This window comes from Hyperolius riggenbachi, chromosome 4 (genome assembly GCF_040937935.1).
Source record: "Hyperolius riggenbachi isolate aHypRig1 chromosome 4, aHypRig1.pri, whole genome shotgun sequence".
NCBI classification, from domain to species: domain Eukaryota; kingdom Metazoa; phylum Chordata; class Amphibia; order Anura; family Hyperoliidae; genus Hyperolius; species Hyperolius riggenbachi.
The window spans coordinates 219,670,104-219,958,461 of record NC_090649.1 but is presented as its reverse complement, the minus strand read 5'-3'; the positions used below and the strand labels follow the sequence as shown (position 1 = coordinate 219,958,461).

Below are 288,358 nucleotides of genomic sequence, written 5' to 3'. Positions count from 1 at the left end.
CTCTGTAGATAGGAAGAAAGGGGGTAGATCACCCCTCCACCTGGGGTGGACTCAAATATATTGGTAGGTGAACAGAGGCGCCAGAAGGATAAAAGTACATAAAATTTTTAAAAAATTGCTGGGAGGAAGTGGTGGACTCTCCTCCGTTAAAGCAGACACCAAGGACTGTAAATATATAGATATACATATTTATTGAAAATACCCCAAAGATGCAACGCGTTTTGTGGGCACAGCCCACTTCTTCAGGCAATAAGTAGGGGATAAACAACAGCAATTCAGTTATAGCAAGCAGAGCACCTCTGTCTGGTGTGGTGACGTTTGTACTAAGACGCCCACTGCTGTCAGCCATTTTGGGGGGGGTGAGCTGCACTAATATGAGGTCTGATGTTGTTGCGTGCAATGTGGTGAAATTTGCGCTGAGGGGCCCACTGCTGTCAGTCATATAGTTGGGTCAGCTGGTGAGAATACTAACCACTACACCACCGTGCTGCCCACACCCTTTTACCAAATGCATCGGGTAAATGGGTGCAACAGCTGTTACAAATTACTCTTAGCTCTGCTGAGATGGACTGGTTCTGAAAATACCTGCTGCCACCATAACAAATATTACAAATAAGCAATAAATCATTGTCACTGCAGAATAATACTTTTATGTGATTAGAATTAGAAAAAAATATAGCTTTATAAATAAAATTAGGTTTGATTACAAGGATTTGACTTTTTCCTTGAATATAGCTGTGATATTCCAGAAAATATTTTATCTGCAGTTATGCCTGTCTCATTCCGCAGGTTGTACAAAGTGGTAAGTCTGGAGTGGCACACCTTACCGGATGTCAAAGATGGGTGCATAATCTGGGCGCCGAGCCACACCTAATTTGTAACAATAAAGTCCAAGGTCGGTTAGCACACCAATTTGTAAATTCCAAAGTATTTTATTCTTCACATCACAAGTCAACACACACATTGACAATATAGTCTGCACTTTCTGATGAAGGGGACCCTCCGTGGCGCAGAAACGATTGTCAATCTGAAGCAGAGGCCAGAACGATGCCGTCATGGTATATACATTTTAGCTAAAAAAAAAAACATTGTTGCAGCTGAGGTCACAATGACAAGGGAAGGCACATATATTTTACCAAATACGTTGTTTTTTGTTTTTTGTTTTTTAAAGAAAATCAAATTTGCATCTCTGGTGAGTGACACTGACAAGGGATGCGGTAACTTGGCTCTGTATATGATGGTGCAGGTTTACATACAAATGTAATTTGACAAAAATTATATTTTTGCAGGTGTAGCAGAGGCTAGACATTGTCATGACACATACATTTTACCACAAATGTAAAGTTTCTTTTAAGAAAATCAATTTTTGTTGCATCCCTGGTGAGTGACACTGACTAAAGATGTGTTGACTTGGCTCTGCACAAGATGTTGCAGGTTTACATACAAATGTAATTTGACAAAAAAATATATTTTTGCAGGTATTGTAGCAGAGGCCAGACAATGTCATGGCATATACATATTTAAAACATATAAAACTTTTTTTTAAGAATATCAATGTTTATTGCATCCCTGGTGAGTGACACTGATGAGATGCAGTGAATTGGCTCTGCACATGTATGTGCAGGTTTAAATACAAAAGTAATTTCACAAATGAAAATTATTTTTACAGGCGCTGTAGCAGAGGCTAGACAATGTCACCCAAAAACCACCACTTTTTTTTTTCTTCTTCTTTTCCCTCTCCTCTCATATATCCTATCTATCTATCTATCTATCTTTATATACAGGGTCCCTCCGTGTGTGTGTGTCTTGCTCCCCCACAGTCCCCTGAAGGAATTTCCCGACAGGGACACGCACATTTACCCAAGGGTATTTATACTCTCTTTTGGTAGGGTAGCTCCCTCTGGAGTTCTGATACCCTGCACTCATGACAACTGTTAATACCGTTGAATGCTTTCTTCTTTCCTTCTTCTCTTCTCCTTTTTTTCATCTCTGCAAAGGCCATACCATGGGAGCGGGAAGCCTTTATTTTGTGTTTCCATACATCCCTCCATGAATCATCCTTTAATAGTAATTTCAGTTAATGCCCAGGGTCTTAATTCACCTCTTAATAGAACTAAAGCCTTCCAAAACTTCCGTAGGTTATATGCTGATATAATCTGTATTCAGGAAACGCATTTTATCCAGAATCCTGAACCGAAGTTCCTCCTTAAAGATTACAGACAGGTCTTCTACGCCAGTGCGCAAGTCAAGAAACGTGGAGTACGGATTGCCATTAAAAATGGCCTAAACTTTACCCCTTCTAAAACTAACTCTGATCCAGAGGGTATATATGTTTTTCTTACAGGCACTCTCCAAGATGATCTGATCACTGTGGTTTCCTACTAAACTCCTAATGACAAACAGGCTCCGTTTATTTCCCATCTCCTACAAGTGATCTCCAGCCACAGTAAAGGCTTTACAATCATATGTGGAGATACCAACCACTGCTTACACCAGGTTTGGGATAGGCAACTCTCCAAAACTTCAGTAGATAGACTAGATACTAAACAGACCGAGACCATTCGCACTGCCTTCTCGTCATACAAACTTGTTGATGTCTGGCGAGAACTGAATCCCTACAAAAAGGAATTTACCTTCTATTCCAAACCACACGCTACTTTTACTCGAATAGATCACTGTTGGACGGTTTCCTCTTCCTTACCCCTAATTAAATTGGCTAAAATCCTTCCTACTCCAAGGTCTGACCATAATATGTATACTATTACAATCTCTTCCCTAATTCAGCGCCCCACAGAGTTTCGTTGGGTATTGAACCAATACCTACTCACAGATGATGCTATCTCCCATCAAATACAAGAAAAACTCACAGAGCACTTTATACTTAACGGTGATAAGACGGATGTTTCTGATCTCACAGTTTGGGAAGCGCACAAGGCTGTGATTAGGGGCATCTTCATACAAATAGTCTCCAAGAGGAAAAAGGAAAAGCAACAAATGATTGAAAAACTTGAAAAAGAATATGCCTCTGCTCACACCCTTTTCCAGAGCACTCCTACCCCCGAAAATAAAAATGAATTGATGAAAGCAGAAACAGCACTAAACTTAGCTTTAACCGAACTAGCTGAGAAACAGATTACTGCATCTAAATTTAAGTTTTTCCTCCAAAGTAACAAACCCGATACATTTTTGGCTAGAAGATTACGTCAGGTAGACCCATCTTTTAAACCTATTAGACTTCAGATTAGCCGCAATCAACTAACTGCAAACCCTGCTAAAATAGTAGAAACCTTCCTTCTCAATTTAGAGAAACTCTATAACTCTCCTGACAGGGTGTCGGCTGAACAACTAACCAATTTCTTGTCCACAATACCTCTTCCAGCACTCCCTACCGGACTACAGGAGTCCTTGGATAAACAAATCACACTTTTAGAAGTCCAGCAGGCAATAAAACAATTAAAACCAAACCAACAACCAGGCCCGGACGGCTTTCGTGCAAGCTACTACAAAAAATGTAGTAAAACTCTTGCTCCCCATCTAGTCAAGGCATTTAACAGCATTCTCAAAGGAGCCCACTTTCATTCAGAAACGATAGCAGCATGTATTAGCATGATTCCAAAGCCTAATACTAACCACAGTATATGGTCAAACTATCGCCCAATCTCACTCTTAAACATAGATATTAAGTTACTTGCTAAGATATTAGCTAACCGTTTGAATTGTCATATTGCAACACTTATTCATAATGATCAAGTGGGCTTTATGCCAAATAGACAAGCTGGCGATAATGTCCGTAGACTGATTCATCTCATCCATCATGCCCATCTCTCTTCTACTCCTGCTATGACATTAGCACTTGACATAACCAAAGCCTTTGATTCGGTCTCGTGGCCCTATCTATTAGCTGTACTGAGGCATTGGGACTTTGGTTATCACTTAATTACTTGGATCTCTTTATTCCACTCCATCCGCAACAGTAGTGTATAATGGTTTTAAATCCTCCCCCTTTAATATTGCCCGAGGTACTCGTCAAGGATGCCCCCTATCCCCTCTCCTGTTTGCTTATCGAGCCCTTAGCTATCCTGATTTGCAACACTCCAGATATTTGTGGAATACAGCTGGGTGATAGGATGCATAAGATTGCATTGTTTGCAGATGACTTGGTGGTGTGCGTCTCCCGACCCACCAATTCCCTCCTTTCTCTAAACAAAGTATTAGAACAATTTGGAAAGGTGTCCTGACTCCACATTATCCCAACTAAATCGAAAGCCCTACAGGATACATTTGAGTTTTGTAAGGAATGTGTTAGACACAGGGTCCCTAATCACTAGTGATCTGCAGTATCACTAGTAATGCAGAGGCTAACTGATTATCTGGTGATCTGCAGAATCACCAAATAATGCAGGTAATAGCACAGGAATGAACACACAAAAATACAATTCAAGATGAGAGAAGCTTTGTGGAAATATCCACCACACTGCGATTCCTCAGAGGTGTGGTTACCTCTGAATGGGAACCCCGTGTGTGAGATCCTCCAAGGGAAGCAGTGGAGGAGTCTCAGCCTCTAGTAGTAATGGTATACTAGAGGCCAGGCGTCTCAGAGAGGCGAACCTCTAAATCGGAAACCCCTCAGTGGGAGACAAGTCACTGAAGAGAGGAAAGTCGCACAGAAACAGGTTTAGCAATGATACAGGCAGTGAGGTACAGAATCAGGAGACGGATATCAGAGTCGGAAACGAGCCAAGGTCAGCAGGAGATGAGAGAGGCAAAGTACAATATCAGCAGGCAAGAGAATAGTCAAGAAACAGGCAAAAGTCAAATACAATAAGATCAAACAGGCTAACTGCGTGTGCAAGTAACGGGGTCCTGACGCACTTTACACACTGGGAACTGACTAAGGTCTGAGCGCTAACACAGGGTGTCGCAAACACACACAAAGTGCCAGTGTCAAACACTTCCTTATATACTGCCTGGGACATGAAGGACCACCCAGAGCTGCAACCAATCAGAACAGGCTCAAGGACCTGCCTGACGTCAGCTGACCTCCAAGTCGGCTGACATGTTTCTTCCTAGTATAAAAGGGAGGCCGGTGTGCATGCGCATTCCCTATAGAGGGAGAAACAGAGTCACGTGGAGTAACATGCCGGTGAGTTTGTCGCGATGTGCCCGCACGGACTTGCGGGGAGGATGCGGACAGAGTTCCGCATGCCGCAATAGAAGGTACGCTTACCGGAGCGGATGCGGCTAAAGATCCGCAATCCTTCTGAGAAACGCCACCTAGCGGCGTATTCGTTACAAGTTTCAATTGGAACGTTGTAAACTCCCTTACTTAGGGATTTTCTCACCAGCTCATATGACACATTATTCAAATATAACTTCCCTCCCTTAGTTCAGGGACTTTGCAAGTTGCTGGAGTGCTGGAAGAGGTACTCTATTTCATGGATGGGCATAATTGCAGCCATAAAGATGACTTTCCTCCCAAAACTGCTCTACGTCTTTAGACTACTCCCCATTCATCTACCCTCTGCATATTTAGAAACCCTCCAAAATAAGATTAATGACTTCATATGGGGTGCCAAGAAGCCTCACTATAAAAAACAATATCTACTCCTTCCACGATCTAAAGGTGGCCTGGGGGTGCCGAATTTAAAGTTGTATTATAAAGCAGCTCAATTAGCCCCACTTACATGCTGGCATGCTAATAAAGGAAAACCTGCTTGGGTAGATATAGAAGAAAATATTGCCCACCCCATTACGCCTCCGAACCTGCTGTGGATTGCCCCTCCCTTCCGTAATAAAATTACCAACCCATTATTAAGAAACTCGCTTACAGTATGGGACAGCTGTAAATATTCAGGAAGACTGATGTCCACGCATCGTCCGCTAGCATTCTTTTTAGGAAATCCCTCTTTCCCAGCTGGCCTTTCATCTCCCATAAGTTATAAATGGTGGTCTCAAGCAGGGCTGACCAGAATATGTGACCTCTCAACCTATTGAGAGAAAAAAAATAATCTCCCTTCCTCAGAACATTTTAGGTATATGCAAATAGCCCACTTTGTAAAGAGCCATCTACCTGCCAACTCCTCACACTCTTCAAAAACTTCCTTTGAGGCCTTTTGTGTGACAAATCCCTTTTCCCCAGGTATAATATCTATGATAATAGAGATTTGTCCCAAATGTTCTCAGAGCAAAAGCCGGAATATATTATAAAATGGGAGAAGTTAGGAATAAAAATTGAAGTTGACAACCTTACAGATATCTGGGATAATATCCCCCACATTTCAGTGAACGCGGATCTTATACAGGTCAATTACAAACTCTTATTCAGGTGGTACTTAGTCCCCCAACGTTTATCAAAGATTAGCAAAAGCGCTTCTGGTAACTGATTCAGAGGTTGTGCAATAAGTGGTTCATATAACCATATATGGTGGAAATGCAAGAAAGTACATAGACTTTGGACGAGAGTTTGTACTTGGGCCTCCTCATTATTAAGTGTTCCCATCCCGAAAAATCTCTTACACACTTTATTAGGCCTCCCATACCCACACCTGTCATTGATACAAACCACTTTGGTCAATTATATTTTCACCGCTACTAAATTAACAATAGCGGCATCTTGGTGCTCCGCCACACTCTCTTTTGAACAAGTCAAATGCAGACTTTTGCCACATCTTATTTTTTTTAAACAATTGAGAGCCAGGCTGACAGACACTATGAAAAATTTGACAAATTTCTCCACTGTCCAATTATATATTGGGTACAGATGTTAGCGCACAACTAAGACATCTTTAACCTGGGCTAATGATAAGTCTCTTTATCTTATGTAAATACTAACAGGCTCCTCGCTCCCATGGTCTTCTTCTCTTCTTCTTTTACTTTTACCTTTACTCTTCGCTATTGTACATATGTCTTGAGATAGGTATAGACCAGGGGTCGGCAACCCGCGGCTCCGGAGCCGCATGCGGCTCTTTTTCATCTTTGCCGCGGCTCCTAGGCGGCTCCGGTGTCAGTGGCTGCGGCGCGCGTGACGTGTGCTGTTGTCACTGGCCGGCAGCCTATCAGAGAGGCCGCTGGACCAGTGCAGTGCAGGGCTTCGGGCGGCCATTTTCCCGTAGCCCTGCAGGCAGGACGTGACGTAGGAAGAGGATCGTGGGAGTTGCGCGCCACAAGGTCGAGACCGGAGGTCGGGACAGGAGGAGATCGTGACAGGAGGTCTTCTGACTAGGTGAGTAAATGGTTTTTTTTCAGATCTGCTGAAGGATTGTGCATATGGGGGTCATATCTGCTAACGATTTGTGCATATGGGGGTCATATCTGCTAACGATTTGTGCATATGGGGGTCATATCTGCTAAAGATTTGTGCATATGGGGGTCATATCTGCTAACGATTTGTGCTTATGGGGGTCATATCTGCTAACGATTTGTGCATATGGGGGACATATCTGCTAACGATTTGTGCATATGGTTTTGCGGCTCCCAGTTTTTTTCTCTTTTCGGAAATGGGTCCAAGTGGCTCTTTATGTCTTAAAGGTTGCAGACCCCTGGTATAGACCTTTATTGAGCCTTTATTGTGATTGATAGAATTGGCTTAAATCTTATGGACAAGGTTTTTATTTCCCCTGACCCTGTCAGTTTAGCCCATTCCAGTTGGGAATCTAGTTCCAACCTTGCTGGAGATTGGATCTCACAAGCTCCTTGATCTATTCAGTAGAGAATAACTCTACCCAACCATAATTGGTCTAGCTTATGAGTAGATGTTGTCCTCGCGAGTTCTGTTTTCTAGTATTACTTTATATAAGACCTTCCCTACCTAAATTAGTGATTTATGGTTACATTACAATACCATAGCTGTCTGTAGGCCTAAAAATGCTGTTATCCTATCTTATTCTATTTGATGTTTACTGATATGTTTTATACACCTGTATATAACTAAGTTGCAATTTTAAGGTCGTTTTGATTTCGTTTGTTATTATGAAAACGTACCTTATGTTCTGCTGTATTACTGTTTTTCATTACTTGAAACCAATAAAAATTATTGAACAAAAAAAATGCACCCTGTATGTATTAAAGAGTTTAGCTGTCCACTAACTCCCTCTCATCTGTGACTTATCACAAGTTGTAATTTGATCTTTCAGCTGTGTCAGCTCAGGAATCTTCTCAGCACGGCAGAGCAGCTAATTTGTAAACACAGGATGTTATCAATATGTCTGCTTCCATGAAAGCAGGAAGTTGGCTTAATGCAGATTTATTGCAGAATTTGTATTAGGTGTAACAAATAAATGTTTTTCTTTAAAGGACCACTTGTAGTGAGAAAATATGGGTGCTGCCATATTTATTTCCTGTTAAGCAATACCAGTTGCCTGGCAGCCCTGCTGATATATTTAGCTGCAGATTCTGACTATAATGTCAGAAACACCTGATCTGCTGCATGCTTGTTCAGTGTCTGGGGCTAAAAGTATTAGAGGCAGAGGATCAGCAGGATGCCAGGCAACTGGTATTGTGTAAACGGAAATAAATATGGCAGCCTCCATATCCCTCTCACTTCAGTTCCTTCTTGCACTTGACAAAGGCCTGTGTGCCAAAACGTTCTGCTTTTATACTGTGAAACAATAAAAATTGTGCTTTTATAGCCTTTAAATCCAGATCTAGACTCAGTTGTTCTTGATTTTATGTATGTTTCCTGCACCTTTTCAGGGCCCGGGTGCTGACTGGGCAACTCACTAGTGTTTTCAATTTATGCCCTGGCTGAGCAATTCCTAACCCCAATAATGCCATTTCTTTCCCAGTATAGCCATGTCCCCTTGTGTCCCCAGCATTGCCATTATCCTCCTGAATGTAATGTCCCCCACCCCAGTAATGCCATTTCTCCCCCAGTATAGTCATGTCCTCCTTGTGTCCCCCAGCATTGCCATTATCCTCCAGTATGTAATGTCCCCCACCCCAGTAATGCCATTTCTCCCCCAGTATAGCCATGTCCCCCTGTGTCTCCCAGCATTGTCATTATCCCCCAATATGTAATGTCCCCCACCCTAGTAATGCCATTTCTTACCCAGTATAGCCATGTCCCCCCTGTGTCCCCCAGCATTGCCATTATCCTCCAGTATGTAGTGTCCCCCCACCACAGTAATGCCATTTTTTTCCCAGTATAGCCATGTCCCCCATGTGTCCCCAGCATTGTCATTATCCTCCAGTATGTAATGTCCCCCCCCCCCAGTATTGCCATTTCTTCCCAGTATAGCCATGCCCCCCCCCCCCCCCCCCTGTGTCCCCCAGCATTGCCATTATCCTCCAGTATGTAATGTTCCCCACTCCAGTAATGCCATTTCTTTCCCAGTGTAGCCATGTCCCCCAGTGCCCCCCAGCATTGCCATTATCCTCCAGTATGTAATGTCCCCCACTCCAGTAATGCCATTTCTCCCCCACTACTGCCATGCCCCCCCTGTGTCCCCCAGCATTGCCATTATCCTCCAGTATGTAATGTCCCCCACCCCAGTAATGCCATTTCTTTCCCAGTATAGCCATGTCCTCCTTGTGTCCCCCAGCATTACCATTATCCTCCAGTATGTAATGTCCCCCACACCCAGAAATGCCATTTCACCCCCAGTGTAGCCATGTCCCCCTGTGTCCCCCAGCATTGTCATTATACTCCAATAAGTAATGTCCCCCACCCTAGTAATGCCATTTCTTTCCCAGTATAGCCATGTCCCCCCTGTGTCCCCCAGCATTGCCATTATCCTCCAGTATGTAATGTCCCCCCACCCCAGTAATGCCATTTCTTTCCCAGTATAGCCATGTCCCCCATGTGTCCCCCAGCATTGCCATTATCCCCCAGTATGTAATGTCCCTCCACCCCAGTAATGCCATTTCTTTCCCAGTATAGCCATGTCCCCCAGCATTGCCATTATCCTCCAGTATGTAATGTCCCCCACCCCAGTAATGCCATTTCTCCCCCACTACTGCCATGCCCCCCCTGTGTCCCCCAGCATTGCCATTATCCTTCAGTATGTAATGTCCCCCACCCCAGTAATGCCATTTCTTTCCCAGTATAGCCATGTCCTCCTTGTGTCCCCCAGCATTACCATTATCCTCCAGTATGTAATGTCCCCCACCCCAGTAATGCCATTTCTCCCCCAGTGTAGCCATGTCCCCCTGTGTTCTCCAGCATTGTCATTATACTCCAATAAGTAATGTCCCCCACCCCAGTAATGCCATTTCTTTCCCAGTATAGCCATGTCCCCCCTGTGTCCTCCAGCATTGCCATTATCCTCCAGTATGTAATGTCCCCCCACCCCAGTAATGCCATTTCTTTCCCAGTATAGTCATGTCCCCCATGTGTCCCCCAGCATTGCCATTATACCCCAGTATGTAATGTCCCCCCACCCCAGTAATGCCATTTCTTTCCCAGTATAGCCATGTCCTCCTTGTGTCCCCCAGCATTGCCATTATCCTCCAGTATGTAATGTCCCCCACCCCAGTAATGCCATTTCTTCCCCAGTATAGCCATGTCTCCTCTGTGTCCCCCAGCATTACCATTATCCTCTAGTATGTAATGTCTCCCACCCCAGTAATGCCATTTCTCCCCCAGTGTAGCCATGTCCCCCCCCTCCCCTGTGTCCCCCAGCATTGCCATTATCCTCCAGTATGTAATTTCCCCACCCCAGTAATGCCATTTCTCCCCCAGTATAGCCATGTGTCCCTTTGTCCCCAGCATTGCCATTATGCTCTAGTATGTAATGTCCCCCACCCCAGTAATGCCATTTCTCCCCCAGTGTAGCCATGTCCCCCTGTGTCCCCCAGCATTGCCATTATCCTCCAGTATGTAATGTCCCCCACCCCAGTAATGCCATTTCTCCCCCAGTATAGCCATGTCCCCCAGTGCCCCCCAGCATTGCCATTATCCTCCAGTATGTAATGTCCCCCACCCCAGTAATGCCATTTCTCCCCCAGTATAGCCATGTCCCCCATGTGTCCCCCAGCATTGTCATTATCCTCCAGTATGTAATGTCCCCCACCCCAGTAATGCCATTTCTTTCTTAGTATAGTCGTGCCCCCCCCCCCTGTGTCCCCCAGCATTGCCTTTATCCTCCAGTATGTAATGTCCTCCACCCCAGTAATGCCATTTCTTCCTCAGTATAGACATGTCCCCCCTGTGTCCCCCAGCATTACCATTATCCTCCAGTATGTAATGTCTCCCACCCCAGTAATGTCATTTCTCCCCCAGTATAGCAATGTCTCCTCTGTGTCCCCCAGCATTACCATTATGCTCCAGTATGTAATGTCCCCACCCCAGTAATGCCATTTCTCCCCCAGTATAGCCATGCCCCCCCCCCCCCCTGTGTCCCCCAGCATTGCCATTATGCTCCAGTATGTAATGTCCCCACCCCAGTAATGCCATTTCTCCCCCAGTGTAGCCATGCCCCCCCTGTGTCCCCCAGCATTGCCATTATCCTCCAGTATGTAATGTACCCCCACCCCAGTAATGCCATTTCTCCCCCAGTATAGCCATATCTCCCTTTGTCCCCAGCATTGCCATTATGCTCCAGCATGTAATGTCCCCCACCCCAGTAATGCCATTTCTTTCTTAGTATAGTCATGCCCCTACTGTGTGCCTCAGCATTACCATTATCCTCCAGTATGTAATGTCCCCACCCCAGTAATGCCATTTCTCCCCCAGTATAGCCATGTCTCCCTTTGTCCCCAGCATTGCCATTATGCTCCAGTATGTAATGTCCCCACCCCAGTAATGCCATTTCTTTCTTAGTATAGTCATGCCCCTACTGTGTGCCTCAGCATTACCATTATCCTCCAGTATGTAATGTCCCCACCCCAGTAATGCCATTTCTTCCCCAGTATAGCCATGCCCCCCTGTGTCCCCCAGCATTGCCATTATGCTCCAGTATGTAATGTCCCCACCCCAGTAATGCCATTTCTCCCCCAGTATAGCCATGTCCACACTGCAGTATTGCTCCCTTCCCCCACCTCCATGCAGATGAGTAAGATGAAGGATTACATTGGTTTATAGCTAGCTGTCACAGTGTGCTCCAGTCCTCTGCTCCCATTAGCCTTAGTCTCTGCCTCTCCTCATATACTCATCAATCTACCACTCCCAGCACTGCTGTAACATCATAGGAATGTTAACAGTGGAGGGATGGGGATGTGAGGGAGGACGCTAGGATGTGAGGACCTGTTTGCCCGGCTTCCTGATCGTGACGCGCTTCCACCCTCTTCCGCTTCCGCCCTTTTCGGGTAGCTCGGGTAGCTCAAGCCTTCGGCGTCATGGCCTGGCGACGCAACCTGCTCTTTTAGGTGGTATGTTCTGGCGGTAGTCTTGAACACTCACCCGCCCACCCGCTGCTGATCCGGATACAGCTGGCTTCGCATCAAGGGCTCAGCATAGTCTCTTGGCTGCCGCGATCGGACCAGTTTGCTTGGCCTTGCCCTCCCCTGCCCGGCCCGGCTCTGCCGCTGTTTTGGCTGTCTGTTGGCACTCACGGATGTTACAGCGCTCGGCGGATCCAGCAGTACCTAGCCTCCGACTCGTTCCTCCATCTGTTTTCCATCTGTCTATCTACCTTCCTGGTCGCCTTCCCTGTCTCCATTGCAGACCTCTGACTTCTGTCGCCCGGGCCTTGTTTGCTCTGCCTACGGAGTCTACGGAGTCTACGGAGTTCCTGCCTCTGCCTCTGCCTCTGCCCCCCATTGTGGAGGTTCTTCTATAACTGCCCGCTGTCCGTGCATGCAGCGGGCCAGGTACAGTTGCAGTTGTAGTTGTAGTTGCAGGTGGAGATAGGGTTTGGGAAGGGTGAGGATATATCCCTGTGCCTGAGACGGCACGTCGGGCATTTTGATGCTAGTGTTGCTTGGTGTTGCTTGGTGTTGCCAGCGGCTGGTATTGTCTGCGGCTGTGGCCTCGGTGACTCTCTTTAGCCTCTGTGGCTTGTCTCTTTGGCCTGTCTCTGTAGCCTTGGAGCAGCTGAGCAGCGGTACCCCTGGATGCCCCTGGATGTCCTGAGTTGTTTTCTAAGTTCTATATGTTCTATATGTTCTATATGTTCTCCTGTCTTGGATGCTGTTCCTAGGTTTTCCTAGGTTGCCTGTGCCCTGTGCCCTATCAAGCTGTATGCTACGCAATGCAACTACTGCGCAAGCATCTGTCTCGACTACATTGAAGTGCATATTATACATACTATACATACTATATGCATACTATACATCTCTACCATAGCAGAAGAACCAGCAAGGAGAGTTAAGGAGAGTTAAGCTCTATCTTTTTTTTTTTTTTTTTTTTTCCCACCAAAAAGACTCTGTATTATGTGTCTACTGTATATTGTCTGCTGTATAGTGCTGGTTGAGATTGCATGATTGAACTTCAATAATGGCTACAGGTACAAGGAAAAATAGGGGAAATCAACCCGAAAAGGGCCTACATAACTTTGGCTTCGGTACAGGGGGAGCAGGTCAAAGTCAAGGGGAAGACCCTTTAAGTAAACCTTCAACACCAAATAGAAAAGCAGAGGGTATGTTTTCCCCCCACGGCTCGGTAACACCACAAGATATTAATAAACACATCAAAAAAATTTCAGAATTCTGTGATGTGGTCCAAAAATCAGTTAAAGAAACTCAAGGGCAGGGGGAAAAAAATACTAAAGAGGCACAACAAGCTACTCCCCAAGAATTACAACAGTTAACCACACTGGCATCGGAGAATGAGGCTAACCAAGAAATCTGTGAGAACAGTTGCCCAAAGGGATCTACATCCGATATAAACATAAGGGACTTAATGGAGGAATTCTCGGCAAAAATAAAAGCAACTATGGTTGAAACAGTGCAAGCTACTATTAAAGAAGCAGTGAGTAATGAATTCAAAATTATTAAAGAAGAGTTACATCAGCTCATGGACAAAGTTGATAGGCTGGAAAAAAATGTGGAGGAAGTGATTAAAACCACTTACAAGCAATCAAACGATTTAGCAACACATAATAAGATGATAAAGGAAATTACACTAAAAATAGATGACCTTGAAAACCGAAGTCGAAGAAATAATATAAAAATTAGGGGTATCCCCGCTAACATCCCGGCCAAAGAACTACCATCATTAGCACAAGAACTTTTTAAGGATTTGCTGTATAAGGACTCTGAAAATAAAATTGTGATTGACAGAATCCACAGAATTGGTAGAGTAAGATCACAAAAAGAGGGGAAAAGTACCGATATTCTGTGTAGGTTTCACTTCTTTCATGAAAAGGAAGGAATTCTAGGTAAGGCGCGATCCCTGGGCAATATCGAGTTTAAGGGTTGGAAAATTGAACTTTTTCCTGACCTATCAAAACGAACTATCGATCGAAGAAGACAATTAAAACCGTTACTGGAGGCGATTAAGAAAAAAGGAGGGCAATATAGCTGGGGTTTTCCCTTCTCTTTAAGAGCAACTATAGATGGGAAAACATATAATTTAACAGATGGAGAACCACTGATAAATATTCAAAAGGCCCTAAAACTACCCACAATACATATCCCAGGTTGGGAAGACATTGAGGCCTGATTTATGGAAAATGTGTAGGGACAGCTTGTCCCTGATTCTCTAGTATGATCACTGATAGAGGGGGGGGGGGGAGAGTATGCGTCAGATTGGGCTGCAGGGGCTCTACTCCTGTTATTTCTGTTAATTGACAGGTTTAGAAGAGTCCGACACAAAAAAGTCAACAAGGTTGACAGAGCGGACTAGGTCGGGAAAAAAAAAAGAGAAAAAAGAGAGAGTCTGTTGTCTGTTTATGTGCGATGTCTATTTTAGGTATGATTGAAACGGGAGTGTGGTGGGTTGGTCGTATGTTTCTTGCCCTGGAGCCCCTCCCCCAGTCTACATCTCCTCCCACGCGCCCTTTTGCCCTATTTTCTCTTAGCCGCGAATCATTTCTTTTGCCTATTGCTTTTAAAAAAATAAATAAAGATGTGTGAATTAAAAATCCTCTCTATGAATGTAAAAGGAGCCAATTCAGGCTGTAAGAGAGGAAGAATTACTGATTTGTTGTTAAAAAATAAAATTGATATTGCTTTTATTCAAGAGACACATTTTCAAGTAGGGAAGGCCCCAATGATCTTTGATAAAAGATATAAAGAGTGGATCAATAATCCTAACCGCTTTAAGAAAACATGTGGTGTTTCAATTATTATAAGAACTGGTCTTGATTTTTCTGTGGATAGAATATATAAGGATGATGATGCCAGGGAACTTATTGTATTGGGGAGGGTAAAAGGAGACCCAGTAACACTTGCTAATATATATGCCCCAAACAGAGGCCAATCTGCCGCTGTGATCAATTTTATTAATAAAGTTAAAATTAAAGCTAAAGGGATGATAATTTTGGGAGGTGATTTTAATCTACCTTTAAATCCTGAACAGGATACCTCGAAGGGCAGGTCATATTTGTCTAATGATGAAATATCAGAAGTTCAAAAAACAATGAGTAACAATAGATTGGTCGATATTTGGAGAATTAAAAACCTTAATGAAAGAGATTTCACATACTTCTCACATGTTCATCATAATTATTCAAGAATCGACTATTTTTTAGTCCAGCAGGATACTATACTGTCAGTGACAGATGCAAAGATAGGACAAATTACTTTCTCTGATCACGCACCGGTGATAATATCTATTTTACTAGGAAAAAGATCCACTGAAGGTAAACAATGGAAACTAGATGTCTCACTGTTGGACAACATTGATTATAGGCAACAAATTGCAAGTGCGATTAAAGATTTTATAGATCTGAATGAAAACTCTGTCAGTTCATGTGGTATCCTGTGGGACACTTTAAAATGCGTTATTAGAGGAACGCTGATCAGCATTAAAAGTAAAGTGAAGAAAGAAAGGAATAATAAAATTAATAACTTACTAAAATCCCTACAACAAGCAGAAAGTGAACATAAAAAAAGCTCAACTATAACAACCTTATCAATGGTGACTGAAATTAGAACAGAGCTTAATGGTCTCCTGAATAACAAATGTTCATCAGAACATAAAAAATTAAAAAAACGATATACATTGGGGAAAAACAAATCGGGGAAAGTTCTAGCTAACCTCCTGAAAGATAAAGGAAGATCCAAATTTATTCACCATATAACGGATAAAAAAGGTAAAATAATCCATGATACTAAACAGATCTCAAGTGAATTTTCCAACTTTTACAAGGAACTATACAATATGGATGAATCAAGCCTGCTAAATCCAAAAAACTTCCTAGATAAAATAAACCTCCCAAAGGTAAGCTTGAATGATAAAGTAGAACTAGAATCCCCGATATCCCTGGCCGAATTCTTCAGCACTGTAAAGGAGCTACCCAAAAAAAAATGCCCAGGCCCCGACGGTTTTAATGCCGAGTTTTATCAATCATTTACGAACATCTTAGCACCCCTCTTTTGTAAACTTGTGAATAATGACGAAAACTCCATAATTTTCTCTAATGAATCAAACCGAGCTACCATAACTTTAATTCCAAAAGGGGATAAACCGAATCCAAGCTGTGCTCAATTTCGACCTATATCCCTCATAAATTGTGACGTAAAAATTTACGCCAAAATATTAGCAAATAGATTAAATAAAATAATTAGACATCTTTTGGGGAATCAACAATCAGGTTTTATTAAAAATAAACAAACTAAAGATAATATATACACTGCAATTGATCTGATTCACAGGTGTAGAAATAAAGGAGAGGCTGCAGTGATGATTGCAGTGGACGCGGAAAAAGCATTTGACCGTATATCTAGAAGCTTTATCTTTGCAGTGCTGGCAGAATTTGGACTAGGCCCAATGTTTATTGGGAACTTGAAGAAACTTTATAAAAACCAAAGTGCAAGTGTCAAGGTAAATAATCAGCTTGATCACACCTTTACTATCTCAAACGGGGTCAGGCAAGGATGTCCCTTGTCCCCTATTCTATTTAATCTTGGCATTGAAACAATTATTCAAGCTATTCAACAAGATGATGAAATTAGAGGTATAAAAACTAGGCAAGGTGAGATGAAGATCCTGGCTTATGCCGAAGACTTACTCCTAACCCTGACGGACCCACTTAATTCAATAATAAAATGTCGAGATAAACTCAATTTTTTTACAAAACACTCAAACTTTAAACTGAACAAAGAAAAAACAGAGATCCTAAATATAGGCTGTTCGGTAGAACTCATGGAGGAGATAAAACAGAGTAGTGAGTTTAAGTGTAATAATCACGTGATTAAATACTTAGGTATTAACCTTACCAGCAATCTTGATTCTCTCTTTAAAAATAACTTTCTGAAAATAGTAGGTGAATGTAAAAAAAAGCTGAGATCCTGGGACCGTCCGTGTTTCAACCTAATTGGTAGGATTAACATTATTAAAATGTTGATCCTCCCTAAACTTATTTTTTTGTTGCAGGGCCTACCAATAGCCATCCCTAATATATGGTTCCAGAACTGGCACAAGATATTCCAGAATTTTATCTGGAATAATGCTAAACACAGAATAAATTATAAACTAGTTATGAAAAGGAAAGATCAGGGCGGACTTGCCGCTCCAAATTTATATAACTATCATAAAAGTGTACATTTGACAAGAATTCTGGAATGGAAAATAGAGGCCACCACTGCTGCAGAAAATAAGATATGGCCACGGCTGGAGGAGGAAGATTCAGATTTTGATCTTGTCTTTACTTGGATCATTAAAAACATTAATAAAGTATATAATTTATCGTCCCATCCGCTGATTAAACCAACCCTGAAATCATTGCTCTGGATAATTGAAAAATGGCAAAAAAAAACAGGGTTTTCCCCTTTGATAACCCTACGAGATAATCCAGACTTTCCCCCAGGTCTTGACCCAGCTTGGTTTGGTAAACATAATATAAGCCGCGAAACACGTGTTGTTAATATTGGGGGAAACCCCACGCTGGGAATTAGATCGATCCTCGAGTGTAGTGACCAGATTAGTACTTGGGGTTTCTCCCAGATACATAGTTTCCTCCATAAGTTTGCCTCGAAGGTGGTTCAGAAGAGGGAGCTAAATAATTTTGAGAGACATTTTTATCTGGGAAAAAAAATGAATAAACCTATCTCGAGTTTATATGCAGATATCTGCGCAGCAGAACATGACCAGGACTTTCCTGCATATTGCAGGAAATGGGAAACTGACCTGGGGTCCAGTCTGGAAGGGTTATGGCCACAAATATGGGTAAATACTTTTAAAATCCAAGATCCAAGGTTACAATTGATTCAATTTAAAACAATTGGTAGATGGTATATGACACCATCCCGTGTTGGTAAGTTTGCGAACCACAAGGTGATGTGCTGGAGATGTGGACAGGGGGACGGAGGTACTTTACATATGTGGTGGCAGTGCCCGATAGTTAGAAAATTTTGGGATGATATCACCCTCTTGGCCGAGAGATTGCTAAAAGAAAAATTTGAAATTACACCGAAGGAAGCAATCCTTAGCTATACAGCTAAAAAAGAAAGCCTTGGATGCGCGCTGATCAAAGAATATGGCACGATAGTTGCCAAAAGTATTATCGCTAATAACTGGAAAAATCCGTCTAGGCTAGATATAGGAGAATGGTTTGTTAGGATGGATGAACTGTGTAAGATCAAGGAGCTGGGAACTACGAATAAAGTAGAAGAAATATGGAGAAGTCTTACAGCTAATCTCGACTAGATTTACCGTTGGGAGGGACTGAGCTAAGAACCAGGAGTTGCGGGTGAACGTTGTTGGGGCTGGAGGGGAGTGGTGTTGGTTGGTATTGGAGTGGGATGATGTGCCCTTGGGAAGGAGTGGATGACGGGGTGACTGGGAGTGGTACGTTTGGGACGCATATGTTTGTTGGAGGAGTCTGTAAGATATAGATACCCCTCAAAAGAGAGGTTGGAGAGATGAGATGAGTATATACAGGATGTTGACGGGACAGATGTATATGATTATGGTATGAGAAGGATAAATAGATAATTGTCTCAGCAACAGTCATGTAATTGTTAGGAATAAGAGTTTAAGGATGAAGAAAGTTACAGAGATGTTTATTTAGCTCTTACCGATTTACAACGAATAAACTATGATGATCACACATTTCAGTTCAGGGGTACGGCAAGAAAAGAAATTGAAATTGCTAATGCCCCATATAACTGATTACTCATGAATTTGGGTCTGTGTGCTGAGTTAAAAAAATAAAAAAAAGAGAAAGGAGAGAAAGGAGAGGAAAAAAAAAAAAAGGAATGTTAACAGTGGAAGGGGGATGTGAGGAGAGAAGGCCAGCTGGAGAGAAGGCAGAGGGAGGACAGGACTGCAGCACGCTGTGAGTATAGTGCACAGGTAGCTATAAACCAGCTTATTATACTTTCCTGCAATACTCTGCATGGCCCCACCACCCACAAGTGACAGCAATGGGGAGTGCTGGGGGAGGGGGATCCTGTACCGGTAGTTTCACCACTGACAGCCGTATAACCTAGATTATCCTTCCCTTTTTATCTATCCAAAGGCAGCAGCAGCATCCTTTATGGATCACATGACCAAATCACTGAGTATGGACGAGGACCAGAGTCACATGACCGAGAGGATATTCAACCTCACCCTGGAGATCATATATCTGCTGACTGGAGAGGTGAGGAGAGTTCTGGGAAGTCACATGACATCACTCTTATCTCTATTAACCACCCTGGCGTTCTGATTAAATCGCCAGGGTGGCTGCGGGAGGGTTTTTTTTAAATAAAAAAAAAACTATTTCATGCAGCCAACTGAAAGTTGGCTGCATGAAAGCCCACTAGAGGGCGCTCCGGAGGCGTTCTTCCGATCGCCTCCGGCGGCCAGAAGTAACACGGAAGGCCGCAATAAGCGGCCTTCCGTGTTTCGCTTACCTCGTCGCCATGGCGACGAGCGGAGTGACGTCATGGACGTCAGCCGACGTCCTGACGTCAGCCGCCTCCGATCCAGCCCTTAGCGCTGGCCGGAACTGTTTGTTCCGGCTACGCTGGGCTCGGGCGGCTGGGGGGACCCTCTTTCACCGCTGCACGCGGCGGATCGCCGCGCTGCAGCGGCGATCAGGCAGCACACGCGGCTGGCAAAGTGCCGGCTGCATGTGCTGCTTTTTATTTGGTGAAAATCGGCCCAGCAGGGCCTGAGCGGCAGCCTCTGGCGGTGTTGGACGAGCTGAGCTCGTCCAGACCGCTCAGCAGGTTAATACAACACACAGCTAACTGGAGAGGTGATAAAGGGTTCTGATAGATTATGTGACATTAATGTTGGTCTTTCCATATAGAGTTTTCCTCCAGTGAAGTCTGGTGATCATGTGACCATCACGGTGCCCCCACCTCACTCCCTGATATCTGAGGAACGCAACAAGCAGAAGATTCTGGAAATCACCAGGAAGATGATAGAGCTGCTGACAGGAGAGGTGAGCGGTGCTGGGAATTATGGGACATTATCCAGTAACAGTAAGGGGTGTGTCTGGGTGGTGACTGTATCATTGTGTGTGTCAGGTGTGATGTATTGTATTTATTATTCTTGTTAAATGTATTTTTTTCCTGCTGTGATCTGTATATTGTGTTGTTGGTTTTAGCTTGCTGGAGTTTCTATTGTTCTGTCTGCTAGCAGACTTGTCCTTATCTTCTCTGTTTACCAAATAGACAATGATCTGACTGCTTTCTGCTGGACCACACAGCTCCTGGAGGAGGGAATTGTCTGTATCTACTGAATGGTCTGGGAGCAAGGCGTCTCCAGGTAGATAGGATCCTGGATCTGCCATATAAGGTCAGGGACTTGGGGCTTTTGGTGTGAGTCAGTGAAGGGGACAGCAAGCTACGGTGTTTCTCCAATTCTCTGGATCCAATAGTCACAGCAGTGAATAAATCCAATTGCCTGTATATGGAATAATGGATTAATTGCCTGGACTTTACATTTGGATTTCTTGGGACTGTTTTTGGAGTTCTCTATCTGTGGACACTACAGATGATGGTAGCTTTGCTTATGCTGCTGTTATTTAAGTTTTGTTTTGCTGGAATAGTAGTGTTGGTGGAATAATAAACACCTGGATCCTTTCCATAATAGCCTTTGCCAGTGTCTTATGTTATATATCATCACATCTGGTGGCAAGCGGTGGGAACCGTTCTACTGCTAGAATATGGAGGATACACTACTTGAACTACGCTTGGGAACACTTCGTAAACTATGCAGGAATCGTGGACTGGGTGCATGTAATAGGATGGGCGCGTCCCATTCACCATGACAACGCATACAACGGAAGTGATGCGAGCGGCCACCGGAAGTGCCCTTACGTCACAGCCCGCGCCGCCGGAGAGACAGCAGCGGGCAGATTCCTGGGCATGGAGGCTGCGTGCAACATGGACTCTGGCCATCACAACCCTGTCAGGTAACCGGCATGTGCATAAGCAATAGTTACACCCGGTGGGTGTGAGCTCTCATTATCCCCAGTATATAGCCGTGCACCGAACAGGGTGCCTCAGCTCTGACTTGGGCTATTGGCTGGGGGAAACTTTGTTGGTGGGGGGTGCACTTTGCAATGTAAATATGTAGAGCAACTTTGATAAAGCCGTATAGGTGAAACATGTCAGTTACCATATTACAAGCACTATGTAAATAGCACTTTAGCACTGTTCTCTATCCCACAGCCTTACTAGGTGACAGGTTGTGCCTGACATTTGTGTGTACGGGGCATGTACAAGACCAGCATAGACTGAGTGCACCTGGCACTACTGCCGTCTATTTGTATTCAGAGTGCCATTCTTTAGTGGAATAGCTACACCACACTCTGTTGCGTACAGAGGTGGGGGATGAGCAAAGACCTCCACTGCAATTCAAACGATTTATATATATCACTGTATGGCACCCTGAATAGGTGTAACTTATGTGTATACACCTACCAACTAACTACACAGTTTTTATTTATTAATGAGCTACCAACTCTGTTCATATACCTATAGGGTTTGTCCTGTCGGACTAAGTGTTGAATCTATTTGTTTCCCTGGTATACCTCTCGGAAAGTGCATGGAATCGTGGACTGAACCCTGATGGATTGAAGAAAGCAGCCATGGTTCAGCTGTTACTGGAATCGGCTCAGAACCTCAATGAAAACCAGGGTATTGGGAGTTTTTTGGCAGAGGCAGTTGATGGAATTGATCGTTTAGCACAAAGTCCAGAAGTCCAGCAGGAGACACAGCCAAGAGACCCTGACACCTCTGATAGGTATGAAAACCTCTTGCGACTAGTCAGTGACTTGGCAATGTGTCAACAGGGAGCATCGGCTCAAAGACTAATATCGGAACAGCATTTGGATATTATTAAGCTGTATACATTGTTTCCCATGTTCGATGAAAGTAAGGAGGAGATTGATGCATATTTACAAACCTTTGAACTAATATGTGAAACCTATGTTGTGCCAGTCCTGGAATGGCATCGCATCCTCTTGGGAAAACTTACTGGCCGGGCCAGTGAAACCTTTAGGTCACTGCCTCTTTCTGAAAGGATTAATTATCCTGAAGTGAAACGAGCCCTTCTTACTCGTTATGCTAAGACTCCAGAGACGTATCGTCATTCCTTTCGCCATTTAACAAAATTACCACAGGATTCCCACACAGAATTTGGAATGAAACTAGACCACATTTTTAGTCAATGGATTCAAGGTAGTGGAGTGCAATCTATGGAGAACTTAAAAGAACTGTTTCTTAAGGAGCCATTTCTAAATACCTGTGCCCCGACATAAAACGATGGCTTTTGGATCGTAATCCTAAGTCTATGAAGGAGGCTACACATTTGGCTGACCAGTTTGTAGAGATTCAAGCACAGATTCCGATAGTCGTTCCTTCCTTACCCAGATCAAGACCTACGGAACCCTCTAGAACTGCGGTAAGTGGGGGTCAATATCATCCTGTTTCCACCTCAAGATCTCCCAGTCAAAAGTTGTGTTTTGGCTGTGGATCACGTGCGCACCTGGTGGCCGCATGTCCTCAAATCACCACAGACAAAAGAGCTGCCCGATATCCTCAGCCTGCTAGTAGCAGAAATGTCATGGTTTACGTTACGTTCACACTAACAGTTTTTGAGGATTGTGAACTGCAGCGTTTTACAGACCACTGCAACTGTGAACGTGTTGTCCACAGATACTGCAAACATGCATTTTTATTTTATTTTTTTGGGGTGGGGAGGATGTAGTTGAGGGCTGTTTATTAAAAAAAAAAAAAAAAAGCAATTTGCAACACAGAATCTGTAGAAGCTACCCTGCAGCACATACTGTACATATGTATAGGTACCAGCAGCATTTTACAAAGTGAATAATGGAGCATATAACTATGAGGGCCCTTTAACACTGGGGCAGGGCGGTATTTTTACCACAACCCACTGCCGAGGCAATGAAAGTTTATGGAGACTTTCATTCTTCCACGGTATGGCACGACGCAAGTGACGTTTTCGACACATTCCCAACGCAGGTATAAAACTAGGTTACCGCCACGTACCCTGAACTCTAAAAATGCTGAGAAAGTACTTGACTGGCTTACACAGCCCACCCCATCTTTCACCGCTTCCTCTCTGTACTTTGCCACCACCATCCTCCTCTTGCTCTGATTTGGGCAACTCACGACTTACCACCCTCACCCCACCACCACTAGCACCACAGACACTTCATTTGATGTGTCAGAGGAGTTATTTACACATCAGTTTGAGGAAATGAGTGATGTGCAAGCATTATTGCCAGAGGATGGAGATAAGGATGTTACACCTGATATGTCTCAGCCAGGCGACATTACACAGATCCATGGATGTGACATGGGTGCCCGCAAGAGGAGATGAAGACATGGGAAGTTCAGATGGGGAGACAGAGAGAAGGAGGAGACGAGTTGGAAGATGGAGGAGATTAGTTGGAAGCAGGGGGAGCTTGCAACAAGGAGCTGATGGCACTAGTTAACAGCATGTATCGGCACCTGGGATCAGCCAGCAAACACGACCCCGCCAACTTCTGCTGTTATTACCACCAGAATGCAGTCATTTGTGTGAGTGCCTCTGACAACAGCAAAGCCATTTGCAACCTGTGCCATAAGGGTCTAAATTGTGGGAAGGCCAATTCCCACCTAGGTACAACTGTTTTACGAAGGCACCTGATCTCCTATCACAAACATCAATGGGAGCAACACATGATGATAAGCAGCACACAAAGTAAAGCCATCCTCCTCCTGGTCCAGCTTCCTCAGCCACATCGACCTCTGCTTACCTTGTCCCTTCTCAACCACCCTCCACTCCGCCTCTCACCTTGACCAGTTCCTGCTCATCTGCACAATTGGGTGCCTGCGAAGGACATTTTTGAGCGTAAGATGCTGATGACTCCAAGTCCCCCTTGCCCGGCGTTTGACAGCTTGCTGGTCGGCACTCTTAGCTCGCCAGCTTTTACTATTCCAAATGAGGCATTTAACCAAAGTGGAAGGCCATCTTTTTTATTACATTATTTTCACTGGAGTTCCTATTTAAAATTATTTTAATAATAAAAGATGGAATTACGCTATGTGGAGCCTTGTTTGAGTTATAGGAACTCTGATGCAAGATGTCATTACTGGTCTTATGAAACGCTTGTATGCTGGTCTGTGCTGGGTCAGCAATTCTATCTGGTGAGAGGCTCAATTATACGCTGGGTGAACGCACATTGGGTGCTATATGAGAAACCTGGGGAGCACTGGTGATAAATAGTGAAGTGTTAAGCGGTATCATACTATTGCTGTGCATTTATCTTCCATGCCCTGAGTGTTGAAGAACCCGAAAGAAGAGTTGCAAGAACGTGTGGACTTACAAAACGCATTTGCCGATAATAATAGGTTGGCCAAATGTGAGTGTATATAGTTTCTCATGAGGATACTGTGAAGAGTTTATTAAAACGGTATGGAGACTTGAGAAGACTTATTTTTAGAGACTTTTTAAAATTAATTTTAATGTTTACGGTTTTTGGTGTGAACCAGGCTATGAAGTAGTGTGATACACCATTTTATACTACCCTATCTAGCAGCAGTTGTTGAGCACATTGCCTTTTTATGTATATCAATGGGAGATGGCTACCTCGGCATCCAGCCTTGTCCTAATGGGGTCTTTCATGCTGTTCTGCCTGCTGAAGGGCTAAAGGAGATGGACCAGTACTGGGTGGCAACGCTACTAGACCCTGAGTATAAGTACAAAAAGGCAGAAATGTTACTAATTTGCCATAAGTCAGAAAGGATGCAGCAGTTGCAAAACAGCCTGCAAAGTATGATGTACACTGCGTTTAGCTGCTCTGCGACCGCCTAACGCCAATAGGTGGTCGCAGAGTGGCTCCCCAGGACCGTCTACCGCCAATTGGTGTCAAGGCGGTCTTGGGAGATTAGCAAGGAGCGAGCGCGCGTTCCCTGCAGGGGACACGCTGTGATCGAAGCAGAGCGGAAAAAAAAGGTAAATTAAAAGTTTACAGCGCTGCGATCTAGAGCAGCGATGTACATAGGACATGTCTGGCAGTTAACTGTCCCTCGGATGGGATCACAATCTAATCTCTGCTATAGTCCTATGCCATGTAGGCATAGTGTAGTGTATGGATCGTAGTCCTAGGCCAATTTGCAGGGTGGGAGGGCTGCACAAAAAAGGTGTGTTTTTTTTACAAACAAAATTAACTTAATTTAATTAATAAAACAAAACACTGTCAGCAGCAGCCGAAGACCACCGGCAAAGTTTTGTTGGTGGCAAGAAAACGGGGTTAATATTCATTTGGGTCCTAAGTTGTATGGCCGTGCAATAAACCATGAAAGCTGCACAGTGCTGAATTGTAATTGTAAAAAAATCGCCTGGTCACTAGGGGGGTGTAAGCCTGTAGTCCTCAAGAAGTTAAGGGTGATGTAACAGCAGGAAGGAAATCTAACAGGGGAAGAGGTGCCAGTAATCCTTCTCCTCCTACAGGCACACTGGAAAGAACAGGATGCGTTACCGATGTGTTGGTGACGTCGGACATGCAGAGTTTTTAAACAAACATTACATTTGCATGTAAACGTGCATACACGTCACTATGTAAAAAGGTAGCAAATACTCAACCATATACATAAAATGATCGACTAGTCGTTATGGATTATAAGTCCCAATATGCTCAGTCTGTGTGCGACATCAACCAATTCTCTGTAGTTCTTGACAGCTGTTATTCTCAAGATTATGACCACCACCACACCATATGGTAACAGACTCACCAGATTCGAAGACCTTATCTCAGGTCTAATATCGCACCGAGGCACTTTGGGCTGTCCCCCACCTCCACAGATTGCCATTTGAAATGAGCTGGAGCTCTTCCTCCATACACACACACCTTCAATCGCCAACCACTATAGACCTTAAAGGAAAAAGCCTCTCATAGCGTAAAACTGTAACAATGTATTAACTTTTAAAAAGCAATTACACTAACAATATGTCGTCTTTGGTAAAGGGCACAGAGTTTTTTCCATGGGCTCTCCCCCGTCAAGTTGGGCTCTGGCTGCCTGCTGGTTTCCTTTCTGCTGCTGCTGGTGTAGTGGTAGTGGTGAGCACACTAGAAATATAGGAAAAGGCTTCCCTACACATAGTTTATCAGCATACTTTGGGGAACAGCATTCATGTGAAACCAAGATGATGTCATTTTGTGGCATCTTCAAATTGTCACCGAATTGGAGGGGATGTAACAAAACATGAGCAATATCACAGGCTGAAACCAGGTGGATTTTTAATCTAGGCACCTTATAACCTGGAGGATTGAATATTGATGAGGACATTATGTTTTTTCTAGGTGAATAATGTGTACCTCATGAAATGTGTGACGACAAGTTCTACTTTATATTTTAATCATTACATTTTATTTTTATTTCAATTTTTATTGTTTACATTTATTTTATCATATTGCTGATGTCAATCATTTAGAATTTTAATATGATCTGTGCATGAGGATGTGGTTGAATAATGCAATATTATAATATTATGTAAGCGGCACTTCCTATTTAAGAATATGACTGATAAGGATGTCCAACCTGTAATAATTTATAGGTTGCCAGTAGTCATGGGAGGTAATTAGAGTAGCAGAATTGCACTTATAGGAAATAGTTATAGTTTTATATACAAATATATATATATATTATATATATATATATATATACATATGTGTGTGTGTGTGTGTGTAATATGTTTATATATGTATGCATGCACACACATACAGTATAATATATCAAACACCCCAAAACACTTTCTCAGGTTGGTGCTGCTGGCTCTCTCCTCATCCCTCCCCACCACATAACACCTGTGTGCCTTGTTGTTGCTGTGTGTAGGAATACAGTAGTAGGTGAGCTCCTATTGATATGCACCCCCCTCCCCCATCCTAGCCCGGCAGTGGGGGGGGGCAACCTGTGTAGTGGGAGCTGGGCCAGGGGGCGGGGCGCATGCGCAGCCCCTAACCAGTCCCATAAAAGGGGATTGGCGCTGGCGGATCAGCTGTAGTGATGGGAATTCCGGCTCTTCTCAGAGAATCGGCTCTTCTGAAACGGCTCCCATTAAAGAGCCGGCTCTTACGGCTCTGAATCGGCTCTTCATTAAATATAGACACCACTCAGAATCGGAGTAAAAGCCCCGCCCCGTCTCCATGACAACTCCAGACTGCTTCTCTGACTCAGGCAATCCCTCCTGCTACTGCTCTTCCCCGCCCCATACACTCCTACCAGCTGCAAGAGGAGGACTACATCTCCCAGCATGCCTCAGCGCCATTTATTACAGAGCAAATAAGAGCTGTGTGGGGTGGCTGAGGCATCGGCTCTTTTAAAACTGAGAACCGGCTCTTGTCGTTCGCAGCAAAGAGCCGGCTCTTAGAGCCGGCTCGTTCGCAAATGACCCATCACTACAACTTTAGCCTCCTGTCATTAGTGCGCATGCACATCTTCTGCGTGAATATATTTCGATCGCACTGCGCATGCGTGGCGGCCATGATAAATTTGCTCTGTAATGGTTAGCATTCGCCTTCTCATCAGTGTTCTCTACGGCTGCAGGAACACGTTTGGCGGCAAATTCGGCAGCAGATCAGTCTGCTCCGCTCACAGGGTTAATAAACCCCCTCCCGGCGGCTACCGTGGTCCCATCGACCCTGCTCTTACAAAGTTGCAAACACTTCACCACACTGTATTGCTGTTCTGTTTTGGCGGGTGACGAGAGGTGCTTAGCTGGAGTTCTGAACAGAAGCCATTCACATTGGGGGCTGTAATAAGTTGAATGTTTTGAGATCTTAATCGAGTTATCTAAATATTTGATGATTTGCGCTCTCTACATAGCTAGGGCCCTGCTGTGATGAGAAGGAGAATTATCTATATTGGATGTGACAAGATTGAGATATCAAAGCTATGGGTCAATTATATATGTGATATTGATAAGCTTGATTGAAAAGAAATCTTTAATTATCTAGGCTAGGAGAACAAGGGTTGAATGGAAATTCCTATAGACTATAGTCCTGTTCTCAGGAATTCTTTGCTCTGAGAAGCAATGGAATGTATATGCTAACCATCTTCCCCCCCCCCCCCCCCCCCCCCAGTCAGAAGCTATGGTCACCAGCTGCTTTTCATTATTTATTTGGCCAAGGCATACCAGAAGATTGGCAGTTCTGGTTTCAGCCAGAATGGAACATGTGCTCTCTTTGGGATAAATGAAGAGTTAACTGAAACAGCTAGGTTTGGTAGTCAGCGAATAGAAACTATAGCATTATTTGATTAGACCAACCAGAGGTAATATCGTAATGCATTTTGGGACCATCCCATTTCGTATGTAAAGAGTTTTAGGCGGGAATCAGCAGTCAGACTTGCTTCCTTCAGCCTTTTACACACACACACACATGCAACCACACAAGCCAGAACAATAGGCCTTTCCTTAATATACCTACAGATTACTCAGCAATTCAATTCAATTTGTTTTTATATTTTGCAACTATATTTTTGATGTAATTAAGAATTGTACCTTATTCATTTATTTTTGAATATTCATGGAAGATCAATAATGCCTAATTAAACAACCACATCTTTTTAAATGATTTACTCTGGTCTCCAAAAGACTTTGTTTTCAAATTACAAATCCCACTTATTTCAGGGGCCCACTATCAGTCATTCTGGGGGTCAGACGCACTGGCATGATGTATGATGTTATTGCATAGCATATGGAGAACTTTCCGCTAAGGGGCCCACTGCTGTTAAAGTCATTTTGGGGGTCAGCTGGACTAATATGAGGTCTGATGTTATCGCGTGCAATGTGGTGACTAAAGTTGAAGAGAAATCGAGAGCCCAATATGGTGTAGTATGTCAAAATTGATTGGATAAATGAAACAGTGAGATGGTAATACTCACAAGCATGGGTTACCACCTAGGTAACCACTCGTTAGGCAGGTGAGGAGATTAGACCTGTCCTCACTCAGGATTAAGAAGTCGCTCTCTGTAGATAGGAAGAAAGGGGGTAGATCACCCCTCCACCTGGGGTGGACTCAAATATATTGGTAGGTGAACAGAGGCGCCAGAAGGATAAAAGTACATAAAATTTTTAAAAAATTGCTGGGAGGAAGTGGTGGGCTCTCCTCCGTTAAAGCAGACACCAAGGACTGTAAATATATAGATATACATATTTATTGAAAATACCCCAAAGATGCAACGCGTTTTGTGGGCACAGCCCACTTCTTCAGGCAATAAGTAGGGGATAAACAACAGCAATTCAGTTATAGCAAGCAGAGCACCTCTGTCTGGTGTGGTGACGTTTGTACTAAGACGCCCACTGCTGTCAGCCATTTTGGGGGGGGTGAGCTGCACTAATATGAGGTCTGATGTTGTTGCGTGCAATGTGGTGAAATTTGCGCTGAGGGGCCCACTGCTGTCAGTCATATAGTTAGGTCAGCTGGTGAGAATACTAACCACTACACCACCGTGCTGCCCACACCCTTTTACCAAATGCATCGGGTAAATGGGTGCAACAGCTGTTACAAATTACTCTTAGCTCTGCTGAGATGGACTGGTTCTGAAAATACCTGCTGCCACCATAACAAATATTACAAATAAGCAATAAATCATTGTCACTGCAGAATAATACTTTTATGTGATTAGAATTAGAAAAAAATATAGCTTTATAAATAAAATTAGGTTTGATTACAAGGATTTGACTTTTTCCTTGAATATAGCTGTGATATTCCAGAAAATATTTTATCTGCAGTTATGCCTGTCTCATTCCGCAGGTTGTACAAAGTGGTAAGTCTGGAGTGGCACACCTTACCGGATGTCAAAGATGGGTGCATAATCTGGGCGCCGAGCCACACCTAATTTGTAACAATAAAGTCCAAGGTCGGTTAGCACACCAATTTGTAAATTCCAAAGTATTTTATTCTTCACATCACAAGTCAACACACACATTGACAATATAGTCTGCACTTTCTGATGAAGGGGACCCTCCGTGGCGCAGAAACGATTGTCAATCTGAAGCAGAGGCCAGAACGATGCCGTCATGGTATATACATTTTAGCTAAAAAAAAAAAACATTGTTGCAGCTGAGGTCACAATGACAAGGGAAGGCACATATATTTTACCAAATACGTTGTTTTTTTTTTTTTGTTTTTTAAAGAAAATCAAATTTGCATCTCTGGTGAGTGACACTGACAAGGGATGCGGTGACTTGGCTCTGTATATGATGGTGCAGGTTTACATACAAATGTAATTTGACAAAAATTATATTTTTGCAGGTGTAGCAGAGGCTAGACATTGTCATGACACATACATTTTACCACAAATGTAAAGTTTCTTTTAAGAAAATCAATTTTTGTTGCATCCCTGGTGAGTGACACTGACTAAAGATGTGTTGACTTGGCTCTGCACAAGATGTTGCAGGTTTACATACAAATGTAATTTGACAAAAAAATATATTTTTGCAGGTATTGTAGCAGAGGCCAGACAATGTCATGGCATATACATATTTAAAACATATAAAACTTTTTTTTAAGAATATCAATGTTTATTGCATCCCTGGTGAGTGACACTGATGAGATGCAGTGAATTGGCTCTGCACATGTATGTGCAGGTTTAAATACAAAAGTAATTTCACAAATGAAAATTATTTTTACAGGCGCTGTAGCAGAGGCTAGACAATGTCACCCAAAAACCACCACTTTTTTTTTTCTTCTTCTTTTCCCTCTCCTCTCATATATCCTATCTATCTATCTATCTATCTATCTATCTATCTATCTATCTATCTATCTATCTTTATATACAGGGTCCCTCCGTGTGTGTGTGTCTTGCTCCCCCACAGTCCCCTGAAGGAATTTCCCGACAGGGACACGCACATTTACCCAAGGGTATTTATACTCTCTTTTGGTAGGGTAGCTCCCTCTGGAGTTCTGATACCCTGCACTCATGACAACTGTTAATACCGTTGAATGCTTTCTTCTTTCCTTCTTCTCTTCTCCTTTTTTTCATCTCTGCAAAGGCCATACCATGGGAGCGGGAAGCCTTTATTTTGTGTTTCCATACATCCCTCCATGAATCATCCTTTAATAGTAATTTCAGTTAATGCCCAGGGTCTTAATTCACCTCTTAATAGAACTAAAGCCTTCCAAAACTTCCGTAGGTTATATGCTGATATAATCTGTATTCAGGAAACGCATTTTATCCAGAATCCTGAACCGAAGTTCCTCCTTAAAGATTACAGACAGGTCTTCTACGCCAGTGCGCAAGTCAAGAAACGTGGAGTACGGATTGCCATTAAAAATGGCCTAAACTTTACCCCTTCTAAAACTAACTCTGATCCAGAGGGTATATATGTTTTTCTTACAGGCACTCTCCAAGATGATCTGATCACTGTGGTTTCCTACTAAACTCCTAATGACAAACAGGCTCCGTTTATTTCCCATCTCCTACAAGTGATCTCCAGCCACAGTAAAGGCTTTACAATCATATGTGGAGATACCAACCACTGCTTACACCAGGTTTGGGATAGGCAACTCTCCAAAACTTCAGTAGATAGACTAGATACTAAACAGACCGAGACCATTCGCACTGCCTTCTCGTCATACAAACTTGTTGATGTCTGGCGAGAACTGAATCCCTACAAAAAGGAATTTACCTTCTATTCCAAACCACACGCTACTTTTACTCGAATAGATCACTGTTGGACGGTTTCCTCTTCCTTACCCCTAATTAAATTGGCTAAAATCCTTCCTACTCCAAGGTCTGACCATAATATGTATACTATTACAATCTCTTCCCTAATTCAGCGCCCCACAGAGTTTCGTTGGGTATTGAACCAATACCTACTCACAGATGATGCTATCTCCCATCAAATACAAGAAAAACTCACAGAGCACTTTATACTTAACGGTGATAAGACGGATGTTTCTGATCTCACAGTTTGGGAAGCGCACAAGGCTGTGATTAGGGGCATCTTCATACAAATAGTCTCCAAGAGGAAAAAGGAAAAGCAACAAATGATTGAAAAACTTGAAAAAGAATATGCCTCTGCTCACACCCTTTTCCAGAGCACTCCTACCCCCGAAAATAAAAATGAATTGATGAAAGCAGAAACAGCACTAAACTTAGCTTTAACCGAACTAGCTGAGAAACAGATTACTGCATCTAAATTTAAGTTTTTCCTCCAAAGTAACAAACCCGATACATTTTTGGCTAGAAGATTACGTCAGGTAGACCCATCTTTTAAACCTATTAGACTTCAGATTAGCCGCAATCAACTAACTGCAAACCCTGCTAAAATAGTAGAAACCTTCCTTCTCAATTTAGAGAAACTCTATAACTCTCCTGACAGGGTGTCGGCTGAACAACTAACCAATTTCTTGTCCACAATACCTCTTCCAGCACTCCCTACCGGACTACAGGAGTCCTTGGATAAACAAATCACACTTTTAGAAGTCCAGCAGGCAATAAAACAATTAAAACCAAACCAACAACCAGGCCCGGACGGCTTTCGTGCAAGCTACTACAAAAAATGTAGTAAAACTCTTGCTCCCCATCTAGTCAAGGCATTTAACAGCATTCTCAAAGGAGCCCACTTTCATTCAGAAACGATAGCAGCATGTATTAGCATGATTCCAAAGCCTAATACTAACCACAGTATATGGTCAAACTATCGCCCAATCTCACTCTTAAACATAGATATTAAGTTACTTGCTAAGATATTAGCTAACCGTTTGAATTGTCATATTGCAACACTTATTCATAATGATCAAGTGGGCTTTATGCCAAATAGACAAGCTGGCGATAATGTCCGTAGACTGATTCATCTCATCCATCATGCCCATCTCTCTTCTACTCCTGCTATGATATTAGCACTTGACATAACCAAAGCCTTTGATTCGGTCTCGTGGCCCTATCTATTAGCTGTACTGAGGCATTGGGACTTTGGTTATCACTTAATTACTTGGATCTCTTTATTCCACTCCATCCGCAACAGTAGTGTATAATGGTTTTAAATCCTCCCCCTTTAATATTGCCCGAGGTACTCGTCAAGGATGCCCCCTATCCCCTCTCCTGTTTGCTTATCGAGCCCTTAGCTATCCTGATTTGCAACACTCCAGATATTTGTGGAATACAGCTGGGTGATAGGATGCATAAGATTGCATTGTTTGCAGATGACTTGGTGGTGTGCGTCTCCCGACCCACCAATTCCCTCCTTTCTCTAAACAAAGTATTAGAACAATTTGGAAAGGTGTCCTGACTCCACATTATCCCAACTAAATCGAAAGCCCTACAGGATACATTTGAGTTTTGTAAGGAATGTGTTAGACACAGGGTCCCTAATCACTAGTGATCTGCAGTATCACTAGTAATGCAGAGGCTAACTGATTATCTGGTGATCTGCAGAATCACCAAATAATGCAGGTAATAGCACAGGAATGAACACACAAAAATACAATTCAAGATGAGAGAAGCTTTGTGGAAATATCCACCACACTGCGATTCCTCAGAGGTGTGGTTACCTCTGAATGGGAACCCCGTGTGTGAGATCCTCCAAGGGAAGCAGTGGAGGAGTCTCAGCCTCTAGTAGTAATGGTATACTAGAGGCCAGGCGTCTCAGAGAGGCGAACCTCTAAATCGGAAACCCCTCAGTGGGAGACAAGTCACTGAAGAGAGGAAAGTCGCACAGAAACAGGTTTAGCAATGATACAGGCAGTGAGGTACAGAATCAGGAGACGGATATCAGAGTCGGAAACGAGCCAAGGTCAGCAGGAGATGAGAGAGGCAAAGTACAATATCAGCAGGCAAGAGAATAGTCAAGAAACAGGCAAAAGTCAAATACAATAAGATCAAACAGGCTAACTGCGTGTGCAAGTAACGGGGTCCTGACGCACTTTACACACTGGGAACTGACTAAGGTCTGAGCGCTAACACAGGGTGTCGCAAACACACACAAAGTGCCAGTGTCAAACACTTCCTTATATACTGCCTGGGACATGAAGGACCACCCAGAGCTGCAACCAATCAGAACAGGCTCAAGGACCTGCCTGACGTCAGCTGACCTCCAAGTCGGCTGACATGTTTCTTCCTAGTATAAAAGGGAGGCCGGTGTGCATGCGCATTCCCTATAGAGGGAGAAACAGAGTCACGTGGAGTAACATGCCGGTGAGTTTGTCGCGATGTGCCCGCACGGACTTGCGGGGAGGATGCGGACAGAGTTCCGCATGCCGCAATAGAAGGTACGCTTACCGGAGCGGATGCGGCTAAAGATCCGCAATCCTTCTGAGAAACGCCACCTAGCGGCGTATTCGTTACAAGTTTCAATTGGAACGTTGTAAACTCCCTTACTTAGGGATTTTCTCACCAGCTCATATGACACATTATTCAAATATAACTTCCCTCCCTTAGTTCAGGGACTTTGCAAGTTGCTGGAGTGCTGGAAGAGGTACTCTATTTCATGGATGGGCATAATTGCAGCCATAAAGATGACTTTCCTCCCAAAACTGCTCTACGTCTTTAGACTACTCCCCATTCATCTACCCTCTGCATATTTAGAAACCCTCCACAATAAGATTAATGACTTCATATGGGGTGCCAAGAAGCCTCACTATAAAAAACAATATCTACTCCTTCCACGATCTAAAGGTGGCCTGGGGGTGCCGAATTTAAAGTTGTATTATAAAGCAGCTCAATTAGCCCCACTTACATGCTGGCATGCTAATAAAGGAAAACCTGCTTGGGTAGATATAGAAGAAAATATTGCCCACCCCATTACGCCTCCGAACCTGCTGTGGATTGCCCCTCCCTTCCGTAATAAAATTACCAACCCATTATTAAGAAACTCGCTTACAGTATGGGACAGCTGTAAATATTCAGGAAGACTGATGTCCACGCATCGTCCGCTAGCATTCTTTTTAGGAAATCCCTCTTTCCCAGCTGGCCTTTCATCTCCCATAAGTTATAAATGGTGGTCTCAAGCAGGGCTGACCAGAATATGTGACCTCTCAACCTATTGAGAGAAAAAAAATAATCTCCCTTCCTCAGAACATTTTAGGTATATGCAAATAGCCCACTTTGTAAAGAGCCATCTACCTGCCAACTCCTCACACTCTTCAAAAACTTCCTTTGAGGCCTTTTGTGTGACAAATCCCTTTTCCCCAGGTATAATATCTATGATAATAGAGATTTGTCCCAAATGTTCTCAGAGCAAAAGCCGGAATATATTATAAAATGGGAGAAGTTAGGAATAAAAATTGAAGTTGACAACCTTACAGATATCTGGGATAATATCCCCCACATTTCAGTGAACGCGGATCTTATACAGGTCAATTACAAACTCTTATTCAGGTGGTACTTAGTCCCCCAACGTTTATCAAAGATTAGCAAAAGCGCTTCTGGTAACTGATTCAGAGGTTGTGCAATAAGTGGTTCATATAACCATATATGGTGGAAATGCAAGAAAGTACATAGACTTTGGACGAGAGTTTGTACTTGGGCCTCCTCATTATTAAGTGTTCCCATCCCGAAAAATCTCTTACACACTTTATTAGGCCTCCCATACCCACACCTGTCATTGATACAAACCACTTTGGTCAATTATATTTTCACCGCTACTAAATTAACAATAGCGGCATCTTGGTGCTCCGCCACACTCTCTTTTGAACAAGTCAAATGCAGACTTTTGCCACATCTTATTTTTTTTAAACAATTGAGAGCCAGGCTGACAGACACTATGAAAAATTTGACAAATTTCTCCACTGTCCAATTATATATTGGGTACAGATGTTAGCGCACAACTAAGACATCTTTAACCTGGGCTAATGATAAGTCTCTTTATCTTATGTAAATACTAACAGGCTCCTCGCTCCCATGGTCTTCTTCTCTTCTTCTTTTACTTTTACCTTTACTCTTCGCTATTGTACATATGTCTTGAGATAGGTATAGACCAGGGGTCGGCAACCCGCGGCTCCGGAGCCGCATGCGGCTCTTTTTCATCTTTGCCGCGGCTCCTAGGCGGCTCCGGTGTCAGTGGCTGCGGCGCGCGTGACGTGTGCTGTTGTCACTGGCCGGCAGCCTATCAGAGAGGCCGCTGGACCAGTGCAGTGCAGGGCTTCGGGCGGCCATTTTCCCGTAGCCCTGCAGGCAGGACGTGACGTAGGAAGAGGATCGTGGGAGTTGCGCGCCACAAGGTCGAGACCGGAGGTCGGGACAGGAGGAGATCGTGACAGGAGGTCTTCTGACTAGGTGAGTAAATGTTTTTTTTTCAGATCTGCTGAAGGATTGTGCATATGGGGGTCATATCTGCTAACGATTTGTGCATATGGGGGTCATATCTGCTAACGATTTGTGCATATGGGGGTCATATCTGCTAAAGATTTGTGCATATGGGGGTCATATCTGCTAACGATTTGTGCTTATGGGGGTCATATCTGCTAACGATTTGTGCATATGGGGGACATATCTGCTAACGATTTGTGCATATGGTTTTGCGGCTCCCAGTTTTTTTCTCTTTTCGGAAATGGGTCCAAGTGGCTCTTTATGTCTTAAAGGTTGCAGACCCCTGGTATAGACCTTTATTGAGCCTTTATTGTGATTGATAGAATTGGCTTAAATCTTATGGACAAGGTTTTTATTTCCCCTGACCCTGTCAGTTTAGCCCATTCCAGTTGGGAATCTAGTTCCAACCTTGCTGGAGATTGGATCTCACAAGCTCCTTGATCTATTCAGTAGAGAATAACTCTACCCAACCATAATTGGTCTAGCTTATGAGTAGATGTTGTCCTCGCGAGTTCTGTTTTCTAGTATTACTTTATATAAGACCTTCCCTACCTAAATTAGTGATTTATGGTTACATTACAATACCATAGCTGTCTGTAGGCCTAAAAATGCTGTTATCCTATCTTATTCTATTTGATGTTTACTGATATGTTTTATACACCTGTATATAACTAAGTTGCAATTTTAAGGTCGTTTTGATTTCGTTTGTTATTATGAAAACGTACCTTATGTTCTGCTGTATTACTGTTTTTCATTACTTGAAACCAATAAAAATTATTGAACAAAAAAAATGCACCCTGTATGTATTAAAGAGTTTAGCTGTCCACTAACTCCCTCTCATCTGTGACTTATCACAAGTTGTAATTTGATCTTTCAGCTGTGTCAGCTCAGGAATCTTCTCAGCACGGCAGAGCAGCTAATTTGTAAACACAGGATGTTATCAATATGTCTGCTTCCATGAAAGCAGGAAGTTGGCTTAATGCAGATTTATTGCAGAATTTGTATTAGGTGTAACAAATAAATGTTTTTCTTTAAAGGACCACTTGTAGTGAGAAAATATGGGTGCTGCCATATTTATTTCCTGTTAAGCAATACCAGTTGCCTGGCAGCCCTGCTGATATATTTAGCTGCAGATTCTGACTATAATGTCAGAAACACCTGATCTGCTGCATGCTTGTTCAGTGTCTGGGGCTAAAAGTATTAGAGGCAGAGGATCAGCAGGATGCCAGGCAACTGGTATTGTGTAAACGGAAATAAATATGGCAGCCTCCATATCCCTCTCACTTCAGTTCCTTCTTGCACTTGACAAAGGCCTGTGTGCCAAAACGTTCTGCTTTTATACTGTGAAACAATAAAAATTGTGCTTTTATAGCCTTTAAATCCAGATCTAGACTCAGTTGTTCTTGATTTTATGTATGTTTCCTGCACCTTTTCAGGGCCCGGGTGCTGACTGGGCAACTCACTAGTGTTTTCAATTTATGCCCTGGCTGAGCAATTCCTAACCCCAATAATGCCATTTCTTTCCCAGTATAGCCATGTCCCCTTGTGTCCCCAGCATTGCCATTATCCTCCTGAATGTAATGTCCCCCACCCCAGTAATGCCATTTCTCCCCCAGTATAGCCATGTCCCCCTGTGTCTCCCAGCATTGTCATTATCCCCCAATATGTAATGTCCCCCACCCTAGTAATGCCATTTCTTACCCAGTATAGCCATGTCCCCCCTGTGTCCCCCAGCATTGCCATTATCCTCCAGTATGTAGTGTCCCCCCACCACAGTAATGCCATTTTTTTCCCAGTATAGCCATGTCCCCCATGTGTCCCCAGCATTGTCATTATCCTCCAGTATGTAATGTCCCCCCCCCCAGTATTGCCATTTCTTCCCAGTATAGCCATGCCCCCCCCCCCTGTGTCCCCCAGCATTGCCATTATCCTCCAGTATGTAATGTTCCCCACTCCAGTAATGCCATTTCTTTCCCAGTGTAGCCATGTCCCCCAGTGCCCCCCAGCATTGCCATTATCCTCCAGTATGTAATGTCCCCCACTCCAGTAATGCCATTTCTCCCCCACTACTGCCATGCCCCCCCTGTGTCCCCCAGCATTGCCATTATCCTCCAGTATGTAATGTCCCCCACCCCAGTAATGCCATTTCTTTCCCAGTATAGCCATGTCCTCCTTGTGTCCCCCAGCATTACCATTATCCTCCAGTATGTAATGTCCCCCACACCCAGAAATGCCATTTCACCCCCAGTGTAGCCATGTCCCCCTGTGTCCCCCAGCATTGTCATTATACTCCAATAAGTAATGTCCCCCACCCTAGTAATGCCATTTCTTTCCCAGTATAGCCATGTCCCCCCTGTGTCCCCCAGCATTGCCATTATCCTCCAGTATGTAATGTCCCCCCACCCCAGTAATGCCATTTCTTTCCCAGTATAGCCATGTCCCCCATGTGTCCCCCAGCATTGCCATTATCCCCCAGTATGTAATGTCCCTCCACCCCAGTAATGCCATTTCTTTCCCAGTATAGCCATGTCCCCCAGCATTGCCATTATCCTCCAGTATGTAATGTCCCCCACCCCAGTAATGCCATTTCTCCCCCACTACTGCCATGCCCCCCCTGTGTCCCCCAGCATTGCCATTATCCTTCAGTATGTAATGTCCCCCACCCCAGTAATGCCATTTCTTTCCCAGTATAGCCATGTCCTCCTTGTGTCCCCCAGCATTACCATTATCCTCCAGTATGTAATGTCCCCCACCCCAGTAATGCCATTTCTCCCCCAGTGTAGCCATGTCCCCCTGTGTTCTCCAGCATTGTCATTATACTCCAATAAGTAATGTCCCCCACCCCAGTAATGCCATTTCTTTCCCAGTATAGCCATGTCCCCCCTGTGTCCCCCAGCATTGCCATTATCCTCCAGTATGTAATGTCCCCCCACCCCAGTAATGCCATTTCTTTCCCAGTATAGCCATGTCCCCCATGTGTCCCCCAGCATTGCCATTATCCCCCAGTATGTAATGTCCCCCCACCCCAGTAATGCCATTTCTTTCCCAGTATAGCCATGTCCTCCTTGTGTCCCCCAGCATTGCCATTATCCTCCAGTATGTAATGTCCCCCACCCCAGTAATGCCATTTCTTCCCCAGTATAGCCATGTCTCCTCTGTGTCCCCCAGCATTACCATTATCCTCTAGTATGTAATGTCTCCCACCCCAGTAATGCCATTTCTCCCCCAGTGTAGCCATGTCCCCCCCCTCCCCTGTGTCCCCCAGCATTGCCATTATCCTCCAGTATGTAATGTCCCCCACCCCAGTAATGCCATTTCTCCCCCAGTATAGCCATGTCCCCCAGTGCCCCCCAGCATTGCCATTATCCTCCAGTATGTAATGTCCCCCACCCCAGTAATGCCATTTCTCCCCCAGTATAGCCATGTCCCCCATGTGTCCCCCAGCATTGTCATTATCCTCCAGTATGTAATGTCCCCCACCCCAGTAATGCCATTTCTTTCTTAGTATAGTCGTGCCCCCCCCCCCCCCCTGTGTCCCCCAGCATTGCCTTTATCCTCCAGTATGTAATGTCCTCCACCCCAGTAATGCCATTTCTTCCTCAGTATAGACATGTCCCCCCTGTGTCCCCCAGCATTACCATTATCCTCCAGTATGTAATGTCTCCCACCCCAGTAATGTCATTTCTCCCCCAGTATAGCAATGTCTCCTCTGTGTCCCCCAGCATTACCATTATGCTCCAGTATGTAATGTCCCCACCCCAGTAATGCCATTTCTCCCCCAGTATAGCCATGCCCCCCCCCCCCTGTGTCCCCCAGCATTGCCATTATGCTCCAGTATGTAATGTCCCCACCCCAGTAATGCCATTTCTCCCCCAGTGTAGCCATGCCCCCCCTGTGTCCCCCAGCATTGCCATTATCCTCCAGTATGTAATGTACCCCCACCCCAGTAATGCCATTTCTCCCCCAGTATAGCCATATCTCCCTTTGTCCCCAGCATTGCCATTATGCTCCAGCATGTAATGTCCCCCACCCCAGTAATGCCATTTCTTTCTTAGTATAGTCATGCCCCTACTGTGTGCCTCAGCATTACCATTATCCTCCAGTATGTAATGTCCCCACCCCAGTAATGCCATTTCTCCCCCAGTATAGCCATGTCTCCCTTTGTCCCCAGCATTGCCATTATGCTCCAGTATGTAATGTCCCCACCCCAGTAATGCCATTTCTTTCTTAGTATAGTCATGCCCCTACTGTGTGCCTCAGCATTACCATTATCCTCCAGTATGTAATGTCCCCACCCCAGTAATGCCATTTCTTCCCCAGTATAGCCATGCCCCCCTGTGTCCCCCAGCATTGCCATTATGCTCCAGTATGTAATGTCCCCACCCCAGTAATGCCATTTCTCCCCCAGTATAGCCATGTCCACACTGCAGTATTGCTCCCTTCCCCCACCTCCATGCAGATGAGTAAGATGAAGGATTACATTGGTTTATAGCTAGCTGTCACAGTGTGCTCCAGTCCTCTGCTCCCATTAGCCTTAGTCTCTGCCTCTCCTCATATACTCATCAATCTACCACTCCCAGCACTGCTGTAACATCATAGGAATGTTAACAGTGGAGGGATGGGGATGTGAGGGAGGACGCTAGGATGTGAGGACCTGTTTGCCCGGCTTCCTGATCGTGACGCGCTTCCACCCTCTTCCGCTTCCGCCCTTTTCGGGTAGCTCGGGTAGCTCAAGCCTTCGGCGTCATGGCCTGGCGACGCAACCTGCTCTTTTAGGTGGTATGTTCTGGCGGTAGTCTTGAACACTCACCCGCCCACCCGCTGCTGATCCGGATACAGCTGGCTTCGCATCAAGGGCTCAGCATAGTCTCTTGGCTGCCGCGATCGGACCAGTTTGCTTGGCCTTGCCCTCCCCTGCCCGGCCCGGCTCTGCCGCTGTTTTGGCTGTCTGTTGGCACTCACGGATGTTACAGCGCTCGGCGGATCCAGCAGCGCTCGGCGGATCCAGCAGTACCTAGCCTCCGACTCGTTCCTCCATCTGTTTTCCATCTGTCTATCTACCTTCCTGGTCGCCTTCCCTGTCTCCATTGCAGACCTCTGACTTCTGTCGCCCGGGCCTTGTTTGCTCTGCCTACGGAGTCTACGGAGTTCCTGCCTCTGCCTCTGCCTCCTGCCTCTGCCCCCCATTGTGGAGGTTCTTCTATAACTGCCCGCTGTCTGTGCATGCAGCGGGCCAGGTACAGTTGCAGTTGTAGTTGTAGTTGCAGGTGGAGATAGGGTTTGGGAAGGGTGAGGATATATCCCTGTGCCTGAGACGGCACGTCGGGCATTTTGATGCTAGTGTTGCTTGGTGTTGCTTGGTGTTGCCAGCGGCTGGTATTGTCTGCGGCTGTGGCCTCGGTGACTCTCTTTAGCCTCTGTGGCTTGTCTCTTTGGCCTGTCTCTGTAGCCTTGGAGCAGCTGAGCAGCGGTACCCCTGGATGCCCCTGGATGTCCTGAGTTGTTTTCTAAGTTCTATATGTTCTATATGTTCTATATGTTCTCCTGTCTTGGATGCTGTTCCTAGGTTTTCCTAGGTTGCCTGTGCCCTGTGCCCTATCAAGCTGTATGCTACGCAATGCAACTACTGCGCAAGCATCTGTCTCGACTACATTGAAGTGCATATTATACATACTATACATACTATATGCATACTATACATCTCTACCATAGCAGAAGAACCAGCAAGGAGAGTTAAGGAGAGTTAAGCTCTATCTTTTTTTTTTTTTTTTTTTCCACCAAAAAGACTCTGTATTATGTGTCTACTGTATATTGTCTGCTGTATAGTGCTGGTTGAGATTGCATGATTGAACTTCAATAATGGCTACAGGTACAAGGAAAAATAGGGGAAATCAACCCGAAAAGGGCCTACATAACTTTGGCTTCGGTACAGGGGGAGCAGGTCAAAGTCAAGGAGAAGACCCTTTAAGTAAACCTTCAACACCAAATAGAAAAGCAGAGGGTATGTTTTCCCCCCACGGCTCGGTAACACCACAAGATATTAATAAACACATCAAAAAAATTTCAGAATTCTGTGATGTGGTCCAAAAATCAGTTAAAGAAACTCAAGGGCAGGGGGAAAAAAATACTAAAGAGGCACAACAAGCTACTCCCCAAGAATTACAACAGTTAACCACACTGGCATCGGAGAATGAGGCTAACCAAGAAATCTGTGAGAACAGTTGCCCAAAGGGATCTACATCCGATATAAACATAAGGGACTTAATGGAGGAATTCTCGGCAAAAATAAAAGCAACTATGGTTGAAACAGTGCAAGCTACTATTAAAGAAGCAGTGAGTAATGAATTCAAAATTATTAAAGAAGAGTTACATCAGCTCATGGACAAAGTTGATAGGCTGGAAAAAAATGTGGAGGAAGTGATTAAAACCACTAACAAGCAATCAAACGATTTAGCAACACATAATAAGATGATAAAGGAAATTACACTAAAAATAGATGACCTTGAAAACCGAAGTCGAAGAAATAATATAAAAATTAGGGGTATCCCCGCTAACATCCCGGCCAAAGAACTACCATCATTAGCACAAGAACTTTTTAAGGATTTGCTGTATAAGGACTCTGAAAATAAAATTGTGATTGACAGAATCCACAGAATTGGTAGAGTAAGATCACAAAAAGAGGGGAAAAGTACCGATATTCTGTGTAGGTTTCACTTCTTTCATGAAAAGGAAGGAATTCTAGGTAAGGCGCGATCCCTGGGCAATATCGAGTTTAAGGGTTGGAAAATTGAACTTTTTCCTGACCTATCAAAACGAACTATCGATCGAAGAAGACAATTAAAACCGTTACTGGAGGCGATTAAGAAAAAAGGAGGGCAATATAGCTGGGGTTTTCCCTTCTCTTTAAGAGCAACTATAGATGGGAAAACATATAATTTAACAGATGGAGAACCACTGATAAATATTCAAAAGGCCCTAAAACTACCCACAATACATATCCCAGGTTGGGAAGACATTGAGGCCTGATTTATGGAAAATGTGTAGGGACAGCTTGTCCCTGATTCTCTAGTATGATCACTGATAGAGGGGGGGGGGGAGAGTATGCGTCAGATTGGGCTGCAGGGGCTCTACTCCTGTTATTTCTGTTAATTGACAGGTTTAGAAGAGTCCGACACAAAAAAGTCAACAAGGTTGACAGAGCGGACTAGGTCGGGAAAAAAAAAAGAGAAAAAAGAGAGAGTCTGTTGTCTGTTTATGTGCGATGTCTATTTTAGGTATGATTGAAACGGGAGTGTGGTGGGTTGGTCGTATGTTTCTTGCCCTGGAGCCCCTCCCCCAGTCTACATCTCCTCCCACGCGCCCTTTTGCCCTATTTTCTCTTAGCCGCGAATCATTTCTTTTGCCTATTGCTTTTAAAAAAATAAATAAAGATGTGTGAATTAAAAATCCTCTCTATGAATGTAAAAGGAGCCAATTCAGGCTGTAAGAGAGGAAGAATTACTGATTTGTTGTTAAAAAATAAAATTGATATTGCTTTTATTCAAGAGACACATTTTCAAGTAGGGAAGGCCCCAATGATCTTTGATAAAAGATATAAAGAGTGGATCAATAATCCTAACCGCTTTAAGAAAACATGTGGTGTTTCAATTATTATAAGAACTGGTCTTGATTTTTCTGTGGATAGAATATATAAGGATGATGATGCCAGGGAACTTATTGTATTGGGGAGGGTAAAAGGAGACCCAGTAACACTTGCTAATATATATGCCCCAAACAGAGGCCAATCTGCCGCTGTGATCAATTTTATTAATAAAGTTAAAATTAAAGCTAAAGGGATGATAATTTTGGGAGGTGATTTTAATCTACCTTTAAATCCTGAACAGGATACCTCGAAGGGCAGGTCATATTTGTCTAATGATGAAATATCAGAAGTTCAAAAAACAATGAGTAACAATAGATTGGTCGATATTTGGAGAATTAAAAACCTTAATGAAAGAGATTTCACATACTTCTCACATGTTCATCATAATTATTCAAGAATCGACTATTTTTTAGTCCAGCAGGATACTATACTGTCAGTGACAGATGCAAAGATAGGACAAATTACTTTCTCTGATCACGCACCGGTGATAATATCTATTTTACTAGGAAAAAGATCCACTGAAGGTAAACAATGGAAACTAGATGTCTCACTGTTGGACAACATTGATTATAGGCAACAAATTGCAAGTGCGATTAAAGATTTTATAGATCTGAATGAAAACTCTGTCAGTTCATGTGGTATCCTGTGGGACACTTTAAAATGCGTTATTAGAGGAACGCTGATCAGCATTAAAAGTAAAGTGAAGAAAGAAAGGAATAATAAAATTAATAACTTACTAAAATCCCTACAACAAGCAGAAAGTGAACATAAAAAAAGCTCAACTATAACAACCTTATCAATGGTGACTGAAATTAGAACAGAGCTTAATGGTCTCCTGAATAACAAATGTTCATCAGAACATAAAAAATTAAAAAAACGATATACATTGGGGAAAAACAAATCGGGGAAAGTTCTAGCTAACCTCCTGAAAGATAAAGGAAGATCCAAATTTATTCACCATATAACGGATAAAAAAGGTAAAATAATCCATGATACTAAACAGATCTCAAGTGAATTTTCCAACTTTTACAAGGAACTATACAATATGGATGAATCAAGCCTGCTAAATCCAAAAAACTTCCTAGATAAAATAAACCTCCCAAAGGTAAGCTTGAATGATAAAGTAGAACTAGAATCCCCGATATCCCTGGCCGAATTCTTCAGCACTGTAAAGGAGCTACCCAAAAAAAAATGCCCAGGCCCCGACGGTTTTAATGCCGAGTTTTATCAATCATTTACGAACATCTTAGCACCCCTCTTTTGTAAACTTGTGAATAATGACGAAAACTCCATAATTTTCTCTAATGAATCAAACCGAGCTACCATAACTTTAATTCCAAAAGGGGATAAACCGAATCCAAGCTGTGCTCAATTTCGACCTATATCCCTCATAAATTGTGACGTAAAAATTTACGCCAAAATATTAGCAAATAGATTAAATAAAATAATTAGACATCTTTTGGGGAATCAACAATCAGGTTTTATTAAAAATAAACAAACTAAAGATAATATATACACTGCAATTGATCTGATTCACAGGTGTAGAAATAAAGGAGAGGCTGCAGTGATGATTGCAGTGGACGCGGAAAAAGCATTTGACCGTATATCTAGAAGCTTTATCTTTGCAGTGCTGGCAGAATTTGGCTAGGCCCAATGTTTATTGGGAACTTGAAGAAACTTTATAAAAACCAAAGTGCAAGTGTCAAGGTAAATAATCAGCTTGATCACACCTTTACTATCTCAAACGGGGTCAGGCAAGGATGTCCCTTGTCCCCTATTCTATTTAATCTTGGCATTGAAACAATTATTCAAGCTATTCAACAAGATGATGAAATTAGAGGTATAAAAACTAGGCAAGGTGAGATGAAGATCCTGGCTTATGCCGAAGACTTACTCCTAACCCTGACGGACCCACTTAATTCAATAATAAAATGTCGAGATAAACTCAATTTTTTTACAAAACACTCAAACTTTAAACTGAACAAAGAAAAAACAGAGATCCTAAATATAGGCTGTTCGGTAGAACTCATGGAGGAGATAAAACAGAGTAGTGAGTTTAAGTGTAATAATCACGTGATTAAATACTTAGGTATTAACCTTACCAGCAATCTTGATTCTCTCTTTAAAAATAACTTTCTGAAAATAGTAGGTGAATGTAAAAAAAAGCTGAGATCCTGGGACCGTCCGTGTTTCAACCTAATTGGTAGGATTAACATTATTAAAATGTTGATCCTCCCTAAACTTATTTTTTTGTTGCAGGGCCTACCAATAGCCATCCCTAATATATGGTTCCAGAACTGGCACAAGATATTCCAGAATTTTATCTGGAATAATGCTAAACACAGAATAAATTATAAACTAGTTATGAAAAGGAAAGATCAGGGCGGACTTGCCGCTCCAAATTTATATAACTATCATAAAAGTGTACATTTGACAAGAATTCTGGAATGGAAAATAGAGGCCACCACTGCTGCAGAAAATAAGATATGGCCACGGCTGGAGGAGGAAGATTCAGATTTTGATCTTGTCTTTACTTGGATCATTAAAAACATTAATAAAGTATATAATTTATCGTCCCATCCGCTGATTAAACCAACCCTGAAATCATTGCTCTGGATAATTGAAAAATGGCAAAAAAAAACAGGGTTTTCCCCTTTGATAACCCTACGAGATAATCCAGACTTTCCCCCAGGTCTTGACCCAGCTTGGTTTGGTAAACATAATATAAGCCGCGAAACACGTGTTGTTAATATTGGGGGAAACCCCACGCTGGGAATTAGATCGATCCTCGAGTGTAGTGACCAGATTAGTACTTGGGGTTTCTCCCAGATACATAGTTTCCTCCATAAGTTTGCCTCGAAGGTGGTTCAGAAGAGGGAGCTAAATAATTTTGAGAGACATTTTTATCTGGGAAAAAAAATGAATAAACCTATCTCGAGTTTATATGCAGATATCTGCGCAGCAGAACATGACCAGGACTTTCCTGCATATTGCAGGAAATGGGAAACTGACCTGGGGTCCAGTCTGGAAGGGTTATGGCCACAAATATGGGTAAATACTTTTAAAATCCAAGATCCAAGGTTACAATTGATTCAATTTAAAACAATTGGTAGATGGTATATGACACCATCCCGTGTTGGTAAGTTTGCAAACCACAAGGTGATGTGCTGGAGATGTGGACAGGGGGACGGAGGTACTTTACATATGTGGTGGCAGTGCCCGATAGTTAGAAAATTTTGGGATGATATCACCCTCTTGGCCGAGAGATTGCTAAAAGAAAAATTTGAAATTACACCGAAGGAAGCAATCCTTAGCTATACAGCTAAAAAAGAAAGCCTTGGATGCGCGCTGATCAAAGAATATGGCACGATAGTTGCCAAAAGTATTATCGCTAATAACTGGAAAAATCCGTCTAGGCTAGATATAGGAGAATGGTTTGTTAGGATGGATGAACTGTGTAAGATCAAGGAGCTGGGAACTACGAATAAAGTAGAAGAAATATGGAGAAGTCTTACAGCTAATCTCGACTAGATTTACCGTTGGGAGGGACTGAGCTAAGAACCAGGAGTTGCGGGTGAACGTTGTTGGGGCTGGAGGGGAGTGGTGTTGGTTGGTATTGGAGTGGGATGATGTGCCCTTGGGAAGGAGTGGATGACGGGGTGACTGGGAGTGGTACGTTTGGGACGCATATGTTTGTTGGAGGAGTCTGTAAGATATAGATACCCCTCAAAAGAGAGGTTGGAGAGATGAGATGAGTATATACAGGATGTTGACGGGACAGATGTATATGATTATGGTATGAGAAGGATAAATAGATAATTGTCTCAGCAACAGTCATGTAATTGTTAGGAATAAGAGTTTAAGGATGAAGAAAGTTACAGAGATGTTTATTTAGCTCTTACCGATTTACAACGAATAAACTATGATGATCACACATTTCAGTTCAGGGGTACGGCAAGAAAAGAAATTGAAATTGCTAATGCCCCATATAACTGATTACTCATGAATTTGGGTCTGTGTGCTGAGTTAAAAAAATAAAAAAAAGAGAAAGGAGAGAAAGGAGAGGAAAAAAAAAAAAAAAAAAAAAAAAGGAATGTTAACAGTGGAAGGGGGATGTGAGGAGAGAAGGCCAGCTGGAGAGAAGGCAGAGGGAGGACAGGACTGCAGCACGCTGTGAGTATAGTGCACAGGTAGCTATAAACCAGCTTATTATACTTTCCTGCAATACTCTGCATGGCCCCACCACCCACAAGTGACAGCAATGGGGAGTGCTGGGGGAGGGGGATCCTGTACCGGTAGTTTCACCACTGACAGCCGTATAACCTAGATTATCCTTCCCTTTTTATCTATCCAAAGGCAGCAGCAGCATCCTTTATGGATCACATGACCAAATCACTGAGTATGGACGAGGACCAGAGTCACATGACCGAGAGGATATTCAACCTCACCCTGGAGATCATATATCTGCTGACTGGAGAGGTGAGGAGAGTTCTGGGAAGTCACATGACATCACTCTTATCTCTATTAATACAACACACAGCTAACTGGAGAGGTGATAAAGGGTTCTGATAGATTATGTGACATTAATGTTGGTCTTTCCATATAGAGTTTTCCTCCAGTGAAGTCTGGTGATCATGTGACCATCACGGTGCCCCCACCTCACTCCCTGATATCTGAGGAACGCAACAAGCAGAAGATTCTGGAAATCACCAGGAAGATGATAGAGCTGCTGACAGGAGAGGTGAGCGGTGCTGGGAATTATGGGACATTATCCAGTAACAGTAAGGGGTGTGTCTGGGTGGTGACTGTATCATTGTGTGTGTCAGGTGTGATGTATTGTATTTATTATTCTTGTTAAATGTATTTTTTTCCTGCTGTGATCTGTATATTGTGTTGTTGGTTTTAGCTTGCTGGAGTTTCTATTGTTCTGTCTGCTAGCAGACTTGTCCTTATCTTCTCTGTTTACCAAATAGACAATGATCTGACTGCTTTCTGCTGGACCACACAGCTCCTGGAGGAGGGAATTGTCTGTATCTACTGAATGGTCTGGGAGCAAGGCGTCTCCAGGTAGATAGGATCCTGGATCTGCCATATAAGGTCAGGGACTTGGGGCTTTTGGTGTGAGTCAGTGAAGGGGACAGCAAGCTACGGTGTTTCTCCAATTCTCTGGATCCAATAGTCACAGCAGTGAATAAATCCAATTGCCTGTATATGGAATAATGGATTAATTGCCTGGACTTTACATTTGGATTTCTTGGGACTGTTTTTGGAGTTCTCTATCTGTGGACACTACAGATGATGGTAGCTTTGCTTATGCTGCTGTTATTTAAGTTTTGTTTTGCTGGAATAGTAGTGTTGGTGGAATAATAAACACCTGGATCCTTTCCATAATAGCCTTTGCCAGTGTCTTATGTTATATATCATCACATCTGGTGGCAAGCGGTGGGAACCGTTCTACTGCTAGAATATGGAGGATACACTACTTGAACTACGCTTGGGAACACTTCATAAACTATGCAGGAATCGTGGACTGGGTGCATGTAATAGGATGGGCGCGTCCCATTCACCATGACAACGCATACAACGGAAGTGATGCGAGCGGCCACCGGAAGTGCCCTTACGTCACAGCCCGCGCCGCCGGAGAGACAGCAGCGGGCAGATTCCTGGGCATGGAGGCTGCGTGCAACATGGACTCTGGCCATCACAACCCTGTCAGGTAACCGGCATGTGCATAAGCAATAGTTACACCCGGTGGGTGTGAGCTCTCATTATCCCCAGTATATAGCCGTGCACCGAACAGGGTGCCTCAGCTCTGACTTGGGCTATTGGCTGGGGGAAACTTTGTTGGTGGGGGGTGCACTTTGCAATGTAAATATGTAGAGCAACTTTGATAAAGCCGTATAGGTGAAACATGTCAGTTACCATATTACAAGCACTATGTAAATAGCACTTTAGCACTGTTCTCTATCCCACAGCCTTACTAGGTGACAGGTTGTGCCTGACATTTGTGTGTACGGGGCATGTACAAGACCAGCATAGACTGAGTGCACCTGGCACTACTGCCGTCTATTTGTATTCAGAGTGCCATTCTTTAGTGGAATAGCTACACCACACTCTGTTGCGTACAGAGGTGGGGGATGAGCAAAGACCTCCACTGCAATTCAAACGATTTATATATATCACTGTATGGCACCCTGAATAGGTGTAACTTATGTGTATACACCTACCAACTAACTACACAGTTTTTATTTATTAATGAGCTACCAACTCTGTTCATATACCTATAGGGTTTGTCCTGTCGGACTAAGTGTTGAATCTATTTGTTTCCCTGGTATACCTCTCGGAAAGTGCATGGAATCGTGGACTGAACCCTGATGGATTGAAGAAAGCAGCCATGGTTCAGCTGTTACTGGAATCGGCTCAGAACCTCAATGAAAACCAGGGTATTGGGAGTTTTTTGGCAGAGGCAGTTGATGGAATTGATCGTTTAGCACAAAGTCCAGAAGTCCAGCAGGAGACACAGCCAAGAGACCCTGACACCTCTGATAGGTATGAAAACCTCTTGCGACTAGTCAGTGACTTGGCAATGTGTCAACAGGGAGCATCGGCTCAAAGACTAATATCGGAACAGCATTTGGATATTATTAAGCTGTATACATTGTTTCCCATGTTCGATGAAAGTAAGGAGGAGATTGATGCATATTTACAAACCTTTGAACTAATATGTGAAACCTATGTTGTGCCAGTCCTGGAATGGCATCGCATCCTCTTGGGAAAACTTACTGGCCGGGCCAGTGAAACCTTTAGGTCACTGCCTCTTTCTGAAAGGATTAATTATCCTGAAGTGAAACGAGCCCTTCTTACTCGTTATGCTAAGACTCCAGAGACGTATCGTCATTCCTTTCGCCATTTAACAAAATTACCACAGGATTCCCACACAGAATTTGGAATGAAACTAGACCACATTTTTAGTCAATGGATTCAAGGTAGTGGAGTGCAATCTATGGAGAACTTAAAAGAACTGTTTCTTAAGGAGCCATTTCTAAATACCTGTGCCCCGACATAAAACGATGGCTTTTGGATCGTAATCCTAAGTCTATGAAGGAGGCTACACATTTGGCTGACCAGTTTGTAGAGATTCAAGCACAGATTCCGATAGTCGTTCCTTCCTTACCCAGATCAAGACCTACGGAACCCTCTAGAACTGCGGTAAGTGGGGGTCAATATCATCCTGTTTCCACCTCAAGATCTCCCAGTCAAAAGTTGTGTTTTGGCTGTGGATCACGTGCGCACCTGGTGGCCGCATGTCCTCAAATCACCACAGACAAAAGAGCTGCCCGATATCCTCAGCCTGCTAGTAGCAGAAATGTCATGGTTTACGTTACGTTCACACTAACAGTTTTTGAGGATTGTGAACTGCAGCGTTTTACAGACCACTGCAACTGTGAACGTGTTGTCCACAGATACTGCAAACATGCATTTTTATTTTATTTTTTTGGGGTGGGGAGGATGTAGTTGAGGGCTGTTTATTAAAAAAAAAAAAAAAAAAAAAAGCAATTTGCAACACAGAATCTGTAGAAGCTACCCTGCAGCACATACTGTACATATGTATAGGTACCAGCAGCATTTTACAAAGTGAATAATGGAGCATATAACTATGAGGGCCCTTTAACACTGGGGCAGGGCGGTATTTTTACCACAACCCACTGCCGAGGCAATGAAAGTTTATGGAGACTTTCATTCTTCCACGGTATGGCACGACGCAAGTGACGTTTTCGACACATTCCCAACGCAGGTATAAAACTAGGTTACCGCCACGTACCCTGAACTCTAAAAATGCTGAGAAAGTACTTGACTGGCTTACACAGCCCACCCCATCTTTCACCGCTTCCTCTCTGTACTTTGCCACCACCATCCTCCTCTTGCTCTGATTTGGGCAACTCACGACTTACCACCCTCACCCCACCACCACTAGCACCACAGACACTTCATTTGATGTGTCAGAGGAGTTATTTACACATCAGTTTGAGGAAATGAGTGATGTGCAAGCATTATTGCCAGAGGATGGAGATAAGGATGTTACACCTGATATGTCTCAGCCAGGCGACATTACACAGATCCATGGATGTGACATGGGTGCCCGCAAGAGGAGATGAAGACATGGGAAGTTCAGATGGGGAGACAGAGAGAAGGAGGAGACGAGTTGGAAGATGGAGGAGATTAGTTGGAAGCAGGGGGAGCTTGCAACAAGGAGCTGATGGCACTAGTTAACAGCATGTATCGGCACCTGGGATCAGCCAGCAAACACGACCCCGCCAACTTCTGCTGTTATTACCACCAGAATGCAGTCATTTGTGTGAGTGCCTCTGACAACAGCAAAGCCATTTGCAACCTGTGCCATAAGGGTCTAAATTGTGGGAAGGCCAATTCCCACCTAGGTACAACTGTTTTACGAAGGCACCTGATCTCCTATCACAAACATCAATGGGAGCAACACATGATGATAAGCAGCACACAAAGTAAAGCCATCCTCCTCCTGGTCCAGCTTCCTCAGCCACATCGACCTCTGCTTACCTTGTCCCTTCTCAACCACCCTCCACTCCGCCTCTCACCTTGACCAGTTCCTGCTCATCTGCACAATTGGGTGCCTGCGAAAGACATTTTTGAGCGTAAGATGCTGATGACTCCAAGTCCCCCTTGCCCGGCGTTTGACAGCTTGCTGGTCGGCACTCTTAGCTCGCCAGCTTTTACTATTCCAAATGAGGCATTTAACCAAAGTGGAAGGCCATCTTTTTTATTACATTATTTTCACTGGAGTTCCTATTTAAAATTATTTTAATAATAAAAGATGGAATTACGCTATGTGGAGCCTTGTTTGAGTTATAGGAACTCTGATGCAAGATGTCATTACTGGTCTTATGAAACGCTTGTATGCTGGTCTGTGCTGGGTCAGCAATTCTATCTGGTGAGAGGCTCAATTATACGCTGGGTGAACGCACATTGGGTGCTATATGAGAAACCTGGGGAGCACTGGTGATAAATAGTGAAGTGTTAAGCGGTATCATACTATTGCTGTGCATTTATCTTCCATGCCCTGAGTGTTGAAGAACCCGAAAGAAGAGTTGCAAGAACGTGTGGACTTACAAAACGCATTTGCCGATAATAATAGGTTGGCCAAATGTGAGTGTATATAGTTTCTCATGAGGATACTGTGAAGAGTTTATTAAAACGGTATGGAGATTTGAAAAGACTTATTTTTAGAGACTTTTTAAAATTAATTTTAATGTTTACGGTTTTTGGTGTGAACCAGGCTATGAAGTAGTGTGATACACCATTTTATACTACCCTATCTAGCAGCAGTTGTTGAGCACATTGCCTTTTTATGTATATCAATGGGAGATGGCTACCTCGGCATCCAGCCTTGTCCTAATGGGGTCTTTCATGCTGTTCTGCCTGCTGAAGGGCTAAAGGAGATGGACCAGTACTGGGTGGCAACGCTACTAGACCCTGAGTATAAGTACAAAAAGGCAGAAATGTTACTAATTTGCCATAAGTCAGAAAGGATGCAGCAGTTGCAAAACAGCCTGCAAAGTATGATGTACACTGCGTTTAGCTGCTCTGCGACCGCCTAACGCCAATAGGTGGTCGCAGAGTGGCTCCCCAGGACCGTCTACCGCCAATTGGTGTCAAGGCGGTCTTGGGAGATTAGCAAGGAGCGAGCGCGCGTTCCCTGCAGGGGACACGCTGTGATCGAAGCAGAGCGAAAAAAAAGGTAAATTAAAAGTTTACAGCGCTGCGATCTAGAGCAGCGATGTACATAGGACATGTCTGGCAGTTAACTGTCCCTCGGATGGGATCACAATCTAATCTCTGCTATAGTCCTATGCCATGTAGGCATAGTGTAGTGTATGGATCGTAGTCCTAGGCCAATTTGCAGGGTGGGAGGGCTGCACAAAAAAGGTGTGTTTTTTTTACAAACAAAATTAACTTAATTTAATTAATAAAACAAAACACTGTCAGCAGCAGCCGAAGACCACCGGCAAAGTTTTGTTGGTGGCAAGAAAAGGGGGTTAATATTCATTTGGGTCCTAAGTTGTATGGCCGTGCAATAAACCATGAAAGCTGCACAGTGCTGAATTGTAATTGTAAAAAAATCGCCTGGTCACTAGGGGGGTGTAAGCCTGTAGTCCTCAAGAAGTTAAGGGTGATGTAACAGCAGGAAGGAAATCTAACAGGGGAAGAGGTGCCAGTAATCCTTCTCCTCCTACAGGCACACTGGAAAGAACAGGATGCGTTACCGATGTGTTGGTGACGTCGGACATGCAGAGTTTTTAAACAAACATTACATTTGCATGTAAACGTGCATACACGTCACTATGTAAAAAGGTAGCAAATACTCAACCATATACATAAAATGATCGACTAGTCGTTATGGATTATAAGTCCCAATATGCTCAGTCTGTGTGCGACATCAACCAATTCTCTGTAGTTCTTGACAGCTGTTATTCTCAAGATTATGACCACCACCACACCATATGGTAACAGACTCACCAGATTCGAAGACCTTATCTCAGGTCTAATATCGCACCGGGGCACTTTGGGCTGTCCCCCACCTCCACAGATTGCCTTTTGAAATGAGCTGGAGCTCTTCCTCCATACACACACACCTTCAATCGCCAACCACTATAGACCTCAAAGGAAAAAGCCTCTCATAGCGTAAAACTGTAACAATTTATTAACTTTTAAAAAGCAATTACACTAACAATATGTCGTCTTTGGTAAAGGGAAAACAAAAATTTGCTTTCCTAAAACAGAAAGAATTTGCGATAATTCAGGTTGGAGTGAGCTCGAGATATCTCCCAGAGCACCACTGCTGAATATATGCAAATTGACCATTGTACCCTTAGAAGCTAAACACACCTCCAGAACCGCTGGATTGCAATGATGTGTCAGCTTGTTAAATTGTACAGAGCCATAATAATCCAACATGCATACAGACTGTTTCGGATTGTTTGATCCTCATCAGTGCATGGCATGGATTAATTTGGCTCTATGGACTAGGGCTTGTAAACCGAGAGGTACAGACTAACCAGCAAGCTCATGGTGACCCAGAACTCATTGGAGTGTGTAAGGGACTACAATGGTCCTAAAAGCCCCCTTACTAAGATGTTAAGAATAACAAAAATGTGCTTTCCTAAAACAGAAAGAATTTGCGATAATTCAGGTTGGAGTGAGCTCGAGATGTCTCCCAGAGCACCACTGCTGAATATATGCAAATTAACCATTGTACCCTTAGAAGCTAAACACACCTCCAGAACCGCTGGATTGCAATGATGTGTCAGCTTGTTAAATTGTGCAGAGCCATAATAATCCAACATGCATACAGACTATTTCGGATTGTTTGATCCTCATCAGTGCATGGCATGGATTAATTTGGCTCTATGGAGTAGGGCTTGTAAACCGAGAGGTACAGACTAACCAGCAAGCTCATGGTGACCCAGAACTCATTGGAGTGTGTAAGGGACTACTATGGTCCTAAAAGCCCCCTTACTAAGATGTTAAGAAAAACAAAAATTTGCTTTCCTAAAACAGAAAGAATTTGCGATAATTCAGGTTGGAGTGAGCTCGAGATGTCTCCCAGAGCACCACTGCTGAATATATGCAAATTAACCATTGTACCCTTAGAAGCTAAACACACCTCCAGAACCGCTGGATTGCAATGATGTGTCAGCTTGTTAAATTGTACAGAGCCATGTTGGATTATTATGGCTCTGTACAATTTAACAAGCTGACACATCATTGCAATCCAGCGGTTCTGGAGGTGTGTTTAGCTTCTAAGGGTACAATGGTTAATTTGCATATATTCAGCAGTGGTGCTCTGGGAGACATCTCGAGCTCACTCCAACCTGAATTATCGCAAATTCTTTCTGTTTTAGGAAAGCAAATTTTTGTTTTTCTTAATATCTTAGTAAGGGGGCTTTTAGGACCATTGTAGTCCCTTACACACTCCAATGAGTTCTGGGTCACCATGAGCTTGCTGGTTAGTCTGTACCTCTCGGTTTACAAGCCCTACTCCATAGAGCCAAATTAATCCATGCCATGCACTGATGAGGATCAAACAATCCGAAACAGTCTGTATGCATGTTGGATTATTATGGCTCTGTACAATTTAACAAGCTGACACATCATTGCAATCCAGCGGTTCTGGAGGTGTGTTTAGCTTCTAAGGGTACAATGGTTAATTTGCATATATTCAGCAGTGGTGCTCTGGGAGACATCTTGAGCTCACTCCAACCTGAATTATCGCAAATTCTTTCTGTTTTAGGAAAGCAAATTTTTGTTTTTCTTAACATCTTAGTAAGGGGGCTTTTAGGACCATTGTAGTCCCTTACACACTCCAATGAGTTCTGGGTCTCCATGAGCTTACTGGTTAGTCTGTACCTTTTGGTAAAGGGCACAGAGTTTTTTTCCATGGGCTCTCCCCCGTCAAGTTGGGCTCTGGCTGCCTGCTGGTTTCCTTTCTGTTGCTGCTGGTGTAGTGGTGAGCACACTAGAAATATAGGAAAAGGCTTCCCTACACATAGTTTATCAGCATACTTTGGGGAACAGCATTCATGTGAAACCAAGATGATGTCATTTTGTGGCATCTTCAAATTGTCACCAAATTGGAGGGGATGTAACAAAACATGAGCAATATCACAGGCTGAAACCAGGTGGATTTTTAATCTAGGCACCTTATAACCTGGAGGATTGAATATTGATGAGGACATTATGTTTTTTCTAGGTGAATAATGTGTACCTCATGAAATGTGTGACGACAAGTTCTACTTTATATTTTAATCATTACATTTTATTTTTATTTCAATTTTTATTGTTTACATTTATTTTATCATATTGCTGATGTCAATCATTTAGAATTTTAATATGATCTGTGCATGAGGATGTGGTTGAATAATGCAATATTATAATATTATGTAAGCGGCACTTCCTATTTAAGAATATGACTGATAAGGATGTCCAACCTGTAATAATTTATAGGTTGCCAGTAGTCATGGGAGGTAATTAGAGTAGCAGAATTGCACTTATAGGAAATAGTTATAGTTTTATATACATATATATATATATATATATATATGTGTGTGTGTAATATGTTTATATATGTATGCATGCACACACATACAGTATAATATATCAAACACCCCAAAACACTTTCTCAGGTTGGTGCTGCTGGCTCTCTCCTCATCCCTCCCCACCACATAACACCTGTGTGCCTTGTTGTTGCTGTGTGTAGGAATACAGTAGTAGGTGAGCTCCGATTGATATGCACCCCCCTCCCCCATCCTAGCCCGGCAGTTGGAGCTGGGCCAGGGGGCGGGGAGCATGCGCAGCCCCTCCCCGTCCCATAAAAGGGGATTGGCACTGGCGGATCAGCTGTAGTGATGGGAATTCCGGCTCTTCTCAGAGAATCGGCTCTTCTGAAACGGCTCCCATTAAAGAGCCGGCTCTTACGGCTCTGAATCGGCTCTTCATTAAATATAACTAGACACCACTCAGAATCGGAGTAAAAGCCCCGCCCCCGTCTCCATGACCACTCCAGACTGCTTCTCTGACTGGGGCAATCCCTCCTGCTACTGCTCTTCCCCGCCCCATACACTCCTACCAGCTGCAAGAGGAGGACTACATCTCCCAGCATGCCTCAGCGCCATTTATTACAGAGCAAATCAGAGCTGTGTGGGGTGGCTGAGGCATCGGCTCTTTTAAAACTGAGAACCGGCTCTTGTCGTTCGCAGCGAAGAGCCGGCTCTTAGAGCCGGCTCGTTCGCGAATGACCCATCACTACAACTTTAGCCTCCTGTCATTAGTGCGCATGCGCATCTTCTGCGTGAATATATTTCGATCGCACTGCGCATGCGTGGCGGCCATGATAAATTTGCTCTGTAATGGTTAGCATTCGCCTTCTCATCAGTGTTCTCTACGGCTGCAGGAACACGTTTGGCGGCAAATTCGGCAGCAGATCAGTCTGCTCCGCTCACAGGGTTAATAAACCCCCTCCCGGCGGCTACCGTGGTCCCATCGACCCTGCTCTTACAAAGTTGCAAACACTTCACCACACTGTATTGCTGTTCTGTTTTGGCGGGTGACGAGAGGTGCTTAGCTGGAGTTCTGAACAGAAGCCATTCACATTGGGGGCTGTAATAAGTTGAATGTTTTGAGATCTTAATCGAGTTATCTAAATATTTGATGATTTGCGCTCTCTACATAGCTAGGGCCCTGCTGTGATGAGAAGGAGAATTATCTATATTGGATGTGACGAGATTGAGATATCAAAGCTATGGGTCAATTATATATGTGATATTGATAAGCTTGATTGAAAAGAAATCTTTAATTATCTAGGCTAGGAGAACAAGGGTTGAATGGAAATTCCTATAGACTATAGTCCTGTTCTCAGGAATTCTTTGCTCTGAGAAGCAATGGAATGTATATGCTAACCATCCTCCCCCCCCCCCCCCCAGTCAGAAGCTATGGTCACCAGCTGCTTTTCATTATTTATTTGGCCAAGGCATACCAGAAGATTGCCAGTTCTGGTTTCAGCCAGAATGGAACATGTGCTCTCTTTGGGATAAATGAAGAGTTAACTGAAACAGCTAGGTTTGGTAGTCAGCGAAGAGAAACTATAGCATTATTTGATTAGACCAACCAGAGGTAATATCGTAATGCATTTTGGGACCATCCCATTTCGTATGTAAAGAGTTTTAGGCGGGAATCAGCAGTCAGACTTGCTTCCTTCAGCCTTACACACACACACACACACGCACACGCACACGCACACGCACACACACGCAAACACACAAGCCAGAACAATAGGCCTTTCCTTAACCACTTCACCACTGAGGGGTTTTACCCCCTGAGCACCAGAGCAATTTTCACCTTTCAGCGCTCCTTCCATTCATTCGTCTATAACTTTATCATTACTTATCGCAATGAAATGAACTATATCTTGTTTTTTCCGCCACCAATTAGGCTTTCTTTAGGTGGGACATTATGCCAAGAATAATTTTTTTTCTAAATGTGTTTTAATGGGAAAATAGGAAAAATGTGGGGAAAAAAATAATTATTTTTCAGTTTTCGGCCATTATAGTTTTTAAATAATGCATGCTACTGTAATTGAAACCCATGAAATGTATTTGCCCTTTTGTCCCTTTTATAAAACTATTTAAATTATGTCCCTATCACAATGTTTGGCGCCAATATTTTATTTGGAAATAAAGGTGCATTTTTTTCATTTTTGCGTCCATCCCTAATTACAAGCCCATAGTTTATAAAGTAACAGTGTTATACCCTCTTGACATAAATATTTAAAAAGTTCAGTCCCTAAGGTAACTATTTATGTATTTTTTTTAATTGTAAATTTTTTAATTTTTTTTTAATTACAAAAAAAAAAAAATGGGGAGTGTGGGAGGTAATGAGTTAATTTTATGTGTAAAAGTCATTTATTTGTATGTGAAAAATGTGTAGGGTGTAGTTTACTATTTGGCCACAAGATGGCCACAGTAACTTTTTGTTTTAATGCGACCTATAATGAGGCTGGACACGTGAGTTTTTTCTCACAATGATCGCGCTGCCCATAGGAGAGCAGCGGATCATTGCGGGGCTTAGATCAACGAACGGGAATGGATTTTCCCGTTCATTGATCTCTGGGCGAGCGGGCGGCGGCGTGTTTACTAGCGGCGGGCGGCGTGTTTACGAGCGGGAGCGCGGACAGCGTCGGGAACGCGGAAAGTACGTATTTCTCCGTCCCTGGTTGTTAAAGGATGGAAAAAGGGGCGGAGAAATACGTACGCGCGGGGGTAAAGTGGTTAATATACCTACAGATTACTCAGCAATTCAATTCAATTTGTTTTTATATTTTGCAACTATATTTTTGATGTAATTAAGAATTGTACCTTATTGATTTATTTTTCAATATTCATAGAAGATCATAATGCCTAATAAAACAACCACATCTTTTTAAATGATTTACTCTGGTCTCCAAAAGACTTTGTTTTCAAATTACAAATCCCACTTATTTCATTGGCGAATGTCAGCCAGTCGTAAAGTCTTTTTCACAAATATCAGCCAGTCGTAAAGAAGATTACGATTCCAGATTGCAAAAATCCGTTTCAAAACGGGGGAGCGAGGAGAAGACAGAAAACTGGGTATTTGCGAAACTATTTTTGCGCTGAACCTGAAGTTGAAAGGGACTAGACCAGACCAGAGGCGAATGATGGACCTCCATAAGATGTGGGTGAAACCAGAAGTCTGCATAAGGTGATTATGTTTTATTTCCTGTTGAATTGGCTAAAAGTTTTTTAAAAGTCAGATGCGTTATTCAAAGTTATCCAATTAAAGAAGTCAAGATTATTATTTGCTAGTTAATAAGGGAAATAGTTACTTAGAGTTTGCGAAAATGAAAAGCATGCAAAATAGACAGTATGCAGACCTACACAATGCTGATGTTTATTTAAAGATGGAGATATTTTTGTTCACAGAGCTGCAAGCTAAACGTGGGAAAAAATGTTTTTTATTGAAGCTTTTGATAGTGTAATTGGATCATAGAAGCAAAACTTACCATAATGGCTTCTATAAGTAAAATAAGGATGTTATATTTATGCTAATTGGCCACTTGTGTGAAAGAAGATGTATAGACCATGAATAAGTGACAGTTTATATAAAAAGGAAATATATCTGCAATAGTGGTTTATTAAAAGCGCAGTAATCCTGAAAGCCAGGGAAAAACAAAATGTTTCTGGGTATTTAAAAGTGATATTTTATGAATTGGTTACTAAAATGACATGTCCTCTTTGCAGCAGCATGTCTCATGTTACAGCTATTCTAATTGGAGTGTAAAATCATTGCAGATGGTCACATAAATGTATTCACATTGCAAGCTATATATGATATAAAAAGTTTCAGAGTTGCTGTCCTATATTTTTCCATTTGAGTTTGGATAAAAAGTATAAAATATAGTCATTAATATTATAATTGACATTAAAAATGTTAATTAATTAAAATGAGCTTATTATAATTTTGCGTAGGAGTATTAATCATCATAGTTTGATGATAGACATATCTGTTTCTGTATTAGAGGATTGATGAGAATATTGTGATAAGGGTCAGCATTCATAAGTAAGATGTGCTTGCTTGTGTCCACAGATGACAGACAGATATTGTAAGATTCGAGTAACGCAAAAGTTGATAAAATACGTTTTTTTAAGTTATAGGTTTAGTCAGGAGGTTATTCTTAGTGAGTTTATTGTGAAATAAAGGGATTTGGTTTAATTTTGATTAAATAAAGCTGAATTGTTGCAAATAACGATTGCACCAATGACATAAGAATTTGATCTGTAATGTATAAGGTAAATTTGGTAGCTCATGACTATAGTTATTACATTTAGATGATTTTGACACTTTATAAGGTAAAAATATATTTTAAAAGTCAATATGTGTGTTCAGTTTAATGTTATCAGTGATTGATGTGTAATATGATTAGATGATGTTATGATATGCTAAGTGCTCTGTCTCATGAGTGATTTGTCATGAATACGTATATCTTTATACTTATATATGCTGCATTTTCGTATAGGTCTATTTCTCTTTACCGGAAGAAGGGTGGAAATTTATGAAAATATAATTGATGAATAGTGACAAATGTTTTCATATCTTTTTCCGGTCAGAGGTGTGAAATCAAATGTACCAGTTCAAATTATTGGTATACAAGGGACTTGGTGCTGGTGTATCAAATATCTGAAATAAAATTGTATACTTTGATCATTGCTGTAGATTATTATTACAGTAATGTATGCACTGATATTTTAGACTGTACACAATATATTTAAATTCAAGGAAATTTTAAAAAATAAATGTTTAAAGGACAACAGGTTATAGCAGAACTCTGATAAAAGTTATTGTTTGTTTATTCTATATGCGCTTATGTGATGACATTTTTTTTTATTTCCCCTTTATGATTTGGTGTAAACATGTATTCTATCTCCTTAATTATTAAATTTTGTTTCCTGAGAAGTATGTGAAGAAAACCAGAGATGGTGGTGATTTCCTTCCTTTCTGTAAATTGATGAAAATTGAGGTACAAAATTGAATGGGATATTGGATTTAAAAAGAAATAATTTGAGTATCAGTTGTTTATAGAAAAGTGGATTTCATGTTTCTAGGAGTTTAATTTGGATATTAGTAATTGGTTACATCAGTTGCTATGTATTTTAGTAGGCCAGTTGTATAGACTTAGTGAGCTAGTAAAATTTATTACAAGAAAGAGAGAGACCTATGTCAAGAAAATAGAGTAAAAAGAATATATCTTGTTATATTAATTTGTTAGTAACAAGTATATAAGATGAGGTCATTTTAAATAAAAATTAAAGAAAGTTTTCAAGTTAAGTTTTTAGTGACATAGAATTGTTTCCATGTTAAGCAAGAGAAGGGTTAATTAAGAACAGCAGGAGTCATGTAATCCGAGCCATTTGCAGTCACCCAAACTGCATGAGTCAAGATACATCAGAAAAGTCTTTATAAATAATGTATTGATCATTTTTGAAATATCATTGTGTAAGAAATGTAAAGGTATCATTTAGTTTACTTGCAATTTGCACACACACACAGCAGGTAGACTAATAATGACATATACACATGAGATTAGCATGTTATGTTAACGCACACACACATATTAACATGCTATTACACATTTACATAAGAGAATATAACTTTGTTGTCCTCACAATAAGTTGTGTAGGATGTCTTTAAGATGACGTTGTAGATTTTTTATTGAGCTTTTATTAGGTTTATCTAAGGTTATGAAACTTATGTTTATTAGATAAACGAGATTTATTAAAGTTCATGGTTTGTGTCCTCATCAAAGGATTGCAATTTAGACAATGTCATATGAGTTTGTTTGTTCAAAGGTGGAACAAAAGTTTAAAGTTATTTTTTTTACAGTTACATAGTTATTTTGGTTGAAAAAAGACATACGTCCATCGAGTTCAACCAGTATAAAGTACAACACCAGCCTGCTCCCTCACATATCCCTGTTGATCCAGAGGAAGGCGAAAAAACCCTTACAAGGCATGGTCCAATTAGCCCCTAAAGGGAAAAATTCCTTCCCGACTCCAGATGGCAATCAGATAAAATCCCTGGATCAACATCATTAGGCATTACCTAGTAATTGTAGCCATGGATGTCTTTCAACGCAAGGAAAGCATCTAAGCCCCCTTTAAATGCAGGTATAGAGTTTGCCATAACGACTTCCTGTGGCAATGCATTCCACATCTTAATCACTCTAACTGTAAAGAACCCTTTCCTAAATAAATGGCTAAAACGTTTTTCCTCCATGCGCAGATCATGTCCTCTAGTCCTTTGAGAAGGCCTAGGGACAAAAAGCTCATCCGCCAAGGTATTATATTGCCCTCTGATGTATTTATACATGTTAATTAGATCCCCTCTAAGGCGTCTTTTCTCTAGACTAAATAAACCCAGTTTATCTAACCTTTCTCGATAAGTGAGACCTTCCATCCCACGCATCAATTTTGTTGCTCGTCTCTGCACCTGCTCTAAAACTGCAATATCTTTTTTGTAATGTGGTGCCCAGAACTGAATTCCATATTCCAGATGTGGCCTTACTAGAGAGTTAAACAGGGGCAATATTATGCTAGCATCTCGAGTTTTTATTTCCCTTTTAATGCATCCCAAAATTTTGTTAGCTTTAGCTGCAGCTGCTTGGCATTGAGTACGATTATTTAACTTGTTGTCAATGAGTACTCCTAAGTCCTTCTCCAAGTTTGATGTCCCCAACTGTATCCCATTTATTTTGTATGGTGCTAGACCATTAGTACGTCCAAAATGCATGACCTTACATTTGTCAACATTGAATTTCATCTGCCATGTATGTGCCCATATAGCCATCCTATCCAGATCCTGTTGCAATATGACACTATCTTCCTGAGAGTTAATGATTCTGCACAATTTTGTATCATCTGCAAAAATAGCAACATTGCTCACTACTGCATCTACTAGGTCATTAATAAATAAATTGAAGAGCACTGGACCCAGAACAGACCCCTGTGGGACCCCACTGCTAACAGTCTCCCATTTTGAGTACGATCCATTGACCACAACTCTTTGTTTTCTGTCCATTAGCCAGTTCCCTATCCATGAACACAGACTCTTCCCCAGTCCTTGCATCCTCAACTTTTGCACCAGACTTTTGTGGGGAACAGTGTCGAAGGCCTTTGCAAAGTCCAAGTATATCACATCTACAGCATTCCCAATATCCATATTAGCATTCACTACCTCATAAAAGCTGAGCATGTTATTCAAACAGGACCTGTCTTTAGTAAACCCATGTTGATGCTGAGAAATAAGATTATTTTCTACTATGAAGTCATGTATAGTATCTCTTAGTAACCCCTCAAATAGTTTGCATACAACTGATGTTAAACTTACAGGTCTATAATTTCCTGGATCAGATTTTTTGCCCTTCTTAAATAATGGGAAAACGTGGGCTGTACGCCAATCCACTGGGACTCTGCCAGTTGCAAGAGAGTCACAAAAGATAAGATAAAGGGGTTTATCTATAACTGAACTTAATTCCCTTAGAACCCGAGGATGCATGCCATCCGGGCCAGGTGCCTTGTCTATTTTTAATTTATTTAGTCTTGCCTTCACTTCTTCCTGCGTTAAGTATTTAATATTACAGTTAGAAGATTGAGACTCTTCCGCCTCTTGAGACAAGATTAATGATACCATATTTTTGATTATAGATGTATTTCTAAATGATCTATTGACAAAAAAGATCACATGCAGAGATGGCAAGATTACAAGGCTTTCACATGCTAATGAGCCTATTGAGATAAGAGTCCATGCTTCTATTGATAAAGGAATGAAAGGAAGTTTACGGCCTGAAGACATTGAAGAGTTTTTTTTCCTCCCTCCTTTTATGAACTGAGTTCTGAAAAGTGAACTATATCGTTATACACATACAATTTGACACACGAGGAAGAATTTTTCATTTTTTGTCTTGGTGTCTTAATGTTTATTTTTTTATGTTTTGTATGTTACAGAACAGGGTTAGGTTATATGTGATGTTTTCATAAAATGAAAAGTTTAGGGAAAAATATTGGTAAAAACAGAAAAGGTTCTATAAGGAAAAGTTTTTTATTCAATAACCTATAGATCCAATCATTTTTGGAAAAAATAAGGTACATTTTTGATTAATGTTTGGAAATTGATATTTTTGATAGAAAGGGGTTTCCATAACATATCTTGTATGCAAAGTTATTTTGAGAGTTTGATTGGAACATTATGAAAGGAATTTTAGATGGTGCAAAAATCATTGATTATATAATTAATGGGTTGTATTAAGTAACTTTGAAATCTGATTTAAAGATAATAAGGCTTGTCAGAAAGCAAAGGGCTAGTTAGATAGCATAATAATAAAATGTCAATGTAAATCAGATGATGGGAAGGTATTATTATACACATTGCATCAGTATCATGTCCTCAAATGATACATTTTTATGATTTAAAATGTTAAGAGTTTTTTTTTCTCATAGAGTTCCTTCACAAGGGATGTATGAAGAGCATATAAATGCAATTAGTTTAAATAAAAGTTATTGATTAATCTAAAAATTAGAGGTAGCAAAATTTGAACGTAATTATTAGTGAAAGATGACAGAATATGATTGTTATATTTTAACTAAATTTTTGATAATGATTACATTATACAAAAATGTATTTATAGAAGTGAAAGTAATTTTAATAGATGATTTAACTTCTATAATCAGGGGGAGATGTAATAAGTTGAATGTTTTGAGATCTTAATCGAGTTATCTAAATATTTGATGATTTGAGCTCTCTACATAGCTAGGGCCCTGCTGTGATGAGAAGGAGAATTATCTATATTGGATGTGACGAGATTGAGATATCAAAGCTATGGGTCAATTATATATGCGATATTGATAAGCTTGATTGAAAATAAATCTTTAATTATCTAGGCTAGGAGAACAAGGGTTGAATGGAAATTCCTATAGACTATAGTCCTGTTCTCAGGAATTCTTTGCTCTGAGAAGCAATGGAATGTATATGCTAACCATCCCCCCCACAGTCAGAAGCTATGGTCACCAGCTGTCTTTCATTATTTCTCTGGCCAAGGCATACCAGAAGATTGCCAGTTCTGGTTTCAGCCAGAATGGAACATGTGCTCTCTTTGGGATAAATGAAGAGTTAACTGAAACAGCTAGGTTTGGTAGTCAGCGAATAGAAACTATAGCATTATTTGATTAGACCAACCAGAGGTAATATCGTAATGCATTTTGGGACCATCCCATTTCGTATGTTAAGAGTTTTAGGCGGGAGTCAGCAGTCAGACTCGCTTCCTTCAGCCTTTTACACACACACACACACACACACACACACACACACACACACACACACACACATGCAACCACACAAGCCAGAACAATAGGCCTTTCCTTAATATACCTACAGATTACTCAGCAATTCAATTCAATTTGTTTTTATATTTTGCAACTATATTTTTGATGTAATTAAGAATTGTACCTTATTCATTTATTTTTGAATATTCATGGAAGATCAATAATGCCTAATTAAACAACCACATCTTTTTAAATGATTTACTCTGGTCTCCAAAAGACTTTGTTTTTAAATTACAAATCCCACTTATTTCAGGGGCCCACTATCAGTCATTCTGGGGGTCAGACGCACTGGCATGATGTATGATGTTATTGCATAGCATATGGAGAACTTTCCGCTAAGGGGCCCACTGCTGTTAAAGTCATTTTGGGGGTCAGCTGGACTAATATGAGGTCTGATGTTATCGCGTGCAATGTGGTGACTAAAGTTGAAGAGAAATCGAGAGCCCAATATGGTGTAGTATGTCAAAATTGATTGGATAAATGAAACAGTGAGATGGTAATACTCACAAACACGGGTTACCACCTAGGTAACCACTCGTTAGGCAGGTGAGGAGATTAGACCTGTCCTCACTCAGGATTAAGAAGTCGCTCTCTGTAGATAGGAAGAAAGGGGGTAGATCATCCCTCCACCTGGGGTGGACTCAAATATATTGGTAGGTGAACAGAGGCGCCAGAAGGATAAAAGTACATAACATTTTTAAAAAATTGCTGGGAGGAAGTGGTGGACTCGCCTCCGTTAAAGCAGACACCAAGGACTGTAAATATATAGATATACACATTTATTGAAAATACCCCAAAGATGCAACGCGTTTCGCGGGCACAGCCCACTTCTTCAGGCAATAAGTAGGGGATAAACGACAGCAATTCACTTATAGCAAGCAGAGCACCTCTGTCTGGTGTGGTGACGTTTGTACTAAGACGCCCACTGCTGTCAGCCATTTTGGGGGGGGGGGGGTGAGCTGCACTAATATGAGGTCTGATGTTGTTGCGTGCAATGTGGTGACATTTGCGCTGAGGGGCCCACTGCTGTCAGTCATATAGTTGGGTCAGCTGGTGAGAATACTAACCACTACACCACCGTGCTGCCCACACCCTTTTACAAAATGCATCGGGTAAATGGGTGCAACAGCTGTTACAAATTACTCTTAGCTCTGCTGAGATGGACTGGTTCTGAAAATACCTGCTGCCACCATAACAAATATTACAAATAAGCAAGAAATCATTATGTCACTGCAGAATAATACTTTTATGTGATTAGAATTAGAAAAAAATATAGCTTTATAAATAAAATTAGGTTTGATTACAAGGATTTGACTTTTTCCTTGAATATAGCTGTGATATTCCAGAAAATATTTTATCTGCAGTTATGCCTGTCTCATTCCGCAGGTTGTACAAAGTGGTAAGTCTGGAGTGGCACACCTTACCGGATGTCAAAGATGGGTGCATAACCTGGGCGCCGAGCCACGCCTAATTTGTAACAATAAAGTCCAAGGTCGGTTAGCACACCAATTTGTAAATTCCAAAGTATTTTATTCTTCACATCACAAGTCAACACACACATTGACAATATAGTCTGCACTTTCTGATGAAGGGGACCCTCCGTGGCGCAGAAACGATTGTCAATCTGAAGCAGAGGCCAGAACGATGCCGTCATGGTATATACATTTTAGCTAAAAAAAAAAAACATTGTTGCAGCTGAGGTCACAATGACAAGGGAAGGCACATATATTTTACCAAATACGTTGTTTTTTTTTTTTTTGTTTTTTAAAGAAAATCAAATTTGCATCTCTGGTGAGTGACACTGACAAGGGATGTGGTGACTTGGCTCTGTATATGATGGTGCAGGTTTACATACAAATGTAATTTGACAAAAATTATATTTTTGCAGGTGTAGCAGAGGCTAGACATTGTCATGACACATACATTTTACCACAAATGTAAAGTTTATTTTAAGAAAATCAATTTTTGTTGCATCCCTGGTGAGTGACACTGACTAAAGATGTGTTGACTTGGCTCTGCACAAGATGGTGCAGGTTTACATACAAATGTAATTTGACAAAAAAAATATATATTTGCAGGTATTGTAGCAGAGGCCAGACAATGTCATGGCATATACATATTTAAAACATATAAAACTTTTTTTTAAGAATAGCAATGTTTATTGCATCCCTGGTGAGTGACACTGATGAGATGCAGTGAATTGGCTCTGCACATGTATGTGCAGGTTTAAATACAAAAGTAATTTCACAAATGAAAATTATTTTTACAGGCGCTGTAGCAGAGGCTAGACAATGTCACCCAAAAACCACCACTTTTTTTTTTTTTAACAAAATCAGTGTGGCATCCCTGGTGGGTGACACTGACAAGCGATGCATTGACTTTTACATACAAATATAATTTGACAAAAAAATATTTTTGCAGATGCCAGAAAATGTCATGGCACATACATTTTACTTTCCCCCCTTTAAAAAAAAATTGTTTTTTTACTTCAGAAAATCAAAGGTTTGTTCCATCCCTGGTGAGTGACATAGATGAGATGCGTTGACTTAGCTCTGCAGATGTATGTGCAGGTTTATATGCAAATGTAATTCGACAAAGAATATATATTTTTGCGCTGTAGCAGAGTCCAGACAATGTCATGACAAATACATATTACCAAAAAATATGGACTTTTTTTTAAATCAGTGTTTGTTGCATCCCTAGTGAGTGACACTGACAAGAGATACAGCACAGTCACTTGGCTCTGCACATGATGGTGCAAGTTTACATACAAATATAATTTGAGAAAACATGATATTTGTGCAGACTCTGTAGCAAAGGCCAGAAAATGTCTTGGCACATACATTTTACACCTAAAAAAAAATGTAATTTTAGAAAAAATTATGTATTTGCAGCCGCTGTAGCAGAGGACAGACAAAATCATGGCCTATACATAGTACCAAAAAAAATAAACTTTTTTTTAAAGAAAATCAATGTTTGTTGCATTCCTGGTGTGTGATACTGACTAGAGATGCGGTGACTTGGCTCTGTACATGTATGTGCAGATTTACATACAAATGTAATTTGACAAAATTACGAGTTGGAGACGAGTTGGAAGATAGAGGAGATTAGTTGGAAGCAGGGGGAGCTTGCAACAAGGAGCTGGTGGCACTAGTTAACAGCATGTATCGGCACCTGGGATCAGCCAGCAAACACGACCCCGCCAACTTCTGCTGTTATTACCACCAGAATGCAGTCATTTGTGTGAGTGCCTCTGACAACAGCAAAGCCATTTGCAACCTGTGCCATAAGAGTCTAAATTGTGGGAAGGCCAATTCCCACCTAGGTACAACTGTTTTACGAAGGCACCTGATCTCCTATCACAAACATCAATGGGAGCAACACATGATGATAAGCAGCACACAAAGTAAAGCCATCCTCCTCCTGGTCCAGCTTCCTCAGCCACATCGACCTCTGCTTACCTTGTCCCTTCTCAACCACCCTCCACTCCGCCTCTCACCTTAACCAGTTCCTGCTCATCTGCACAATTGGGTGCCTGCAAAGGACATTTTTGAGCGTAAGAAGCCGATGTCTCCAAGTCCCCCTTGCCCGGCGTTTGACAGCTTGCTGGTCGGTACTCTTAGCTCGCCAGCTTTTACTATTCCAAATGAGGCATTTAACCAAAGTGGAAGGCCATCTTTTCTATTACATTATTTTCACTGGAGTTCCTATTTAATAGTATTTTAATAATAAAAGATGGAATTACGCTATGTGGAGCCTTGTTTGAGTTATAGGAACTCTGATGCAAGATGTCATTACTGGTCTTATGAAACGCTTGTACGCTGGTCTGTGCTGGGTCAGCAATTATATCTGGTGAGAGGCTCAATTATACGCTGGGTGAACGCACATTGGGTGCTGTGTGAGAAACCTGGGGAGCACTGGTGATAAATAGTGAAGTGTTAAGCGGTATCATACTATTGCTGTGCATTTATCTTCCATGCCCTGAGTGTTAAAGAACCCGAAAGGAGAGTTGCAAGAACGTGTGGCCTTACAAAACGCATTTGCCGATAATAATAGGTTGGCCAAATGTGAGTGTATACAGTTTCTCATGAGGATACTGTGAAGAATTTATTGGAACGGTATGGAGATTTGAGAGGACTTCTATTTAGAGACTTTTTAAAATTAATTTTAATGTTTATTCAAATTTTATATATGGCTGGTTTTTGAAAAAGTTGTGACTACGGTTTTTGGTGTGAACCAGGCTATGAAGTAGTGTGATACACCATTTTATACTACCCTATCTAGCTGCAGTTGTTGAGCACATTGCCTTTTTATTTATATCAATGGGAGATGGCTACCTCGGCATCCAGCCTTGTCCTAATGGGGTCTTTCATGCTGTCCTGCCTGCTGAAGGGCTAATTGCAGAAATATAGTACTGACAGCACTCCTGTAATATTAGCAGTCGATGTGCCAGGTCACTGGGTCTCGCAGCATTCGGGGCCAAAACTTGATCCAGTAGAATTGAGGACCGGCACCATCAGGTAAGTATTAAGCTCTTTATTATAGACAGATGAACAGATGCATTACAGCATATCAGCGACGTTTCGGAGGACAAACCCTCCTTTATCAAGCTCTGTCCGTGTCTAAATGAACATATTCAACATTTCACATCACATTTATATATGGAATGAACCAATCATAGTGTTGCAGCCAATTTTGGCGACCAATCCCCATCCGTCCTGCAAAGCGGACTTGATAGGAGACTGCTGCTTAATATGCACACTCTATGGCAGCCAATGAAAACCTCCCATACACGGGTCACGTGTGGGTACAGCGCGACAATACACCAGCGGCACACAGACACTCCCCGCAAGACGCTGACCAGTGGAAAGAGGAAGATGGATATACGTCATCAGGCTCACACCCCCTGTAGGAGCGAACCTGATGGGAAACCTCCACCACCAGAACGGGGCGAAACCACGCCCCGAAATGACTTCTCTCGCCAGACCCCGTGCGGCGAGATGTAAACAAACCGCCCACGTGTCCGGATGGAGCGCTGTGCGCCGCCCATGCCTGCCGCCATGTCCCACATCGCCAGGAATAGACCCTGCAGATACAGTACAAAATATTAAAGAAACATAGCACAATGCCATTAATGCCCAAGCAGAAGTGGACACAACAAACTCATGTAGCCATCTTAAAGAAAGCAAAAGTCCGTGTCATAAGAGCAACATCAGATCAACATCATGGACTCAAAAATCAGTCAAAATTATATAAAAGGCAACATATCATAGTCCCTATTCATGCCACACGGCTCTAAGGTGTCCAATTTGCGGATCCAGATCGCTTCTTTATAAAGTAATCGCTTAACTCTGTCTCCTCCCCGTCTAAGGGGGGGTATTTGTTCCAAGATCTGGAATCGCAATTGGCTCACAGAGTGACGTGTCTGCATGAAATGACAGGGGACTGCAAGTTCCTTGACATTGTTTCTGATGGTGCTCTTATGAGCAGACAGTCTAACCTTCATAGGCTGTGTGGTCTGTCCTATATATAGGAGGCCACAAGGGCACTTTAATGCATACACTACATATTTTGAGTTACAATCAAATTGTCCATTAATCCTAAATTTAGTACCTATTATTATGTGGATGGCAAATATCAGACCCCTTAATAACACTACTGCAATGTTGCTCTTATGACATGGACTTTTGCTTTCTTTAAGATGGCTACATGAGCTTGTTGTGTCCACTTCTGCTTGGGTATTAATGGCATTGTGCTATGTTTCTTTAATATTCTGTACTGCATCTGCAGGGTCTATTCCTGGCGATGTGGGACATGGCGGCAGGCATGGGCGGCGCACAGCGCTCCATCCGGACACGTGGGTCGCCGCACGGGGTCTGGCGAGAGACGTCATTTCGGGGCGTGGTTTCGCCCCGTTCTGGTGGTGGAGGTTTCCCATCAGGTCCGCTCCTACAGGGGGCGTGAGCCTGATGACGTATATCCATCTTCCCCTTTCCACTGGTCGGCGTCTTGCGGGGAGTGTTTGTGCGCCGCTGGTGTCATGTCGCGCTGTTCCCACACGTGACCCGTGTACGGGAGGTTTTCATTGGCTGCCATAGAGTGTGCATATTAAGCAGCAGTCTCCTATCAAGTCCGCTTTGCAGGACGGATGGGGATTGGTCGCCAAAATTGGCTGCAACACTATGATTGGTTCATTCCATATATAAATGTGATGTGAAATGTTGAATATGTTCATTTAGACACGGACAGAGCTTGATAAAGGAGGGTTTGTCCTCCGAAACGTCGCTGATATGCTGTAATGCATCTGTTCATCTGTCTATAATAAAGAGCTTAATACTTACCTGATGGTGCCGGTCCTCAATTCTACTGCTAAAGGGCTAAAGGAGATGTACCAGTACTGGGTGGCAACGCTACTAGACCCTGAGTATAAGTACAAAAAGGCAGAAATGTTACTAATTTGCCATAAGTCAGAAAGGATGCAGCAGTTGCAAAACAGCCTGCAAAGTATGATGTACACTGCGTTTAGCTGCTCTGCGACCGCCTAACGCCAATAGGTGGTCGCAGAGTGGCTCCCCAGGACCGTCTACCACCAATTGGTGTCAAGGCGGTCTTGGGAGATTAGCAAGGAGCGAGCGCGCGTTCCCTGCAGGGGACACGCTGTGATCGAAGCAGAGCGAAAAAAAAGGTAAATTAAAAGTTTACAGCGCTGCGATCTAGAGCAGCGATGTACATAGGACATGTCTGGCAGTTAACTGTCCCTCGGATGGGATCACAATCTAATCCCTGCTATAGTCCTATGCCATGTAGGCATAGTGTAGTATATGGATCGTAGTCCTAGGCCAATTTGCAGGGTGGGAGGGCTGCACAAAAAAGGTGTGTTTTTTTTACAAACAAAATTAACTTAATTTAATTAATAAAAAAAAAAAAAAACACTGCCAGCAGCAGCCAAAGACCACCGGCAAAGCTTTGTTGGTGGCAAGAAAAGAGGGTTAATATTCATTTGGGTCCTAAGTTGTATGGCCGTGCAATAAACCATGAAAGCTGCACAGTGCTGTATTGTAAAAAAATCGCCTGGTCACTAGGGGGGTGTAAGCCTGTAGTCCTCAAGAGGTTAAGGGTGATGTAACAGCAGGAAGGAAATCTAACAGGGGAAGAGGTGCCAGTAATCCTTCTCCTCCTACAGGCACACTGGAAAGAACAGGATGCGTTACCGATGTGTTGGTGACGTCGGACATGCAGAGTTTTTAAACAAACATTACATTTGCATGTAAACGTGCATACACGTCACTATGTAAAAAGGTAGCAAATACTCAACCATATACATAAAATGATCGACTAGTCGTTATGGATTATAAGTCCCAATATGCTCAGTCTGTGTGTGACATCAACCAATTCTCTGTAGTTCTTGACAGCTGTTATTCTCAAGATTATGACCACCACCACACCATATGGTAACAGACTCACCAAATTCGAAGACCTTATCTAAGGTCTAATATCGCACCGGGGCACTTTGGGCTGTCCCCCACCTCCACAGATTGCCATTTGAAATAAGCTGGAGCTCTTCCTCCATACACACACACCTTCAATCGCCAACCACTATAGACCTCAATGGAAAAAGCCTCTCATAGCATAAAACTGTAATAATGTATTAACTTTTAAAAAGCAATTACACTAACAATATGTCGTCTTTGGTAAAGGGCACAGAGTTTTTTTCCATGGGCTCTCCCCCGTCAAGTTGGGCTCTGGCTGCCTGCTGGTTTCCTTTCTGTTGCTGCTGGTGTAGTGGTAGTGGTGAGCACACTAGAAATATAGGAAAAGGCTTCCCTACACATAGTTTATCAGCATACTTTGGGGAACAGCATTCATGTGAAACCAAGATGATGTCATTTTGTGGCATCTTCAAATTGTCACCGAATTGGAGGGGATGTAACAAAACATGAGCAATATCACAGGCTGAAACCAGGTGGATTTTTAATCTAGGCACCTTAAAACCTGGAGGATTGAATATTGATGAGGACATTATGTTTTTTCTAGGTGAATAATGTGTACCTCATGAAATGTGTGACGACAAGTTCTACTTTATATTTTAATCATTACATTTTATTTTTATTTAAATTTTTTTTTTCAGATAAGTTTTTTATTGTTTTATATAAACAACACAATACATGTACAGTACATGACAATCATATGCAGTACATATCATAGCAACAACAAGATTTATTAGGGTGCGGTTAGGCCGCCAAAACATTCCTATACCACACCTCCCCCGCCCACCCCCCCACCCCCACCCTCCCCTCTCTCGTGGTCTCACTCCACACCCCACCACTCATTCAGGAGAAACTAGGTCGTAGCAGCATCTCACTTGTTCAGGTTGAGTTATAGTCTATTCCTTGCTTTTTAATATATTCCAACCAAGGTATCCAAATATTGTCAAATTTAAGAGGACAATTCCGTTGAATGTAAGTAAGTTTATATAGAGACAGTGATGCATTAACTGTAATAATCCAGTCTGCACCTGTCGGGGGGTGTGCCCAAATCCAATGTAAAATTATTGTTTTCCTAGCAAAGTAGCACAACATATCCCAAAGAACCAATCTTCTGGATGGTGTAATCTCCCCCGAGATTCCCAATAAGTGTGTCTTAGGGTCAAGATCTATATGACGTTCAAATATTTTCTAAAGTACTACATTCGTTTGTTCCCAGAATATATGGATTTCGGGGCACTCCCACACCATATGCATAAAATCAGCAGTATGATATTTACAACGAGGACATTCCGCAGTTCTACCAGAGTACATCTTAGCCAGTCTAGCAGGTGTGTAATATGTTCTATGAATAAATTTAAGTTGTATAAGTCTATCCTTTATAGAGATTAAGTATTCTCCTGAGGCCTCAAGCAGGTCCCTCCACTCCAGCCCCTCCAAACCAGGCACATCAATTTTCCAAATTTGATAAAGTCGATCCAGCTTATAGCCAGAACTCTCCTGCAGATTCGCATAAATTGTTGATAGGGGGGATTCAAGATATTTTTGAAGAAGAAGAGCTTCGAGAGGGTCTGATTTAAGTGTAATCGTTCTCAGGAACTGGGAGCGAGCGGCATGACGTATTTGGAGGAATCTAAAAAACATTTTATTAGAAAGGGAGAATTCTGTTTTAAGAGCATCAAAGGTAGCCAGCTTTCCATCCATTATTATATGCTGTAGCCATTTGATACCAGTCTCTGCCCAAATAATTGGATCCGGGATTGTCTGAAAATGAGACAAATGCGGATTGCACCACAAAGGGGTAAAGGGAGAGTATACATCAGGTTGTTTATATTGTTGTCTTACCTTTTCCCAGACTTTGAGAGTAAAGATCATGGGAGTCGGAAGATCAGTGTATGCTTTAGGACCTCTAAAAGGGAGTATGGTAAGTCCCTCATAGGATCCCACGACCGCTGCTTCTGTAGTAGAGGCTGTGTTTCTAACGTCTTGCGCGAACCACCATCGTAATGTGACTAGTGCTGAAGCCCAGGCATATAGTTTAAAATTAGGTAGAGCAATTCCACCTAGCGAAGTGGGAATTTGAAGCGACTTAAGTGACAGCCTTGGTTGTTTCCCCGCCCACAGAAAAGAAACCAGTAGTTTATCGATTGCTTTAAATATGGTACCCGGAACCCATTCAGGAGTATGCCTAAATACATAATTAAGCCTTGACAGATATAGCATTTTGATAAGGTTAGCTCTACCCACTACCGTCAATGGAAGCGTGCTCCATGTCCGACAGTGGTTCTCCATTGCCTTTATAATGGGGGTGATATTGAGTAATACATACTCCTTTAACGGGTATTTTATCTTAATTCCCAAGTAGGTGAACTCAGACACCCACCGAAGGGGGGTATCGGCGGCCCTTTGCTTAGCATCTATGTCTATTGGAAACAATGAAGATTTCCCCCAGTTGATTTTAACTCCCGAGTGGATTCCGAAACTGTCAATTGTAGATAGCAGGGTAGTTAAGGAAGCATCCGCATCTCCCAAAAAGATCAACAAATCATCAGCATACAGGGCAATTTTTTCTGTGAGATTACCTATCTTGAGTCCCTGAATACTAGGCTCAGCCCTAATCCTGACCGCAAGGGGTTCCATTGCAAGAGCAAAAAGGAAAGGGGACAAAGGGCAGCCTTGCCTGGTCCCCCGTTGCAGACCGAAGGATAAGGAGGTAATACTATTAGTAAGAACCCTAGCTTTGGGGGCCGTGTATAACAATTGAATCCAGCGTAGGAATTTAGGGCCAAACCCAAACTTTCCCAAGACCGACCAGAGATATGACCATTCTATAGAGTCAAAGGCCTTTTCAGAGTCTAAAGAGGCCACGACTCTTCGTCCAGGATTATCATGTTTGGCAGCTAAGTTAATATAGAGTCTACGAAGGTTTATGTCGGTACCTTTTCCAGGCATGAACCCGGTCTGGTCTGGGTGAATTAATGTTTCTAGGTGTGGTTTGAGGCGGTTAGCCAAAATTTTTGCAAATATTTTGGCGTCCATATTGATAAGGGATATGGGGCGATAGGGACCACAGAGTTTGGGATCTCTCCCTTTTTTGGGAACAACTACTATTAATGCCTCTTGCATGGAGTCTGGCAACAACAGCCCGTCAGAAGGGTCTTGGAATAGAGCTAGGAGATGTGGTGTTAATTGTTCAGAGTATTGTTTATAAAATTCTGCAGGTATACCGTCCATGACCGGAGTTTTGTTTGATTGGAGTGTAGCGATAGCATTGGATATCTCATCCTCTGTGACATCCACATCTAAACATAACCGTTGGTCATTTGAAAGTTTTGGCAAAGTGATATCATCTAAATATTCAGCAGTTTGATCAAGTGTGTGGATGCATTGAGAGGAGTATAATGTCTTATAGTAATTTGCAAATTCTTCATTTATATCACCAGGGGCAGTCAATGTACCCTTACTGACAGAAGTGATTGATGAAATAGTAATCGCAGTGGTATGCTCTTTTGTGAGCCATGCCAACATTTTCCCACATTTATCACCATACTCAAAAACTCTCTGCCTCACACTTAACTGACCTTTCTTAGTAGATGTCACATGGATAAGTTTAAAGTCTTGTATGGCCAGCTGCCATGTCGAATATGTGGCTCTTTCAGGGTTGGTTAAATACAGGCTTTCAGTTTCCCGAACCCTATCCTCCGCTTTCTGATATTCCAGTAACCTGTTATGCTTGCATTTTTTAATTTGGGACATATATTCCCCCCTTGTAAAAGCTTTAAAAGCATCCCATATAACTCTCTGCGGAGCAGATTTTTTATTGGATTCCCAGAATTGAGTAATAGTGTCTGAAATGGGCTCCTGGATTTCAGGATCCTTGATCCAAAAACCCGAAAGCCGCCAGGGTCTTAAGGACTGGCACTGTCGGAGACCCAGTGATACCAAAAGTGGGGCATGGTCAGAAAGGGCCCAAGGTAGGCGATCAATCGCTTGTATGATTGAAAGGGAGGAGTTGGAGGCCAAGACCATGTCAATCCTCGAAAGGGTCTTATGTGTAGATGAGTGACATGTAAAACCAGGGATCTGCGGATGCTTCCACCCCCATACATCTGTAAATCCCATACTTTCTATCCAGTATAATAGATGTTTGGGTTCTCGCATGTTAGGCTTCTGACGGTCTTCTGGGCAAAGGACCAAGTTAAAATCTCCTAGTAAGATAATTTTACCCGGGGCCCATTCAGTTGTAATGGAGATTATCTCAGTAAGTAAATCGGTTGAAGCAGGGGGAGGTAGATAAATGCCTACAACCAATACATCTTGCATATGCAGTAAGGCGTGCATTGCAACATATCGCCCCTGAGGGTCCAGCTTGAGGTTAAGGAGCTGGAATGGAAGGGACCTGCGGACGAGAACACTCACACCTCTAGCATATGATGAGTAGGTAGCATGGTAGCAACTGCCCACCCACGGCTTCTTCATTGTCAGCACTTTACTCCACATAAGATGAGTTTCTTGTAATATAGGCAGTTACTTAAACGTTACCAACGTTAACAGCAGAAAAAATGAACATACAGCACAGTCATTACTGCCCCTTACCTTCAATTTTTATTGTTTACATTTATTTTATCATATTGCTGATGTCAATCATTTAGAATTTTAATATGATCTGTGCATGAGGATGTGGTTGAATAATGCAATATTATAATATTATGTAAGCGGGCACTTCCTATTTAAGAATATGACTGATAAGGATGTCCAACCTGTAATAATTTATAGGTTGCCAGTAGTCATGGGAGGTAATTAGAGTAGCAGAATTGCACTTATAGGAAATAGTTATAGTATGTGTGTGTGTGTGTGTGTGTGTGTGTGTGTGTGTGTGTGTGTGTGTGTGTGTGTGTGTGTGTGTGTGTGTGTGTGTGTGTGTAATATGTTTATATATGTATGCATGCATACATACAGTATAATATATCAAACACCCCCAAAACACTTTCTCAGGTTGGTGCTGCTGGCTCTCTCCACATCCCTCCCCCACCACATAACACCTGTGTGCCTTGTTGTTGCTGTGTGTAGGAATACAGTAGTAGGTGAGCTCCTATTGTAGTAGGTGAGCTCCTATTGATATGCACCCCCCTCCCCCAGCCTAGCCCCGGTAGTGGGAGCTGGGCCAGGGGGCGGGGCGCATGCGCAGTCCCTCCCCAGTCCCATAAAAGGGGATTGGCGCTGGCGGATCAGCTGTAGTGATGGGAATTCCGGCTCTTCTCAGAGAATCAGCTCTTCTGAAACGGCTCCAATTAAAGAGCCGGCTCTTACGGCTCTGAATCGGCTCTTTATTAAATATCACTAGACACCACTCAGAATTGGAGTAAAAGCCCTGCCCCCGTCTCCATGACAACTCCAGACTGCTTCTCTGACTGGGGCAATCCCTCCTGCTACTGCTCTGCTCCATACACTCCTACCAGCTGCAAGAGGAAGACTACATCTCCCAGCATGCCCCAGCGCCATTTATTACAGAGCAAAGCAGAGCTGTGTGGGGTGGCTGAGACATCGGCTCTTTTAAAACTGAGAACCGGCTCTTGTCGTTCGCATCAAAGAGCCGACTCTTAGAGCCGGCTCGTTCGCGAACGACCCATCACTACAACTTTAGCCTCCTGTCATTAGTGCGCATGCGCATCTTCTGCGTGAATATATTTCGATCGCACTGCGCATGCGTAGCGGCCATGATAAATTTGCTCTGTAATGGTTAGCATTCGCCTTCTCATCAGTGTTCTCTACGGCTGCAGTAACACGTTTGGTGGCAAATTTGGCAGCAGATCAGTCTGCTCCGCTCACAGGGTTAATAAACCCCCTCCCGGCGGCTACCACGTGGTCCCATTGACCCTGCTCTTACAAAGTTGCAAACACTTCACCACACGACGAGAGGTGCTTAGCTGGAGTTCTGAACAGAAGCCATTCACATTGAGGGCTGTAATAAGTTGAATGTTTTGAGATATTAATCGAGTTATCTAAATATTTGATGATTTGAGCTCTCTACATAGCTAGGGCCCTGCTGTGATGAGGAGAATTATCTATATTGGATGTGACGAGATTTAGATATCAAAGCTATGGGTCAATTATATATGCGATATTGATAAGCTTGATTGAAAAGAAATCTTTAATTATCTAGGCTAGGAGAACAAGGGTTGAATGAAAATTCCTATAGACTATAGTCCTGTTCTCAGGAATTCTTTGCTCTGAGAAGCAATGGAATGTATATGCTAACCACCCCCCCCCCCCCCCCCCCACCCACAGTCAGAAGCTATGGTCACCAGCTGTCTTTTATTATTTCTCTGGCCAAGGAATACCAGAAGATTGCCAGTTCTGGTTTCAGCCAGAATGGAACATGTGCTCTCTTTGGGATAAATGAAGAGTTAACTGAAACAGCTAGGTTTGGTAGTCAGCGAATAGAAACTATAGCATTATTTGATTAGACCAACCAGAGGCAATATCGTAATGCATTTTGGGACCATCCCATTTCGTATGTAAAGAGTTTTAGGCGGGAGTCAGCAGTCAGACTTGCTTCCTTCAGCCTTTCACACACACACACACAAGCCAGAACAATAGGCCTTTCCTTAATATACCTACAGATTACTCAGCAATTCAATTCAATTTGTTTTTATATTTTGCAACTATATTTTTGATGTAATTAAGAATTGTACCTGATTTATTTTTGAATATTCATGGAAGATCAATAATGCCTAATTAAACAACCACATCTTTTTAAATGATTTACTCTGGTCTCCAAAAGACTTTGTTTTCAAATTACAAATCCCACTTATTTCATTGCCGAATGTCAGCCAGTCGTTAAGTCTTTTTCACAAATATCAGCCAGTCGTAAAGAAGATTACGATTCCAGATTGCAAAAATCCGTTTCAAAACGGGGGAACGAGGAGAAGACAGACAGCTGGGTATTTGCAAAACTATTTTTGCGCTGAACCTGAAGTTGAAAGGGACTAGACCAGACCAGAGGTGAATGATGGACCTCCATAAGATGTGGGTGAAACCAGAAGTCTGCATAAGGTGATTATGTTTTATTTCCTGTTGAATTGGCTAAAAGTTTTTTAAAAGTCAGATGCATTATTCAAAGTTATCCAATTAAAGAAGTCAAGATTATTATTTGCTAGTTAATAAGGGAAATAGTTACTTAGAGTTTGCGAAAATGAGAAGGATGCTAAATAGACAGTATGCAGACCTACACAATGCTGATGTTTATTTAAAGATGGAGATATTTTTGTTCACAGAGCTGCAAGCTAAACGTGTGAAAAAATGTTTTTGATTGAAGCTTTTGATAGTGTAATTGGATCATAGAAGCAAAACTTACCATAATGGCTTCTATAAGTAAAATAAGGATGTTATATTTATGCTAATTGGCCACTTGTGTGAAAGAAAATGTATAGACCATGAATAAGTGACAGTTTATATAAAAAGGAAATATATCTGTAATAGTGGTTTATTAAAAGCGCAGTAATCCTGAAAGCCAGGGAAAAACAAAATGTTTCTGGGTATTTAAAAGTGATATTTTATGAATTGGTTACTAAAATGACACGTCCTCTTTGCAGCAGCATGTCTCATGTTACAGCTATTCTAATTGGAGTGTAAAATCATTGCAGATGGTCACATAAATGTATTCACATTGCAAGCTATATATGATATAAAAAGTTTCAGAGTTGTTGTCCTATATTTTTCCATTTGAGTTTGGACAAAAAGTATAAAATATAGTCATTAATATTATAATTGATATTAAAAATGTTAATTAATTAAAATGAGCTTATTATAATTTTGCATAGGAGTATTAATCATCATAGTTTGATGATAGACATATCTGTTTCTGTATTAGAGGATTGATGAGAATATTGTGATAAGGGTCAGCATTCATAAGTAAGATGTGATTGCTTGTGTCCACAGATGACAGACAGATATTGTAAGATTCGATTTATGCAAAAGTTGATAAAATAAGTTTTTTTAAGTTATAGGTTTAGTCAGGAGGTTGTTCTTAGTGAGTTTATTGTGAAATAAAGGGATTTGGTTTAATTTTGATTAAATAAAGCTGAATTGTTGCAAATAACGATTGCACCAATGACATAAGAATTTGATCTGTAATGTATAAGGTAAATTTGGTAGCTCATGACTATAGTTATTACATTTAGATGATTTTGACACTTTATAAGGTAAAAATATATTTTAAAAGTCAATATGTGTGTTCAGTCTAATGTTATCAGTGATTGATGTGTAATATGATTAGATGATGTTATGATATGCTAAGTGCTCTGTCTCATGAGTGATTTGTCATGAATACGTATATCTTTATACTTATATATGCTGCATTTTCGTATAGGTCTATTTCTCTTTACCGGAAGAAGGGTGGAAATTTATGAAAATATAATTGATGAATAGTGACAAATGTTTTCATATCTTTTTCCGGTCAGAGGTGTGAAATCAAATGTACCAGTTCAAATTATTGGTATACAAGGGACTTGGTGCTGGTGTATCAAATATCTGAAATAAAATTGTATACTTTGATCATTGCTGTAGATTATTATTACAGTAATGTATGCACTGATATTTTAGACTGTACACAATATATTTAAATTCAAGGAAATTTTAAAAAATAAATGTTTAAAGGACAACAGGTTATAGCAGAACTCTGATAAAAGTTATTGTTTGTTTATTCTATATGCGCTTATGTGATGACATTTTTTTTTATTTCCCCTTTATGATTTGGTGTAAACATGTATTCTATCTCCTTAATTATTAAATTTTGTTTCCTGAGAAGTATGTGAAGAAAATCAGAGATGGTGGTGATTTCCTTCCTTTCTGTAAATTGATGAAAATTGAGGTACAAAATTGAATGGGATATTGGATTTAAAAAGAAATAATTCGAGTATCAGTAGTTTATAGAAAAGTGGATTTCATGTTTCTAGGAGTTTATTTTGGATATTAGGGATATTAGTAATTGGTTACATCAGTTGCTATGTATTTTAGTAGGCCAGTTGTATAGACTTAGTGAGCTAGTAAAATTTATTACAAGAAAGAGAGAGACCTATGTCAAGAAAATAGAGTAAAAAGAATATATCTTGTTATATTAATTTTGGTAACAAGTACCGTATTTTTCGGACTATAAGACGCTCCGGACTATAAGACGCACCTAGGTTTAGAGGACAAAAACCAGGCAAAAAAAATAAACTACTAAACCTGGTGCGTCCATAGTGCAGGGACGTCTTAGGGACCCCCCCCCCCCCCCAATTATGTTTCCCTTGTGCCTCATGTGTCCTCCTCTGCCCCTTGTCCTCTATTGCCCCCCTGTCATCTTCTGTCCCCCTGGGTCCCCGTCCCTGTGTGTGGTGTCCTATCCCTGTGTGCAGTGTCCCCTACGCCCTATCCCTGTGTGCCTGTGTGCGGTGTCCCCGTGTCCCAGTCCCTGTGTACGGTGTCCCATCCAAGTGTGCAGTGTCCCATTTATGTGTGCAGTGTCCCATCCATGTGTGCAGTGTCCCCCTGTGTCCCATCCCTGTGTGCAGTGTCCCTCTGTGTCCCATTCTTGTCTGCAGTGTCCCCTTGTGCCCAATACTTGCGTGCAGTGTCCCCCTATGCCCTATCCTTGTGTGCGGTGCCACCATGTCCCATCCATGTGTGCAGTGTTCCATCCATGTGTGTGGTGTCCCCCTGTGTCCCACCCATGAGTGTTGTGTCCCCCTGTGTCCCACCCATGTGTACTGTGTCCCATCCATGTGTGCAGTGTCCCCCATGCCCCAGTCCCTGCTTGCGGTGTCCCCCTGCATCCCATCAATGTGCGTGGTGTCCCCCTGTGTCCCATCAATGTGTGTGGTGTCCCATCAATGTGTGTGGTGTCCCCCTGCATCACATGCCTGCGTGTGGTGTCTCCCTGTGTCCTGTCCCTGTGTACTGTGTCTCCATCCTTGCATTTGGTGTCCCCCTGTGTCCTGTATACCATAGCTTCTCCCCCCCATTCCTCAGGCTAATAAGAAAATAGCCCTCGACCAATCAGGTGGGGGGCGCTGCCCCAGACTGCCAGTTACAAAGCTTACTGCTTCTGATGGCTTTTCACAGCACCCAAGGTGCTGTAGAGGGTGAGATCAATGGCTTTGTCTGCTATTATGCAGAGACTGACCTGCTTGCGTCTCTCCAACTTGATGCTTGTACTGCAGTCAATTCACCATCTGCCTCTACCCACCACGTGCAGCTCAGAAACACAGCGTGGCAGTGCTTAGCGGCAGGATACACGCAAAATCCACACGGTGGAAAGTCGTGCTGTCACAACCCAATACAGGCGCCGGGTGAAGCTCCGCCCGCATTGTACCGTGATTGGCCCGAATTATCCCGCCCGCGGGACTACCGGGCCCTGTAAAAAGAAGCAGCAGGAGAAGTGAGCGCTGCGATTGGCGGTCTGGGGCAGCGCCCCCCGCCTGATTGGTCGTTGGCCACTTCCATCATTGGAGCTGCTCGCTGCGGATTGAGGAGTCGGGGAAAACATGGTATGCTGGACACGGGGGACAGCAAACTTAGGGATGGCGACATCAGATGTGGGGACACCGGACACAGGGACATCATATGCGCAGACACAGGGGGACATCAGATGCGAGGACACCGGACACAGGGGGACATCAGATGCGGGGAAACCGGACACGGGGATATCAGATTGGGGACACCGGACATGGGGACATCAGATTGGGGACATGGGGACATCAGATGCAGGCACATCAGACCCAAGGACAGGGAAACGGGGCAATTTAAACAGGGGGACATCGGACATAGGGACATGGGACACTGCACACATAGAAGGAACACTGCACACATGGGTGGGAAACCACGCACAGGGATGGTGGTCACTGTCAGACCCAGGGGGACAGAGGAAAAACATAGGCACTGGTGGTACATTCGGACTATAAGACGCACTGACTCCCCCCCCCCCACTTTTGGGGGATAAAAAGTGCGTCTTATAGTCCGAAAAATACGGTATATAAGATTAGGTCATTTTAAATAAAAATTAAAGAAAGTTTTCAAGTTAAGTTTTTAGTGACATAGAATTGTTTCCATGTTAAGCAAGAGAAGGGTTAATTAAGAACAGCAGGAGTCATGTAATCCGAGCCATTTGCAGTCACCCAAACTGCATGAGTCAAGATACATCAGAAAAGTCTTTATAAATAATGTATTGATCATTTTTGAAATATCATTGTGTAAGAAATGTAAAGGTATCATTTAGTTTACTTGCAATTTGCACACACACACACAGCAGGTAGACTAATAATGACATATACACATGAGATTAGCATGTTATGTTAACGCACACACACATATTAACATGCTATTACACATTTACATAAGAGAATATAACTTTGTTGTCCTCACAATAAGTTGTGTAGGATGTCTTTAAGATGACGTTGTAGATTTTTTATTGAGCTTTTATTAGGTTTATCTAAGGTTATGAAACTTATGTTTATTAGATAAACGAGATTTATTAAAGTTCATGGTTTGTGTCCTCATCAAAGGATTGCAATTTAGACAATGTCATATGAGTTTGTTTGTTCAAAGGTGGAACAAAAGTTTAAAGTTATTTTCTTGAGACAAGATTAATGATACCATATTTTTGATTAGAGATGTATTTCTAAATGATCTATTGACGAAAAAGATCACATGCAGAGATGGCAAGATTACAAGGCTTTCACATGCTAATGAGCCTATTGAGATAAGATTCCATGCTTCAATTGATAAAGGAATGAAAGGAAGTTTACGGCCTGAAGACATTGAAGAGTTTTTTTTTCCTCCCTCCTTTTATGAACTGAGTTCTAAAAAGTGAACTATATGGTTATACACATACAATTTGACGAGGAAGAATCTTTCATTTTTTGTCTTGGTGTCTTAATGTTTAATTTTTTATGTTTTGTATGTTACAGAACAGGGTTAGGTTATATGTGATGTTTTCATAAAATAATGAAAAGTTTAGGGAAAAATATTGGTAAAACAGAAAAGGTTCTATAAGGAAAAGTTTTTTTATTCAATAACCTATAGATCCAATCATTTTTGGAAAAAATAAGGTACATTTTTGATTAATGTTTGGAAAATTGGAAATATTTTTGATAGAAAGGGGTTTCCATAGTATATCTTGTATGCAAAGTTATTTTGAGAGTTTGATTGGAACATTATGAAAGGAATTTTAGATGGTGCAAACATCATTGATTATATAATTAATGGGTTGTATTAAGTAACTTTGAAATCTGATTTAAAGAGAACCCGAGGTGGCCTTGTATTACGTAAGTGGGGCACAGAGGCTGGTTGGGCACACTAACACCAGCCTCTGTTGCCCCATCGTGTGTCTCAAAGACAGCCCTGCTCGCCGCTATACTCCCCGCAGTGCTGGCGACACGCAGCGCGTCACCAGCACAATGTTTACTCTAGCGCTGTCTGTCAGCGCCGCTCCCACGCCTCCTCCGCATCGCCGCTACCCCCCCTCGTCCCTTCCCTCCAATCAGCGGGAGGGAAGGGACGAGGGCGGGTAGCGGCGATGCGGGGGAGGCGGCGGAGCGGCGCTGACAGACAGCGCTAGAGTAAACATTGTGCTGGCGACACGCTGCGTGTCGCCAGCACTGCGGGGGTATAGCGGCGAGCAGGGGGGTCTTTGAGACACACGATGGGGCAACAGAGGCTGGTGTTAGTGTGACCAACCAGCCTCTGTGCCCCACTTACATAATACAAGGCCACCTCGGGTTCTCTTTAAAGATAATAAGGCTTGTCAGAAAGCAAAGGGCTAGTTAGATAGCATAATAATAAAATGTCAATGTAAATCAGATGATGGGAAGGTATTATTATACACATTGCATCAGTATCATGTCCTCAAATGATACATTTTTATGATTTAATATTTTTAATTTTGATTAATAATGGAAAAAATATTTGATTAGGATATGTTTGAAAGTTCAAACTGTATATATTATAGATATTTCCAAACAATAATACAATGTTTTTAAGGAGATATAACATAATTGCAGAATACAGGTATACATTAATTCATATTGATTTGGGATAGATAAGTGATATGAATTCCATCAAGATGAATGAATAATATTTTAATGATATTAGTAGTCGGAAGGCAATACATTTGATTATTTTGTAACATTATTAGGTAATCTAATTAATTATATACATTATTATGATTGTTTTATAAAAAAAAAAGGGTTTTATGATCATTTTAAAATGGAAGAAAAAGTAATGAAATTCAAAGGTTAGATTTGTCATCATGTTTGCATGTTTAGTTTAAGGCTACTTGCGCACCAAGACGTTGCGTTAGGTGCTACGTTAAGGTCGCATAACGTGCACCTAACGCAATGCATGGTGCTCTATGTGGACGTCAGAGTGAGCCGCATTGTGCAGCTCACTGTGGCGTCCGTGAAGAGCACTCTTGCGCGCATGCGGCATCACGTGGTCCCGCCGGCCAATCGCCGCACAGAGCGGCAGCACCAGGAAGTAAACACTGCACGTCACAACGTGCAGTGAATATTAATTAGCCATGTGCCTGGTTGCTCTCCGCTCCTCCCCAACATTAATGCGCATGTGCAAACAGTCTAACGCGGCTTAAGCCGCTAGAACGCACAGCATGCTGCACTTTCCTAAGAACGTGCAGCATTACATGTAACGCAACGTGGGCTGTGTGAACAGCCCACTTGTTACATTGCTGTGCGTTGGGGGAGCGTTACAGGCGCAGTAACGTGCGCCTGTAACGTCCCTGTGTGTAAGCAGCCTAAAGGTATTAGTTTAATTTTAAGAAGAATCTACCATTTTTGTCAAGTGTAAACTTTCCTGTACAACGAGAAGTGAAAGGGTTAACACACACACCTCCAATTACATATGAAGAACAAAGGAAGTTTGCAGTTTAAGTTAAGTCCAGCAAGGCAGGTGTTAAAAGAGTTTTTTTTTTCCTCATAGAGTTCATTCACAAGGGATGTATGAAGAGCATATAAATGCAATTCGTTTAAATAAAAGTTATTGATTAATCTAGAAATTAGAGGTAGCAAAATTTGAACGTAATTATTAGTGAAAGATGACAGAATATGATTGTTATATTTTAACTATAATTTTTTATAATGATTAAATTATACAAAAATGTATTTATAGAAGTGAAAGTAATTTTAATAGATGATTTAACATCTATAATCAGGGGGAGATGTAATAAGTTGAATGTTTTGAGATCTTAATCGAGTTATCTAAATATTTGATGATTTGAGCTCTCTACATAGCTAGGGCCCTGCTGTGATGAGAAGAATTATCTATATTGGATGTGACTACATTGAGACATCAAAGCTATGGGTTTAATTATATATGTGATATTGATAAGCTTGATTGAAAAGAAATATTTAATTATCTAGGCTAGGAGAACAAGGGTTGAATGGAAATTCCTATAGACTATAGTCCTGTTCTCAGGAATTCTTTGCTCTGAGAAGCAATGGAATGTATATGCTAACCATCCCCAACCCCCACACACACACACACACACACACACACACACACACACACACACACACACACACACACACACACACACACACACACACACACACACACACACACACACACACACACACACACACACACACACACACACACACACACACACACACACACACACACACACACACACACACACACACACACACACACACACACACACACACACACACACAGTCAGAAGCTATGGTCACCAGCTGTCTTTCATTATTTCTCTGGCCAAGGCATACCAGAAGATTGCCAGTTCTGGTTTCAGCCAGAATGGAACATGTGCTTTCTTTGGGATAAATGAAGAGTTAACTGAAACAGCTAAGTTTGGTAGTCAGCGAATAGAAACTATAGCATTATTTGATTAGACCGACCAGAGGTAATATCGTAATGCATTTTGGGACCATCCCATTTCGTATGTAAAGAGTTTTAGGCGAGAGTCAGCAGTCAGACTTGCTTCCTTCAGCCTTTCACACACGCACACGCACACGCACGCGCAACCACACAAGCCAGAACAATAGGCCTTTCCTTAATATACCTACAGATTACTCAGCAATTCAATTCAATTTGTTTTTATATTTTGCAACTATATTTTTGATGTAATTAAGAATTGTACCTTATTCATTTATTTTTGAATATTCATGGAAGATCAATAATGCCTAATTAAACAACCATATCTTTTTAAATGATTTACTCTGGTCTCCAAAAGACTTTGTTTTCAAATTACAAATCCCACTTATTTCAGGGGCCCACTATCAGTCATTCTGGGGATCAGACGCACTGGCATGATGTATGATGTTATTGCATAGCATGTGGAGAACTTTCCGCTAAGGGGCCCACTGCTGTTAAAGTCATTTTGGGGGTCAGCTGGACTAATATGAGGTCTGATGTTATTGCGTGCAATGTGGTGACGTTTGTACTAAGATGCCCACTGCTGTCAGCCATTTTTTTTTGGGGGGGGGGTGAGCTGCACTAATATGAGGTCTGATGTTGTTGCGTGCAATGTGGTGACATTTGCGCTGAGGGGCCCACTGCTGTCAGTCATATAGTTGGGTCAGCTGGTGAGAATACTAACAATTACACCACCGTGCTGCCCACACCCTTTTACCAAATGCATCGGGTAAATGGGTGCAACAGCTGTTACAAATTACTCTTAGCTCTGCTGAGATGGACTGGTTCTGAAAATACCTGCTGCCACCATAACAAATATTACAAATAAGCAAGAAATCATTATGTCACTGCAGAATAATACTTTTATGTGATTAGAATTAGAAAAAAATATAGTTTTATAAATAAAATTAGGTTTGATTACAAGGATTTGACTTTTTCCTTGAATATAGCTGTGATATTCCAGAAAATATTCTATCTGCAGTTATGCCTGTCTCATTCCGCAGGTTGTACAAAGTGGTAAGTCTGGAGTGGCACACCTTACCGGATGTCAAAGATGGGTGCATAACCTGGGCGCCGAGCCACACCTAATTTGTAACAATAAAGTCCAAGGTCGGTTAGCACACCAATTTGTAAATTCCAAAGTATTTTATTCTTCACATCACAAGTCAACACACACATTGACAATATAGTCTGCACTATCTGATGTAGGGGACCCTCCGTGGCGCAGAAACGATTGTCAATCTTAAGCAGAGGCCAGAACTATGCCGTCATGGTATATACATTTTAGCTAAAAAAAAAAAAAAAAAAACATTGTTGCAGCTGAGGTCACAATGACAAGGGAAGGCACATACATTTTACCAAATACGTTGGTTTTTTTTGTTTTTTTAAAGAAAATCAAATTTGCATCTCTGGTGAGTGACACTGACAAGGGATGCGGTGACTTGGCTCTGTATATGATGGTGCAGGTTTACATACAAATGTAATTTGACAAAAAATATATTTTTGCAGGTGTAGCAGAGGCTAGACATTGTCATGACACATACATTAAACCACAAATGTAAAGTTTATTTTAAGAAAATCAATTTTTGTTGCATCCCTGGTGAGTGACACTGACTAAAGATGTGTTGACTTGGCTCTGCACAAGATGGTGCAGGTTTACATACAAATGTAATTTGACAAAAAAAATATATTTTTGCAGGAATTGTAGCAGAGGCCAGACAATGTCATGGCATATACATATTATTAAAAAAATATAAAACTTTTTTTTAAGAATATCAATGTTTATTGCATCCCTGGTGAGTGACACTGATGAGATGCAGTGAATTGGCTCTGCACATGTATGTGCAGGTTTAAATACAAAAGTAATTTCACAAATAAAAATTATTTTTGCAGGCGCAGTAGCAGAGGCTAGATGTCATGGCACAGACATATCACCCAAAAACCACTACTTTTTTTTTTTTTTTAACAAAATCAGTGTGGCATCCCTGGTGGGTGACACTGACAAGCGATGCATTGACTTTTACATACAAATGTAATTTGACAAAAAAATATTTTTGCAGAGGCCAGAAAATGTCATGGCACATACATTTTACCCCTCCCCCCCTTTAAAAAACTGTTTTTTTACTTCAGAAAATCAAAGGTTTGTTCCATCCCTGGTGAGTGACATAGATGAGATGCGTTGACTTAGCTCTGCAGATGTATGTGCAGGTTTATATGCAAATGTAATTCGACAAAGAATATATATTTTTGCGCTGTAGCAGAGGCCAGACAATGTCATGACACATTCATATTACCAAAAAATATGGACTTTTTTTTAAATCAGTGTTTGTTGCATCCCTAGTGAGTGACACTGACAAGAGATACAGTACAGTCACTTGGCTCTGCACATGATGGTGCAAGTTTACATACAGATATAATTTGAGAAAACATGATATTTGTGCAGACGCTGTAGCAAAGGCCAGAAAATGTCTTGGCACATACATTTTACACCTAAAAAAAAAAAAATGTAATTTTAGAAAAAATTATGTATTTGCAGCCGCTGTAGCAGAGGACAGACAAAATCATGGCCTATACATATTACCAAAAAATAAAAATAAACTTTTTTTTTTTTTTAAAGAAAATCAATGTTTGTTGCATTCCTGGTGTATGATACTGACTAGAGATGCGGTGACTTGGCTCTGTACATGTATGTGCAGATTTACATACAAATGTAATTTGACAAAAAAAATATAAACTTCTTTTAAGAATATCAGTGTTTGTTGCATACCTGGTGAGTGACACTGACAAGAGATGCAGTTACTTGACTCTGCAGATGTACAGTATGTGCAGGTTTGCATACAAATGTAATCTGAGAAAAATATTTTTACAGGTGCTGTAACAGAGGTCAGACCATGTAATGGCACATACATATCACCAAAAAAATATAACTTTAAAAAAAAAATCAATGTTTGTTGTATCCCTGGTGACTGACAAGAGATATGGTGACTTTGCTCTGCACATGTAATTTGAGGGAAAAAAATATGTATTTGCAGCCACTGTAGCAGAGGACAATGTCATGGCAAATACATATCACCAAAAAAAAAAAATTTAAAAGAAAATTAATGTTTGCATCCCTGGTTAGTGACACTGACAAGAGATGCAGTGACTTGGCTCTGCACATGTATGTGCAGGTTTACATACAAATATAATTTGATTAAAAAAAAATGCCTGCTGGTTTCCCCTCTGCTGCCGGTGTCAGAGCGTGCTTCAGCCACGTCCGCTAGACGGGACGCCGCTCGGAATTCCCACGTGTATCTGGATTGGCTCTCCGTTCCACACTTAAGCACCGCCTGACATGTTTCATCACAAATGACTCATCAGGGACTAGGGTATTGGTGTGTTCGTGAGAGCTTTAAGCCAATAGAGCCTCCTCCCTATGGACCTCATTTCCCTGGCGCTGCGTTCCACCAGGGCTGGCGCTGTGTTACAATAAGGCTGAGCATGATGACGTGTTCACTCCCCTCTGTCATCATCGGGGCTCACGCCTCCAATGCTTCCATTCCCACCCTAAGTCCGTCCCCTCTGTGTACCAAGTGCACGTAACTAGCATTTGCCACAGTAAAAAAAAAAAAAAATTTAGTCCTGGAAGCGAACGCTCTGGCTTCCAGGAAGCATAAGGAGGAAGGAAACTTTTTACTCAGAAAGACTCTGATTAAAAGCCATCGGTTTTTCTTCCGGGGACTTAGATCAATGAATGGAAACTATGTTCCCATTCATTGATCTTGGGGCTAACAGAAGGCGGCGGGAGCCCGCGCACCCGGCGGAGCGGCAGCAGGGCAGGCTATTTGGAGGGATATATCCCTCCAGATAGACCTAAGTGATTAAAAAAAAGAGGAGGAAAAATATATTTTATATATATATATTATATAAATATATATATATATATATATATATATATATATATATATATATATATACATACACCATACAGTGCTACTACTCAGAGTACACATTCATAGGTCAGGGGACACTTCAGATCTCAACTTTTAAATGACATCAGAAATCAAATTATGTTCACAGTGGGCATTGCATTCCCTGTAAGAGCAGGAACGCAACAGAGCGTAAAAGTGGCAACGCACATTATCTGCGCGCTGATTCGTATACAGCCAACGAAAAGCATGCTTCACATCAATGCAGGCATTCTGCAGTAACGCACTGCATGCGTCACACTGTGGATGTCACGTTACAGTACAACGTCCGTGTTACACAATGTGGTCTTTATGTCGTAACACAACTGTAAACATAACCTAATGCTGGGAACACACAATGCAATTTCTAGTCCGATCACCGAGTATCGGGTAATTATTTTCAACATGTCCGATCTGTTTCTGGATCAAAAAAAAATTAATCGATTTTTGCAAAGTTATCGGAAAAAAGATTCCTTTATTGGTCAGGAGCAGGTTGTACAATTATACACGGTACAACTTCATGTCCGATCATAAAAATTCCTGTCAGATCACTCAATCGGACAGGAAATTGCATCGTGTGTGTCGCAGCATTAGAGCCATTTTAAGCTAGTGCTACTAATAGTCTAAAGTTTTCCTATGTGCATATGTAGAGGTGAGAATCTAATGGTAACAATCTAAATGGCTAATTGAATTTTCCTTCAAAGGCAGACAGTTCCCAGGAGAACACGATTTGTTTTCAGTAGAAACAGTGGCAGCCATTTTATAGTCACAGGATTGTAATGTAAATGTGAGTTCCCATGCTCAAGCAGCAGGCTTGATCCTCTGAGCCTACAGTCACTGCTCTGAGAATTTGCTGAAGTAATTCCACTAGTGCAACCACTCAACTGGCAACATTATGTAATACCCTATTACACAGTACAGTAGATCAGTTTTTATTGATTGCCTGCTCAGCTGATACTCTGGCTATACTGGCATAAGCTGCCCACAAACATACTAGAGCAGATATTCAGATATGATCTGACTGTCCACGCAGCTGTGCTTTAGCAGGGACACTCTGGTCAAACACCCCTGTTGCGTCTATGGAAGGGGTTGTGGTGTTGAAGACAAGGGGTGCCTCATGACTGGAATGACAGTAGCAATCAGGCAAGGTTTTCCTATGTTGCCCTGACTGAAATTGAGCAATGTAAGCTAGCACCTGATAACTTGGATTGCCCAATATCACTGAAAAAGTGGGGTTGGGCAACTAGTCAAGCCTGTGCAGGTACTATATACAGGATCTTCTCAAAAAATTAGCATATTGTGATAAAGTTCATTATTTTCTGTAATGTACTGATAAACATTAGACTTTCATATATTTTAGATTCAAATACACACAACTGAAGTAGTTCAAGCCTTTTATTGTTTTAATATTGATGATTTTGGCATACAACTCATGAAAACCCCAAATTCCTATCTCAAAAAATTAGCATATTTCATCCGACCAATAAAAGATAAGTGTTTTTAAAAAACAAAAAAAGTCAACCTTCAAATAATTATGTTCAGTTATGCACTCAATACTTGGTCGGGAATCCTTTTGCAGAAATGACTGCTTCAATGCGGCGTGGCATGGAGGCAATCAGCCTGTGGCACTGCCCAGGATGCTTCAATAGCGGCCTTAAGCTCATCCAGAGTGTTGGGTCTTGCGTCTCTCAACTTTCTCTTCACAATATCCCACAGATTCTCTATGGGGTTCAGGTCAGGAGAGATGGCAGGCCAATTGAGCACAGTAATACCATGGTCAGTAAACCATTTACCAGTGGTTTTGCCACTGTGAGCAGGTGCCAGGTCGTGCTGAAAAATGAAATCTTCATCTCCATAAAGCTTTTCAGCAGATTGCCCAATATGAAGGTTGACTTTTTTGTTTTAAAAACACTTTTCTTTTATTGGTCGGATGAAATATGCTAATTTTTTGAGATAGGAATTTTGGGTTTTCATGAGCTGTATGCCAAAATCATCAATATTAAAAAAAATAAAAGGCTTGAACTACTTCTGTTGTGTATATTTGAATCTAAAATATATGAAAGTCTAATGTTTATCAGTACATTACAGAAAATAATGAACTTTATCACAATATGCTAATTTTTTGAGAAGATCCTGTATATATGATAAAGAGTATGTTAGGCTATGTACACCGCAAAGGAGTTCGGTACCTTGGCCTTCCAGCAACTCTAGGTACTCCTGAACCTGTAAGCCAGGAGCCTGCTGAGGGGAGCCATTAATTTATATGCTGTAGCCTAGTTTCTGTTCAATACACCTAATGAACTGAGGGGTTTCACTCACTTGAGGCTAGGCTGTGGCCTAGTAGTACACCAAGACCTTGTGCATGCTTCCAGCATCCTAATGTACCCAACATAAGCCTCCACTGTAACTCGCTAGCCAAACCTCCCATCTGCTGCAGGACGGAGCAGTGCTTTTCAGCGCTGCTAGATTTGGGCGCAGCCGGCGCCTCCATAGACTTCAATAGGAATCATTCCTATTGAAGCGCTCAGTGAGTAACATCGGCTCCGTCAGAAGACAGAGCCGAAGTTGCTTAAAAACATAATAATTCGGCCTCCAGCAATCGTTGGAAGCCGAATTATTTCATTCCCCCACTATCCATGTCGGCCTGGAGGGGGAATAGTAATTAAATCGGCCCGGACTTGTGCAGAAGCAGGATCAGCCATATACCGCTGTATCCTGCGCCCAAGTCTACCGGCGCCGATTTCAAATGTACGCGCTGCAGGAGACTGCTGTTCTGTAGTTTGAGAGACCTACACACCATTTTCTTGCAGGCTGAAATAGTTTGTGATCATTTTAGGCAACAACACGCAAGAGCAGGTAAAGTATGTGGATGTTTAGTTTGAGCTTTAAAGAGAATCTGTATTGTTAAAATCGCACAAAAGTAAACATACCAGTGCGTTAGGGGACATCTCCTATTACCTGTCACAATTTCGCCGCTCCTCGCCGCATTAAAAGTGGTTAAAAACAGTTTTAAAAAGTTTGTTTATAAACAAACAAAATGGCCACCAAAACAGGAAGTAGGTTGATGTACAGTATTTCCACACATAGAAAATACATTCATACACAAGCAGGCTGTATACATCCTTCCTTTTGTATCTCAAGAGATCATTATACACAGGCAGTGTGCATAGAGGGGCCAGGAGGGGGGAGATGCATCACAGAACCACAACACTGAAGAACTTGGCAGCCTTCCAGACACAGGCTGACAAGTCTGACAAGAGAGAGATAAGTTGATTTATTGCAGAGATGGTGATAGTAGAACGTGCTGCAGTAAGTCAGAGCACATTAGAATAGCTTTTGGAACTTGTAGGATGATAAAAAACAGGATGTAATTTTTGTTATGGAGTCTCTTTAAGTACTGTCCTATGGAAAGGTGAGTAGAAGCGAGAGTCTTCCAACAGCACCCAGTACAAAGCAATCAGCCAAAAATACCCAAATGCTTGTTATCCAATTGCCAGACCCCAAATTACTTTAAGTTGCTACGGCTTGGAGGGGGAATAGTAATTAACACCACCTGGAATTTATACGGCAGCAGGGCGAGCAGTTATTCAGCTTACCTTGCGTCAAAATGATGGGCGGCGATAATACATGTACACACCAATATGACAGAGACGGTGTTCAACAGCCAACATGCACCATTAAATCAATAGCCACCAGACTGTTTATGTGCTTGCTATGTTGTCCTGCTCCATGTTAGAATCTGGTCTAATATAATTTACAGCCACTAGCTTTGTCCTTTTCAATGCACAACAAAGCTAGTGTACCAATCAAACATCAGCCGAGAACGGGCCTCCACAGTCAAGATTTTCATCAGACCTGGCGTTTATATTGTAGCCAATGTCTGGTTTATTCCTGGTCCCAAAGAGATTCCACTGTACATACAGATTCCTGGCCAACCTTTTGGGCAATCGCCAAATGCACACATGTATGCGATCTCTGATTTTTACTTCCCAGCAAGTTTCTAGCTTCTGCCACTCTAATTAATCGGCCATCCACACAACATGACATTGCAATTGCCGTTGTTTACCACCGCATCCAATTGTTGAAATAAAAATTGATTTCTGATCATGTGACAGGAGAATGCACATTCAATGAGGCAGGGGTCATGCTTGTTGAAATCACAGGCCTTTGCCAAAATGCAGAAAAATGCTTTGCTTGTGGTCCTGCTGCGTTCTCAGGAGCCATCTGTAATTCTGTATAGCATTTAAAAACAGATACAACCTGTACAACTTTCTGCACAACGCATGTGATAACAAAATTCACTGAAACAAAAATGCCTGCATTCAATCACAGATGTGCAGCGATTTGCTGCACATACCCGTGGCAGCAAAACGCTTGTGAGAAATCGTCTGTGTTTGCCACAGACACAAGCGTAATCCTTCCTTTAACCACTTTACCCCCAGCGGTACGAATTTCTCCGCCCCTTTTTTCCCTCCTAAAAAACCAGGGACGGAGAAATCCGTACCTTCCGCGCTACCGCCGCTGTCCGCGCTCCCGCCGCTCGTGCGCGCGCACCCGCCGCTCGTGCACGTCGCCGCCCGCTCGCCCGGAGATCAATGAACGGGAAAATCCATTCCCGTTCGTTGATCTAGCCCCCGCAATGATCTGCTGCTTCTTTCAGAAACAGCGAGATCATTGTGCGTCTCCCAGCCTCCTACTGCTTCCTGTAAGCGTCCGGTCGCATGTAAACAAACACTCTGTGGCCATCTTGTGGCCAAATAGTAAACTACACCCTAAAAGCATTTTACACATACAAACATTACATTTACACAATAAATTAACTCATTACCTCCCACACTCCCCAATTTTTTTTTTTTTTTGTAATTAAAAAAAAAAAAAATTCAATAAAAAAAAAAACATAAATTGTTACCGTAGGGACTGAACTTTTTAAATATTTATGTCAAGAGGGTATAACACTGTTACTTTATAAACTATGGGCTTGTAATTAGGGATGGACGCAAAAATGAAAAAAATGCACCTTTATTTCCAAATAAAATATTGGCGCCAAACATTGTGATAGGGACATAATTTAAATGGTTTTATAACCGGGACAAAAGGGCAAATACATTTCATGGGTTTCAATTACAGTAGCATGCATTATTTAAAAACTATAATGGCCGAAAACTGAAAAATAATTATTTTTTCCCCACATTTTTCCTATTTTCCCATTAAAACACATTTAGAAAAAAATAATTCTTGGCATAATGTCCCACCTAAAGAAAGCCTAATTGGTGGCGGAAAAAACAAGATATAGTTCATTTCATTGCGATAAGTAATGATAAAGTTATAGACGAATGAATGGAAGGAGCGCTGAAAGGTGAAAATTGCTCTGGTGGTCAGGGGGTAAAACCCCTCAGTGGTGAAGTGGTTAAAGGATAACAAATACATAGGGTCATAATTACAAGACAATGGCTTCAATTCATCAAGCATTACCGCATTCGGTAATGCTGAAAACAGCTGAGTTAACGGAGCACTTAAGAAAATGTTAATTCATCAAAGCTGTTACCGAATGAGAAGCTGAAATGACAGAGCAATGAGATAAATTACCGACTTGTGCTCAACACATGTCAGCAAATGTCAGTAAATGTTAATTCATCAAGGTTACCACATTCGCTAACACATTCGGTGATTATCTCCAGCTCTCCCCTGTCCTTACAGGCTTCCAAAGCCTTCTGTGTGAATGTTTTCATGATTAGCAGGAGCAGGCAGCCAATAGAAACAGCCCCTGTTCTCCTGCAAGTGATAGGTGCTGATAGGTCACACAGGCTTCTCCACACAAGCTTCCAGACCCCCCAGGCAGTGAGCAGAGATAACGGGACAAAAGATATCCCCAGATGTCCTTTGGTCGTTTAACCCTTTGAGTCCCTGTTTGAATATGCAAAGATGCAAGTGGTGAAATCACCAAGCATGGCATTTGTAATGTCTCCAGGAAGTTTATCTAGGTTGTGGCAAATAAGTCAAATGTTAAGAAACACTGATGGACAGATTCAGAGCAGCAGAGGCAGTATAAGTAACAGTAAATATAACACTTTTACATGTAAAGGGATGTCTGGATGCCTTCTATTGTTATCAGCTTGTAACAACACAGGGACATTCCAAGCTGCTCTGCACCACTCTGCTGTTATCTAACAGCCTTTGATGAACTGAAGCCGTAGTACTTCGGTAACTTAAGGAACCTCTACCACACATGGGAAAATATTGATGAATTAGCACAGTGAAGTGTAAAATACCGAATGCGGTATTTTAAGGACTGGGGTTTTGTTATCGAACACCCTTTGATGAATTGAAGCCTATTTCATGTATTTCTACTGTGTCTCTCCCTAATGGAGCTAGAGGAAATCAACTACTTCCTGTGATAACAGGAAGCCAGAAAATCTCTCCAAGAAAACTGTCACAAATAATAAAACTCAAAAGTATTTGTAAGTCACCAGAGGTGGCCTTAGAGTACGCGGGGCCTGGGGCGAGTGTCATATGCGGGGTCTAGAGATATATGCTGTGGATACACACGTTGTGGAAGCACACACTCTGTATAGGTTAGATAGGTAGGTGCCTCCAGTATAGGTTAGTTAGGTGCCCTGCAGTATAGATTAGATAGATAGGTGCCCTGCAGTATAGATTAGATAGATAGGTGCCCTGCAGTATAGATTAGACAGGTAGGTGCCCTGCAGTACAGATTAGATAGGTAGGTAGGTACCCTGCAGTATAGATTACTTAGGTAGGTACCCCGCAGTATATATTAGATAGGTGCCTGCCGTATAGATTAGATAGATAGGTGCCTGCAGTATAGATTAGACAGGTAGGTGCCTTGCAGTACAGATTAGATAGGTAGGTAGGTGCCCTGCAGTACAGATTAGATTGGAAGGTGCCTGCAGTATAGATTAGTTAGGTAGGAACCCCGAAGTATATATTAGATAGGTGCCTGCAGTATAATTAGGTAGGGTGGTGCCCTGCAGTACAGATTAGATAGGTGCCTGCAGTATAGATTAGATAGATAGGTGCCAGCCTGCAGTATAGATTAGATAGGAAGGTGGCTGCAGTATAGATTAGATAGGTAGGTGCCTGCAGTATAGGTTAGATAGGAAGGTGGTTGCAGTATAGATTAGATAGGTGCCTGCAGTATAGATTAGATAGGTGCCTGCAGTATAGTTTAGATAGGTGCCTGCAGTATAGATTAGATAGGTGCCTGCAGTATAGATTAGATAGGTGTATGCAGTATAGGTTAGATAGGTGCCTGCAGTATAGATTAGATAGGTAGGTGCCTTAAAGAGATACTTAAGGCAAAAAAAAAAAAATGACATTTACTCACCTGGGGCATCCCTCAGCCCCCCGAAGCTGGATGGTGCCCTCGCAGCCCCGCTCCGATCGTCCTGTCCCCACCGGCGGCTACTTCCGGTTCGACGACAGCCGCCGACAGGCTGGGAACGCGGCTGATTTTCCGCGTTCCCAGCCGCTGCTATCACTCTCTATGCTGCTATAGCGTATATATATATACGCTATAGCAGCATAGAGGGTGATAGCAGCGGCTGGGAACGCGGAAAATCAGCCGCGTTCCCAGCCTGTCTGCGGCTGTCGCCGAACCGGAAGTAACTGCTGGCGGGGACAGGACGATCGGAGCGGGGCTGCGAGGGCACCATCCAGCTTCGGGGTGCTGAGGGATGCCCCAGGTGAGTAAATGTCATTTTTTTTTTTTTGCCATAAGTATCCTTTTAAGGTAGGTGACTTAAAGTCACCATACCATATGGTAATATAATAATTGCAGGTATTGCGTGGCCACGTGCCTTTCTCACCCCCCACGGGCTGGCATGGAGGAATGCAGCAGAGCAGACAAAGGTAGCACGGTGCAGCTGCTGCTCATCTATAGGGATTGCTAACAGCCACATTACACGACATTACATGCATATTATACGCATATAGCACGGGGGACAAGCTATGTATATGAAATGTATGAGTGACGTGGCTGCAACATCCCAGAATATGTCTGCCCCGTCCTGCTGATGTGATCAGGCGGCTTCCTGTACTCTCGCGCGTCTGCACAGGGCGCCTCTCTCCCCTCCCCGCTCATCGGGGGCTACTATAGAACAGGGGTAGACGGAGATACACCGAGTTCCGCGCGCGACTCAGAGCGCCCACCTCGCCCCCCTTTGTTCGTGCAGAGCGGGGGGGGAGTCAACTGACAGGACACCGACAATGCTGGGGTATCGTGAGAACGTGACGTCACAGGGTCTATTAGCCCATGTAATGTCAGATATTGCAGCCCGGAAGCAGCCTTCCTCACTGAGCATTGCGCATGCTCAGTGGGAAGTTAAACATTATTTTCCTGAAATATCTCCGCTTCCGCACCACGTACACTCCCAAAATTTTCAGGAGAGGGAGGGGACCCCCAGATCTAGCTCTGTGCCGAATTGCAGCCCCTGAGCCCCGCTAGTTCCCGAGATAGGTTTGCTGCAATCAGTCTCGGGAACTAGCGGGGCTCAGGGGCTGCAATTCGACACAGAGTTAGATCTGGGGGTCCCCTCCCTCCCTTGAAAATTTCGGGGGTGTACGTGGTGCGGAAGCGGAGATATTTAGGAAGTTTTACGTGGCTGCACAATTTAATGGGATGCAGCCTCCTACTGCGCATGCGGGGCTGCACAGCGTGCGAGGCTGCAATATCTGACATTACACCCAGTCTAGTTTTCACCAAAATGGGAACCCGGCGCGCTGCGAGGCGTATGATTAGAGACGCCCACACGCTCACGTTAGTATGGCGCTCAGCTGATGACGTCAGCATAGCTAGTGTGACCAGACGTCCCGGATTGCCCGGGACGTGTCCCGGATTCGGGGTCCGCTGTCCCAGGCTTAATGAGGTCCCGGGAAACGTCCCGCTTTTAGCAGCGGGACGTCCCGGCCTCGGGACTCTGGCCACTCTCTCCTCAATGAACTGGCAGCGGCGTCTATAGACGCCGTGCCAGTTCATTGCCTGCAGCCCCGCTCCAGCCTCCTCTTCCGGTGTCTGTTCCGACACCGGCAGAGCAGGGCTACGGCAAGATGGCTGCCGAAGCCCTGTACTGGAGACTATTTGTGTCTCCAATACAGGGCTTCGGGCGCCATCTTGCCGTAGCCCTGTCAGCGCGGGAGACTGCAGGAGAAGTAAGACGGTCCCAGGAGCAGCGTGCCAGAGGCCGGAGACTTCTGCCAGGTGAGTAAATCAATGCTTTCTTTTCCAGGTGAAATGTTTGCCCGCATTGTTTCTTTTACAGGTGAAATGTTTGCCCGCATTGTTTCTTTTACAGGTGAAATGTTTGCCCGCATTGTTTCTTTTCCAGGTGAAATGTTTGCCCGCTCAGTGTTGATGAGGCGCTCAGTGTTGATACTGGCAGATGCTGTTTATTCCTATCTGTTATTGCCTGATGAAACGCGTTGCACTTTATTTGGAGTATCCAATAAAATTGTTTTGACTGAAAATCCACAGTCGTGTGTTCTGCTTGGAGGGGGTGAGTCCACCACTGCCTCCTCTATTACCAAGATGGGTTTTTAAGTTCTTTTAGTGTTTTTTATCCTATTGGCGCCTCTGTTAGCCTATTATCTATATCTGTTTGCCCGCATTGTTTCTTTTCCAGGTGAAATGTTTGCCCGCATTGTTTCTTTTCCAGGTGAAATGTTTGCCCGCATTGTTTCTTTTCCGGTGAAATGTTTGCCCGCATTGTTTCTTTTCCGGTGAAATGTTTGCCCGCAGTGCGTTTCTTTTCTGGTGAAATGTTTGCCCGCATTGCGTTTCTTTTCTGGTGAAATGTTTGCCCGCATTGCGTTTCTTTTCTGGTGAAATGTTTGCCCGAATTGCGTTTCTTTTCTGGTGAAATGTTTGCCCGCATTGCGTTTCTTTTCTGGTGAAATGTTTGCCCGCATTGCGTTTCTTTTCTGGTGAAATGTTTGCCCGCATTGCGTTTATTTTGTACTGACATGTTTGCCCGCATTGCGTTTATTTTGTACTGACATGTTTGCCCGCATTTCGTTTATTTTGTACTGACATGTTTGCCCGCATTTCGTTTATTTTGTACTGACATGTTTGCCCGCATTGCATTTACTTTGTACTGACATGTTTGCCCGCATTGCATTTATTTTATACTGACATGTTGCCCGCATTGCGGTTATTTTGTGCTGACATGTTGCCTATTGCGTTTATTTTCTGGTGTCCGGGGTAACCGTTACTGCATTTATTATTTAATGGTCATAGATGGCTATGTTTGCTGCTTTGTGGTTACGGTATACTATTAGCATCACACAGTTTCTGCACACCCATGATGCAAAGTTTTGTTTGTCCACATCATGGCGTAAACACTGCTTTCTTATGCCTCGCTGTTACATCATTACGTTAGCTCCGCCCATACAATGTCATGGTCACGCCCATTTTTCGCAGCGGCGCAGCCCCTCCCCCAGCCCCCCCCATGCCCCCCTCCCCGTCCCAGGTTGGACCCACAAAAATCTGGTCACTCTAGCATAGCGGAAGTGTTGTTTGAAGCTGTGGCGGGCGCTCTGCTGTGAAGCTCATGGAGTCAGTGGGCAGTGTATCGTCACCAACCTGTGGTGATAGCGGCGTGCTCACAGGTATAGCAGAGGGTGCATTGTTTATGGGAGGATGCAGCCATTATGGGAGTCCCGCAGTAATGTGGTGCTTAGCAATCTGTGTAAAGTAGTAGAGCATGGCTGTAGTTATTTTGTTGTATTTTTTTTTTAAAGCACAGTTCCAGAAATAATAGATACAGATGACATAATCAGGACCCTTACACCTAAAGAATTAATAGGTGTACTTACAGAAGTCTGGTTATACTCATTTTGCTGAAGTTAAAGCAGTGGTCACAAAGCCAATGTTGCTGTTTTCAGAATGCATCTATGCAAAAAGGGTGCCCAGTGACGTCGAAGTGAGTTTTTTGGGGGCTTCACTACCAATAAAGAACCCTATTCTTTACATAGAATCTTCCCTCTACCGATGCCTAACTTTAACCACTCACCCCTACAGCTTATCTTAACCCTTTGGGGACCGGCTGCCTAGGGTTGCAACGGTATGAAAATTCACGGTATGATAACCGTCAAAAAAAATACCACGGTATGACGGTATTACAGTATACGGTATTACGCAATTATTCTCATTACAATTACCCTTATAAAATTGAGAAAAGGTCAAAGTTGAACAAACTCTTCTTTATTAAACCATTAATGGTTAGGGTCTTCCTGTCATGCTTGAAATATTTACTCTTCTAAATGTCAAAAAAACAATACCAAAAGTAAATCTCATTCTCCCCGTGCCACATGACTGCCTATGGCAGAGAGGGCAGATAAGGCCATTTGAAAGCACAGTAGGTTAATATGTCTGCTTCCATGAATCAGGAAGTAGAAACTGTGCAGATTTATTTTAGGGCCCGTTCACACTGCATGCGTTTCCAGCCGCGTTTTGGAAACGCGTGCAGGTGGCCGACACGCAGGACATCAGACATTGCATAGAGTGCGGTCCGGGAACGCATGCTGCACACAGATTTTACAAAAACGCGCGGCTGTCCCATTCACTTTTCAGTGATGGGATCAGCCACGCAACGCATACGAACGCGGAAGGCGTGCGTTCGTACGCGTTGCGGTCCGCATTTTGCAGTCTGAACGGGCCCTTAGGATTTGTATCAGCTGTAACAAAGAAAGAAATTGCTGTTGCATATCTTTGAGCAGAGAGGTGGACGTTTTGAGTTCAGGTCCACTTCAAAAATGCTGGTGGTACACTTTACTATACACCTTAAAGTGTACCAGAGATGAAGCATAGTGAAAGTTTTATATATACCTGCGGCTTCCTCCAGCCCCATCATGCGCACGGATCCCTCCCACGCCGCCTTCCTCAGCCTTTTCTATCGCTGGTATTGAGTCCAGTAACTTGAGCCAGTCGCGGCCAGTCTGAGCATGCGCAGTGCGTTCTCTGCAGCGGAGAATAATACTACGCAGGCATAGTACTATTTTCTGCAAGAGATGGAGGGAGCGCACTGCGCATGCGTAAAACTGGCCGCGACTTGCGAAGTTACTGGACTCAGTAACAGCGATAGAAAAGGCTGAGGATGGCGGCGTGGGAGGGATCTGTGCGCATGATGGGGCTGGAGGAAGCTGCAGGTATATATAAAACTTTCACTATGCTGCGTCTCTGGTTTCCTTTAAAGGATACCAGAGCTGAAAAATAAAATGCAAGTGGGTGGAGCGGACATGAATTAGGTGAAGTCCTGTGCTAAGCCACTGCGGACCATTTCTTTAAAAAGTAGGGGGACAGAGTAGAACAGGGGGGGAGCGGTGGGCATGAGGACACATGACATCACACAGACACACGTACATCAGGCAGACATCACACACCACACACACACACAACACACACCAATCCGGCAGACATCCATCTATCAGGCAGACATCAATCCATCAGGCAGGCAGGCAGACATCCATCCATCAGGCAGACATAGCTCAGACATCACACACACATATACATCAGGCAGACATCACTCAGACATCACACACACATGCCATACATATACACACTGGCTGCATTCATACAAACACAGCACCTCTCACACAGCAACACTGCTTATTTGGTGTCATAAGCTTCAGCTCCCCACGTGCAGTACGTCTCTCGCTCCTTCTCCCGGGCGGGCGGCATACTCATTTTCATGGGGGGAGGAGAGCTGGACATTCCTTTGAACATTGATCTGTATCAGTGTTTATGTCAGCTCTGCAGTCGGGGGAGGCAGGGGGCTGCGTGCATCGAGCAGGAGGGAGAACGGGCTATAGCCTTTTCTCATTTCCCATATTTATTTAGGTAGGAATGACCTGGTGACTCCCCCTCTGCCTTTGTGGTACAGTCCACAATAAAAAGAAACCACAAGCAGATACATTGCCGGGGAAATGGATCTCCGTGTGCGCTCCAGCCGTGGCCGCGTCATCACAGGACGCGTATCACCACCCAGCTCCTGCACTCATGTCGGCAAGCCACCCGCAATCAAGAACAAGCTTTGGGAGCTTGCCTTCGTTACAAAGGGAGACACAGAGCAGGACAATGCCGGGGATGCGGAAATACAGCAAAAAACGGTATTTCCTAAAAGTGCTTACCGAGATTACCGTGCTTAGTAAAACCGTGATATACCGTAATACCGGTAAATCGCGGCAACCCTACGGCTGCCTACCCCCCCCCCCCTTAAGGATCAGGCCATTTTACATGCAGGGGGTGCATTTGGGGAGGTCAGGCAGCTGGATCCCCAGTATAGTTAGCTGGGTATGGTGTCCCCTGAGATGCCAGCAGCCTTTAGGGCTCATTCACACCATTGCGCTTCTGTCCACTTCTGTGTGCTTTTTTTCAGCAACATGTATCTGTTAACGTTATGTGCTTGAAAAAAAGCAGACAGATGCGCACAAAGTGTGAATGAGGCCTTACTCACCTCCCAGGCTCCAGCGATGAGCAACTCTGGCCGACATCCTAACTCGCACTGCCGTTAAGCTCTGGGTTGTGACTTGATGACGTCCTCAAGCCGGGACCCGACACTTATGTCAGAGCAAGCAGAGATGCTGGCCAGAGCGGAGAGGAGCGACGATCGCCAGGGCAAAGTCAGGAGGGTGAGTGGATTCTCTTCCCCTCCTACAGCCGCTGCTGTAATAGTGATCACTATGATCCGCTGACGATCGTAGTGATCAGGAGCCAATCGCAATTGCTCCTGATCACTGAGGGAAAATGTCAGCTGTCATATGACAGCTTAATCTCCCCTCTCGGGTGTGCACGATCGCGTTGGGAGAGAAAATGACAGGTGGCCTGAGGTGAAAATAAACAGATGATAAACAATTTATCCTCCTACTCCTTAAAATTACTTTTAAAGGGACCCTTAGCTGTGTCCTAAAAAAAAAAGATTCCTCCACAGTCAAGCCAGCACCATCCGTAGTATTTAAAGCTCTTTATTTCTTTAAAAAAGCATGACAAGCTTTTCACAGCGACAGTAGCGCTGTTTCGATCACCAGATCTTTCTCAAGCTGTACAAAGTTATGTCACACCATATCAGCAACAACATGCCTTTAAATAGCCCCCTCAGTATACCTTCACCAATCAGAATCAAGTACCTGTAGCCAATCGGAACGCCCAGGCAGCGGTGTGGACCAGAAGGAAGACTGCACCTTCTAATATTCAAATCCGGACATCCCATAATGATGTCCACATCGTCACCTAAGCCCACCCCTCATGAACGGACTCAGAAGGAAACCGCTCATATCATATGCAGATCATATGCGCATCTGCGCATTCACATATTCAGCTAAGCCCACCCCTCATGAACGGACTCAGAAGGAAACAGCTTATATCATATGCAGATCATATGCGCATCTGCGCATTCACATATCCAGCTTACCCCACAGCATAAGGCAGCGTGTGAGCACAGCGGAGGCCGCTTCCTGAAAGTCCTGCGTCACCGTGACGCGCAGTCACGTGATCCTTCCATCAGAGGGGCGTATACACCTCTCTCCTCTTCGCAACCTAAGCAGCGTGGCTATGTTTACATAGCAACAGCTGCCTCCTAGGTAAACGCCGTCGCCACGACACATGGTCATGCGCATCACAGGGAGCGTAAAAGGCCACCCCTCCCCAAAGTTCCCAATCTATGAATCCATTCCGCCTCCTTCATAAGTAACATTCTCTGGCGGTCACCTCTTCTAGGACTTAAAGGGACATAATCAATTACTTGTACCCTCAACTGGGCAACTGAATGACCGCATTGTTTAAAATGGCAGGAGACTGCCTGATCCTCATCCCCCTTTCTTATTGCACTCTTATGTGATGAAATCCGATCTCTAAGGGGTTGTGTTGTCTGTCCCACATACCCTAAACCACAAGGGCATTTGAGAAAATAGACAACAAAAGAGGACTCGCAGCTGTAATACCGACGACCACCCACGATCAGGGATAAGGTTATGAGTACTTACAAATGTAATAGAGAGAGGAATGTCAGGAGGGGCACCTATCCGTGTTTACATTGCCACATGTGTGGGTCGGTTAATAAAGGAGACTGCTTTACTCATCCCTCTAGTGGTAAAAAAAAATTTATCAACGGGTATTACAGCTGCGAGGGTACAAGTAATTGATCATGTCCCTTTAAGTCCTAGAAGAGGTGACCGCCAGAGAATGTTACTTATGAAGGAGGCGGAATGGATTCAAAGATTGGGAACTTTGGGGAGGGGTGGCCTAAATAGGGAATACAATTTATTGCCATGTATATGAATATAATGTTATGATTCAGTGGGAAGTGTCCTCTTCTGTTAAAGGGGTGGGTTGTATTTTAATATTGTGTCTTAACTGTTTGTTTTTATTTTATGTTTCAGATTCTCAGGGTACCTGTGGCCGGAGGACGCAGAGGCAACTTTATTCCTATCCCTGTTAGTTTCAACAGTGTGGGTGGGCTGGTGAGTAATCAGCCCTGGCTGCTTCTTTGATGTTTACGCGTGACGCTGGCTTGGTTGCCAGGGTCACGCTTATGTTGTTTTGAAGTGAGCGGTATACATGCCCATTTGTTATTGTTATGAGGCCATGCGCATCTGAGCAATGAGGTGAGCGACTTTTACGCTCCCTGTGATGCGCATGACCATGTGTCGTGGCGACGGCGTTTACCTAGGAGGCAGCTGTTGCTATGTAAACATAGCCACGCTGCTTAGGTTGCGAAGAGGAGAGCGGTGTATACGCCCCTCTGATAGGAAGATCACGTAACTGCGCGTCACGGTGACGCAGGACTTTCAGGAAGCGGCCTCCGCTGTGCTCACACGCTGCCTTACGCTGTGGGGTAAGCTAGATATGTGAATGCGCAGATGCGCATATGATCTGCATATGATATAAGCGGTTTCCTTCTGAGTCCGTTCATGAGGGGTGGGCTTAGGTGACGATGTGGACATCATTATGGGATGTCCGGATTTGAATATTAGAAGGTGCAGTCTTCCTTCTGGTCCACACCGCTGCCTGGGCGTTCCGATTGGCTACAGGTACTTGATTCTGATTGGTGAAGGTATACTGAGGGGGCTATTTAAAGGCATGTTGTTGCTGATATGGTGTGACATAACTTTGTACAGCTTGAGAAAGATCTGGTGATCGAAACAGCGCTGCTGTCGCTGTGAAAAGCTTGTCATGCTTTTTTAAAGAAATAAAGAGCTTTAAATACTACGGATGGTGCTGGCTTGACTGTGGAGGAAGCATTGGAACGTCTGGAGTGCAGAGACACTACAAGCCTTAGCACATCTATCTTTTTCTCCCCTCCTTGGGTGCTTGCTTTACACTGATTGATGTCTAAAAAAAAGGGACTTACCTGTGGCTTCCTCCAGCCCTTTGTTGCCTGCGAGTTTCCCGGCATCCTCCTGGCCCCCTCCACAGTCCTGGTAGCGGCTCTGGTAATGCACCGACTTCGGTTGAAGTCGCGCATGCTCGCCCCCGCTGTGTACCCGTCCCATCATCGCGACCGGCTTCTGTAAGAGTCCTGTGCGTGCGTGGTTCAGTTTTTAGAGAACCGCGCAGGACTCTTGCGGTGGCCGGTGTGATCGGTATGTAGCGGGGGCGAGCATGCACAACTTCACCCAAAGTTGATGCATTAATATAGCCCCAGCAGGAAAGTTAAAATACATGAACTATTGATCTTTTTTCTATCTCTCCCTTCCCCTCAAAAGTTGTATTCATCCAGGAAAACTTTCATGACTGTATTTTGCTTATCAGTGATTTGTAATATATTGCCAACAAGACAGAAGCTGTCACCTCCATGCCTAGAAATTAACTCTTTCAGGCAGCAAAGTAAAGCAAGTAAAACAGCCTGGTTATTAATATGTACTCTACAATGGTTCCCCAACCCTGTCCTCAAGGCCCACCAACAGTGCATGTTTTGCAGAAAACCACAAACATTCGCAGGTGGGGTAATTAGTTTCTCAGCAGAGCTGATCAACCACCTCTGTGGATTTCCACAAAACATGCACTGTTGGTGGGCCTTGAGGACAGGGTTGGGGGGAACACTGTGTAACATACATATGTTTATCTCATCATGTCACATGTGATTGGATTCAGAATAGTTGACCGTAGAGATTATCAATTGAGCAATGATATTCCAATTCTGTTGGTTTGGATTCTTATTTAAAGGGATACTGTGAGGGGTCGGGGGAAAATGAGTTGAACTTACCCGGGACTTCTAAGGGTCCCCCGCAGACATCCTGTGCCCACGCAGCCACTCACCGATGCTCCGGCCTCGCCTTCGGGTCACTTCTGGAATTTCAGACTGTAAAGTCTGAAAACCACTGCGCCTGCGTTGCCGTGTCCTAGCTCCCGCTGATGTCACCAGGAGCGTACTGCACAGGCCCAGTATGGTCTGTGCCTGCGCAGTACGCGCCTGGTGACATCAGCGGGAGCGAGGACACGGCAACACTGGCACAGCTGGAATTTCAGACTTTAACCACTTGCCGACCGCATGCTTATACCGTGCGTCGGCAAAGTGGCAGCTGCAGGACCAGCGACGCAGTACTGCGTCGCCAGCTGCAGGCTGATTAATCAGGAAGCAGCCGCTCGCGCGAGCGGCTGCTTCCTGTCAATTCACGGCGGGGGGCTCCGTGAATAGCCTGCGGGCCGCCGATGGCGGCTCGCAGGCTAAATGTAAACACAAGCGGAAATAATCCGCTTTGTTTACATTGTACGGCGCTGCTGCGCAGCAGCGCCGTAAGGCAGATCGGCGATCCCCGGCCAATCATCGGCCGGGGATCGCCGCCATGTGACAGGGGACGTCCTGTCACTGGCTGCACAGGACGGATAGCGTCCTGTGCAGCCCCGATCACCGGGGGGACAGGTAGGAGAGGGAGGGGGGTGAATGTCGCCGCGGAGGGGGGCTTTGAGGTGCCCCCCCCCGCAACTAGCCTGCCCACCAGAGCGATCAGACCCCCCCTGCACACCATCCCCATAGGGGGGAAAAAGGGGGGCGATCTGATCGCTCTGCATTAAACCTGATCTGTGCTGAGGGCTGCAGAGATAACCCAGCACAGATCACAAAAAATAACGCTGGTCCTTAAGGGGGGGTAAAGGGTGGGTCCTCAAGTGGTTAAAGTCTGAAATTCCAGAAGTGACCCGGAGGCGGGGCCGGAGCATCGGTGAGTGGCTGCGCGGGCACAAAATGTCTGCGGGGGACCATTAGAAGCCCCGGGTAAGTTCAACTCCTTTTCCCCCGACCCCCTACAGTATCCCTTTTAAAGCAATTTGCATGCTGCTTGTATTCTTCACCTCCTGCCGATTTGGGTTGCCTCATTCCATTTTAAGCTGCATTAGAAGACAACTGAAGTGAGAAGTAAAAGGAGGCTGCCATATTAATTTCCTTTTAATTAATACCAGTTGTCTGGCAGTCCTGCTGCTCTATTTTGCTGCAATAGGGGCTGAATCACACCAGAAACAGGTATGCAGCTAATCTTGTCAGATCGGACAATAATGTGAGAAACACCTGATCTGCTGCATGCTTGTTCAGGAGCTGTGGCTAAAAGCCATTAGATGGCTCGACAGCTTCCGACATGTCCGATCACCCGCCGGATCGATTCCGCAGTCGATACCACGGGCGGGACAATGGAAAAAGAAAAGGAAAATGAGCAGACGATAAGGGAATCAAGCCGGGGGCATAATTGAGCGGTACAAACGTACCGTATATTCCCGGCATAAAAGGAAATAAATATGGCAGCCTCCATATCCCTCTCACTTCACCAGCCCTTTAAAATTGCATGCAAGTTGGAAAATTAGCATCTAGCGGTGCATTTTTGCCACTGTTAGTTAGGCTACTTTAAAGCCTCATCTACACGCGGCACGATTAGTCGCCGGATCGCCTCTTCCGCGTCCCCGCTCGTCGACGCGCTGCGTCCATGCTCATCGCCGCGCCGCTTATCTTCCGCTCGATTCCCTGCCATTGTCCCCTCGCGGGGAACGAGCAGGAAATCAGCGGTAGCAAGATACGCCCTGTCGGATCTTATCAATCGAGCCGCATCAGCGGCTCGATTGATAAGTAACATCGGAGCCTCATCTACGCGTGTAGATGAGGCTTAAGAGCAGGGCTGTGGAGTCGGAGTTGGGGCAATTTTGGGTGCCCGGAGTCTGGGAAAAATGCTCCGACTACTAATGATTTTAAACTGTAATTAAAAGAGAAAATATGATAAAATGTTCTATTTCTCAGATGATAGTCGTCATAAATAATTGATACATACAGTAATAGCTGTGCTTAGTCCACAAAAATGAACTAAACCAATCAAAATTAGTTACTTGTGCTGCTTCAATAAAGCAGTCCCCGTATTTTTAAAGTCAGATATACATATCTGATTGTGACTGTGTACAGTATATATGATGTGTACACAGGAATCTCTTATATATACTACAGTGTTCTCCCTAGAAATTTTTTTCCAGCCGGGTGGCATGAAAAAGTAGCCGGGTGGCATGAAAAAGTAGCCGGGTGGCATGAAAAGTAGCCGGGTGGGGCGAGATGAGAGAATGCAGGGCCGGTGCTTCTGTAAGCAACTCTGCTCACAGCATGGGAGGTGGTGAGCCAATGACAGCCGGGTGCTCACCAAAACTAGCCGGGTGGAGCACCCGGCAAAAAGAGCCTGGGGAGAACACTGTACTAATTAACATCTATGCTGTAAGTATAAAGCCTGATGTGTAGCCGTGTCACTAATAGACATGGTCAATGAGATGGAAATAATTCTGCGTTGATGCTGATTTATGCAAATGTATAAATACATACAGTGGTGTGAAAAACGATTTGCCCCCTTCCTGATTTCTTATTCTTTTGCATGTTTGTCACACTTAAATGTTTCTGCTCATCAAAAACCATTAACTATTAGTCAAAGATAACATAACTGAACACAAAATGCAGTTTTAAATGATGGTTTTTATTATTTAGTGAGAAAAAAAACCTCAAAACCTACATGGCCCTGTGTGAAAAAGTAATTGCCCCCTGAACCTAATAACTGGTTGGGCCACCCTTAGCAGCAATAACTGCAATCAAGCGTTTGCGATAACTTGTAACAAGTCTTTTACAGCACTCTGGAGGAATTTTGGCCCACTAATCTTTGCAGAATTGTTGTAATTCAGCTTAATTTGAGGGTTTTCTAGCATGAACCGCCTTTTTAAGGTCATGCCACACCATCTCAATAGGATTCAGGTCAGGACTTTGACTAGGCCACTCCAAAGTCTTCATTTTGTTTTTCTTCAGCCATTCAGAGGTGGATTTGCTGGTGTGTTTTGGGTCATTGTCCTGCTGCAGCACCCAAGATCGCTTCAGCTTGAGTTGACGAACAGATGGCCGGACATTCTCCTTCAGGATTTTTTGGTAGACAGTAGAATTCATGGTTCCATCTATCACAGCAAGACTTCCAGGTCCTGAAGCAGCAAAACAACCCCAGACCATCACACTACCACCACCATATTTTACTGTTGATATGATGTTCTTTTGCTGAAATGCTGTGTTACTTCTACGCCAGATTTAACGGGACACGCACCTTCCAAAAAGTTAAACTTTTGTCTCGTCGGTCCACAAGGTATTTTGCCAAAAGTTTTGGCAATCATTGAGATATTTTTTTAGCAAAATTGAGACGAGCCTTAATGTCCTTTTTGCTTAAAAGTGGTTTGCGCCTTGGATATCTGCCATGCAGGTCGTTTTTGCCCAGTCTCTTTCTTATGGTGGAGTCGTGAACACTGACCTCAATTGAGGCAAGTGCGGCCTGCAGTTCTTTAGATGTTGTCCTGGGGTCTTTTGTGGCCTCTCGGATGAGTTTTCTCTGCGCTCTTGGAGTAATTTTGGTCGGCCAGCCACTCCTGGGAAGGTTCATCACTGTTCCATGTTTTTGCCATTTGTGGATAATGGCTCTTACTGTGGTTCGCTGGAGTCCCAAAGCTTTAGAAATGGCTTTATAACCTTTACCAGACTGATAGATCTCAACTACAGTACTTTTGTTTTCATTTGTTCCTGAATTTCTTTGGATCTTGGTGTGGTGTCTAGCTTTTGAGGTGCTTTTGGTCTACTTCTCTGCGTCAGATAGCTCCTATTTAAGTGATTTCTTGATTGAAACAGGTGTGGCAGTAATCAGGCCTGGGGGGTGACTACAGAAATTGAACTCAGGTGTGATAAACCACAGTTAAGTTATTTTTTAACAAGGGGGGGCAATCACTTTTTCACAGAGGGCCATGTAGATTTCGAGTTTTTTTTCTCACTAAATAATAAAAACCATCATTTAAAACTGCACTTTGTGTTCAATTAGGTTATCTTTGACTAATAGTTAACGGTTTTTGATGAGAAGAAGCATTTAAGTGTGACAAACATGCAAAAGAATAAGAAATCAGGAAGGGGGCAAATAGTTTTTCACACCACTTTATATACAATATAAATATATACACTCTTTGCTCATGAAATCAAATAATTTGATATGTTGTTAAAATTTAGTTTGGTGACTACAAATTAAATGGTACCTGTGACGGATGAAAATAAAAGTTTTATACATACCTGGGGCTTCTTCCAGCCCCCTTCAGGCCAATCAGTCCCTCGCTGTCCATCTCCACCACCTGGATTTTCTGCTATGAGTCCCGGCAATTCAGCCAGTCAGTGCAGTCCGGCCTCGTGCCGCTCCTACAGCCAGGAGCATTCTGCACCTGCGCAATAGTGCTATGCATGCGCACTATGCCAGACTGGCTCAAGTACCTGGACTCAGCAGAAGATCCAGGTGGTGGAGGAGGAGGACAGCGAGGGACTGATTAGCCTGAAGGAGGCTAGAGGAAGCTCCAGGTATGTATAACACTTTAATTTCATCTGTCTCAGGTTTACTTTGTTACAAAGTAGTACTATACTCTACACATGCACTCCCCACAGAGCTGCAGGGAATCCACATTGAACACAGAGGTGTTGTCTATCACCCATAAACCTGGTTCAGATTGTGCAATAGAGGAAGAATCCCCTCATTACCCTGCAGAGGACCTGCACATCATTCTTACATGTACCCACAGTTACATTGCCTAGGGCCTGATAGATGTTCCGGTATGTACCTTATACAAGTACTCTTAGCAAGGGCTAGTTTTAGTCTATGACTAAAGGGGAATAAATACGGCAGTCTCCATATCCTTCTCACTTCAGTTGTGTTTTAAAATTCCTAAGCGTTGGCAGATAATAGACGAATTTCATGTTACATACTTTCAATCAACAAGATTGTAATATGCAAATTAGAGGAGTCGGAGTCGGTGGAATCCTAAACTGAGGAGTCGGTGGATTTTTGTACTGACTCCACAGCCCTGTTTAGGAGATGCAGCTGACGACCTCTCAGCTGCTCTCCTACAAAGGCTGGGCGCTTGTTAGCACTCTGTACAGACAATGGACACTTTGCCCGGCTCTTACACTGTATACGAGGCATGCTGTATTCGATTTTGCCAAATGTGTCATAAGTTGCCTAAATGTATGACATCCATCCAGACTACTGTACTGTGCTAAATTAAAGGAGTTCTGTAGGGGGTAGTGGGAAAAAGAGATGAACTTGCCCAGTACGTTCTGCACCTGCGCAGTACGCTCCTGGTGACATCAGCGGAAGCGAGGACACGGCTGCGCAGTGGTTTTCCGACTTTAAAGTCGGAAATTCCAGAAGTGGACCAGAGCATCAGTGAGTGGCTGTGCGGGCACAGGACATCTGTGGGGACCATTAGAAGCCTTGGGTAAGTTCAAATTTTTTTTTCCCTACCCCCCTACAGTAGTCCTTTAAATCAAATCAGTAACATTTTGTTGTGCTGGATTCACTTCCCCTTTCAGATATTTGAGATTAGTCCGTCCCAGAAAAATGAGACTGGCCAGCCAATAAAGGATTGGTATGGGGAGGGCGGGCACAGTCTGAAGGGGGCTAGAGAAAGCCTCATGTAAGTATCAGTTATTTTATTTTGTTCATCTAAGGTTTACTTTAAAGGATTTCAAACTTCCTGTGTGTACACACATCCAATTTTGATTGGTCCGTGATTGGCTAATCTTACTACTTCCATGTAGTACAAGAACTTACACAATCTGTTGGCTCTCACACTACATGGAAATGGTAAAATTGTCCAGTCATTGGCCAATCAAAATTGAATGTGTGTTCCATTGTGTCTAAGTTTAGGAAAATTTCACTTGCTTCCTTCATGAGCGTAACAAAAGACGAGCAGTGAGAAGTCTCCCCTATAGCATTTACACATGCAGCAATATCACAACTGTTTTTTCAGCAGGGAAAGCTTTTAGGAACGATTAATGTTTTATTGCTACCTGTGTCCCTTTTATTGGAAAAATCACAATGTTCCTGTCCCTCCCATGAGTAACACAAATGACAAAGTGAGAGGACATCGCCCCATACGGGACACCCATAGCTGGGGAGTGTTGCTGCTTGTTCAGTTTTATGTAGCCAGACTGAGTATTGTGGAGTATGAAATAAGTAAAATAGCTCCTTTTATAAAGACTAAATATAGGTCTAAATGATTTGCTTGAAATATTCACAGCATTTACATATTTTCCAGGTGTCATCGCTTTTGTAGATGTGTGGTCATTCAGTAAAACAGAAAATTATTCACAGTCCTTTTCTGAGCAACTCCTTAACTTGGGGGCAAAGGTAAGTACAGAGACACTTTAATTTTAATTCCTTCTTGGGGCTCGATTCACAAAGCGGTGCTAACTGTTAGCACGCCTGTGGAAACCCCCTTAGCATGTCTAAATGAGCTTTTCGCGTGTAAAACTCTATGCACGCACTGCACAGAGAGCAGGGCGCTCCGCGCGAAGTGCCCATTAAAGCCTATGGGACTTAGCACGCGCATAGGATTTTGCGCGCGATCTGATTGAGAAATCTGGTGCTAACCTACTTAGCACCCTGGTTAGCACGTCTAAAGACTTTAGACGTGCTAAGTAGGTTAGCACCGCTTTGTGAATCAAGCCCTTGGTAGCCTGATTATAGGCTCTATTCACAAAGCATTACCGCATTCAGTAATGCTGAAAACAGCTGATTTTACTGATCACCTTCCCAAGTTACAATTCACTAAACTGCACAGTAAATCACAGTTCCTGACTAGTGAGGAAAATTTCAAAACGCACTCCAAGGCAAGGTTTTATTTGTGCAGCCCACACGGCACTGGGATCATCGTTGAGAGCAGTCTTTGTACAGAGTTCAGATTGCGGATAGGAGTTTGTCGTAGGCCCATGGATGCTTTGTGTACGGTGTGCCTCTGAAGAAGCGGCTTTTGGCCATGAAACCTGTTGCAAATTGAAGAAATAACGTATGAAGAATAAATAAGAGAACTCTGGTTCAAATAAAACCCCGCCTTGGAGTGTGTTTTGAAATATATAATTAGGGGTGTACCGCACTACTTTTTTTTTTTTTTTTTTTGTTCTGTCAGTGTTATCTAGTGAGGTAAATTACCGACTTTTGCGGTAATTACCTCGGGGGATTTCAAGAAATGTCAATTCACAAAGATTTCCGCATGTCATTTACCGACCAGAAGTGTTCAGTATTTTTCTCCAGCTCACAGCAGCCGATAACTCGCTTTCCCAATGCTGTCTCTGTGTGGTAGATTTAACAGACAGCCTTTGGGGAGAGCCAGGCAGCCAATAGGGAGACCCACACAGCCTGCTTCTCACAGTGATTGGATGTGACAGGGATGCCGGTGGGTCTTTCAGTATATCAAAGTAGAAGAAACTGACAATTTTGCGGACATCCCTGCATCCCTTTAGATGTGCATATTTGTATTGTATCACACAGAAGAGGTTCCCCTGGTGGCTGAAGCACATCTAAAGGGATGTATGCACAGGCCGGAAAACCTGAGTCACACAGACAGCTGCCTGCCTGCTGCCCTGCTAGAAGGCTGGTAAGTAGGACACTTACCGACCAGGGCTTAGTGAATTGAGGCATGTTTGTTCAGTAAATTACCGAACTTCTGCCTCATGGGGTAACATTTTTGTGAATTTGGAAAAAAAAAGTGTAAAATACTGCATGAGTTATTTTACCGTCCAAAATGATTTTACCGAACTGCTTATTGTGAATAGAGCCCTATGCGTTGTACTGGTTGACATGGCAGCTTAATTGTAGATGAATGCCCCCATTTTAGGAGCTACATTAGGCTGGGTTCACAGTACACATGTAAAGAAAGTGTTTCCACAACAGAAAGAAGCAGATTAACAGACTTGTTGACTAATTCTATTGTCATCTCTAGGTTGTGTTTAGACATCCATTTTACATCTGTAGCTGGAATGGAACACAAACTCAGTCTTGACCAACGTCTTTGGAAACCCCCAGAACCCTCCTAAATCTGATATCACAAGAAAAGAATACGATGTACAATCTTGCACTAGTCAAACACAGCTCTGGTTGTCCTTTAATACAGAAACTAGCAGCTCCTCTACCCCGGCTGAAGGGTGTAACTGTAGCAACAAGAAAAAAAGTAGGAGCGCTCCGTAGTGTATTAAAACTTTTAATAAAAATCACGCAAAGATTAAAAACACTTACTCAAAAGTGATGAAAGACAAGCATATTTGGGGTAAAAACCCAAACCAATGACCCTGGATGGCAACCTGTTCCTCCTCTGTGGCCGGCAGTGGGGGTGGTCCTGGATGGTGGTGGACCGTGGGTGCCTCTCCTTTGGTCGATGTGTGCAGTAACTGTGCGACGCGTTTCTGCGTATCCTTTGTCAATGTTGCGGATCACCCGAAACGTTTGCTGTAAGCTTTTCTTATTTGCTCAATAAACTAGAGCTTGTGTGCTGCAACCCCGTGGATTTTTTTTGTTTATACTACAGGGGAATTGGGCGCCCCTGGTTGCGTGCACCCTCTCCCTCTTGGAGTCTGGTTGTGGGAGCTGCTGACCTCCTATTGGAAAAATTATATATATATATATATATATATATATATATATATATATATATATATATATATATATATATATATATATATTCTATCACAGATACAGTATATAAAGGAATATCAATGCCTATAATATTAAAAAAGATGCATGAAATGTATACATTAGAAAGGGGGGTGAGATCCTTCTTTCTCACTTCTGACCTGAAGACTCATGACCTCAATTTTAGGAGAGCCAATGGGGAGCCCTAAATCACGGAGTAGGTTAACTGTTGCTCAGCCATCCGTAGATGTAAAGGTTTGCGATCGGACTGTTGGAGCACTGTGAAGTAGCCTTTATTGTAATGGCGAAAAAAGTTACCCATGACAGGATCGTTTGGATTCCTTAGGAAGAGAGGGGAGGGAGGACGTAAACATGGGGAGTAACAGGCAGTGCGTCCGGCTTCAACCACGCTGGAGCGCAAATAAGAAATGAGTCACTGCCAGGAGGCGTGACCGTCTCTCGCTCCAATGCGTGGCTGGTGGGAAGCCGAGTCATAGAGAGGGGGAGTTGCCCGCTCTTGCTCTGATAGGTTGCTAAGCAACATGTAAACCTTTTAAGTCAGCTTGTTAAAAGCTTGACTGGCGGCGATTAACCGATGTGGTAAAATATTGGACACTAAATTTGCATGTCCGCTGTAGTGACCTGTTGGCCGTTGTATTAGCATGTCGTTTTTTCAAAATGTGATCATACTCACAGCATGGGAGGGAAAAAAGGACTGATCCCGGAAGAGGAGGAACAATATAAGCCCTCTAACTTAGTGTCACATTGCCACATTATCATAACACAAACTGGAACCACACAGGGCGTGACATATCAGAATAAATATAACAAATACACAATGAAAACATATATACAATGAATGAAATATTAAGATTATATATGTTACGGCCAGAACCCGAAGTGTGACCACTTCGCGTCTGGCCGGTCAATGTGCGAACTGGCCGCTGCGCTGCGGCCAATGTTAGAAATGGAATGTTTCCCTGTGAAGATTAATGTGTTTTCTGGCCGTCTCTGGCCAAATGTAGCAAAACTTACTTAATTTAATGAAATGAAGCCGGCGGCTTCCACTCTCTCTCTTCCCCCCCTGCCTCCTCTCCTCCCCAATACTAGCAGCCAAGTGGGGATGGGGGGGGGGCATGTGTCCCCCAGAGTCGTTCGTCGTGGCAGGCAATCCTGCCGTTCCTGCAGAGCGGGTGCTGGCAGAAGCGATGTCTGCAGCCTCCCCCGCTCTGCTTCCCTGCAGCCACGAACCCCCCGCAGCGCCCATAGGAGAGAGAGAGAGAGGCAGGGGAAGGAGAGATAGCTGAAGCTGCCGGCTTCATTTCATTAAATTAAGTTAGTTTTGCTACATTTGGCCAGAGATGTCAAGAAAACACATTAATCTTCACAGGGCAACATTCCATTTCTAACATTGGCCGCAGCACAGCGGCCAGTTCGCACATTGACCGGCCAGAACACGAAGTGGCCACACTTCGGGTTCTGGACGTAACATATATAAAAGGTAATATGACTATTGCACATATATATATATAGAGTGATTCCTCTCTTCCTAGCTTTCACTCTTCCTTGCCAGGATTGAATATTTTGGACAATACAGACCAAATATGGTCTGCATCGTCCTGTAGGTCTAAATGAAATTGCCTGATTAAATAAAGTGAGATGAAATGTGGGGAAACAAGGGGAGGGAGGGAAGGGAAAGGTTTTTTTTTGGGGGGGGAGGGGAAGGAACGGGGGGGGGGAAATATCAGGAGGAAAGGAAAAAGGTAAAACGGAACTGGTGCAATAAAGATCACATAATACGGCATTAGATGTTTCAAATAAATCTAGCCACCTCCACTGCCTCATTGAGGCCCGCTGGGGATAACGTATTTAGTTTAAAGATCCACATAGCCTCCTGAATCTTAATCCATTGGGCAGCTCAGGTGGAATACATTCCACACCCACTATTGTTAGACTGTCAGTGGATTGCCCATGGTTGGTCAGGAAGTGGCGCGGGACACTGGCCTTCTGTTCCTTCCTCAATGCCCCTTCTGTGTTCACCAAATCTTTTTTCTTAGGGGCCTGGTCGTTCTTACTACATAATATTTTGGGCAACTGCAAGCCAATAAATATACAACGTATGTAGATGAACAATTGATCAGTTGCTTGAGTGATCTTCTCGTTGTGTACTTGCAACTCCTTACATCTCTGTCTCATATAGCCACAGCACTTGCAACGTGCTTTGCCACATTTGTGGTTGCCTAGAACTGTAAACAACGTCGTTTGGAATATTGGATGCTTGCCAGTTAGACCAATATTGCTCTTAGCGATTTTGTTCTTGAGGGATTTAGCACTTCTGAATATAGTCTGAGGTCGCACTGGGAGTCTGTGCTGAAGCATTGGGTCTCTTAACAATAAAGGCCAATTTGAGTTTATTTTTTTAGTTTCAAAGTATTTTATTGAAAATTTCAGTAGAAAACTTACAGCTTTTGGAAATTCCCTTAGCAAAGGGTATCATACAGTTTAGTAACATAACACATAAACCAACTAACAACACAAACTATACATGCAGGTCAGTTTTTTATTTATTAATGCAGGACAGTCACCGAGGCGGGCATAGCCCCTAAAAGGCGAGGGCACAGGACCGTAGTCCCAGAGACTCGGAGGCCATGAGCCATGGTTGCCAGGTGCGTGTAAAAGATAGCGTCGTATCATTTATAATTGCTAGTAATCTTTCAGAGATGAGTATGTCCATAATGATGGCGTCCGCCATGTCCAGTAAAAGGTTAGGTTTTAGCCACTGACGAGCTATATGGAGACGAGCCGCCTTTGCCACATGCTGAGCTAGTCTATGTTGCGGATATTTCCATCCCTGAGGTTTGTGTCCTAATAATAATTGAAGGGGGTCAGGAGGGAGAGGTATCTCAAGGGCTGTGCTTATAGCTGAGGTCACCTGGGCCTAGTATTTCTTAGCTATCGGGCAGAACCACCAAATATGTGCAAGATCGCCTACCTGTCCACATCCTCTAAAACATAACTGAGATTTGTCTTTGGATATAATATGCAGTTTCAGGGGGGTTATGTAGGTGCGATGTAAAATTTTATAATTAGTCTCAATATGAGAGAAGTAGTTACTGCCTTTGGTTAAAGTCAGGCAACACTTAGCCCATTGCTTCATGTCAAGTTCCTGCCCCAGGTCCTCCTCCCAGGCTATCATTGACGGGAGCTTGTTTGGCTCCAAAGGTTGGGATATGATAGAATATAAATAAGATATGAGTCCGCCCTCCAGCGGCCTCTGACTGCACCAGTGCTCATAAGTAGTTTGCCTTGTGGGAATAGGGTTCGATTGTGTGAGGGCTTTCAAGTAGTGATAAATCTGAACAGCTCTATAGTTCTCTGTGGGAGGGAACTTTATATGTGAACAGAATGTGGGCCAATTCGGGAATTTATCATTAATCAGAAAATTTGTCAGTGAGAGGAGATTATGAGACGCCCACCAATGGAAGGGGCGTGAGTCCAGTCCAGGAGGGAAGTCAGGGTTGCCCAATATTGGCATTAGGAGAGGTATGGTGGATTGTAATTTTTTGTTAATTCTCAGTCTTTGCCAGATGGAAAGTGAGTGGGCTGATAGGGGTGATTGTCTTTTATACTTTGCCGGGGAGAGGTGCGGAGACCACTGGAGGGCCGCCAAACTGATTGGTGACAGTAGGTCATCTTCTATTTCAGCCCAGAGTGGTCTATTGGAGGTAGCATGAACTTGTGCCATCTGAGCTATCTGGGCCGCTCTATAGTAGCTAAAAAGATCAGGGACCCCCAGTCCCCCCCTGTCTCTATTGAGGTACATGACTGATTGTCTGATTCTACTTTTTTTATTATTCGCAATATATTTAAAGATTGAAGTTTGGAGGTCTTTTAAGGAGGCTTTGGTTATTTGTATCGGAAGTGATCTAAATAGGTAGAGGATCCTTGGCAAAAGATTCATACGTATGGATTGTATGCGACCTGACCAGGAAATCGATGGAGAGTTCCACCTCAGCAGGTCTCCTCTCAGCTCGGACAGAACAGGTTTGTAGTTTAATGCAAAAAGATTGGACGGGTCTGTAGAAATTTTTATGCCTAAATAGGTAATATATTTGGGTTGGTAAGATAGGCCAAGCTTGCTAGCCAAGGCCTCTGCACTCAATTTAGTAAGATTGGCAAACATAACCTCTGATTTGTTGATGTTCAGGGTGAGGCCAGAGAGTTGACCAAATTGTTTAACTATTTGTAATAAGTTTGGGATTGATGTGTGAGGAGAGGAAAGGGTTAAGAGTAAATCATCTGCGAATAAGTTGGCTTTGTATTCAGATTTCTTAATTTTTATGCCCTGAATGTCAATAGTGGACCTAATTTTGTTCGCTAGGGGCTCAATTACTAGGGCGAATATGGCTGGGGATAGGGGGCAGCCCTGCCTGGTTCCTCTCCGGATAGGTATTGGTGTAGGGGAGTCAGTGGGAAGCTTCAGATGTGCCACAGGGTTGGAGTATAAAGCGGTAACGGCATTTATAAATGAGCCACCTATGCCAGCCCTCGACATGGTGGCATGCATAAAGGTCCAGTCTATTGTATCGAATGCCTTTTCCATGTCGAGGGACAGCAGGGCAAACGGGGTTTTGGTGGCTTTTACTAAGTGTATTATGTTTATTACTTTTCTGAGGTTGTCGGGGGCCTGACGATGGGGAACAAAACCTACCTGGTCTCTATGGGTAAGTGGACCTAATACCTTATTCAACCGGGCAACCAATATTGCTGTTAAAATTTTGTAATCGAGATTTAGGAGGGATATAGGCCTATAGTTTTTAATATCTAGTGGATCACGCTTAGGCTTTGGGATCACTACTATTGTAGACTGAAGGAATTCAGGTGCCGGAACTTTGCCCTCTAAGATAGAATTAAATGTCTTTTTAAGATAGGGTATAAGTACTCTCTTACATTTTTTATAATAAATAGCAGAAAAGCCATCGGGGCCCGGAGCCTTCCCATTTTTTAATCGTTTTATGGCAAGGAAAATTTCAAGCTCTGAAATTGGGATATTTAAGGTCGAGGCTTTATCTGGGAGAAGGACGGGCGTTCTTAAATTCTGAAAGAAGGCGTTATTCTCAGCAGCCTGAGCCCCTGTGGGTTTGGCAGTATATAGGTTTTTATAGTATTCTGCAAAAGCAGTATGTATTTTGAGTGGGTCCGAGGTAGTGACACCCTGTTTGGTTTTAATTTGTAGAATTTTGTTAGAGGAGTGGGTTTGCCTAAGTTTTCTAGCGAGCCAAGTGTTTGGTTTATTGTATTGTACATAAACCTTAGATTTTGTCCATCTAATGGCCTTTTCCGTCCGAGCCGAGAGGAGGATATTAACCTGATTTTGTATATCTTGTATCTGTTTATAGAGATATCTCGAGGGAGTAGAAGCATGCGCCATCTGGAGTAGTGCTAGTTTATGTTCAAGATTGCGTTGCTTTTCATTTTTAAGTTTTTTCCCGTGGGAGGCGATTTTTATAAGGTGCCCTCTGATGGTTGGTTTGTGAGCCAACCATAGTATATCGGGTCTGATTTGTTCCGTGTCATTACTTTTGAAGTAGTTATTTAGCTGCTCCTCAATCTCCAGGACAGTTTCCCCATCTGTTAGCAGACTTTCATTAAGCCTCCAGGGTGGTCTAGCAATTGGTGTGGTCAAGGAGGAACATGCCGTCCAGACTATGTCATGATCTGACCATGAGCTGATCATATGTCTTGCAAAAATTAATTTGGGTATTAGGGTTGTGGATAATAAGATTGCGTCGATTCTCGAGTAGCTATGGTGTGCCGTGGAGAAGAAAGTGTAGCTTCGTGCCACTGGATTGTATTCCCTCCATGAATCCACAAGGTGATAATCTATATAGATTTTGTTCAGGGATTTGGAGAACTGCTTTTGTCTTGATGACGGGGGTTGTTGAGATCTATCCACACTGGGATTGGGGGCGATATTAAAGTCGCCAGCCCAGATAATAGAATAATTGAAGTAGTTTTCAATTTGTTTAATGATTGCAATCGGAGTTAACGGGGCTTCCGGGGGAGCGTATAAATTTATAATGCATATTTTTTGTGATTGGATAGTGCCAATTAGGATAGTATAACATCCCTCGTCATCTGTGATAGTGTTTTCAAGAACAAAAGGAAATGTATTTTTAAGGAGCGTAATCACTCCTCTGTGCTTAGTGGATGCTGACGATAAGAAATATCTTTGATAGTGCATATGGAAATATTTGGGGAATGAGGTTTTTGTAAAGTGTGTCTCCTGGATACATATTACATCAGGGGTACATTTCTGATAGTCTAAGAAGGCTTTTCTTCTTTTTGATGGGGAATTCAAGCCCTTCGCATTATGCGATATTATATTAACTTGTGTCATATTTTAGGTAGATTAGAGTTGCATTTAGCAGTTTTAGGATTTTCAGTAGATCCATGAGTCCCCCCTCCCCCCCCAGGGGCCACCCCCCCCCCCCCCCAGGGGCCACCCCCCACCCCACCGGACCGACCAGCATCGAATATCCTGCATATGTAACTGACATTTAAACAAAAAACATGGCCAACGTGGCCCAGTAACGTAGATAGCATATTGATACACCAATAGAGAGGAGAACATCCTCAAAGTGATGAAGAGAGCAGAGAGCATTATTATACTACTCTCGGCTCTGTTCATGTGTGGGGGACAGCACTTTCTACCCCTCTGCCTCCGACCTCCTGTAAAAAAAAAAAGTTAGTGTATTATCAACATTTTAAGGAACAGCATTTCTTGTCCTGCAGCACCATCTAATGGTTATGTATTGCTAGGACTAGGTCCTTATTTCTGATGTAGGAAAAGGAGCAGCAAAAGACCTTTAAGTATATGTAGGCATCCATGAAGAAAGAATGATATCCAAAAGTAAAAAATATAGAAACAATAAAAATAGAAAACTGTTTTGCAGCCTATATAGCGGTATGAGTCCACTTAGACACGCTGTGTATAATGGTCCGGCCAACAGCGTTAAGGGGAGAACCCGGGTCATATAATGGTGTATAATATATTCCAAACTGTCAAAGGGGATTAAAAGTTCCAATAGTTTTTAGATGGGGCCTCTTTCCTAGTTTCCATATGGCTCAAACGTGAGGACCTGCGTCCAGTGTTTTTGTGCAATAAAAAGTTTATGGCCCAAAGTGTGTGAAACAGTACTCACATTTGCAGCTGCGTAGTAGGGGAACTGCTTCAGAAGGAGTCCGTCAGGTAAGCATGGATTTACTCAGTTCCACCCGGAAAAAGATGACTGCAGAAGCCGACCCGTGGGGCCCTAGCTTCACCTCATAGGATAGTCCTTGGATGTGCAGGTGGGTAAAAAAGCGAATCAGATGTTAGATCTTGAGGGTTGCGCCGGGCGCAGGCGGTGTCTTCTGGACGCCCATACCCTGGCATGGCGCGAGTTTCGCTGTGGTAGCGAAGCGGGTGGCATCGGTTCCATCTGGATTCCCGCTTGTTCTAGGTGCCTGCGTGCCTCTTCCAAGGTGTGACTGGTATATATAGTGCCGTTATACGTAAAGATTAAGGAGAAGGGGAAAACCCATTTATATCTTACCGCTGCCTTCTGGAGAGATAGCGTGGCAGGGCGAAGGTTTCTGCGTCGCTGGATGGTTGATGGGGCCAGGTCAGCAAATAGCTGGACATTGGCTGGGGCTCTCGGTAAGGTGGTGAGGTTGCGGGCTGCTTCTAGGATCATATCTCGTACCTCCTCATATTGCAATTTCAATATTACATCTTTGGGTAGGTCTGGGTTGCGAACTTTTGCAAGAGCCCGATGGATCCGGACTATGCGGAATTGAGCCGGGTCCACTTGTGGCAAGAGCGCACTGAAGATGTTTAAGGCCGCAGGCTTCAGATCTGTGATCGTTTCTGGTAGGCCCCTGATGCGGAGATTAGCCCTTCTACTGCGGTTTTCTACATCCTCTAATTTAAGTTCCAGCATCTCGATCTTCTCTGCCTGCTGGTCTATTTGCTGCTTATCTGCCTCCTGAGCTTCAGCCATCTCATCCACTTGGTGTTCTATCTCGTCCACTCGGCTCCCCAGGTCCTTGATCTGATCTGTGATATCTTTGACCGCCTCCTTCAGTTCGAGTCTAAAGACTCGTTGGATGTGTGTGATAAGATCTTCCTGATGCGGAGGTAGCTTAGGGGTCTCGTCCAGGTCTGGGTTGAACTGCCGAGTGGAGGTTGGTTGCCTTTCCGGAGTTGATGGAGCGCTCCGGGAGGCCTGGCTGTGCTCGTCCGCCATCTTGGTTTTGTCTGAGCGGGTCCCTGTCTGCGGCGGAGATTTGCTTGTGTTGGGAGAAGCGGCGTTTTTTTGCCCGTTCTTCTCCTTCCCCTTCCCTGCCATGTTGGTGAGGTAGATCCTTCCTGTTTAGGGGCTGCAGGACTGCTAATGGTCGCTGGAATTAGGGTCGGAGAGCAGCCGAGGTGCGGAGCGGCAAGGAATCACATGTGTCCTCGCCGGCGCCGCGCATGCGCCCCTCGAGTTTATTTTTTTTAATCTCGTTGGCCTTTGCATTATAGTTTGTAACGAAACTTGGGCCTTTTGTTTGGTTATCTGTTTTCTCGTTGTCAACTTTTTCCTTTCTAACTCTTTTCTGGCTGTGGCAACTGTACATTTTTCATAACCTTTATCCAGAAATTTTTTCTCTAGATACTGGCCTTGTTCCTGGTAATCCGTGTCAGCTGTGCAGTTGCGACTTAGCCTGCAAAACTGACTCCGTGGTATATTTTTGATCCACTTGAGATGATGGCAGCTTGTTTTGTGCAGAAAAGAGTTTCCTGCAGTGGGCTTAAAATGGGTTTTGGTTCTAATATTCCTTTGACCATCCAAATCCAGGAACACTATTTTTTCTCTATCACATGTGTGAAATGCAGGCCATACGCATTATTACAGTATTTTGTAAATTCTGAAAACTCCTCCTCCGTGCCGTCCCAAACGATGAGGATGTCGTCTATGTACCTTAAGTACAGGGCGAGGTTTGCTCCGAATTGATGTGCGCCCCAGACATGAAACTCCTCCCAAAATGCCATATTGAGATTTGCAAAACGCAGAGCAAACCCCGCCCCCATCGCTGTCCTGCAGGTCTGCAAATAGTATTTTCTCCCAAAATTAAAATAATTGTGTGTTAGGGAAAATTCAAGAATATCCAAGACTAATTGTGCTTCTAAAGGATTAAACATGCCATCAATGGCCAAGAAGTAATTTACTGCCTCTATTCCTCTGTGATGAGGGATGCTGGTATATAAGGAACTGACATCCAACAATGCCCACTTATAACCTTCTTTCCACTGAAAATTAGCCAAGATTTCCAGTACATGGCTCGAATCCCCGGTGTACGCCTTGGTCCTCATCACAATGGGCTGCAGAAAATAATCAACATATTCAGACAAAGGGGCCAAAAGCCCATCCATCCCCGCCACTATAGGGCGCCCAGGTGGATTCTCTTGGCATTTGTGAACCTTGGGGATGTGGTAAAAATATGGGATTAGTGGATGGTCATTAACAAGGAATGCCCTTAAGGTTCACACTACCAATTTCCTGTTACCAACAGGTATTTAAATCCTCGTGTGCATGGCAGTAACTCGTTTGACAAAGGCGTGGATATGCCGAAGCGCGTCACGAAGTTACCGCACACATCGACCAAAGGAGAGGCACCCACGGTCCACCACCATCCAGGACCACCTCCACTGCCGGCCACAGAGGAGGAACAGGTTGCCATCCAGGGTCATTGGTTTGTGTTTTTACCCAAGATATGCTTGTCTTTCATCACTTTTGAGTAAGTGTTTTTAACCACTTGAGGACCTAGGGCTTTCTACCCCTTAAGGACCGGCCACTTTTTTTCCATTCAGACCACTGCAGCTTTCACGGTTTATTGCTCGCTCATACAACCTACCACCTAAATGAATTTTGGCTCCTTTTCTTGTCACTAATAAAGCTTTCTTTTGGTGCTATTTGATTGCTCCTGCGATTTTTACTTTTTATTATATTCATCAAAAAAGACATGAATTTTGGCAAAAAAATGATTTTTTTAACTTTCTGTGCTGACATTTTTCAAATAAAGTAAAATTTCTGTATACATGCAGCGCAAAAAATGTGGACAAACATGTTTGATAAAAAAAAAAAACCATTCAGTGTATATTTATTGGTTTGGGTAAAAGTTATAGCGTTTACAAACTATGGTGCAAAAAGTGAATTTTCTCATTTTCAAGCATCTATGACTTTTCTGACCCCCTGTCATGTTTCATGCGGGGCTAGAATTCCAGGATAGTATAAATACCCCCCAAATGACCCCATTTTGGAAAGAAGACATCCCAAAGTATTCACTGAGAGGCATAGTGAGTTCATAGAAGATATTATTTTTTGTCACAAGTAAGCGGAAAATGACACTTTGTGAGAAAAAAAAAAAAAAGTTTCCATTTCTTCTAACTTGCGACAAAAAAAAATGAAATCTGCCACGGACTCACCATGCCCCTCTCTGAATACCTTGAAGGGTCTACTTTCCAAAATGGGGTCATTTGTGGGGTGTGTTTACTGTCCTGACATTTTGGGGGGTGCTAAATTGTAAGCACCCCTGTAAAGCCTAAAGGTGCTCATTGGACTTTGGACCCCTTAGCGCAGTTAGGCTGCAAAAAAGTGCCACACATGTGGTATTGCCGTACTCAGGAGAAGTAGTATAATGTGTTTTGGGGTGTATTTTTACACATACCCATGCTGGGTGGGAGAAATATCTCCGTAAATGACAATTTGTTCATTTTTTTTACACACAATTGTCCATTTACAGAGATCTTTCTCCCACTCAGCATGGGTATGTGTAAAAATACACCCCAAAACACATTATACTACTTCTCCTGAGTACGGCGATACCACATGTGTGGCACTTTTTTGCACCCTAACTGCGCTAAAGGGCCCAAAGTCCAATGAGTACCTTTAGGATTTCACAGGTCATTTTGAGTAATTTCGTTTCAAGACTACTCCTCACGGTTTAGGGCCCCTAAAATGCCAGGGCAGTATAGGAACCCCACAAATGACCCCATTTTAGAAAGAAGACACCCCAAGGTATTCCGTTAGGAGTATGGTGAGTTCATAGAAGATTTTATTTTTTGTCAAAAGTTAGCGGAAAATGACACTTTGTGAAAAAACACAATTAAAATCAATTTCCGCTAACTTGTGACAAAAAATAAAATCTTCTATGAACTCGCCATACTTCTAACGGAATACCTTGGGGTGTCTTCTTTCTAAAATGGGATCATTTGTGGTGTTCCTATACTGCCCTGGCATTTTAGGGGCCCTAAACCGTGAGGAGTAGTCTTGAAACGAAATTTCTCAAAATGACCTGTGAAATCCTAAAGGTACTCATTGGACTTTGGGCCCTTTAGCGCAGTTAGGGTGCAAAAAAGTGCCACACATGTGGTATCGCCATACTCGGGAGAAGTAGTACAACGTGTTTTGGGGTGTATTTTTACACATACCCATGCTGGGTGGGAGAAATACCTCTGTAAATGACAATCTTTTGATTTTTTTTACACACAATTGTCCATTTACAGCGGTATTTCTCCCACCCAGCATGGGTATGTGTAAAAATACACCCCAAAACACATTTTACTACTTCTTCCGAGTACGGCGATACCACATGTGTGGCACTTTTTTTGCACCCTAACTGCGCTAAGGGGCCCAAAGTCCAATGAGTACCTTTAGGATTTCACAGGTCATTTTTGTTTCAAGACTACTCCTCACGGTTTAGGGCTCCTAAAATGCCAGGGCAGTATAGGAACCCCACTAATGACCCCATTTTAGAAAGAAGACACCCCAAGGTATTCCGTTAGGAGTATGGTGAGTTCATAGAAGTTTTTATTTTTTTGTCACAAGTTAGCGGAAATTGATATTAATTGTTTTTTTTCACAAAGTGTCATTTTCCGCTAACTTGGGACAAAAAATAAAATCTTCTATGAACTCACCATACTCCTAACGGAATACCTTTGGGTGTCTTCTTTCTAGAATAGGGTTATTTGTGGGGTACCTATACTGCCCTGGAATTTTAGGGGCCCTAAACCGTGAGGAGTAGTCTTGAAACCAAATGTTGCAAAATGACCTGTGAAATCCTAAAGGTACTCATTGGACTTTGGGCCCCTTAGCGTACGTAGGGTGTAAAAAAGGCCACACATGTGGTACCGCCGTACTCAGGAGAAGTAGTATAATGTGTTTTGGGGTGTATTTTTACACATACCCATGCTAAGTGGGAGAAATATCTCTGTAAATGACAATTGTTTGATGTTTTTTACACACAATTGTCCATTTACATAGAAATTTCTCCCACCCAGCATGGGTATGTGTAAAAATACACCCCAAAACACATTATACTACTTTTCCTGAGTACGGCGGTACCACATGTGTGACACTTTTTTGCAGCCTAGGTGCGCTAAGGGGCCCAACGTCCTATTCACAGGTCATTTTGAGGCATTTGTTTTCTAGACTACTCCTCGCGGTTTAGGGCCCCTAAAATGCCAGGGCAGTATAGGAACCCCACAAGTGACCCCATTTTAGAAAGAAGACACCCCAAGGTATTCCGTTAGGTGTATGGCGAGTTCATAGAAGATTTTATTTTTTGTCACAAGTTAGTGAAAAATGACACTTTGTGAAAAAAAACCAATAAAAATCAAGTTCCGCTAACTTTTGACAAAAAATAAAATCTTCTATGAACTCGTCATACACCTAACAGAATACCTTGGGGTGTCTTTTTTTCTAAAATGGGGTCACTTGTGGGGTTCCTATACCGCCCTGGCATTTTACGGGCCCAAAACCGTGAGTAGTCTGGAAACCAAATGTCTCAAAATGACTGTTCAGGGGTATAAGCATCTGCAAATTTTGATGACAGGTGGTCTATGAGGGGGCGAATTTTGTGGAACCGGTCATAAGCAGGGTGGCCTTTTAGATGACAGGTTGTATTGGGCCTGATCTGATGGATAGGAGTGCTAGGGGGGTGACAGGAGGTGATTGATGGGTGTCTCAGGGGGTGGTTAGAGGGGAAAATAGATGCAATCAATGCACTGGGGAGGTGATCGGAAGGGGGTCTGAGGGGGATCTGAGGGTTTGGCCGAGTGATCAGGAGCCCACACGGGGCAAATTAGGGCCTGATCTGATGGGTAGGTGTGTTAGGGGGTGACAGGAGGTGATTGATGGGTGTCTCAAGGTGTGATTAGAGGGGGGAATAGATGCAAGCAATGCACTGGCGAGGTGATCAGGGCTGGGGTCTGAGAGCATTCTGAGGGTGTGGGCGGGTGATTGAGTGCCCTAGGGGCAGATAGGGGGTCTAATCTGATAGGTAGCAGTGACAGGGGGTGATTGATGGGTAATTAGTGGGTGTTTAGGGTAGAGAACAGATGTAAACACTGCACTTGGGAGGTGATCGGATGTCGGATCTGCAGGCGATCTATTGGTGTGGGTGGGTGATCAGATTGCCCGCAAGGGGCAGGTTAGGGGCTGATTGATGGGTGGCAGTGACAGCGGGTGATTGATGGGTGGCAGTGACAGGGGGTGATTGATGGGTGGCAGTGACAGGGGGTGATTGATGGGTGGCAGTGACAGGGGGTGATTGATGGGTGATTGATAGGTGATTGACAGGTGATTGACAAGTAATCAGTGGGTTATTACAGGGGAGAACAGATGTAAATATTGCACTGGCGAATTGATAAGGGGGGGGTCTGAGGGCAATCTGAGCATGTAGGCGGGTGATTGGGTGCCCGCAAGGGGCAGATTAGGGTCTGATCTGATGGGTAACAGTGACAGGTGGTGATAGGGGGTGATTGATGGGTGATTGATGGGTAATTAGTGGGTGTTTAGAGGAGAGAATAGATGTAAACGCTGTGCTTGGGTGGTGATCTGATGTCGGATCTGCGGGCAAACTATTGATGTGGGTGGGTGATCAGATTGCCCGCAAGGGGCAGGTTAGGGGCTGATTGATGGGTGGCAGTGCCAGGGGGTGATTGATGGGTAGCAGTGCCAGGGGGTGATTGATGGGTGGCAGTGCCAGGGGGTGATTGATGGGTGATTGACAGGTGATTGACAGGTGATCAGTGGGTTATAACAGGGAAGAACAGATGTAACTAATGCACTGGCGAATTGATAAGGGGGGGTCTGAGGGCAATCTGAGCGTGTAGGCGGGGGATTGGGTGCCCGCAAGGGGCAGATTAGGGTCTGATCTGATGGGTAACAGTGACAGGTGGTGATAGGGGGTGATTGATGGGTAACTAGTGGGTGTTTAGAGGAGACAATAGATGTAAACACTGCGCTTGGGTGGTGATCTGATGTCGGATCTGCGGGCGATCTATTGGTGTGGGTGGGTGATCAGATTGCCCGCAAGGGGCAGGTTAGGGGCTGATTGATGGGTGGCAGTGACAGGGGGTGATTGATGGGTGGCAGTGACAGGGGGTGATTGACAGGTGATCAGTGGGTTATTACAGGGAAGGACAGATGTAAATAATGCCCTGGCGAATTGATAAGGGGGGGTCTGAGGGCAATCTGAGCGTGTAGGCGGGTGATTGGGTGCCCGCAAGGGGCAGATTAGGGTCTGATCTGATGGGTAACAGTGACAGGTGGTGATAGGGGGTGATTGATGGGTGATTGATGGGTAATTAGTGGGTGTTTAGAGGAGACAATAGATGTAAACACTGCGCTTGGGTGGTGATCTGATGTCGGATCTGCGGGCGATCTATTGGTGTGGGTGGGTGATCAGATTGCCCGCAAGGGGCAGGTTAGGGGCTGATTGATGGGTGGCAGTGACAGGGGGTGATTGACGGGTGATTGACAGGTGATTGACAGGTGATTGACAAGTGATTGACAGGTGATCAGGGGGGATAGATGCATACAGTACATGGGGTGGGGGGGTCTGGGGGGGGGGGGTCTGGGGAGAATCTGAGGGGTGGGGGGTGATCAGGAGGGAGCAGGTGGCAGGGGGGGATAAAAAAAAATAGCGTTGACAGATAGTGACAGGGAGTGATTGATGGGTGATTAGGGGGGTGATTGGGTGCAAACAGGGGTCTGGGGGGTGGGCAGGGGGGGGTTCTGAGGGGTGCTGTGGGCGATCTGGGGCAGGGGGGGGAGAAATCAGTGTGCTTGGGTGCAGACTAGGGTGGCTGCAGCCTGCCCTGGTGGTCCCTCGGACACTGGGACCACCAGGGCAGGAGGCAGCCTGTATAATACACTTTGTAAACATTACAAAGTGTATTATACACTTTGTATGCGGCGATCGTCGGGTTAACATCCCGCCGGCGCTTCCGTATGGCCGGCGGGATGTTGCGGCGGGTGAGCGGCGCCAGGCGGAGGCGGAGGATCGCGTCACTGATGACGCGATCGCTCCGCCCATGCCCCTACAAGGACCGCCGCCAATTGTCAATACGGCGGTCCTTGCGGGGTCCACTTCCCGGCCGCCAATTGTATATACGGCGGTCGGGAAGTGGTTAATGTTTGCGTCATTTTTATTAAAAGTTTTAATACACTATGGAGCACTCCTCCTTCTACTTAAATCTGATCTCCCCTGCTAGTCTGTTGTCAAAAAGCATGCTACAATGGACACTAATGTATACCAAAAAAGGTGTATTAACAGACACAACAGTTTGAGCCTCTGCGACTGCACATATTGCCACTTGCCGGACATAATGTCAACCTATCCTTAATCCTCTGCACTTGGACGCTGCCGTGTCCCAAAGATTGTTCTGATTTTATTGATGGGTTTTCAGAGTTCAGAATATTCTCACATATTTTGATCATCATGTGACAAAGCAGTTATAAAATGCAATTAGAAAACATTTTATATGACCATGTGACAAAGTTAATTTACAGAGTTGTGTAACTCACTGAAAACATTTTGGCTGCCAGAACCATCCTAACATGCAATTTAGCATTTGTTTATAGCAGTGGAACTAGAAGAGGGGGACAGCTGCCAGTATGAATAAGAGTATGAATGAGAGTGGGCGTGGCCCCGGAAGAACGGCGTTAACCTATGTTGCTGGTAAGTAGGTCAGACTGGTGGCTAGTAGGGTGGGTAGGTCAGGTTGGTGGGTAGGTGGTCAGGCTGGTGGGGCGGGTTGGGTAGGTGGTCAACCTGGTGGCTAGTGGGGTGGGTCAGGCTAGGAGTTGGTATCTAGTCGGCAGGGTGGCTTAGGCTGGAGGTGGGCGGCTGGTGGGCTAGTGGGGAGGGTGGCTTAGGCTGGAGGTTGGCGGCTAGTGGGGAGGGTTTGAAGTTCACCTCGCCCTCCGCACGGTAGATAAAGCTTCACTGGCTCCAGGCTCTCTCAGACGCTAGAGCGCCAGCCAGCCGCCTGGTCCACGCCTTCTCCTCTGTGCAATGTTGCACACACTAAAACAGGAAGTAGTATATGCGGCATCGCAGAGAGAGGAGACCGTGTGGACCAGGCAACTGGCTGGTGCTCTAGCTTCTGAGAGAGCCCGGAGCCAGTGAAGCTGTATCTACCGTCCGAGGAGCAAGTTAACAGGGGAGGGGGATAGAAGTCGGATTCCCAACATCCTCAGTCGGAAAAAGGCATTTCCCTACTTCACACTGCTCTTGCCCTGCCCCCCTCCGATAACGACGTACCTTGATCCGATCCGTGTCACGCAAGCAGAGGAGCACTCCTGCAGTGTTCAGTGACAAAAGCAGCGTTGATTGATAGCAGGCAATGGAGCGCTCCTCTGCCTGCAGTTTGTTTTCAGCACTGATTTTAGTCAGCCGGGCTGGGTTTCAAAATACCTGGGCGGCCCGCACACCTAATTAGTTCTGGGGAGAACACTGCACCTTATCTGCTGCATACTTGTTCAGTGTCTGTGGCTAAAAGTATTAGGGCTCGTTTCCACTGCTGCGTAAATAGGGCCGAATCCACATTGTTTCCTCACAAGCAAATCGAGTGGGGAAACTCTGCCATAGGGATAATGCTGCTGCCATCTGAATCGCTTGCTTTAGCAATTCGGACGACGTTGCAGCATTTTATTTTTTTTTTGTGGGAGGCAGCGAATCCTATAGCGATGCATGGCACTGCTTCTGGGATTCTTTGGCATACTCGCAGACCAGGAAGTGCCACTGCGCGTCTCGCAGTCGCGCGTGGTGTCTAGTGGAAACAAGCCCTTAGAGGCAGAGGATCAGCAGGATAGCAAGGTAAATGGAGTGGCTTAAAGTGAACCCGAGGTGAGGGGGGCGTGGCCTACGCGGCATGGTGACAGGACATCTTTCCGAGCAGCTCCTGAGCCTTCTCAGCTAAATCCTCCTTCACACGCAGCTGACGGACCCACGAACCGGGTAAAATAGCTGCCACCCGCTGCAAGCCCTCAATATACCTCCTGATCCGAGCTCAGCCAAAGGAGTGGACAAGAACATCCAGTCCCTCCGACATTACCAGACCACGAGGTAAGCCGCACCAGCAGCTAATCTGCATACCGCTTCCCCGGGACAACCCAAGCCGCCCTCAAGCCACACAATAAGCCCAGCGGGGACTAAGAATCCCCTCCATACCAGCGGCTTCTTTACTGGACGTCCTCCACTACCTCCGCGCTGAGCACTGCCTGCCGGCGGGACGCACCTCCTAATTAAGGCCCCGGCTTCTCCACACAACTAGGCCGCATCCTGCGCAAATACTCCCAGAGTGACAGTCTGCCGCTGTTGGCGACCTGAATCGTCCGCACACTCCCCTGGGCCTCTACAAACCACCTAATCCCAGGCAACACTCACCTACAAGAGACCCGAGTGTACAAAAAAGGACCTCCATGCTACTAGCAATGATTTAACTCCATACATACAGAGCACCTGTACATTGTCACATCTAGCACTCCTGCAAACCTTCCTATAAATATTTGAAACAGCTCCCTGTTACTGTTACTCTCCTCAGCATTACAATGGCATCCAAAACTGGGAAAACCAACCCATCCACTACTTCACCTGCTGACTTTTTTAAACTAAAAGAAAGAAAAAGCCAAACGCCCTCCCCTGATCAACCCCACAATAAAGGTGATGAACCAGAACCTGCAGTTGATGCAAGTGACAATAGAAATTTTTCCCTCCAAGACATATCGGACTTGCTCTCTGAGCTAAAAGACTCCCTAAGGCAGGAAATTCGCTCTTCTACCCAGACTCTCTCAGCCCAAATCGACGATTTAGGCGAAAGAACACACTCATTAGAGAACCGTATGGACAAAACTGCCGAAGTAGTCAACGCAATGCAAGATAAATTCACATCATATGATGAGCAATTCCTATCACAAGACACTAAGATAGAAGACCTCGACAACAGAGGGAGACGTGACAACTTGCGACTCAAAGCAGTCCCTGAAACAATTACTGATATCAAACCCTTCATCTTGGCACTATTTAAAGCGCTAGTCCCAAATCAACCAGAGGAACTTTTTCGGTTTGACCGGATACACAGAGCACTGAAACCCTACAAAGCAGGTGACAACCCGAGAGACATTATTCTAAAACTCCACTACCCAGAATCAAAAGAACCAATATTAAGAGCCGCTCGAGATCTGGGCTCAGCAGGAATAGGGGAACACAAAATCCAGATATTTCCTGACATCTCTCCAATAACCTTGGCAAAACGTCGGGCACTCAAACCCGTCACTACAATCCTCGAACGAAAAGCCATTCAATATAAGTGGGGTTTCCCCTTTATGCTCAAATTTAAACTGGGGCACCAACAAGCTCAAATCACTTCTCTCCAAGAAGGCCTCCAACTGCTCAAGAAACACAACATGCTAGAATCCCAAGATGAGGAATCTATCGACGCCTCCAGCTCTAACAAAAGGCTCCGCAAAGAATGGCAGAGATCTCCTCAAGCCAACTCAAAGAAACTTAAAGATAACCCCATGTCGCCTTCAAGAATCCCTAAGGCTCACCGAGCCTTATCTCTCACGGCACCAACTTGAGCTTCTACCATTTCTTGAGCTAGTCTTGCACTCAACTAATACCTAATACCCAGTAACCAATATCCCTTATTTACCTTTTTTAAGGGTAACCCCCCCCCCCCTCCAATTACCCATGAACTTGCGGACTGCATTACTATGGTTCCTAGTACGCTGGTTTACCTCCCTAAGACAAGGCTCAGGGAATGTTCTCTTCTTCTAACCTTTGTACTTAAAGTTCTTATATTTCTCATAGATAAATTTGCAGTTGAATGTTTTCAGTTGTTTTCTCCAGTGTCATAATGTACAGTGCTCTGTGCTAAACATTTTTTTTTTCTATATGTCCTCAGCTTTCTCAGTTCCCCAGGAGACAGGTGAGTTCATCTGCCTCCGGTGGCACATGATAAAAGCTGTTGTACACTTCCTGAGGCTATGTTCATGCCTCATATACTGCTCTTTTGTTTCTTTCTACACTTTGTTTATTTATTGTTTATTATATTTTTCATCTGTTTTGACCATGATGTACCCTATAGGCCGAAATTCAGTCAAACCTCTGATCTTCAATTGACTCTGTACGACTACCCAAGCTCCCTCCTCGTTCTGCACCACAAGGCAAGGCATGTAAAGGCTAAACTATTCATTGAAACCCAGGTAAAAGTCCCGCTATCTTCCTCCTCCTCCCTCCATCATGAGTATTAAAATACTTTCTATTAATGCGCATGGGCTAAACTCGCCGCAAAAAAGAAATTGTCTTTGGAAAGAAGCACTGATGCATAAAGCTCAAGTGCTTTTCACTCAAGAAACTCACTTTGCCGAAGGCAAAACGCCTCGATGCACTCATCCTCAATTCCCCCAAATTTTCTTAGCCAACTCAAGGAAAAAAAAAGCTGGAGTTCTCATAGCTTTCCATTCCTCCCTAATAGTAAATATACTAAAGTATCTACGAGACCCCCTAGGCAGATTCCTAATCCTAATATGCACCATCAATGATGAGACATATACCCTGGTGAACCTATACGCTCCCAATACCAATCAAAGAAACTTCCTTAGATCCCTGATATCTAAAGTTCAAAACCTTAAAAAAGGCACCGTTATTATAGGTGGAGATTTCAACGCTACTGTTAATCCGTCCCTGGACACCTCACATAAAGGAGAAAAGAAAAGCATCTCCATCAATAAATTCCTATTAGACGAAAACTTGTATGACACGTGGAGATCCCTCCATGCGTCTGAAAGAGATTATACCTTCTTTTCCCATGTCCACAAATCTTTTTCCCGAATTGATTTCTTCCTCACGGACAAATACTCCTTACAGAAAGTATCAGATGCGGCAATCAACTCTATAACCTGGTCTGACCATGCGTCCATATCGATTTCTATCTCATCTTCTGGCCACAGAATTGACCGCCCTCTATGGAGGTTAAATTCCTCTCTACTCCACAATACCAAATACAAAACTCTAATCCAAGGAAACCTAGAAGATTATTTTAAATCTAATAACAAAACAGAGGCTAGGATAGATTCGATATGGAACGCCCACAAGGCAGTCATTCAAGGCTACTTTATCCAATTAGGAGCAAGAGCCAAGAAAGACAAAACTTAGAAAATAAAATTAAGCACAAATACTCCTCCCGATTAGAAAAAGAACTATTCTCCCTAAGGCAGGATTTAAGAATGATCCTGTCCGACAATTATAATTTCCAACTTCAAAAATTAAAACTAAAACACTATTCCCAAAGTAACAAGGCAGGAGCATACCTAGCCAAGCTTCTGAGGCACAAACAGACTAAATCCAGAATCCCTAAACGGATCCACCCCTTCACTAACGCTCCCCTGTACAATCCCAGAGAGATCTCAAATGCCTTTAGCGATTACTACGGGCACTATATAACTTAAAAAACGATCCAGACACAGCTCAACCTTCTCCCTTGCTTATCCAAGAATTCCTTGACCCCTTAAAACTCCCCAAAATATCTCCCCAGCAACAATCTTTCTTAAACAGTCCCTTCACTCTCCAGGAAATCTTAAATGTCATCAAATCCCTTAAAACTTGCAAGTCCCCTGGCCCTGATGGCTTCTCCAATGAATACTACAAAGCGTTTGGCAATATCCTAGCCCCCACAATGTTAGACCTTTTCTCTTCATTTGCGAAACTTAAACAGATGCCCGAACAACAAACTCAGGCAGTCATCTCTGTTATCCCAAAACCAGGCAAAAGCACAGATTCCCCGTCCAATTTTAGACCCATCTCCCTTCTAAACTCAGATACGAAAATCTACTCCAAACTTCTGGCTAACAGACTCCTCAACATTCTTCCGCAGTTAATTAATTGGGACCAGGTGGGCTTCACCAAAGGGCGCCAATCAACGGACGCTACAAGGAGAACTATCAACTTGATCAAGTTCTTGGAGCTGGGTCGAAGGCCTTCTCTGTTTCTTACTCTAGATGCAGAGAAGGCCTTTGACCGGGTCCACTGGGGGTTTATAGAGGCGACATTGGCTAAGTTCGGCATCAGTGGTTCCTTCCTCTCAGCCATTATGGCATTGTACTCCTCACCCTCAGCCATGGTCAATGTAGCAGGTTTTTATTCTAAAAAATTCAATATATCCAACGGCACTCGCCAAGGGTGCCCCTTATCACCACTAATATTTGTTCTTACAATAGAGACCCTAGCAGAGGCAATAAGGACCAATGGCAATATCTCGGGAATAGAACTGCAAGACCAAACCCACAAGATTGGACTCTTCGCGGACGATATTATCATCTATATAACCGACCCACTTAAAGGGACTCCGATCTCACGAAAAAAAGAAAAGTTGTACTCACCAGGGGCTTTCTCCAGCCCAGTGCTGGTCGGGAGGTCCCACGCCGGCGTCCTGGCTCCTCTCCTTCTCCCCGCTCCGGTATAGCTGACAGGCCGCAGCCCGGGCGACACTCGGTGGAGTGTCGGGCTGCAGCTTCCACGTATGACGCGGATTACGTCACACGCCGGCCGCCTCGAGTCATCACGGCGGCCGGCGTGAAAGTACTGCGCTTGCGCGCTTTAATCGCGCATGCGCAGTACTTTCACGCCGGCCGCCGTGATGACGCGAGGCGGCCGGCGTGTGACGTAATCCGCGTCATACGCGGAAGCTGCAGCCCGACACTCCACCGAGTGTCGCCCGGGCTGCGGCCTGTCAGCTATACCGGAGCGGGGAGAAGGAGAGGAGCCAGGACGCCGGCGTGGGACCTCCTGACCAGCACTGGGCTGGAGAAAGCCCCTGGTGAGTACAACTTTTCTTTTTTTCGTGAGCTCGGAGTCCCTTTAAATCCCTACCACATATTACTAACGTCCTGAATACCTACTCCTCAGTTTCATACTATAAAGTTAACGAGGGCAAATCTCTAATGCTGGGAATTAATATACCTCATACCTTAAGGCAACAAATCTCCTCCACTTGCTCCTTCCACTGGGCAAATAAATCAGTCCCTTATTTGGGTATAAAGTTGTCCAACTCAGTAAATAAATTATATGAAGACAACTTCCTTCCACTTCTACTCTCCATCCCCAAAGAACTAGAAACCATTGCCAAATTTGAGCTCTCTTGGTTTGGCAAAATAGCAGCATTCCAAATGAAAGTCCTCTCAAAAATCCTATACTTATTCAGAACAATACATATCTCCCTACCTAATAACTAATTCTCCAAACTTAATAAAATAATTGCTAATTTCCTTTGGGGGAGAAAGAAGCACAGAATAGCCTATATCAACTTAACAATCCCAAAATCGGCAGGAGGAATAGGGGTTCCCTGTCTGAAATCCTATTATAACGCGTGTCTGCTGGAAGCCTCTAGAGACTGGTGGAAAGAAGAATCACCTAAGAAATGGGTTAATATCGAAAGAGCCATCACACCTTGTAGCCCCCTACATCTCCTAACATTCCAGCTTTTAAAAGCCCAAACCAATAAATCACCCTACCCACCTATCCAAGCTACTTTTAATGCGTGGACCCATTTTATCAAATCCCCTACATCCCAATCAGAAAGGTCCCTACTTAAATTACCCATTGAAGCTCTCTCCCTCTTCACACCAAATCTGGGAATGAAAAAGTGGAGGGAGGCAGGTATTTCCCTAATATCAGATCTATTTTCACCTGATGACTTCACCCTACTTGACTTTCCAACCCTAAAAAACAGGTTTCAGCTTCCACCTAGAGAAGTTTTTACCTTCTTGCGTATCAAACACTTCCTAATATAATCTAATTGTACTCTACCTAAAGTATCTAGACATATTATGTCCTACTTAACTTCATCTATGGAAAGTAAAGGAGGTATTTCAATGTGGTATAAAGAACTCCTGAGAGGCAATCACAAACAATTGCACAAGTATATAAACTCCTGGTCAACTGAGCTCCAGATTCCCATAGATCACTCAGATATAATTTTTTCATCTAAAGCTATATCACAATTCTCTTCCTGTATTAATCATAGGGAATCTTTCCATAAAATTTTACTAAAATGGTATCTCACCCCCAGACGAATGGCCAACTTCTCTTCTAACAATTCTCCAGAATGTTGGAGGTACTGCCAAAGTACTGGGTCATTACTACATCTAATATGGGAATGTCCTAAAATCCAACCCTTCTGGGCTTCTATCACCAAGGAGCTTTGTACCATTGTGCAGTCCCCAATTGTGATTACGCCTCAGCTAGCACTTTTACATATAGGTATAAAGTCCTTTCCTTTGAAATATAGATGATTAGTTTCACAAATACTTTGTGTAGCCAGGAGCCTCATCACTATAAATTGGAACTCAGAAGAAATTCCTTCTATCTCTCAGCTACGAAACCAGGTGGACTTTAATCTCCAAATGGAACGCTTCATCAGACTCAATAACAATGATAAAGATCCGACACTCCTCTTAAGTATAGACTGGACCAATTCTCCCCCTTAACAAATTTCCCGATTGAAGGGAAGATACTCCCATTGAAATGTGCTTATAAAACTGCCAAAAGCCCTAACACGACTTGGAACAAGATCTACAGAGGTCTGAATTTTACACATTAGCTACCTCTTGGCCCACCACTCTTGCCTTTACTCCCCATAATATATTCCATCCAATTACACCATGGATCTACCCCATGCCACCCCTGGGTACATCATCACTTGTATAACCTACCTATCTGGTCTTTTCTATATTCCTTTAGGTCTTTAGGATACAGTTCATTGTTTATTGTTGATTGTATATTGTATATTGTTGTCTTGTTTTCTGTACTTATGGCAGAATACTTCTATCTTGTATATTACCATACATGATGACTTAAAAGATGTCATATGTACTTGTTGTTAAGAAAAGAAAAAACTCAATAAAAATTTATTGATAAAAAAAAAAGTGAACCCGAGGTGAGAGTGATATGGAGGCTGCCATATTTATTTCCTTTTAAACAATACTAGTTGCCTGGCAGCCATGCTGATCTATTTGGCTGCAGTAGTGAACTGAATTACACCAGAAATAAGCATGCAGCTAATCTTGTCAGTTCTGACAATATTGTCAGAAACTCCTGACCTGCTGCATGCTTGTTCAGGGTCTATGGTTGAAAGAATTAGAGGCAGAGGACCAGCACAGCAGCCAGACAACTGGTATTGCTTAAAAGGAGATAAATATGGCAGCCTCAATATTATACTCACCTCGGGTTCCCTTTAAAAATAAATAAATATGGCAGCCTTCATAATCCTCTTACTTCAGTTGTCTTTTAGGGCTCGTTTCCACTATAGCGAATCCGCATGCAGGCACCGCATGCGGATTCGCATAGGCAATACAAGTGGATGGGATTGTTTCCACTTGTGCGTCGTGCGGGTGCGTTTTGGCGTGCGGGGGAAATCTGCACGGCAGAGCCGTCAGATTTCGCGTACGGCAGGAATGCGGGCGAATCGCCCGCAATGGTTTTATTAGGGACATCGCATGCGGCTTTGTCATGCGTATTTCCCCGCGATTTCGCATGAAATGCTATGGAGCTTTACACAGGCAGTGACATGGTTAAATTAGCCTGGTTCCTTGCCATGCGAAATCGCGGGGAAATCTGCATGCGGAAACGCATCCGCATGCGATTTCGTCTGCGGTGGAATCCAGGCGATTCCGCACCGCAACAGTGGAAACGAGCCCTCAAGGAATCCTAGGCACAACTCCCTAAAGGTATGTGCACACATCCAACTTTTTCAAACAACTTGTTGTCAGACTTGTTGTTTGAAGGACAGGTTGGACACATGTACGCGATGTTGAGTGACTGATAACAGCCGGTTTGCCCAATCCACTCAGCAGATCTGTTGGACTGGCTGTCATTCAAACGACTGTTGGGTCCGTACATGTGTACAAAAGACTTTTAGTCGTTTGTCCAATTAATAGACGTTCAAACAAGTCATTTGATCAGTCATTTAATCTAGTCCATTGTCCATAATCAAGTTGGTTAAACGACATGTAAATTTGCATATCAGCCGCTTTGTTGGTCAGTGTGTACATGACATCTGAACGAGTTGTTGTTTGCACTTCAAGTCGTTCAAATGACTAGTTTAAGCGACAATCAGGTGTAAAGTTGGACATCTGTATGCACCTTAAGGCCAAGGGTGGCCTACTTGGTCCTAAGTGACTTCAGCTCTTAAAGAGAAACTCTGACCAAGAATTAAACTTCATCCCAATCAGTAGCTGATGCCCCCTTTTACATGAGAAATCTATTCCTTTTCACAAACAGGACAATCGGGGGGCGCTGTATGGCTGATATTGTGGTGAAACCCCTCCCACTAGCAACAAGAAAAGTACGTACTCTTGGCAGTTTCCTGTCTGTGAACCTTGCTGCATTGTGGGAAATAGCTGTTTACAGCTGTTTCCAACTGTCAAAAAAGCATGCAGCAGCTGCATCACCTGCCAACAGTAAAAATGTCACCATGTAATAAACGTCAGAATGTAAATCAGGGATTTAAAAGAGTTTACAATGGGCAGACACTAACTAAATCATTTATACATAATTATTGTAAAAATGAAGCACCTTTTTATTACATTATTTTCACTGCAGTTCCTCTTTAAGTACGTTTTATTAAATCAGGAGAAAGGTGTTATACAAATGTTAACATTAATTTGTAGAATACTGGTCTTAATAGGAGATTGGGGAAATTCCATTACCTTTGCTGTGTATTTATTTTTGGGGTTGACAGTGATTGTGTTGGGGGGAGGATGACCTCACATCTGTCTATACTTGGTTTGGGTCTGGGTCAAGTGGTTTTCCCACACCTCTTTATTCTTTTATATGTGGTTTTCCCACTTTGCCAGGCTAAAAGATGGATCTTGTGCAGTATTTGAGTTTGGATAATTTGAGAATATACAGTGTATAGCATTAGGAAATGTTCTAGTACTAGGGCTACGTTCACAGGGTGAGTTGCATTACCTGTAAAAGCATATAGCCAATGTAAAGTATGCTTCACTGTCACTGTGCGTGGTTTGCGGTAACACAGTGCATTGAGATGCCGCACGCCATTAGACTGCATCGGCCAAACTGTGCACATCACATACCGTAAGTGTTGCATTGCAATATGCGTTACAATGCAGACATTATGTCGCACAGCAACTGCCCCCTTGTAAACGTAGCCTAAAACCTTTTATGTGGAATTTTAGGAATCTGCAAAGCTTTCCTTATTGTCTTATTCAGCACTATTACTGTAGCACTATTATCTTTAATGAATTCTTTCTGATTTCTTAGGTTTTAGGTTGCTAAGCGACTAAACAAGCAGGTTACTCATGTTGTTTTTAAAGATGGTAGTCAGAGCACGTGGGACAAAGCAGTTAAGCATGGAATGAAGCTGGTGTCTGTTCTTTGGGTTGATAAGTAAGTATTAGTTTTGCTTTCACAGCTGTGGTTTCATTTGGAATTGTACTTTTGGAACCAAAAGATACGTACAGTTTGTACCCAGTAAATAAAGGTCTTCAAGGAAACTGGCTTTCCCTCCCATGAAAATGTTAGCTGCCTGACTGTTTCACTGCTCCAGTGGCCTCAATACTTTAGTTGCTAATCTGGAACAACTATGCAGATGAGATGGTTTTGTTCCACTCTGCCTTTGCTGATTGCCTGTTTGTATATGGGGAATGACTCAAAGTACTGAAACCAGAGACATGAGGACAGCTGGCCCTTCCCAAGGGAGCGTAGCAGTAGCAAGCGTTTTATTTCTCTCACTACAAATGTCCTGCATCTCTACAGTGGTTTGATGTGAGGATCTTTTTACTTCAATTTGGCTGCTTAGGGCATCCTTGTGCTCAATTTTCTTCATATGACTTCTCTAAAATGCAAACTTGTAGTGGGTCACCCCTCAGGTTCTTCTGGATTTCATAGCTTTTTATCCCATCACAAAGAGTAAAAATTCTCTGACGTCATATTTCAGCTGAAACCTTCTTCTTTAGGTAAGGACCCATATCTCTTGACCACAGTACTGTGACTGTAGTACTGTGGATGCTGATCAGTATTCACTTGTTATGCTGGATCCACACGGTGCGTTCGTGCACTCGATTTCCCGCTTGATTCCCGTCGATTCGTTTATTTCCAACATGTCCGATTTGTATTGCGATGGATCGTTAGGTCGATTTGCTGCCAAATCGACCTAACGATCCATTGAAATCCAAATCGGACATGTTGGAAATAAACAAATCGACGGGAATCGAGCGGGAAATTGAGTGCGCGAACGCACCGTGTGGATCCAGCATCAGTGTCACCCTACCTTTCACTTTTGTGAAGGCCATCTTTCATACACAAGCTATAATGCATTCTTTGTCACTCTTCTCCCCTCCCCCGCTTTCACCTCTTTATCTGTGGTCTAGAGATATGGGTCCTTACCTAAAGAACAAGGTCTCAGCTGAGAAGAACCTGAGGGATGACCCACTATATGTTTACATTTTAGAGAAGTCATACGAAGAGGAGTGAGCAGTGTTCTCCCTAGAAATGTTTTCCAGCCGGGTGGCATGAAAAGTAGCTAGAAGGGGCACAACGGGAGAATGCAGAGCCAGCACTTCTCTGCGCGACTCTGCTTACAACATAGTAAGAGGTGAGCTGATGATATCTGGGTGGTCACCAAAATTAGCCGGGTGGAACATCCAGCTAAAAGAGCCGGGGAGAACACTGGACACCTTTCATTATTTATTTATTGGATTTATATAGCGCCAACGTATTACACAGCCCCTGACAATAAGTAAGGTTACAGGCAATGATAAAAGATGGGGTGACAGACATCACAATACAGATAATAAGCAGCGAGATACACAATGCCAGATCATACACTGGAGTAGAAATTCATGTTTTTCTGTGGGCATCTAGTACACAATCAGGTAATTTACACAAGGAGGGAGGGACCTGCCAAAGGCTTACAGTCTAAAGGGAGTAGGAGAGAGGGAGCCCATACACTGGTCGATTTCTGCCATCGATCGGCGGCCGATTCGATCACTCTGATTAAATCGGCATAGAAATCGATGCAGCAGGAAGCATGGTCAATCGTTTTTTCCGACCGATTTCAATTGATTTGCTTGATCGGTCCAGATGAGAAATCTAGGTCAGACCAACAATCCGAAAAAGGCTGTCTGCATGTGGGGTTGATGTGGCTATGTAAATTTTACAAGCTATAGGCTTGCTATACAGTACACCAGCAATTCTGGTTGTAAGCCTGACTTTAGGGGCATAAAGAGATAATTTACATATTCAGTAGTGATGCATTGTGGGAAACCAGTCGTTCACGTAAAGCTGAATTATTGCAAATACCCTTTGTTTTAAGAAGGCAAACTACACTACAACATTCTATCAATGAAGTGATAACATCGAGGCTGGCATACGTATTTACTCTTAAACCATGTAAATTGCCTTGCTGTCCCGCTGATCCTCTGCCTCTACTACTTAGCCATTGACCCTGACAAAGCATGCAGATCAGATGTTTGACTGGATTTGCTACATGCTGGTTTCAGGTCTGTAATTCAGACAGTACTGGTGCCTGAAAGGTGAACAGGACACCAGGCAACTGGTATTGTTTTAAAAGGAAATACATATGGCAGCCTCTATGTCCCCCTCACTTCAACTACCCTTTAATTTCAGTGAAAATGGTTATGTTCTTCCTTTTTGTGTTTTTATGAAGATGTGCACAGTCTAATTGCTTGCCTTTATCTGACCACAGCATTATGCAGAAAGATGCAATATCTAGTTTTTATTCTTAGTTCAAGCTGGGTGAAATAGTCATATGGTTAAAAAGAAAATGTTGGTACCACTGCTATATGTAAATAAACCTACGCTTCTGCTTTTTCAGATGTAGGGAAACAGCCACACATGTTGATGAATCCATTTTCCCTGCGATTGATCCAAGTGAAGGGATGCCGCCAAATATTATTAAAAAGAAAGTGAGTAGTAAGCTGTTGTGCTCTGTAAACCACCTCGCTCGCTCAAGCGATCCACAGCAGACGTTATGCTGATCAGTAATGTAGTAAGCTGTATACCACCTCGCTCGCTCCAGCAATCCACAGCAGACGTTATGCTGATCAGTAATGTAGTAAGCTGTATACCACCTCGCTCGCTCCAGCGATCCACACCAGACTTTATGCTGATCAGTAATGTAGTAAGCTGTAAACCACCTCGCTCGCTCAAGCGATCCACAGCAGACGTTATGCTGATCAGTAATGTAGTAAGCTGTATACCACCTCGCTCGCTCCAGCAATCCACAGCAGACGTTATGCTGATCAGTAATGTAGTAAGCTGTATACCACCTCGCACGCTCCAGCGATCCACACCAGACGTTATGCTGATCAGTAATGTAGTAAGCTGTATCCCACCTCGCTCGCTCTAGCAATCCACAGCAGACATTATGCTGATCAGTAATGTAGTAAGCTGTAAACCACCTCGCTCGCTCCAGCGCCCCACACCAGACATTATGCTGATCAGTAATGTAGTAAGCTGTAAACCACCTCGCTCGCTCCAGCGATCCACACCAGACGTTATGCTGATCAGTAATGTAGTAAGCTGTAAACCACCTCGCTCGCTCCAGCGATCCACACCAGACGTTATGCTGATCAGTAATGTAGTAAGCTGTAAACCACCTCGCTCGCTCCAGCGATCCACAGCAGACGTTATGCTGATCAGTAATGTAGTAAGCTGTAAACCACCTCGCTCGCTCCAGCGCCCCACACCAGACGTTATGCTGATCAGTAATGTAGTAAGCTGTAAACCACCTTGCTCGCTCCAGCGCTCCACACCAGACGTTATGCTGATCAGTAATGTAGTAAGCTGTAAACCACCTCGCTCGCTCCAGCGATCCACACAAGACGTTATGCTGATCAGTAATGTAGTAAGCTGTAAACCACCTCGCTCGCTCCAGCGATCCACAGCAGACATTATGCTGATCAGTAATGTAGTAAGCTGTAAACCACCTCGCTCGCTCCAGCGCTCCACACCAGACGTTATGCTGATCAGTAATGTAGTAAGCTGTAAACCACCTCGCTCGCTCCAGCGATCCACACCAGACGTTATGCTGATCAGTAATGTAGTAAGCTGTAAACCACCTCGCTCGCTCCAGCGATCCACCTCAGACGTTATGCTGATCAGTAATGTAGTAAGCTGTAAACCACCTCACTCGCTCCAGCGCTCCACACCAGACGTTATGCTGATCAGTAATGTAGTAAGCTGTAAACCACCTCGCTCGCTCCAGCGCCCCACACCAGACGTTATGCTGATCAGTAATGTAGTAAGCTGTATACCACCTCGCTCGCTCCAGCGCCCCACACCAGACATTATGCTGATCAGTAATGTAGTAAGCTGTAAACCACCTCGCTCGCTCCAACGCCCCACACCAGACGTTATGCTGATCAGTAATGTAGTAAGCTGTAAACCACCTCGCTCGCTCCAGCGCCCCACACCAGACGTTATGCTGATCAGTAATGTAGTAAGCTGTAAACCACCTCGCTCGCTCCAGCGCCCCACACCAGACATTATGCTGATCAGTAATGTAGTAAGCTGTAAACCACCTCGCTCGCTCCAGCGCCCCACACCAGACGTTATGCTGATCAGTAATGTAGTAAGCTGTAAACCACCTCGCTCGCTCCAGCGATCCACACAAGACGTTATGCTGATCAGTAATGTAGTAAGCTGTAAACCACCTCGCTCGCTCCAGCGATCCACAGCAGACATTATGCTGATCAGTAATGTAGTAAGCTGTAAACCACCTCGCTCGCTCCAGCGCTCCACACCAGACGTTATGCTGATCAGTAATGTAGTAAGCTGTAAACCACCTCGCTCGCTCCAGCGATCCACACCAGACGTTATGCTGATCAGTAATGTAGTAAGCTGTAAACCACCTCGCTCGCTCCAACGCCCCACACCAGACGTTATGCTGATCAGTAATGTAGTAAGCTGTAAACCACCTCGCTCGCTCCAGCGCCCCACACCAGACGTTATGCTGATCAGTAATGTAGTAAGCTGTAAACCACCTCGCTCGCTCCAGCGCCCCACACCAGACATTATGCTGATCAGTAATATACAGTAGTAAGCTGTAAACTACCTCGCTGGCTCCACACCAGACATTACGCTGATCATAGTTACATAGTTATTTGGGTTGAAAAAAGACATACGTCCATCGAGTTCAACCAGAAAAAGTTGATGTAGTAAACTGTTGTGCTCGCTCCAGCAGTGTAGCACAGGCATTGCTCCAAGCACTTGGACTGCCTGACAACACCACCCGCAGCTGCACCCCAAGGTGAAGGAGAGCAGTGCCCCAAGTGTTGCCACCACCTGGGATCCACCCATACATGCTCCCTACAAAGATAAAAGATTTAAAGAACAACGATGAAAGTTAAAGGAGCACTGTCGCAAAAATCGTAAAATGTAAAATGCATGTAAGTACATACAAATAAGAAGCATGTTTCTTCCATAGTAAAATGAGCCATGCATTACTTTTCTCCTGTGCTGTCAATTACAGTAGGTAGCAGAAATCGGACAGAACCAACAGGTTTTGGTCTAGTCCATCTCTCCATGGGGGATTCTCAGCATAGCCTTTATTCTTTATAAAGACAGTCCATAAAAAGACACCATAAAAATCAAATTTCAACAGCAACTGGTCTGAGTGTATTAACCCCCTTGGCGGTATGAAAAATACCGCCAGGGAGCAGCGCAGCAGTTTTTTTTTTATTTTTATTTTTTTTTATCATGTAGCGAGCCCTGGGCTCGCTACATGATAGCCGCTGCTCAGCGGCATCCCCCCAGCCCCGCCGATCGCCTCCGGTGATAGGCGATCAGGAAATCCCGTTCAAAGAACGGGATTTCCTGGAGGGCTTCCCCCGTCGCCATGGCGACGGGGCGGGATGACGTCACCGACGTCAGCGACGTCGGGACGTCATTGGGAGACCCGATCCACCCCTTGGCGCTGCCTGGCACTGATTGGCCAGGCAGCGCAGGGGTCTGGGGGGGGGGGGGCGCGCGCCGCACCGGATAGCGGTGATCGGGCGCGCGGCGGCGGCGATCGGGGTGCTGGCGCAGCTAGCAAAGTGCTAGCTGCGTCCAGCAAAAAAAAAATTATGAAAATCGGCCCAGCAGGGCCTGAGCGGCACCCTCCGGCGGCTTACCCCGTGTCACACACGGGGTTACCGCCAAGGAGGTTAAGTGATAAAGATGCTAATCCTGCATTCAAAACTTGCAAAACTTTTTCTGCTCTTATGGTTTGGAGTTATCACATACCTTAGGAGCACTGGCTCTTAAATTGCCATTGGGATCTTTTTATCTATAATATATTCCTCCTCTTCCCTTTATTTCTCCTCCTAATGACATGACAGTGCACATCCTAGTATAGACCTCCGTGAGAGTGTCTGAAGACTCTGGGAGGATTGTGGGTAACAAATACACAACTAGCAATAGAAATTATGTCAGGATTAGCTTCATTCATAGGTATCCAAGATGGAAACTGTCCAGAATAGGATTCTCTGCTTTTCCTTTATAAAATTTACAGGAATCATAAGGTGGACAGTGCAATACATCTATTATGTAAGTAGAACTAGTATTTCACTACTTAAGGTATATATGTGTTTATTTTTAGGTTAGCATGGGTGTCACTTGTTCTTTAAGACAAAATGGGCAGCAGACTAAGCAGATGGGTTGGAAGGATGCATGTGTGAGGTAGTTCACACTTCAGCTTGCACTGCTCCTGGTTTTATCTCACGTGTTTCTGAAATGGACACTCCAGTCCAATTTTGTTGGACAGTGAACTACATTGCCTTGTATGTCCTCTGAAGTGGCATTAGACCCTGGAACAAATCCTGGAACAGTACAGTGTGTCTGTACAATGCAAGTATGGTGGCTGGGTTAGATATATTGTAGTGGGAACCAAACCTAACTGGGAGAAGGTGCTTTGGTGGCATCTGAACATGGCACAGTTGTACCTCCCCCATCTTGCCTGAATGAAGGCTTTGGTAACCCTGCCCCTCTGCGTTGAATAATCATAGTGAAAGGACAACAGAACTGAGAGAAATATGGAGGTTGCTACTTTTATTTCAAACAATGCACATTAACCTGGCTGTCCTGCTGATCCTCAGCCTCTAATACTTTTAGCCATAGACCCTGAATTAGCATGCCGATCAGAGGTTTCTGACAACAATCTAACAAGATTAGCTGCATACTTGTTTCATGGGTGCAATTCAGACACTACTGCATTAAATATCAGTAGGATGCCAAGTAACTGGTATTGTTTAACCACTTCAGGACCGCCCCCAGCCGATGGGCGGCGGCAAAGTTCGGGCCTAAACTACCGCAATACGCCCATCGGCGGGGGCGGCGGCGGGCGTGGTTAGGCGGCGATCGCGTCATTCGTAACGCGATCAGCCGCCGGCGACTGGCTCCGCCCCCCTCGTGCTGTAACCCGCCGGCCGCTCGTAAGCGCCGGCGGGTTACTAGCACCCAAGTCGCCGCACGCAGTGCGTATAATAGGCTTTGTAATGTATACAAAGCCTATTATACAGGCTGCCTCCTGCCCTGGTGGTCCCAGTGTCCGAGGGACCACCAGGGCAGGCTGCAGCCACCCTAGTCTGCACCCAAAAATCAATTAACCCTTCGCACACTCACATGCAAATGTTCAAACAAATGCATTCACAGATTTACTCATCCAGGCACAACTGTTATCCCTACAGCTAAATTAAAAGCCAGGGTTTTAGTTCACAGAAGAATGCATTCTTATGCTTAGTCACCTATACTGCGTAGAAGTACCCAGGTAAACATAGGTGTCCTAACTCTGGCCCTGTAACATGCATAGTGCAGACATGCAAACACATGCATTGCATCAAACCTATCAATGGATTAGGAGCACACATCCTAACTTCCTCTCCTGGGAAAGACAGTGCATCTTACCAATCGCACAAGGGAGCTAACGTTATGTGTCCATGTGCAGCATGCGCATACACCAGCATAAGCTGTCTGCATGCTGACAAACATCCAGGGGAAGGGGGGAGTGCACCGAATTGGACCCTAGCCACAGGGGTCAATGATAAGAATAAACATACATATATCCAGGCACATCGCCTCTAGTTAGGACATTAACCAGCTGAGCGGTCTGGACGAGCTCAGCTCGTCCAACACCGCCAGCGGCTGCCGCTCAGGCCCTGCTGGGCCGATTTTAATGAAATAAAAAGCAGCACACGCAGCCGGCACTTTGCCAGCCGCGTGTGCTGCCTGATCGCCGCCGCTCTGCGGCGATTCGCCGCGAGCAGCGGCGAAAGAGGGTCCCCCCAGCCGCCTGAGCCCAGCGTAGCCGGAACAAAAAGTTCCGGCCAGCGCTAAGGGCTGGATCGGAGGCGGCTGACGTCACGACGTCGGCTGACGTCGATGACGTCACTCCGCTCGTCGCTATGGCGACGATATAAGCAAAACAAGGAAGGCCGCTCATTGCGGCCTTCCTTGTTTATTCTGGGCGCCGGAGGCGATCGGAAGATCGCCTCCGGAGCGCCCTCTAGTGGGCTTTCATGCAGCCAACTTTCAGTTGGCTGCATGAAATAGTTTTTTTTTTATTTAAAAAAAACCCTCCCGCAGCCACCCTGGCGATTTAATCAGAACGCCAGGGTGGTTAAATAAATTATTAGGGAAAGGGAGGTGCTGAAGGGGGTGTGGCTAGAAACAGCAAAAATCAATTAACCCTTCGCACACTCACATGCAAATGTTCAAACAAATGCATTCACAGATTTACTCATCCAGGCACAACTGTTATCCCTACAGCTAAATTAAAAGCCAGGGTTTTAGTTCACAGAAGAATGCATTCTTATGCTTAGTCACCTATACTGCGTAGAAGTACCCAGGTAAACATAGGTGTCCTAACTCTGGCCCTGTAACATGCATAGTGCAGACATGCAAACACATTCATTGCATCAAACCTATCAATGGATTAGGAGCACACATCCTAACTTCCTCTCCTGGGAAAGACAGTGCATCTTACCAATCGCACAAGGGAGCTAACGTTATGTGTCCATGTGCACCATGCGCATACACCAGCATAAGCTGTCTGCATGCTGACAAACATCCAGGGGAAGGGGGGAGTGCACCGAATTGGACCCTAGCCAAAGGGGTCAATGATAAGAATAAACATACATATATCCAGGCACATCGCCTCTAGTTAGGACATTAAATAAATTATTAGGGAAAGGTAGGTGCTGAAGGGGGTGTGGCTAGAAACAGCAAAAATCAATTAACCCTTCGCACACTCACATGCAAATGTTCAAACAAATGCATTCACAGATTTACTCATCCAGGCTATGGTAGCACGGCGGTGGTAATTTGGGTGTGCGATAAATATACTATAGTGGAACTCCGGCTTTGAAATTTAGAGCCGACTCTGGGACTGCAATTTGGGCTTCTGGCAGTTATGGCGAGTGCCAGAATTCCGCTATATTGTAGTGGAACTCTGGCTCATAGCACTGAAGGTTAGTGTTTTATGTAGCCACTAACGATCCAATTTCTAGCGAAAAATCGTTTGAGCGATCAGATAATTCTATTTGAAAGAAAAAACATTCACTGCACCATCAACGAACCCATATTTGCTTCCTATCTATCGCAATCAAGAAGAAAATCCAAATTTTGGTTTGACGAAAATCCAATCAGACAACTATTTTTATAATTGTTCTTAATCGATTGTGCCCATCAACTGAGAATATTTACAACCAATCCGATCAGAATTTCTGATGGCTCTAACGATTGTTAGTGGCCACCTTTAGGAGTAGGTGGGGGCTTGTGTTAGGCAGTGGGGTGGGGGGTAGAGTTAGGTGTAGGTAGGGAGGACTCATGTGAGAGTTAAGTCATAGTACAGCATCAGTCAATTCACCAATATTCTACTAATGGTAAAAGCAGATAATATTCCAAGGCCGCTTTAACTTTTTTTTTTTTAATGTAAGCCTTGCAATACCTCAGCCAGCCATTTCCTGTGAGCTACAAGCATAGTGATTAACACAAGCAGGAGCCCATATATTGTGAATAGAAGTGTACTATGGATGGGGTGGATAGTAAACTGAACCCCTATGGAGAAAATAAATGTGCAGACTATTTCCATGCTTCACCCTTGTCACTGTGTCTTTTTCTGCACTTTGCCACCACTCAGTCATGTTTTCTATTATAATTCAGAGCAATGTGGTCTGGCCTCTTTTTTGTTTCTTTTTTGGTTTTCTTGTGGTTTTACATGACTGACCCACCTACTGGTTAAATCTAGATGAGGCGAGCACATTTCCCACGTGAAAAATATATTCGATACATTACTTTAGCTTATCGAAGCAAAAATGCCTTACGTTTAGTTGGACTTTAATGTTGCAAAGGGTTTCTTGTTTACTTCCTCTCTTGTCTGTAATTTGACTACAAGTGCATCTATTCTTTCTCCTCTGGAAGAAGTCCCTAATAGTCAGGGGTGAGCCTGGGGTGCCTGGCACCTGGGTGCAAGATTTTCTCTGGCGCCTATGGGAGTGGTTAAATTAACCGCGCCCAACCACATAACCACACCCGTGTCCAGCCTAATCACACCCACACCTTCCACCTCTTTCCGCATGCATGTGATACCCCATTCCTACCCCTCTTCCATGGGCTTGCCCCTGGCTGGCTTTGGCTTCCTGCGAGTCTGCTAGTCTCTGGACTGACTCAGGCTGAGAGGCTCTGCGAGTGCGACGCAGTCACGCACTGCGTATTTATGGCTGCCTGCGGCCACCCTACTCTCGCTCGCTGTCGTCGGCTCCTCCCCCCGCCAAACCCAAGCGTGAGATGGGCTGCCTGTATCTTTCCCATTGCACCGCGCAGCCTGCCAGTGTTGCCAACCTTTCACGTTATTTTTTTACTGACAAATACCTAAAAATTTGCTGACAAAAGATTATTTTTACTGACAAAATTTCCCCACTAAATGCACATAAGAGACAGCTTTTCCCCATGTAAATGCACATAACAAGAGACCGCTTTTCACCAGTAAATGCACATAACAAGAGACCGCTTTTCACCAGTAAATGCACATAACAAGAGACCGCTTTTCACCAGCAAATGCACATAACAAGAGACCGCTTTTCACCAGCAAATGCACATAATAAGACAGCTTTTCACCAGCAAATGCACATAATAAGACAGATTTTCACCAGCAAATGCACATAATAAGACAGCTTTTCACCAGCAAATGCACATAATAAGAAAGCTTTTCACCAGCAATTGCACATAATAAGAGAGATTTTCACCAGTAAATGCACATAATGACAAACAGACAGTGTCCCCAGAATATATAGCCAGGGATATATGTGCCCAGTATAGGTAGCCATGGGGTATATGTGCCCAGAATAGGTAGCCAGGGGGTATATGTGCCCAGTATAGGTAGCCAGGGGGTATATGTGCCCAGGATAGGTAGCCAGGGGGTATATGTGCCCAGGATAGGTAGCCAGGGGGTATATGTGCCCAGGATAGGTAGCCAGGGGGTATATGTGCCCAGGATAGGTAGCCAGGGGGTATATGCGCCCAGGATAGGTAGCCAGGGGGTATATGCGCCCAGGATAGGTAGCCAGGGGGTATATGCGCCCAGGATAGGTAGCCAGGGGGTATATGCGCCCAGGATAGGTAGCCAGGGGGTATATGCGCCCAGTATAGGTAGCCAGGGGGTATATGCGCCCAGGATAGGTAGCCAGGGGGTATATGTGCCCAGGATTGGTAGCCAGGGGGTATATGCGATCAGGATAGGTAGCCAGGGGGTATATGCGCCCAGGATAGGTAGTCAGGGGGTATATGTGCCCAGGATAGGTAGCCAGGGGGTATATGCGCCCAGGATAGGTAGCCAGGGGGTATATGCGCCCAGTATAGGTAGCCAGGGGGTATATGCGCCCAGGATAGGTAGCCAGGGGGTATATGCGCCCAGGATAGGTAGCCAGGGGGTATATGTACCCAGGATAGGTAGCCAGGGTGTATATGCGCCCAGGATAGGTAGCCAGGGGGTATATGCGCCCAGGATAGGTAGCCAGGGGGTATATGCGCCCAGGATAGGTAGCCAGGGGGTATATGCGCCCAGGATAGGTAGCCAGGGGGTATATGCGCCCAGGATAGGTAGCCAGGGGGTATATGCGCCCAGGATAGGTAGCCAGGGGGTATATGTGCCCAGGATAGGTAGCCAGGGGGTATATGTGCCCAGGATAGGTAGCCAGGGGGTATATGCGCCCAGGATAGGTAGCCAGGGGGTATATGAGCCCAGGATAGGTAGCCAGGGGGTATATGCGCCCAGGATAGGTAGCCAGGGGGAATATATGTCCAAGGTTAGGTAGCCAGGGGGTATATGCGCCCAGGATAGGTAGCCAGGGGGTATATGTGCCCAGGATAGGCAGCCAGGGGGTATATGCGCCCAGGATAGGTAGCCAGGGGGTATATGCGCCCAGGATAGGTAGCCAGGGGGTATATGTGCCCAGGATAGGTAGTGAGTGACAGGAGCGCGCCCCGCCGCCGCCGCTCCCTCCTCCGCTCTCCCCTCGCCTTGCAGCAGCTTCAGTCAGACCTCAATCAGCGGGCGACCCGACCAGGAAAAGGGCGCCGGACGCACCCGCTCTATATGCGGAAGTGATGTCACTTCCGCATATCAGTGCGGCGTGCTAGGTCCTAGCGCCCGCCCGCCTGATCGAGGTCTGACGCGGCGGCGCCGGCGGCTAGAGGGAGGGAGCTTGAAGCTTCAGCCACAGGGGGAGAGCGGCGGCCGGGCGGCGCCTCTCAGAGGCAGGCGCCTGGGTGCCTTGCACCCGCAGCACCCGCCCAGGCTCGGCCCTGCTAATAGTGGTGGCAGATAACATCTATAAACCTCTTTCTCACTTTCTGCTTTTATGCATAAAAGATGTGGTTGTATTTATGCTTTATAAAGAAAAAAAACAGTTTACCAAATTGCCTTTAAATAATTAATCCTGCATTTTACAGCATTTTGGGTTATAGTACATTCTGTATTGCAAAGTATATTGCACCTGAAAGGCACATGCCTTTTATAAATACATTATGCATTGCAAAAGCATCGTGTGGAGTTTTCTTTCCATTAAGTTATCTTATCTGCCATGTCCTAAAATGACAGCGAATGATCAGTAAACACTTTGTTGTTTGTGAACTGTGTACAAATAACAATTGTAGATCTGTTATATATGTTCTTGATCTTTAAATGAACAGAAATAAAGCTTGATCTGAAATGTTGATACTGCTGTGATGTTGGTAGAAAAGTTAAAAGATGACTCCACTTTGTTCTAAGTAAAGATATCTGTCTAGTAATTTGTGATTGTAATTAATCTGTTAGTACGATTTTTTTTCCTTTCTTATGTTTGATATATGATTGAAAACAGCATTACTACTGTAAAGGCTTTGTATCAGGGAGTTTTGCTAGAGGGAGGGTTCCTAGGCTTGTACACGTTAGAAAAACACTTTCAGAATTCTCCCCAAATTTTTTTTCAAGCTGGGTGGCATAAAAAAGTAGCCGGGTGGGGCTCTACGGAGGAATGCAGGGCCGGTGCTACTCTAGGCAACCCTTCTTACAGCACAGGAGAAGGATGAAGAGGTAAGCCAGTGACAGCCAGGTGCTCACCAAAATTAGCCGGGTGGAGCACTGGGGAGAACACTGACTTCTTTATTCTTTGCAGAAGCACTCCCTGAATTGAAGTTACTTAGTCCCACAAGTAGTGTGCAAGCAAGTAGGAACACTGGCGGTATCTTTGCTTTCTAGGGTGTGCTTATGTAATGCATAAAGGACATGCTGAGGAAACACACACACACACACACACACCCCTACACACGTACACACCTACCTTAGGAGATGGACTAGTCCAAAACCAGAATTGTAAAATGTTTACCACCTATTATAAATGATAGAGATTAAAGGGACCCATACACCTAACGATTTCCCCGCCGAAATACGGCCGTTTCGATCACCGTGATCGAAACGGCCGTGAAATCGCCGCGCACACCGCTGACAGAACGATGGATTTCCGTCCGAAATCCATCGCTCCCGTCGATCCATCCATGCGGAAGATTTTTCTCGGGTCGGGAGTGCGTCTATAGCGGCGTTCGAATGCCCGACGACCGACGCAATACAGCGGAGATACATTACCTGCTCCACCGGCGCGAGTCCCCGCTGTCACCTCCCGGCTGCCATCTTTTCCGCATCACCGCATCAGTGTATAACTTCCTGTGTCACTGCAGTGACAGCGGAAGTACAAATAGAGGGCGCTCTATTTGAACTTCCGCTGTCACTGGAGTGACAGAAAGTTATACGTGGATGCCGGATGTGTGATGCGGAAGGTGATGGGAGAAGATGCCAGCCGGGAGCCGATGCAGAGAAGATGCCGGGACCAGGCGGAGAAGAAGACAGCGGTGGGCCAGGGGATTCACGCCGGCCGGAGCAGGTAATGTATGCGGGGGGGGGGGCAGCAGCTCCACAGATTGTGATCGGTTTCAGGCTGAAATCGAATCACAATCTGTTTGCAGTAAGGTGGCCATACGATCCCTCTCTGATCAGATTCGATCAGAGAGGAATCTATCTTTTGGCGGAATCTGATGGCAAATCGACCAGTGTTATGGCCACCTTTAGGAGAAAAGTAATTTTATAGTGCATTTTTCTTCTCTGGGGAAAAAAAATGCAGATTAGGTTTTCCTGTTGCATGATTTTTGTACTGACTCTACAGCCCTGTTATAAACAACCTATACAGTGCTGCCCATAATTATTCATACCCCCTGGCAAATTTGACTTACTTTTAGGCTGCTTTCACAGTGCGACGTTACAGCCGCATGTTACAGCAGCCCCTAACGCAGAACAACTGACAGTAATGATAAATCAATGGGCTGTTCGCAATGCCCACGTTGCGTTGGAGTATAACGCAGCACGTTAAATGAAAGTGCAGCATGCTGTGCGTTATACTCGTATTTCGCTGCGTTAGAATGTTTGCACATGCTCAGTAATGTTTTCTTTTAAATGTGCGCATGCGCCGTTTTCCTTCGATTAGTATGCGACAAAAAGTATGCATCAAGAGACGCATAACGCAGTTCAATGTAACATCCAACTTCAAAGCTAACATGCGTTGCGTTAGGGGCACGTTATGCGACCTTAACGTTGCATCAAACGCAACGTCTTAGTGAGAAAGAGCCCTTATTCAACCAGCAAGTCATTTTTTTTTTTTTACAGGAAAGGAAATGACATAGGTTTCTCCCAAAAGATAATAAAACAATGTACAAAAGGCATTGTTGTGGGAAAAAAAAAAATTCTCAGCATTTATTTACATTTGAGCAAAAAGTGTCCAGTCCAAAATTATTCATACTCTTCACAAACTTTCACATTCTGTGGGAAAATCTAAAGTTCTATACCATTCCAAATAGTCCAAGCTGTTCTAAAGCAGCCTAATTACCCTGGTTAAAATGGGAACAGCGGTTTTAATCAACTCAACAGGTGAAAAACAGCAGCTCTCTGCAGTTGATTTGTGGACAGACATGGCTAAGACAAAGGAGCTCACTGATGAGTCAAAGACCGCACTCACGTCAGTGGGTAAGCTGGTGCCGGGCCCCAAGGCTTCTATCCAATACTGTCATCATGAAGGAGTCCACACACAGACTTGTCGGAGCAATCACCACAATTTTATTGTCCCATCACATGTATACAGATACACAGTCTGACCTGCTTAGGCCGACGATCGTTTCGGGGCCACTCAGGGTCCCCTTTATCAAGGCGGGTAGCAGAAAAGACATATACACCCTGTCAGTGCGAAAAATCACAATAAGTACCCCCAAGCACAAATCCCCATCTACACCCATGGGCGTGTTCATCAATCAAAAAACGTTTCATATTTGAAATGCAAGTTATGCCATATCATTGGACTTTCTCACCTGTCAGTCCTGCCCTGCTCACAGATTCCACAGGCCCCCATCAGAACCGACTCCACCGCGCTCGTGTCCGCTCATGGAGTGGGCGTGGCTACTGGTCACTCCGAGGACCAATCAACCATCAGCCGATCAGCGTGTCGCGTCACATGGCATACGAGAGTGCGCCAGTCTCCATGTCGCGGCGTCATGCGTCATGCGTACGTATAGACGCACAGTCACATGACCACCACACGCACGCCATAGCATGCGCATGCGTCCCACCCTGCTGCACCGGGCAGTCTCGAAAGGGCGTACAACTAAGACGTCATACGCAACCATCATGTGGGCGTGTTCACCATCAACATGGGGACGGCGCAATGCGCTCCACGCGCACGCGTACAGTAAACTACTGTTGCCATAGCGGCGCACCATAACATTAAATGCAGTCCCATACTGTAACAATATGGAACCGCAAACAAACGGATGTCACTCTGATGGGCATGTAGAGCCCTAGGACAGGCGGACTGTATACCACACAGGTGAACTTAATTTCAAACTACTGTCCAAACAATATCATGTTGCAAAGATATATATTTACATATATCATGTTGCAAAGATATATATTTACATATATTCACATTTAGGGATTACAGGATATGTTGAAGGGGGCATCCGACAACCCTCGAAGTGCATGTGACAACCCCTATGAAACATAAACATAAAACGTATGTAATCATAAAACCATTTAAAAACAACCTGTTGCAAGAGAAATATTAATAGTATATGACACATTATCGCTCACCCAGAAAGCTTCACCTGTGTGGTATACAGTCCGCCTGTCCTAGGGCTCTACATGCCCATCAGAGTGACATCCGTTTGTTTGCGGTTCCATATTGTTACAGTATGGGACTGCATTTAATGTTATGGTGCGCCGCTATGGCAACAGTAGTTTACTGTAAGCGTGCGCGTGGAGCGCATTGCGCCGTCCCCATGTTGATGGTGAACACGCCCACATGATGGTTGTGTATGACGTCTTAGTTGTACGCCCCTTCGAGACTGCCTGGTGCAGCAGGGTGGGACGCATGCGCATGCTATGGCGTGCGTGTGGTGGTCATGTGACTGTGCGTCTATACGTACGCATGATGCATGACGCCGCGACATGGAGACTGGCGCACTCTCGTATGCCATGTGACGCGACACGCTGATCGGCTGATGGTTGATTGGTCCTCGGAGTGACCAGTAGCCACGCCCACTCCATGAGCGGACACGAGCGCGGTGGAGTCGGTTCTGATGGGGGCCTGTGGAATCTGTGAGCAGGGCAGGACTGACAGGTGAGAAAGTCCAATGATATGGCATAACTTGCATTTCAAATATGAAACGTTTTTTTGATTGAGGAACACGCCCATGGGTGTAGGTGGGGATTTGTGCTTGGGGGTACTTATTGTGATTTTTCGCACTGACAGGGTGTATATGTCTTTTCTGCTACCCGCCTTGATAAAGGGGACCCTGAGTGGCCCCGAAACGATCGTCGGCCTAAGCAGGTCAGACTGTGTATCTGTATACATGTGATGGGACAATAAAATTGTGGTGATTGCTCCGACAAGTCTGTGTGCGGACTCCTTCATGATGACAGTAAAGGAGCTCACTGAGGACCTGCGGCTCTGCATTGTGGCTGCTCACCAGTCAGGAAAGGGCTACAACGCCATTTCTAAAAGTTTTCAAGTTCCAGTGCAAAGTAGTATTAAAAAAATGCAAGATGTTCCGCACTGTGTAAAATCTCAGAGGATGTGGTCAGAAGCCAAAAGTGACATCTGTGCTGGCGAGGGGGATAGTGAGAGAGGTGAAAAAGAATCCAAGGATCACCACCATGGCCATCCTGGTGAATCTGGGCTCTGCTGGTGGCAATGTCTCAAGGCAGACAAGCCAACGGACACTGCACACTGCTGAGTTTCACGGATGCAGACCAAGGAGGACGCCACTTCTCCAGATAAGGCACACAAAAGCTCGCTTGACCTTTGCAAATGCTCATCTGGACAAAGAAGACTTCTGGTCTCCTGTATTATGGACAGATGAAACAAAAATGTAATTGTTTGGTCACAATGATCTTTCCTTCATTTGGCGTAAAAAAGGAGACACCTTTAACCCAAAGAACACCATCCCCACTTTCAAACAGGGTGGTGGGAACCTAATGCTTTTGCTGTGTTTTTCAGTCAATGGACCAGGGAACCTAATTGCAGTAAACAGCACCATGAAAAAAAAACAATACATGATGATTTTCAATCACAGCATCAGGAAGTATGCAGAGAAACTTGGCCTTGGGCACCAGTGAACATTTCAGCATGACAATGACCCAAAAGAAACTGCAAAAGTGGTGAAGAAATGGTTAACAGACAACAACATTCACGTTTTGGAGTGGCCCAGCCAGAGTCCTGACTTGAATACAATTGAAAATCTGTGGAGGGAGCTAAAGATCAGGGTGATGGCAAGAAGACCCTCCAACCTGAAAGATTGGGAGCTCACTAGTAAAGATGAATGGGCAAAAATACCTGTGGAGACATGCAAAGAGATGGTCTGCAATTATAGGAAGCGTTTGATTGCTGTAATAGCCAATAAAGGCTTTTCTATTGATTATTGAAAAGGGTATGAATAATTTTGGACTGGACACTTTTTGCTCAAATGTAAATAAAAGAGAAATGTTTTTTTTCCACAATAATGCCTCTTGTACATCGTCTAATTATGTTTTGGGAGACACCCATGTCATTTCCCATCAAAAAAATTACTTCAAACATTGCGAGATATACTTAAGTGGGTATGATCCGAATGAACAAACACCAACAAACTTATTCAGAACAAATCTATGCAAAATCTTTATTAATCAATGTTATCCAATAAAATTCACATTAAAAATGTGCCCCCGTCCCGCCTGCCTCCCTCCCCACCTAATGGACCACCCCACCCCCACATCCACTCCCTGCCAGCCCACCACACCCCAAAAGATCACAGAAAAAAATAAATAAATCATGAGACATATGCATATGCCACTCTGCTGATAAAGGCAAATATTAATCGTCCACCTGAGCTCAGGATGAAAATATATATATATAGTGGACCAGCAAGCTATATGCAGTTCGTCAACAAGCAGTATGATCCATAAGGAACACTTGATCTTGATAAGCACTAATTCCGAAAGTTTAGCGGGTGCAAGCAATTCAAAGGAAATGGATACAGTCCAGCGATTGCAACAAGCCAAAGAAACCCAGCAGTTAGTCAGCCATTAGTATAGTAGCAGAGAGCACCTCTCCAAGCAGCCTTGTAATGCAGCAAGCCATGTGGTAAAGCACACACAGTGTTGTGAAAGCATATAGCTCAGGTATAGTTCAAAGTGGGTGATGGTAACATCAATGGCTCATTGTGGCATCAGCATCCATGCAGCCAGCATTATTGTTTATCACATGAACAAGTTTGCCTGTGTATGTGGCATGGAGAGTCTCCCATAATTAATGCCCATGGGGCTGCTTACGTCTCCTGGTGCTGAGGTGAATATCTGGCAAGTGCTGGTATCTGAGAAGGACTGGTGGGGCTAGCAGCCCTGTGGATCTCCTGGGAAGATGGGATGCCTCGGTGGAGGCCTATGGCCAGGCAGGTCCACGGTGAGAGAGTGCTCAGGTCGGGACGCAGCACATGCGTACCCTCGACTGGTTTCGCCGGACTTCCGGCTTCCTCTGGAGACACGGTCTGGTTGAATAAAAGTACCTTTTTAAAGCGGATCCAAGATGAAAAACTATAACAATTAACTTGTCTATATATCTTACCTAAAGTTTAGATAGTTTACACAGCAAATCTAACTGAAAACAGCTTTAATAGAATATGATTATTTCTTCCTGTGATACAATGACAGCAGCCATGTTGTTTGTAAACATTACACAGAGGCAGGCTTATCTGCATCTTGAGCAAAAAAAAACTAATACCCCCCCCCCCCTCCTCCTCCCCACTGCCTTTGAAATCTCTGGCTAGTAATACCTCCCCCTCCTCCTGCCCAGACGCTCCCATAAGTCCTTGCTACTGTCTGAAAGTGCCTTGCCTCTCTCTGAAAACCTGTGGGCGTGGCTTGTTTAGTTTATAGGGAATAAGAGTATAAAAACAAAACCGTATTTGGCTTGAGGAATGCCCTATAAACCATAGGAAAGGAGCACAATTATGCAATGAGTAAAAGTTAATCTCGGATCCACTTTAAGCCAAATTTGTCAGCGGTATAAATAATAATGGGCAGCACTGATTGTGCACTAATTAGTACAAATTTTAATGGACTGTTGTTCAGTTGTTAATTTAGGGCCCTATTTATGTCATTTTGTAGAATACTTGAGAAAATGAACCTGGACACACTAAGCCACCTGCATAACATATATAATATTTATGTAAAAGAGCTCTATCTGCAGTTAAAGGGAATTGTGCAGTGTTTGAAAATGCAGGCAGTGGTTTATTGTTACATCTAACACAATTAGCATAGTTGTTTGCAATTTTTACTGTTTTGCTTACCTTATAGCGTAAATGTATGCAGCCCAAGGACTTGGTCATAAAAACACCGGAAAATGACTGTCGACTTGCAAAAAAATTTGATAAGATGCTCAAGGAACTGGAGGATCAAAAATCATCTGTTGGTGAGTAAATTTACCAGACACTATTCTATTCCCAAAGCGCCATATGTAATAAGGCAATATCATAAAGATAATTTTTTTTGGTATACCGTATATACTCGAGTATAAGCCGATCCGAGTATAAGCCGACCCCCTAACTTTTTCCTTTAAAAAAAGGAAAAAACTATTGACCCGAGTATATGCCGAGGATAGAAAATGCAGCACCATTTATGGTAAGGGGACCTTGCTTTGATTGTGTTTTTACTACCTCAGGAGTCACTGGACTACAATTCACAGGCGGGTAGTGATTTTGGCAAGGAGATGGGACTAATTGTGGACTAGCTTCCTTCCACCTCATCACTGATCAATGACCTCTGCACTCCCAAAACTCACACACAAACAGCTGCACACGCTACACAGCCACACATTAGCAAAGTCTGCCTTTTGAAAGTCTTTGTTGCCCAGTAAATGAGATTCCCCCTGTGTTGCCATCTGTTGTCTCCTGTTCTCACCTCCACAGCCCATTCTCACAGTAGTAACATCTGAATCCCCGTTATCTCCTCCACGAGTGTCCATGGAATATGTTTATTTATATTCCATGGAAACCCCCCACCCCCCTGCAGAACAATATTTCTTGTTTACCTTCTCCCTTGGCATGTACCCGGTCCAGTTTACCTTTCCTCTGCACTGATCCTCCAGCATGTGGTCTACCCCCCTCCAGAGCAGTATTCCTAGTTTACCCCCCCCCCCCCTCCTTTGATCCCCGGCATATCGTCGGCGCACCCGGCCCCGCTAGAGCGGTATTCCTAGTTTAAAGAGGAGCTGTTAGGTATAAGGTCTCAGAGAAAATAAACACATATATCAGTAGCTAAAGATTGGCTGTACTTACATTACATATGCATTTCACTGTCCACGTTTGGATTTCACAGAATTTTTATATAGTATATGCAGAGAATGATGCTCCTGACAGCCCATGGCAGGTTCCATGTTTGTGAAGCCAAATGTGTCGTCATGTCCTGCCTGCTTCTGATCACAGAGGAGCTAGTACAGAATAACACAGTGTGCAGTGAATATTAATGAGCCATGTGGCTAGGAACAATAGCGGACTCCTGCAGTGTAATCTGCCCAGGAGATTTATCTGTGCTGTGGCTGGACTGTGTTAGAAGCTGCTGAAACTTGATCCCGTCTTCTCCTTAGCAGCCGAGGGGAGGGCCCCAGAATGCTTTGCAGTATGGAATGCGGCTTGCGTCCTCCTTAGGAGCTTAACTGTGCTGATAAGCACACATTAAATGTAAGAGAGATCTTTATCTTTAGTAATGTCTTTTTGGCTTCTGTCTAAACTGTTTAACACAGGAGAATAGAGGTTTAAATTAGCTTCTGCAGCCTGACAGTTACTCTTTAACTTACTTCCTCTTTTAACCCCCCGGGCATGTGCCCGGTCCCTGCCAGAATGCGATGCGCGGTTTCCTCCACGAGTGTCCCCGGAATATGCAAGTCCTTACACCGTGCAGCGTTCAGTCACCGGTGCTGACAGGATTCCTCTTCAGCTCTATCACTGGCTCATCTCTGTGACGCTATGCAGTAGCGCACGTAATTGAGATGAGCCAGTGATAGAGCTGAAGATGAATCCTGTCAGCGGTGACTGAACGCTGCACGGTGTAAGGATTTGCATATTCCGGGGACACTCGTGGAGGAAACCGCGCATCGCGTTCTGGCAGGGACCGGCACAGGGGGGGGGGAGACCACATGCTGGGAGATGGGTCAAGACAGCACCTCTATGACTCGAGTATAAGCCGAGACCCCCACTTTTGGGCCACTTTTTTTGTCCCAAGATCTCGGCTTATGCTCGAGTATATACAGTAGTTGCTTTGTGGTGTTGTGGCTTTATTTTTGCTTATCGTTGCTGTAAACTGTATCATGGATCTTCTTCTGTAAACTTTTACTAATGTTATTATGAAGTCACGCACTGTATGTGACACTACAGTGCTGGTTTTTTTTTTTACTTGCACAAACAATAGTTGCTTTGAGGATAAGCTTTCAGGTATAGGCCTCAATTCACTAAGATCATGCTAGAGATAATAGGGCAAGAGAAAACTTGCCACAGCACAGTGAGAGTTATCTTATCTTTTCATTCCTTAAGTTACCTCCTCTAGTTAATGCTGGGAATACACCATACAATTTTCTGTTAAGGTACACTGATCGATTTGCCATCAGATTCGACCAACAGATAGATCCCTCTCTGATCGAATCTGATCAGAGAGGGATCGTATGGCTACCTTTACTGCAAACAGACTGTGAACCGATTTCAGCCTGAAACCGTTCACAATCTGCTGTGGTGGTGGTGCTACTAATGCCCCCCCCCCCCCCGCGCGCATACATTACCTGCTCCGCCGGTGCAACTGCCCCCGGTCACCGCTGCTCTGTCTCCGCTCTGGTCTCCAGGTCCGGCATGCTTTACTTCTTCCTGCCCGGCAGGAAGTTTAAACAGTAGAGCGCCCTCAGGAGGAAGTGAAGCATGCCGGACCCGGAGACCAGACCAGAGCGGAGAAGAAGAGTGGAGACCCGGGAGTCGCGCCGGCGGAGCAGGTAATGTATTGCTGCTCTATTGCGTCGGTCGTCGGGCACTCGAACGCCGCTAGCGGCGCGCTCCCTACCCGCGGGCGATCGACGGTAATTTTCCGCACGGAGCGATCGACGGGATCGGACGAAATGGATCGAAATTCGGCGTGTAGCGGGAACGATGTGACAGCAGATTCGATCCTAGTGATCGAATCTGCTGGCGGGAATCGGCCTAGTGTATGGCCAGCTTTAGATTTTTCTGTTAGAATGCATAATTAGATTATTTTCTGTAGAGACTGGTCATTATCTCTGGTGCATTGTCTTATGGTTATCTCCTGCTGAGTAGAACAATGCTTAATTGCTAGGCAGATGGTTAGATAATTTCCAACATGTTGGAATTTATCTGGCAGGTAAATCTTAAAGGAATACTATCGATACCCAAGTGTTCTAAAATGACAATGTACAAATAATGTCTAAGTAGCTGTGTAAACATTTTCCTACTTTTACATGTTAAATATCAGAGGCAAAAGCTGTAATTTATTGAGGGTAGGTTTTAGCTATATTGGGACAAATCAATTGCAGAAGGGGTTTCTGCTTCAATGCACAGCCAGAGTTGCATATCAAACTAGAGAAAGCAAATATCAAACATATCAAACTCTGAAAGCAAAAACAATATGAAAAAGCTGTGAGAATTTGTTACATTTCCTCTGCTCTCTTGAGACACTTCAGTCAGAAACAGAGCTCCCAACAGCTGCAGCTCCTGTGTCCTGTCTCTCTCTGTCACACACAGAGCTACACATAGAGTTAACTGATCACGTGTGAGGGGAATTTCCACTCTCCTCTTGGCTCAGTCAGCCATCAGTTTTGGCGTCAGTAAACTTTGAATGTATTTTGCTAACAGTAAACAAAGAAGTTGCTACTAAAATGTATACACCAGTACTTAGCAGCACTTCCCAAACAATTCCTGTGTCAATTAAAAAAAATATGTGAATCGATAGTATTCCTTTAAGTTACCTCCTCTGTAGTTATTTTCACAGGCAGTTAATTAATAGCCTGTCTTTAACCTTAGAATTCTAGAGTTATTTTAAGGATTGAAGAGTTAACTTTTTAGGTTTGCCTGAGGTAAAATGTTTCCTGATTACTACATGCCTTATCACCATTGTGATGACTCTAGAAACGTTATTAAAGGGGCTATATGGCGAAAAATGGTAACATTTAAAATGTGCAAACATAAACAAATAAGTATGTTTTTTTCCAGAGTAAAATGAGCCATAAATTACTTTCTCCTATGTTGCTGTCACTTACAGTAGGTAGTAGAAATCTAACAGAAGTGCCAGGTTATGGACTAGTCCATCTCTTCATGGGGGGATTCTCAGGGCTTTATTTATTTTCAAGCACTTAGTGAATGGCAGTTGCTCTGTTCAACTGCCAAAAAACTGTGTAGGAAGCAGGGAAGCTGGCCAGCATTGTTTTAAATCCTTTTTTGGGAATATCTTTATAAAGAATAAAAGCCTTGCTGAGAATCCACTATGAAGAGATGGACTAACCCAAAACCTGGCAGTTCTGTCAGATTCTACTACTTACTGTAAGTGACAGCAACATAGGAGAAAAGTAATGTATGGCCCATTTTACTCTGGAAAAAAATGTACTTATTTGTCTATGTTTGCACATATTTTAAATTTTACAATTTTTCGCCATAGTGCCGCTTTAAAGACAGGAGATAAGCTTAGTGAATTGAGGCCTATAGTCTCCTCATCAGATCACTTTCTTTTTTTTTCTACTGTTCTTCATTTTATTTTTATTTTACGAACCAAAGAACCCCTTCCCCAAAGTGTAATTGCTGGCACATAACTGTTCATCTGCTGCATAGTTATGCGATAAATGTGAGGAGTCAGGGCCAGTAATTTAAAGTAAAAACATATAGTTTTCCTGTTTGGTTTATTGTAGCTGGCTGTGACAGCAGTAGTAGCTAAACAAGCCTACATATATAAAGAAAATGGATGTTACAGGATAGCATATAGTTGAGACAATCTTCATTACACCATGGGAGGCACTGCAGGATCACAATGCACAATATTAGCAAAATGCAGCTCCAGCATGTTCTGTATAACTGTTTTCTGTATAGCTTTACTTAGGTGCACACTTACAATTCAGATACCATCTGTACTTCAAACTGTTCTGTGATGGCTACTATGTTAGCTTGCCAAGATAAAACTGTTTTTAAAGTAAGAGTTGCTGACATTCTGCATTAATCATCATTCAATACTACTTCAGATTTTTGCTGTAACTCCACACCCCAAATCCGAGCAGTGCAGTATACATCTCTTTACTTATGAGGAGGCATCTGTACTGTTATGTTATGGAGCCAGTGGCCCTGAGATGTAACTTTGGAGAGGGGATAGTATTAAACACTGAAAGATTAACTAGTTGGAAGCTTCCCAGGGTGTAGCATAGATGCAATGTTTTACGTTTAATTGAGAGGGGGGAATAAGAGGATTTTTTACTTACTTGGGGCTTCTTTCATCCCCCTGTAATCAGTCAGCTTCCTCAGTGTCCTCTCACTGTAATTCATTGTGGTGCTGGATCCTTGTAAAGGTCAGCGATTGGCTGAGTTGCAGGCTACTGTGCATGGTCTGTCCCTGCCGCATGCCTCCTCGATTGCGCTCCCAAGCCCAGGAGTGTTCTGCATATGTGTGTAGTACATGCAGACTTGTAACTGAAAATCTGTAGAACACTCCTAACCACAGGAGCTTGATCGAGGAGGTGTGCGGCCCGGAACAGTGCATGCGTAATAACCCCTTGGTCAAGGGCTTTAATTTAGCTACAGCAGCACCATGGATCAAACTGGTAGGACAGAGGGGAGCTGACAGACTACAGAGTGCTTGAACAACCCTCAGGTATGTAAAAATCCTCTGGTCCTACCCCTTGTCTCAAATTTACTTTGAGGCCTCAAAATCACTAGCAGCCGTTTCTAAGCGCTAGTGATTTGAAAAGCTCTTGCTAATGCAATGCTATGGATGATTTTTATAAAATCACATTGATCTAGTGGGATCACACCCATAGCATTATACTAGCAAGAGCTTTCCCAATCTCAAGCGCTTAGAAATGGCTTGGTAATGTACTGCTAATGGGTTCCAGGCCTAAGATATGTTATCACATTAATGGTTTACTCTCAAAAAACAAATGTTAGGATGCTTTATTTTAACTTCTGGTTCACTTTAAATATAATTTGCTTTTGGTGTGTGTGTGTGTGTGTGTGTGTGTGTGTGCATGCGTGCGTGCGTGCGTGCGTGCGTGCGTGCATGTGTGTGTGTGTGTGTGTGTTCTTCCTCTTTATGATATAGACATAATATGGCAGAATAGTGATGTCCCTGTGTACTTCCACAGATATCCCCACTTTGTCTTTCGATGACGATGGCTCTTTACTGTACAGTCCAATTGCGGTTATTGCAGATCGATGTAATGTAATGGAAAAAAGGTTGCAAGAAATGAGGGACAAAAGGGAAAATCTGTCTCCCACAGGTACTAGATACATACTGTAGATTGCTGCATTTAGTGTGTTCTAAAAACACAAGGATGCATACAGGAATCATGGAATCAATGTATATTTGCTAATACACCTCCAGTTTATACACTCTGATATTGCAATTGTAATACAATTTGTCCTTATTATTTGAATTGCTTAGTAAAATATGAATATTCTACTTCCGAAATTCCCTTAATCTTTTCAAGCTATTGTTTTGTCTGTGCTGCACTCAAATTATCGTCCAGAGCTTTTAAATGTACTGTACATACTGTCGAGATTTCCATATGACGGAATAACGTTTTTCTGATAAACTGAACTGTACATGATCAAATAGGAATAAAATCTAATATTTCCTTCCCCTAAGGTACAGAAGACAAAGGCTTTTTAATGTATGGTGATTATAGGTTAACATAGGTGCATTGAATATTTAGAAATATATATATGGCTTATTTTAATATAACTTGTAATGCTGAATTGCATTGTCTGTGGCTATAAGGTGAGGTTAGCTATGAAAAACAGGCAGTCAGCTGAGGTGCTATTTGCAATAGGTAAAACAGTTACCTTGCTAGGACAAACAATTGCCAAACAAGAGGAGTCTGAAAACAATAAAAGAGACAAACCTTCACTAACTTTTGTTTGTAAATGAACCAGTTTTTGTGTGCAATTGCTCAAACCCCTTTTGTGTGAATGACTACACCTTAATCCAAGTAAAGCCAGATGTCCTCATTGTGAAGGGTAGACAGTGTTAGCTGAGAAAAACAGGTTCCTTAGTTAATGGATAGACCAAACTAGGATGAGTCACCAAACATCAACATGGTATAGCACAATATGAATTCCAATTAAAATAATTAAGGTTAGTTCAGGCAGCATATATATAGGTATTATGGCATATCAATTAAGAATGTTACTTTCATTTTTCTTATAGCTGGACAAACCAGTCATAATATGAAATTATAATATGTGTTAATATCAAAACTCTTTGAATAAATATATCCAGAATAGTATGGAAATGCTATATAGTACCTGTGTTGCATTTTGACAATTATATTAAGGGTTAAAACTTTGCAGACATTTATAAGGTGTTATAAAGAGAAATCCATGGTGATTTTTTTTAATATGCCACTATAATTTATGTCTTTAGTTTGCCACATATCCCATCAAGAATGTGATTAGTTATCCAACAGCACCTCTAGAGGGTGAAATCCAACATTACACTTGGGTTAAAGATTAGTGACTGATCACTCCCACTGATCACTCCTACTGCCTTGTGATAGGTTGGAAGATTTAATCTCCTGGGCAGGACCATAGGTAGTGAGGGGAATAAGATGAGAGGGGGAATTCAATGAGAGGAAGCAATCAGATCAGACCAGCAGCAGATCTGAGCAGATCACCAGCAGAAGAGGGCTCACAGGGGAATCCATGCCATCTGAATGATCGCAAGCAGCCACGCCTAAAGGAATACGCCCCAGAGGCCATCTTGGTGACTATACTTGAACCCAGTTATAAATTTTTCTTTTTAGTCATATGGCTTATCACAGCACGAATATTTGAACTTTTGATTTATTGACAATTGTCTTTCTTAGTTTATAGTCATTTATAGCCAAAGGGAGTGGGCTCTTCCAGTGCACAGGAATTGCCCTTTCCATATATTTGATAAAACCCATTCAGTGGGAATTTTTTTCTTTAGATAAACACAATCAATCGTTCAAGAATCGCTGACTGTGAATGCCATAACTTGTTTTGGATAAAAGCGCTAGATATTTCAAGCTACCTCTAAGTATTGATATTTTGATATTTTGCCGCAGTATGTGCAGGCCACGCCTAGCAAGGTTTAGAATGACTCAATAGATATTTTATTCCAAAATTATATATATGTTACCCGCTTGCTCTGTGTAGTAACACAGGCCAGCGGAGGTTAAAGTGCAGACAGAGGGAAAATTCCTGTCATTTATAGTTAATTGCATATCCATTGTGGGGCAACGCCCAGTCGTTATATCCACTGAGTCATCCTAAATTTGTCATAGTGAATGATATAGCTGACATCAGCCATTTTATTTTGATTGCGCAATTTTGATTTTTGACTGCGCCATTTTGATTTTAATAGCAGCCATTTTGATTTTGATAGCCGCCATTTTGTTTTTGATAGCCGCCATCTTGTTTTTAATAGCAGCCATTTTTGATTTTGATAGCAGCCATTTTGTCTCCAGGAATCCTGTGATAAATTGATTGACATGGCCGGTGGCCATATTTGATGAGTCATAACTCTGCATTGTATTTGAATTGACTGCTATTGGTTTAACTTTTTGCTTATTGGTAAATGCGTATTACCTTTTGATTGTTTTACTGAAATTGTATGATACAGCTCATTGTAGGAATAACCTTACGAGTTTTGTGTTAAATCAAAAGTGCAATTTTATATTGTTTTGATATTGTAATATTTATTCGATATTAAATTGATATTTTTACAAATTGGTCTACGTTTATTTACATGTTTAAACCAGTACTGTAAAACCTCGAATAACGAACTCACATAGTTAGGCGTGTGTTTGTATTGTTAGCTCCTCCCATTTTTTTCAGGAGCATTACATTTTTGATTTTATATTTATTTTTTACGATTAATACAAACATTGACAAAACGCCCGACATAAGATTGGAGGCCCCAGCGAGATTCGTTTACTTTCCCTTACTGGTTTAAACAGCGTAAAAAACGTTTTATTGAGCTGGTTGTATTGCATTGGCTATTGAATCATGAGTGCTGCAGATAGTGATTCAGGACTCCAGATGGAACGGTTATTCCGGAGGATTACTGAATTCATATTTATACAGCTAAAATATAATGAGGAAGTAGATGACTGGATAGCCAAAATGAGGAAATGTATCAGACAGGAAATTGATTGTATATTTAAGTCTAAAGGTACATTCGATCATTATCTATCATGTATGACCACAATAACTTCAGAGTCCGATCTGAAGAAAAGGTTGTTAGGTGCCCTACCTCCTGTGTTATATGGGTTATTGGAAGTAAATTACCTTTCGCATTCTAGGAAACAAGAAATAGAACAATTGGGATTTCGATTGCAAGAAACAGAGGAAAACGTCCAATCGTTGACCTCTCAGTTACATGATATGGAATCAAGTATTCAGGTTATGAGGGCTGATAGAGACCAATTAATGATTGATATTTCAGACAGGGAAGCAGCGATCAAAAGTCTGGAAAAAGACGCTGAACAAAATCGTAAAGCGCATCACAGACTTAAACAGGATTTTGAAGAACTACAACAGCAGTACTTCATAATCAAACAGACAGCCAAACCTGACAGATCATCCAGCCCTTGCTCGCCAGTACTCACTCCATATGACCCAAAATGGCAAGGCATGTTGGATCGTATGGAGGCGGTATGTAAAACTATGAATACCATGATAGATGACAGTACAAGGGTCCCTAAAGATCGACATTTGGATTCCTCTCCAGAGAGAGATATGCAAATGAGGGCCCCTAGGTATGATGATTCACATAAAGGTCACGACTCCCTTGCTGATATTGATTCAGATGAATTGGAGGCTGATGAGAGAAAGCGAGAATCCAGCCCTATCCCAAGAAGGGGGAAAGGTACGTATAAATGGGGATTCAAACAGGGGAAATAATCAGTACCCCCAAGAAAAACAGAGCTCGGCCAGCATCATAAAATTCTTAAACACCGCTGTGCCAAAGTTCACTAAAAAGGGTTCAGCGCAAATAGCATCCCACATGGAGTTGTATGAATCCACTATGGACTCTTTAAATCTGTCTGAAGCAGAAAAAATCAGATTTCTCCCATGGGTTTTTGATGACAGATACCGCCACTATTTCACCTCATTTAAGGAGCGGGGTATCATTAGATGGCAAGCAGTTTCACACGAAGTGAAGCTTGAGTTTGGGCCGTATCGCACTAACTCAGAAGCAAAACGAGATGTGTATCGACTTACTTGTCGACCCGATCAGAGCCCCCGAGAATTCCTTTCCGTGCTAAAAAACTCTTACAGTTTGGCATATCGGAATCCTAACTGGGAGTCTCTCGATTTTAAACAGGCATATTACGATGCATTGCCTACCCAAATAAAGTTAAGCATGGCCAATGAATTAGACTTCGGAAACCCCCTAGAGAAAATGGTTACCTCAGCAACCCTGCTGTTCAACAGTGGGAGTCCCAATGTAAGTGGGAGAAATAATAGAAAGTACCCAGAACGCAGAGTAGATGAAACCAAAGTGAAAGCGGACCTAAACTTTGAATCCCAGCAGAAGAAAATACCTCCTGCAAAAGTACCTATCCAGCAGGGCCAAAGACAGCAACAAAACCCTAATCAAAACAGACCACAAAATCCTAAAGGGTCAGATAGGGATAGCTCAGGTTCTGAGAACCAGGTCTACCGTCCTCGGTTCAATCGCAGGTATCAAGGATACCAGGGTTACCAAGGAAACCAGGGTAGCCAGGGGTACAGAGGTTACCAGGGATATAGAGAACCCCAGGGGTACAGGCGTCCCCAAGGATATAGACGGTGGGATAACCGACCCAGGCAGCAGTGGGAAAGGAGACAGGGCCCACCTAATTCACCTAGGGGTAGATCATACCCTAACTCACCTAGGAGTGGATCACCCGCAGGGAACAGAAATGATCCCCGGAACCAGAACCCTCGCCGACCTAATAGGTTTGATCAGCTTGTCGATCAAGTGAACAAACTAAGTGACATGATGGGTAAGTTGGCTCAGGGATCTGCAGGGAGACAGCATGAGGATTTTTTAGCTGGGGAGGCAGGGCCCAGCTCTGCCAACTAAAGGAACCCGAGATAGATCACTGTACGGAAATGGATATGGTTAATGAAAATGATGTGCAATGTACCGACCTATCCCAGGTCAAGGAAGGGAAGTCTAATGTGCTTGATATTTCACCACAAATGTGTGATACTGTGTCATTTGAGCCAGAGCATGAAGTACCCTCTGTTCAGATTGTCCCAGTGGTAGAATCCATGGGAACACAAATGCCTTGCAGACAGAATCAGGAGGAACAAGTTCCTAATACCCTGACACTGCAGAGAAATCATTCTCTGAAGCAACAAATGGAAAAACATTCCAATTTTCTTTGCAATCTTGAACAGGTAGATGGCCGGTATTTTATCGATACCCATCTACAAGATGGATGTATCGGACCGATCCCAGGTTTACTGGATACCGGTTCCCAGGTCACTATTCTGTCTTTTAACTATTACCAGCAGATCTTGGATTCATCACAAAGGAAGCCAAGATTAAAAGCCTTTGACGGTGCGCTGATAAGCGTTGGTGGTAATAGTTTACAAGTAAAAGGCACATCCTGGCTGACATATAAGATTGGTAAAAAGGTCATTAAACATCCAACTTTGATTGTTGATCTTCCATATGATAGATTGATCATTGGAATTGATCTGCTCAAACGACTAAATTCCATAATTGACTTCATTAATGAAGCAATATGGGCTCAAGTCAATACTCCAATTGATTTTGAGCGCTCCAGCAATGCACAGTCGCAACGCAGCCATATGATTGAGGAAAGGCCTAACTCTGTTGAAATCCATTTCCGGAACAGTCAGATACCAGAAGTCACGATCCTGAAAAACGGTAAACCCAAGGAAAATGCTAACACTGATTTTCACATCATAAATATCCGAAAGGATAAGATTGAAAAGATAGTCCTTGAAGAGGATGTGTTAACTATTTCCTTTAAAGGGGGAAACCAGGAAGTGGCAGGCATAACCAAGCATACACAGGCATTGATTGAAATCGAGAAAATCAATGATAATGTGCTGGTTCCCGTGCAGGTAAATAATATTGCTCGGGTAAAATATGCCAAGTTGGATCTCAAATCTGAGGCCAGCTACATAAGCCTAGGACTGCTGAAGCAGGTTACCGACTCTCAGGTAATCAAATTTATCTCCACTCAGGAATGGATCCACGATCTGGATAACGATAACCAGAGTCATAATGTAATTGCAAAATGCATCTTATCTGTGTCTCTGGGAAACAAATCTACAAAACATGTCTTCAGTGTGTTAAAGGAACCACAGTACCAAATGTACTTAGGAAACGACATTATTCACCGATTTGCCATACAGGTTGATCTGGTTAATAATGTTCTGTGGTCCAAATTATCCGGAAACCCAGAGGAATTCCAGGATAGAGAACAAGCCTTGAGATGGGGACAGCGAATACCATATGCAGTGGATATCACTGTCGCTGAAAAAGTAAAAATCCCTGAAGGTTGCAAATCATTTCTTTTACCCATTCGAGTAAAGAAGGGTCAAAAGATGAGAAATGCAGATGCATTGATTTGTTTATCCAATCGGATGCAACAATTAGGGTTGAAGGTAAAACCAATTCCCCTAATAAATATTCATCAGGAACCATTATACATGGTCACACAAAACATGAGCCCTCATAGTATCACGTTACAGGAGGATACAATGATTGGCTTAGCCATTGACTCAGAATATTACACTTTTGGATTCCAAAATGAAGTCATTGGATTAATACCTGATGAATATTTGACAGAAGAACAAATAGTGGACCAACAATATTTCTCATCACCTGAAGGATTATTCAGCATACACTCTGTTTATCCTTTCAGTCCTGAGGAAGGTACATGTCATGTCGAGGAAACATCATTGATTTTTAACCATGAGATCAATGAAAGTGAGTATCAAACACTCCAGCAGGGTAAGGATCAAGCATGTTACACCCCAAATGACTTAACTAATAGGCTTGAAGAAGCTTATGAGGTAGGTCAACCTGAGATTTTCCCAGAATTTCAGGAACGGGTGGAAGAACAGCTCTCTATAGCTGATGGATGTTCTAATGAATCAGAACGACAGCAGCTAAGGCAACTATTCTGGGATTTCCAGGACATGTTTGCTAAGGACTCTTATGACTGCGGCGAAACTGACCTGCATGTTACGAGAATCCTGACTGATCCAGATGCACCCCCTGTGTTTATCAAACAATATCGACTTCCATTAGCAGCCTACGAGTCACTATCGGAAATCGTTAAGGACCAGGTAAAGGAAAAGAAATTCCTCCCTTCATGGAAAGGTCCATATCCAATCACCGATAAATTGTCTCCTGTGGTTTATAAGGTTAAGATCCCTAAGGGGGATGACTTTGTTGAAAAATGGGTACATATTAATCAACTGCATATATGTCACCCTAGTTCACAATTGCGGAGAATTGAGCAATCTTGAAATGTGTCCTAACAAATTATTTTTCTCCTGACAGGTATACCTAATGATGTGTTAATCTCTACTAGAATCCATATGGACACAAAGATTCCAATCCGGCGCAAAGATGCCCCACCTGATGATTGCCATCCTTTACGCAGTCCTAATCTTGGGGAAGAGTGCCGAGCCACGAGTGATGCCAGATTCAGCATCCGTGATGTTACCGGATACAGCGGAGTTCATCATGACCAGATAGATGTTCCTATCCTAGAGGGTCCAGATGAGCCTAAACCCGCGATGTGTCGTTGAATGACGAGCTGATGTATCCGAGGTCCATTTGATGGAGATGCAAGTTGGATATCTGTTGCACACCAGATACTCACAGGAGTGAGTTATTCAAATCTTGAAGCAGATCCGGAAAATCCTTTTGTTTGAACCAAAGGCCAAAGCAGTTCATCGCTGTTACAGTCGCTATTGCTACCTTTGCAGCAAGAGGAAACCTGTTTGTTTACAGCCGGAGTATCGTTTGCCAAGTTTATTTTTCTTGAAGCGTGAAACATGAACTTCAATATGATGAAGACAATGTTTTAAAGTCCATTTCACTTTCATACTTGGATTACAATACAAAACATAAAGATTTGTTCACAACGTGTTCCCACGGGAATGAAGCAGACGAAAAACGATTATTAATCCTTGTTGTATTTTCCAAAAAGTTCACACTTTGTGAAACGTTCTGGAAAAAAGGGGGATGTGTCGAGATTTCCATATGACGGAATAACGTTTTTCTGATAAACTGAACTGTACATGATCAAATAGGAATAAAATCTAATATTTCCTTCCCCTAAGGTACAGAAGACAAATACTTTTTAATGTATGGTGATTATAGGTTAACATAGGTGCATTGAATATTTAGAAATATATATATGGCTTATTTTAATATAACTTGTAATGCTGAATTGCATTGTCTGTGGCTATAAGGTGAGGTTAGCTATGAAAAACAGGCAGTCAGCTGAGGTGCTATTTGCAATAGGTAAAACAGTTATCTTGCTAGGACAAACAATTGCCAAACAAGAGGAGTCTGAAAACAATAAAAGAGACAAACCTTCACTAACTTTTGTTTGTAAATGAACCAGTTTTTGTGTGCAATTGCTCAAACCCCTTTTGTGTGAATGACTACACCTTAATCCAAGTAAAGCCAGATGTCCTCATTGTGAAGGGTAGACAGTGTTAGCTGAGAAAAACAGGTTCCTTAGTTAATGGATAGACCAAACTAGGATGAGTCACCAAACATCAACATGGTATAGCACAAGATGAATTCCAATTAAAATAATTAAGGTTAGTTCAGGCAGCATATATATAGGTATTATGGCATATCAATTAAGAATGTTACTTTCATTTTTCTTATAGCTGGACAAACCAGTCATAATATGAAATTATAATATGTGTTAATATCAAAACTCTTTGAATAAATATATCCAGAATAGTATGGAAATGCTATATAGTACCTGTGTTGCATTTTGACAATTATATTAAGGGTTAAAACTTTGCAGACATTTATAAGGTGTTATAAAGAGAAATCCATGGTGATTTTTTTTAATATGCCACTATAATTTATGTCTTTAGTTTGCCACATATCCCATCAAGAATGTGATTAGTTATCCAACAGCACCTCTAGAGGGTGAAATCCAACATTACACTTGGGTTAAAGATTAGTGACTGATCACTCCCACTGATCACTCCTACTGCCTTGTGATAGGTTGGAAGATTTAATCTCCTGGGCAGGACCATAGGTAGTGAGGGGAATAAGATGAGAGGGGGAATTCAATGAGAGGAAGCAATCAGATCAGACCAGCAGCAGATCTGAGCAGATCACCAGCAGAAGAGGGCTCACAGGGGAATCCATGCCATCTGAATGATCGCAAGCAGCCACGCCTAAAGGAATACGCCCCAGAGGCCATCTTGGTGACTATACTTGAACCCAGTTATAAATTTTTCTTTTTAGTCATATGGCTTATCACAGCACGAATATTTGAACTTTTGATTTATTGACAATTGTCTTTCTTAGTTTATAGTCATTTATAGCCAAAGGGAGTGGGCTCTTCCAGTGCACAGGAATTGCCCTTTCCATATATTTGATAAAACCCATTCAGTGGGAATTTTTTTCTTTAGATAAACACAATCAATCGTTCAAGAATCGCTGACTGTGAATGCCATAACTTGTTTTGGATAAAAGCGCTAGATATTTCAAGCTACCTCTAAGTATTGATATTTTGATATTTTGCCGCAGTATGTGCAGGCCACGCCTAGCAAGGTTTAGAATGACTCAATAGATATTTTATTCCAAAATTATATATATGTTACCCGCTTGCTCTGTGTAGTAACACAGGCCAGCGGAGGTTAAAGTGCAGACAGAGGGAAAATTCCTGTCATTTATAGTTAATTGCATATCCATTGTGGGGCAACGCCCAGTCGTTATATCCACTGAGTCATCCTAAATTTGTCATAGTGAATGATATAGCTGACATCAGCCATTTTATTTTGATTGCGCAATTTTGATTTTTGACTGCGCCATTTTGATTTTAATAGCAGCCATTTTGATTTTGATAGCCGCCATTTTGTTTTTGATAGCCGCCATCTTGTTTTTAATAGCAGCCATTTTTGATTTTGATAGCAGCCATTTTGTCTCCAGGAATCCTGTGATAAATTGATTGACATGGCCGGTGGCCATATTTGATGAGTCATAACTCTGCATTGTATTTGAATTGACTGCTATTGGTTTAACTTTTTGCTTATTGGTAAATGCGTATTACCTTTTGATTGTTTTACTGAAATTGTATGATACAGCTCATTGTAGGAATAACCTTACGAGTTTTGTGTTAAATCAAAAGTGCAATTTTATATTGTTTTGATATTGTAATATTTATTCGATATTAAATTGATATTTTTACAAATTGGTCTACGTTTATTTACATGTTTACACCAGTACTGTAAAACCTCGAATAACGAACTCACATAGTTAGGCGTGTGTTTGTATTGTTAGCTCCTCCCATTTTTTTCAGGAGCATTACATTTTTGATTTTATATTTATTTTTTACGATTAATACAAACATTGACAAAACGCCCGACAATACTCAAAGACCCCTTCGCAGCAGGTTATTGTTTACAATACTATTACTACTACTACTACTACTTTTTTTTTTTTTAACCACCAGCCTGTACATGTACACATAACATTTGCTTGCTACTCTGAAAGCTTCTGTATGCCTCTCCTTGCTCCCTTCAACCTGTATATCACTGCACAGTGCTATGTCCCATTGGGTTTGATCATTGCTCTCGGCATATCCATCTTTTTCTTGTCTTTACCTCACAGGAGCAGCATGGAACACTGAGTATTAAACAGATGGAATAGGCTTAGCAGCACAGTGGCATAGTGTAGTGGATAGTACTCTCGCCATGCAACATTATACACTGGTTGGAATCCCAGCCCGGGCACTATCTGTTTAGAGTTTTTAATGTTCTCCCCATGTCTGTGTGCGTTTCCTCTAGGCACTCCGGTTACCTTCTAAATTGGCCTAGACTACAATGGACAAATGACTATGGTAGGGATTTGGCTCCTCTTAGGGACAGTTAGTGACAAGACTATATACTCAGTGCTGCAGAAGATGTTGGTACTGTATAAAGTGGTTTGCAAAAGTATTCGCCCCCCCTTGAAGTTTTCCACATTTTGTCATATTACTGCCACAAACATTAATCAATTTTATTGGAATTGAAAGACCATTACAAAGTGGTGTACACGTGAGAAGTGGAACGAAAATCACACGTTTCCACACATTTAAAAAAAAAAACTGCAAAGTGGGGTGTGCGTAATTATTAAGCCCCCTGAATCAATACTTTGTAAAACCACCTTTTTCTGCAATTGCAGCTGCCAGTCTTTTAGGGTATTTCTCTACCAGCTTTGCCCATCTAGAGACTGAAATCCTTGCCCATTCTTCTTTGCAAAACAGCTCCAGCTCAGTCAGGTTAGATGGACAATGTTTGTGAACAGCAGTTTTCAGATCTTGCCACAGATTCTCAATTGGATTTAGATCTGGGCTTTGACTGGGCCATTCTAACACATGGATATGTTTTGTTTTAAACCATTCCATTGTGGGCCCTGGCTTTATGTTTAGGGTCGTTGTCCTGCTGAAAGGTGAACCTCCGCCCCAGTCTCAATTCTTTTGCAGACTCCAAGAGGTTTTCTTCCAAGATTGCCCTGTATTTGGTTCCATCCATCTTCCCATCAACTCTGACCAGCTTCCCTGTCCCTGCTGAAGAGAAGCACCCCCAGAGCATGATGCTGCCACCATCATATTTAACAGTGGGGATGGTGTGTTCAGAGTGATGGGCAGTGTTAGTTTTCCGCCACTCATAGCGTTTTGCATTTTGGCCAAAGTGTTCCATTTTGGTCTCATCTGACCAGAGCACCTTCTTCTACATGTTTGCTGTGTCCCCCACACGGCTTGGGGCAAACTGCAAATGGGTCGTCTTATGATATTTTCTGTTAACAATGGCTCGTCCAGAGTCGCCATGGGCCTCTTGACTGCATTTCTCATCAGCGCTCTCCTTGTTCGGCCTATCAGTTTAGGTGGACGGCCTTGTCTTGGCAGGTTTACAGTTGTGCCATACTCCTTCCATTTCTGAATGATCACTTGAACAGTGCTCCGTGGGATGTTCAAGGCTTTGGAAATCTTTTTGTAGCCCAAGCTTGCTTTAAATTTCTCAATAACTTTATCCCTGACCTGTCTGGTGTGTTCTTTGGACTTCAAGGTGGTGTTGCTCCCAATATTCTCTTAGACAACCTCTGAGGCCGTCACAGAGCAGCTGTATTTGTACCGACACAGGTGCACTCTATTTAGTCATTAGCATTCATCAGGAAATGTTTATGGGCAACTGACTGCACTCAGACCAAAGGGGGCTGAATAATTACGCACGCCCCACTTTGCAGTTATTTATTTGTAAAAAAATGTGGAATGATGTATGATTTTCGTTCCACTTCTCACATGTGCATCACTTTGTATTGATTTTTCACGTGGAATTCCAATAAAATTTATTCATGTTTGTGGCAGTAATATGACAAAATGTGGAAAACTTCAAGGGGGCCGAATACTGTTGCAAACCACTAAGTACTAAATAACAATAGCAGATATACAAAACTACTGGTGAAAAGAAAGCAAGTGTACTTGAGCGGAAGCTTTTATTATTATTGATTTATACAGCGCCAACATATTTTGTGGCGCTGTACAAAGTAAGAAACAAACATGGGGTACAAAATAATACAGATAATTTTATACATCATTATAGGAAATACAGAATCGGTACAAAATACAGAACTGGTAATTAGTGACAATAGTAATATGAATAAATGTCTCACAAATTTCAAGACACAAGGGTGAGAGAGCCCTGCCCTTGCCAGCTTACAATGTAAAGGAATAGACAAAGCTTTGGAACAAAATCACATACAGTACTTAAGAAGATGAAACGCGAAAAAGATTCCTGCGCTCTACACAGCTCCAGTGCCCACAGTATCCAATGGTCTCAGCAAGTGCTGCTCAGGACTTGGGATTGAGCAAAATCCTAGAAAGGAATAGAGCGAATAGAGCGCTCCATACTGTAAAACCAAAAGAAGTTGATTATTGCACAAATAAAAACTTACTTACAAGTTTAATACTTCAAACGAAGGCGTTGCACGCTGAAACGCATAATGACACTGAATGCACAGTGGACCTAGGATCCACCTACACCACTGCCACTGATCGTCTCTAACACAGGTCACCTCGCTGCTGGCCACAGCTCAGGCATACCTGCTGCATTGAGGAGAGGGGAAGGGTGTCCAGTCCTTTAATGCTATATGCGCTTTTGAAGTTTTAATCTTGTAAGTATTTATTTGGAAATTCAACTGCAGATCTGAAAATCCATCCTGGTGGATCTGATCTGTAGATTAATGTCCGTTAAACAAGGTGTGTATGAGATCTGCAGATCTCATACACACCTTGTTTGACCTAGCCAGGTCAACATCTGCAAGGAGTTTGTATGCTCTCCCCATGTCTGCGTGGGTTTCCTCCGGGCACTCCGGTTTCCTCCCATACCCCAAAAACAGATAAGTTAATTGGCTTCCCCAAGTTAATTGGCTTCCCCCTAAATTGGCCCTAGACTATGATACATGCACTACACTAGACATGACTATGGTAGGGACAAGATTGTGAGCCTCTCTGAGGGACAGTTATTAACAAGACAATATACGCTTTACAGCACTGCGTAATATGTCGGCGCTATATAAATACTTAATTAAATAAATAAAAATATCACAGACTATGAATGCAATTTGCAGGAACTGATCTTTTGCATGTGTACAGCATCTTGCAAAGATTTTTATCTGATGGGGAGTTCAGCTCAATAGAATAGACTGTGTAGACATAGTATGCTCTCATTTTAAATGGAAGGGGGTACAATTTGTCTGTGATCTTTCATTTTCCAAAGACTTTTATCTCAAGTGTGTACTTAGCTTTAGCCTAATTGGCTTTGAGGGCATGGGGGAGCCTACCTGCGGTGCCCCTTTTAAAGTGCTAAATGTTGTGCTGACTACTCCGCTAAATTTTGCCCTGCTGGGATTAGTTATAAGACCCTGCATATTCTGCCAAGTGAAAGCAAATGCAAATTTGCATGAGCTGTGCCTCTTAAGGTGCGTACACACGCCATACTGTAGCTAACAACGGGTCCGTCAGACCCTCCCGCTGGCGACAGCGTGTACACATGTCCTACTGTCGGCAGAACGCCCGCCCAGCTGTAGGGTCTGACGGACCCATCGTCAGCTACAGTATGGCGTGTGTACACGCCTTTAATTGAGCCGATTAGGCTAAGTTTGTAGCCAGATATATCAGGTTTCACTTGGTGATGCACACATTCTCTTGTTGCAGTGTTGTCTGAAATTGTAATAAAAGTTTCTTTGTTTACAAAAAAAAGTACTCTGCAGCAGTGTTTTGATAGTACTATGTATGAATACAAATTAAATAATAAAAAAAAACTAAATAAAACCAAGTTGTTTCCTTTTTGTCTTTCCCTTCCCTTTCCCTTCTTTCCCCAATGCAGCTTCTCAGATGTCGCAAACTGCATTTGACATTCCTTGCCTGAAGCCATCACTTGGGAATATTCCTTCGGTTATGCCAGAATCTCCTCTTGGTAAGCTTTAATACTCTTTAACAATTCCTATTTGAATGTCTGGTTTCATTTGTGCTTGGTTCCCTAAAGAGAATTTCCAAATTCAATTTTTTTTTATAAAGATATGGCCAACGCCCCCACCTTGCCTCTGTAGTGCAGAGTGGCTAAAGCTAAACATTTGTTTAAAAACTAATGACCTATCAGTGCAACACATCACATTCACAGTATGGCGCTCATTGTGTTCTAGTAAAGTTCTCTGGATTTCAGGCTGCTCCATCTCCCAACGTCCACCACCAACATACAGAATATCAAGCGGCACCACCTTCACAAAATATGGTGGACAGCACTGGCCACGCACAGCCATAGTGGGCTCGCATCTACACGGCCAGGAATGTGCATTACAAGTTCTAGTAATAATCACTGACTGCCATATTTTTAGCTTATACTTTTTGCAAACAATATTGGCAGTCAGCATTACTCTGCTCTGCAGGCACAGTAATAGCAGTCAACACAATGCTAATTGATTATCCGTTAGAAATATAAATGTAAGCCACACTGCCACACCTGTAAGTGGGAGGCCAGCTCATTACGAATTGCCAGCCTACCACCCACATAGACCCCATATCACAATAGGCCACCAGCTCCAATTGACCTGTTTAACTTCTCCATCAATTCACCTATATGCTTCATTCTGTACTTTGTCATCCCCATTGCAATTTCCTTTATTATTATTAATTGTATTTATAAAGCGCCAACATATTACGCATTGATGGACAATAAATAGGATACATACATTGTCACAAGGGGTGACAGACAGTGGTAGCAAACGGTATTACAACATAGCACAAGGTTATACATGCAATCGGTGTATAAAATGCGTTTTACAGAGACCCAACAAATCAAGTTCGAGTTAGTCCATGAGAAGGGTGTCATTGCTGGGGTAGCAAAATTAAGACGGACGCACTAAGGGGTGGGGGTACCCTGCCAAAATCTTACAATCTAAAAGGTTGGGGAGGGACACATAAGGTAGGGTTGTGGAAAAGGTGGTTGACTGAGAGAGTTAGTGTGGTAGATGATTTAAACTTAGAGAATCTGCATTGAAGAAAAGTTATATAAATAAACATATCCGCCTGTTCGGGGACATCTCCTAGCCCCCTCTGTGACATTTTTGCCGCTCTCCACCGCAATATTGGCGATAAAAAAAAGTTTTATAATCTATTTTGTAAACCGTAAAGATGGCTGTTGAAACAGGAAGTATATTGAAAAGAAACAGGATGTATACTGCCTTATGTTTGCATGACAAGTTTTTAATATTACACAGTGAATGCAGCCTTCAGATGTTATGTGCAAGTTTAGAAAAAGTTTTACCTTCTGCCTCTGTGCCACTGAAGCGGGACATGAATCCTCAGACGCCTTTATAAACACAGCTGTTTCTTCGGAGCCAGGAGTCTGGGCTCTGCACTGTCTGGGTCACAGTTTGTCAGCATGTGACAGGCAGCTCCCTCAGCCTCACAGACACAGCTGAGACTGAGAGCAGGGACCTGTCTGTGAGTGAGAACTTAACCTTCCTAGTGGTATTGACGAGCCAGGCCCGTCAATCCCGCCAGGGAGATTTCCTGTTTGTCTGCCCCATTGGCTTCACTTTTCCCTCATTAGAGGGATTTTCCAGGATGGCTGGATGCCTGTCAGCACGCTGTGGGTAGTGATCTGTGATACCCACTGCATGCGGAACAAGCATCCAGCCACCCTAGGGAATCCGTAGGCAGCGGATCAGCGGGGCAGAGTTCTGCAGGGCTGGCGGGGGCTCCCCCTGCTATGCGGCGGGCGGGGGGGTCCCTTCTTTGTGCACGGGTGGCCGGGTCGGGGCTCCCCCTTCTGTGCAGGAGGTTTCCCTCTTCTGTGTGGGCTGGTGGCCGGGCAGGGGCTCCCCCTTCTGTGCGGGAGGTGTCCCTCTTCTGTGTCGGCTGGTGGTCGGGCGCTCCCCATTCTGTGCCGGGGCTGTCCCCATTCTATGCGGGCTGGTAGCCGGGTGGGGGCTCCCCCCTCTATGAGGGTAGTCACCTTCTGTGCGGGCGGGCTGTGGGTGGCCTCTCTCCCTTCTCCCCCTACTTCCCGATCCCCTCTTCTTCAACCCCCCCCCCCCCCCCCGATCTGAAGCCCTTTGAAGTCTACTCACCCGAGGGTTCTCTCCTGCGGCGGCAGCAGCACTTCCTCCTCCATCGCCGAAGTCCCGGTCTGTGTAGTTACATTACAAGGCTTGGTGACGTCACCAAGCCTTGTAATGTAACTACACAGAGAACGAGACTTCGGCGATGGAGGAGGAAGTGCTGCCACCGCCGCAGGAGAGAGCCCTCGGGTGAGTAGACTTCAAAGGGCTTCAAAGAGGGGGGGGGGTTGGGGGGGATCAGGGAATCAGGAGGGGGGGTGACACATCTGGTTACCTATAACTGGCTACACACCTGGCTACCCTTACATCTGGCTCTCTATACACCTGGCTACCCATACACCTGGCTACCTATATACCTTGCTACACATCTGGGTCTTATACTCACCATTTGCGTGTTGATCCCTCGTCGCGTACCTCTGATAGCTTACACAGTGCCTTCTTCCATAGCCCTTGATGTATTTTGCTTCTCCCTCGGCAATGACATGTCCCTCGGCGATGACATGTCCCCCACCGATCGGCGTTGATGACACCAGGGTCACACAGCATCATCAACATCTTGCAGCAAATACTTTTCTTTTTTTTTTTTTTAAATTGAATTCAATACAATAGCCTGTATTGAATTCAATATAAAAAAAAAATTGCAAAAAAAAAATGGTTGAAAATTATTGGAAATTAATTGAAACACTTTTTGCACGGAAATCCTGGGGAAATTGAACGCCAGGGTGGCTACCACACAAGAGTGAGCCTGGAGGGGGTGTGCATAATTTGGTCCTATCACAGCAGAGGCAGCTCCTTCCTCCCTGGGTCGACAAAGCTTGACAAAGAAAAGAAAATAAGATATATTAGAGAGACAGTGCAACTAGAAAAGGCTGCAGTAAGCCAGAGCACATTAGAACAGGTATAGGAACTTGTAGGATAGGAGAAATAAGGCTTAAAATTTTGTTAGTCTCTTTAAACATACCTAAAGTAACGTGATGAGATTATCATAGACACAAACAAGACATTGAACATTTATATTGCGCTTTTCTCCTGGCGGACTCAAAGCCCCAGAGCTGCAGCCACTAGGATGCGTTCTATAGGCAGTAGTAGTTTTAAGGAGTCTCGCCCAAGGTCTCCTACTGAATAGGTACTGGCTTACTAAACAGGAAGAGCCGAGATTTGGAACCTGGTCTCCTGTGTCAGAGGCGAAGCCCTTAAAGTGGACCAGAGATGAAAATAAACTGATGAGATAAACAATGATGTTATTATCACAAACTGCGCCCACTACCTCTAATTTACACACTGTGTTACAACATGAGAGTATTCGCTATCTATCAAGTCCACTTTAGAGTCTGTTATAGTATTACTGAGACAGCGCTCCTCTTCTTATCTTATGCCACCTGTAAATCAAACGAAAAAACTACACATCGTGTATTACTGATAAACAGGACATCATCTTAAAACACCCATAAAGTGCAAAAAGTGCTCGGTCAGTGCTCCACTGCAAGTGTCAATATTCCACGAAATCCCCTTAAGAAATGCGCGCTCACCAAATGCAGGCCACCTCAAATCCAGGTGGATCTAAAGCTTAGGTTTAACGGCCAACAACTCAGCAGTAGACAAGATCCAAAGGTTTTATTCCATTACCTCATAAAAAACAATAAAAACGGACATAGCATAAAATCTTTTGACATAAAATCAATTGCCCTGCGCTCAATGCGCACTCACGTCATCCAAGAATGTTAAGCGCCTATCGGGTCCAATACCCAGCGGTGTTTTTCCTATTGCAGCTCCCGGCGTCCCGTTTCCGCTACAAGTTCAACCTTCCTCCGAGCGGTGTGTTCCTAACTCTCTGTGACGTCAGACGCTCCTGGCTCCGCCTTACGCGTTTCGTCCCTGCGGACTCATCAGAGGCTGACGTCACAGGAGCGGCCGACGTCCTAAATACCCGCACTTCCGGATTGAAATTGGAACGCATCCCGTCGCGGCCATGATTACGCTTGAGCCGCATCACATGGCCTCTTATGTTAATGCGACCTCGGGGTCGCATTACACTGACGCTTTCATGCATTCACTAGGCTAAATCATACTGCCATCTAGTGGAATAAATTTAGAATACACCCCAAAACCAGTTTCAAGTTTCATACATTTACAATAAAGTTCATCCATCATAAATCAATTCAAACTATAGTTCTATTATCCTTCACCCTTTCCATAGCTCATATATATGAATACTTGAGAGCATCAGTGTTATTTCACACCACCATTGGTTATTGTTCCACCTCCCTTAATATTCATAATTTACAGGGACAAGATAGCTTCCAGTTCCAGGTCCCAACATTTCTCATATCATACAGTGTATTAATTGACCTTTGTGTGTCCCATTGAGGCCCCCATTTACATTCTATCTACCCAATAATGGGCAACAATATGGGGGGAGAATCCTGTGAACCCTTTGTTCCATATCCTGTTCCTCCCCAGGGTCATGGCCCCCCATTTCTATGTGTCCCCTGTAACTTTATGACGGGTCAATCCCAAAGTGTACATTAATCGGTCCCAAGATTCTCAACACATCCACACATATAAATGTACATCTCCTCTCCCCCAGAACCCCACCTTCTTACCCTTAGGACTTTTTACTGACCCCACCCAGGAGGACCCCCTGTTTCCATTTGCCTCCATAGGGACAATAAGCCTAAAGATCATTTGTAATGAAACAATTAAGATCAAATTCTACATTGAGTCCCCTTGGGGTCAATGTTTTAAGGTTAAAGATCCACCTCCCCTCCGCTTGAGAAATATCCCTCACCCTACAAGACCCTCTCCACTTTTTTATATGAGCTTCTACCCCCATAAAGGTCATCTTACTGGGGTCACTGTTGTGTTTCAATCGGAAGTGATTGGATACATTATGTGTAGCCAAGCCCTTTGTGATGTTAGCCACATGCTCCCTAATCCTCTCATGCAGCTTCCGAGTAGTTCGACCAATATATTCCAGGTTACAAGGGCATTTTAACAAATATATTACCCCTTTGGTATTGCATGTAATGCATTGTCTTATTGTAATTAGCTGTCCAGTGTTGTTCGCTGTGAATTGACTTCCCCTTTGGGGGCATGCTTCTCTGCAGCCCCTGCATCCTCGGCAGGGGAAGAATCCTGACATTCTGGTAACAGGTGATGTTACATCCCTCTACACTGTAATCCCACATCAGGAGGGAATGCAATCAGTAAGGGATACGTTAGAGGAATTGGGGGATCTAAAAACCAGGCAGATTGAGTTCATTATGGCATTGCTGGATTATGCATTAACACACAATTATTTTTGGTATAATAAGGAGTTTTATTTACAACAAACTGGCTGTGCCATGGGGGTAATATATTTGTTAAAATGCCCTTGTAACCTGGAATATATTGGTCGAACTACTCGGAAGCTGCATGAGAGGATTAGGGAGCATGTGGCTAACATCACAAAGGGCTTGGCTACACATAATGTATCCAATCACTTCCGATTGAAACACAGCAGTGACCCCAGTAAGATGACCTTTATGGGGGTAGAAGCTCATATAAAAAAGTGGAGAGGGTCTTGTAGGGTGAGGGATATTTCTCAAGCGGAGGGGAGGTGGATCTTTAACCTTAAAACATTGACCCCAAGGGGACTCAATGTAGAATTTGATCTTAATTGTTTCATTACAAATGATCTTTAGGCTTATTGTCCCTATGGAGGCAAATGGAAACAGGGGGTCCTCCTGGGTGGGGTCAGTAAAAAGTCCTAAGGGTAAGAAGTTGGGGTTCTGGGGGAGAGGAGATGTACATTTATATGTGTGGATGTGTTGAGAATCTTGGGACCGATTAATGTACACTTTGGGATTGACCCGTCATAAAGTTACAGGGGACACATAGAAATGGGGGGCCATGACCCTGGGGAGGAACAGGATATGGAACAAAGGGTTCACAGGATTCTCCCCCCATATTGTTGCCCATTATTGGGTAGATAGAATGTAAATGGGGGCCTCAATGGGACACACAAAGGTCAATTAATACACTGTATGATATGAGAAATGTTGGGACCTGGAACTGGAAGCTATCTTGTCCCTGTAAATTATGAATATTAAGGGAGGTGGAACAATAACCAATGGTGGTGTGAAATAACACTGATGCTCTCAAGTATTCATATATATGAGCTATGGAAAGGGTGAAGGATAATAGAACTATAGTTTGAATTGATTTATGATGGATGAACTTTATTGTAAATGTATGAAACTTGAAACTGGTTTTGGGGTGTATTCTAAATTTATTCCACTAGATGGCAGTATGATTTAGCCTAGTGAATGCATGAAAGCGTCAGTGTAATGCGACCCCGAGGTCGCATTAACATAAGAGGCCATGTGATGCGGCTCAAGCGTAATCATGGCCGCGACGGGATGCGTTCCAATTTCAATCCGGAAATGCGGGTATTTAGGACGTCGGCCGCTCCTGTGACGTCAGCCTCTGATGAGTCTGCAGGGACGAAACGCGTAAGGCGGAGCCAGGAGCGTCTGACGTCACAGAGAGTTAGGAACACACCGCTCGGAGGAAGGTTGAACTTGCAGCGGAGGAATTGTAGCGGAAACGGGACGCCGGGAGCTGCAATAGGAAAAACACCGCTGGGTATTGGACCCGATAGGCGCTTAACATTCTTGGATGACGTGAGTGCGCATTGAGCGCAGGGCAATTGATTTTATGTCAAAAGATTTTATGCTATGTCCGTTTTTATTGTTTTTTATGAGGTAATGGAATAAAACCTTTGGATCTTGTCTACTGCTGAGTTGTTGGCCGTTAAACCTAAGCTTTAGATCCACCTGGATTTGAGGTGGCCTGCATTTGGTGAGCGCGCATTTCTTAAGGGGATTTCGTGGAATATTGACACTTGCAGTGGAGCACTGACCGAGCACTTTTTGCACTTTATGGGTGTTTTAAGATGATGTCCTGTTTATCAGTAATACACGATGATGAGATAAACAATTACACCGTCTACTCCTAAATATGATTTTTTTATTTTTTTTTTATCTCAAGGTTTGATTTTATGGATCTACATTTACAAAGCAGATTTAATGTTTCATGGTCTCTGCTCAATTTCAGTGTCTCAAGAGTCCCAGAGTGAAAATACATGAACTATTGACCTTTTTATCTTTTTCCTCTCACAGTAAAAAGCCCAGTTAACTCTTTCAGGCAGGGAAAAAAGAAAAGGAGCACAGCTTAAGCGTCTGTATGCTTGCCACTGTATATACACATGTCTATCTCACCATGTCACATGTTATCTCTGGTACACGTTAACCATTACACATAGATGCATAAAGTACTTTGTGCACCTTTAGTGGAAATAGGGTTTTTATAAAATCCATCTGTTTAGCTGAAACGCGCACACCCCACAGAAGAGATTGCACATGTACGGATTTTAGCTCTTCAGCCTAAGGGCTCATTACCATTATAGCAATGCAGAAGCCGTGCGTCAGCGTGGCTCTAGGTTGCACGTGACACCTCGGTGGCATCGCTTGCGGTCCGATTCATTATAATGAATGAGATTATGTGCAGTTAAGGATACATAAACATTGCAGAAAGGGTTTTTGTGTTTTTTGAGATTGTGTGACAAAGTAGACGAGAGAGTGGCTGGATCATGTACTGGTTAACGGCTGTCACAGGAAACCAGGGTCCCAATCTCTGCTCCTACTGTTCAGCAATCCAGCATCTATTCAGTAAGGAGACCTTGGGCAAGACTTTTCACTGCGGCTGCCTACTGAATGCACCCTAGTGGTGGACTTGGCTCTGGTGCTTTGAGTCCACTAGGAGTAAATTGTGATAAAAATGTTCTTTGTCTTGTCTTGCGTGTTTTCCTCACTGTAAAGGTGGCCACACACCATACAATGAAAAGATCCAATTTTTCACTAATTTGATAATTTCGATTGGTTGTCCCGAAAAATTGAGCTTTTCATTGTTTTCGATTGATAAAGCTGATTGAATTTCCATTTTTTTTCTGAGCTTTCAATTATTTTATTCATGATTGGGGAAATATTTAACATAGATGTGTGGTACATTTGGTCAGATTTTTGAATTGTTACAATCAGTCAGAAAAATTGATTGCTATTATTTAATTGAACAGATGTTTAAAAAATTGTATGGTGTGAGTGGCCACCTTTACAGTGTCCTGAATTAACTTGATTTAAAGAGGAGCTGTTAGGTATAAGGTCTCAGAGAAAATAAACACATATATCAGTAGCTAAAGATTGGCTGTACTTACATTACATATGCATTTCACTGTCCACGTTTGGATTTCACAGAATTTGTATATAGTATATGCAGAGATAGATGCTCCTGACAGCTCATGGCAGGCTCCATGTTTTTCTGTCAAATGTGTCGTCATGTCCTGCCTGCTTCCTGATCACAGAAAAGCTCATACTTGAACAACACAGTGTGCAGTGAATATTAATGAGCCATGTGGCTAGGAACAATAGCTGACTCCTGCAGTGTACTCTGCCCGGAGATTTATCAGTGCTACGCGCTGGACTGATTACAAGCTGCTGTAACGTCTCATTAGCAGCCGAGGGGAGGGCCCCAGAATGCTTTGCAGTATAGTATGCGGCTTGCGTCCTCTTGGGTTTTAACAGCCTTGCTGATAAGCACACATCAAAGGTAACTGAGATTTTTATCTTCACTAATGGCTTTTGGGCTTCCTTCTAAACTGTTTAACACAGGAGAATAGAGGTTTAAATTAGCTTCTGCAGCCTGACAGTTACTCTTTAATATATCTATTGCAACTGCAGCTCCAGGGTCTCATTTACTTTATACTGGGTAGACTTTTTTTTTTAATTGAAGTTTTGTGAACATACAATAAACAACTTTACTATATGCATCTATTATACATTATGCGATGTGCAGTATAAAGGAGTATTTGAACATTATAACAAACTAGTACATATCTAAGCACTGAGTTATAGTAGGAAACAGCCTCTAGTGGATGGTTTAGGTGATCAGCTCAATCACTGGTTACCTGGGGAATTTCCAGCAAGAGGTATGTGTAAAAGTTAAGCGTTATACAGAGTTAGAGGTGATTCTATCCCTGAGACAATAGTTTGGGAACAAAAAACATGACTCGGTGCAATATAAATTTGATCCTATATAAGGGATGAATCAAATAAATTAGATAAAACACCATAAAACAATAATAATAATAAATCAACATCAAACAACAAAACCTAAACATAGGTTGTAGCTACAACCATCCAATAAGATAGTGTCCACAATGTTTTGGTCTTACCACTAAATATGTCTAAATGCCTAAACCATTTCACTGATGTATTGCCAGTTGTAATGGTATATTGTGGCTTGTGGTTTATGTCCTTATTGGTCATAGCTTAGTGTATTTGACTCACAGCTGTAATGCCTTGGGAGAAAGTTTTGATTGTGCTAAATTACAAGTCTTGGAATTTAATCTATAGCCCAATAGGTGGTATCTGTATTTGGGGATAATCTAGCCATTATAGATTTCTCCATCAATATATTTTGATTTGCTATATTCTTGAGTTGTATTATAGTGGGATGGTCAGTTGACAACCAATTAGACAATATCAAGTGTCTGCCTGCACATAACAGATGTGTGATTACCATTCTAAAGTGAAAGGGGAATTGTTCTATCCCTATGTTGAGTAAGGCAAGAGCAGCATTTGGTGTGTACTTGGTGGAGGAGTATTTGTCAGGAATTGTGAATAATGCGTCCCAGAATGGTTTTATGTGAGGGACTGGGTAGACTTTTGACACCGAACAATATTGTAGCACAAAAGCAACAAATGCGGTAACTATATGTGCAATGAAGATTAGGGAAACAATGTTTTATTGTATGTTATACCAGACTGTAACTACACTTTTACTACTACTACAATATATCCTGGTACACACCTTCAAGTTTGACTGGCCAATCACTGACCAATTTTACCACCTCCATATAGTATGAACGCTTACCTACAAAATCTGTTCATACTATTCAAAATCTATTTACCCTCACACTACAAGGAGGTGGTAAAATTTGTCTGTCACTGGCCAATCAAAATGTAAGATATGTACCAGCCTTTACACACATTGCTCTAGTCATGATCTCTGTTGGTCAACCACTTCTAAAAATGATAAAGTAACTGAATTTGCCTCCACTTGCATATGTTCTGCCTGTCTGGAGTATAAGCTCTTTAGAATTGTAGCCATTTACATCATGGTAAGCATCTTAAACGGAACCTAAACTGAAAATGATATGGTTTATTCCTTTTACAATAATACCAGTTGCCTGGCCCTCCTGCTGATCCTGTGTCTCTAATACTTTTAGCCATAGCCACTGAACAGGCATGCAGATCAGGTGCTCTGACTGAAGTCAGACTGGATTAGCTGCATGCTTGTTTCAGGTGTCTGATTCAGCCACTACTGCAGTCACAGAGATCAGCAGGACTGACAAGCAACTGGTATTGTTTAAAAGGAAACATCCATATCCCTCTCAGTTAAGGTTCCCTTTAAGCATCTTTAACTGGTTCTTTTCTTTTTTTAGGTCCTCAGAAGTAGTTTCTTTGACACAGTTCCACAAGGAGTGGTGCGTTCCTATTGTGTATTGCCCTTTTATTCACAATCACAGTAATGCACATTGTATTGCACATACAAGAATATAATTAGAGCTTATCTCAATCAGTGGCCACCATCCCACTCCGCAACCACTATGGCCAAAGGGGATAAGAGATCCAAAAGTGCCTGAGGCGTGGTGCTCTTCTGCTAGCCAACACCGTATGTGGTCAATCTGCCAAAGTTTTTCGACGCAACAGCGTCTTCCTCAGGTCATAACATGTTGACTTGAGGAAGATGGCGTTGCATTGAAATGTGTTGTCAGACCGATCACAAACTGAGTCCTCTAGCAGAAGAGCTCCGCATCTCAGGCAGTTTTGGATCTTTTATCCCTGTTGGCCACTGTGGATGCTGAGTGGGAAGGTTGCCTCTGATTGAACTTCCAAAAGCAGATGGCAGTGGACCAGTGAATTTCAAGAACTGACCCCCTGCTTTACTATAAGAAAACACAAAAAATGTTCACCACTTAGGCACCATTTTAGATAACACATTGTTATTGGTATTTGCAATGCTGCATTAACCTTTTCGGGACCGCCTCTATGAGATCCTACGCCGCACTTGTGGCTGTTCTAGCCTGATGCGGCGTAGGATCTACGCCGGCCCGCAGTTTCCGCTCCCGACGCGATCGTACGCACCCGGAGGGGGAGATTAAGCTGTCATATGACAGCCGACATCTCCCCCGAGTGATCAGCAGCCATCGCGTATGGCTGCTGATCACGTGATCACTACGATCGCCGTCGGATCGTAGTGATCAGTTTGACAGCTGCGGCGGCAGGGGGGGAAAGAAGAGTATCCACTCACCTCCCTGCCGTTCCTGCGACGATCGGCGCCCCCCTCTGCTCTGGCCGGCATCTCCGCTCCGCCTGACGTCAGCGCCGGGTCCCGGCTTGATGACGTCATCAAGCCGCGACCCGGAACTGATCGTCAGAACGGAGATGCCGGCCGGAGAAGAGGGTCCCGTGCGGCTCATCGCTGGAGCCTGGAAGGTAAGTGAAGGCTGCGGGCAGAAGGGGGGGCACCTGCCACCATGGGGGGATCACAAATCGGGCAGCCACAGACGGGATCCGGCCGCCTGACCCCCCCAAACGCGCGCACCCCCTTCCCGCGCAAAATGCCTGGTCCTTAAGGGGGGGTAGGTGGCCGGTCCCGAAAAGGTTAAACAATCCTATGTAATGGTTTACTCATTTGCAAAGAAAGAGATCATTGGCTTTGCATTTAGAATTTTACGTGTTTTCAAAAGGCTAAAAGATATTTATTTTTTCTTTACAGAAAAAAATGGCATTGATCTTAATAGTAGCTATGAGGAATTGTTTGGGAATGTGGAGGAAAACAATGTAGTTTCTACCTCTTTCAAGACAAAAGCTGATATGCATCAAGCAAATTCTTTAACTTTAAGTTTAGAAGACATTAATATAAATCCTTTTGAAAATAAAGGCTCAACTTCACGACCTGGCACAGTCAAACGACGCTATTCCAATTCACGAACTCAATGCAGAAGCCGACGATCTAATATCAAACCTAAAACAATAGACATTACTGATAATGATAGTAGTAGTGATGTGGTTTATGGAACACCCAAAGTTAAGAACGAAAGCCACGGTCTGGATAGTCCATCACTTAAAATCAATCCTACTGCAAAGACTTATGCAGACTCTGCAGATAAAAGTACTGTAAGTCCATTCCTTCATAATAAAGACCAGATGTCTGGTTCAAAAGCAACTGACGGTAGAGAGAATGATACTAATGGCTATAAGTACACTGCCTATAAAATGTCTACATCCTTGAGCTTGGATTCCCCATCTCTGGTAAACAGTCTTTCTGAGATGTGCAAAAATAAAGGGAAACCTAGGAAATCAAACTGCCATAGTGGAAAACCTGAAACAGGATCTTCATCTTCCAAAAGAAGTACAGTCAAGGGGCTGGATAAATCAAACCCTTCTCCTTGCACATTTGACTCAGAGTTTGATGATTTCTTTAGTTCATATGAGATAAAAGGTAATAAAAAAAAATCAAGTAGACTTTCACTTGTTATCCAGCCACGGAGGTCACCAAGCCCTCCTCTGATTTTTGAAAGTAAAAAAAGTAGTAGTAAACAAGGAAGATGTACTGATGGTGAGCAGCTGGAGGCACCCCAGGCGAAGAGAAGGAAGACAATACATGCAGTTAATCATTTCACAGCGAGCCCAGTACAAAGCTCAATCCAAGAAGTTCCTACTTTTTCCAGTGTCCTTAAGAAAAATGGTCCAAGTGCTACAAAAGGATTGATGGCGAGTGCAGTGGTATCTCCTCTGTACAAGAGGAGGGAATCTGGTGCAAAAGTAAATTCACTAAATTTAAAACCCATTCTAAATCCGAAAGACCCAGTGAAGATTCAGCCTTACACTGACATGAACCTCGAGTCAGGAGCATGCCTTTCTAGTGAACTGAATAACGTTACCAATACAGCAACATCTAATAGAACACAGGATGAGGATATAAAGAACGCAAAATCCTCAAATAATGTGGTTCACACTGGACACGAAAACCACATGAAGAACAGTTTGTTACCAAGTACGTGAGCCTTAAGTTTCTTTCTGGGATTAAATGGAATTCCAAATGTTTATTAAGCTGCTTGTTGGCACCAAATGAAGATTTGAACAATTAATATTACAGTTTGTGAATATTGAACATGTACATATCCTATTGACTAGGGAGAGTTATAGTTGTGACTTTTAAGTTCCTAGACATGCAAATTCAAATCAATCTAAGCAGAACTTTGCAAGGTATAATAATAAAACTGTGAAAGGAGCCCCATACTCTTAAATCAGATTGTCATATTTCTTCATCTAGTTGGTAAGCCCGCTGAAGCCCGACGACCAGGTTATAACCAGTAAGCCATGTAACACCTGGGCACCATAATCGCTAGTTCCCAGATCATTCTGTGGTTTTAGACATAATAAAAGGATGGCAATTGTGTCAGTCAGTCCACTATCCTCTGTTTGCCATGTGGTGCACAGTGGGAGAACATAGGATGTGGAGACTTAGATGGCCAAGTCTGACATCTCTCTGCAGGAGTTTGTCAGTGGCATTTTACTTTGTGGGTCAACATCAGATCAAGACACTGCAGAAGGTGCCTGCAACACACCTGCCACAGGGGCAGGGATCATACTGTAGATCTTTTATGCATTCCAAAATATTTATTTGGCTCAAATGCAATTCACTTTTTCTCCTGAGTGTTCTCCCAGGAGATATTTTTTCAACTTCTTTTTTTAAACAAATTTTCAACACTTTGCAATTAAAAAAGTACCACGAAGTAGAGGGAAAAGTGTTGTCAAAATTATTTTGAGTACTGTAAGTTCTCACTTGCTGGCGGTTTACAAAGCTTTTTCTTGACAAGTGTGAAAATTTCACCTAGGAGAAAAAGTGATATGGGCCATTGTGTCTCTTTATTAAAGTCCTGTCTGCTGGTTTACGTTAACGTGCACGCATTATCTGCTTTCATAACATCTGATCAACCAATGTTGGTAGCTTTGCAGTAGCATCTGGTTCACATTACTTTTCACTGGATTTTTTTTTTTTTTTTTAGAACCCTGCCATTATTACTGACAGAATTTCTCCAACATATGAATGTTGTTTTGTCTTGCCTCTGACAGCCTAAGCCAACTAGCGATCACTCTTCCCTGTGAATGAAGAGAATACTAGTGAAACTCAAAAAATTTGAATATTGTGCAAAAGTTCATTTATTTCAGTAAATGTGAAACTGATATATGAAATAGACTCATTCCATGCAAGGCGAGATATTTCAAGCCTTCGTTATAATTTTTTTTTTTTAATATATTTTTATTAATTCCATAGTAACAATACCAAAAATACTTCACAAACGAGAAAAACAGGATCCACATGGAAGACATTTACATTTTGTAAGGTTATAATCTTTATCTTCATACATATGTGGGGATAACATTATAGGTCGTGAGCTATGGTCTTTTCAAATTTTCCTTCCCAAAACTAAAACATTCATCTCCCCTCCCCCCTGAAAGTTTCATCCCACTATTCTACTTCCCTCCCCTATCCTCCCCCACCTCCCCCCCCCCCCCCCTTATCTCTGCATGCTTTATTCTACACTCTTTAGCCAGTTAGTGTTTGTTCAGAAGAGTCAATGGGCTCAACAGTCTAAACAACTTCCAATTGGCCCAGAGTACCATGTAGCTGCTCTGTAAGATACCATTTAGTATATGTAAAATTTCCCATTAATGCTATTCGCTCTACTTCAGGGAGCTGGGTTGATATGAATTTCTTCCAGGTTTTCATAAAGGCTTTTGTTCTCTTATCTTTGGCCTGCAACGTATTCATTTTATCTAATGTGAATAATCTGTGTAATTCTTGTTTAACCATGCCCACCGTAGGGGGGTCCTGCTCTAGCCACTTCTTAAAGACTACTCTTCTAGCTGTTATGAGTAGCAGATGGAATAGATGTGATGGTCTCAAAGAAGTATCCTCAGTTTCACTGGGAGTATAATTGAAGAGGCATAGGAACTGTTCTTTTGGTATTTTTTTTGGCACAGAGCCTATTAGCATAAGCCAGTGTCTGATCCCAGAACCGAGTAATGTAAGGACATGATCAAATACAGTGTAATAGGTCTGCCTCTCCAAGACCGCATTTAGGGCAGAGTGGTTTGTAATGTGCAGGGGGTTGTTTGTATTTGATGTTAAACGCATATTTTGCCTTATGCATTAGGAGTAGATGGGAGGTTCTCCAGACTTCACTAATGATACATTTTTGCACTGAGCTCCATCCTGATATGATTTTATCAGGTGCGGAGTCATCTTGGAAGGTAATACTCCATGATTTGTAAAGTTGGTTCTTTGTTTTTACAGTCCAAAGTGAATGGAGTCCTTTGTATAGGTCTGATAACGATTTAGTCCCCCCACCAGGCCCTATGTAGGAGTCAAATGGCGTAATTTCTGCCACTTGTTTGATCTGTCGAATTAATGAGTGTGTTAGGGATTTGATCTGCATATATGGGAATATGTCATTTCTGGACAGCTGGTATGTTAGTTTTAATTCAGGAAATGATCTCCAGGTTCCCTTCCTGATGTCTAGTAGGTGTCCTAGGTTTTTAATGCCCTTCTGATCCCAGGTCAAAAAGTCTGGTTGCTGCGTGCTCGGTGGATATTCCGGGTTGCCCCAGATCGGTAGGTACTTAGAGATACGTATTGGCAGTCTGAACAGTTTCCTGGTGGCTTGCCAGGCTGCAATAGTGTCACGGAAAATTGCGTTTATTTTTAAACGTAGGGGTAAGCGCTTGATATTGGCATGCAGCAATCCCACTGGCGACCAGGGTGAAGCCATTTCGGTCTCTAGGGGATGGTTTGAGTGTACACTAGTATGGTTTAGCCAGTCTCTAGCATGTCTAATAAGGGCAGCTAGGTTTTAAGCTCTAATATTTGGTATATTTAGGCCCCCCAAATCTTTTGGGCATTGCAACTTGACCAGTGCTACTCTTGGTTTTTTCCCTTTCCAGAGAAATTTAATAAGGGCAGAATTTAGTAATTGCAGGTCCTTGTGCTTGATGAGGAGTGGGATTGTCTGTAGGGGGTAAAGAAGCCTTCCCATGGTTACCATTTTAATCGAAGCTGCTCTGCCAGCTAAGCCTATTGGCAGGTTTTGCCACCTAGTTAATTGTTCTGTGATGCTCTTAATTAGGGGTGTATAGTTGACTGCGTAAAGGTCCGCAGGATCTCGTGGTATATTTACGCCTAGATATTTGAAGTTTGCAGTGCTTACTGGTATTCCCAATTGCTGCCATTCTTGGGTCTGAGCATGTTTGGATATGGGGAAAAGAAGACTCTTATCTCTGTTAACTTTGTATCCTATCATCTCCCCCATTTCTTCTATTATCTGAAAGACTTCAGGTGCCTGTGATATAGGGTCCTGTAGGAATAGTGCCGCATCATCGGCAAATAGTGTTTGCTGTATATTGATGTCTCCTATTTGTATACCGGGTATGCGGTATCTCAGGGTGGCCATCAGAGGTTCCAATGCTAGGTTAAATAGTAAGGGTGATAGTGGACAACCCTGTCTTGTTCCCTTAGCTAGGCGGATGGGCTTGGAGATAGAACCTTGTGTGACTATTTGGGAAGTTGGATCAGCATACATGGCCTGAATTGCCGTTAAAAAGGGTCCTGTGATACCATATTTTTTTAGCACTGCCCACAGCCAATCCCACTCCACGTTGTCAAAGGCTTTTCCCGCATCAAGCACAAGGACAGCTGCTTTTTTATAAGTGCGGGGATATGCCTTTGCTTGTTCTAATACTGATAAAATTTTCCTCACATTGCTCACTGCTGCTCTGCCTCTTATGAACCCTGTTTGATTCGGATGGACTAACTTTGGGACTATCTGTGCAAGTCTGTCTGCTAGAATTTTGGATAATATCTTCATGTCCTGGTTCAATAAGGAGATCGGACGGTAGGAGCCTGGTTTTGTGGGATCCCTTCCCTCTTTCGGGATGAGCTTAATATAAGCCAGCTTACCAGTGCTAGGGTATTGTCCTGTCTTCAATATATGGTTATACACCCTTGCTAGCGGTTCTGCCACATCTTGTTTTAGAATTTTAAAAAATTCTGCCGGTAGGCCGTCCGGTCCTGGTGACTTTGCATTTGCTAGAGTTTTTATAGTCTGGAGAACCTCCTGTTTAGTTATTTCCAGGTTGAGTAGCTCCACCTCTGGAGTCGATGCCTTAGGTAGCTCAATTCGTGTTAGGTAGGTCTCAGGGTCAGGTCGGTGAACGGATTCTGTCTTATATAGTTTAGTGTAGAATTGGGCAAAGATGTCATTAACTAGTTTGGGTTCGTGTTCTAATGTGCTTGTATCGTTTTGCAGTATGATCGGAACCTCTTGCTTCTTAAGCTGCTTAGACGCTATATTTGCTACTAGTTTGCCAGCCTTGTCCCCAAATCTGTGATAAAATAGGTCAGACTGTGCCTTGCCAAGAGCTGCTCTCGTCGAGAACCATAAGTCTGCCTTTGCCTTGTCTCTCATCCAGCTTTCCCTTGTTTGAGGGGAGGGGTTTATCAGGTAGTTTTTTTGTGATGCGCTGGCTTGACCCACCATATCATTATATTGCTTGGTAAGCTGTTTTTTCCTGACAGCCACGTAAGAGATCAGGCGACCTCTCAAGACCGCTTTTGCTGTCTCCCAAAACAAGACCGGCGTTTTACTATGCTGTCTGTTATCATAATCATATTCTACCCACCAACTGTGCAGAAGCTGCTCAAACGCCTCATCTCCATACAGACTTGTGGGGAATCTCCAGATGTATTCCGAGGTTTTTGGGGTCTGGTCACCTAACTGCATTATAACTGGGGCATGGTCAGAGATGAGTATTTCTCCTATCGAGCAAGAGTGTAATCTATTAGCTAGCTTATCTGTTATAAATAGCATATCAATTCTTGACCATGTATTATGTTTAGAAGAGAAGAAAGTGTATTCTCTGTCAAAGGGTCTCAAGTATCTCCAAGCATCTAATAAATTGGTTGTTTCTAGCATGGCAGATAATCTAGTATCTGCTTGTCTCGGAGCCGCGCCCGAGCAGCTTCTGTCCAGCAGGCGATCAAGTACTGAATTCATGTCACCCCCTAACACTACAGGTGCTTGCGTCATGTCAGATATCTGTTTTATAAGGGCCTCAAAGAATTTTTTGTTTTCTCCATTAGGGGCATATACATTGAGTAAAACCAGCTGTTCAGTAGCCATTTGTATGTGCAGTCGCACCCACCTTCCTTCTATGTCATGTTCCTGGTGGAGACATTTATGTTTAAGGCGCTTGTTTATTAGTATTATCGCGCCTGCTTTTTTGTTGACCGCCGGGGTTCCGTACACCGCACCCACCCAGCTCTTTTTTAGATAGGGAATCTGCTCAGCTCCCAAATGCGTTTCCTGAAGCATGCATATATCAGGGCGCATTTTTTTTAGATGTGCCAAGACTTTAGTATGCTTGTTTGGGGACTGCAGTCCCTTAACATTCCACGTTACTATACGCATTTACTAACTTTTGTTGGTCGGTGCGACTGCGGCATACATATTGGGTTTGTTCTATTTGTGTAAACATGCAGAGATAATCCCTTACTCCCTCCCCCTACCCCTTCCCCCATTTTTCCCCAAACCATAACTTCTGTAAAGTAACCTATAATACACATAGTTCTTCGCCTTTTCGGCATGGACTCCACTTCTTCCCTGCACAAGACTCCACTTCTCTCTCCGAGAGTCTTTCCGCAGCAGATGGCATAGCAAAAAATATGGATAAAACATATGGCTAGCTCTGTGAGCTTTTAGCTAAAAGAGCCACCTATAATAGACTAATCCAGGTAAACAGATAAAAGGTCTTAAAGGGCAAGTTCTCCTCTTAGTGGCTATTTGTGTCAAGACAACCAGTTCCAGCCCTTAAATAACCATTATAATAGTATGCAGGCCCTTGTCTCTATTATATTAATAAAAGTGTAAATGGCAGTTTTCCAGTTCCTTAAAGTTAAAAGAATAAAGATCAGATAGCTACCATACTTTCAGGGCAGTTTGTTCCCTCAGTCTGCTGAAGACGTAGATCTGGAACGTCTTGCTGCAGGTGCTCCATCTAGGTAATTCCGTACTTCTTCCGGAGTGTGATATGCAGTAACGTTCCCTTCCTCATCCGTGATACGCAGTATTGCTGGATAGGCCAAGGTGAATTTGATGCTGCGACTGTAGAGAGTGTTGCATATTTTCCCGAATGCTTGCCTCTTTTTGGATACCTCCATCGAATAATCCTGGAACAGGCGTATTTCCTTGTTCGCATAGGTGAGATCAGAGGAGGCCGCTCTGTAGGCCGTCATCAAGCTCACTTTGTCTGCGAAGTTTAGGTACCTGGCCATAATCATCCGCGGCTTATCGTTGCGCTTATTTTTGGGAGGTCCTACCGGGTGAGCCCGCTCCACTTTCAATTCATCAGTAATGCCCAAGAGAGCGGGGATCTCCACTGCACATAGGTTGGATAGTTGTGTGACTGGGATGTCCTCCGGCACCCCCACTATTCTCACATTGTTGCGGCGGGATCTGTTCTCAAGGTCCTCTATTCGTTCATGTGCTGTGGCGTTGTCGTGCGAGAGCGAATCTATGGAGGATTGTGCTTCGCGTAGCTCGTCCTCACATGTACTCAGCCGATTTTCCATTTCCTTGAGCCTTTCTCCTTGCTTGCGCTGCTCTTGCTTGACTTGCTGAAGGGCCTTAGTGGTGGCCGAATCTATCATGCCACGGATTTCCGGAACCAGCACTTTCCCTACTTCTTGTGCCAATTGCTTAAAGTCTATTTGCGGGATGGCTTGCTCCCCCTGTTCGGACTGCACCTCGTCTCCGGAGTCACCATCGGGTGTGCTCACAGCTGTTCTTGTCTCATCTCCTTTTTTAGGCCGTTGCCTGTTGCTTTTTTCTGTGTTGCCGCCTGCCATCTTGGACCTCGTGGCCGCCGCTCCTTGTGGCGTTTTATTCCCTGCACCCTTTAGAAATTTATCCATTTGCTGCCTGCGAGTGCCTCAGGGATTCTGGGCAATAATGGGCGCGGATTGTGGGTCCCCGATGGCTGTGTTAAGCTGGTAGAATTGTCGCTGCGGTAAGTCTCAGCCGGAGCTCTTCCTCTCCTAGCTGCTCATGCAGGCGCCGGAACCGGAAGTCTCGTTATAATTTTGATGATTATGGCTTGCAGCTTATGAGAACCTTGAAATTAAAATCTCAGAAAATTAGAATATTGTAAATCTGTTCAATATTCTAAGCTCAAAGTGTCAGACTCCTATCAGCTAATTAATCCAAAATACCTGCTTAAGAGTTCCTATTTCATATATTAGTTTCACCTTCCAAGTTGTACTACTAAAATAAATGGTCTTTTGCATGATACTCTAATTTTTTGAGTTTCACCTGTAGGTTGACATTCACTCTTTTTAGTTTAAGGTTGACCAAAGAAATGCGCACCTGATGATACAAGTAATTTTATTAGCTGCTGTTCAGCTGTAATCAAATGATTGTGAGTTTTGATATTGTGCTTATTGCTTGTTAGGCTGAGTGATGCCATTAGGGGAGTAGAAGGTGGATGAAGTTGTTAATTGTTGGACTGTTACACTCTTATGTTTAAATATGATTGAACATATTTAAAAGAATGAAATTGTTGAAATGAAAATGAAGTTGCTTCTGAAGCGATAAACTTGCTATCTGGGTTACTACTCTCCCGTTCCTCATTAGGTTAGTTAAATTCTTTCTTCTGTGACATGCTAGGTAAACCCGACTATCTGTGCAGTTGGCTAGAGCTCCACCTGAAGGCAATTCCACACTTTCTGGCTCTGCCCACATGGTCAGGTGAACTTGTGTCACTCTGTAGGCGAAGATAGGTGGAGTCTGGACCTGCATACCTGGCAACTGCTCCCATGATTGAGTTTGCTGTCAATTTGAGGAAATTATACCACTACACTAACAAGCAGTGGGAGAGAATAGCAAGGAGTGTGTGTACAGGCACCCTTTTACATTGGGTCACTTTTGAAGTCACTTCAAATTCACTTGACTTGTAACATATGTACATAAACTGTCAGTGTTGATATATTTGCTACTTGTAAAATGGAAAGAAAGCTGTACATTTTTTACAGCATGTAGATGTTTGATGCAGTAGTCTTTTTCTCTTTCTACTGGCTTCCTACGTGTTCATTGAAAAGACCTTTATGTATTTTCTATCCAGCTATCAGAATAGAAGTCAAAGCACATGGTAGCATAGATACGGAATTCATTATATGTAGAAATCAATCTGGATACTTTTTGATAACCTGTGGATCATATAACTTATGCCAGCATTACTATAAAATCACACATATTATGAACATGTTGCATTATTATTGCAATCTTCTGAAAATCCCCTAGCAGATTTTGCCCCAGTAGATTTGCTAAAGAAAGCCGATCTAACCTGCTAAAATGCTCTGTTTCCTAAATACAATTCAGTGCAGCTTCTGCAGTACAGGACTGCTGCACACAGAGCCTTTTATTTTCTTGCAGTCCATCCTTTTCTCATCTTTTCCTCATTGGGGGGGGGGGGGTGTGATATCTGCCACCATCCTGATTGCATTTTGAGGGGGGTATCTGCCACCAACCTGCCCACATTACGATTTTCTGGTGTCTGCTGCCCACATTACGATTTTCTGGTCACTGCTGCCCACGTTGCGATTTTCAGGTGTCTGCTGCCCACATTACGATTTTCAGGTGTCTGCTGCCCACATTACGATTTTCAGGTGTCTGCTGCCCACATTACGATTTTCTGGTCACTGCTGCCCACATTGCGATTTTCTGGTGCCTGCTGCCCACATTGCGATTTTCAGGTGTCTGCTGCCCACATTACGATTTTCTGGTCACTGCTGCCCACTTTTGGGGGGGGGGATCTGCCGCCAATCTGATTGCATTTGGTGGGGGTATCTGCCGCCAACTTGATTGCATTTTGTGGGGGTATCTGCCGCCAACCTGATTGCATGTTGTGGGGGTATCTGCCGCCAACCTGATTGCATTTTGTCGGAAAATCTGCTGCGATTTGACTACTTGATGAATTATCATGAGGCATGTAACTATTTGAATATTTTATCTAAAATGTATCTGGTCGGACCTAATCTCTGTGAATAACACTGCTACTTATGTTGTGTTTTTTTTTTTTTTTAAGTCTGCCCATGACTCATTGTGACCACGCCGATGTTCCAGTGCGTGGTGACACCCATTTACTTTCGCTGCGGCGCGCTGCGCGTGCCGCATATGGACATATCCCTAGTGGAGACTGTCCTCAGAAGTTCTCACAATCTTTTCCCTACCATAAACTCATGCAAAATTTCTAGAGTACATGTGTATGTGAGCCTAAAAGGGGGGGGGGGGAGGAGGAGGAGGGCTGAAACTTCCTTGGTGGGCCCTTAGTGTCCCAGTCCGACCCTGGATCTATCCCATCCAAAACCAGCAGGCGCAGGAACTCCTTCTTCCCCCAAGCAGCCCGGATGCTAAACTAGGGTAGTACTCACTTGAGGTCAAGATAACTCTCAGTTGCTCACCGATGCTCACAACACACGGGACAATACAGCCAAGCAGCCAGCTTTTATTGTTTTTTTTTGTTTTTTTGATACTTTTTGAACTAAAAGACTCTACGCAGGCCTCACAGGCTTGCTCGTATTGTTGAGCTGCTGGTAAATGTCTATGTACTTTTGCACAACTGTTAATATCTGTCTTGTCTGCCAGTGTATCTGTTGCCTGTCTTTGTACTTGCCATGCCATGTGACTTCCGTCGCACTTGGCGAATAAATAAATCTGATTCTGAGATGAACATCTTTGCAATTTCCTGCACACAAAGATGCTGTACACATTCAAAAGATCAGTATCTGCAAAAGATCTGTTACTGGCCCCGTGCAGACACTGGCCTACTGGCCCCGTGCAGACACTGGCCTACTGGCCCCGTGCAGACACTGGCCTACTGGCCCCGTGCAGACACTGGCCTACTGGCCCCGTGCAGCCACTGACCTACTGGCCCCGTGCAGACACTGGCCTACTGGCCCCGTGCAGCTACTGGCCCCGTGCAGCCACTGGCATCCGATCATGTCTGTCGGTATTTTGAGCTTTTTTTTTTTTCTTTTAAATAAAAACGTTTCTATTGACTTGCAATAAAATCGCGGCAAAATTGTTTGCAATTTTTTTTTAAATCACAATCTCTGCAAGTTTACCGCGATTTTAATGCAAGTCAATTTTTTTCCCCCTCACCCTTTGAGGACGGTATACATCTTCATTTTAATAATGCCTATACATCTTGTTTGAACCTTTTAAAACTGTGCAGTGAACTATTGTATGTGTTTAGAATACGTTGTAATTGGCTGGTTTGTGTGGCATTATGTAACACATCACTGCTTAAAGGAGTTAGGCAAAATAAAAAAAAAAAAAACTTCACTCACCTGGCGCTTTCTCCAGCCCCTTGCAGCCGACTGTCCCACGCTGATCTCTCCGCCGCCGTCCTGGGCTCCCCGCACGCTGTTCAGGCTGACCCCGAGGTCGTCCTTACTGCGCCTGCGTGAAGCACCACTGTCAATCATGGTCACATGGTCCGCGGCGTACTGCGCAAGCGCAGTAGTTCTGTGCCTGAGCAGTAGACAACGTGGCCATGATTGACAGCTTTTTTTTTTCTTTTCATTTTGCCTGATAACTCCTTTAAGCACTGCAGCGTCTCATTCAAATGCTTTTCTGCAAGCGTGCAAAAAACATTTAACCTTTAACATTTAAATTACAGCCTCTAAACGCTTCCTGTAGGTTCCAATGAGAGTCTGGATTCTGGTTGAAGGTATTTTGGACCATTACTCTTTACAAATCATCTCTAGTTTGTTCAGGTTTGATGGCTTCCAAGCATGGACAGCTCTCTTAAACTCACGCCACAGATTTTCCATTTTATTTAGGTCTGGGGACTGAGATGGCCGTTCCAGAATGTTGTACTTGTTCCGCTGCATGAATGCCTTAGTGGATTTTGAGCAGTATTTAGGGTTCTTGTCTTGTTGAAAGATCCGGCTCCGGTGCAGCTTCAGCTTTGTCACTGATTCATGGACATTGGTCTCCAGAATCTGCTGATTGAGTGGAATCCATGCATCCCTCAACTTTGACAAGATTCCCAGTCCCTGCACTGGCCACACAGCCCCACAGCATGATGCAACCAGCACCATATTTTACTGTAGGTAGTAGGTGTTTTTCTTGGAATGCTGTGTTTTTTCCTCCATGGATAATGCCCCTTGTTATGCCCAAATAACTCAATTTTTATTTCATCAGTCCACAGCACCTTATTCCAAGATGAAGCTGGCTTGTCCAGATGTGCTTTAGCATACCTCAAGCAGCTCTGTTTGTGCTGTTGGCGGAGAAAAGCCCTTCCTCTGCATCACTCTTGCATACAGCATCTCCTTGTGTAAAGTGCTTCAAATGGTTTAACGATGCACAGTGACTCCATCTGCAGCAAGATGACGTGGTAGGTCTTTGGTCTGTGGGTTGACTCTGACTGTTCTCACAATTCGTTGCTTCTGTCTATCCGAGATTTTTCTTGGTCTGCTACTTCGAGCCTTAACTTTAACTGAGCCTGTGTTCTTCCTTTTTCTTCAATATGTTCCTAACTGTGGAAACAGACAGCTGAAATCTCTGAGACAGCATTCTATATTATTCCCCTAAACCATGATGGTGAACAATCTTTGTCTTCAGGTCATTTGAGAGTTGTTTTGAGACCCCTATGTTGCTACTCTTCAGAGAAAATTAAGAGGAGAGATACTTACAATTGACCCCCTTAAATACTCTTTCTCAGAATTTGATTCACCTGTGTATGTAGGTGAGGGGTCACTGAGCTTACCAAGCCAATTTGAGTTCCAATAATTAGTTGTAAAGGTTTTGGAATCAATAAAATGACAACAGTGCCCAAATTTATGCACCTGCCTAATTTTCTTTAAACAATTATTGCGCTCTTTCTGCAAATCCAATAAACTTCATTTCACTTCTCAAATATCACTGTGTGTGTCTCATGTATGAAATATTTAACTGACATTTTTTTTATCGTAACGACCAATGATTTATACAGGAAAATCATGGCGATTAACAAGGTTGCCCAAACTTTCGCATCCCACTGTACATCAGGTGTCCTTTCCAGTGCATAGTTGTATGTTATACTGTACCTATTTTGCAGGCAGCGTCTGATTATGATACTGACCTGTACACTTTTCTTTGTCAGTTGTTAAACATCGTTCTTTACAAATGGTTTTCTTTTTGAAGACCAGCTTTACCCACAGGTGAGGAGAATTACTATGGCGTTGAATGTGGCCCCATCCTATGCCAACAGACATATCATTTTATATGGCAAATCCTGTTTATTCACTCATAAATACTGTAGTGTCTTGTCTTGTACTTTGTGATTTAGGGTCAATATATTGATATTTTCAGAGTATGGACTGGGCCACATTTGACTCTTACGCCATTTATTAATGTTCTAAACATGACCCCCTACCATAAGAGATAAATTACTTCAAGTGAACCTTAATGGAAAATAAACTGATGATAAACAATTGTATCTTTTCACCTACTCCTAAGAATGACTTTTAGATATCCCACAGTTTTATATAATGTTTAACCACTTGCAAATAGCAGTAATTGAAATCTATAATGATTGGGAGCTGTTATCCCTTCCAAGGCATAGAGTTTAGCTACTCACGCTGCTCGGACCTGTCACTCTTGTGGTTTGCACCGCTGTGACGACTCTGCAGCCTGTTAGGACAGCAGAGCTCTGCACGCTGGTCAGGAGCCAATGATTGCTGTGAGCCAGTCCCAGTGTTCACAGGGACAGTGATCTATTAAAAAAAAAAAAGGTCTCTTGTACTTAAGGAGTCAGAGACTGCTGGTCCGAAGCAGTTGAAAAAAGCTGGTTTATTTTGTTTTGTTTTGTTTTTTGTCTCAGCTCAATGACAGTCTGTCCTGTGTCTCAGAGAGCTAAAATGTATAAACTGTTGACCTTTTTTATCTCTCCCCTGCTCTCCGACCTCCAGTTCTGTCAGAAAGTGGTTTTACGGCTGTAGCTCCTTATCAGTGTGGGATGCTATTGTCTGACTGGGTCCCAACTTGAGAGAAACTGTGAGTTGCATAGCTGAACATTAACTCTTTCAGGCAGAAAAGCATAGCATAGTTTAAGCTTGTCACTGTATATACACATCTCTCATCATGTCACTTAACCTCCTTAGTGGTATGCCCGACACTGTGTCAGGAATACCGCTCTGTGGCCCCAGGAGTCCCCCATAAATAAATAAATGTGCCAAATGTCTGTAAATCCTCTAGCTAGCACTAGGCTAGCTAGTAAGAGTGTCCGGCACCCCTGGTTCCTCGCCGATCCCCCCCGTTTATACATTACCCCCCCCACACACACACACCCTGGATCCAGCAATCGCGCAGCCTCCCGGCACAGCTCCAGTCTCTCTATGGGGAGAATCAGGTTTGCGCAGGATGTCGGTGACCTCATCCGCGATCCTCCCCATAATGAAGACTGAAAAGCTTTATGGAGATGAAGATTTCATTTTTCAGCATGATCTGGCACCTGCTCACAGTGCCAAAACCACTGGTAAATGGTTTACTGACCATGGTATTGCTGTGCTCAATTGCCTGCCAACTCTCCTGACCTGAACCCCATAGAGAATCTGTGGGATATTGTAAAGAGACAGTTGAGAGACGCAAGACCCAACACTCTGGATGAGCTTAAAGGGAACCAGAGAGGATGAAATATACATACCTGGGGCTTCCTCCAGCCCCATATGCACGGATCGCTTCCATGCCGCCGTCCTCCGCTGCCTGGATCCGCCGATACCGGGTCCCGTATGCTCTCTCCATACATATACACATGTGGCTGCCTACCGCGCAGCCGCATGCGTACGGGTATGGAGGGAGCCCCTGTGATGCGGACAATTGGCCGCGTCCGCCGGAAGTGACGGGCCCGGTACCGGCGGATCCAGGAAGCGGAGGATGGCGGCGTTGGAGCGATCCAGGCTTATGGGGCTGGAAGAAGCCCGAGGTATGTATAAAATCATTTTCTATTTTGACTGGCCATTCCTCTTTGGTTCCCTTTAAGGCCGCTATCGAAGCATCCTGGGCCTCCATAACACCTGAGCAGTGCCACAGGCTGATTGCCTCCATGCCACGCCGCATTGAAGCAGTCATTTCTGCAAAAGGATTCCCGACCAAGTATTGAGTGCATAATTGAACATAATTATTTGAAGGTTGACTTTTTTTTTGTTTTAAAAACACTTTTCTTTTATTGGTTCGGATGAAATATGCTAATTTTTTGAGATAGGAAATGTGGGTTTTCATGAGCTGTATGCCAAAATCATCAATATTAAAACAATAAAAGGCTTGAACTACTTCAGTTGTGTGTATTTAAATCTAAAATATATGAAAGTCTAATGTTTATCAGTACATTACAGAAAATATTGAACTTTATCACAATATGCTAATTTTTTTAGAAGATCCTGTATAAACGAGGGATCGAAGGGTGCCGGAGACTTCTTCTAGCTAGCCTAGTGCTAGCTATAGAGGGTTTATAGCCATTTAGCACTTTTATTAAAAAATCGGGCAAAAGTAGCAAAACATCCTGAGCGGCATAACGCTCAGGAGGTTAAAAAAAAGACAACTAAGTTTACTAAATTGTAAAATCCAGATACTTGCCTCGGGAGGGAAAAGACTGTGGATCCTAATGAGGCTTTCCCCATCCTCCCGTGCTATCGTCTTTCAGTGGTGGCAACCTGAAACGAAAACAATAACGGTTGCCTGCCTGCACAGGAACACTAGCGGTTTCTGCTTGGGCTCTGGCAGATAAAGCTAAGCCCAATTTCATCCACTCTACTGCTCAGATGAAGGCAGCTTATGCCTGCAGAGTAGAGTGGACTCGATTGGGGTTGGCTTTTTTGGTAGAGCCTGAGCGGAAAGCTGCTAGTGCAGTGGTGACAATAATCTGGCTTTATTTGGGGGGGGGGGGGGGGGGACAGCGCTGGATCGCCTCTGCTGAGAGAGATGGGGGGAGCCTCTTTAGGATCCAGTGGCTCTGCTTTCCGAGGCAAGTACCCCCTAGGGGCACGGTTTTTACCATTACTGCAAATCTAGGATTTTGCATTTCAGGCTTGTGATGAGAATGGGTACTTTCCGGTGTTTACACTGGACATATAGTAACAGCGTTCATCAGGGATCGGTTTCAGGTGTATTTACATTTCACTCACCCTATGTTGTCTATGCTACGTCATATTTAAATGATCTTCTGTTTATAGGAAAGACTATCTATAAAATAAAAATAGGTTTCGTGATAAAAAAAAAAAATGTGCAAATTAGAAATCACTCTACAGACAATACACAGGCATATATACGTTTCCAACCTTGCCTGCCCCATGTTTCTTCTAGTTATGGCGTCAGCCCCACCCTTTATAATGGGTTTGCTGAAGCAGAGATATGTTCATATTTAAGAGGCACATTACTAAATCTATCTTAATAAATAAAATTGCTTACTTATTACAATATTTGCCCATATATTACCTCACCTGGGTTTACATTCTTAAATTTATCAGTGGTGCATCTCTGTGGGATTCTTAACCACTTGACCTCTGAGGGGTTTTACCCCTTGAACACCAGAGCAATCTTCACCTTTCAGCGCTCCTTCCATTCATTCGTCTATAACTTTATTATTACTTATCACAATTAAATGAACTATATCTTGTTTTTTCCGCCACCAATTAGGCTTTCTTTAGGTGGGACATTATGCCAAGAATTATTTTATTCTAAATATGTTTTAATGGGAAAATAGGAAAAACGTGGGAAAAAATGCATTATTTTTCAGTTTTCGGCCATTATAGTTTTTAAAAAATGCATGCTACTGTAATTAAAACCCATGAAATGTATTTGCCCATTTGTCCCGGTTATAAAACCATTTAAATTATGTCCCTATCATAATGTTTGGTGCCAATATTTTATTTGGAAATAAAGGTGCATTTTTTTCAGTTTTGCGTCCATCCCTAATTACAAGCCCATAGTTTATAAAGTAACAGTGTTGTACCCTCCTGACATAAATATTTAAAAAGTTCAGTCCCTAAGGTAACTATTTATGTATTTTTTTTAATTGTAAATTTTTTAATTTTTTTTTTAATTACAAAAAAAAAATGGGGAGTCTGGGAGGTAATGAGTAAATTTTTTAGTAATAAGTAATGAATTTGTATGTGAAAAATGCTTTAGGGTGTAGTTTTACTATTTGGCCACAAGATGGCAACAGTAACTTTTTGTTTAAAGGATACCACAACTGAAATGTGACATAATGAGATAGACATGTGTATGTACAGTGCCTAGCACACAAATAACTATGCTGTGTTCCTTTTTTTTTTTTTTTCTCTCTCTAAAGAGTTAAATATCAGGTATGTAAGTGGCTGACTCAGTCCTGACTCAGACAGGAAGTGACTACAGTGTGACCCTCACTGATAAGAAATTCCTCTTTTTCTCTCTTTCTTGCTCTCAGAAGCCATTTTCTGCTAGGAAAGTATTTTATAGGTGGAATTTCTTATCAGGGAGGGTCACACTGTAGTCACTTCCTGTCTGAGTCAGGACTGAGTCAGCCACTTACATACCTGATATTTAACTCTTTCAGGCACAGAAAGAAAAAAAGGAACACAGCATAGCTATTTGTGTGCTAGGCACTGTACATACACATGTCTATCTCCACATGTCACATGTCAGTTGTGGTATCCTTTAATGCGACCTCCAAGCGTCCTTCCGGACGCTTGGAGGAAGTACAAGGAGGCTGGTAACGTGGGTTTTTTTTCACAATGATCGCGCTGCTTATCGGAGAGCAGCGGATCATTGCGGGGCTTACATCAACGAACGGGAATGGATTTTCCCGTTCATTGATCTCCGGGCAAGCGGCCGGCGGCGTGTTTACGAGCAGGAGCGCGGGCAGCGGCGGGAGCGCGGAAAGTACGGATTTCTCCGTCCCTGGGGGTGAAAGGATGGAAAAAGGGACGGAGAAATCCGTACGGGTGGGGGTAAAGTGGTTAATGCCTGCCCATATGAGTACTCTGGGGCAGAAGGCTGGATGACATCAAGCCTAGGCTTTACATCGGTTATAAGCAGTATTTATTATGCTGAAACATGGATAATCGATGTAAAAATCGGTATCCTGAACCATTTTTTATGTTCTGTTAAGTGCTCTGATATGTCGTGCACTGCCATGTGATATAAGTAGATGACATATCAATGCCTTGTGTATCTTGTTTTGTGCAGTGTAAATGTCTGTCAGATCTGTTCCTTGTGTAAATATGCTAGAAATGATTTGAAGCTATTTAGGTATGGTGTTCCTGTTCAGCTGCTAGAGTCTGGTGCTTGAGAAAGGAACTATTGTTTGTTGTAAGCTGAACCCCACTGTGCACCATATGAAAGATGCATCTGTGCTGGTCAATATAACACCATTTATCACGCTTTTATTTTTTATCTATTTTTCCTTTTGCTAAATTACAATCCCAGTGGCCTTACCTAAAGCCTAGTACACAAATTAGATGAAACTCGACTGAGGATAATTGCGGCCCCTGCTGAGAATTTGGCGTGTGAGCATTGCTGCCAGACTCCTTGGCCAATGAGCAGTTTGTTATTCAGACACTACTGCAGCCATCAGCAGGGCTGCCAGGCAACTGGTATTGTTTAAAGGGAAATAAATATGGCAGCCTCCATATTTCTCACCTTGGCCCATATGCCATTCACTTTTTCTCCTGAGTTTTCTCTTAGGAGATAATTTTTCATCTTCGATTTAAAATAACTTTTTGCCACTTTGCAATGAAACAAGTACCAAAAAGTAGGTGAATAAGTGCTGTCAAATTTATTTTAAGTATATGTTTACTTGCTGGTGGTTTAAAAGGCATTTTATTTACAAGTTGTGAAAATATCACCTAGGTGAAAAAGTGAATTGCATATGGCCCTTTGTCTTCACCATTTCAGCCGAACGTATGTGAGTCTTACGTCTGCTGCTGCTACAGCCGCAGGGACATGACTCACGTCCGTGCACTTTGCGGGGCTGCGGGCATAGAGAACGGGGATTGGTGGCAAGGGAAAAAAGTCCCCTGAGCCAATCCGTGCTTGTGCGGCGAGAATGATCAGGGTTTTTGTTCAAAACCAGTGATCATTCTCAGATGTAGGAGCGATCGTGCCACCGCGCTCCCTCGCTGCTGATTGTTAGATTAATGAATGGATACTTCATTCCCATTCACTCATCTCCCCTCTAAAGGTGGGTACACACATCAGATAAGTCTTTGGAACATGAAAGATATCAGACCAATTTTACCCCCTTCCATGTAGTATGAGAGCCATATACTACACAGTCTATTCTATTGAGCTGAACTCCCCATAAGATAAAAATCTTTGCAAGATGATGATACACAAAGATGCTGTACGCATGCAAAAGATCAGTTCCTGTAAAATGCATTCATAGTCTATGATATCTGCAGATCCTCATACACACCTTGTTGAACGGACAATCATCTGCAGATCAGATCCACCAGGGTGGATCTTTGGCTCTGCAGATGATTGTCTGATCTGCAGATGAAAGTCTGTCAAACAAGGTGTGTATGAGATCTGCAGATATCATAGACAATAAATGCATTTTGCAGGTATGAACTTATATGTATGTTTGTGGAATGTGGGAGGAAATCAGAGTGCCCACAGGAAACCCACGCAGACACGGGGAGAACATACAAACTCCTTGCGGATGTTGAACTTGCTGTGATTCGAACCAGGAACCCAGAGTTGCAAAGCAAGAGTGCTAACCACTATGCCACCGTGCTGCCCTAAATATACATACAAATTTACAAGCGCATGTGAATTCGTTTATGCGTTTTCCGCATAGAAATCGCACTGCACTAGTCCAAAAAGGCCCTTACTTTGAATTTATGCGAAAACGTACGTGAATTTGCATGGAAAATTTGCATAGCGAAAACGCATGTGAGTTTCCTATTAATTCTGATGGCTCTGCTGTGCAGATTTTTCTTGTACAGAAAAACGCTCTGTTGTCCTGACAAGTGGAAACAGGCCAATGAACTTGTATTAGTTATGCAAATCTGCGTGCAGAAAACGCATGCAGATTCGCGATAATGGAAACGGGCCCTAAAGAGAGCCAAAGGTGGGTTTCTGCAATTCATATAGGACAAAGGGGCACATTCTGCATACTATCACCAGCCTCTGTCTCCTTATAATGTGCCCCCAGCTGCCCCCCGTGCTCTGCTGTCCCCCCTTATAAAAACTGTCACGCTAGCGACACACAGATTGTCGCTAGCTGGCTGTTTACATTGATACAAATACATTTATTTATTTAAGTATCTATATAGCGCCAACATATTACGCAGCGCTGTACAGAGTATATATTGTCTTGTCACTAACTGTCCTTCAGAGGGGCTCACAATCTAGTTCCTACCATAGTCATATGTCTATGCATGTATCATAGTCTAGGGCCAATTTAGGGGTAAAGCCAATAAACGTATCTGTATGTTTTTGGAATGTGGTAGGAAACCGGAGTGCCCGGAGGAAACCCACGCAGACACAGGGAGAACATACACATTTCTTGCAGATGTTGACCTTGCTGGGATTTTAACCAGGAAGCCAGTGTTGCAAGATAAGAATGCTAACCACTATGCCACCGTGCTGCCCCAAATTTACATGCAAATTTACATACAAATTTCCAAATGCATGTGAATTCGTTTATGCGTTTTCCGCATAGAAATCGCACTGCACTAGTCCAAAAAGGCCCTTACTTTGAATTTATGCGAAAACGTACGCAAATTTGCATGGAAAATTCGCATAGCGAAAACGCATGTGAGTTTCCTATTAATTCTGATGGCTCTGCTGTGCAGATTTTTTTGTACAGAAAAACGCTCTGTTGTCCTGACAAGTGGAAACAGGCCAATGAACTTGTATTGGTTATGCGAATCTGTGTGCAGGAAACACATGCAGATTCGCGATAATGGAAACGGGCCCTAAAGAGAGCCACAGGTGGGTTTCTGCAATTCATATAGGACAAAGAGGCACATTCTGCATACTATCACCAGCCTCTGTGTCCTTATAATGTGCCCCCAGCTGCCCCCCGTGCTCTGCTGTCCCCCCTTATAAAAACCGTCACGTTAGCGACACACAGATTGTCGTTAGCTGGCTGTTTACATTGATACAAATAGATTTATTTATTTAAGTATCTATATAGCGCCAACATATTGCGCAGCGCTGTACAGAATATATATTGTCTTGTCTCTAGCTGTCCCTCAGAGGGGCTCACAATCTAGTTCCTACCATAGTCATATGTCTATGCATGTATCGTGTAATGCATGTATCATAGTCTAGGGCCAATTTAGGGGTAAGCCAATAAACTTATCTGTATGTTTTTGGAATGTGGTAGGAAACCGGAGTGCCCGGAGGAAACTCACGCAGACACAGGGAGAACATACAAATTCCTTGCAGATGTTGACCTTGCTGGGATTTGAACCAGGAGCCCAGTGTTGCAAGGCAAGAGTGCTAACCACTATGCCACCGTGCTGCCCCACATTTACATACAAATTTCAAAACGCATGTGAATTCGTTTATGCGTTTTCCGCATAGAAATCGCACTGCACTATTCCAAAAAGGCCCTTACTTTGAATTAATGCGAAAATGTAAGCGAATTTGCATGGAAAATTTGCATAGCGAAAACGCATGTGAGTTTCCTATTAATTCTGATGGCTCCGCTGTGCAGATTTTTCTTGTACAGAAAAACGCTCTGTTGTCCTGACAAGTGGAAACAGGCCAATGAACTTGTATTGGTTATGCAAATCTGCGTGCAGAAAACGCATGCAGATTCACGATAATGGAAACGGGCCCTAAAGAGAGCCAGAGGTGGGTTTCTGCAATTCATATAGGACAAAGAGGCACATTCTGCATACTATCACCAGCCTCTGTGTCCTTATAATGTGCCCCCAGCTGCCCCCCGTGCTCTGCTGTCCCCCCTTATAAAAACTGTCACGCTAGCGACACACAGATTGTCGCTAGCTGGCTGTTTACATTGATACAAATACATTTACTTATTTAAGTATTTATATAGCGCCAACATATTACGCAGCGCTGTACAGAGTATATATTGTCTTGTCACTAACTGTCCCTCAGAGGGGCTTACAATCTAGTTCCTACCATAGTCATATGTCTATGCATGTATCGTGTAATGCATGTATCATAGTCTAGGGCCAATTCAGGGGGAAGCCAATGAACTTATCTGTATGTATTTGGAATTTAGGAGAAAACCAGAGTGCCCGGAGGAAACCCACGCAGACACAGGGAGAACATACTAACTTCTTGCAGATGTTGACCTTGCTGGGATGCGAACCAGGAACCCAGTGTTGCAAGACAAGAGTGCTAACCACTATGCCACCGTGCTGCCCCAAATTTACATACAAATTTCCAAACGCATGTGAATTCGTTTATGCGTTTTCCGCATAGAAATCGCACTGCACTAGTCCAAAAAGGCCCTTACTTTGAATTTATGCGAAAACGTACACGAATTTGCATGGAAAATTCGCATAGCGAAAACGAATGTGAGTTTCCTATTAATTCTGATGGCTCTGCTGTGCAGATTTTTGTTGTACAGAAAAATGCTCTGTTGTCCTGACAAGTGGAAACAGGCCAATGAACTTGTATTGGTTATGCAAATCTGCGTGCAGAAAACGCATGCAGATTTGCGATAATGGAAACGGGCCCTAAAGAGAGCCAGAGGTGGGTTTCTGCAATTCATATAGGACAAAGAGGCACATTCTGCATTCTATTACCAGCCTCTGTGTCCTTATAATGTGCCCCCAGCTGCCCCCCGTGCTCTGCTGTCCCCCCTTTTAAAAACTGTCACGCTAGCGACATACAGATTGTCGCTAGCTGGCTGTTTACATTGATACAAATAGATTTATTTATTTAAGTATTTATATAGCGCCAACATATTACGCAGCGCAGGGCCGGCGCTACCATAGAGGCAAAGGAGGCAGCTGCCCCAGGGCCCCAGAGCTTGTAGGTGCCCCCAGTGGCTACAAGAGGAAAAAAAAATTTCAAATCGGCCTTATAGTTTTTGAGAAAATCGATTTTAAAGTTTCAAAGGAAAAAAAACAGGAAAATTAAAATACTTACCTAACCGTAATTTTCCTTTCCTGGTGTTTCCCCATGGCAGCATACTAATGGGGTAAAGCCCCGCCCCTCTTTACCCCATGTAGATCGTCCAAAGATGTTAAAAACCCTCCCCCTTGCCTCCTTTAGCATTCTTAGTAAACTAGAACGAGCCGAAAGTATAGGGTGGGCCCGTATGCTGCCATGGGGAAACACCAGGAAAGGAAAATTACCGTTAGGTAAGTATTTTAATTTTCCTGTGTCCCTGGTGTTTTCCATGGCAGCATACTAATGGGCCTTAACTAGACAAAGACAAGGGTGGGTCGAAAATGCTGAACATAACTGAAAATTTAATAATAGTATCACAGAAATAACATAACAACAGTGAGATTAAACTGCGGAGGGCACAGTGGAGGAAATTACAGTCTTTCCAAATTCCACAGAGGTCAGAGATGCTGGATCTATACAGTAGTGCTTTATACATGTATGACCTGAAGCCCAATTTGCTGATTTACATATATTTTGTAAAGGAACTCTGCCTAGTGAAGACCAGGAAGACGATAGACTTCTCGTCGTATGGGCTCCAAAGTCCTGTGGTGGCTGCAAGCCCTTGGCTTTGTATGCCATTTGGATTATATCCACCACCCACCTTGCTAAGGTTCTGGTGGAAGTTGTTTTCCCTTTTCTATACCCTGAAGGTATAACAAACAAACATTCTGAGTCTCTGAATGCTTCAGTCATCTGAAGATAGGACCTAACTGTAGTAGGAAGATCCAGAGGATGTATACTTGTTTCGTCATCATGCATTCTGAAACTTGGGAGTACCCACTCTTAATTTAAATGAATTAACGAGGTAACTTTTGGTAGAAATTTTTGCATTGGATACAGCACAATTCTGTCATTGAAAAATGTCAGATGTGGTTCTTTACATCCTAAGGCCTGGATTTCGGAAATCGTTCTCCCTGACGTGACTGCTATCAGAAAAACTGCTTTCTTGGAAAGGTTCTGTAATGAGATAGTTTCCGGTGACATAGAATGATGAAATGTTAGGAAGTTGTAACGATCGGTGTCAGCATCCAGAGAGAGAATCTGATCCTTGGCGATCCGCAGTATCCCCAAGAATACAGATATACCCGATTATTGAGGAACTGCGGAATCGTCAATAATCAGATATGTCTAACCTCTAGACACCTGAGAGAGTGTAAGTGTTTGGTGTAGCAGTAACACTTTGAGGACTGTACCTCAGGAATAGGTACAGCAGCAGTAAGGAATACTGCACAGGAGGATGTTCCTTCCACTAGCCTAGATTCTCCCGTGGGAGGAGCTAGGCAGGACGTGGGAAGGACAGAGCGTGAGTGACACCAGAGAGAGGGTGTCACTAACAGTTCTAGGAACTGCCTCTAACAGTAAGGCCAGTTCTCGAGGTCGGGCAAGCCAGGTCGTTAACACACAGACAGATAAAGTACAGAATCAGGAGACAGATACAGAATCCGATAACAGGCAGGGTTCGGCAACGGAGTATCAGAATAACGAGGTACAGAATCAGTAGGCAGATACAGAGTCCAGGAACGAGCAGAGTTTGGCAACAGGATATCAGAAATCGCAAGGTACAGAATCAGAGTTCAGGAGGAATAGTCAGGCAAGCAGAAGGTCATACCAAATAATACAGTTCAATATTCCTAACGCTAAGGTGTGAGCTCCGTGATCATCAACACCTTTGGAAACTATGCTAGAACACAGATACAGACAAGGTCTGAGTGCTACCACGTAGTGATCGCAATGGCAGACAACCAGCAACTGACAAGCAGCAGAATATATAGTTTCTGGACTCTGCCGCCCCGTCCGAGTCATTCAGCCAATCATGAGTCCTGCAGGAATCAGCTGATCTTCCTGATCAGCTGACACTTCCCCTGCTGGTATAAAGGTCCTGAGTTCAGGCCCGTGCGCGCGTAGCTCTCCATCTGCCTATGTGCACTAACAGACCCAGCCACACCAAGCGCACGCTGCTGCATGCAAACCGCCGCGTTGAACGCGGAAACAGCCGCTTTGCTGTCAGGACATGCAGCAGCTTTTCCGCATTCCACCATACTACCAGACGCGTGTCTATGCGTGCAAACCGCCGCGTTGGACGCGGAGTCAGCCGCCTTGCTCTGGGCACAGGCGGCGGCTTTTCCACGTTTTCTCACAGTACCCCCCCCCCCCCCCTGAGGAGCGGACTCCGGACATCTCCTTCCTGGCTTTCCAGGATGTAAGTTAGAGAATTTTCTTTTTATCTCATACTCAGGCCGGCCATCAGTCAACCCAGGGAGGGAGGGAGTGGAATCCACATGCAGCGCTGACCCGGGCAGGGACACAGGAAATGATTTCTTGTCAGCCTGTTTTTTCGGTGGTAAAATGGTTTTGTGCCCAAAACCCCTGTCTAAAGGGTCTGCTTTGGGGCTTTTGCTATCAGGCTTATGCATGAGAGGTAATCGTGATGAACAGGAACCCTTAGAAATATCTGTACGCTGTCCTGCCCTTCATGCGACCTGTATCCTGGTTTTATCCACCTCCCCCTTCTTCAAACAGTGCTCATGACAATGGGCTGACCAGTCCAGTAGCTGTCCTGAAGCCCAGTCAATCAGTGGCGAGTGAAGTTGCTACCAGGGCATACCGAGAACAACAGCAGAGCCTTTCATCGGCAGGACTAGGAACTGTAAATTCTCTTCATGCAATGCCCCCAAACAACATGACAGTAGGGGGGTCTGGGAAAGGAACTGGGCACTGCGCAATGGAGAGTCATCCACTGCAGTGACCGAAATCTGCCAGTCGAGTGCAGATAACGGTATCCCCAAACCTTTGGCAAAATCGTAATCCATAAGGTTTGTGGATGAACCCGAGTCCACCATGGCATCTGCGGACCTGGTCCGACCTTCCCACGTAACCGAACAAGGAAGGATCAGCCGACCGTAGTTCAGGGATGAACCCTGCTCACCTATGGTTTTGACTAACCCTAGGCGATAGCATTGGTCTGGCCTGGTGGACCCATGTAAGGCATTCTTTTTTGGGCTCCTGTGACTCTTTTCCCCCAGACTCACCCTTGTGTACTCAATCTGCATAGGTTCGCCAGGGGGTGAGGGAGACCGAGAAGAGTCGTGTAAAATAGACCTTCTGGCCACTCTACCACAAATCTGCCTCTGGTGGCGCAACCGGCGATCTCTCTGTATGGCCAAAGAGATTGCCTCATCCAATGATTCAGGCTCAGGATGACCTATCATTATCTCATGAATAGTGTCTGACAATCCGGCCAAAAAACAGTCTAGGAGGGCGAATTCGTCCCATCTAGCCGAGACCGCCCAACTCCTGAATTCCGCAGCATAATTCTCTACCGGACCCTTGCCCTGACGCAGAAGCCTAAGCTTCCGTTCAGAAGTCGAAGCGATGTCTGGGTCATCGTAAATCATAGCCATAGAATCAAAAAATTCATCGACCAAGGTCAGGGCCTTATGCCCAGTAGGAAGACCATATGCCCAGGTCTGGGAATCCCCTGACAACAGAGTCTTAATGAACGTAATTCTCTTTGCCTCGGTTCCAGACGAATTAGGCCTTAACTCAAAGTATGATAACACTCTATTTCTAAAGTTCCGAAAATCAGATTTGTCGCCAGAAAATTTTTCAGGTACAGGCATACGTATGTCTGTGCTAAGAGGAGATCGCACTGATTGAAGTTCTGAAATAGCCCAAAATATCTGACATATCTGGGTCTGTTGGTTCAAAACTGCCGCGGAAAGTTGGTTTACCGCGGTGGTCAGGACTTCAACATGGCTATACAGTGCGTCCATTTGGGTTCGGTCTGCCATTCTGTAATGATCGGTGTCAGCAACCAGAGAGAGAATCTGATCCTTGGCGATCCGCAGTATCCCCAAGAATACAGATATACCCGATTATTGAGGATCTGCGGAATCGTCAATAATCAGATATGTCTAACCTCTAGACACCTGAGAGAGTGTAAGTGTTTGGTGTAGCAGTAACACTTTGAGGACTGTACCTCAGGAATAGGTACAGCAGCAGTAAGGAATACTGCACAGGAGGATGTTCCTTCCACTAGCCTAGATTCTCCCGTGGGAGGAGCTAGGCAGGATGTGGGAAGGACAGAGCGTGAGTGACACCAGAGAGAGGGTGTCACTAACAGTTCTAGGAACTGCCTCTAACAGTAAGGCCAGTTCTCGAGGTCGGGCAAGCCAGGTCGTTAACACACAGACAGATAAAGTACAGAATCAGGAGACAGATACGGAATCCGATAACAGGCAGGGTTCGGCAACGGAGTATCAGAATAACGAGGTACAGAAACAGTAGGCAGATACAGAGTCCAGGAACGAGCAGAGTTTGGCAACAGGATATTAGAAATAGCAAGGTACAGAATCAGAGTTCAGGAGGAATAGTCAGGCAAGCAGAAGGTCATAACAAATAATACAGTTCAATATTCCTAACGCTAAGGTGTGAGCTCCGTGATCATCAACACCTTTGGAAACTATGCTAGAACACAGATACAGACAAGGTCTGAGTGCTACCACGTAGTGATCGCAATGGCAGACAACCAGCAACTGACAAGCAGCAGAATATATAGTTGCTGGACTCTGCCGCCCCGCCCGAGTCATTCAGCCAATCATGAGTCCTGCAGGAATCAGCTGATCTTCCTGACCAGCTGAAACTTCCCCTGCTGGTATAAAGGTCCTGAGTTCAGGCCCGTGCGCGCGTAGCTCTCCATCTGCCTATGTGCACTAACAGACCCAGCCACACCAAGCGCACGCTGCTGCATTCAAACCGCCGCGTTGAATGCAGAAACAGCCGCTTTGCTGTCAGGACATGCGGCAGCTTTTCCGCATTCCACCATACTACCAGACGCGTGTCTATGCGTGCAAACCGCCGCGTTGGACGCGGAGTCAGCCGCCTTGCTCTGGGCACAGGCGGCGGCTTTTCCGCGTTTTCTCACAGAAGTCTAACACCATAGGTAGGTCCCATTTAGGAAACCGTGTTTTCAGAGGTGGCCTTAACTTAATGATTGCCTTAAAAAACTGTATAATTAAAGGATTAGATGCCCATGAGGTTCCGGAAATAGAGGATATTGCTGAAACTTGACTCTTCAGGGTAGAGTAGGCTAATCCCATTCGAAGACCTTTCTGCAGAAAAGACAGTAACTGTGCAACTGTAAAGCTGTGTATTGAGAATTTTGAGTCTTTTGCGAAGTTTGAGAAGGTTTTCCATACTCTACTGTATGCCATATTCGTCACATGTTTCTTTGAAGAAATTAGGGTTTCCACCACTTCTTCTGAACATCCTACTGCCCTGAGTCTCCTCCTCTCAAATTCCACCCCATCAAGTGAAGAGGAAGAGGATTGTGATGTATCATCGACCCTTGTGATAACAGATTCGTCAACTGTGGAAGAGGAACTGGATCTTGTGTACTGAGTTGTAGCAACAGTGGGAACCAGGGCCTCCTGGGCCAGAAAGGAAGAACCGCAATGCAGGTGGTTTTTGTCAGTCTCAACTTCCTCAGGAATCTGTAGATTAGGGGAATCGGAGGAAATGCATATATCAACTTGTACTCCCATGGCTGAATCAGAGCATCTACTGCGACTGCTCTCGGATCCGGATACCTGGAAAAATATCTCTGTAGTTTGTGGTTCTTGTTGGAAGCAAAGAGATCCACTTCCGGATGACCCCATTTCTTTATTAAGACTTCGAAGGCCGAGTGATGGAGGGACGCGTCTACCACTGGATTATTTTGGAATAAATATAAATTATCTTCTTCCATCGGATACAGTTTTTGAAAGCGATTTTTCAACGAAGGTTTCTTAACCGTCTTCTCCCACTCCTGCAAGATGAGATATTTTATTTCCTCCATCAGTGGGAAAGCTACCGACTTCTTGCTCAAATGTTTATAATATCTTATTTTCTTTTCTTTAGATGATTGTGCTTCCTCCCAATCAATGGCCTCCTTAATTTGTGCAATAAATGAAGGAATAAGCTTAAAATCGAATCATTCGCTGTTGTCTTCTGATCCGTCGGACTCAGAAAGTGAATCTAGTGTTTCTGGGGATCGTCTAGAGGAGGTACCGCGGTCTGGTGAACGCCTTTTTAATGATAACTCTGACACTGTATCCTTTACAACCTGCCTAATTAAGGGTGAAACCTCCCTATCCTCTCTAGCTATATCTAAATGGCACAGTTCACAGACTTTTTTGTTGGGTAGTGAAGATCTTTCACAAATCCAACAATCTTTCCTCTCAGAAGGCAGTATACCGGTCGAGAAAGTTGACTGTTCGCTAGAAGAGGATCTTTGTAATGCCTGTCTTGTATCCACAGCATTGCTTGGTCCAGGCTGCTAATTACTATCATTAGATTGTGACTTTGAAGGAGACCTTTGTCTTTCCAGCCTCTGCTGCGTATCTTTACATGGAGCTGTGTCTTTAAGTGCCACTGATTCCCTTGATTGTGACTCCTTATGATGATCCTCTTGATCTTTACTGGATCTGCGAAGAAGGAGTAGCCCTTTAAGTAAACTCCTCTTCCACTCTTTTAAATAAAATATACTCACCAAGTCTTACCTATTTGTTTTTGATTTTGACTTTGACTTAGACTTTTCGTCTGAGTGATCTCTCCTTTGAGTTGGGCATGCAGGCCCAACTCTTGAAGCAACCTTGCCGGCCAATTATTCAATCTTGCACTGTGAGAGACAAGTCGGCAAGGGTGGGGGGGTTGCCATATGCTTCAGATCCTCTTTGAACATAAGGCCCCTGCCCATAGGCCCCACTGAAACCTTTGAATGTCTTGCAGCTCAACTGTCAGCAGAAGTAAACATCAACATATTGCTCATATACCGCCCCCCAAAAAATGGTCCAGCCTTTCTTAAGGAAATATCTGAACTCTTATCCTGCGTAACAGTGGAACACCCTAGATGGATCATCCTGGGAGACTTCAATGCATGGGTGGATGATCACGACTCCCAGCTAGGAAGTGAACTACTTCTCATAATGAGTGAACTGGGTCTCTCTCAGGCTGTCAACCTCCCCACCCACACGAAAGGGCACACCCTGGATCTTATATTTCATTCCGGACTTTTAATATCACACATGGATATAAACCCAGTGGTATGGTCAGACCACCACACCATCCACTTCTCTCTGACAGCACCAGCGATAAAACACAGAGGGAAAGAACTCATAAAATACCGTTCACTGAAAGATGTCTCACCCCAGCACGTTCAGAATATCCTCAACTTCGACGCATTAACCAATCATTGCGCAGACCCAGAGTCCATGGTCCTGATATACAACCATGCAGTGTCATCTGCCTATGACGCCCTCGCTCCAGTTCTCATCAAACGATCTACACCACTTCACCATGCACGGTGGTTTGACAGCTCACTAAAGGACATAAAGAAAGAAGTGCGCAGACTAGAAAGAAAGTGGCGAAAATCTCAGAATTCAAAAGATAAACACACCCTTGTCTCTCACCTGGAAAGCTACCAAAATGCGATCACCAAGAAAAAATCCTCCTACCTATCACAGGAGATCGCAAAGTCCGCCAACAGACCAGCCCAACTATTCCGCACAGTTGATAGACTATGTAATCCATCCTGTCTAAAACCCACTATAACTCCCTCAAAGGAGCTATGTGAGAAATTTGCTTGCTACTTTGCTGACAAAGTATCTTCTATTCGGTCTCTCATTCAGTCCACAGCACCCAAGACTCATGCAACTAATGGAAATAGCTGCAAAAACAACCTAACACCCTGGACTGACTTCAAAAGTATTAGTGAGGAAGAGATCTCAGACATCCTCTGTCGTCTCCGCCAGACAACCTGCGACCTGGACCCTGGACCAACTAAACATATGCTGAAATGCCCTGACCTGCTTGGTCCAGCATTTCACAAAATAGTAAATTGCTCTCTGCAAGCAGGGAGGTTTCCTACCTCTCTAAAAGAAGGAATCATCAAGCCCCTTCTTAAAAAACCTTCCATGGATCCAGATGCTATGAGCAGCTACAGACCTGTCTCCAACCTCCCCTTCTTAGGTAAAGTTATTGAAAAGGCTGTCTATCTGCAACTTGAAACCAGGCTGTCAGTAAACAACATCCTGGACCCTCTACAATCTGGCTTTAAGAAACACCACAGCTGTGAAACAGCCCTCATCCAAGTCTGCAACGATCTGCTCATGGCAAGGGACAGAGGGGAATGCTCCATCCTAATCCTGTTGGATCTCTCAGCTGCTTTTGATACAGTTGACCATAAAATCCTGCTTAACAGACTGCAGGAGTACTGTGGCATCAGTGGATCAGTCCTTCAGTGGTTCAGATCATTCCTGACTGACAGAACACAGAGAGTATCCCTAGGACCTATAATGTCCAAACCTGCACCTCTACAATTTGGAGTGCCACAAGGATCAATCCTATCCCCTCTGCTGTTTGCAATCTACATGTTGCCAATCGGTACACTTATCCAACGACATGGCCTGACGTACCACTGCTACGCCGATGACACACAGCTATACCTGTCCTTCAAACCTGGTGGAACAGACCCTACCCCAAAAATAAACTCTTGCTTAGCTGAGCTTCAGGCATGGATGAATGATAACTGGTTGAAACTGAATGCTGACAAAACTGAGGTCCTGTTTGTCCAAAGCCAGTGCTCGCCATCAAAACAGCTCTATCCTAAAGCAACACCAATCAGGATTGGGAATTCAGACATAAACAGCTCCAACCTTGTGCGCAGCCTTGGCGTACTAATCGATGGGGAATTGAGTTTCAGAAACCAAATTTCATCTGTAGTTAAATCTTCCTTCTTTCATCTGAAGAACATTGCAAAGATTAAACATCTGATTCCCCCAGAGGATCTTCAAACCCTAGTCCACGCCTTCATCACATCACGGCTGGACTACTGCAATGCCCTTTATGCTGGCCTCCCCAAAAAGGACCTGCGTCGCCTGCAATTAGTGCAGAATGCTGCTGCCAGATTGCTAACAAACCAGCCTCGCCACTGTCACATTACACCGATCCTTCGCTCACTGCACTGGCTACCAGTAGAATACTCTTCAAGATTGGACTGCTGACATTCAAATCCCTGCACAATCTGGGCCCTGGATACATGAAGGACTTGCTGAAGCTGCACCACACCTCTCACAACCTCAGATCAGCAAGTTCTATAAACTTGGTCACTCCCAGAGTGCACCTCAAAAAATCTGGAGACAGAGCCTTCTGTCATGCGGCCCCTACTCTTTGGAACTCCCTACCACACCCAGTAAAGACAGCACTATCCCTGGAGCTATTCAAATCCAGACTGAAAAGCCACCTGTTTAGCCTGGCATTTCCAGATTTATAAAATTCTTCCTCTGTACCACGATGGTCGGAGCCATGCTTATGCGCTTTGAGTCCCACGGGAGAAAAGCGCTTTACAAATGTTATTTGTTGTTGTTGTTGTTATTTGTTGTTGTTTTCCCCATGATGCAGCTGAAAATAACATTATAGACCTAATTAGTCCCCCTAACTAATTATTTCCGTATATGTAAATCAATTGCGGAGTCATTAGATAAAAGACAATTGTATCCATACCGTCCTTGCCCCGAAAAGTATGAAGCAGCGTCCTATCGCAACCAGGATCCACGCTCCAAGGAAAACTGCGCCAGAGAAGAACTCAGGAAGACGGAATTTATAGTCTTCCGCCCTGTGCACTCATTTCCTGCCGCTTCCCCTAACCAATATGGCCGCTTCTGAACTTCCGCCCAGAACGACCATTCGCTGTGAGGCACTGCGCATGCGCCACATCGTACATCCGCTCGGCCGGAGTCAGGGAACCCGGAAGCGCTGGCGGCTACCATCCACCATTGAAGCGTCTCCGCCGCAAAAGCAAATCAGACAATGTTGCTACTTTGCCTGCCAAGATGACCCCAGTACCGCGCAAGAGAGGCTAAGCACATAGCGCAGTGGTTCCCAACCTTTTCCAGGTCGTGACACATCACGACAAACATTCAGATATCCGTGACACGTCACATCATGCCAAACATTCAGATATACATGACACGTCCCGTATGATAGAAAAGATTCAGTAACAATCTGCTGATGCTGCAGGCACAATGAGGGGCTCAGTAACAATCTGCTGATGCTGCAGGCACAGTGAGGGGCTCAGTAACAATCTGCTGATACTGCAGGCACAATGAGAGGCTCAGTAACAATCTGCTGATGCAGCAGGCACAATGAGGGGCTCATTAACAATCTGCTGATGCTGCAGGCACAATGAGGGGCTCAGTAACAATCTTCTGATGCTGTAGGCACAGTGAGGGGCTCAGTAACAATCTGATGATGCTGCAGGCACAATGAGGGGCTCAGTAACAATCTGATGATGCTGCAGGCACAATGAGGGGCTCAGTAACAATCTACTGATGCTGCAGGCACAATGAGGGGCTCAGTAACAATCTTCTGATGCTGCAGGCACAGTGAGGGGCTCAGAAAATCTGCTGATGCTGCAGGCACAATGAGGGGCTCAGTAACAATCTGCTGATGCCGCAGGCACAATGAGGGGCTCAGTAACAATCTGCTGATGCTGCAGGCACAATGAGGGGCTCAGTAACAATCTGCTGATGCTGCAGGCACAATGAGGGGCTCAGTAACAATCTACTGATGCTGCAGGCACAATGAGGGGCTCAGTAACAATCTTCTGATGCTGCAGGCACAGTGAGGGGCTCAGAAAATCTGCTGATGCTGCAGGCACAATGAGGGGCTCAGTAACAATCTGCTGATGCTGCAGGCACAATGAGGGGCTCAGTAACAATCTGCTGATGCTGCAGGCACAATGAGGGGCTCAGTAACAATCTGCTGATGCTGCAGGCACACTGAGGGGCTCAGTAACAATCTGCTGATGCAGCAGGCACAATGAGGGGCTCAGTAACAATCTTCTGATGCCGCAGGCACAATGAGGGGCTCAGTAACAATCTTCTGATGCTGCAGGCACAATGAGGGGCTCAGTAACAATCTGATGATGCTGCAGGCACAATGAGGGGCTCAGTAACAATCTTCTGATGCTGCAGGCACAGTGAGGGGCTCAGAAAATCTGCTGATGCTGCAGGCACAATGAGGGGCTCAGTAACAATCTGCTGATGCTGCAGGCACAATGAGGGGCTCAGTAACAATCTGCTGATGCTACAGGCACAATGAGGGGCTCAGTAACAATCTGCTGATGCTGCAGGCACACTGAGGGGCTCAGTAACAATCTGCTGATGCAGCAGGCACAATGAGGGGCTCAGTAACAATCTGCTGATGCCGCAGGCACAATGAGGGGCTCAGTAACAATCTTCTGATGCTGCAGGCACAATGAGGGGCTCAGTAACAATCTGCTGATGCTGCAGGCACAATGAGGGGCTCAGTAACAATCTGATGATGCTGCAGGCACAATGAGGGGTGCTCAGGTGTATAGTGGCCCCAGTATATGTACCCAGGTGTATAGTGGCCCCAGTATATGCAGCCAGGTGTATAGTGGCCCCAGTATATGCAGCCAGGTGTATAGTGGCCCCAGTATATGCAGCCAGGTGTATAGTGGCCCCAGTACATGTAGCCAGGTGTATAGTGGCCCCAGTACATGCAGCCAGGTGTACAGTGGCCCCAGTACATGCAGCCAGGTGTATAGTGGCCCCAGTACATGCAGCCAGGTGTATAGTGGCCCCAGTACATGCAGCCAGTTGTATAGTGGCCCTAGTACATGCAGCCAGGTGTATAGTGGCCCCAGTACATGCAGCCAGGTGTATAGTGGCCCCAGTATATGCATCCAGGTGTATAGTGGCCCCAGTATATGCAGCCAGGTGTATAGTGGCCCCCCAGCTGGAGCGGAGCAGCGCAGCAGAGAGGAGCATTGGGTAGAGCAGCGGGGAAGGGCGGACGTTTCCCCCCCACTTCCCTCACCTTGGGGCTCCTCTCCCTGGCTCTCCCCTCCATAACATTGCGGTGGCTGGCAGCGGCGGCGGTGGGCGGGACTTACCTCCTCCAGTGTTTCGGCGAGTGAACGCTGTGCCTATGCGTGCAGCTAGTCTGCTCTAGTGAAGACCAGACTAGCTGCAAGCACGCACGCACAGCGTCCACTCGCCGGTACACTGGAGGAGGTAAGTCCCGCCCACTGCCGCCACTGCCAGCCACCGCCGCAATGTTATGGAGGGGAGAGCCCAGACGAGCAGGGGGAGCAGAGAGCGGCGACACATAGCTGGTGCTGCCGCGACACATAAATGTGTCGCGGCACACCGGTTGGGAACCTCTGACATAGCGCATCTGCAAAAGAAAGGTGAGACACGGAAACAATATATGCAAAAAATCTAAATAGAGCTGAACTACTCTAAGCTGCATAGGGCCACCATACACAGTATGTAGCGTGGACACAGGACTATCCCCAAGGGGATTTCTTTTATTTTAGTAACCCGGAGAGATGCCAGAGGGGTTCTGTACCTTGTTGGAGAATTTATCAGCCTAAGGTACAGACCTCAGTAGGAGAGTGTTAACCTACTGGTCACCGCTGATGCGGAGGTAAGACATATGTGGGACATCTTAGGACATCTGCTTCTTGAGGGGAGGAAAAAAATAAGAATGCTAAAGGAGGCAAGGGGGAGGGTTTTTAACATCTTTGGACGTCCTACATGGGGTAAAGAGGGGCGTGGCTTTACCCCATTAGTTTGCTGCCATGGAAAACACCAGGGAAATACACACTTAAAAACCTGCCGACTTTAATGGTTAATAGCAAATCCACCTTAAATGCTAGAAACCCTAAATTTGCAGAATATTTTAAGGAGATCATTAGGAATAAGAGGAAAAAACAATTTTTCAAAAAGACCTTATAGTTTTTGAGAAAATCGATTTTAAAGTTTCAAAGGAAAAAAGTATACTTTTAAATGCGGTAAATGTCACTTTTAGTAGCAAACCTAACGGTAGTGTAATTTTACATGTATCAAAAGAAGGAGCAATAAATTTCCTGACGGGGTTTCCAGGGGGTCTATACGCAGCCGCAGCGCTTTGGCCAGGGATCGCTATACAGCCGCAATATGGCTGTATGAAGCAGGGCTGGGCCGAGGCATAGGCTGGAGAGGCTCCAGCCTCAGGGCGCAGTGTAGGAGGGGGCGCACAATTCATTCAGTTGTCATTTCTAATTGTGTATGAAGCAGAACAAAATAGGAAAAGGGGATACATAGCAGTGACTGCAAGCCAGATAACTAGAAATTAAGGTGTTGGGGAGGTTGTGGGCCCTGTGGCCCTCTTAGTCTAATAGCAATCAGTGTGTGACAGCTGGGGTGGAGGGATGGAGGGGCGCACTTTGGTGTCACAGCCTTGGGTGCTGGAGGACCTTGTCCCTGCTCTGGTATGAAGATCCCTGGCATTTTTTCCTATTTTCCCCAAAAAAATTTTATGTTTAGAGTGTGGGAATTAAAAAAAAAATTGTGTGGGGTCCCCCCTCCTGAAACTTTTTAACCCCTTATCCCCCATGCAGGCTGGGATAGCCAGAATGTGGAGCTCCGACCGATTGGGACTTCACACCCTGACTATACCAGCTGCAAAAAAAGTCCCTTAATGCCGATTTTTGTTCCGGGGTATATGTTGTGGGGGGGGGGGCCAGGTTTATTTTGCCCTGGGGCCCCATTGTTGCTTAAACCGGCCCTGACACAGCGCTGTACAGAGTATATATTGTCTTGTCACTAACTGTCCCTCAGAGGGGCTCACAATCTAGTTCCTACCATAGTCATATGTCTATGCATGTATCATAGTCTAGGGCCAATTTAGGGGTAAGCCAATGAACTTATCTGTATGTATTTGGAATTTAGTAGAAAACCAGAGTGCCCGGAGGAAACCCACGCAGACACAGGGAGAACATACAAACTCCTTGCAGATGTTGACCTTGCTGTGATTCAAACCAGAAACCCAGTGTTGCAAGGCAAGAGTGCTAACCACTATGCCACCGTGCTGCCCCAAATTTCCATACAAATTTCCAAACGCATGTGAATTCGTTTATGCGTTTTCCGCATAGAAATCGCACTGCACTAGTCCAAAAAGGCCCTTACTTTGAATTTATGCGAAAACGTACGCAAATTTGCATGGAAAATTTGCATAGCGAAAACGCATGTGAGTTTCCTATTAATTCTGATGGCTCTGCTGTGCAGATTTTTCTTGTACAGAAAAACGCTCTGTTGTCCTGACAAGTGGAAACAGGCCAATGAACTTGTATTGGTTATGCAAATCTGCGTGCAGAAAACGCATGCAGATTCGCGATAATGGAAACGGGCCCTAAAGAGAGCCAAAGGTGGGTTTCTGCAATTCATATAGGACAAAGAGGCACATTCTGCATACTATCACCAGCCTCTGTGTCCTTATAATGTGCCCCCAGCTGCCCCCCCTTATAAAAACCGTCACGCTAGCGACACACAGATTGTCGCTAGCTGGCTGTTTACATTGATACAAATACATTTGATTTATTTAAGTATTTATATAGCGCCAACATATTACGCAGCGCTGTACAGAGTATATATTGTCTTGTCACTAACTGTCCCTCAGAGGGGCTCACAATCTAGTTCCTACCATAGTCATATGTCTATGCATGTATCGTGTAGTGCAGAGGTTCCCAACCGGTGTGCCGCGACACATTTATGTGTCGCGGCAGCACCAGCTATGTGTCGCCGCTCTCTGCTCCCCCTGCTCGTCTGGGCTCTCCCCTCCATAACATTGCGGCGGCGGTGGCTGGCAGCGGCGGTGGTGGGCGGGACTTACCTCCTCCAGTGTACCGGCGAGTGGACGCTGTGCGTGCGTGCTTGCAGCTAGTCTGGTCTTCACTAGACCAGACTAGCTGTACGCATAGGCACAGCGTCCACTCGCCGAAATATTGGAAGAGGTAAGTCCCGCCCACCGCCGCCGCTGCCAGCCACCGCCGCCGCAATGTTATGGAGGGGAGAGCCAGGGAGAGGAGCCCCAAGGTGAGGGAAGTGGGGGGGAAACGTCCGCCCTTCCCCGCTGCTCTACCCAATGCTCCTCTCTGCTGCGCTGCTCCGCTCCAGCTGGGGGACCACTATACACCTGGCTGCATATACTGGAGCCACTATACACCTGGCTGCATATACTGGGGCCACTATACACCTGGCTGCATGTACTGGGGCCACTATACACCTGGCTGCATGTACTGGGGCCACTATACACCTGGCTGCATGTACTGGGGCCACTATACACCTGGCTGCATGTACTGGGGCCACTATACACCTGGCTGCATGTACTGGGGCCACTATACACCTGGCTGCATGTACTGGGGCCACTATACACCTGGCTGCATGTACTGGTTCCACTATACACCTGGCTACATGTACTGGGGCCACTATACACCTGGCTACATGTACTGGGGCCACTATACACCTGGCTGCATATACTGGGGCCACTATACACCTGGCTGCATATACTGGGGCCACTATACACCTGGCTGCATGTACTGGGGCCACTATACACCTGGCTGCATATACTGGGGCCACTATACACCTGGCTGCATATACTGGGGCCACTATACACCTGGCTGCATATACTGGGGCCACTATACACCTGGCTGCATATACTGGGGCCACTATACACCTGGCTGCATATACTGGGGCCACTATACACCTGGCTGCATATACTGGGGCCACTATACACCTGGCTGCATATACTGGGGCCACTATACACCTGGCAGCATATACTGGGGCCACTATACACCTGGCTGCATGTACTGGGGCCACTATACACCTGGCAGCATGTACTGGGGCCACTATACACCTGGCTGCATGTACTGGGGCCACTATACACCTGGCTGCATGTACTGGGGCCACTATACACCTGGCTGCATGTACTGGGGCCACTATACACCTGGCTGCATGTACTGGGGCCACTATACACCTGGCTGCATGTACTGGGGCCACTATACACCTGGCTGCATGTACTGGGGCCACTATACACCTGGCTGCATGTACTGGGGCCACTATACACCTGGCTGCATGTACTGGTGCCACTATACACCTGGCTGCATCTACTGGGGCCACTATACACCTGGCTGCATATACTGGGGCCACTATACACCTGGCTGCATATACTGGGGCCACTATACACCTGGCTGCATATACTGGGGCCACTATACACCTGGCTGCATATACTGGGGCCACTATACACCTGGCAGCATATACTGGGGCCACTATACACCTGGCTGCATGTACTGGGGCCACTATACACCTGGCTGCATGTACTGGGGCCACTATACACCTGGCTGCATGTACTGGGGCCACTATACACCTGGCTGCATGTACTGGGGCCACTATACACCTGGCTGCATGTACTGGGGCCACTATACACCTGGCTGCATGTACTGGGGCCACTATACACCTGGCTGCATGTACTGGGGCCACTATACACCTGGCTGCATGTACTGGGGCCACTACACACCTGGCTGCATGTACTGGGGCCACTATACACCTGGCTACATGTACTGGGGCCACTATACACCTGGCTGCATATACTGGGGCCACTATACACCTGGCTGCATATACTGGGGCCACTATACACCTGGCTGCATATACTGGGGCCACTATACACCTGGGTACATATACTGGGGGCACTATACACCTGAGCACCCCTCATTGTGCCTGCAGCATCATCAGATTGTTACTGAGCCCCTCATTGTGCCTGCAGCATCAGAAGATTGTTACTGAGCCCCTCATTGTACCTGCGGCATCAGCAGATTGTTACTGAGCCCCTCGTTGTGCCTGCTGCATCAGCAGATTGTTACTGAGCCCCTCAGTGTGCCTGCAGCATCAGCAGATTGTTACTGAGCCCCTCATTGTGCCTGCAGCATCAGCAGATTGTTACTGAGCCCCTCATTGTGCCTGCAGCATCAGCAGATTGTTACTGAGCCCCTCATTGTGCCTGCAGCATCAGCAGATTTTCTGAGCCCCTCACTGTGCCTGCAGCATCAGAAGATTGTTACTGAGCCCCTCATTGTGCCTGCAGCATCATCAGATTGTTACTGAGCCCCTCATTGTGCCTGCAGCATCAGCAGATTGTTACTGAGCCCCTCATTGTGCCTGCAGCATCAGAAGATTGTTACTGAGCCCCTCATTGTGCCTGCAGCATCAGAAGATTGTTACTGAGCCCCTCATTGTGCCTGTTGCATCAGCAGATTGGTACTGAGCCCCTCATTGTGCCTGCAGCATCAGCAGATTGTTACTGAGCCCCTCATTGTGCCTGCAGCATCATCAGATTGTTACTGAGCCCCTCATTGTGCCTGCAGCATCATCAGATTGTTACTGAGCCCCTCATTGTGCCTGCAGCATCAGAAGATTGTTACTGAGCCCCTCATTGTGCCTGCGGCATCAGCAGATTGTTACTGAGCACCTCAGTGTGCCTGCAGCATCAGCAGATTGTTACTGAGCCCCTCATTGTGCCTGCAGCATCAGCAGATTGTTACTGAGCCCCTCATTGTGCCTGCAGCATCAGCAGATTGTTACTGAGCCCCTCATTGTGCCTGCAGCATCAGCAGATTTTCTGAGCCCCTCACTGTGCCTGCAGCATCAGAAGATTGTTACTGAGCCCCTCATTGTGCCTGCAGCATCAGTAGATTGTTACTGAGCCCCTCATTGTGCCTGCAGCATCAGCAGATTGTTACTGAGCCCCTCATTGTGCCTGCAGCATCAGCAGATTGTTACTGAGCCCCTCATTGTGCCTGCAGCATCAGCAGATTTTCTGAGCCCCTCACTGTGCCTGCAGCATCAGAAGATTGTTACTGAGCCCCTCATTGTGCCTGCAGCATCAGTAAATTGTTACTGAGCCCCTCATTGTGCCTGCAGCATCATCAGATTGTTACTGAGCCCCTCATTGTGCCTGCAGCATCAGCAGATTGTTACTGAGCCCCTCATTGTGCCTGCAGCATCAGCAGATTGTTACTGAATCTTTTCTATCATACGGGACGTGTCATGTATATCTGAATGTTTGGCATGATGTGACATGTCACGGATATCTGAATGTTTGTCGTGATGTGTCACGACCTGGAAAAGGTTGGGAACCACTGGTGTAGTGCATGTATCATAGTGTAGGGCAGTGGTGCTTTCACGAATGGTCGTGATCACGGGTTCGCGTGATTCACGGCCATTTTTCCGCATCACGAAGGCCGTGATCCGCATGCCGTGATCCGCATGGATCACGACATCGCGTCAAATCTGATCACGGCATGCGTACAAAAATCCGGGTCACGACCCGTAATCACGGCCGTGATGCGGATTTTTCCCAAGACATGTCACTGGGCCAATCAGAGGCCCCTGACGCAGGCTAGAGCAACCAATCTGTTAGGCTGAGTGGCTGAGATGGAGAAAGTCCAGAGACCAGTTGACCCTTCCACTAGGAATTAGGTGTTGCCCAGATGCGGAGTCTAAGTGACCACGGGTCTTCGCCAGTAACGACCCAAGGGGGTCGCCCTAGATTTCGCAGCCTAGTGCCCACCAGGTCACAACTGGGAAAGCCCCACTAGTGGTTGAGAGAACTGATACCACACTGTGGAGATGATGAGGTAGTCTGGTAACAGAGTAATCCGGGGTACAGGCCGAGGTCGAGGCAGGCAGCAGACAGAGCAATCCGGGGTACAGGCCGAGGTCGAGGCAGGCAGCAGACAGAACAATCCGGGGTACAGGTCGAGGCAGGCAGCAGACAGAGCAATCCGGGGTACAGACAGGGTCAAGCCAAGGAGTGGAGATCAAGAGGAGTCAAACAAGCCGGGTCGTCAACAGGAAAACAGGATCAAGAGCGAGTACTTCCAGAGAAGGCGTTCACACTAGCTGTAAGAACAAACAGCACTGGACGTTGGCTGGGGGAGGTCTTTTATACTTGAAATTGGCGCCAAAACTTCCGCGCTTGCGCATACGCGTCCGGATGCGTCCATTTTGACGCATGCGCGCTCGCGCTCCCATGCGTCATTTCCGGCGTACGCATGTGACCTTACGCGCGGTCTGCATCGCGTCCCACGCATGCGTGCGCGACATGCAACGCAACCGCACACGACCTCACGCACACCCCCAGCCATAGACAACAACCCATAGCCGGAAGTGCGCGTGCGTGCGGGTACCGAAAGACACCGGGACAACAGAGCAACGTGAGTATTACATTGCCCCCCCCTTAGAGGCAGTCTCCGAATGCCTACAGGAGACGGTTTTTCAGGATGAGCCCTGTGGAACGCCTTCACTAATCTTGGTGCATTGATGTTACAAGCTGGTTCCCAAGAATTTTCTTCTAGCCCAAAGCCAAGCCATTTAATCAAGTATTGTATAGATCTTCCTCTTTTCCTAGAGTCAAGGATATTTTCTACCTCAAATTCCTCTCTCCCATCCACAAGGATTGGTTCAGGAGAATTGGCACTCCTACCAGGAACAGAATCTGAGACCACCTTCTTGAGGCATGACACATGGAATACTGGATGTACTCGTAACGTATCAGGTAACGAAAGTTTAAATGCCACCTCATTGATCTTCCTCAGGATAGAGAATGGACCGATATACTTAGGACCCAATTTTCTGGAGGGGCAGCGGAGTTTCAGATTGGTTGTGGATAACCATACTTGGTCCCCAGGCTCCATTCCTGAACCTTCCTTCCTTTTCTTATCGGCAAAGTGTTTATCCCTTTCCTGTGCCTGTTGAAGGTTCTTCTGAAGTGTTTTAAAGTTTTCAGAGAGCCAAACTATTCTTTCTTGGACCTTAGGTACCGTAGACTCCGTAGTAACTAGAGGAAAAACTGTTGGATGAAAACCAAAATTTGCCAGGAAAGGTGATTGCTTAGTGGCCGAGTGTTGAGCGTTGTTATAGGCAAATTCAGCTAAGGGTAATAGTGAGGACCAATCGTCTTGCGTAGATGAAGTAAAACAGCGAAGGTACTGCTCGAGTGTCTGATTTGTCCTCTCGGTCTGTCCATTGGATTGCGGATGATAACCAGAAGACATGGAGGACTGGATTCCCAACTGTCTGCATAATTCCTGCCAGAACTTGGAGGTGAACTGTACCCCTCTATCAGACACCACGTCAGAGGGCAGGCCATGTAATCTCACAATCTCTCTGATAAAGACTTCAGCAGTAGTGACTGCGGAAGGAACTTTTTTGAGTGCGATGAAGTGAGACATCTTTGTTAGGCGATCCACCACCACAAGGATAACAGTATTGCCAGCAGAAGGGGGTAACTCCACAATAAAGTCCATCGCAATCATCTCCCAGGGGCGGTTTGGAATAGGCAATGGAGAAAGTAACCCCCAAGGTTTAGATCGCAGGGTCTTTGATCTAGCACAAGTAGGACATGCAGATACGTAGTTAAGGCAATCAGCTTTAATTTCTGGCCACCAACAGCTCCTCTGCAACATTTCCAGAGTTTTAGCGTACCCAAAGTGTCCGGCCAACTTGTGATCATGGAACATTTGTAAAACCTCCAGTCTCAGATCTTGTGGGACAAAAATCCTGTCTTCATGCACAAATATTCCTTCTTGATAGTGACACCCTTGAGTCTGATCAGATTGGAGAGAACTTGAAGCCTGTTTGATCCGGGAGAGGAGGTCTGACTGGATAAGCAAGAAATTCTTAGGTGCCAGGATAGTATTGGGAGTTGGCATTGTTTCCTCTTCAAAGAACATGCGAGATAAGGCATCGGCCTTGCTATTCTTAGAACCAGGGCGATAAGTAATATGGAACTCGAACCGGGAGAAGAACAGTGCCCACCGGGCTTGTCGAGGGCGGAGTCTCTTGGCAGTACGTAGGTATTCTAAGTTTTTATGATCTGTGTAGACCAAGATCGGATGCGAAGCTCCTTCCAGAAGATACCTCCACTCTTCCAGGGCCAGCTTAATTGCCAGAAGTTCTTTGTCCCCTATATCATAATTTTTCTCAGCTGGACTTAACTTCCTGGAAAAGAATGCAATCGGGTGAAGCAAGGCTTTGGGGCCAAACCGCTGAGAAAGCACTGCTCCAGCAGCGGTTTCAGACGCGTCCACTTCTAGAATATAGGGTTGGGTATGATCGGCATGTTTTAAGACAGGGGCGGAGGTAAAGAGTCTCTTGAGTTTTTCGAAAGCAATTTGAGCTTCCTGTGTCCAGGAAAAGGTACAATGAGCTTTAGTTAGCCGGGTGATGGGACCCACAATGGCAGAGAAGTTCTTGATGAATCTGCGATAAAAGTTAGCGAATCCGATGAATCGCTGAACCCCTTTCTTATCTGAGGGGGCTGGCCATTCCAAGATGGCAGACACTTTCTGAGGATCCATAGAGACTCCTTCCGAAGAGATGAAGAGACCTAGAAATTGAATATTTGCCTTTTCAAACTCACATTTCTCGGCTTTGGCAAAGAGTCCATGCACCCGTAGTCTATTGAGGACCTTTCGAACATGCTTCCTATGTTCTTCAAGACAGGAGGAGAAGATCAAGATGTCGTCCAAGTACACAATCATGAATGAATCAATGAAATCTCTGAAAATGTCGTTGACCAGATGTTGAAAGGTGGCAGGGGCATTGCACAGCCCAAACGGCATGACGGTATATTCAAAATGGCCGAATCTGGAGCGAAAGGCCGTCTTCCATTCATCTCCCTCCCGTATTCTTACTAAATTATAAGCACCACGGAGATCCAGTTTAGTAAACACCTTGGCTGAACGGAACTGTTGGAACAGATCAGGGATCAGTGGCAGAGGATAACGGTTCTTAATTGTGATTTTATTAAGGTCTCTGTAATCTATGCAGGGGCGGAGAGACCCATCCTTTTTCTCTACAAAGAAGATGCCTGCGGGGGAAGTTGACGGACGGATAAAGCCCTTCTGTAGATTATCGTTGATATAGTTCTTGAGTACCTCAGTTTCAGGATCAGACAAAGGGTAGATACGACCAAATGGAATCTCAGCTCCAGGAAGAAGTTCAATAGGGCAATCATAGATGCGGTGTGGAGGAAGAGAATCTGCCGCCTTTTCATCAAACACATCCAGGAAGTCTAGATATACAGTAGGAATCAGGTCTTTATTGATGTGTTTAAGGGATAAGAGATGACCAATGTTAGGTAGACAGAAGCGTTGACAGTATTTGGAGGTAAATTGCACCAAACCTGAAGTCCAGTCTATCTCAGGGTTGTGAGCCCGCAACCAGGGTATGCCAAGGATGATGGGGAATAATGGAGATGGAAGCAAATCAAAAGTCAAGTATTCTTGATGTTCGGAAGGAGTTGAGACCAGCAGAAGTAAGGTTTCTTGTGTGATGGGTCCGGAGCAGACGGAGGACCCGTCAGCAAGTTGTATAGGAAGGGCCTGACTCTTGTTCCGGATGGGGAGGTTAAGTTGGTGGGCTAACTCAGAGTCAATAAAGCAAGAGCAGGCCCCGGAGTCCAGGATGGCTTTAATTCTTGTCACTCCTCTTGGGCCCTGTAAAGATAAAAACAAGGGAACATGAGAGGAGATCCCAACAGCTTTCCTAGAGAAGTGTCTAGTGGATTCAGATTCCTTACTTGATGGCCTCACAGGGCAGGCGTTGAGGAAGTGACCTGAAGCTCCACAGTATAAGCACAGATTGGAGGTACGGCGGCGCTGCCGTTCTTCAGATGACAGTGAAGGTCTGGCTAACCCGATTTGCATCGGCTCTGGTTCCTCAAGACCTGGGGACTCGGACGACACATTATAAGTTGGAGGGAGAGGCGGTACGCCAGAGGATGTACCCCAGGAGGGACGGACGATTCCCATCTTCTCTTGTCGCCTTTCTCTGAAACGTCTGTCAATGGGTATGACCAGTTTAATCAAATCTTTAAGTGTAGTCGGCATTCCAACTCGAGCCACTTCGTCCTTCAATTGATTACTGAGTCCTAGTCTGAATTGACTCTTCAAAGCAGCGTCATCCCACTGCGTATCCCCACACCATCGCCGGAAGTCAGTGATGTATTCTTCCACCGGCCTTCTACCTTGCTGAAGAGCGCGCAAGGCCGCCTCAGTGGATTCTGCCCAACCAGGGTCGTCATATAATTCGGCCAAAGCCGTAAAGAAACTGGTAACAGTGTTAACGGCAGGATCCTGATTTTCCCGTAACTGCAAGGCCCAGGCCAGAGGTTCCCCCTGGAGCAGGGATATGATGGTGCCAACCTTAATCGTCTCAGAAAAATAGGTGCGGGGCTTAAGAGAGAAAAAGAGGAGACAAGCTCCTTTAAACACTCTAAATTGTTGGCGGTCTCCTGAGAATCTTGCTGGCAAAGGGATCTTAGGTTCCCGTTCTGGAACAGGCAGGGTTACAACCGGTGCAGGTGGAGGAGTTGCGGCTAGGTCCCTCACCTGGGTCTGGAGCTGAAAACAGTCCTGCTGAATCCCTTGAACTGAAATGCTTAGTTCAGCAATTTGCCGACAGAGTTGGTCCATCGTGGAGTCATCTCCAGTGGTATTCATTGTATGGCTGTTTGTATCTGTTAGGCTGAGTGGCTGAGATGGAGAAAGTCCAGAGACCAGTTGACCCTTCCACTAGGAATGAGGTGTTGCCCAGATGCGGAGTCTAAGTGACCACGGGTCTTCGCCAGTAACGACCCAAGGGGGTCGCCCTGGATTTCGCAGCCTAGTGCCCACCAGGTCGCAACTGGGATAGCCCCACTAGTGGTTGAGAGAACTGATACCACACTGTGGAGATGATGAGGTAGTCTGGTAACAGAGTAATCCAGGGTACAGGCCGAGGTCGAGGCAGGCAGCAGACAGAGCAATCCGGGGTACAGACCGAGGTCGAGGCAGGCAGCAGACAGAACAATCCGGGGTACAGGTCGAGGTCGAGGCAGGCAGCAGACAGAGCAATCCGGGGTCAAGCCAAGGAGTGGAGATCAAGAGGAGTCAAACAAGCCGGGTCGTCAACAGGAAAACAGGATCAAGAGCGAGTACTTCCAGAGAAGGCGTTCACACTAGCTGTAAGAACAAACAGCACTGGACGTTGGCTGGGGGAGGTCTTTTATACTTGAAATTGGCGCCAAAACTTCCGCGCTTGCTCATACGTGTCCGGATGCGTCCATTTTGACGCATGCGCGCTCGCGCTCCCATGCGTCATTTCCGGCGTACGCATGTGACCTTACGCGCGGTCTGCATCGCGTCCCACGCATGCGTGCGCAACATGCAACGCAACCGCGCACGACCTCACGCACACCCCCAGCCATAGACAACAACCCATAGCCGGAAGTGCGCGTGCGTGCGGGTACCGAAAGACACCGGGACAACAGAGCAACGTGAGTATTACACAATCACAGGAGGAGAGGCTATGCCCTCCCCTCCTGCATATAACCAGCGGCCATTATCACAAACTCCGTCCTTGCAAGAGACTGTGGTCTGAGAGAGTATCTCCAGGCCATTTCTGTCACAAGCAAGGGCATTTTGGTGTAAAAACCCAGCATTTTTGCTCATTACAGTGAACTCATATTGCTGATATTACTTCTATTTAGTTAGCTAGTGATTACACTGTCAGTTAGTGAGTGTAGTTCAGAGTGTACTGTGCTGCTAGTGTCTGCTGTTGTGCTACTGTGCAGGCAGGCACTGCACACAGGTTTCTGTACTGTACTGTATCAGCTAGCCAGTGATACTGTCAGTTAGTGAGTGTAGTTCAGAGTGTACTGTGCTGCTAGTGTCTGCTGTTGTGCTACTGTGCAGGCAGGCACTGCACGCAGGTTTCTGTGCTGCTGTATATTATATACTACTGTACTGTATTAGCTAGCCAGTGAATACTGACTGTCAGTTAGTTAGTCAGTGTAGTTCAGAGTGTACTGTCTGTGCTGCTAGTGTCTGCTGTTGTGCTACTGTGCAGGCCGGCACTGCACGCAGGTTTCTGTGCTGCTGTATATATAGTACTGTACTATATTAACTAGCCAGTAGCCACTACCAGTGATTACTGACTGACTGTCAGTTAGTTATTATAATAACAAAGAATGTCTGGAAGGGCACCAGGACGACCCAAGAAGAGAGGTGTAGGCTTAACTTATCATATAACAATTATAATATAACTTTAAAATTGATTAGTCACATAATTTGGTCAGCAAATGGCATGCCAAGGGATTCCATTCACATGAATAATACACGGACAAAAGTGCTGTCTGGTATAAGTGAACAGAATGACGTGTTTAATGAATTCTCAACTTAAATAGAATTTAACCACAAAAGGCACATGCGCAGTCATTATGCATCATACATCTTATAGGGAAACATTTAAATTGGTACAGGAAATATCAGAACCAGTCAACAAGTGTGAAGCTGTTTGGCTGTGCGCCCAGAACATGTGGTGGGCCATTAGGGGAAATTTATCATAGGTGTGACAACGGATATAAGCTTGTGGTTTAGGCTTCAAAAGAACATATCTGTGTAGTGACATTTAATATCATGGCTAAATCATATCATTCCGTCCCATCTTATCATATGGAGATACAAAGTATATATGATTAACTTAGACTGGACAATATGGTGTCCTTAGGCCTATGAAGCACCTTCTGCTAAGCCTCAGTGTGCATACAGTCCCTGAGCCGAGCATAATATCCTAATAGTAGGATTATATGAATATATCAACACTTATGTTCTTTTTTCCACATTACTGACACAAAGATGTCAAAGATTCAGCATTACAGGAAGTAGCTCACCTGCGGTTTAGCAGCTTCCTGCAGTTGTTACTGCTAAGCTTCTTGCGGTTTCTATAGGAACTGTGCAGCTGATTAGCAAAAGGAACATAAGTTCCAATTACCTTAACTAACAGTTTCAGCTAATAAAGCAGATATCATAGTTTCTTATATATGTGTTTTGATATAGAAAGATACAAAATGGAGGATGCTATGCATGTATTCCTTCACTCCCCTCTTTGTAGACCTGCCAAGGGCTACAGACTAGATGGACCTTCCGTATGGACAACAGGGACCTTATTTGCCTTAAGGACTAAATATTGAACATAAACATTTATAGGCGTGGGCATGGTATACTTCTGAATACAGCTCATGAGCAGTCTATATGCCAGGTAAATAAGTAAAATCAAAGCTATGATACATAGAATAAATATCAACAGTTTTAACCCACCCGGTCAGCCGGTGGAAACTAAAGAAGTTTGACCAGGAAGAGCCTACACCGGAGTTCAGCTTTAGTTTTGCCCCTCTTGTACCAATTCCTCTGAGGATTTACTATGCCGTGAAAGGAATAAAACTCCGGGCCCTTATCAGGTCATTTCTACGTGTTTCTGTCATGTGAAATGCTTGAATGTCATCAGGTATAGAAATATACAAATGTTAAGTGTTGGTACTGTAGGAGAAAAAGGGGGTGTCTGTAACACAAAACCTCAACTACCTCAAAACCTCAACTAACTCTAAGGGTCCTAAATCATAATGACAACTTGCTATTATCAATGATAGTTATTAATAAGAATAGCAGACAGGGGCCCGGGAATATCCTCCTCCTGGTTTCTTCAGGCTCTAGGTAGCCGGTCTTCAAGGACTTTATAACTGATTCACCTCCTTTGTTCGTGGCCTGGCTACCACCTTTGCCGTTGATCTCCTCAACCTCTGATTGTTCGTGGCCTGGCTACCACCTTTGCCGTTGATCTCCTCAACCTCTGATTGGAACCTTTACTCTGCTCACATGGACCCAAGTGGGGGTCCCCTCCATCAGGACAGCTGTCACAGCCACAACCTTGGTGAGTGGCCCATAGGGGAAATGGTCAGCCTTTCTCCCTCTGGTCAGCCTCTGGACTACTACGACTACTACGACTACTACCACATCTCCAGGACGAAACCCTTCGGTTGGATCCTGTGAACAAAAAGGAAAAGTGCGAGCCAACGTTTCTTTAACTTTGGGCAAAAGTCACAATCATCTTTTTATGGTCCTATTCATCTTCTACACCACCCGAGCCTAACCGAGACACGGCAAATCTGATTCTCGACGATACTACGCGACATTCCGTTCATGTGACATCGCTGCCGGCGAGTACACGGCTTTAGGGATTGTATAGAGGACGACATTTCCACCAGGTTCATTTTGAGATTATGTTCTAATACCCATGGTTCACGAGTAATATATTTTTCATTCTTACACATTCACATCCACATCAGGTTTACATTGCTAACACACATCATCATACTCAGCATCATACACCCATACACAAACACAAAACTAATCCTGTGGAGTGATTCTAACATCTCTCCAGCATTCCCTCCCCTCTTTGCTCAAGTATTAAGTTTTTCCATGTTGATGCCTACATTAGACCAGATACGTAATAATTTTAGGTGATATTGGGGCCTATAGTTTTTCAGAACCCCCCAAAAATAACATAAGTGAAAAATAATGAAATCAAGTACCCCAAAAGAGTATGTATATATGTATGGAGATTTTGAAACTGCAGACAATCTACACTGCGATTGTCAACACTAAAAAAACAAAAAAAAAAAACAGCAAAAAAACTAAATAAGCTCAATCAAGCGTCACTAATTCTGCAGCCTGTATCAACATTATATGTGGTAAATACAGAAGGAAATGTGGTATGAGAAACACTAACAATCTTTTAAAGGAAACTATGCTTCGGGGATGGGAATGGTTTATCATTATATATCACTACCTGACAGGGATGATTTTACTTCTAAACTGTAAAGATTTTTTTTTTAACTAAACGCATAGAGCCTTATAGTAGACTCAAAATTCAGAAAAAATTGGAATAATGTCCTAACTTGTAAGCAATACATGATATGTAATATTAACAGATAACAATGTGACCCAAAGGTACATGCGTTGCCCTAACGGTCTGCTTTTGCGAATGCAGCAAGCTGCATACCCTGTACAGATATTCTGTGTAGCCTCAATGTTTCTCCATCATTTTTCAGATGAATATGGCTTTCACGGTTTTACAACAATCTCTAAAATACAGTACAAACAATACACAATGTAATATTTCCTCAGCAGTGGCATTTAGATATATTGATGTTACAATAGCTGTGCTTTATCAGTGTGGCTTGGAGGAGCAGTTCCTTTATCAACCTCTGGGTGGCGCAGAGGGGTGTGGCAGCATTAAAGAGAGCTGTGGCAGCAGGGTGAGGCATTACACTGGTGGAGCAGGCCAGTAATTTTTTATATTTGTGGAGCATCAAAGTCAGACATAGTACAATTGCAAGACACATAGCATTTTCAACAATTACTTTGCAGTGACTCTGCATGCCTATCTGCTGGGATCTGTGACAGGATTTAACAAAAATACAGCCTAACAACCATGTTACAATATTCAAAAAGAAACAATTCATGGAGCACCATTGAGTAATAATGTATGAATCATATACCTCCAAAGCATAAACTGCATCAGGTATATAAATTCTGTTCAAAAATGAACACTTCTATTGACTTAATTTACCTATCAACAAACACTGTGGCAAAACTGTACTTTAATCACACGCATTATAGGTCTGGGTGACAAATGCTACCTTATTAATAATAACTGACAGTGTCTCATTAACAGCTCTCAGATACGTATTTAAATATGAAATATTTTGACAGTTGAATTGATTGATGCTCTATCATTTATTTATTTATTTTATTCCGTTTTTTTATATCAGTAGGTGCAAAAACATGCTACTCCAGAAAATAATCTTTATAGAAAAATACAAATAATCGTAAAACAATATTTCTATGACTAGGGCAAACCCCCCCTTTTTTTTTTAAAGATCACACACCCACCTCATTGTAGGACACTAGCCAAGAGATAAAAAGAAAATATAAAAATAATATGCAAACCAACCACTGCCTCAGAACGGTATCTATACTATTATTCCTGGATTCTATCAAAAAGCTTATCTCTAATACCTAGATTTAGCACAGAAACCTGCACATATTGTGGAATTGTGGAAGGAATATTTAAAGGGAAGGTCCAAGCAAAAAAAAAAAATGAGATTCACTTACCTGGGGCTTCTACCAGCCCCATGCAGCCATCCTGTGCCCTCGTAGTCACTCACTGCTGCTCCAGTCCCCCGCTGGCAGCTTTCTGACCTCGGAGGTCAGGGCCAAATTGCGTACATTTTTACACATTCCCGCTAGTGCAGGAACATTAACACATACATTTTTACGCGTTAGTGGTGAAACGCGTACATTTTTGTTCCTGCACTAGCTGGAATGCGTAAAAATGTATGCAATGTGGCCCTGACCTTCGAGGTCAGAAAGCTGCCAGCGGGGGACTGGAGCAGCAGTGAGTGACTACAAGGGCACAGGATGGCTGCATGGGGCTGGTAGAAGCCCCAGGTAAGTGAATCTCATTTTTTTTTTTTGCTTGAACCTTCCCTTTAAAGAAACAGCAACAATATTTACCCTAAAAATGTAATTAGATATTTTACTCATTTTTAACCATTTACCGCCATCCTAACGTATTAAAACGTCATGCTTACCGCTATTAACAGCAACATGACGTTTTAATACGTCGCGCATTCCCGCCGCTGCTACCGCCGTGTGTCCGCCGCTACCGCCGCCATTACCGTCGGGATCCCGTGCTGGGCGATTGGGGAAGAGGACTGAACAGTCCTCTACCCAATTGCAGTGCCTGGAGTGAATGGACGTGACCGCGAACAGCGGCTACGTCCATTCACATAAACAGGAAATGTAACAGTTTAATAAAGTGTGTAAAAAAAAAAAAAAAAAAAAGTGAACACGTCCTATGAGTGTTCACCAGCGCCATCTTGTGGCCAAAAAGTATATTACACTTACAAAATACATACATTTTCAAGTATATACACATCATTAATAAAATTACACTTCCAACCCTCCCCCCCAAAAAAAACACTTGTAAAAAAAAAATCAGCTTAAAAAAAAAAAAAAAAATAGTTGCCTTAGGGACTCAGCTTTTTTTATTCTATATTTTATGGGGGAAAATTAATTTTAATTTATTACATAGGGGCTTGTAATTATGGCCAGAACAAACAGAAAAATAACCACTTATATTTCAAAATAATATACTGTCGCCATACATTGTGGTAGGGACATAATCTAAACGGTTTAATTATCGGGACCACTGGGCAAATACAACGTGTTTGTTTTATCCACAGGAGAATGTTTAATTTTAAAACTATAAAGGCTGAACACTGAGAAATAATGATTTTTTTCTTTTTTTTTCTGTTTTTCTCATTAAAATGCATTTAGAATAAAAAAATTCTTAGCAAAATGTACTATCCACAGAAAGCCTAATTGGTGGCGAAAAAAACGAGGTATAGATCATTTTCTTGTGATAAGTAGTAATAAAGTTATTAGGGAATAAAAGGGAGGAGCGCTGACAACTGAAAATTGCTCTGGTCCGTTAGGATAAAAACCCTTGGGGGTGAACTGGTTAAAAGCATCTCTTTCTAGGCATACCTTTCACGGGTTCTACTACTTTTAAATAGGATTTTAAGCTACAGTTGAATTTGTGATTTTACAAAGGTTGCTGATCATTCAAACCTTGGCTAAATGTCAGAATAAATCTTATTACACTTTTAGGCCAGGCTCACAGTGCTCACTTGCATGCAGCGAGTTAGAACAACACGATCAATCACTGTGAACAAGTCCACAGAACAGTATAGGCACTAGGCTGTAAGTTGACATGCAGAATTTTTTTCTCAACTGAGCACTGTGAACCCGGCCCCAAACTCAATGACTAAATCTTCCTAATCTGTAAAATTTACATACCTCTGAACTTTCTACACCTATTTAATCAATCTTAAATAATCTGATACATTTTCTAACTCATTAGATAAGTAAAAACATTTGCAATACAGCTAAATTAATAGACAGTTTCACTTCTGATTTAAAAAAAAAAACTAAGAGTCATCAGCGCTTAAAAAGGAGACACTCTGAATAAAAACCCTTACCTCAAACATAAGTCATAAAATATATTTGTACTCTGCCATTAGCAGAATAGCAATTAAATGTCACTCACTATTCTGAAAAGGAAAAAAACTATCGCTAACTAGGCGGAAGCTCAAACCACTACGTAACAAGTTAACTTTCACTTTCAGGTGAACACACGTCTCCTAGCCTGAGAAAGAATCTTCCCATCTATTACAGAGACTGCTGCCCAATAATAGTTAGAATTTAACCCTACCTAATGTAATACTGAAGACACAAACAACACAACTCTCTCATCTATAGCCGGCCACAATCTCTCACAGTGGCGTAGCTAAGGAGCTGAGGGCCCCGATGCAAGTTTTACTATGGGGCCCCCCCAAGCACTCTATACATAACAATTGATACGGCGCACCAAAACCTGCCAATGGCAACTACAGTGTCAGAGGTGCAAGAAGGGGATGGGGAACAGTGTGTTAATGATTACTACTATTCAAAGTATCTATAGAAGGGATTATTATGAGCACAGGGCCAATACAGAGCTAATACTGTAGTTGAGGGAGGGCCCCTCTGGCCCAAGGGCCCCGATGCGGTCGCTACCTCTGCACCCCCTATTGCTACGCCCCTGCTCTCATACACAATACACAATGTCCTTAAAGGACCAGACATACAGTATTTTCATATGCCCACTCAGCCTAATCCTAATCCACATTCTCAGTAAACAATACAACAAACAAACATGCAACATGTTTTTTTCTAATGACATTTTCACTGACCTTAATCTTTTAACCAACAACAATCATTCAACCCACACACACTATGTACAAATCCAACATACAACTAATATTCATAGCCCATCCACATACATTCCTCGTCCAATACCAACAATTACACACATATTCACAGGTGACTAGTTGCTTTACATCGCTTCACAAACTTCAAAACTATCAACAAATATTTATACAACAAATCAATTTACACATCTAATATACAGTTACTTTTCCTTGACATAATTATCATGATACATTCTATTTACCTTCCCACTTACATTAATGAAGATTTATAATTATTTTTACTCCACTTTTGAGAATTGATACGAGACATTATATGACACAACACAAGAAACCCGACCAGACAAAATGGCAGTCCCAGTACAGGAGTCCAGTGTGACAGGATATCCATTTATGTAGCTACATTTTTCACACTGGTCACTGTCCCGCTCTAGACTGCACCGTCTGTCCAAGCCTCAAGGGTACCAACACATTAATTCTACTAACAGTATCTCTCTCGAAAATGCAGTAAACCCAACACTTATCGCTGCGCAGGAAATACTATGTTACATCTTTAAATAACAATTTCTTCTGTACAGATAACACTTTACAACAAATTTATAAATAAGGATTTTGAGTGCAATATTAATAAAGGGTTCTCCTATATTATTATCCCTTGGTGTTTGCCGCAATTTTTATTATGTTATGTTTTTCCTTGCCTTTTTCCCCTCTTGGTTACTTTGGGAATGGGTTTATATATATAGGGGCCACAGTGTCATCAGATGTGGATGGCAACCCAGGAGATTCTCTATTTAACTTGGGATCTTTTCCCGTAGTCAGATGTGGTGTGTGTCCACATACCTCAGCACTAGGCAGAGGAGAAAATATTTCTACAACTTTCTGTCCATCTGGTCTACTTATCAATCTATAATATACTTTTTCTGGGCTATTTTTTTTTATGTATCTGTGGGTAGAAATATATTATTATAATTATATATTATGGTAATTTCCAGAATTTTAAAGAACTGAGTAGTATGCAATTAAAGTGACCTGTATATTTGTGCTCTAAAAGGACCCCCTCTTTTGGAATCTAAACTTATCTTATGTATTTAGTGGCCATACACTATCCAAGTCAGTGAATGAGGTCTAGATTATACAGATCAGGAAACTGATTATTTCTATAGTCTATAGTCTTTCTATAGTCGCAACCTGAGGACACTTATAAACTGACTCCGTTGGAAGTTAATATGAACTTCTTATATTTTGGGCGGGAATTTTAAACCAGCCGGGACACCCCTATATTGAGATCATTAACCTAATTCTTTCTCTTATATTACAGAGGTTGTAATATCGGCACTCTGGTATTATTGAGGAAAAGATTTCTGACTAGTGACACTAAAATCAAGCCTAACCATGGCCTTGATTTCAAATTCCCTCCGATGGACTTAACAGCTGAAATAGCATTAAGCCTGCTTCTTTGGGGTCCTTCTGACTGAACAAGAGAGAAAAGAGAAGAGCCTCTTTGGTCAAATACCAGAGTGTCGACTTGTCTATTGCAAAGACAACAATATACAGCTGACCTGTCGTATCCTACCTAATACGACAGAGCTGAACGGCACGAAAACAGATTATCTTATTGACTTCTATGCGATAGATAAGATTCAAGCAAAGTAGAAAGAAGATTGTGATCAAATTATGTGACCAATCTCTACATTAAAACAAATGACAAACAAAGACTACTAAACTATTACATATACCCGTTCTATCTTTCCAGAACGGCCCGCTCCTCCCACCCGGGAGCGTCTCTTGTGGGGTGATCAAGCCCACTTTTTATTATAACCCCGTCAACTGTAGTATGACGGCCACTTTTTATTATAACCCCGTCAACTGTAGTATGACGGCCACTATTCCAGTCAAATATGACTGACACTATATACAAAATATTACACAGAATTTAGACAGACAGACAGTACTGGGAAAGCGGCAGAAATAAATTCCCTAAGGGCGGGAAAGATTCTGTACTTACCCAGGACTGGGCTGTCGGCCTTTCAGCTCTCCTCCGCAGCAACCTCTACTATCCGAGTCACGGCACCAACTGTAGGCTTAACTTATCATATAACAATTATAATATAACTTTAAAATTGATTAGTCACATAATTTGGTCAGCAAATGGCATGCCAAGGGATTCCATTCACATGAATAATACACGGACAAAAGTGCTGTCTGGTATAAGTGAACAGAATGACGTGTTTAATGAATTCTCAACTTAAATAGAATTTAACCACAAAAGGCACATGCGCAGTCATTATGCATCATACATCTTATAGGGAAACATTTAAATTGGTACAGGAAATATCAGAACCAGTCAACAAGTGTGAAGCTGTTTGGCTATGCGCCCAGAACATGTGGTGGGCCATTAGGGGAAATGTATCATAGGTGTGACAACGGATATAAGCTTGTGGTTTAGGCTTCAAAAGAACATATCTGTGTAGTGACATTTAATATCATGGCTAAATCATATCATTCCGTCCCATCTTATCATATGGAGATACAAAGTATATATGATTAACTTAGACTGGACAATATGGTGTCCTTAGGCCTATGAAGCACCTTCTGCTAAGCCTCAGTGTGCATACAGTCCCTGAGCCGAGCATAATATCCTAATAGTAGGATTATATGAATATATCAACACTTATGTTCTTTTTTCCACATTACTGACACAAAGATGTCAAAGATTCAGCATTACAGGAAGTAGCTCACCTGCGGTTTAGCAGCTTCCTGCAGTTGTTACTGCTAAGCTTCTTGCGGTTTCTATAGGAACTGTGCAGCTGATTAGCAAAAGGAACATAAGTTCCAATTACCTTAACTAACAGTTTCAGCTAATAAAGCAGATATCATAGTTTCTTATATATGTGTTTTGATATAGAAAGATACAAAATGGAGGATGCTATGCATGCATTCCTTCAAGAGGGAGTGGCAGTTCCACCGCTTCTGGGACTGTTTCACGGGCAGGAAGAGTGTGCTCAGCTGTAGGGGCACAAGGGGATGGAGCCAGGCGTCAAACAGCATCATCATCACAGCGTATGCCATTGCCAATGAGAATGGCATCCATTTTCAGCAACCGTGGTGCCAATGTGGAGAGGCACTCACAGGCAGTGCTGGAGTTGATGACGGCGGTTGATGATGACGTATCTGAAGAGCCCATTAGTTCACAGACCTCGGTGATTGCCAGCACTCCCAGCAGCAGCAGCCAACGCCCCCTGCTTTCTGCTGTATCCACCCCAGCAGTCATTGATAATCCCTCTGAGGACGACATCATTCCGCTGTTTAGTCCGGCAAGTGAAAATGTCTTGATGGGTGTGTTAGGCGATGATGCCATGATGGTTCCTGTTGTGCACAATGATGCACTACAAGCAGAACATTCTTATGAGGAGGCGGAGGGGAATGGGATTATGTGTGTGGAGGAAGAGGTGTTTGGGTCAGGAGCAGGACAAGATGATTTGTCTATTGATGAGGAGGAACATTCACCTTATGTGCCTGATGACGAGTTCTCTGAAGGCAGCTCAGAGGAGGACGAGTCACAGCAGCGTGGGCATCGCCACATGTCAGGCACGGGCAGGTCCAGAAGTGGGTGTGGAAGGCAGGAGCCACAGCCTTCAGCCAGCACCACCATCACAAGCAGCAGCACCACCACCACGCAACTCTCAGGCAGAGCTGCTGCACCCGCTTCAAGCCAGAAGGGGAATCTTACATCCCCCATCTGGAATTTTTTTGCTGTGTCTCCAAAAGACAAGCAGTTTGCAGTGTGTAACACCTGCAATAAAGTACTGAGCCGTGGGAAAAAGAGTACCACCTCATCCCTGCAGACCTACCTGAAGACGAAGCACAGAAATGATTGTCATTTTTAAGAGGCTGCAGGAACAGAAAGCGGGTGGTGAGAGCACAAGAACCATCGTGCAGCATTTAGGAGGAGCAGCAGCATCATCCCTCCCTCATGGTCATCGGCAAGGGCAAATCCTACAAAGAACATCCTCTCTCTCCAGTGCGTCCTCGGCAGCTCATGCCATAGACATTGAGGCTGGTGAGGCCAGCCAGCCCTCATTGTTCTCCTCTCCTCCTTCCTCTGCTCACTCCTCGGCAGGGCTTCGCCAGAGCCTGTTAAGTGAACATTTTGGGCGTACCATCAAGCCTCTGGCTCCTAAAAACTGGCGCATCCGCAAGCTGAATGGCCTGCTGGCCCAGGCCATGTGTTCACAACTCCTGCCATACTCCCTGGTCAACAAAGGGAGTGATATGCGTGCTTTGCTCCAGTTTGGGGTCCCAGAATGGGAAATCCCCAGCCGGCATTATTTTTCAAGTACTGCAATCCCAGCACTGCATGCTTTTGTGGTGGAAAATGTGGTCCGTTCACTTGACCACGCCGTGGGTGAGCGGGTCCACATTACAATGGATTCCTGGAGCAGCAGATTTGGGACAGGCCGGTACCTGTCCATTACCGCCCACTGGGTGACATTAGTGGAAGTAGGTGAGAACCCTGCAGCAGCAGGCCAGTTGGTGGTGCCACCACGAGCGTTGAAGGGGGATGCAGCAGGCTCCTGGGATCCCATTCCTTCCACACCCCGCAAGAAAGCCCAGCTCAGCAGCAGCATAAAGCCAAAGCAGTGCCAAGCACTCTTAAAATTGGTCAGCCTGGGGAAGGAGAAGCTGACCGGAAGATACATCCTTGAGATCCTCAAGGAGCAGGAGGAGAGTTGGCTGACCCCCAGAGGACTAAAAGTGGGGTACGTGACGTCGGACAACGGCTCCAACCTGCTGGCAGCTGTCCACCTTGGAGACCTGGAGCACATCCCCTGCTTGGCCCACGTCCTCAATTTGGTGGTGCAGCGCTTCCTGCGCACCTACCCGGGGATGGAACAGCTACTGGAAACAGCACGCAAGGTGGTGAAGCATGTTCGAAAATCCGCAACTGCCGCTGCAACCCTGGCCGACCTGCAGCACGAGAAGGGCCTGCCATCACACCGCCTCATCATCGACTTACCAACTCGTTGGAATTCGACCCTGGCGATGCTGAAGCGGCTGTTGCAGCATAGGGAGGCTGTAGATAAATACATCTACGATTTCAATTACAAAAGGACCGGCCGGTCACAGAGCTCCACCAGGTTGCCGGTGATATCCGATGATCAGTGGGCAGAAATTCAGCAAGTTTGTCTGATCTTGCTTCCCTTCCTGCAGGGAACCCAGATGGTGAGCCGAGATCGGGCATTGGTTTGCGAGTGGGTGCCCCTGATTTGCATGCTTGAGAGGGCGGTGGATAATTTGCTGGAAGCAGGAGCGGAAGCTGTGAGCCAGCTGGAAAGGGAGCAGCTAGCAGCACTGTCCACCGCGGAGGAGGAAGAGGACCATGACCTTCAGGCAGTGGGGGTGGAGTTGGAGGTCCCAAATTTAGAAAATGAGGGGGAGCTGCAGAGTGCCACTTCCGTTGTGCGGGGTTGGCGGCTTCATGAGGACAGTGCGCAGGAAGAAGAGGTCACTAATAATGTTGTTTTGGAAACAGAAGACCCAAATTTCGCTAACAAAGCCCGCCTTTTCCCCATGGCTGCCCACATGTTGCGATGCCTTCGCAGGGACCCCCGGGTGATCCAGATGCAGGAAAGGGAGGACATCTGGATCTCCTTGATCCTGAACCCGCTTCTAAAGGGGAAGCTGGGACAGTTTATGGCGCCATCTACCATCGCAAACTGCACAAAGGAGTTGCAGGAAGCCCTCGTGCGAAGACTGCAGGAAGCTTTCCCCCAGCCTTCCACCACCCCCACTGTTGCTGTTCCGCCATCTCAGCAACAGAGGCCTCCAACCACCACCACCACCAGCAGCAGTATATGCCTTGGAGACCTGCTAAGCCTAACCAAGACTCTATATGCAGTGGAGCTGCCCAGAGTAGAGGTCACAGCCACAGAATCCTCCACCGACCAGGAGCAGCGACTTTCCCGCATGGTGTCTGAGTATATGGGGTCATTCACCGGCCTTGACACCAACAGCCCCGTGGACCCCATGGAATACTGGGTCAGGAGACTGTCGATCTGGAGGGAGCTTGCCCAGTACGCCCTCAAAGTCCTGGCCTGCCCCCTTTCGAGTGTCCTCTCCGAGAGATGCTTCAGGTGGCTGGTGGCGTGGTCACTGAGAGGCGCTCTCGGTTGAGCACGGACTCTGTGGACAAACTTACCTTCCTCAAAATGAACCAGGCTTGGGTGGAAGGTGAGTTCCTGGCCCCTCCTGTCGGGGACAGGGGGAAATGAAGTGGCTGCCTGCCTGGGAATTTAAATTGTGCCGGACTTACAGTTACCATTACCAACTCTTCATATTGTCTTGGTTCTTTTGAATTTTTTTATACTAACAATAGGATATATGTAGCAAAAAACTGAAGAAACTTGAGGAGTTTATATGGAAAAATACAAAAGATTTTTATTGAAGACAACAGTTGTGCAAAAATATTTCTAAAAAGTATCTGTCAGGAAACCCTTTCCATAGCAGAGAATGCAAAAAATGCATCAGTTGTTGTTAACATCAAGATTAGTGCAGTTGTGCAAAATGAGGCGACAACCACCGGCGTACCTACCGGGGATGCGACCCCATCAGCCGCAGGGGGGCCCGGGGCTGCTCGGGGGCCCGCTCACTGTGTGCGGGGGGAGCGCTACCGCCCGCCCGATTCGGGACCCGGACCCCCCAGCAAGGTGCTCAACTGGCCGCAGCGTCTGATAGACGCTGCGCCAGTTCATTCCCTGCAGCCCCGCTCCATCAGCCTGCATATTACTCCGGCAGGCAGAGCAGGGCTACGGCAAGATGGCTGCCGAAGAAGCCCTGCACTGGAGACTATTTGTGTCGGAGCAGTGCTTTTCAGCGCTGCTAGATTTGGGCGCAGCTGGCGCCTCCATAGACTTCAATAGGAATCATTCCTATTGAAGCGTTCAGTGAGTAACGTCGGCTCCGTCAGGAGACGGAGCCGAAGTTGCTTAAAAACATAATAATTCGGCCTCCAGCAATCGCTGGAAGCCGAATTATTTCATTCCCCCACTATCCATGTCGGCCTGTTGGGGGAATAGTAATTAAATCGGCCCGGACTTGTGCAGAAGCAGGATCAGCTATACACCGCTGTATCCTGCGCCCAAGTCTACTGGCGCCGATTTCAAATGTACTCATTTGTGTCTCCAGTACAGGGCTTTGGCAGCCATCTTGCCATAGCCCTGCACTCTGCCTGTCAGACTCAGCGCGGGAGATGTGCTGCAGTGCACAGGAGGATCATCGCTGGAGGAGCTGCGCACCAGAGGCCAGGAGAGACTCCTGACAGGTAAGTGAATTGTTTTTTTGTTTTTTTACAGGGGCATTTTTTTTTCTGGTGACTGCTGTACACTGTTTTTTGGGTGATTGCTGCCCACATTACGATATTCTGGTAACTGCTGCCCACATTACGATTTTCTGGTGTCTGCTGCCCACATTGCGATTTTCTGGTGACTGCTGCCCACATTACGATTTTCTGGTGATTGCTGCCCACATTGCGATTTTCTGGTGGCTGCTGCCCACATTGCGATTTTCTGGTGAACGCTGCCCACATTACGATTTTGTGGTGTCTGCTGCCCACATTACGATTTTCTAGTGACTGCTGCCCACATTGTGATTTTCTGGTGACTGCTGCCCACATTGCGATTTTCTGGTGACTGCTGCCCACATTGCGATTTTCTGGTGTCTGCTGCCCACATTACGATTTTCTGGTAACTGCTGCCCACATTGCGATTTTCTGGTGACTGCTGCCCACATTGCGATTTTCTGGTGACTGCTGCCCACATTGCGATTTTCTGGTGAACGCTGCCCACATTATGATTTTCTGGTGAACGCTGCCCACATTACGATTTTCTGGTGACTGCTGCCCACATTGCGATTTTCTGGTGACTGCTGCCCACATTGCGATTTTCTGGTGAACGCTGCCCACATTACGATTTTCTGGCCCACATTACGATTTTCTGGTGAACACTGCCCACGTTACGATTGTCTGGTGAATGCTGTCCACATTATGATTTTCTGGTGAACTCTGCCCACATTACGATTTTCTGGCCCACATTACGATATTCTGGTGAACGCTGCCCACATTACGATTGTCTGGTGAATGCTGTCCACGTTACAATTTTCTGGTGACTGCTGCCCACGTTACAATTTTCTGGTGACTGCTGCCCACATTACGATTTTCTGGTGACTGCTGCCCACAGTACGATTTTCTGGCCCACATTACGATTGTCTGGTGAAATGCTGCCCACTTTACAATTAATTTACAGTGAAACGCTGCCCCATTACGATTTGGCACATATGGGGGGGAAGGGGGGCATCCAAATATTCGCAGGGGGCCCAGTGATTTCTAGTTACGCCCCTGGCGACAATGTCAACTTGTTTCGGGATAGACCCTTCATCAGGCCTCCTCCACAAATAGAGACACATCTGTATAGTTAACACATGTTCTTAACCATTTAACGGCAAGCATACGTATTAAAACGTCATGCTTTCCCCTATTAATGGCAACATGACGTTTTAATACGTCGCGCGTTCCCGCCGCCGCTCCGCACGTGTCCGCGCCGCTACCGCCGCCGTTTCCGTTGGGTTCCCTTGCTGGGTGATTGGGGAAGAGGACCGAGCGGTCCTCTACCCAATCGCACTGCCTGGAGTGAATGGACGCGACCGCGAACAGCGGCCGCATCCATTCACAAAACAGGAAACTGTCACAGTTGCTAAAATGTAAAAAGAAAAAAAAAGTGACCACTTCCTAATGGGAGAGTGTTCACTAGCGCCATCTTGTGGCCAAAAAGTATATTGCACATACAGGCAAATACATAATATCCACACAATATTAATAAAATTAAATTACATTTCCACCCTTTCCCCCCTCAAAAAAAACCCACTTTTTTTAAAAAAAAATCAGCTATAAATAAATAAATAGTGGCCTTAGGGACTCAGCTTTTTTAATCTATATTGTATGAGGGAAAAATAATTTTACTTTATTACATAGGGGCTTGTAATTATGGCCAGAACAAAAACAAAACAAAACAGAAAAATAACACCTATATTTCAAAATAATATATTGTCGCCATACATTGTGATAGGGACATAATTTAAACGGTTTAATAATCGGGACTACTGGGCAAATACAATGTGTTGGTTTTATCAACAGGAGCATGTTTAATTTTAAAACTATAATGGCTGAAAACTGAGAAATAACGATTTTTTCCCATTTTTTTTGTATTTTTCCAATTAAAATGCAATTAGAATAAAAAAATTCGTAGCAAAATGTACTACCCACAGAAAGCCTAATTGGTGGCGAAAAAAACGAGGTATAGATCATTTCCTTGTGATAAGTAGTAATATAGTTATTAGGGAATAAAAGGGAGGAGCACTGACAGGTGAAAATTGCTCTGGTCCGTTAGGGTAAAAACCCTTGGGGGTGAACTGGTTAATAAACATCTGGACGAAATGAAGCCAGGTATAACCACTCATCCACTCATGTGCGGTTCCCGGGTTTGAAAATTGGATGAGTGGTTATACCTGGCTTCATTTCGTCCAGATGTTTATTAAGAACATGTGTTAACTATACAGATTTGTCTCTATTTGTGGAGGAGGCCTGATGAAGGGTCTATCCCGAAACAAGTTGACGTTGTCGCCTCATTTTGCACAACTGCACTAATCTTGATGTTAACAACAACTGATGCATTTTTGGCATTCGCTGCTATGGAAAAGGTTTCCTGACAGATACTTTTTAGAAATATTTTTGCACAACTGTTGTCTTCAATAAAAATCTTTTGTATTTTTCCATATAAACTCCTCAAGTTTCTTCAGTTTTTTGCTACATATATCCTTTTTGTGAAGGATAGCGGAGACAACGCCGCCATGCAGGGCAGCATGGCGGCGGTCTCCGCTTCCCAGCCGGCAAGCTCCGCCACTCATACGGAGCTGCCGGCGCAGGCTCATGGGGACACCGCCGCCGCGTCTAGCATCATGGCGGCGGGCCCTCTATTGCGGCTTGCGGACTTCAGTCCGCGTTTGGGCGTGGATTCAGGGTCTGGCCTCTCCAACATCGAGAGGCAAAGAGTCCCGCGCGTGCTGCAAGGAGGCAGGACTTTTAACTCCTACGTAGGAGGGTCAGCTGACTCTTCAGTCAGCTGACCTCAGGAGGTGTCCTGATTGGTGGGGCCTTTGGGCGGATTGCTGAGTGACTCTCAGCATATAAGGAGCTGAACTTCATTTGCTCCTTGTCTGCTGTCGTGATTACACTTCTGTGTTAGCGCTCAGACCTTGATAGCTGTAATTATAATTGAATACCATTGTTGATTTATTGTGTATGACTCCTGCTCGTTTTCTGACTCCGATTCTTGCCTCCTGATTCTGTACTCTGCCTATCTGATTCTTGTTGCCGACCTCTGCTTGATTACCGATTACTCTTCTGCCTTCCGTTCCTGTACTGCTGTCGCTATCTCTGTTGCCGAACCCTTGCCTGCCTGACCTTTCCCCCTTCAGTGGAAGTCTCCCACTGGAGGGTTATCTCTGAGGCTTGCCTCTCCGAGACGCCTGCCCCAAGCAGACGATTACTGCTAGGGGTCGAGATTCCTCACTCTGCCTGGCTAGAGGATCTCACTCACGGGGTTCCCATTCAGAGGTAACCACACCTCTGAGGAATTGCCGTGAGGTGGATATTTCCACATTACTGTGATATTACTGTCTTTATTGTGTTTCTTTTGCCGAGTGTCCAGAGGTTAGCGATACATCCGTATTATCGGTGATTCTGCAGATCGCCAATAATCGGGTATATATCTGCATTGTTGGTGATACTGCAGATCATCAATAATCAGGTTCTCTCTGAGTGTTGACACTGATCCTGACACTTTTGTTCTCAGTATAAAGTCTATGCAGGTGTTGTGGCACACCTGAAAGGATATTATTACTTTTTTGTTTCCCTGTATACGGAAAATCTTCAGATTTTTTGCCCGTGGTTCCACCTGTCAGGTCCAATGGCCTCACATATGCTGCTAATGATTGCTGAACATTTTCTATTGCTCAATTTTTTTGGGCAGAATTACAAACATGCTGTGGTACCGTCAAAGGTGCCACAGTTCTCCCTTCTGCCGTATTTTCACTTACTCAATTCTGTGTTACCCACCGGACACCGCCAGGGTCCACCCCACACACAGATTCCTCCTCAATTTTTTGGGGCAGAATTACAACCATGCTGTGGTCCCTTCAAAGGTGCCACAGTTCTCCCTTCTGCCACATTTTCACTTACTCAATTCTGCCTAGTGGCATTGGCTACTGGCTAGGTAAGTATTTTTATGCCTACAAACCAGCCTAAATCCCCCCACAAATGTCCCCTTTTGCTGGGAATGTATTGATAATTTTTTCTGCAGATTTACTGGTCGACTGATTTTCCAATCATTTTTTCAATCATTTTAATTGATCAGAAAAATGATCGAAATCAGATCGGATCTGCCAAAATTTATCTATCGAATCGATACATAAATTTTGACAGATCCAATCTGATTTTGATCATTTTTCTGATCAATTTCCTGATAGAAGTTACTCGAAATTGATTGGAAAAATGATTGAAAAAATGATTGGTAAGTCAATTAGCCACGAAATCTGCAGAAAAAGGAGAAACATTGACAGAAATAACCACTCGGTACAACAGAAGTATACAGCAAAGCATTTATGATGCCACAAAAACAGAAATAAAATATCACTATTTACATAAAAAAAAAAAAAAAAAAAAAAAAATTAGTCGCGCCTGCCGCCGGTGCCCCTCAGCTGGGCAATCTCTTCCCGCTGGCTCGCAGTTAGCTCCCGCAGCTCCATCACCTGCTGCTGGAGGATTGCGAAGTCCCTCGCTGGCACCGCCCGTTCATGCCTCCTCTGTCTTCGCCTCAGCCTCCGGACTTCTCTTCTCAATTGGATGTGAGAAGATAGAGAAACTGTGGAAAGAATGGGTAAAATAGGTTAACCTGATTGATACAATGATTATACATTTTACATGTAAAAAAAAACAAACAAAAAAAAAACCTGTCATGTGTAAAGCTTATACAATAACATTTTGGGCCCTGTTCCACTATAGAAGTGATGCAATATAGACGATTATTTGATCAGTCTACACCGCTCCGCATAACCTGCACGCAATTGAAACTATTCCATTGAAGTGCAATGGATTCCGACACCGGCGGTGTGCCGCATCGTACCGCATGTAATGGAAATGGACCAGGACTTCAGTTAACCTAATATATATGATATATATTAATTATACAGTGCAAGATTTTTACCATATTGCAGGCTTGCGGTGCGCCTCCGCTCACTGTGGTGAGACGGCCCTGGAGAGGAGGAGCGGGAGCTGGGTCTCGCAGCGCGGCGTGGCTGTGGGCCCTGTGCTGGTGGAGGAGCATTTCCAGCTGTAATATAAAAAAATAAATAATGTAATCTGAAGTAAATATGTCATAAAATGGGTGTGTCATAAAATAATTGTACTCAAACTACTATTATTTTGATTTTTATTTGAAAATAAGGTTCCAAAAACCCCTACTTAAAGTGAGCCTTAAATGTGGCCAAAAAAAAAAAATTTACCTGGGGGTTTTACCAGCCTCCTGAAAACGACCTGTGCCTGCACAGTGCACTGGACATTGACGGGTGCAAGGACGCACAGTGGCTCAAAAGCAACACTCAGAAGTGGCGGGGAACTAAAGGATTGTCAAGTACTGTGCCTGTACCGTACGTCTTCAAGAAGGTTGGTAGAAGCTCCAGTTAAGTGAATATTTATGTAATGGCGTCACAGTAAAAATTCACTTTAAAGGGAAACCAGAGATTGAATAAACTAAAAGATTTACACACACATGGGGCTTCCTCCATCGCTTCCACGACACGCCATCCTCAGTCTCCCACACCTGGTCCAGTTACTTGGGCCCGTCACGGAAAGTCTGACGTAGGACAAGTACACTCTTGGCGTATCTCTTTGGGAGATACGTAGTGGGCGAATTTGACTTGCACAGACTTACTACGACTGTCCGAAGTAACGGGACCCGGTACAGAAGATGGAGAAGACTGAGGATGGTGGCGCGAGAGCGATCCGTGCCCATGGGGCTGTAGGAAGCCACAGGTGTGTCTCAATCCACACAGCAAAGATATCAAAGGAGTGGCTTTGAGACAACTCTGTGTATGCCCTTGAGTGGCCCAGCAAGAGCATAAGCATCAATAAAACCCGAATAACTGGCGAGATCTTAACATGGCTGTGCACCAGAACCAAATCATCCACAAGGCAAACCTAGGCAGTTGCATAGGGCCTGGAGAAGATCGAGGGTCCTGATGGATGATAGCACCTATCAAATCTTTCTAAAAAAGCCTGGTGATCGATCATCAGTGGTTATCAAAAACTAACAATTAGCAAATACTGCACAAATATCATCACTATGCCCACACAGGAGCACAAAAAATAATTTAGGTAACCCATTTTGGGATAAGTCCATAACAATAAAAAAATGTGGGAAAAGTGATGCGCTGTGATAATGAATACCTTACTGATACTTTTACTGTATATACTACACAACTCTACTATTCACACAGCCCATGACATTTTTATAGGATAAATAGATGCAGCATATTAAGCCCAAGATACACGTACATCAACTAATAGTCTGCTGACTTACATCGTATTTCCTCCGTCACCCGCCTGATGAGGTTCTGGTCCCTCCGCTTCATATCCGACTACAGCATTTGGACCTGCCGGGTGGATAGGACCTGGTTGTGTTCGGTCCGCAGGATCTCCTGGACCCTGCGGACTATGTCCCTCTTCGCAGGCCCAGTGCTGAGGTCATAATTTCCAATCCCAAAGTTCTGGAAAAGAAATATTAAAGTATTAAAGGGATTCCGAATTCAACTTAAAATAAAAAATTTCACTTACCGGGAGTTCCCCCGGCGTCCTCATGGCTTCTCTTTGGGTCCTGCTGTTGACTCTGGAAACCGACGACACTCGGGACTACTGTCGTCGGGACGGTCAATTCCTGGTCTGAGGCGTGCGCAGTTTTTATAACTGTAAACCGTGCAGAGTGTCAGGCCGCCAACCACTATGACGTGTCGTGTACTAGTGGCCAGCGTCCTCAGAACAGGAAGTAACCATCCCAGCACTAGGCCCGAGTGTTGCCGGTTACCGCAGCCGCCTGCGGGACATTAAGAGGAGCCAGGACGACGTCGGGGGACCTCCAGGCCTACGGTGGGCTATACAAAGCCCCAGGTATGGCACACATGATACATTACACCAAGTTCAAAATGACAGTTATCATTACCAGTGAACTCCCCGCTGAAACTTGAGTGAATATGCATTGGTTGGTACTGATATCACCCTACTTTCTCTGGTCCCCCATCCTTTGGCCAAATGTCATTTCCACACACTGTCATCATCCCAGTCGCAGAGGCCAGAGTGAGAGGAGAGGCGAGCCGCGAGAGGGACCCGACTTAAAGGGGCACTATGGCGAAAAATTGTGAAATGTAAAATATGTGCAAACATATACAAATAAGAAGTACAGTTTTTCCAGAGTAAAATGAGCCATAAATTACTTTTCTCCTATGTCGCTGTCACTTACAGTAGGTAGTAGAAATCTGACAGAAGCGGCAGGTTTTGGACTAGTCCATCTCTTCATGGGGGATTCTCTGGGGTTTATTTATTTTCTAAAACACTTAGTGAATGTCAGTTGCTCTGTCCAACTGCCAATAAAACTGTGTAGCGAACAGGGAAGCTGGCCAATCATCATCATTGTTTAAATCATTTTAGGGAATATCTTTATAAAGAATAAAAGCCTTGCTGAGAATCCCCTATGAAGAAGAGATGGACTAGCCCAAAACCTGTCGCCTCTGTCAAATTTCTACTACTTACCGGCTACCGCAAGTGACAGCGACATAGGAGAAAAGTAATTTATGGCTCATTTTACTCTGGAAAAACTGTACTTCCTATTTGTATATGTTTGCACATATTTTAAATTTCACAATTTTTTTGCCCTAGTGCCCTTTAATGACGGTGGTCCGCTGGGCCTGTCCGACGCTGGTACCATTACAATATAACTGCATCATATATAATATCATCACTAACACTCTGCAATAATCACTAGAGGTGGGTCGAACAGTTCCAGGCGAACTTCAGGTGGTTCGTCTTCGCCGGCGAAGGCGAACTTTCCCGGAAGTTCGATTCGCCCCATAATGCTCTATGAGGGTCAACTTTGACCCTCTGCATCACAGTCAGCAGGCGCATTGTAGCCAATCCGGCTATACTAAGCCCTGGAGCCCCACCCCCCCTTATATAAGGCAGGGTCCGGCGGCCATTACATTCACTCGTGTGCCTGCTAGAGACAGAATAGGGACAGCTGCTGCAGACTTGTTCTCCTAGGGACAGATTAGTCAGGCTCTTGCCTTCTTAGCTTGCTTAGCTGAATCTTATTGCTATAATAGCGCTCCAGAAAAGCTCTTTTTAGAGCTCATCCTGCTCGTGTGAAATTTTTTTTTTCTGTGTTTGAAACTGACACTTGTGTTGTTTAGACAGCATTGCTAATTCATACTGTGTGTCCCACTGCCAGCAGCAGCAGCACATTCAGTGACTGACTACTACCTGTGTGTGTGAGACACTTGTGTTGTTTAGACAGCATTGCTCATTCATACTGTGTGTCCCACTGCCAGCAGCAGCAGCAGCAGCAGCACATTCAGTGACTGACTACTACCTGTGTGTGTGAGACACTTGTGTTGCTTAGACAGCATTGCTAATTCATAATGTGTGTGTCCCACTGCAAGCAGCCCACCAGCATTCAGCAGCACATTCAGTGACACCTGTGTGTGTGACAGGGAGCTTCACATTGTACTACCTACCCAGTACTGCATTTACCTACTACTAGTACCTGTTGTGTTTAGTTAACCCACCTCATCACTGCATACACCTACGTTTGTGTTGAGTGAACCCACCTCCCTGCACATAACTACCTTTTGTGTTGAGTGAACTTGCCTCACTGCATATAACTACCTTTTAAGTTGAGTGAACTCACCTCACTTCATATCTACCTTTTCTGTAGAGTGAACTCACCTCACTGCATATAACTACCTTTGTGTTGAGTGAACTCAGCTGACTGCATATATAACTACCTTTGGGTTGAGTGAACTCACCTCACTGCATATATAACTATCTTTGGGTTGAGTGAATTCAGCTGACTGCATCTAACTAACTACCTGTTGTGTTCAGTGAACTCACCTCACTGCATATATAACTACCTTTGGGTTGAGTGAACTCACCTCACTGCACATAGCTACCTTTTGTGTTCAGTAATCTCACCTCACTGCATATATAACTACGTTTGGGTTGAGTGAACTCACCTCACTGCACATAGCTACCTTTTGTGTTCAGTAATCTCACCTCACTGCATATATAACTACCTTTGGGTTGAGTGAAGTCAGCTGACTGCATATATAACTACCTTTGGGTTGAGTGAATTCACCTCACTGCATATATAACTACAACTACCTTTGTGTTGAGTGAACTCAGCTGACTGCATATATAACTACCTTTGGGTTGAGTGATTTCACCTCACTGCACATAGCTACCTTTTGTGTTCAGTGAACTCACCTCACTGCATATATAACTACCTTTGGGTTGAGTGAATTCAGCTGACTGCATCTAACTAACTACCTGTTGTGTTCAGTGAACTCACCTCACTGCATATATAACTACCTTTGGGTTGAGTGAACTCACCTCACTGCACATAGCTACCTTTTGTGTTCAGTAATCTCACCTCACTGCATATATAACTACCTTTGGGTTGAGTGAACTCAGCTGACTGCATATATAACTACCTTTGGGTTGAGTGAACTCACCTCACTGCACATAGCTACCTTTTGTGTTCAGTGAATTCACCTCACTGCATATATAACTACCTTTGGGTTGAGTGAACTCAGCTGACTGCACATAGCTACCTTTTGTGTTCAGTGAACTCACCTCACTGCATATATAACTACCTTTGGGTTGAGTGAATTCAGCTGACTGCATCTAACTAACTACCTGTTGTACAATTGAAGGTAAAGGGGCGCCCTGGTTGAAATAAAAGCATCTAAAAACAGCTTAAAATCGAGGAAATAATATGAGGTGGCTTACCTCAATAACGAAATCCTTGTATATGACAAAAGATTTTTATTTAGCACAGGCAACACATTTCGCGGGTCCAAGCCCACTTCATCAGGCCAATAAAAGTGCCAAATGAACAAGTCGATATGGCAAAGGGAGCCTCTAAGGAGAGCGACCACATCCAGGTCCCGGCTGGGACTACCCCGAATGGAGTCGGGTTTATGGTCTCCACCTGCTTCCTACGGTTGGTTGCCCTTGCAACCTCCTTTTGTGAGTAGTAATTTATTGAAATTCCTTTTTTCAATTGCATACTAACATACTACACTATTGGGCTCCCGTATTTGTCTCCTATATTTTTCCCTGCAAGGTGCTGAGACACCCCCACTACACTAACTACCTGTTGTGTTCAGTGAACTCACTTCACTGCATATATAACTACCTTTGGGTTGAGTGAACTCACCTCACTGCACATAGCTACCTTTTGTGTTCAGTGAATTCACCTCACTGCATATATAACTACCTTTGGGTTCAGTGAACTCACCTCACTGCATATATAACTACCTTTGGGTTGAGTGAATTCACCTCACTGCACATAGCTACCTTTTGTGTTCAGTAATCTCACCTCACTGCATGTATAACTACCTTTGTGTTCAGTGAACTCAGCTGACTGCATATATAACTACCTTTAGGTTGAGTGAATTCACCTCACTGCACATAGCTACCTTTTGTGTTCAGTGAATTCACCTCACTGCATATATAACTACCTTTGTGTTGAGTGAACTCAGCTGACTGCATATATAACTACCTTTGGGTTGAGTGAATTTACCTCACTGCACATAGCTACCTTTTGTGTTCAGTCATCTCACCTCACTTCATATAGCTACCTTTTGTGTTGAATGAACTCAGCTGACTGCATATACCTAGCTTCCCCCCGAGATGGACAAAATGGACAAACCAGGTAGAGGAAGAGGTAGAGGCAGACCCAGAGGAAGGCCACCTGGCACTGGCAGGTCTGTGCGAGGTGGTGTTGCTGTGATTTCGTGCGGACCTGCCCCAAAGTACAGTGCTCAGAAAAAGGCACGTGCCATCACTTCCCAAAATTGTGAGGACGTGCTTGAGTTTTTAACACAGAACACCTCATCTCCCGCAGCCACCAGCGCTACAACAAGCGCCACATCCGCTGCATTTGACACTTCGCAGGAGTTATTTGATGGTGGTAGTGGTGGTGAAATCACTGATTCACAGCCACTACTGCAACAACAACAAGAAGAAGGCGCAGGTACACCACCTCATAGGTCTGAGTTAGGTGGCGATAGTATGGACGTAATGTGTGAGGAGGGGCATGATGAACCACCTGAAGTTGGTGCAGTTGAGGAGGTGTCTGAGGAAAGCGAAGCTGGGCAGGAGGATTATGATGACGATTCTACGGATGTCACGTATGTTCCCAATAGAGGTGATGACCAGCGGGACAGTTTAGAGGGGGAGCTAGAGAGGAGTAGGAGGAGACGACTCCATGATAGAAGCAGAGGGAGCTCGTCCTCAGAAACAGCTGGGGGCAGTGTCCGGCGCCATGTATCGTATATGTTGGCCAGCCAGCCAACATGCCCTTCAAGGTCAGCTGTTGATGCCACCGTAGTGCCATCACCCCAGGGGGGATCTGCGGTTTGGAAATTTTTTACGGTGTGTGCCTCAGATAGGAGCAAAGCCATCTGTTCTCTCTGCCTCCAAAAATTGAGCCGTGGAAAGGCCAACACTCACGTAGGGACAAGTGCCTTACGAAGGCACCTGGAGAAAAGGCACAAACAGCTATGGGAAGAACACCTGAGGAAAAGCAGCACCCCTCAAAAGAGCCACCCTCCTTCTCCTCTTCCTCCTTCAGGTGCATCGTCTTCATCCGCTTTCTCCCTTCACAGCCACCATCCTTCACACCGCCTCTGCCCTTGAGCGTTTCCTGCTCCTCTGCCCATAGCAGTAGCCAGGTGTCCGTGAAGGAAGTCTTTGAGCGGAAGAAGCCAATTTCGGCCAGTCACCCTCTTGCCCGGCGTCTGACAGCTGGTGTGGCGGAACTATTAGCTCGCCAGCTATTACCATACAAGCTGGTGGAGTCAGAGGCTTTCCGTAAATTTGTGGCCATTGGGACACCGCAGTGGAAGATACCAGGCCGCACTTATTTTTCACGAAAGGCCATACCCAAACTGTACCGTGCAGTTCACAGGCAAGTGGTGTCATCTATTGCGAAGAGCGTTGGGTCAAGGGTCCACCTGACCACGGATGCCTGGTCTGCCAAGCACGGGCAGGGCCATTCACGTACACAGCCCATTGGGTCAACCTGGTGACCGATGGCAGCAAGCAGGGAGTACGTGGCTGCGCAGCGGACCAACTTGTCACACCTCCACGGCTTGCAGGCAGGCCTCCTGCCACCTCCTCTCCTTCTCCTCCAGCTACATCCTCTTTGCTGTCAACCTCCTCCTCCTCCTTGGCTGAGTGTCAGTTGAACTCTAGTGCTGCCATCTCCTCTTCCTCTCCAGCTACACAGCCCCATCTCCCCAGAGCCTACACTGCATGCCAGGTACGACGGTGTCACGCAATTTTAGACATGTCTTGTCTCAAAGCGGAGAGTCACACTGGAGCAGCTCTCCTGGCTGCTCTTAACAAACAGGTGGAGCAATGACTGACCCCGCACAAGCTTGAGATCGGCAACATGGTGTGTGACAACGGCAGCAATCTCAAAGCTGCGTTGAATTTGGGAAAGCTGACACACATACCCTGCATGGCACATGTGCTTAATCTGGTCGTGCATAGATTTGTGTCCAAGTACCCAGGCTTAGAGGACGTCCTGAAGCAGACCAGGAAGTTGTGTGGGCATTTCAGGCGGTCTTATACGGCCATGGCACGCTTTGCGGACATTCAGCGGAAAAACAACTTACCGGTGAGACGCTTGATATGCGATAGCCCGACTAGCTGGAATTCCACACTGCTTATGTTCTCTCGCCTGCTAGACCAGGAGAAAGCCGTCACCCAGTACCTGTACAACTACAGTAGAAGGACACAATCTGGGAAGATGGGGATGTTGTGGCCCAGCAGCTGGACACTGATGCGAAATGCATGCAGGACCATGCGGCCGTTTGAGGAGGTGACCAACCTGGTGAGTCACGCTGAAGGCACCATCAGCGACTTGATCCCCTACGCTTACTTCCTGGAGCGTGCCGTGCGTGGAGTGGTGGATGAAGCTGTGGAGGAGCGGGAACAGGAACAGCTACGGCAGGAGCAGGCGTGGGACCAATTTTCAGCCGAAGCACAGGTTTCCTCAACACCTGCGGCACTACAGAGGGGGGAGGAGGAGGAAGAAGAGGAGTCGTGTGGGGAAGGAGAGGAGTCCGACTCGGATGATTATGAGGAAGGTGTTTCTGTGGAGGAGGAAGAGGTGGCAGCGGCAGAAGAACAACCGCAGCACCCGTCACAGGGGGCTTCTGCTGCTCCACGTTCCCGTGGTATTGTCCGTGGCTGGGGGGAGGAAGAGGAGTTGCGTGACGTCACTGTGGAAGAGCAAGAGAAGATGGAGAGTACGTCTGGATCCGACTTTGTGCAGATGGCCTCTTTCATGTTGTCCAGCCTGTTGAGGGACCCCCGTATCAAAAATCTCAAGGGGAATGACCTGTACTGGGGGGCCACGCTACTAGACCCTCGGTACAGGCACAAAGTGGCAGACCTGTTACCAACTCAACACAAGGCGGAAAGGATGCAGCACTTGCAGAACAAGCTGTCAATGATGCTTTACAATGCATTTAAGGGTGATGTGACAGTACAACGCAATAAAGGTACCACTGGCAGTAATCCTCCTCCTCACCAGTCCACGCAGGCAAGGACAGGACGCTCCAGCGATCTCGGGGTGATGTCGGACATGCGGACATTCTTTAGTCCAACGCCTCGCAGTAGCCCTTCGGGATCCACCCTCCAACAACGCCTGGACGTACACACTGCGACTGCGAGCAGCGGCGATGAACCCTTGCTCTACTGGTTGCGCATGCTTGACCTGTGGCCAGAGCTGTCCCAATTTGCCATACAACTTCTCTCTTGCCCTGCCGCAAGCGTCCTGTCAGAAAGGACCTTCAGTGCAGCTGAAGGCATTGTCACTGAGAAGAGAAGTCGCCTAAGTCATGACAGTGTTCAGTACCTGACCTTTATCAAAATGAACGAGGCATGGATTCCTGAGGGCTATTGCACGACCGAAGACTAAGTCAGTCCCCACACACAGCATCTCTGCCTGCATGCCGCTTGACTGCCTTCTCCGCCACCACCACCACCAGGGTCCAGGACTCTAGGCGGATTCCAGAATTTTTAAGGCCGCTGCTAGCAGCGGCCGCTATACTAATTTTTCTTGGGCATGCACATGCCTGCCTAATTTTTCTGGCTGAACTGCAGGCGGCTGCAACAAAAAAAAAAGGCATGTACATGTGCCCATCCCCCTTCATGATCATTACCTTGCCGCGGTGAAGGGGCTTGCGTATCACAATGAAGCAATGACCGCCGGCTATATGAGTGTCTCGGGTGGGGGTGGCACACCAAAGATAATAAGGTCGTTGTTTCATTCTGGTCAGACCAAATTTGATCAGCTGGAAAGTCACTGTTCTGTCATTCAGCTACATCAGCCGGGCGAGCATATGGGCTGAAAAGCCACCATCACCTGCACTCTCGTCATGGTGTGCACCAGTCCAGCACGGTCGTCACTACACAAACGGCTGTTTGCAGTCACTGCATACCTTTCACTGCATCTGTGACTGACTGCACATTATACCTGGCAGTCAGTGCATAACTTGCACTTGAATGGATATAGTTTTAAACAATTGAAAAAAACAACCATCTACACTTTCAAACAATTTAAAAATACAACCATCTAAAGTTTCAAACAATTTAAAAATACAACCATCTACATTTTCAAACAATTTTAAACAATGCCAAAAAAAAACTTGCCCTCCGTAAAACATTCTTGGCAAATGCTTTCGACTTGGTTTGTCTTCTGCTGGGTCAAGGGTCCATCTGACCACAAATGCCTGGTCTGCAAAGCACGGTCAGGGCAGCTACAGTATGGGTCTCAGCAGGCTCCCACTTCGGCCCGGAATCCAACCTTCATTCCCCACGGTGACAATGGCAGACTTGCCCTCCATAACGGATTCCCGTTAAAGGATTTAAAGTTGATTCATTACAATTAGGGCCTCAAAGTCCTGTATTGCATGCCTGCCTGCTGCCCTCCTTGGATGCGCAGTGGTAGCCGTTGCTCAGGCTCCACACCGGATTCCATCCTTCATTCCCCGGCCATTACCCGGGGTCACAAATGGCAGACTTGCCCGCCTCCATATGATTCTCGTGAAAGGAATGTGGTGTCATCTTTGCCCGCCATAACTGGTTCTCGTTAAAGGATTTAAAGTACATTCATTTCAAATACACAGCAGGGCCTCGAAAGTCCGCCTCCTGTATTGTTATTTTTGGTCACTACCTCGGGGCGGGCGTGCATGCCTGCCTGCTGCCCTCCTTGGATGTGTAGTGGTAGCCATTGCTCAGGCTCCACACCGGATTCCATCCCTCATTCCCCGGTCATTACCCGGGGTCAGACTTGCCCGCCTCCATAGGATTCTCATTGTAGCGGTACTGAACAAGTACACAGCAAGTAGAAAATGTAATTTAAAAACAAAACATAAGCTTTTTAACAATGCCATGGAATTTGAGAAGGAAGTCACACATTACCTGACATCACTGAGTGAGGAAGAGCAATCTCGCCATGTTGCGCAGTAGTCCAGCACGGCCGTCACAACACACAACAAATAGCTATTTGCGGTGCGTTACACAGTAGGTTTGGTGTGTCAGTGTGAAGCAGTACTCTAATTACACTCCCTGATTGATGTATACACATGCTAGATGTTTGAAAGCACGTTAGGCCTGCAATTTAGCATTCAATGTGATTTCTGCCCTTAAAACGCTGCTTTGCGTCACATCCAGATTTTTCCCCGGGACTTTTGGCATGTATCCCACTCCGCCATGCCCCCATCCAGGTGTTAGACCCCTTGAAACATCTTTTCCATCACTTTTGTGGCCAGCATAATTTTTCCTATTTTTCAAAGTTCGCCTCCCCATTGAAGTCTATTGCGGTTCGCAAACTTTTCCGCGAACCGAACCTTCCGCGGAAGTTCGCGAACCCGGTTCGCGAACCTAAAATCCGAGGTTCGGCCCATCACTAATAATCACCTATTGTTACGGCCCTGCCACTCCCAAAGTTAACAGTACCATTACAATATAAATGCATCATATATCACTATCACTCTGCAATAAGCACCTATTGCTAGGCCCATGCCACTCCCAAAGTTAACAGTACCATTACAATATAAGTACACCATATATCACGTTCAATAACACTCTGCAATATGCATTTTGTTAATATTGTTTACTTACAACAATCATCAGTCTCTTGATCTCAGGGGGGATCTTAGGAGCCATCCTTCAGTCTGTCTGGGGGTCTCTAAAACTCCTGGGCACCTCCTAGCCTTCCTACTGAAACTTTCAGACAGTTCTGCGCATGCCCAACACGTACGTTTTTACGTGTACGAGCTGAAGTTACGCATGCGCATGCGCAGTTAGTGACTACGGGTACTGACGCAGCTTTACGTGTCGAATACTACGACACGTACATACATGCGGATTTTTCATCCGCATGGCCTGCCAATCCACATGCACATGCGCACTCTTCGATGGTAACACGTACATTTCTACGCATGGCGGCATGGTGATACGCATACGGGTTACGACTGGTCACGACACGGCATGCGAATTTTTACAATACTGAACACGGGGAAAGACGGGTGGAGCCGGATGTGGCAAAAAATGCGCGATGCAAAAAAGACGGGTTGATACGGATGCGGCTCCAATAATAACGGCCGCATGCGGATCCGTGATTGAGGGGTATCCGAGCAACACTGCTAGTAGTGAGTAAATGAAGTACTGGGTGGGTAGTGTGATGTGCAGCTCCCTGTCACACACACAGGTAGTCACTGAATGTGCTGCTGATGCTGGTGGGCTGCTGGCAGTGGGACACACACAGTATGAATTAGCAATGCTGTCTAAGCAACACAAGTGTCTCACACACACAGGTAGTCACTGAATGTGCTGCTGCTGCTGGTGGGCTGCTTGCAGTGGGACACACACATTATGAATTAGAAATGCTGTCTAAGCAACACAAGTGTCTCACACACACAGGTAGTCACTGAATGTGCTGCTGCTGCTGGCAGTGGGACACACAGTATGAATTAGCAATGCTGTCTAGTAACCAACACAAGTGTCAGTTTCAAACAGAAAAAAAAAATTGATCACACGAGCAGGATGAGCTCTGAAAAGAGCTGTTCTGGGGCGCTATTATAGCAATAAGATTCAGCTAGGAGCAAGCTAAGAAGGCAAGAGCCTGACTAATCTGTCCCTAGGAGAACAAGTCTGCAGCAGCTGTCCCTAGTCTGTCTCTAGCAGGCACACAAGTGAGGCTAATGGCCGCCGGAGCCTGCCTTATATAAGGGGGGGTGGGGCTTCAGGGCTTAGTATAGCCGGATTGGCTACAATGCGCCTGCTGACTGTGATGCAGAGGGTCAAAGTTGACCCTCATAGAGCATTATGGGGCGAATCGAACTCACGGGAAAGTTCGCCTTCGCCGGCGAAGGCGAACCACCCTGGGTTCGCCTGGAACCGTTCGCCGGCAAACACGTTCGTCCCATCTCTACATATTACGCAGCGCTATACAGAGTATATATTGTCTTGTCACTAACTGTCCCTCAGAGGGGCTTACAATCTAGTTCCTACCATAGTCATATGTCTATGCATGTATCGTGTAGTGCATGTATCATAGTCTAGGGCCAATTTAGGGGGAAGCTAATGAACTTATCTGTATGTTTTTGGAATGTGGGAGGAAACCGGAGTGCCCGGAGGAAACCCACGCAGACACAGGGAGAACATACAAATTCCTTGCAGATGTTGACGTTGCTGCGATTCGATCTAGGAACCGAGTGTTGTAAGGCAAGAGTGCTAACCACTATGCCACCGTGCTGCCCCAAATTTACGTACAAATTTGCAAGCGCATGTGAATTCGTTTATGCGTTTTCCGCATAGATATCGCACTGCACTAGTCCAAAAAGGCCCTTACTTTGAATTGATGCGAAAACGTACGCAAATTTGCATGGAAAATTCGCCTAGCGAAAACGCATGTGAGTTTCCTATTCATTCTGATGGCTCTGCTGTGCAGATTTTTCTTGTACAGAAAAACACTCTGTTGTTCTGACAAGTGGAAACAGGCTAATTAACTTGTATTGGTTATGCAAATCTGCGTGCAGAAAACGCATGCAGATTCGCGATAATGGAAACGGGCCCTAAAGAGAGCCACAGGTGGGTTTCTGCAATTCATATAGGACAAAGAGGCACATTCTGCATACTTACACCAGCCTCTGTGTCCTTATAATGTGCCCCCAGCTGCCCCCCGTGCTCTGCTGTCCCTCTTTATAAAAACCGCCACGCTAGCGACACACAGATTGTCGCTAGCTGGCTGTTTACATTGATACAAATACATACATTTATAGCGCCAACATATTACGCAGCGCTGTACAAAGTATATATTGTCTCTTCACTAACTGTCCCTCAGAGGGGCTCACAATCTAGTTCCTATCATAGTCATATGTCTATGCATGTATCATAGTCTAGGGCCAATTTAGGGGTAAGCCAATGACCTTATCTGTATGTTTTTGGAATGTGGGAGGAAACCGGAGTGCCCGGAGGAAGCCCGCGCAGACACAGGGAGAACATACAAACTCCTTGCAGATGTTGACGTTGCTGCGATTCGATCCAGAAACCCAGTGTTGCAAGGCAAGAGTGCTAACCACTATGCCACCGTGCTGCCCCAAATTTACATACAAATTTGCAAGCGCATGTGAATTCGTTTATGCGTTTTCCGCATAGAAATCGCACTGCACTAGTCCAAAAAGGCCCTTACATTGAATTTATGTGAAAACGTACGCGAATTTGCATGGAAAATTCGCATAGCGAAAACGCATGTGAGTTTCCTATTAATTCTGATGGCTCTGCTGTGCAGATTTTTCTTGTACAGAAAAACGCTCTGTTGTCCTGACAAGTGGAAACAGGCCAATGAACTTGTATTGGTTATGCGAATCTGCGTGCAGGAAACGCATGCAGATTCGCGATAATGGAAATGGGCCCTAAAGAGAGCCAAAGGTGGGTTTCTGCAATTCATATAGGACAAAGAGGCACATTTTGTATACTATCACCAGCCTCTGTGTCCTTATAGTGTGCCCCCAGCCGCCCCAGACCCCCATGCTCTGCTGTCCCCTTATTCAAACCGTCACGCTAGCGACACACAGATTGGCGCTAGCTGGCTGTTTACTCTCTGCGGCTCCCCTGCCACCTGTATATCGCGGCTCCCCGCATTGTCCATAGTCCATACCCGACTTAAGTTTGTTAGGGGAAATGCAAAAACACATGCATATGCAAAGTTGCACACGTTTTCGCATATGTTAATAATTATGCGAATTTAACCATGTCAGTGCCTGTGTGCTTTTAGGGCCCGTTTCCACTACAGCGAATCTGCAAGCGTTTTATGTATGCAGATTCGCATGCCTAATAATAAATGTTAAAGCACAAAGGGCACTAATATCGTTAAATTCGCATCCTTATACAGGACCGCGAAAACGCATGCGAATTCGCATGAAAATTTGCATACAAATTTGCAAGCGCATGTGAATTAGTTTATGCGTTTTCCGCATAGAAATCGCACTGCACTAGTCCAAAAAGGCCCTTACATTGAATTTATGCGAACACGTACGCAAATTTCCATGGAAAATTCGCATAGAAAAAACGCATGTTCATTTCCTATTAATTCTGATGGCTCTGCTGTGCAGATTGTTCTTGTAGAGAAAAACTCTCTGTTGTCCTGACAAGTGGAAACAGGCTAATTAACTTGTATTGGTTATGTGAATCTGCGTGCAGAAATCTGCAGCAAAAACGCATGCAAATGTGAATTTGCGCACGTTTTTGCATATGTTAGTATGTATGTGAATTTAACCATGTCAGTGCCTGTGTGCTTTTAGGGCCCGTTTCCACTACAGGGAATATGCATGCAGATTCACATACCTAATAATAAATGTAAAAGCACACAGGCATTGATATAGTTAAATTCGCATCCTTATACAGGAACGCGAAAACTATCACCAGCCTCTGTGTCCTTATACATTGCACCAAGCCCCCCCCCCCCCAGTGCTCTGCTGTCCCCCATTATAAAAACCGTCACGCTAGCGACACACAGATTGTCGCTAGCTGGCTGTTTACTCTCCACGGCTCCCCCGCCACCTGTATATCGCGGCTCCCCGCATTGTCCATAGTCCATACCCGACTTGAGTTTGTTAGGGGAAATGCAAAAACGCATGCAGATGCAAATTTTGCGCACGTTTTCGCATACGTTAGTAATTATGCGAATTTAACCATGTCAGTGCCTGTGTGCTTTTAGGGCCCATTTCCACTACAGCGAATCTGCATGCGTTTTATGTATGCAGATTCGCATACCTAATAATAAATGTTAAAGCACAAAGGGCACTAATATCGTTAAAATCGCATCCTTATACAGGACCGCGAAAACGCATGCGAATTCGCATGAAAATTTGCATACAAATTTGCAAGTGCATGTGAATTCGTTTATGCGTTTTCCACATAGAAATCGCACTACACTAGTCCAAAAAGGCCTTTACATTGAATTTATGCCAAAGCGTACGCAAATTTGCATGGTAAATTCGCATAGCGAAAACGCATGTTCATTTCCTATTAATTCTGATGGCTCTGCTGTGGAGATTTTTCTTGTATAGAAAAACGCTCTTTTGTCCTGACAAGTGGAAACAGGCTAATTAACTTGTATTGGTTATGTGAATCTGCGTGCAGAAATCTGCAGCAAAAACGCATGCAGTAGCGATTTGCGCACGTTTTTGCATACGTTAGTATGTATGTGAATTTAACCATGTCAGTGCCTGTGTGCTTTTAGGGCCCGTTTCCACTACAGGGAATATGCATGCAGATTCACATACCTAATAATAAATGTAAAAGCACACAGGCATTGATATAGTTAAATTCACATCCTTATACAGGAACGCGAAAACGCATGCGAATTTGCATACAAATTTGCATGCACATGTGAATTCGTTTATGCTTTTTCCACATAGAAATCGCACCGCACTAGTCAAAACGGCCCATACATTGATTTTATGTGAAAATGTACGTGAATTTGCATGGAAAATTCGCATAGTGAAAACGCATGCGAATTTCCTATGAAGTACATTGCATGCACAAGGCGGTGTGCAAATTCTGATGGCTCTGCTGTGTGGATATTTCCTGTACAAAAAAACACTCTGTTGTCCTGACAAGTGGAAACAGGCTAATTAACTTGTATTGGTTATGCGAATCTGTGTGCAGGAAACGCATGCAGATTCGTGATAATGGAAACGGGCCCTAAAGAGAGCCACAGGTGGGTTTCTGCAATTCATATAGGACAAACAGGCACATTCTGCATACTATCACCAGCCTCTGTCTCCTTACAGTGTTCCCCCAGCCGCCCCCCCCCCCCCATGCTCTGCTGTCCCCCTTATTAAAACCGTCACGCTAGCGACACACAGATTGTCGCTAGATGGCTGTTTACATTGATGCTGCCGCTCTCTGCGGCTCACCGCCTTGCCCATAGTCCATACCTGACTTGAGTCCTGGGATGGACTGTCTGAGGGCAGAGGAAGCGTGGCCTGTGAGATAGAAAGGCTGCCAGGCTTAATACAGTCAAAAGGAGGCAGAGCTATGCAAATCATTTGGCCTGTCCCATGATGAGGCTGGCCAACTTTGATTACGAGGAGCCTTATTTTCTAATGATTGTAAGATTAAGGTTACATATTTAGGTGCAGAACTTTGCTAATGAATCTATGTAGCCAGACTATTGTAAAATTATAGTCTTTGTGTGGGGTATGTTGTTGTCACCATAAGTTGAATGATGAATGCGATTTTGACTTTAACCACTTCCCGACCGCCGTATATACAATTGTCGGCCGGGAAGTGGACCCCGCAAGGACCGCCGTATTGACAAATGGCGGCGGTCCTTGTAGGGGCATGGGCGAAGCGATCGCGTCATCTGTGACGCGATCCTTCGCCGCCGCTCAACTCCGCTCACCCGCCGCAACATCCCGCTGGCCATACGGAAGCGCCGGCGGGATGTTAACCCGACGATCGCTGCATACAAAGTGTATAATACACTTTGTAATGTTTACAAAGTGTATTATACAGGCTGCCTCCTGCCCTGGTGGTCCCAGTGTTCGAGGGACCACCAGGGCAGGCTGCAGCCACCCTAGTCTGCACCAAGCACACTGATTCCCCCCCTTTGCCCCCTGATCGCCCACAGCATCCCTCAGACCCCCCCTGCCCACCCCCCAGACCCATGTTTACACCCAATCACCCCCCTAATCACCCATCAATCACTCCCTGTCACTATCTGTCAACGCTATTTTTTTTTTAAACCCTAATCTGCCCCCTGCTCCCTCCTGATTACCCCCCCCCCATCCCTCAGATTCTCCCCAGACCCCCCCCCCCCCCCATGTACTGTATGCATCTATCCCCCCCTGATCACCTGTCAATCACCTGTCAATCACCTGTCAATCACCTGTCAATCACCTATCAATCACCCCCTGTCACTGCCACCCATCAATCAGCCCCTAACCTGCCCCTTGCGGGCAATCTGATCACCCACCCACACCAATAGATCGCCCGCAGATCCGACATCAGATCACCTCCAAAGTGCAGTGTTTACATCTATTCTCTCCTCTAAACACCCACTAATTACCCATCAATCACCCCCTATCACCACCTGTCACTGTTACCCATCAGATCAGACCCTAATCTGCCCCTTGCGGGCACCCAATCACCCGCCTACACGCTCAGATTGCCCTCAGACCCCCCCTTATCAATTCGCCAGGGCATTATTTACATCTGTCCTTCCCTGTAATAACCCACTGATCACCTGTCAATCACCTGTCAATCACCCATCAATAACCCCCTGTCACTGCCACCCATCAATCACCCCCTGTCACTGCCACCCATCAATCAGCCCCTAACCTGCCCCTTGTGGCCAATCTGATCACCCACCCACACCAATAGATCGCCCGCAGATCCGACATCAGATCACCTCCCAAGCGCAGTGTTTACATCTATTCTCTCCTCTAAACACCCACTAATTACCCATCAATCACCCCTATCACCACCTGTCACTGTTACCCATCAGATCAGACCCTAATCTGCCCCTTGCGGGCACCCAATCACCCGCTTACACGCTCAGATTGCCCTCAGACTCCCCCTTATCAGTTCGCCAGGGCATTATTTACATCTGTCCTTCCCTGTAATAACCCACTGATCACCTTTCAATCACCCATCAATCACCCCCTGTCACTGCCACCCATCAATCACCCCCTGTCACTGCCACCCATCAATCACCCCCTGTCACTGCCACCCATCAATCAGCCCCTAACCTGCCCCTTGTGGGCAATCTGATCACCCACCCACACCAATAGATCGCCCGCAGATCTGACATCAGATCACCTCCCAAGCACAGTGTTTACATCTATTCTCTGTTCTAAACACCCACTAATTACCCATCAATCACCCACTATCACCACCTGTCACTGTTACCCATCAGATCAGACCCTAATCTGCCCCTTGCGGGCACCCAATCACCCGCCTACACGCTCAGATTGCCCTCAGACTCCCCCTTATCAATTCGCCAGGGCATTATTTACATCTGTCCTTCCCTGTAATAACCCACTCATCACCTGTCAATCACCTGTCAATCACCCATCAATCACCCCCTGTCACTGCCACCCATCAATCACCCCCTGTCACTGCCACCCATCAATCAATCAATCAGCCCCTAACCTGCCCCTTGTGGGCAATCTGATCACCCACCCACACCAATAGATCGCCCGCAGATACGACATCAGATCACCTCCCAAGCGCAGTGTTTACATCTATTCTCTCCTCTAAACACCCACTAATTACCCATCAATCACCCCCTATCACCACCTGTCACTGTTACCCATCAGATCAGACCCTAATCTGCCCCTTGCGGGCACCCAATCATCCGCCTACACGCTCAGATTGCCCTCAGACTCCCCCTTATCAATTCGCCAGGGCATTATTTACATCTGTCCTTCCCTGTAATAACCCTGTAATCTGTTCTCTCCTCCAAACACCCACTAATTACCCATCAATCACTCCCTGTCACTGCTACCCATCAGATTAGACCCCTATCTGCCCATAGGGCACTCAATCACCTGCCCACACCCTCAGAACGCCCTCAGACCCCATCCCTGATCACCTCGCCAGTGCATTGCTTGCATCTATTCCCCCCTCTAATCACACCTTGAGACACCCATCAATCACCTCCTGTCACCCCCTAGCACACCTACCCATCAGATCAGGCCCTAATTTGCCCCGTGTGGGCCCCTGATCACTCGGCCAAACCCTCAGATCCCCCTCAGACCCCCTTCCGATCACCTCCCCAGTGCATTGATTGCATCTATTTTCCCCTCTAACCACCCCCTGAGACACCCATCAATCACCTCCTGTCACCCCCTAGCACTCCTATCCATCAGATCAGGCCCAATACAACCTGTCATCTAAAAGGCCACCCTGCTTATGACCGGTTCCACAAAATTCGCCCCCTCATAGACCACCTGTCATCAAAATTTGCAGATGCTTATACCCCTGAACAGTCATTTTGAGACATTTGGTTTCCAGTCTACTCATGGTTTTGGGCCCGTAAAATGCCAGGGCGGTATAGGAACCCCACAAGTGACCCCATTTTAGAAAAAAAGACACCCCAAGGTATTCTGTTAGGTGTATGACGAGTTCATAGAAGATTTTATTTTTTGTCAAAGGTTAGCGGAAATTGATTTTTATTGTTTTTTTTCACAAAGTGTCACTTTCCGCTAACTTGTGACAAAAAATAAAATCTTCTATGAACTCACCATACACCTAACGGAATATCTTGGGGTGTCTTCTTTCTAAAATGGGGTCACTTGTGGGGTTCCTATACTGCCCTGGCATTTTAGGGGCCCTAAACTGTGAGGAGTAGTCTACAAAACAAATGCCTCAAAATTACCTGTGAATAGGACGTTGGGCCCCTTAGCGCACCAAGGCTGCAAAAAAGTGTCACACATGTGGTATCGCCGTACTCAGGAGAAGTAGTATAATGTGTTTTGGGGTGTATATTTCTCCCACCCAGCATGGGTATGTGTAAAAATACACCCCAAAACACATTATACTACTTCTCCTGAGTACGGCGGTACCACATGTGTGGCACTTTTTTACACCCTAAGTGCGCTAAGGGGCCCAAAGTCCAATGAGTACCTTTAGGATTTCACAGGTCATTTTGCGACATTTGCTTTCAAGACTACTCCTCACGGTTTAGGGCCCCTAAAATACCAGGGCAGTATAGGAACCCCACAAATGACCCCATTCTGGAAAGAAGACACCCAAAGGTATTCCGTTAGGAGTATGGTGAGTTCATAGAAGATTTTATTTTTTGTCACCAGTTAGCGGAAAATGACACTTTGTGAAAAAAGCCAATTAAAATCAATTTCCGCTAACTTGTGACAAAAATAAAATCTTCTATGAACTCACCATACTCCTAACGGAATACCTTGGGGTGTCTTCTTTCTAAAATGGGGTCATTAGTGGGGTTCCTATACTGCCCTGGCATTTTAGGGGCCCTAAACCGTGAGTAGTCTTGAAACCAAATGTATCAAAATGACCTGTGAAATCCTAAAGGTACTCATTGGACTTTGGGCCCCTTAGCGCAGTTAGGGTACAAAAAAGTGCCACACATGTGGTATCGCCGTACTCGGGAGAAGTAGTACAATGTGTTTTGGGGTGTATTTTTACACATACCCATGCTGAGTGGGAGAAAGATCTCTGTAAATGGACAATTGTGTGTAAAAAAAAATTAACAAATTGTCATTTACAGAGATATTTCTCCCACCCAGCATGGGTATGTGTAAAAATACACCCCAAAACACATTATACTACTTCTCCTGAGTACAGCAATACCACATGTGTGGCACTTTTTTGCAGCCTAACTGCGCTAAGGGGTCCAAAGTCCAATGAGCACCTTTAGGCTTTACAGGGGTGCTTACAATTTAGCACCCCCAAAATTTCAGGACAGTAAACACACCCCACAAATGACCCCATTTTGGAAATTAGACACTTCAAGGTATTCAGAGAGGGGCATGGTGAGTCCGTGGCAGATTTCATTTTTTTTGTCGCAAGTTAGAAGAAATGGAAACTTTTTTTTTTTTCGTCACAAAGTGTCATTTTCCGCTTACTTGTGACAAAAAATAATATCTTCTATGAACTCACTATGCCTCTCAGTGAATACTTTGGGATGTCTTCTTTCCAAAATGGGGTCATTTGGGGGGTATTTATACTATCCTGGAATTCTAGCCCCTCATGAAACATGACAGGGGGTCAGAAAAGTCATAGATGCTTGAAAATGGGAAAAGCCACTTTTTGCACCATAGTTTGTAAACGCTATAACTTTTACCCAAACCAATAAATATAGGCTGAATGGTTTTTTTTTATCAAAAACATGTTTGTCCACATTTTGCGCGCTGCATGTATACAGAAATTTTACTTTATTTGAAAAATGTCAGCACAGAAAGTTAAAAAAATCATTTTTTTGCCAAAATTCATGTCTTTTTTGATGAATATAATAAAAAGTAAAAATCGCAGCAGCAATCAAATGGCACCAAAAGAAAGCTTTATTAGTGACAAGAAAAGGAGCCAAAATTCATTTAGGTGGTAGGTTGTATGAGCGAGCAATAAACCGTGAAAGCTGCAGTGGTCTGAATGGAAAAAAAGTGCCTGGTCCTTAAGGGGGTTACAGCCCACGGTCCTCAAGTGGTTAATTAGCCTGTTTCCACTTGTCAGGACAACAGAGTGTTTTTCTGTACAGGAAAAATCTGCACAGCAGAGCCATCAGAATTCGCACACCGTCTTGTGCATGCAATGTAATTCATAGGAAATTCGCATGCGTTTTCGCGATGCGAATTTTCCATGCAAATTCACGTACGTTTTCGTATAAAATCAATCTAAGGCCCGTTTCGACTAGTGCGTTTCTGCATTTTCGCTAACAAACTAACATTGCACAAGTGGAAACGGCCCTTACAGTATGTCTATAACCACTACGCTGGTATACTCTACTAAGTCTATTCTTTGACAGTATAAAAAAAATGGTGGATGTGGTCCCCGACAACCTGCGTGTACATACCTCTGCCCTCTATACTGAAGATTATGAATTATTACAAGCCAAGCTGGACTTTTGTAGGAAGAGCTGGTATACATCAGAGATAGTACACCTGTCATCAGGAGCAGCTGAGACCCCTCACACATCCACATCTATATAAACCAATAGGCTCAATTTTATTTTAACCACTTGATGACCACAGTCTTTTCGCCCCTTAAGGGCCA

At 44.2% G+C, this 288,358-nt stretch overlaps 1 protein-coding gene across 1 annotated transcript; it reads left to right on the top strand.

The window, feature by feature from the left end:
* Positions 1-78,201: 78,201 nt before the first annotated feature.
* Positions 78,202-200,189, top strand: LOC137504755 (microcephalin-like). Its single transcript, XM_068233339.1, has 9 exons — positions 78,202-78,305; positions 102,349-102,443; positions 116,796-116,887; positions 145,830-145,948; positions 148,398-148,488; positions 165,969-166,083; positions 172,006-172,140; positions 186,491-186,580; positions 198,606-200,189. Exons 1-9 carry the CDS (start codon positions 78,202-78,204, stop codon positions 199,892-199,894), a joined length of 2,130 nt encoding a protein of 709 aa, XP_068089440.1. The 3' UTR covers positions 199,895-200,189.
* The last annotated feature ends 88,169 nt before the right edge of the window (positions 200,190-288,358 follow it).

Excerpts from the sequence above, each read along its gene's own strand:
- LOC137504755 (XM_068233339.1), top strand. The coding sequence starts at position 78,202 with ATGGGCTCCTGGATTTCAGGATCCTTGATCCAAAAACCCGAAAGCCGC. Across the intron at positions 116,888-145,829 it reads TCCTTAACTTGGGGGCAAAG|GTTGCTAAGCGACTAAACAA; the intron begins GTAAGTACAGAG and ends CTTAGGTTTTAG. Across the intron at positions 186,581-198,605 it reads TATGCCAGAATCTCCTCTTG|AAAAAAATGGCATTGATCTT; the intron begins GTAAGCTTTAAT and ends TTTTCTTTACAG.